The following is a 288358-nucleotide window of genomic DNA, read 5'->3' on the forward strand; positions in this document are numbered from 1 at the left end:
ATTACACCCAAATAGAACATTATAACTATAATTTCTTCATTCTTACATTGTATTCTCCAGTAGAATTTGTCAACCATCAAGTCTTCAGAAATACCAACAACAAAACTATTCCATTCAGGAAAAGTAAGTTTATTAGATTTACTCAACAGGGAGAACAATGCTTCGACAGAGTCTTAGTGTCTCAGAAGGAGGATGTTAGGGGGTTGATTTCTCCAGGCAGGGAACTGACTGGAACTGGGAAAGTGGCTGACATAATGGGATTGGTGGACAAGAGCAAGGTCTTGACAGGGACCTCGATAAGCAAACTGTTTCTTGAAAAGTGAGCTGTCAGCCGGATGGGGGCGGGGGGGGGGCAGATGGATGACCTGATTACACGGATTTACAAGAAGTTCCTGAAGCAAACAGTAAAGCTCTCCATTGGATGGCAGTTTTATTTTCTGTATGAGAATTTCTTGGAACAAAGAGTTAAATCATGGTGACACCAATAGTTTTAGTTCTCAAAAGAAAGTTCTAGGAAGTAGGAAACTTTTCTGTAGCTTCAACTTCTGGTGTAATACCTAGCATAAGTGTCCATAGACATATATGTGGTAGTCAAAAGAGACTTCTTTAGTTGAGTGAAAATTATTTTGGACCTAGTTTTAATGCTAAAAAAAAAAAAAAAACTTGTAGATTTTTAAAAGCCCACAAGTAGAAGCCAGTGATCTGAATTCTAGTCCTGATTCTACCACTAACAATCTCTCTGACACTCTGTTTACACACCAGATTAATAAGTAAGTTAGACTAGGCTCTTTCTAAGGTCACTTCAGTTCTAAAATACGTATCTCCTTGCACATTCACTTAGGAATATTTAATCCACCTGAAAACACACACTTTACTACTAGGGTATACAGGCTTCAGTTGTTGCTTAGAAATAATAGTGTTTTCTGGGGTTGAGGCTGATGGGGAGAGCTAATCATTGAGACTTGCCACTTGGTGTCTATTAATAGTAATTTGGGAGACAACAGAATGCTTCACAAGACCCAGGTTATGTAGACAGGAGATATCGAGATTCATGATCCAGAAGAGGAAATCCTTCCTCTTCTTCCAGAAGAGTAAAAGAGAAAACCATCTGGGGGGGGTGTGGAGTAGGGGAGGCAGGAAATGTCCAATAGATTCCTGCAGAGAACAGTAAGGGTACAGGAGAGAGGCTGTAGTAAGGGGGAGAAAATAAGGGATCATGTTTATGCAAATTATGTTCATACAGAGCTATAAGCAATAGTGTGTTGGTAAACCATATGTAAAAATAAAAGAAAGAAAAAGGACAGATTTGTGGCATTTGTTGATGTCATAGTGTAAACATTCTCTCTATGGCCAAACTCATGCTACCAATCATTGCTAACTGGCTGACAAAATCCCTGACAATTTAGCAGTCTGCTCTTACAGGTCCTTACGAGCTGGCTGGAGTGCAACACTGATGGTGAGCAAGGCTGAGAGGCTCTCCATGACAGAGGATCGGCTCCTATAGGCCCCTTGGGGTGGTGACTCTCTAATTACTGAATAGGGACTGTTTCTGGGGTTTTCTTTTCCTTTTTTGCTAATAAAATTGTCACTAAGTTTTACATTAGGGAGCTGATATTCACATCCTGCTAGTCAAGAGGAATTTTTGGAGGGGGAGCTTGAATGAAGTGAAGTAGGTCATCCCTCAAGTGCCGGGAACCTCTGTTTCCAGGTTTAGATGACAATTACTACTCCTTCAGTCAACCCTGGCCACTCTGAGATGAGAATGCTGGGGGAGAAAGGAATGGCATGTCAGTGAAACACTCCTGTTCTCACTGTGCCCTGGGGCCTCATGCACTCCCAGCCTCCATCTCAGACCTTGGCCTTTCTGTGAAATGAACTCTCCTTGGCCCCAGCCTGCAGGAAAATTGGAAGCTACACTCTAAAATATGCTAATATCATCCATAGGCCAGGCCAAAAGAAAACCAGGAAACATTTGGCACACAGAAGTTGTCTTTGACAAATTATTTCCATGTCATATTTGCATAGATCTGTCATGGGTCTGCCATTTCATTGCAGGGGGAAACAGCATGACCTAGAGTCTGCTGGCCTCTTGAGTGTTACCTTGGCACCCTTTGTAGCCAAGGTCAGACTGTTTCTCCTCTTGCTTCATTTCTGCTTGTCCTAGTGGAATAAAGACTAGATCTGAGGCTACAGATGAGTATACTCAGAATCATATGTGCTATGAGTGAGCAGCCTGAGCTGTACATTTCCCTTGGCTAATATTTCATTTTGCTGAGTCAAGCCTGATAAGCAATTACAGCCCATGAAGCAGCATTTCCTGCGTCAGGGCATATGAGAAAGAAGTGGGGACCAGAGTTTCAGCACAGCGGACACCTTTGGCACAACCGTCTGGCTCCACAGCCTTATTCTAGAATATAAATTCCTCTCCACTTAATTCAATGGCATTGGTTCCTATAAATTCAATGTAAATCTCAGACTTTAGGTAACATACCCCAAGACACACGATGAACAGAACCTGGTGTTCAGCTTCTCCTGCCCTAAGTATGAGTGTCCCCCAGGAAATGACAGTAGCTGCTAGCCTATTAATTCATGAGCAATTCGATGCCACTTATGTGAAAAGTTCAAGTTGAGAAATAAATTTCCTCCTGCTGAAATTTCAGCACCTTAGAAACTCTTCAATGAGCAAACACAAGTTTATTCTTTGCATTAATAATGGAAAAGAATTTCATGAAACCAAAGTTTATGTGTCTTGGCAAATGTCAGCATGGTGGTTAGGTTCCTAAAGCACAAATAGTGAATCTACTGCATGTTGCAGTTTTTAAGGATCCACTGGAATCAAGAAAGGTAAGATGATGATTCTTCACTTTTTCTAATCATGTTCTTTTGTTCTATGTTACCACAGTTTTAATTAAAATGTTACTTTTAACCAAAATTAATGGCTTTCCCATCTGAGGTCTTAATCATTAAAATGTATTATTTACACTCCATTTTCTTTTTTTCCCAGAATTTCCTATTTCAATTCACTAAGCACCATTGCATTCCAAGCAAGCACTTATAAAGTAAACCCTCTGTGTAGATAAAAATATTTTAAAATGTAAATAATTTTTGTTTCAAAAAGCAATAAATCTCTGAGGGGGTATAAAAATGACCACAAATTAAAATGAATGATCATAGCTTTTTCCTCAAATTCATCTCCTCACTCATTTGTTCTAGGATAGTTTTTCAGCATTCTCCCCCAATGCAGTCCCCCACTGCTCCATCAGGCCCATATCTAACAATTGTGGGGTCTTGAGGGAGAGTTCAAAGAGAAGCCCACAGTCATCTGTCTAAATATTTAAAGTTTTCTAACTGGCTACAGAAATGTTAAATAAAATAAATGCTACTCCTCCACCTTGACAAATATATATCAATAACGTTTTACAAACATGTAAAGCTATGGATTTTGTATGATGAGTGTCAGGAAAATATCAGAGATAATCGAATGTGTTAGTCCATATCTGGGCATTCTGCTACTGTGCAGGTTATGTTTGGGTGTATGCAGAATAAGGACATACATGATTTATGACGTATATTTATCATACAAAATTTATTTTTCTTGATTTCAGCAAAATCAATGATTAAGTTTTTGTCATTGAAACGTTTACTTAATTTGTGTTCTATACATAGTAATACCAAATTAGACATTACTTGAATCATTTAATTCTTAGATATCTTTATTATGTATTTAAATTTGGAGAAGTTTCACTCTGCTAATGCAGTAACAATAAGATTCCTAAAGCATTACTTAGATTCAGAAACAAACCATGAATTTCATGTCCAGTTCACACACTGCAGTGGGTCACCTGTGATAAGTTACCTAGACACTCAGCTCTCAGAATAAATGAGGAACTATATGGTGGACTGATTGCTTAAGGTTGTGCTTTTTAAGCAATCTGAGAATAAGAGCATGGGAAATTGTTGGCAATGCAGGTACATGGCCCTCTTGACTTCCCCCCAAGCTTCTAGGACAAGTCCTTGTGAAGATCCGCTTTATTAGCACACGTCTCCATCTCCTCATACGCAACCAGAGATGAAGGGAATGGACGGACGCCCGGCCACCGCCTTTGTTACTCATCAGCCTCCCCAGTGTGTCACCCTGGGATATTCAGCCTTGAGCCTGAGCTCTGTTACTCAAGAGAGAGGATGTTTAGGGTTAAGGATGGTTAGGATGTTCAGGGTCATTCAATGTCCCCACTGGGCTCTGGTTCCTCATGTGGCAGAGGTGCCCATGTGCTCTCTGGTACATTTTTTGTTTGTTTGTTTGGTTGGTTATGATAGGGAGGCCATGTGAAGCTTAGGCTCAGGACAGGGGGACCCTCTTTTCTGAGTCTAAGAGCATGCTGGACCCCATATAGAATTGACCGTAATGTGATACACTGTTTTTATATTTGTTTATTCCATCTTTTAGAAATTAAGCACTTTAGAACAAAGACAAATTCTGCCCTCTTTCGATCCCCAGTTTTTAATATACATTCTGCCTGGCATAGACACTGGGTTATCATTGCCTATTGACGTCCCTGTCAGCTCAACCAGATAGTGGCTCTTATGAGGGAAGAGATACTTTGATTTCTGGATCTCAGTGCCTCACTCAATCCTGGAACACAGTCACTACTTAATAAATAAGTCCATTGGCTGAGTAAGTATGTGACCTTAGAAGTACACCCTACTGAGAAAGTGGGGAGATAGCACAGTCTATGTCCCACCTGGTCTTAATGCTAGTTTGGCAAACATCCAAAAGCGACAAGAGGAAAATATAGAAGAAGGAGGAGGCTGGAACTCAGAAGTAAATCCTAGTCTCCATTCCACTGTTCCAGCTACTTTAATTTCATTCATTATTTCAAAGTCTCCATTCAGGAATCTTGGACCACCAGTTGGCCAAAGCTTCAAAGTCAGCTAAGGAACCTCAAATCCCTTGCACATCCTGCTCCTCTCCCTCTCTCGAGGACCTTTCATTCTTTTATTTTCTTTTTCACACCACTCTGAGGGTCTCCCCCTCCTTTTGACCCGCCCTTCCTCTGCTTCTCTGCTGGATGCCACACAGATGAAGGAGTGGGAAGGCTAAAGGGCTGTCACAGTGTTTCACCCACTGCCAAGAAGAACAATTTTGTTTCTTCACTCAGCTCTCTCCTTCAGGGAGCTGGCAGGACTCTGGAAGAACGGCTGTACTCTGTACTTAGGAGACTAGCGAGCACTGGTATTACCAACCTTAACAAAGATTTCCATGCTGCAGAGTGGACACAAGCTGCACAGTGCTGCACTTCAAATGACCGTGTCAGTGTTTGTCCTTTTACGAAAAACGGGTATATGCCAAAGTCCAAAGGGACTCCCCTGAATGTTCTGCTTTGCATAAATCCCCTGGGGACTTTATACTTCCAGTGTGTCTGGTCAGGGAGCCACAGTAATGACTGAGATTGAATAATTTTCTCCTCATGAAATGAAGGAATAGGCCAAGTTTAAACTGATTTAAAGAAAACAAAAGTATGAAAATTTTCTTTCACATTCAAGTTTATGGAACAAAACTTAGACCCACTACCCAATGTTTGAAGACTCAAGAAAGTGATTTGAAGGACAACAGAGATTAGATTTTTGTAAGGGCATGTTGGGAGCTCAGAATTTAATATAGAGCCACTGATGTTGCTTTTTTTAAAATTATAATTGTCATGGGTATACAAGAGAGTTAACTGCCTCTTATCTCACAAAGCTTTGCCTATGTTTCCACCTATTTTTATGAAAGATATTTATGTAAGATAGAGGAAAAATGACTGTAAAGATATGACAGAAAAGGATTATACCCTAAACAAATACATTATCACAGAAATTCCTCTGTAATCCAAAGATTTTCAGTTTATGCTCAGTGCGTAATTTTTGTATTATATTAATTTCAACAAAATTCTGTAAGAGAAACCGAATGTGATTCTATTTGTTAGCTTATGGAATTAATATCTATCCTGACAGGTTCAAAGCACACTTCAGTCTCAAAGGTAGAATTCTCAGAAGGGAATTATCTCAGTGGTGAGGGTCAAATTAGCCCCAGTCTAAAGAGTATTGTAGGCTCACACCAAGACAGCTTGAAAACAATCATAGAAAGGACCGAACTGATCCCAGGTAACCTAACTTGTCTTTTCTCTACAATTTATCTTCAATGCCACAAGAATTATTCTTTTAAAATACAATTATAACAGTGTCACTAACCTACATACAATCACTCAATGTTTCTTTGTGTCCACAGCGCAAGGCACAAATTTCTTAGTATGGTACATGCCTTGGTTTTCTAATCTGTTAAATGGGTATATTTTGAGTATCGATCTGTTGAATTGCTGTAAGGAGATTTTACACACACACACACACACACACACACACACACGTACGTACGCACGTACAACAATCTCAGCCTGGATTTAGGTATAAAAGTGTATAAAATAGTATGTTTTTATTAAATGTTAGTGATTATTACTCATCATAATTACTATGTTAGTATCATTTTTGGTTTTTTATGCTACTATAGACAGTCTGATGGGTTGAATAAGACATTTAGCAAAGAAATTCTGGCAAAAAATAAGCAAAGAATGTTGAAATTGAAATCTAAGTTCGATTGATTTTTTGAAAAATTAACACACTAGGAAGTTGGGTGTAATGGTAAGGTATTATGGTTTCACTTTTTTCTCTATTTCCCTTTGTGCCTACCACAAGCAACATCTTTAGCTGGATATAATAATTAGTAGGTGTGACCCAACTGGTTGAAGAACCGAAGTGAATTTTGCTAAGCCAATCAGTGCTGCTACCATGTTAATCTTTTAACTATGCTGAGGATACCGTCAGGTTATCCCTTTCTCAGCAAGAGCATCAGAAGCCAGCATTACTGCCAGGAAAAGCACAAACTGTACAGCAATTTTCTGTACCTCTCCGTCATGCAAACTGTCAGAGAGTGATAAATGTACTTCACCTTTTTTTTTTTTCTGACTGGAAATTCTCAGTAGATCTGAAGTCTACAAACTAGGAACATGATGTGTAGTCATACCTTGATCAATATAATAAAATCCATAAAGGGATATTTTTGCTCCTGGAAGTTCTTTTTCTCTATCCTGTGCAGCAAGCATTTAGTTTTATACAGTCACTAATGTGTATATGACACAAATGTGTCACAGAGGAATACTTAAACTAGTAATATGTGATGCATTACAGTATATTCTTTTATTAAAAATTCTATCCTATTATATTTTATTTCATTATATTTACAAATATTGGTAACAGCTCACAAAATTGATTTTATGACGCATTTGTACCACTTGTACTATAAAAGTATTGCTCTAGCCTTAATGACAGAGCCAAGATGATTTGACAGTCCATCATGGAATCTACTTTCCACTTTATTTATTTATTTATTTATTTATTTATTTATTTATTTATTTATTAGCATCTGGCCTCTTTGGAGATCCAAACCCATGACCTTGGTGTTACAACATCACACTCTAACCAACTGAGCTAACCAGTCACCCCCAGTGTCTAACTTCTTATTAGTGACTTCCAAGGTACTCTGAGAGCCAGGAGAGGTCAGATGCTTAGACCAGCTAGAATCTTCACACACTATCATCTGCCTTCAGTGTGAATATAAGATCATGACCTAGTGTTGGGAGTCCCTGGGAACTTCATGGGGTGAAGTGTTTGGGGCTGAGATAGCACAATGAGCAGAAGGGTCTCTGGGACTCAGGGTGCTACTAGTTGTCACCTCTGTATTTTTGTTTGGTTCCTAATACAAGCTGAATTGAAAATTTGAAAAATGAGCTGTTTCCTAGAAGGGCTAAAAAAACTAAATATGCTCCATAGACTTAAGATATTTTTACCTGGTCTGTTCTTCCCCAGTAGCTTCTTTGGCTTGTCTAGAGAAAGACTGGCTTTAAGGCCATGGGCTTCTGAATCATACAGCCTTGGATTTGAATTTAACTTCAACTGTAAGAGCCTCTACTTCAGTTTTCTAAATCTGTAAAATAAGAATCATGATACCAACCTAGTGTTAGTGAAATGATTAAAATGACATTATGAAAAACTCAGACACTGTATCTGATCAAGAATTGGAACATAATAAATAAATATTACTTTCCCTCCCTTCCCTTGGTGCTTTAACCCTAGTGCACATATTTGAAATAGCAGTGGCCACAATCCCTGAACTAACAAGCAGCCTACTAAGAAACTGTGAACAGGCAAGAATTTTTCTTCAGCAGGACCACAACTCAAAGTTGTTCTATTGCCAATAAGGAAAAATTTAGTACAATGAATGTAAAACACATTCTGAATCAAATAAAAAAACCCTGCAAAACTTGTCAAACACTGTTTATGATACTGTGAAGTATTCACTGTATCTGGTAATTGAGATGTTGTCTTAATTATTTCTTTATTGAAAGAAATAGGAAGGGGCCGACCCCATGGCTCACTCGGGAGAGTGCGGCGCTGGGAGCGCAGCGGTGTGGCCGCGGGTTCGGATCCTATATAGGGATGGCCGGTGCGCTCACTGGCTGAGCACGGTGCGGGTGACACCAAGCCAAGGGTTACGACTCCCTTACCAGTCACAAAAGAAAAAAATAGGAAGAAATAATCATAGTATGTAACCATGTCAATTATTTATTTCTTCACCATGTCAGACACAACAAAGAGATTGTACCACTGTCCAGTTTTATATGAGTGGCAGCTGACCCCCTGGCCCTCTGACCCCCTGCCTGACCTCCTGCCTCATGGGGATCCTTCCTTCTATCTGCAGAGCCACTCTCAAGAATGGGCAGGAAGCCTGTCTCAACCCCATGACCCCCATGGTTAAGAAAATCATTGACAAGAAGCTAAACAAGTGAGTTATGGTTTCTGTTCATGTGTATAAACATGTGACTGGAGTCCTTGGTCACACATACTGGCATCTGCCTCCTGAAAATTCTATCAGGGAAACCAAGGGTTTAACTGAATGGCTGAAAGATCATCATTATTTTCACAATTAAATTTGCCATGAAGGTTATTTATGTGCTCTGGTGCCAGAAGGATATCTCCAGTGTCCTCTATTCCCAATTCCCTACTCAAGTGAGTGAGGGTCAGTGGTATTCTTGAAAGATGAAGTAGATTTGGCTAATGATGCTAAAATGCCTTCTACCTTTTAAGGAACGATGTTTTCCTCTGTCCCTTGTGGACTTCAGAGCTGAAAGTAGAACCCTTGGATTTGGACAGCATGGGTATTCTAAGCCTTCTTGGTGAAGAGCAGGAACTTTGCAGTGAGACTCCTGAGTTCAAGCCTAGGATCCCTCTCAATGTTATTTAATCGCTTTGAGCTTCAGCAAAATAGGATTGATAATAGTAGCTGTTTCATAGGGTTGTGTGTGACTTAAGTGAGGTCATGAATAAATTTTTAACCCAACATGACAATCAGTGAGCAGTATGTTTTGGCTCCTTTAATCCAGTAATATAGTTGAGTCCACAGCCCCATTTTTCCTCAATAAAAAGTATTCATGGAGGCTGGCTGGTTAGCTCAGCTGGCTGAAGCACAGCCTTATAACACCAGCCAAAGTCACAGGGTCAGAACCCCATGCTGGCCAGCCACCAAAAAAAAAAAAAAAAAGTATTCAGCATCCCAAGTTCTCTGCTGTACAGGGCAGTGGGTACAGCCACACCTTCCCTGGATGCAGGGCTGGGCAAGTCTGCATGCAGAAATCCCTCCAGCCTCAGGGAGCAGGGTAAGGGAAGAGCAGGTCTTCCTAGCACCTGTAACAGTAACCCTCTTCTCATCCTAGGGACAGCAGCAACTGACCTGGAAAGAAGTAAGATGCCCATCGATGGCGGTTTCTGTAGGACAGTCCCTGCCCTTATAGGAGCTGAATGTGAAAAGAGAATTGGCTTCTGGTGACACCTGGACAGGGCTTAATGTGTTTGACTATTTCTTATGAGATTCATATTTATGTATTTATTTTTCAAAGCTTATATTTTAGCATTTTATATGTGAGTGTTTAAAGATGTAAATGTGTTTCATCAAACATAGCTCAGCCTGATTATTATTTAAGTGAAGATGATGTGTTTTAAATGTCTTATTAAACAAATATTTATTGGGAGACTATGTCAGCCACTGTGACAGATGGCAAGATGTGTGTGTATGCGGGGGGGCGGGGTTGTTTGTGTGTGGAATCCATGCAATTAGACAGTGAGGTCACTGTTAAGGTAAATGAATATGTATGCACATCTACTCCTGTACTTTCTGAAAAGAATGTCAGTTATTTGTTGAAATTTTCTCACATTACATAGTCAACATCATATTGAAGTTTCCCTTTGACATTTTATGTCTTGCTACTACAGCATAAGGCCTTGCTTAATGTTCATTATGCAGTGTTTCTCTTTGTCTTGGAACAGAGAAGTTACAATAACTCTTACATTTTTACAAATGACTTGAAAATAAACATTTTACAAAAAAAAAATACTTTATTTTTTGTGTTATTCTTCTTGACCTTTAGTTTCTACTGGGTGCCCACGGCATTGTACATTTAGACTGCATGTTATATCTAACTCTGTGCCTGCTTCTGGCTGGCACTTCCTTATGTTTCTCTTACTCAAAAAAGAAGAGGTGATGCTCTTAGAAAGTAAACACTCCCCTCATCCCAGCCACCTTGATAATTCTACTTATATATAAAATATTGCCATTTTTCACACTGACCAATTTGTTATTCAACATTAAATCTCTATAAACTGTTAATTTTTTATAAATTTTTAAACAAGGGCTCCTATTTAATGTTTTTGGCAAGTGATTTTTCAAACAATTATACAATTCTTTCCCTTTTATTGAGGTTCAGAGCAAAAGGTGGAAAAGTAGCTTCTTTCTAAGAACTCAAAAGATTTGTACTGTTTAAAATAACAAAATAATGACCTCTGGAGATAAGTACATATTGTAAAGCCAAATATACGATGAAAGTAGCACAAAGGACATGTAGGCAGATTGATGGATTTAGAATATAACATGCTCCTTCAGTTGTTAGAGAAAGTATTAAGTTAAAGAAAATTGTTATGTAGTAAGAACATATGTTGTATTTTCTAGGAAAAGCACTAAAAAGGAAAATGCAAAATTTTGGACTAAAAAATCTGAGGAGATAAAACAGAATGCAATAAAACACCTGAATGAAATAAAAGAAGACAGAGAAAAGAAAAAATAAACAAATGGGACTATTTCAAACTAAAAAGCTTCTACACAGCGAAAGAAACAATCAACAGAGTTAAATGACAACCTAAAGAGTGGGAGAAAATTTTTGCTAACAGGGCATCTAACAATGGATTAATATCCATAATATTCAAGGAACTCAAGCAATTACACAGTAAAAAACCAAATAACCCAATTCAAAAATGGGCAAGGGAACTGAATAGACATTTTTCAAAGGAAGACATACAAATGGCCAACAGGTACATGAAAAAATGCTCAACATCACTAAGTATCGGGGAAATGCAAATTAAAACTACATTGATATATCATCTCACCCCAATCAAACTGGGTATAATCAAAAAGACAGAATAACAAATGCTGACGAGGGTGTGGAGAGAAGGGAATGCTCCTACACTGTTGGTGGGAGTGTAAATTAGTACAACCACTACGGAAAACTGTGTGAAGGTTTCTCAAACAACTACAGATAGATCTACCATAAGATCCAGCAATTCCACTTCTGGGTATATAACCAAAGGACTGGAAATCATCATGTCGAAAGGATACCAGCACTCCCATGTTCATCACAGCTCTGTTCACAGTAGCCAAGATATGGAACCAACTTAAATGTCTATCGATGGCTGATTGGATAAGGAAAATGTGGTCTATATATATATATATATATATATATATATATATATATATATATATATATATATATATATATATATATATATATACACACACATACCATGGAATACTACTCTGCCATAAAAAAGAATGAAATTCTCCCATTTGCAACAACATGGATGAGCTTGGAGAAATTTATGCTGAGTGAAATAAGCCAAGCACAGACGGATAAATACCATATGTACTCACTCATAAGTGGGAGCTAAGAGAGAAAGAAGGAAGGAAAGAAAGACCACAGTGGTGTGTTGGACTTGCAGAGGGAGAGAAGTTACCTAAGGGTACAAAGTGGAGTGGGGAAAGGGGGAAGGGGAGGGACGTCAGAGATAATTGGGGGAATAATGGGGTGGGGAACATGGGGTATAATCACAATTTGTGGTAATAGGCATGCTGCCAGTATGGATCTGGCCATCACATCTTGGGCACGAGTGGTGACAATTTGCTTTGTACCTCATGAATATTCATAACCAATAATAAACAAACAAACAAACAAACAAACAAATAAAAACACAGAATACAACCTAACCAAAAAGAAATGAAGGAATAAAGGAACCAAACAACCAACAGGGCAGGGAGAGAAGGGACAAATCTTTTTTAAAGAAGAATTCCTAATAATATGAGCACCACCTTTCCATTCCTGACAGTGAGGCTTAATTCCCCGCCTCACTTGAGTGTGGGCTGGACTTAGTGACTTGCTTCCAAAGAAGAGATGAGGAAAAAGAAAAAATAAAAGCACTACAGTGGAGAAATTTGGCAGACACACTTCAACTAAGTGATGAAGGCTCCTATCACCAGTTACGGCATGTGTCATGCACCCCCTGATGCAATGTGATGGGAACGGCACTTCAACTCCATTTATAGTCTTCCACAGAATCCCATAACCTCAGGATAATCATGAGAAAAAGACCATAAAAAAAATACAAATTCAGGGACATTTCACAAAATACCTAACAAGTATTCTCCAAAACTGTCAAGGTAATGAAAAACAAGACAATACTAAGAAACTGACACAGATCAGAGGAGGCAAAGGAGACATGAGGACTAGAGGCAACGTGGTATGCTGGATTGGATCATGGAATAGAAAAGAGACATGTGATATTATAATATTTATGTTGGTTTTTTTTTATGGTTCCTGGCTCATAACTCTAATAACCCTTTCAATGTGGGGCACTTTAGGCCTCAGAAAACAGAGACTTTCTCCCTTACGTTCTCCTGCCTTCCTTTCATCTGCTGTCTTGGCTCCTTGAGGCAAGCCATAGAAACTAGAATCCCCCTCCCCGAGGTGGGTTATAGAAACCAGACCTGAAGCCAGCCATAAAGCCGTAATCTTTCTGCCTTGGTGGTGGCCATAAAGAAATTCTCTGACCCACCTTGTCTGATTGTAAGTCATGGGACCCCATTCCAGAAGGGGTCCTGTCCCGTGCTCAGGAGCAAGGAATGCAACACAGAGAGGTTAAGAAGAATCTGAACAAACAGGCCTTGCTGGGCTTCCTCACCAGGTCTGTTAGTGTTAGATCATACCCCTTTTGTCTAATCACATTTGTACGTGGTTGTCCGTACTTCAATCATGCCTATCCAACAAAGTCTCCATAAAAAACCCAAGAGTACAGAGTTTGGGGAGCTTCTGGACAGCAGAACTCATCCACTTGATAGGAGGGTGGCTTACCCCAACTCCACGGGAATGGAAGCTGCTGCATTCAGGACCCTTCCAGACCTTGCCCTGTGTATCTCTTCATCTGGCTATTTCTTTGTATCCTTAAAAATATCCTTTGCAATAAACCAATAAGTATGTGTTTCCAGGAGTTCTGTGAGCCACTCAAGCAAACTAATCAAAACCAAGGAGGGGGTTGTGGGAACCTGGTTTATAGCTGTTTGGTTGGAAATTCCAGAGGCCTGGTCTTTCAACTAACATCTGAAGTGGGGGGTGATCTTTGGGACTGAGCCCTCACCCTGTGGGATCTAATGCTCTCTTCAGGTAGATAGTGTCAGAATTGAATTAGAGCACACCCACCTGGTGTCTGCTGGAGAATTGCTGGCTTGCTTGCTGGTGGGGAGAAATGTCCACACATTTGGTCTCAGAAGTCAATCTTCTGTATTGTTGATTGTTGTTGAGTAAGAGCACAGAGGGAAACACACTACAGTTTATGTTTTTTCCACTCTTACAGACATTAATGGAAAATTGGTGAAATCTGAATAAAGACTATAGTTTAGTTAAAAGCAATGGCTATGGTTTGAATGTGTCCCCCAAAGTTTATTTGTTGGAAAATTAATCCCCCATGCAACAGTGCTGAGAGGTGTGACCTCTAAGAGGTGATTGGGTCATGAAGGCTCTGCCCATGTGAATGGATTAGTGTTGTTACCATAGAAGTGGGTTCCTCACAAAAAGATGACTTCAGCCCCTCGCCTCACCCCAGGCGCACGTGTGCATGAGCAAGTGCACTCTCTTGCCCTCCTGCCTTCAACCGTGGGATGATGCAGCAAAAAGGCTCTTGTCAGATGCAGGCCCCTTGACCTTGGACTTCCCAGACCCGAGTATTTTGTTATAGCAGCACGAAACAAACTAAGACATCAATGTACCAATGTTAATTTCTTAATTTTGACAAATTTATGTACTACAATTATGTAAGATGACAACTTTGACAACTTTAGGGGACACTGAATAAAAATTCAGATACAGGAACTCAACTGCCTACAAAATAATTTTGTAAATCTAAAATTATTTGAAATTAAAAAGTTTATTTTTAAAAAGATAGGAAAATAGAATAGCAAGATAATAGAGTTAAACTCAACTCTATTAAAAATGACAGTAAACTTGAATGGAATAAACACTGTAATTAAAAGTCAAAGATTACCAGAATGTATAAAGAAGACATATGTCTAGGTTGTTTAAAGAGATATGTTGGGCTGGTCAGTTAGCTCAGCTGTTTAGAGCACAGTGTTGATAACACCGAGGTCAAGGGTTTGGATCTCCATACTGGCCAGCTGCCAAAAAAAACAAAACAAAACAGGTAATTAAAAGAGACACACTAGATATTAGGCCCCAGATAGCTTGCACTTAAAAGAATTGAAAGAGTTATATCATACAAAAACTGATGTGGATATATTAATATATTAATAACTTGTTAATACCTAATAATGAATAATTAATATAAACAATTGATACATTTATTAATACTTGATCTATTAATGAAGGCCTAATTAATATATTAGGCCTAAGGGAAAAAAGTAGTCTTGGAACAAGAAGGCTGATTCAAAATAAAAATGAGGAAGAAGTTGGCCAGTTAGCTTAGTCGGTTAGAGACCAGTGTTGGTATATTAGTCCATTTCTGTTGCTTATAAGAAAATACACAGAACTGGTTATTTTATAAAGAAAGTGAAATTTATTGCTAACAGTTTCTGAGGCTGGGAAGTCCAAAGTTAATCTGGTGCTAGCAACAGCAACCCAAGGGTCTTGCATTGCAAGATGGTAGAAGCGGAGAGAGCAGAGAGAGAGAGAGACAGACTCTCTCTTCTTTTAAAGCCCTCAGAACCATGCCCTTGACCATCATTTTTAATCCATTCACTATGGCATGTTCCTACAATCTAATAATCTCTTCAAGGCTCCACCTTTCATCTACCATAATAAGATTTCCCACCCTCTTGACAGTCACAGAGGGGACCAAATTTCTAATACATAAAACTTGGGTGACACAATTCAAGCTTCAGTGAATTCTGGGGGAACATAATTCAGTCCACTGTAGTTGGTAACTCCAAGGTCAAGGGCTCAGATCCCAATATTGGCCAACCACCAAAAAAAGGGAGAAATTATACAAGATCCAAAACAATCTCAAAATTCTATGAACTTAATAACATCATCAAAATACATAAAGCAAAATAGAGACCAGTAAAAGATAATAGACAGACCTATAATCATAAAGATTTTAGTATACTCTTTTAATACTTAATAGAAAAATCAGTAAAAATATCAGTATAGTATAGAAGAGTTAAGCAACGTAATCAAGCAGCTTGACCTGACTGACATATATAGACACTTCAACCAGCAATTGCATAATCCCATTTATTTTTCCAGTTCACAGAGAACATTTTCTAAAAGAGACCATATATGGACCATAAAGAATGTATTGACACATTTTTAAATGGTGAAACTTTACAGAGGACATTTTCTGATCGTCAAGTTTTTTATGATGATTTATAATTTTCCTAGTTGAAAAATATATCCACACACTGTGTGTGTAAGTTCGCTGTGGTTTATAACTCATCTCTCAACTTCCTAAATTTTGCTTCTGTAATATCAGAGTCATCATGCTGTTTTCATGTTCAATATAACCATCTAGCGTAATAAAAACGCTTGCATGGAGATATTTCCTCATTTCCTACAATTTTTTTCTGACATATTCTTTTGTAATTTTGACATTCTTACATTTCTTGGGTTACATTATATGATTATAATGCAATTTAATTCCTCAATGCTAGCTCCACAAAAGTTTCAAAACCAGTCATAAGAAAAGGGAAATACAACGTTTACATTAAAATCTATTTTTTAAAGAAAGGCTTGGGAAATGTCCAAATCTAAACTATTAGATGGTGCTCACTGTTAATTGAAGTGAACTTGAATAATTATAGGTTGTTCAAGTCATCAGGATGTCTTTATTACAGGAATAAAGAGGAAAAGACTAGCTATGTTGCAGAAAGAAGTGTGCAAGCTAAGTATCAAAGAAGAAACATGTGTTTGGGGTTTTGGCTTTATCCGTTATTCATCTTTTGAAAAACCAGTCACAGTTTCCTGTATGTTGTGTGTATCTGATAAAAATTTAATATCTACCATTCACTCATTTTCTGCACACACCTTGAACCTGTAGGTTACCCCGGCATCCTCACCCTCCCCATGGTAGAGAGTCAGTCAATAAAGGTTACAGAGTGACCTGTGCACAAGGGCCAAGGAAATAGCGTGAGATGTACATGGAGGCTTCCCAGTGCAGGTAACATCCAGACTGACTGGAAGCAGATCCCAAGGCACATGACCTCCAGTGTCACAGATCTCCTGCACCCTCCTGCCTCAATGGCTCCCCTCTCCCTGCTTACAGGGTGAACTCCAGCTACAGGAGTTGCTTGCTGCTCCTGATACTTCCATGCTCTTTCCAACTGCCACGGCTTTTCTCACTTGGTCCTCTCCTTTTGGAATATTTTTTACCCCTCCGTGTTTTCCTATTTACTTGGAAAATTCTTCATCCTTTAAAACTCATATAAATAACCATCTCTCAGGAAAACTTCTCTGACACCTCTCAAAAACCCACTCCATATGAGCTGCGTTAGGTTCCCCACCTCACTCCCAATACCATGGGCATCATTTGTCATATTTACCAGCCTTTTCTAAAATCTATTTTTACATTCATCTCTCCTATGGCATTGAGATTTAGAGGGCAACAGAGTATGCCTCTTTGTATCCACAGGACCTAACTTTGTTCCAGATTATAAATGCTGTGAAAGTGTTGAAATAAATGGAGAAAGAAAGAAATGAAATTCATGTCAAAGATAACTCTAGCAGTAAGTGGAGCCAGTAAAAAAAACACAACTCAAACTGGCTTAATAACAAGAGGAGTCATTTCATTTCCCTGTGAAATAGAAAGACTGATGAGTAGTTGAGATAAAACTAGACACTGTAGTTCAAAATTTCTCTTCTCTAATCAGTCTCACTTTTCTCTGTGCTGACTTCATTTTAGGCAGGCTTTCCTCAAGTACTGGCAAAGCTACAAGCTTTGGTCCCCACAGCTACAACCCAGCAGGAAGAAAGGGCTGGTTTTATCAACCATTTCCTGCCAAAAAGGGCTTTAGGGAGTTTTCCTGACTTGGCAAGGGGTAGGTCACTTGGCCACCTCTGAGGATATCAGGGTGGCTGGGGGTTAGACCCAGACAGGAAGGACTGGCATATACTGCTTTGGGTCATCAGCTCACTCCTGGAACTTTGGGTGAAGTCACCCTAACTGAACCACCCAGGCTGGGAGGAAGGAGAGATGGTTTGCAAAGGAAAACCAGGGTTCTGTTCTCAGAAAAAGGGAGGAGTACAAACCAGGTAGAAAAGACAAATGTACTAGAGATTGAACTGGGTGGATGACATTGACACTTGAAACGATCTTGACTGATGAAGTGGATGGGTCTAGGAATTTAATGCTACATTCTTAGATCATCATTCTCCTTTCAAAGTCAGAGACATTATACTGGAAGCAGTAATTGCACCAAAATGGAGTTGGCAGTTGTAAAGATACAATTCCCCAAAGTAAGTGTGGGTAGAGCAGCACCGCACCACCCGCCTGTTCCTGCTGCTCCATCAGCACTCTATCAGTGCTTAGGATACAGCAGCAGCTCTGGATTTTAAGGAATATTTGATAGTGCCAATCAAATCTGCAAGATACAACAAATACGTTAGCTTAAAGGGAATTTAGAAATGCTTTAATTTTAGTTATGGCTCTATTCCTTTAAGATTGGTGTTTGCATGAGTTTAAAGTCTGAGCATGTAAATCTGTCATTGGTTGAAGAAGACACTCATTAAAACAAGAAAGAACTGGATTATTTCAGAAGAGCACCACTGCTTTCTTAATTTTTTGAAAAATAAATGCAGGGCTATTATGCATTGAATTATGAAAATTGATATACTAAAGAAGGAGATAAAAACCTTCACTTGTATTTCATTTTGTGAGCAACTCGCATATTATGTAAGTCATAGGCATTCCCTGCCCGGCAAAAATCTGGTTAAGTATTCCATGGGGCAGTTGAGAAGATTAAGTGGGTTTTATGTATACATTAAAGAGTTAGAACATTGCCTGTTACATCAAAGAGTTATTTGTTATAACATTTTATGTTTAGTCAGCATCTAATAAACACATAAAATGTGTCAGTTACTATGCATGTTAAAAAAAGAAAACTTTTAGCAAAGATCTGCTAAAGTTTGTTTTTCGGACTAAAGTTAAAAGTGCTTAATGAACAATCTCTTCACCTTTTCTTCTCTTTATAATTTATCTACAATAAGCAGATATGCAGGTATACATCTATAATCAGAAAAGTGAAATCATGTTTTTAACTTTAACGAATAGATATATTTTTGAGCCACTGATTATTTCAAGAAGACATTCTTTCCAACTAAGAATCCCTAAAATAGGAATAACAATAGTAGGATGGATGCAAATTCTCAATTGTTTTCGAGTTAGCCATATATATTATAGACTTTAGGTCATCTTTCATTTTGTATTCCTTTTTCAAAATTTAATTTTCCTGTAAAATCCGTTTTTCCCGCAACAGGATCGTAGTGATGATCAATAAGAAAAAACATAAAACATAAAGACAGAAACGTAGTCATTTATAAATCTTTTCTAATAAGCAGATTGGGGCTTTATTTATACTCGCATCTTTTAGTTGAAATTTCTAAAGCTATAATTAGAAAATGACACCAAAATTAAACTAGACAATGAAAAAGTTATTGTTTTTCCTTAAGAAAAAAATTAATACAAAAATTTTATATTGGAGGATTTCAGGTTTGTTTTGTTTTGAAAATATTCTTTTCTCTGTGTACAAGGATTTTATACCCAGGTGAATTTCGGCTTATGTACTGTGAAAGAAGCAATTTCTATTGAATTTATAAAAAGTATTTATAGTATTTGATGCATACTGGTGTTTTGCAAATGTTAACACATTCATTCATCATAATAATTCTTTGAGATAGATATCAGCATTTACAAGGGAATTTCAAAAAAAAAAATGTTGAAAAAGAGAATTAAAGGGTAGTAATCTTTCCGTGCACTTTTTTGGGGGGGAAAAGGGGGTCAGCTGGCCATCTGAGCCCGTGACCTTGGCGTTAATGAGGCCAGCCCTCCGTGAACTTTTTGAAGTGCCCTCCTATCTCCATTTTACAAAGGCACTGACAGGTTCGATGTCATGTACCGGTAGTTGGTGGAGTGGCGGTCCCTACCCTGGCAGTCTGCCCCTCTGCAGCATCCACCCCCTCCTCCTGCTGCCCTCCCTCCCCCCACCTTCCCACAAGCTGTGCCCACACCTCTCACAGTTCTGCCTCCAGAAACACACCTAAACCTCCTGACCAGTCGCAAAAATTAAATAAACAAAATAAAAGCCATCATTTATGAAAAATAAAAATTAGAAATTAAATAAACCGCCTGAAACCTGCCGGTAACCTGGCAAGAGACTTTAAAACTGAGGGTGAAAAATGAGCTACTTGATGACAAAGGCTCAGGTTAATAGCTTGGAATGCCTTCTTAGAAATCAATAAAAGGACACTATAACCGCGATTATTTCTCTAGAGGTAAAAAGAAATCACTGGAGGCAGGAAAATCCATATAACACGGAAATGAAATGAGATTTGTGCCCATAGAACAAGGAAGTGGGATAAGATTTGTGATCTACCACTTACATCGCTCACAGGACCACGTCTTTTTGCTACTTGGATGTGCGAAGCTTGCACTCACGCTGGGCGTCAGCTCTGTGGACCCTGTGAGCCCAGTGCAGCACTCCCCGCGCCCCCCAGCAACTCCAGGACAACCGGAGGTCCTTCTTCCACGGGTTAATCAACACCTTCATAAACCAAAGATGTGGTACTCGTGAATTTACTTTGGAAGTTCCAGAATTTCACGGAGGAAGGAAGCCATGAAGGATTACAACACTTTGTTCCAAATTACATACTGAATTAAACTTTTGACACTGGTCATCCGTGACCGCTGTGTGAAGATACGACACAAAGGGTGATTTATTTGTGTTTGTTAAATACCAGGAACAAGACAAACGTTCTTATGCGTAATCTCAAATGACAGAAGTATTTCAACACAATGCATTTATGCAAACATAATTAAAATTTTCAATAAAAAGACGTTTATTCGTATATAACAAATGGATAGCAGGTCTACCCCGCCCTCGCCTCCGCCGCCTTAGTTCCTCCAATCCTGATATCTAACGTTCTTCACGATGCCTTAATCTCCACCAGCGACACCACCTCCTACACTGGGGAGGGGTGTGGGGGGTCACTCGGCGCCCCTGTGCCCCTTCGCAGGCGGTAACTACAGCGCGGCCGGCGACTCACTCCACCTCTAGGGGTTTGGGGCAGAGAGCGAATGTCCCCGAGTCGCAGTGTCCCGTGACTTAACGCAGGAGGCGAGACGGGTCGGGACCCAGGGGCGGGGCCGGCGCCCTCGTTCCTGACTCAGAGAACGACCTGGAGCTGCGGGAATTTCCCCGGCCCGGGGGCTCCGGGCTTTCCCGCCCTAACCGTGCATAAAAGGGGCTCGCCGACGTGGGGGAGCCACAGCGCCCGCACCGCAGGCACCTCCCCGCCAGCTCTCCCTGCAGGCTCCGCCGCCCGACCCTCGTGCCCAGCCCCATGGCCCGCACCGCCACCCCCGCTGCCTCCTGCGCTCCCCGGCTCCTCCGGGCGGCGCTGCTGCTCCTGCTCCTGGTCACCGCCGGCCGCCTCTCGACAGGTGGGACCCGGCGTCCTGGGATCCCAGCGGCGGGTCAGGGCTGTGGTGGGCGCCCATCCGGGGACAGCCCCGTTAACCGAGTCTCTTCTCCCGACAGCGGCGCCCGTGGTCGGTGAACTGCGCTGCCAGTGCTTCCAGAAACTGCAGGGCATCCACCTCAAGAACATCCAAAGTGTGAAGGTGACGTCCCCGGGACCCCACTGCGACCAGACCGAAGTCATGTGAGTCCCTCCCGCGGTGCTGCTGCTCCCGCCAGAGTCGAGTCGCCCCGACCCTCCGGCTGTCCCCGACCCCGACCCCCTGCCCGACCTCCTGCCTCACGGGGACCCTCCCTTCTCTCTGCAGAGCCACTCTCAAGAATGGGCAGGAAGCCTGTCTCGACCCCACAGCCCCCATGGTTAAGAAAATCATCGACAAGATGCTAAACAAGTGAGTTATGGTTTCTGTCTACACGCGTGACTGGAGTCCTTGGTCACACATGCTGGCATCTGCCCCCTGAAGATTAGATCAGAGAAACCAGGGTTTAGCTGAATGACTGAAAAAAGCCATCATTATTGTCACAATCAAGTTTGCCGTGTGCTCTGGTGCCAGGATGTTTCCAGTGTCCTCCAGCCCACGCCAAACTCCTGTTCGAATGAGTGAGGGTGAATGTGTGTTCCTGAAAAATGAAGCAGATTTGGCTAATGATGCTAAAATGCCTTCTATCAACTAAGGAGTAACTTTTATTTCGGTCCCTCGGGGGCTTCAACCTAAAAAGTAGCACCCTAGTTTGAGGCCCCCTGGGTCTCTGAGCCTTCCTCGTGAAGAGCAGGAACTTTGCAGTGAATCCCTGAGTTCAAGCCTAGGTTCCAGCTCTTATTATCCCGAGTCTCAATAAATGGGAAAATAATAGTAGCTACTTCATGAGGTTTACCATGAATTTAAGTCAAGTCATGCATGTACAATTTTCGTCCAGTGTGATATCGTTTCGGCTGTTTGGAGCAAATAACACAGTTGTGACCGCAGGTCCAAAATTTCTGATTAAACAGCGTCCAGGAGCCTGGTATTTTATTTTGCTACAAAGTACAGCAGTGGTACAGGTAGTACCACTTGGTGTAGGGCTAAGAGAACGACCGCATTTGGAAAACCCTAGAACATCAGAAATCTAAGGCAGGAGGAGAGGGCTGTGCAGTCAGTTTCCTGAGTACCCGCTAACAGCAACCGTTTTTTCACCACAGGGGCGACACCAACTGACCTAGAGAGGAGGAGGTTTCCAGGTTACTTTTCCTGAAGGCGGTTCTGTCTTAGAAGAATCAAAGTGGAAGAGAAACAGATGGCTCCTGGGGACACATGGAATGTGTTTAATGTGTTAGACTGCTTCTTATGAGAGTCCTTCTATTTACTTATTTATATATGTATTTATTTATTTATTTTCAAAGCCTGTATATATTGTTCTTTCTTATATTTAAAGATATGGACATATGGATGTGTTTGGTAATTCACTTCGTTACTATAAAAGGTCATTTTTACGTTAAATCAAAATTAGTTCAGTCTTGACTATTTTCTAAATTAGAGATCATGGGTTTTAAGTGTTCTTCATTCATTAAACTAATATTTTTGTTTGGCGGGGGGGAACTCCACCAAGCCAGACACTATGACAGAGGCTGAGGATACATAGTGGGGGCCCAGGTAGATAGATCACCATTAAGGTAGGGGAATGTGTGTGCATATCTATTCTTGTAACTGTTTAGAAGAATGTCAGTTGCTATTCACTGTGGTCAACATTTCTGATGTTCAATGTTTTAATTATCCCTTGGACATCTTATGTCTTCCTTGTAAGGCATAATGCCTTTTGTAGTAATAATTATGCAATGTTTTTCTGTGTTTTGGAATAGATAAGTTTATTTATTGATGTATTTTTATTTGAGAAAAAACATGAAAATAAAGCTTTTACAAAAACGGTATGCTTAGGTTTGTTTTATACTTCTCAACCTCTTGTTCCTCTTGAGTATCCATGGTGCCAGGAATTTATAACAGACTGTAGCTCATGCCTACTTAAAGGCTGCCACTAGCTGGTACTTGTTTCTTGTTCAAGAAGGCATAGTTGATGCTTTCTCAAAGACTGGCCTCCAATTTAAAAATTCCTGTTTTACATAAAATGTTCATTTTGTTTTACTATAACCAACCTGTTATTCAATTCTAACTCTTTAAAATTTTTCAAATGTTAATAGGTATTTTTAAAAGAGTTGTCATTTAAATTATTTCGTTAAATGGTTTTTCAAACAATTCTGCATTCTTGTTCCTTTTAGAGAAGCTGGGAGCTAAGTTGTAGTAAGTGGATTCTTCCTTAGAACAAGAAAATTTGTGTGATGAAAAAAAAAGCAGAACAAGTGTGTGGCTGAGTATTAGTTCTTCACCTTTCACCTGTATAAAGATCTAATTGAGAAAAGTTTCATTTTCTAACCCTTATGAAGAGAGAACAAATACTAAATTTCATGCTGTTCCAATGCTTCATGGGTGTGGTGAATGTTTTCTAAGCCTTATAAATTTTAAGTTAAATTGCCCAGGATGACGGGAGCACATTAGGCCTCCGCAACAGAAACAAACAAGGGCTGTCATCTCATGGTAGGGAAAGATCTGAGTCATCTGGAAAAGAACACCTTCCAAACCTGGAAAGGAGGAAAGCTTGTGCACACCTGGAGAGGGGAAGACCAGGTAGGGGGTGTGTTTGTCTCTGAATCAGGACCTGTTCCGGGGCTCCTGAGCCCTAATTTATTGCCTTCAGCAGGGGAAGAGGCCTGGTTGGTGGCCTGACACCTGGGTGCCTGTGCAGGCTTGTCCTAAGCAGCTGGGCCCCTATTTCCTCCCTGAAAAGTAAATATTGCAGTCTCTTCATAACTCCAATGTGTAAAAATACAAAATTACAACAAATTTGTTTTAAAGATCTCAATTGGCTTTACTGCAGTTCTAGAATCGGGCAACATTTCATTCCACACAATAGAATAAGTGCTCCAATAAGTTGAGCAAAAGAGGTCGGTTTTACAGACAAAAAAAAAGGGTGGGGGGGCTCAAGAAAGAAACAAAGCAGAAAAAGTAAATTGGTCATTTCAAAGTTACCTTCCTTGTAAGGCAGGACAGTTGGCAAAACAATAGGAAGATGACTGACTGGTTAACATCTGATTACTTCAGGTTACTCTTTGTGTAAGGATTAAAACAGAGTGAACTTCACTGTCATGCCGACTGAAAATTGAAACTGGCCCGTTTGTGAAATTAAGCTGTTATCTTTCTCTCCTGAAACTTGATTTTGGTTTGGTGAGCAGGGGTGACTCCATGTTGATTTTTAGTCTGGTCTATTGGGACCTAGTGTAGGAGTTTAGTCTAATACAAAGGCCTCCTATAATTTTTAATGATTTATTTGCTCAGAATGAATGAGATAAAATGGAAAAGCAATATTTAAAATTTACAACAATAAACAAATGCAAACCATTCTGCCAGCTCCATAAATGGCAGCACTGATTCCTTAACTTTGAGTCCCGGACATATACTTTAGGCTGTGGGAAATAAAACTTCCTTGGATTTCTTGGTGTTCTTGTGAAAAGTCCTTTCCACTTATATCATCAGAATTAAATCAGTAGCCATTTGTAGAACTAAAGACGTGGATTCTAAAGGATACTAAAAAGGTCTCCAATCTCCCCCAGGAGGGCCCAAGGGTTATATCCTGTATTTGGTCCCTAGGTATTTACATGTCAAAAGACATGAAGCCATAGAACTTAGAGACCAGCATAGGTCATACCAGTGCAGACAGGGTATTATCTAGATCTTGGAGCGATTTTATTTACATACCAAAGGGTTGGAGCTAGGACTAAGGCTCATTATGTTTCCATGGAGACTCTTTCAGGAGGGGAGGGGGACAACTTCCTCCTTCCTCTTTATAATCTGAGAAAATCATCTTATCCTCATCCCTGCCCTGTAGAGTGTCTGGTACTGGAGGGGACAATAGTGTGGAGTATACTAACATTAATAAAGCAAATGTATTTCACAGGGTCTAGCATCCAAGGCCCTGTAGTTTCAGGTATAGCCTGTTTTAAAATTACAAATAGAAATGTTAAGCTTGTGAAAGAAAGGAAACTTTCCCTGGGCTAAAGCCTCTGCTGTAGATAAAGAATTGTAACACAGCAAAATTGCTGGCTGTAAGGGCAGATGTCCTTGGTGCAGCCAAACCTAATGATTGTTGCCATGACAATTATCTTACTGTTCTTTTGTAACCACCTCTGTTCCTTTTCTGTAACTTTCTGGCCTGGAGAATAAATACTGAAAGAAGACCCTAGTTTGGTGTTATTTTCCAAGGAATACTGCTCTCTTGAGGGTTCCTGGAAATTAACCCCTTCGGGGCTTCTCACTGCTCAGAAGAAATGGGCTTTGAGTAATCCTCTGCATCTCTGTCACCCTGGGAGAGGTGACAAATGGTGCCCCATGTAAGGCATTCTGACTCCACAGATCAGAGACTGACCTGCCAATCCTTGAAAAGTGAAGGACGTCCAACATTTGAATTTACTCATCCCAGTAAGGAAATCACAGGTGGCTTTCAATTAGTGACTGCATGCCTGCAGCAGGCCAAGCTAGCTTTTAACCTGAAAGTTTTTTTCTCTTTCTTTTTTGCTTATAAAATATGGAAAATTCTTTAACAAAAAGGGAGAGTTGACGTAAATTACAACTCCAATGTCTCCTTAAAGCAGGCAGCTGTAAAGTAACTGAATGGCAGCTTGTAAAACCATTAGTGGTTATTAAACAACAATATCCTTGGTACCCCAAGGAAGGGAGTCTTGACATAAAAATTGGGGAACAAATTGATCACTGGTTAATTTCTACAATGGGTCTCATCAAGGCGTCCCATCTAACAAATTGGAATCTATTTCAAGTCACTTTGAGACCTATTCAAGACCTTAACAAAAAAGAAAGACATGTTTATGTCACCAAAAAAGGATAAAACTTAATCTTTGCCAGTAACTGAAAAAACTTTAAATTGGACAAACTAAAGTAAAAGAAGTTAACATTTCTTTACAATGTTAGTTTTGTTTGAGCATGTTTTCTTTTCTTAACTGCATGTGCTTCTCTTTTTCACCAAAGACTCTGAGGCTTTATGAGAAACACAGCCCTGGCACCAATCAGACCTCCTTTTGGGTCTGCTGCCTTTCTCTGGAAACCTCAAAAGCCAAATGGCTTCATCTCTGTTTAATAGCTCAGCCCTTAAGCTCAGTAACCCATTTGAGAAACAAAAACTAGACTAAAATCTACCTGTTTTTTTTTTTTTTTACCTTCCTTTCTCTAAAACAGGGTGAGGCCTCACAGATAAGCTTTAACATTTTTTAGAAACACAATTTAAACATGACTATCCTTTTATACTAATGAGTTTTCTATTTTATCTGTCTCCTTATTATATTTTAAATAACACCTATAAAATCCTTATTGTTTCTGTTTATGTCTGCATGTATATGTACATAAATGTATGTTATGTCTACATGTTCATATGATCATGTCTGTATGTGTGTTTGTATTGTCAGCATGGTACCAAATTGGCTTATAATTAATGCATGCTCATTAAATAAATAAGTATACTTTTCAAGTTCACATGACTTTAATTTTCTAAAGTTTTGATAAAAGAAATATATTCTCAAAGTTTGATTTAAACCTTTTGCCTAAATTTGTCTTTAGGTCAACACATTTTGTGGTATGCTTAATACTTGTTTAATTTGTTTAAGAACTAAAAGCTGTAAGAGAACTGGCTTCTGGGCTTCTCCCAAAGCCCTGCACGTGTCTTGTTATTAGCTTGTGTTTGGTTTTAAGTCTCTAAATTCTGGACACCAAACAGAGGGCCATGGTGAGATCAGAGGACATAATGTGTCCACAATACATGGGCCATCAGCTGTAGGACAAAACCCAATACATCTCCTCCTTATCTCAGCTCTGCCTCCCAGCCATGCTGGAAGAAACAATATCTTTTAGACATCATCTTTGTGAATGCTGTCCTCTGAATTTAGCTCCACATGGCTTCTCTGGATTCCACATGGCCTTAAATGCCATGTGGGTACTTGGGATCCAGGATGGCTGGTGAAAGGAGACCTATGCCCAATATCTCATAGGCCCTAGTTTACATTATCTGATAATGGTATAGATTTAATACACCAAGTTTTTGGCTGGGAAACCATAAATATTTATTTGGTAAAAATAGCTGATGTTCAAACTGGGCTTTGTGTAATCTGCTCTGACAAATGGACCTCCATTTACTAACCTGAATGTATAAAGATGTTCTTATCAGTGCACATCATTGCCTAGATTTACTAATCAAACAGGATTACATTTGTCTTTGCTAGAGGCTTTTAAGTTGTAAATCCTGCCAAAACCAGAAAAACCTTTCTATATATAATTTTTAGGCAAATGAGGCCAATTTAACATTGATAAAAAAAAAAGACAAGTATGTAAAAAAGAGAGGTGATATAAAAAAAAGCTATGGATGCGAAGATGTACTTGTGATTAAAAAGGCTGAAGGGAAAGAAAATATTTTTATGGGAAAAGACATCTGGTACAATGTATTCTTGTCCTAGAGTAAAATAACTGGCTATTTAAAAAAATTAAAAGTATAGAAAAAAAAAATGAAAAGTCTCAAGTATGTCGTCAAATGTCTGAGTAAGTCATGATAATGGTTTGTGTAGATAAGTTTGTTAAAAAGGTTTTACAGTAAAAGGATTGACTGGATTTAAAAACAAATTATGTGTGAGTTTCTCTAAAAATTAATATCCAAAATATTCTATACAGAGTTAAATTTTGCTCTCCTACATTAAAACAACCAGATTTCCTGAAAGCATTTAACTACTCTTAATAGAAAATTGTAAAAAGTTTTCTGTATCTTTTAAATAACTGGCATAGGAAACTTATTTCATGTTTTATCATAATTTCTTGTGCTCTTTGCCTTTAAAATCCTTTGTCACTTTGGTTTTATTTTTGTAATGATTTGTGTTTTAAGCCTCTGTTATTCAACTAAGTTTCCAAAACCAAATTCTAAAACTTCAGACTTGAACTAACTTTGAGAGGTTCCAAGGGCCTTGGAGCTTCTCAAAGGATATATAAGAGATGTATCAAAACCAATTGGCTTATTTTATCAATTAGACTATATGAAAAACATTGTCAAAACAAGAAATAATGTTTGACCTTCTTTAGTTATACTAGGATGTTATTAATATTTGCTCCAAAATCTTGTAAGGTTCTTGGAAGATTCTGTGTCTTGATGTAAATGCTACTGGTCATAATCTTGGTTCAATTATAATTTTAAAATGTTATGTCTTCAAATATTTCATGAGAAAACTGACAGGCACAGTTTCCTGACAAACTGTGAGTTCATACCTTTGAACTGAATTTCCAAAATTCAAACGAAGAAACTGATGGGTTTGTGAAATTACTCACCAAGGTCAAAACAATAAAAGTTAATTACATAAAACTAATAAATTGATTAAAAGGAATTACAGGTTTTTACAGTTTTTATTTTGAAACATTGCTCATTAATGTCTTGTTTTGCAGTTTTAAGAAAACTCTCTTAAGCTATCTATAACTAACAACAGTGTGGTAAAATATAATTTAAAACAGAGATACAATCATTTGTTTTCCTTCTATTTGGTCCCCCCAAATTTAATAATTTTGAGTATCTTTATGATTCTTATGGTGATGTGGCTATTTTCATAAGTTCAATAAAAATTGACTCTTTATAACAGTATATAATTTAAAAACTTTGGTTATAAAATAGCATGTCTCTTCTAAGTTCCTGACCCCTCTTCCTTTGCCCTAATTTGGCCTAACTGCTGTTTCATCTTTCCCCCTGACGTGGGACATGTCAACCTGAGAATGAGACTTCCCAGTGCTGAGGGATCTATACAAAGAAAAGTAAGACCTTTTCAATCAGAAAATTGTGTCTGCTGTGTAGTGTACGGCTAAAAATAGTCCTGTGGGAATTTGGAGTAGTAGGCATACGCCTAGTAGTGAGTCGAAGTTTCATCATGTTGAAATATTTGATGGTGTAGGTAGGTCGATGAATAAGTGGTTGATGATTTTGAGGAAGGGGTGTGATTTTCAGATGTTGGTCATTAGATTCTTATAGTTGAAATACAACAGTGGTTCTTCATGTCACTGCTCATGGTTGTAGTCCATGTAAGAATTATGATGTATATTGCATTCTTGTTGAGTGTTGCTTTTGTCATTGGTTTTGTAGGGTTCTCTTCAAAGCCTTCATCTATTTATGGTAGGTTGGGGTTGCTTGTTAGTGGGGAGTTGGTTGTGGTATTGTGGTCAGTTTCAGGGGGTCGTTTTTAGGGTTGATGGTATTTTGGGTTTATTTGGGAGGTATGGTGGTAATGTTCGGGTATACTACTGCTATGGCTACCGAGGAGTATCCTGAGGCTTGGGGTTCAAATGTTGTTATCTTGGGGGCTTTATTGTTGGGGTTGGTAATAGAATTGTCCATGGTTTTGTGGATGTTATATTATGACGAGGTGGAGGTCATTATTAGTTTTAAGTCTCAAGAGTGATAGTGACAGGTGACTGGGATTGTGCCTTTTGCTTTCAACAGTCCTGTAAAAAGGAAATAAGATGGTCTGGAGAGTTGTGAATAGATTAAATGGACTTGGTCCCATAGCAGCAAGTTAGAGCTTGGAGATGTCTGCTCTGTGGGCAAGAAGCAGATAGAAGTCCACAGAATTGCCTAATGAAGTCCTGCCACAGAGCTATCAAAATACAAAACCAGGAAGAGAATTGAGGCTTTTGAGCATTAGTTCAGGGGTCTTGCAAAAAACTGACAGTTCTCACGACCTGTCAAAGAGGCCTGCCTTTGTGCCCATTGCGGAACTGTAGTTTCCCTCTGCTCAGGAGTCTCCTCAGATTCCTCACTATGACCACTGCCAAGTGGACTAAATGGAAATTATGAACATTGTAGCCAAACACACTTGGGAAAAATCTCTGCCACTTTTTGTGACCTTGCCAAATGACTTACCTCTTCTGAGTTTCAATGTCCTCATCTGTAAAATAAAAACAACCCTCGTAGGGTTGTTGTGAGGTTTCAAGATAATACACCAAAAGCATTTACAATAGTACAGGAACAAAGCAGTACTCTGCAAATGGTTGTTACAATTAGTACTATTTATGTTATCTATGTCAGAATAGACAATTATTTTTTGAGGAGGGAGACATAAGACACAGTTCTAAATGAAGTATTCAATGTGATTTACAAATTTGTATAGCCCTGAGAGCAGCCGGAACATGATGGTAATGCAATAGGTTATTTAAAAAAACCTGAACATCTGATAATCTTAGGATTTAAAGTGTCTAGAATTCACTATAAATTAAATCTATTATCAATCTGGCATTGGGTCATAGTTCTCAAAACAGGGACCCATGAAGATCCCTGAAAACCTAACCACAATCTCTGACAAATTCCGTAAAAAATGCCATTAAATCCTAAGCTAATTTGAAGTTGGTAACAACTCCTTTATTTTGATTCTTTAACTAATTTTTATCTTATGTTTATATATTTATTCCCTTATTATGATAATGGTAGCTATAAACATTGATACACAATTTGGTCACCTTCACTTGGTACGTAGAGAAGTAAACCTCAAAGAGGTCAAGATTGTGTCTAACTAGTGTTTCTAATTCATTGTAGGTTTATCCTTGGCAAAAAGACCAAGAACTCAGCCATCAGTGGAATGTTCTGAAGTCATTCAATCTTATTTCATGTTGAGATGTCTCCCTAATATGCCATTTCCTGTCACAAAGCTGTCCTTCCTGGAGCATGCAATACTTTCAGCCTTTTCTTTGTATGCTGAGTTTTTATTTATCTTTTCAGATGCAACTCAATGGTATCTCTCCCTGTGAAGGCAAATGAAATACTCTGATTTTTGAGGCTATATATAAAGTGGCACTGTATTTACAATTCCATTAATTATTTAGTTAAAGGGTTTGATTTGGAAGATGGTGGTGGCTGCGGCGGTGGGCGCAGAGTAGCTGAGGTGGAAAAGGCGGCCACTGGGCCTCAGGCAGCCGGGAAACTTGTGGACCTTCCTCTTGCCATCTCTTAAGGGAGGACCGCTGCTGGTGGCCGGTCGTGGGGGGTGACCGCCACTTTGCCCCCGGCAGGAGAGGCTGCCTCATTTACAGGCAACAGCTTTGAAGTGTGGAGCAGGAAAAGAACTGTTTCTTAGCTGCAAAAGTGAATCTCAAAACAGGGAACACGGCGCCAGGGCTGCTGTGGATGCAGACAGGATCCCGGAGGCCAGGGCCGCGCTGAAGGCGGCCAGCTGCTCTATTCAGGATTCGAGGTTTCAGGCCAGCATTAAAGAAGATTCCTGAGAGTGCCCGAGCCGCGCCGCGACTGAACAGCCCGAGGTGGCAGCGGCCGAGAACAGGGAAGGCGACAAACCAGAGACAGAAAGTGAACACCCGACCTGGCAAAACCCTGTGAGTGACCCCTGGCCCAGCTCTATTCGGGGGGATTACGCCCACCCGGCTCCCGCCTGCATCACCAGGCCACTCAACGCCCTGGGGCTGCCTCCATTTCCCCAGGTGCTAGCAGCTCCACCCGGCTCTGCCGTCACTGAGCCTTCCCACTTGCTTGGCCCGGCGAGGGGCTTTCTGGAGCCTGCGGGCCAGCCTCCCCACCCACTCCCTCCGTGGTTCTCTGGAGGGGCTGGTGGCGGGGGGCGTCCTCGGCCAGTGTCAGGAGGGCAAGGAAGTACGGGCGGGCCGACTGTCACTCCACCACACCCTGGACTCCAGCCCCCGGTAAACTTCCTGTTACTGGGAGGCAGATACCATCTCTGCGGCCACCAGTTCGGAAAAAAGCCTAACCAATTTCTGGTTGGGAATAGTGTGGTAGGAGAGTTCCCAGGTCCACTTGAACCTGCCGGAGAGCAGGCTGCAGGTGGGCACTAGATTCGGTCTATGCCGGGGGGATACAAAGGTGAACAAGACCCGAGAAAGATCTACACAGTGCTACAAAGGCACCCAGAGAGACCGGGCATCTGTGCCTAGCAGAAACCTGGTAGACTTCCTGGGCGAGGCGGTGCCGAGCAGGGTCTTGAAGGCCCAGCTGATAGAAGAGGGGCGCAGAAGACACGCCCCAGCCCAGCGCAGTGCGCACAGAGTGGGGAGATGTGCGACCTGGGAGGCGGAGACTCGACAGAAACCACACACCCTGTGGGGTCGCCACTGCAGGATCCAACAGCCTGGGCCAGAGCACACGGAAGAGGGAGAAGTCCTGCACAGGAAGTGAAAGCTCAACAGAGATCACACACCCTGTGGTACGTGATCCACCAGCCCAGCAGAGTCCAAGCTGACCAGAAAGGTGGCTCCCCGGAGAAGCCCAAGACCCGAGGCAACCACACACACAAGGCACTAGAGGCCAGCTGAGCAGTCACGGAGGGAGCCATACCAAATTGGCAACCACAGCAACATCCTAGTTAGTCATTAGTCTCAAACCAGTGGTCTGTGAAACCCCCTGCCACAATGAATAAACACCAAAAAAAAGATAACAGAAATACAAAAAATCAAGAAAGTACACCACCAAAAGTTAATAAATTTCAAACTCTAGATCCTATAGAACAAGAAGCCACTGAAATAACTGACAAGGAATTTCGAGTGATAATTCTAAGGAAACTGAATGAGATACAAGAAAACTCAGCTAGACATCATGATGAAATGCGGAAAAGTATACAGGATCTGAAAGAGGAAATGTACAAGGAAATCAATGTCCTGAAAAAAAATGTTGCAGAACTTGCTGAACTGAAGAAGTTATTCAGCAAAATAAAAAACACAATGGAGAGTTTAACCAGCAGGCTTGTCGAAGTCGAAGAGAGAACCTTTGAACTTGAAGATGGGCTGTTTGAAATAACACAAGCAGACAAAAAGAAAGAAAAGAGAATCAAGGACATGGAAGAAAATCTGAGAGAGATATCAGACAACCTCAAGCGCTCAAATATCCGAGTCATGGGTATTCCAGAAGGGGAGGAAAATGGAGATTCCGTTGAAAACATATTCAACAAAATAGTGGCAGAAAACTTCCCAGGTATAGGAAAAATCACAGATCTTCAGATCCAGGAAGCTCAACGATCTCCAAATGTATTCAACCCCAAAAGGCCTTCTCCAAGACATGTCATAGTCAAATTGGCAAAACTCAGAGACAAAGAGAGAATCTTAAAAGCTGCAAGAGAGAAGCGTCAAATCACCTATAAGGGAGCCCCAATCAGGCTAACATCAAACTTCTCATCACAAACCCTAAAAGCTAGACAGGAATGGGATGATATTTTCAAAATACTAAAAGACAAAGATTGCCAGCCAGAAACACTCTACCCTGCAAGGCTATCCTTCCGAAACGAAGGGCAAATAGTATATTTCTCAGACAAACAAAAACTGCGGGAGTTCACTACCACATGACCACCCTTACAAGAAATCCTCAAGGGAGTACTGGGTTTGGTTCCTGAAAAATAACTACCACTGCCATAAAAACCCAAGAAAAATCAGTATCAACTAGTATAATAAAAATGGCACCCATGAAGAGAAAACAAGCAAACAAAAACACTATCTACAACCTAAGGAACCAACAAACACAGAAACCAAACAGTAAATCAGAAAGCAAGGAACAAAAGACACCTAAGACAACCAAACAACCAATAAAATGCTAGGAATAAATCAACACCTTTCAATAACAACTCTTAATGTAAAAGGCTTAAACTCCCCAATCAAAAGACACAGACTGGCTGACTGGATCGAAAAGGAGGACCCAACTATATGCTGCCTACAAAAGACCCACCTCACTCATAAAGATTCACACAGACTAAGAGTGAAAGGATGGAAAAAGATTTACCATGCAAACAGAAAAGAAAAACAAGCTGGAGTAGCTATTCTTATATCTGACAAAATAGACTTTAAACCAAAAACCATAAAAAGAGACAATGAGGACACTACTTAATGATAAAAGGACTGATGTATCAAGAAGACATAACAATCATAAATATGTACGCACCCAACGTTGGAGCAGCCAGATTTATAAAACAAACTCTATTAGACCTAAAGAAGGAAATAGACACTAATACCATAATAGCAGGGGACCTGTACACCCCACTGTCAATATTAGACAGATCATCTAGGCAAAGAATCAGTAGAGAAACACAAGATCTAAACAAGACTCTAGACCAATTGGAATTGGCAGATATCTACAGAACATTCCACCCAACAACCTCAGAATATTCATTCTTCTCATCAGCACATGGATCATTCTCCAGGATAGATCACATATTAGGTCACAAATCAAGTCTCAATAAATTCAAAAAAATTGGAATTATCCCATGTATCTTCTCAGACCACAATGGATTAAAACTAGAAATTAATAACCAGCGAAACTCTGGAAACTATACAAACACATGGAAATTAAACAGCATTCTACTTAATGACATATGGGTCCAAGAAGAAATCAAGCAGGAAATCAAAAAATTTATTGAAACTAATGAAAACAATGATACATCATACCAAAACCAGTGGGATACTGCAAAAGCAGTATTGAGGGGAAAATTTATTGCATTAAACGCTCACTTCAGAAGAATGGAAAGATGGCAAGTGAACAACCTAACACTTCACCTTAAAGAACTAGAAAAACAAGAACAATCCAAACCTAAAGTTAGCAGACGGAAAGAAATCATTAAGATCAGAGCAGAACTGAATGAAATTGAAAACCAAAAAACAATTCAAAAGATCAACGAATCAAAAAGTTGGTTTTTTGAAAAGATAAATAAAATTGACAAATCATTAGCATGGCTAACAAAAAAAAGAAGAGAGAAGACTCAAATAACAAAAATTAGAAATGAAAAACGCGATATTACAACTGATTCATCTGAAATACAAGGAATCATTCGAGACTACTATAAACAACTATACGCCAACAAATTTGAAAATCTGGAGGAAATGGATAAATTTCTGGACACACACAAGCTCCCAAAACTGAACCATGAAGACGTAGAGAATTTGAACAGATCAATAACAATAAAGGAGTTTGAAGCTGTTATCAGAAGGCTCCCAACAAAGAAAAGCCCAGGACCAGATGGATGCACAGCAGAATTTTACCAAACATTCAAACAGGAATTGACACCGATTCTTTACAAACTATTCCAAAAGATTGAAACAGACGCAAATCTCCCAAACTCATTCTATGAAGCAAACATCATCCTGATACCAAAACCAGGTAGAGATATAACCAAAAAAGAAAACTACAGGCCGATATCCTTGATGAGTATACATGCAAAAATCCTCACTAAAATACTAGCAAACAGAATACAGCAACACATACGTAAAATTATTCATCACGATCAAGTGGGATTTATCCCAGGGATGCAAGGTTGGTTCAACATACGCAAATCAATAAATGTGATACATCATATTAATAAACTCAAACACAAGGACCATATGATCATCTCTATAGATGCTGAAAAAGCATTTGATAAAGTTTAGCACTCATTCATGACAAAGACCCTCTATAAGTTAGGTATACAGGGAAAATATCTCAACGTAATTAAAGCCATATATGCCAAACCCACTGCCAATATCATCCTGAATGGGGAAAAGCTGAAAGCTTTTCCTTTAAGAACAGGAAGTAGACAAGGATGCCCACTCTCACCACTCCTATTCAACATAGTGTTGGAAGTACTAGCCAGAGCAATCAGAGAAGAGAAGGAAATAAAGGGCATCCAGATTGGAAAAGATGAAGTCAAACTGTCCCTGTTTGCAGATGACATGATCCTATATATCGAACAGCCTAAAACCTCCACAAAAAAACTGTTGGAATTGATAAATGATTTCAGCACAGTAGCAGGATACAAAATCAACACACAAAAATCAGTAGCATTTCTTTTCTCCAATAGTGAACATGCAGAACGAGAAATCAAGAAAGCCTGCCCATTTACAATAGCCACCAAAAAAATAAAATACTTAGGAAATGAGTTAACCAAGGAGGTGAAAAATCTCTATAATGAGAATTACAAACCACTGCTGCGAGAAATTAGAGAGGATACAAGAAGATGGAAAGATATCCCATGCTCTTGGATTGGAAGAATCAACATAGTGAAAATGACCATACTACCCAAAGTGATATACAAATTCAATGCAATCCCCATCAAAATTCCAAAGACATTTTTCTCAGAAATGGAAAAAACTATCCAGACATTTATATGGAACAATAAAAGACCACGCATAGCCAAAGCAATGCTGAGCAAAAAAAAATAAAGCTGGAGGCATAACACTACCTGACTTTAAGCTATACTACAAAGGTATAATAACCAAAACAGTATGGTACTGGCATAAAAACAGACACACTGACCAATGGAATGGAATAGAGAATCCAGAAATCAACCCACACACTTACTGCCATCTGATCTTTGACAAAGGCACCAAGCCTATTCACTGGGGAAGGGACTGCCTCTTCAGCAAATGGTGCTGGGATAACTGGATATCCATAAGCAGGAGAATGAAACTAGATCCATACCTCTCACCGTATACTAAAATCAACTCAAAATGGATTAAGGATTTAAATATACACCCTGAAACAATAAAACTTCTTAAAGAAAACATAGGAGAAACACTTCAGGAAATAAGACTGGGCACAGACTTCATGAATATGACCCCAAATGCACGGGCAACCAAAGAAAAAATAAACAAATGGGATTATATCAAACTAAAAAGCTTCTGCACAGCAAAAGAAACAATTAACAGAGTTAAAAGACAACCAACAGAGTGGGAGAAAATATTTGCAAAATATACATCTGACAAAGGATTAATATCCAGAATATATAAGGAACTCAAACAACTGTACAAGAAGAAAACAAGCAACCCAATTAAAAAATGGGCAAAAGAGCTAAGTAGGCATTTCTCTAAGGAAGATATACAAATGGCCAACAGACATATGAAAAAATGCTCAACATCACTCAGCAACCGGGAAATACAAATCAAAACCACATTGAGATACCATCTAACCCCAGTTAGGATGGCTAAAATCCAAAAGACTCTGAACGATAAATGCTGGCGAGGTTGCGGAGAAAAAGGAACTCTCATACATTGTTGGTGGGACTGCAAAATGGTGCAGCCTCTGTGGAAAATGGTATGGAGGTTCCTCAAACAATTGCAGATAGATCTACCATACGACCCAGCTATCCCACTGTTGGGAATATACCCAGAGGAGTGGAAATCATCAAGTCGAAGGTAAACCTGTTCCCCAATGTTCATCGCAGCACTCTTTACAATAGCCAAGAGTTGGAACCAGCCCAAATGTCCATCATCAGATGAGTGGATAGGGAAAATGTGGTACATCTACACAATGGAATACTACTCAGCTATAAAAACGAATGAAATACTGCCATTTGCAACAACATGGATGGACCTTGAGAGAATTATATTAAGTGAAACAAGTCAGGCACAGAAAGAGAAATACCACATGTTCTCACTTATTGGTGGGAGCTAAAAATTAATATATAAATTCACACACACACACACACACACACACACACACACACACACACACACACACACACACACACACACACACACAAACCGGGGGGGGGAGAAGATATAACAACTACAATTATTTGAAGTTGATACGACAAGCAAACAGAAAGGACATTGTTGGGGGGAGGGGGGGAGGGAGAAGGGAGGGAGGTTTTGGTGATGGGGAGCAATAATCAGCCACAATGTATATCGACAAAATAAAATTTAAAAAATAAATAAATAAATAAATAAATAAATAAAATAAAGGGTTTGATTTGTGGATGTAGAAAAAAATGTTTTTTTTAAGACCTAACTAAGGTCATTTAACAGAACGATGAATAGAATTGGAGCTCATAATTCATTTTTAGTAACTCACCTTTGAGAGCTTTGAAGCTTAACATATAATTCCTGACTGAGTAAGAGTTATTAATTTATTCTGAATTCCATTTTCCTAATAGCTTATCAATAGGTGGCAAATTCCATTAAGAGCTTGAGCATTAGCGTACAAATGGGCATAAGAGGAAAAGATAAATCAAAGCACATTAATTTTCTGCTTTGTACCAACATTTTTTTTTTCAGCTGTACCAACATGGTTTTTAAAAAGACACAAAGGTTTTCTTATGACAACATTGTTTAAATTATCATTAACTGCAAATGTCATTGGATCCTTCCAAATTGCATAGTTCTACCCACAGGAAATAATAAAGAAAAAAAGTTGATATCCTTATTAACAGATTTATTACATTCTGCATTCCCCACCTCTCCCAAATAAAACAAACTGAAAAAATAAATTGTATTCCCTTATAGGCTTGTAACTAACAAATACTCCTTTGCTAAGTTTCCATTTTCTTTCTTTAACAAGGTTGGAGAAGTCCACAAAAATTACTCTAGAGATTGCGGTGCACCAAGAACACTGTGTGTTGAATCCATCAAGGTCTGAAATTGGAACCACCTTCTGAGATCTCACAAATATTTTTCTGCTGTCTACCCTTGCAAAGTTTATCCTTTTCTTTTATCCATTAGAATGTTTCATGAAAGAGAAACCAGATCTAAAGAGACCTTTTTTGGCTTTAAGCAAAACAAAACCTGGGAAATATATAAAATTAAACCAGGACATCCATACAGATTGTCAAATGTCAAAGAAGTCCATATAGACACAGACATTATCAATTTAATAAAATTCTAACCACAGGGTCTTTACTTCTCTTATTAGGGGTGATAATAGTAGTATTACTGCAAGTCAATCTAGAGTGTCCATTTTAATGTTGGGTACCAGCTGGATTTATTACATTTAACTGAGATCTCACATCTAATGAAAATATTAATGCATTTTTACAGGAGTGAAGCAGTTCTTTTGTACTGATATAGGTTATTATCTCGATGATAATAAAAACCTTAATGAATAGATAATTGCTCTAGTATGCCTAACAGTATTCCACAGTAGCAGATCAATAAATGCTTATTGAAGAAGACACAACAATAACAATTCGTTGAAGTTGATACGACAAGCGAACAGATATGAGGTTTTTGGGAGGGAGGGGGGAGAAGGAGGAGGGATGGAGGTTCGGTAATGGGCCACAATAATCAACCACATTGTATATTGACAAAATAAAATTAAATTAAAAATAAATAAATAAATAAATGCTTATTGATTATGATAATGGTAAGTAATTGGTCTTTTGTGATTTCTTTATGACTATTTCTTTCAGTGTTGAATTGTTAATCCAATACTGTGGCCTGCTATATTGATTTGAAATATTCAATTAAGAGTTAGACAACATGGCTATCTTCATCTTCACTCAGAGGTTTACTGTACTTATCTCACATATTTGATGCTTGTGAAAGCTATGAGTTGCAATGTCAGTCCTTGCATACTCAGACATATATATATATATATATATATATATATATATGTATTTTTTTTTTTTTTAATTTCCTAAGCTCATTGAAAATGTCTGATTGGTACTCAATGCTTCTTGCTATAGCTGAAAGGATATTATGTAAGTAGGGAACATAAGGGGAAAATAAGAGCCTCTCACAGTGGAGTTTTCAGAACTGAAATGCTTACAAAATTTGCTAGACTAAGAATACAGGAGATTGAGGTTTTGCACATTATTCTTGTACAGCACAGGAAAAAATTGTTTAGTCTTTAAGGTTCCATTCTAGAAACTGCCATGTACACTCTCAAAATAAAGGTATCTGACATGGAAACATGAGTAAGTTGTGAAGTGGAATTTGTGATTTAATTTTGAAGTCAATGAATATTCACAATAAGAAAAGATACATGGTCAGCAGTAAAGACACATGGATAATTCCAGATTATTTGGAAGTCTATTACGCATTTGAATAGAGGACATTCAAAAGATGCAATACGGTTCAAAAAGATTTTTTAATTGCACAATGTGTCATAGGTATAAAAGATTGTATAAAACCTTATGTTGTACAAAATATAAAAACATATTTTAAATAAATAATATTAAAGATTATAAAAACATGTATATGAGTATGTATATTATATTCATCTATGCATATATACATATACAGTCTTAGAAACAAAATAAACAATTATACTTATTACCAAGTCTACGATGTATAACATTACAGGGATACTAGAAACACTGTGTACCCCTGCCAAATCTCATCCCTCTCCCTCCCTGTCACATTCCCCCCATCTTAACCCTCATCTTGAACTCAGTGTCATTTTCCACTTATCTTTATAAGTTTACCACCTACGAGTGAAATCCTAAACAATTAATTCTTTAGTCTTGTTTGTTTTTAAACTTTTGATAAGTGAGATGATGCTGTATAGATAGGACTTAATTCTGTCATTCAGCAACATTGTGAGTTTCATAAAGGCCAACTTATTTTTATGGATGGCTGCTGTTCCATTTTATGACAACACCAATATTTATTCATCTGGTCCACTGTTGGGTGGAAATTTGGGTTGCTTACTATTTTGCTTTTATGAATAATGCAGTTCTCAACATTATTGCACTGATTTCTAGCTACACATGTGTTGGAGATGCTCTAGGATATAAATGTAGGAGTGGAATTACTGGCTTATAAGGTATGCATATCTTCTACTTCACCAAATAATACCAAACTATTTTCAAAATGATTGTACTAATTTACCTCCCTAACAAGAAAATTCATGAAAGTGTCTCTTCCTCTACCTACTGGCCATCCCTTGGAATTATTAGACTTTTTACAATGTTGCCAAGTGACTATATAATGCTACCTTTTAGTGGCTTTAATTGTGTTTTCCTTATTACAAATGGGATTAGATTTTTTTTACATGCCTGTGAGCCATTTGTATTTGATCCTCTGAGAAACTTGTTTATTTATTTTGTCCACTTGTGCCATTAGTTGTTTCATAAAACTTTTTAAAAAACATATATTTTGTTGATAATACAAACATCAACGATTCGGATCCCCTTACCAGCCCACTGCCAAAACAAGACAAACAAACAAAAAACACAAAAAAACCCCACATATATTTTGTATACTAATAATTTATCACTTAAATATATGGCACAAAGTTATCTCGCTTTTTAAAATAAATTTTCTATAGTGTAATTTTTTGCACTATGTCTAGTCTTTCTTAAAATCATAAAAATATTCTTTATTATCTTCTAAAATTTGGATAGTTTTGTCTTTTTATATTTAGAGCTTTAAACTACTGAATTTATTTTTCTCTATAATGTGAGGTAGAAATTCAATTTTATTTTTCACATATGGAAAACCAATTGTCCCAGCACCGTGAACTGAAAATGTCTATCGTTTTCTAATCTCTGCCATAAGTCAAGCTTCCATATATGTGTAGTTTGTTTCTGGACTTTATTTTTTCCCTCATTAGTCAACATGTTTATACCTACACCAGTGCTATACTGTCTTATTACTATAGCACTATAAAAATTGTTGATAACTGCAAAGGCAAGTCTCCCAACATTGTTTTCCTTCAGTAGGAGTATTAGCTCTTATGAGTTCTTTGACATGCACCTTAGAATCAGCTTGTCATGTGGGAATTTTGAATAAAAATGCAATGAATTTATAGATCAGTTTGGGGAGGGGTAGTTGATGCATCTTTAAAGTACTAAATCATTCTGTGAATTTGGTATAGCTGATAAATTGAGGTTTTGTAATAATAATAATTTTTTTTGTACACTTAAACTTGTTTCTAGAGACTTTTGAATCTGGATGCTATTGTAAGTGGTGTCTTTAAGACTGCATTTTCTGATTTTTGTGTCTTATTTTTGTATCTATCAGCCTTCTAATAATGTATCGGTGAATTATTTTGCATTTGTTTTTTCATTCATTATAAATTTTTATCTATTTTTCTAGCCTTACTGTTCTGGTTAAAATTTTCAGTACACACTTGAATAGAAATGGTGACAGCAGGCACTCTTGTTTTATTCTCAACAAACTTCCTAAACATTTCACCACTAAGTATAATTTATATTGCAGGTATTTTATTGTCTTTATGAGGTTAAGGAAGTTACCTGCTGTTAATAATTCCTTGAGTTTTCTTTTTAAATCATAAATTAATATTGAATTACATTCTTTTTAGATCTTGTAATTTCTACTCTTAGTTCAAAGTAAGGTGAGATGGTCATGTCTGAACATAATGAACTTCTGAGAAATACTGAAGATTCAGGTAGAGCCCTGCAGTCTGTGAAGAGCAGTTGAAAACTTTGGAATTAATTTACACGGGAACTGAAACTGGAACACAAAACACTTTCCTTTTGATCTCAACAAGGTGTGCTTTTTTTACCTAACATAAATGAGGTCTTAATGATACTCGAAAAGCAAAACAAACAAAAACTGCCCCAAAAGACTGTCAGAGATATAATGCTAAACAATTTATGGTAGATTTTCCATGGTGACAGCTTGAGAGATAATAGGTTTGGTGTAGATGACCAATCCTAATACAGAACCTTGCACATAGCAGTAAATATTTTCTGATCGGTTTATTGCTGAAAAGGTACCAAGGTACATTGTAACTGACATTACTCATAGTCAGTGGTAGAAAGTGAGGTAGTGCATACCGAACATTATACCCTAAATGCATGGTTAGAGTACTCTCTGAGACAAATTTATTCTGAAATACACGTATTTTATAGTTGTTAAAAAAAATAGCATTCAATTACTTTAGAATTTTAAGTGAACCATGTTTTAACAGGTAGTACTCCCATTTTTAATTATCCAAATAGTCTCCTTTTCAGAATCACACTGAAAAATGGAAAATTAGTTTTCTTGGCTTCAGAGGATGAGTGATAATCATTACCAAAAGATTAAAGACAAGTACAATACATGCCAGAGTCTTGATAATAGAATTTTTCTTTTTAAGTAGAAAAGAAAGATATTTAAACAAAAGCTCTGCTGTAGATTTGAATGAATTGGGTTTATTCCTTTTTGTAATGCAGCAGGATATTCAAAGTGACCTATGTTATAATACTCCTTACTAAACATATAAGTGACTAACATGACTGTAAGGTTTGTTTTAAAGCAGATCAATGCATAGATCATATGCATCTTTAAAGTATTAAATCATTCTGATCAAATATAGGCATATTAGCTAAGAGAAATATTGAAAAAAAAAAATTCTCCTTTGGAGGAAATCCTTTTTCTCCAACATAGCATTACCAGAAGCTCAACTCCAAGCACAGTAGACAAATCATTGGGTAGAAATGACATATGAAAGCAGACCTTGTGACAAGGATTGAAGTGCAAATATGTATGCTGGGAAGGCCAGCAGGGAAGTAGATGGAAACATTGTAGATATGGGAATGCCACCAACAAAGAGTGCACTATTAAGCCAGCTGCCCTGCCACTGCGGGCCATCACCTGAGTTCCCGCAGCAGATTGTGCTGGAGAAAGATGTGAGTGATGCACATCCACGGCCACCCCAGACAGATTCTCCAAATATCATTTTTTTCCACGGCAATCTGTGCCACTATATGTCTGGTACTTAACATGAACAAGATTTCTTTTATAATTGATTGCAGTTGAATGCTCTAGGAAAGAGGCACGGACAAACCAGTTCATTCAGTCTCTGGACAGTATATAATATAATTCACCCATTATAAAACTGAATTGATCTGGACCTTTTCCTTTCACTAAAATAAATGTGATTACCATTTCTTTTCAAAGCTCATTTTCTATTTAATGAATAGCAAGTAAAATTACAATACAAAACTAATTATCAAAGGTTTGTTTTATGTTAGTCACAAACCCTGTTTCAAAATGGTTTCAGGGCCAGCCCATGGCTCACTTGAGAGAGTGTGGTGCTGATAACACCAAGGCCACGGGTTCAGATCCCTATATAGGGATGGCCGGTTAGCTCACTTGGGAGAGCGTGGTGCTGACAACACCACATCAAGGGTTAAGATTGCCTTACCAGTCATCTTTAAAAAAAAAAAAATAATAATAATGGTTTCTATATTTCTGGAAAACTTAGAGTGAAAACAGGGTTAGTAGTTTATCCATCAATTTATTTGACTAAGTTTACCTTCCTTATTTTTGTGCCCTAATTCTATATACCTAATGACTCTCAGTTCTAACATTGTTTCGCCATGACTTTTTAAATTCAAGCTCAAGAGAACATTCACCATATGACTGCCTAGACATCATGAGAGGCATTGTACCTGTATCACCCTCATCAATGATCTTTTCTTGATTGCATGGTGTTGTAGGGAGGCTGTGAATGATTAACAGTTAAAACGCTGGTGTAGACATGACCAAGTCACAGATGACACCTTTCTTAGCTATGTGACATTTGGCAACTTTTTTAACTGCTTATATTTTAGGTTTCCTATATCTTCCCTATGAAACTCTATGCTCTAGTTATGTCAGATCACTCCCTGGTTTCCTGAAATGACCATTTTCTCTTTGGGCTGAGGGCCTTACACATGCTGTTGCCTCTAACTGGAACATCTTTTCATCTCCTCTCCAACCTTTAGCCCATACATCTGGTTAATTTTTATTTTCTCCTCAGCTCCTTGTTTATAAACCACTTCCTCCAAGACACTTTTCCTGAGCCCTCCAAGTTCTAATTAGCTAATGAGGTGTCATAATAACAATCATTTCATTTTACTGTGATTTGCCAGTGAAAGGAAATGAGCAAAGAGAAATCAATTGACTTGCCCAAAGTCATAAAACCTGTTAATGGAAGAGCCAAGGCCTGAATGCCAGGATTGTTATCTCCATTTTCTTTCACTATTTCTGCCTCAGTTAACAATACCCAGCATCACTCTGGCTATACCCAGCCTCTGTGAAATGCTAAGACCCTCTGCGTATTTCTAGGTGAGGTGCATTTCTTCCTCCGGACATGTTGATTTATCAGGCTCTGACTGCTGCTCCTTGCCAGCCCTGCCAGCCTCTATTGACTGGAACATCGGGTGCTATAATCTTAATCTGAGCCAACGCCTCTCTGCTGCACTTTCTTTTGATGTCAGTGTTAACCTGTAAACCCCGTAATTTAGTTAGCTCTCCCCAGAGTTCACATGGGGAGCCCACTGTTTCCCCATTTCTACACTTTGCTTATAAACAATTCACCCAGCTGCCTAAGCCAGGGACCTAGTTTCATCACAGACTGACCCTCTCTCCCTCTGCATATTCTGAGGCCTCTCTCCTTGACTTGCAGATGTTCATCTTCTCATCTGCTCCCAGTGTCTTCATGTGGTCTTCCCTCTGTATGTGTTTGTGTTCTAACCTCCCATTTTTATAAGGACACCATTATATTGGATTAGGACCTATCCTAATGACCTCATTTTAACTTAATTACCTCTTTAAATATCATATCTCCAAATAAGGTCATATTCTGAGATACTGAAGGTTAAAACTTGAACATATGAATTTGGTGGGGCAGGGACAAATTTCAGCACATAGCAAGTGGTGTACTCATCTGACAATTTATAACAAATCTTATTGTCCATATAGAATTCCTCAAAACACACAAGACACTATTAATTGGCCTCCAAACTGGCCCAGTCTTTCTTAAGCCTTTCAAAATGTAATACTTCTTTAACAGAAAGCGACCCAAATTTCTAACTAATTTATGATTATTCCTTAAACACTTTATACAACGTTCTATTAATCATTCAGAAGCTAAAACTTACTCTATCAAGACGTAAACTGGTTATATTTGTTTATTGAATAAAAAATATGCACATCATAAAAATTCAAATGGTAAAAGGGTTATATAGTAAAAAACCAAACACCTCACCCTCCCACTCCAGACCTTCATTTCTCCTTCCCAGAACTTAGTAGGATTACTAATTATTTGTGTGTGGGTATCATGGAAAAAATATTTTATGCATAAACGAGTGTGTATTTGTGTATGCCGCATGTCTACAATCACTTTTTTTATGGTACACATGAGGAAATACCATTCACACTGTTCTGAAGCTTGCTTGCTTTGTGTAGAAATATGTTTTTGTTGAATTTTTCCATTTCAGTGAATGTTTTCATATATTTTCCTGGAGGTGGAGGGATGTGAGGCATAGTATTTTACTGATGAATCTATGATCATTTGTTTAAGAAGTTCCATATAGATATACTTAGGGTGCTTCCAGTCTTTTGCTTCTTTTACTCTAATTATTGTAGCTCATTTCTTTGCCTTGTGTGATTGAGCTGACTCGTACCTGCTAACTCTGTTGTATGACAGTGGTGTTTCTAGACATCCTAGTCTCAATTTTAGCCTTTTAGGCTACTCCTTCTATTGTTCCACCATTAGTCATGAAGCTGACCTTTGGCTCTCGTTGTATATGTAAGTTGTTACTGTTGTCATTTTTAACATTTTAGAAACATCTGTTAGGGGAACACATTTAACTTCCATGTTTCTTTCTCATTTGAACTAGCTCAATTTGCAAACATACCTAGTCTTTACTAGCACCTTTTATGTTTTTGTCCAGAGGAGAATTGACTTATATTATTTAGAAAAAAGAAATCAGGTATGCTCAGTTCACTACTTTCATTTTCCTCTTGGAAGCACACTCCCACGTGGATGAGAACCCTCTGGTTCAACTTTTGCAATGACTTGGTGGCAGCCTATTTGACTCATATACATCTTCCAATGTATTCTTTATCGATATTAAGTGATGGTTTTGGCTCCATATGCCATTCACTTCACTTTTTGTTGTTCTTTTGTGGTGAATTGCAGCTGGGATTGAACACTGGACCTCAGTGTTCTCAACACCATACACTAACCAACTGAACTAGCCAGTCAGCCACTTTTGTATTTTTTTCAGTGCTGAGATGGTTTCTTAAGCTCTTCAGATACCCCGATAGTAAGAGTGCAATTGTATTTTATTAAAAGTTTAAAAATCAATATTTCAATTCAAAAAATAAATTTAAAAATAAATAAATAAATATTCTAGAATAGACATTTAACCCATTCTTAACAATGGCTACAGATAATTTAATCCATTGCCAATTTATCAATTCAGGCACATAGTATGTGCTGAATAAATAGTAATTCAATTTTAAAATCACAATATTTGTATATTTGTAAATAAATGTAATACCATCCTCATTATTATATGCTTTCAGGTATGATTCCCAAATTTACCACTCTTTACATCATATCAGTTCAAAAGTTTCAAACAAGAACATCGTGGGGATTTAGTTTATTCTATTCTGGTATTAGAGCCAAGAAAAGATTTTGTTTCCACTCAAATATTGTGCCAGAAAGGTGTCTTTATAAAACCAATTAACATACTACAATCATGTGTATATAAATAATATAATTAATATGCTACAGTCATGTGTATATATCTCCAGGGAAGGAGATAATAACAATCATAAGTGGAAGAACAAACCACCCCCTTAATGTTATTTGCTAAAACAGTAGATTGAAGGCAAGAACCTCTTCATCTTTGGTTTGTGTTGTAAATGAAATTCTGGTTTGGATTTGTTTTGTTTTTTTAAACATCATTTCTTTTAAATTTTTGTACCTAGGCTGAGGTTTCTTTGATTATATACCTTACAGTGAGAAAAAGAAGTCCTGTCTTTAAAAGGTTGTGTATGTGAAGCTCTTGGAAATAAGGGTGTGTTGGCTAAAGGTATGGCTGTTGTAACCAGACAGATTTACCTGTGAATCCACCTTTGGCACATACCTGTTTTGACATTGGAAATGTCACTTAATCCTTTATAGCCTGTTTCTATTATTTGTAAAATCAGAGGAAAAATAGTAAATTTTTAAAATTTAAACCCTTATAAAGATGTTATGAGGCTTAAATAATAAAAAGGGAATGCATTTAACACAATACCTACAGTACAAGGAATATAATGTTTTCAATAAATATTAGTAAACACCATTTATTATTAATATAATTACTAGTATTCATATTAATTCTCTTCTTTTCATTCCCTTTACCAGTTACAATCTACATGTAACCCATTTATACCAAGTGGATTTTAATAAAAATCCAGATAATTCCAGAAACAAGCCTCAAAACTTACTGTTTATCACTCATTTCATTGTCTCCTCCACCTAAACATATTATTACTATGTGACAAGATAAAGCTGTATAGAAATGTAAGTACAGTTTTTCTTTCCTTAGAAATGTATCACATGCCCAATATATAGTAAATTTAAAAAATTCCTTTTTGGCTGAGGTTTTTTCCTATTATAAATTACATTTTTTTTTCCTCTAACAATTTAAGTGGACATTATTTAGGATTAAGAAAAAGGATTCTGCTGCCCACTGCCTATCCCTTTCCAGTTGTAATGATTTAATTAGAATTTCCTGCATATAGAACTACAGACAAAGAGGTATGGACAATTTAATGAAGCTACTAAATTTTCACAATCTTTTATTATAACTTCTGAGTTGAATACTATTAAAAGCACTTCAAAGGAACATAATTAATATAATTATGTATATTTTACATTCTGAACAAGTATTGTATACTTTTTTCATGGTTAAGATATCAAATAGTGGTTAAATTGTAACATGTATTATATATGATTACAATTAAGTTAAAAGAAATATACAATGAAAGTTCTAGGAAAATACATCCAGATATTGATAGCATTCTTATTTGCAGACTGTTAATTATGTGACAATCGTGGCTTCTACTGTTTCTTTTCTTCCTTTCTCTTCTTTTATTCAGTTTTTCTGTAACTTTCAAGTTTTCCATAATGAACACGTATAACTTTTGTAATGGAAAAGCATAACCTTTACTTTTTTAAAAATTCCAAGGTTATGTCTAAATGACACACAATATCTAGATGAAAGTCAAGATGGTGTACACTATTTAAATACACTTAAATGACAGGAGTTTCATCTCTTCCATGGGTAACATTTTTATTTTCTGTATTGTTATGACCAAAAAAGATTTTACAAGTTTTATTACTAATTTCTTACAAATCTTACAAAAATGAATGAAAACTTCTCATTTATTATTCTTTTCTGTGCATTTACATCCACAGCTGACATGCTTTTCAAATCATGGCCAACCTTTTGGCTTCATGATGTATGGGTTCCCTCTAGTGGCAAAATTAATTATGAAGGATCATAGTATGTATATGTGTATATAGATGGTCCCCAACTTACTGTGGCTCGACTTAATGGTTTTTCGACTTTACTATTGTGTGAAGGTGATATGTTCAGTAGAAACTGTACTTTGAGTACTCATACAACCATTTTGTTTTTCACTTAGTACAGTGTGCAATAAATTACATGACATATTTAACACTTTATTTTAAAATAGGCTTTGTGTTAGATGATTTTTCCCAACTGTAGACTAATGTAAGTGTTCTGAGTACATTTAAGGTAGGCTAGGCTAAGCTATGATGTTCAGTAGGTTAGGTGTATTAAATGTATTTTTGTCCAGCAATATTTTCAGCCTCAGAAGGGTTTATCTGGACACAACCCTATCATAAGACAAGAAGCATCTGTAAATATATTCTGTTAGAAAAGACGCATTCTTAGTGAGGATGGAGATTATATCTAAATATTTAATTCCCATGTTTTATCAATTTTAATTGAGGTGGGGTTTTGGGGTTTTTTTGGGGGGCGGGCACCAGGCCAGTACGGGGATCTGAAACCTTGGCCTTGGAGTTATAACTCTGGCTCTAACCAACTGAGCTAATCAGCTAGCCCTAAGTTACAATTTACAAATAATAAAATGCTCCCATTTTAAGTGTGTAATTCAATTAGTTTTGACAAATATATACACCAGGTACTATCCCACAGCCAGATGTAGGACATTTCCATCACCCTAAAAAGTATTTTTCTACCCTTTTGCAGTCAGCCCCAGATGACCAGTGTGATATGGACTATAAGTGGTGAGAACAGACATCCTTGTCCTGTCTTAAATCTTAGAGGTCTTTCACCATGTTAGCTGTGAGATTTTCTAGATGTCCTTCATCAGATTAATAAAGATTCTTGTACTCCTAGTTTTCCAAGAGATTTAAAATTTTTTTTATCATGAATTGATGCTGAATTTTGTTAAACACTTTTTTTATATCTATTGAGATCATCATATATTTTGGTCCTTAGTCTGTTTCTATGGTAAATTACAGTGACTGATTTTTGAATGTCAAACCAGATTTACATTCCCAGGATAAACCCCACTTAGACATGACATACTACCCTTTTTGCATATTGCTATATTCAATTTGCTAATTTTCTTTGAGTATTTTTGTTACTATGTTGTTGAGAAATATTTGTCAGTAGTTTTTTGTAAAGTCCTTGTCTTGTAATGTTTTGATATCAGGGTAATGCCAGCCTTATAAAGTGTGCTGAGAAGTGTTCCCTTCTCTTCTATTTTCTGGAAGATTTGTGTAGTACTGTTGTTATACACTCTTAAATGTTTGAGAGAAATCGCTAGTGAAGCCCACTAGACCTGAAGCTTCTTTGTTAGAAGGTTATTAATTTCACATTTGTTTTTAAAAACTTACATAGAGTTATTTAATTATTAAATTTCTTTTTTAGTTAGTTTTGATTATTTTTGTTTTTCAATAAATTCATCCATTTTATTTAGATCCTCAAGTATATTGACCAAAAGCTTTTTATATTATTACTTTATTATTATTTTAACCTCCAGGGTCTCTGGTTATGCCTTCTTTCATTCCTTTTATTGGTAATTTGTGTCATTGCAAAGGGGATAATAAGTTAGCTTTCCATAGTTTCATAAGACTTACAGAATATGTGAGACTCCTGGACAGAGACAAAGATTTGTAACAGTAAAAGTAATTACCAGAAATGAACAATATGGAAAGGAAATACAGCGAACAATTCCTTTTATAATAACATCAAAAAAAAAAAATACTTAAGAATAAACCTAACCAAGAAAAACTTGTACACTGAAAACTATACGATATTGTTGAAAGAAACTAAAGATGACACAAATAGACGGAAAACATTCAGTGCTCACAGATTGGAAGACTTAATATTGCTAAGATGCCAGTACTACCCAAAGTGATCTACAGATTTAATGCAATCTCTATCAAAATCTCAATGGCATTTTTTTTCAGGAATAGAAAAAGCTGGGCCGGCCCGTGGCTCACTCGGGAGAGTGCGGTGCTGATAACACCAAGGCCCCGGGTTCGGATCCCATATACGGATGGCCGGTTCGCTCACTGGCTGAGCGTGGTGCTGACAACACCAAGTCAAGGGTTAAGATCCCCTTACCGGTCATCTTTAAAAAAAATAAAAAATAAAAAAAAGGAATAGAAAAAGCTATCCTAAAATTTACATGGGATTTCAAGGGATTACAAATAGCAACACAATCTTGAAAAAGAAGAACGAAACTAGAAATCTCATACTTTCTGATTTCAAAACATTACAAAGCCACAGTAATCAAAACAGCATGGTATTGGCATAAAGACAGATATACAGGCCACTGAAGTAGAAAAGAGAGTCCAGAAATAAACCCTCACATATATGGCCAAATGCCTTTGGACATGGTGCCAAGCATCATTCAATGGGGAAAGGAGAGTCTTTTCAACAAATAGTATTAGGAAAACTGGATATCAGCAGGCAAAAGAATAATGTTGGACCCTTATCTGACACCATACACAAAAATCAACTCAGAGTGGATCAAAGACCTAAATATAAGAACCAAAATTGTAAAATTCTTAAAAAAAAATACATAGGTGATAATCTTCACCACACTGGATTTGGCAATGATTTCTTGGATATTTCACCCAAAGCACAGTAAGTAAGAACAGATAAATTGGATGAAATGAAAAAAAAACAAAAACAAAACTTCTATTCATCAGAGGACACAATCAACAGAGTAAAAAGGCAACCTACAAAATGGCAGAAAATATATTTGAAAAGGAGTTAATATCCAGAAAACATAAAAAATTTCTACAATTCAAAAACAAAAAACCAAACAACCCAATTAAAAATGGGCAAATGACTTGAATAGGCATTTTCCCAAACAAGATATGCAGGTGGCCAACAAGCACATGAAAAGATGCTCAACACACTACTCATTAGGGAGAAGCAAACCAAAACCACAACGTGATACCACTCTACACTCATTAGGATGGCTATTATTTTTTTTGAAAACAAACTAACAGATGTTTGGAGGATATGGAGAAATTGGAAACCTTTCAGAATTCTGTTGGAAAATCTGAAATAGTAAAATGTGAAGTGGTAAGTGGTAAAAATGGTTGGTACAGTATAAAATGGTGCAGCTCCTATGGGAAACAGCATAGCAGTTCCTCAAAAGCATAAAAATAGAAGAATCCACCTGATGCAGAAATTCTATTTCTGGGTATATATCCAAAGAATTGAAAGCAAGTTCTCAATAAGATATTTGTACACCCATGTTCATAGCAGCATCATTCATAATAGCCAGAAATATGAAGCAACCCAAGTGTCTATTGACGGATGAATAGTTAAACAAACTGTGGACTATACATACGATGGAATATCATCAACCTTAAAAAGGAAGGAATTTCTGACATATGCCACAACATGAATGAACCCTGAGAACATAATGCTAAGTGAAATAAGCCATTCACAAAAAAGACAAGTACTATATGACTCCACTTACACGAGGTATTTAGAATAGTCAAAATCAGAGAGATAGATGGTGGAATGGTGGTTGCTAAGAGCTGCAGGAAGAGGGAAATGGGGAGTTACAGATTAATGAGTACAAAGTTTCAGTCCTGCAAGATGAAAGATTTCTGGAGGATGGCTGCACAAAAATGTGAATGTACTTACGACAGAACTATACACTTAAAACTGGCTAAGATGGATATTTTCATGTTATGTATATTTTAGCGCAATAAGAAAAAAAAGAGTATTGGTATTGTTATTCAACTTTCCTGAGCCCTAAATCCCACAGGGTGCTGTGGAGGACCAGATGAAGGCCTCATGAGTAGCAGTAGGCTATGCCATAGTAGAGAAACTCCGAGCTTAAGGAATTCATCACTTTGAGGGCAAGCAGTAAGTTAGCATGCTCTTTGTACAAAGGGAGACATTACCCTGCCTCTTAGAATTGCTAACTGCATGAGTAATCCTGAGACAGGGCCTGGGGGGTAAAGTGGTCAGGGCCTTGCACATTGACGCGCTCAGCAAGACATGTGGGAATGCACATGGCCCAAAGTGGCCTGCCTCCCAACAGTCCTATACTTTTTTATAGTTGGTCTAACTAGAAGTTCTTCAATTACACTGATCTTTCCCAAGACCTTTCTTTTGATTTCATTAATTTCCTCTACTGTTTTTCTTTTTCTATTTTATTGGTTTTGGTTTTTCTCTTTAGCTTAACTACTCTTATTATTCTAATTTCTTAAGGTAGATACTTACAGCACTTTTAGATATTTCTTCTTTTCTAAAATAACCTTTAAGGCTACCAATTTCTCTAAAAAGACTGCTTTGGCTGCATTCCTCAAGTTTTGGGGTTTTTTTCCTCAGCTGAAAATATTTGTAATTTCCCTTTTCATGTCTTCTTTGTCCCATAGATCATTAAAAGTTGGTTACATTTTCAGCTATATAGACAAACTCCATTTCTTTGATTCTTGGATGTACCACTTACTAGATTTGTAACTTTGGTCAAGTTCCTTAATCTCTTTGATGTTCAGTTTTATCATCTGTAAGACAGAAATAATAAGAAACTCTATCTCCAAGAGATATTGTGAAGATTAGATGAAGTAATCTAAGTAAAACATAGAGAAGAGTGCCTGGCACAGAATAAGCCTACAGAAATGCTATTTTTATTGGTATTTTTATTATTTTACATTTTATTTAATGAATGTAACTTAATTCACATAAATAATCCTATATATTTAGCATTTAAACAATGTTTATTTTTGTCAAAGATATATTTTTCACTTGTGCACACATTTCTCTATATTTTGTATTGCTCCTTTTGGCTAGACTACAAAAAAGCAACACAACTCAAGGGCATTAATTCAAAAATATTTGAGGTCTTTACTCATATTGTCAGATTACCTCACCAAACATAAAATGACTCATATTCTTACATTTTTTCTATTCTTAACATTTTTAAGCTATCAACAATTTATTAATTTACTTAGTACCTCACATATTTGTCCTCACAGTAACTTCAAATATGAAAACTTCATTTTGTGACAAATTTTCCATTTTATTGGTGGAGGTGACTAGTGCCCTAGTTAAAATAACTGAAATATGACATTTTTTTAGGCAAATTAAAATTGCTCAGCAAGAGCCCACATAATGGCTTAAGCAGCAGTGGTTACTAAGTGTAAAAGGAGGTGGAAGTAAGTGCTCCCCCACAGGATAACATGAGACAGCAGGTGGAGGAGCAGTGTCCAAGCAAAGTTCTTAACTCATGCTGAGGTACAAATGCTGGAGAATGTCAGGCCCACTGCCAAATCTGAGCTCTCACATTCACTCTGTCACTAGATTCTATTGATTCTGCCTCTTAAATGACGCTCTAATCTGTCCCTTCTTCTCCATCCACAGTGACATAGCCTTGGTGCTGACCCTTATTATTTCTCACCTGGATTACTAAAAAAATCTAACCTTCTAAGGTTTCTCTTCCTCCAGTCCATCATTCATTCATTGAGAGGCAGAGACTCTGGTGACAAACTGCCTGGGTCTACTACTCATTTGACCTCAGGGAAATCATCTAACCATTTTGTGTTTCAGGTTCCTTATCAGTAAACTGGGAATAATCATTTCTGAAATGAGGTTGTTCTTGTGACTAAAAGGGCCCAGAGAATTTGAAGTGGGACCAATTCAAGATTTCAAAAACTTTTTTTGATGTCTTGAACTTATCCCATGGCTTGCTGATGACTTGTAAATTTTTTGTCTTTTTTTCTCTATATATTTCATTTTTGATAATTCCTATGTCTTCAGGCTCAATAATCTTTATTTTTCTGAGGTCAATCTGCCATTATCTCACCTACAAAAATGAGCACAGTAGCAGAACTATGACTAAACAGAGACTTCATATAAAAAAAAAGCAAAATTATAGATAAGGAGGAATGAATGGATTAGTAATAAGTGCTATTGGTACAATTTGTTATCTATATTCAGGAAAAAGATGTTTACTTCTCACCTCACACTATGCATTGCAACATTAGAGATTTAAATGTGAAAGCCAAAACTTGAGAAGCTCTAGAATAAAAGAATAGGAATATACCTATATGATCTTGAAATAGGGAGATTGCTTAAACATTAGAGTAAGATCCAACCATAAAAGGAAATACTGATAAATTAGACCACAGTACTTTACAATTAAGAAATTATGTTTATTGAAGACCTCGAAAGAAGGGTAAGGGAGAGATTTGACATTGCTGGTTTTGAAGATGTAGGATGGCTGGTCATGAGCCAAGGAAAATGGGCAGCCTCTAGAAATGGCAAAAAAGCAAGGAAATGGAATCTCCTCTACAGCCTCCAGAAGAAATGCAACCCTGATTGATTATAGCCCTATGAGACCCATGTCAAGCTTCTAACCTACAGAAATATAAGATAATACATTTCTATTGTTTAAGTCACTGAAGTTGTGATAATTTGTTATAGCAGCAACAGAAAACTAATACATATATTATTTTCTGATTCCGATACAATGCAGTGATTTTTAAAAATTTAACATGTTGTTTTAAATGACACAAAACAAAATAACACAGAACGTTTAGATATAAAAGGATAACTGAGTATACATGGGTATGTGTATATATACATATATGTAGCATTATTCATATTAAAACTAAGCAAGGATGATAGTGGTAATATCTAACAATTATAATTGAAGACAAGAAATCTTAACGAAATAAAAAAGGCCATTATGTAATGATAATAGATAAGCTATATGGAATCAGAAACAATCATTGACTCACTGATGAAATAATGCTATGACTGACATTTAATACAAAAACAGAAATATAAAGAAAAATTGGCAATGGAATGGGAAAATTTACATCATTCTTAGTCTTCAGCAAGTTGAACAGGGAAGTTAGAATGACTTTAGTTATAACATTTATTATGTAGATAGATATAGATCAGTTAATGTTATATTCTAAGCAAAGTATATTTTTTATAAAGTTAATGGTATCACAAAGCCATAAGTAAATTTTCAATAAGTTCTGAAAATATGGAATTGGTAGCCACATTAACTGATTATGTTCTAAAATTGGGTAATACATTTTCAATAGAATCCACCAGTCACTTGGAAATTAGAAAATAATTTTTTCTTCTTACATAATATTTGACTCAAAAATCAATTTTGTAATTACAGAAGATTGTATAAATAACTAAAATGCAAAGACTCAGTTCAGGTCCCTGTACCTTGTGACACAGCATGGCAACTTTTCCAGAAGAGCATTAGATTCAGAAAAGCATCATTGTTAGATGTGTGTCACAACTACCTGGGGTCTGAATGCCACTTTTATCACTTAGTAGCTGCAGGACTTGGGCAAAATATCCATCCTATCCTCCTTCACTTCAGTTTCCTTATATCTTCACTAAGGTGAAGATTAAAGAGACATCTTGTAAAAAGTGTTTAGCACAGTCTTTAGCACATAGCAAACTCTGGGTAAACATATGCTGTTGTTATTGCATTAAATACTCCCCCATTTAACGAAAAAGCTAAAGTACTTTTATTGTGTATTGGATTCACAGATTTTTTTTTTTTTTTTAGTAAAAGTTGACATATTCAAAATATTAAGCATCCTGGGTCTTTCTATTAATTCAAATCTTTGCATATATCCCTTATCAGAGTTTTGAAGTTTTCTTCATAGGTTGTATGCTTTTCCAGATTTGTATTGAAATATCTCTATAGTTTCATGGTTAGGAATGATTTTCACTGTCAGTAGAAGATATTTTTATATCCAGTTTATTAAATATTATCAGGAAAGCTTATTGAATTTTATTAAATGCCCTTTCTTTTATTTTCCATATTTATGTGATATATTAACTGATTTAATTCCAATATTGTCCTATCTCTATATTATCATTTAGTTGTGGTAAAGCTTTCTCTTTAATATACCATTAAATTATATCAACGATGGTTTCTTAAATATCGTTATAATTATATGCATAAGTGATATTGTTCAATAGTTTTATTTTTTGTGTTATTTTTAAATCGGGTTGAATATAATAGAGTTACCTGGGAAATTCCTTCTCAATGATCTAGAAAGATTTTTAAGTATAAAATATCAACTTAAGGGTTTAAAAAACTTGCTTGGGAAGCTTTTATAGTTATATTTGATTAGTAGCTCTTTTCCTCTTCTGTCTGTTTTGGTTTTATGCTTCCTGAATCAATTTTAATCATTTATATACATATCAGGTTTTTAGAAAGATATAAAGTAGGTTTTTTCATTGAGAACTTCCTCACAGAGGATATCATTTGGTAGATCTCATGGAAAAATTTCCTTAACAGACAAGTGCAATGCTTCTTTAAGAGCAGTTAGAGACAAGTAGGACACACCAATTGTTAGTTCAAAAGAACGACTCTGGGCCAAAAAATGTAATGATCATAAAATATTCTTTGGGACTTGACTCTTCTGACTGAAACTGTTAAGACAACCTTCTTCAGCTCCTTGGGCTTCTGCTTCATCTCAGGCCATAGCTACTCATCCGGTTGTTGCTTTGAATCCTTGCTTATTTCTTGACTGTGATTTTGCCCCTGGCATCTCAGCTCCTTATTTACCTTATCTTATGAGTGGGCTACTTCTTTGTTCTCTGGAGTAAATTACTGCTCCTGTCATTAGGCAGTACCAATTTTGATTGCCCAACAGCAACCTATTCCAACTTTGGTGGCTTCTGAGGCCAGTGTCAACTGTTCACATTCTGATAATTAAAAACATTTGTTACAACAACAAATATTATATAGTGAAAAGATAACCTATTAACTAAATGGGCCTTTTAAATGAGATGCTTCAAGCAATGCCATGCACATTGTGAATAACTGCATGGAAGGATATATCTCTGTGGCATAAAAATGCATTGCACTTTTTAAAGCAACTTCCAAAGTTTTCATTGGAACACTTAAAATAATCATGGGAGAACATTTTCTTTATGCCACTCTAGTGCCTCGCTTTCTTTCTCTGTAATCTTCTTATCATCCCTGATTCAATTCAAATGAATTCAATATTTGTTGAGCAAGTACTAGAACCACACTAAGGATAAAAGAAAAAAAGATAACCTTATCCTTAAGTTTCCAGTCTAGAAGAGGATATTAATGAGTTGATAACTAAAAACAGGGCAATAAATACAGCTTGGATAAAATCCACCTTTAAAGAATCTCTCCTGATATTGATTTTATTAGACACCTATCCTAGCTGAAGAGAATTTTTAAAAAATATATTTTGTTTTTTAGAATAGTTTTAAATTTCCAAAAAAATTGAGAAGATAGTACTGAGAGTTCCGTATACCACACATCCAGTTTCCTCTATTGTTAACATATTATATGGTATAATTAATGAACTAAGATTGATACATTACTTTTGACTAAAGTTCATACGTTATTCAGATTACTTAGTTTTTATGTAATGTCCTTTTTCTTTTCCAGTATCCAATCTAGGACACTACATTACATTTAGTTGTCATATCTCCTTAAATTCTCTTCACTATGACAGTTTCTAAGACTTTCCTTGTTTTTTGTACCTTGAAAGTTTTGAGAAGTACTGCTCAGGTATAGTGTAGGATGCTCTTTTATTAGCAATTGTTTAATTATTTTTTTCATGATTAGACTGGGGTTATGGGTTTTTGAAGGAAGACTACAGAGGTGAAGTACAATTGTCATCACATCGTATCAAGTATCCATACTATTAGCATGTCGCATCACTGTCGATGCTGATCTTGATCTCCTGGCTGAGGTGGTATTTGTCAAGTTTCTCCACTGTTAAGTCATTCTCTTTTCCCCTTTCCCAAACTGCACTCTTTGAAAGGAAGTTACTATGATCAGTTTCCATTTAAGAAGTGAAGAGTTTTTCTCCTCCCTCTTGAGGGTGGAGTATGTGTAGATTTTTTGAATTCTTCCATGGATTTTTTCTTTTCTCCCTCATTTATTTATTCGATCACTTATTTATTTGTATGAGTATGAGTCCATGGATATTAATTTTATACTGTGTGTTATAATACAATACTACTTTATTTTGTTGCTCAAATTATTCCACCTTTGGCCATTGGGAGCCCTTTCAGTTGGCTCCTGTCTCTTTGATAAACTCCCATCAATGTGGAGTTTGAGCACTTTCTCACTGTCTGGAACTATAAGATGCTCTAGGCTTATCATATATATTTCCAGCTCCAGCCCTAAAATCAGCCATTTCTCCAAGGAGTACTGCTTCCTTTTATCACAAAATGATACTAGAAACCAAGATCTGGGCACTAGATGTGCTCATTGCTACTGGGTGTTGTTTCTTTTAAGCCTTCTCAGTTGACAGAGCAAAAAAAAAATAAACCTATGTATACTAACCCCTAAATATTCACATGCATATAAATATTTCTATATGTAACCATTTGTCTCTCTATTAAGCTAAACATAAGTTCATACTGATGTTCTCAACTCTAATCCATTGTCATATAGATCGTTCTAGCCTCCTTCTCCTGCTTATCTGTAAATTCCCACTCCAACAATGAGAAATCTGGATCTCACCGACTACCATCCATTTACTTAAGTGTTGAATTCCAGTATACATGTATAGCAATATCAGAATTGTTAACCTATATTACCAAATTTATTAACTAGAATACAGTGTTTATGTGCAGTTCCTATTGCCATTACTTTTAAAGACTCCACTCAGTTCCAAAGTTCCTTAGGTTAGCACATTTTCCCCACCCTTTCAATGAGGTTGTTTTCACACATTTGTAATGTAGTTAGATTATCTTGTCACAGTCTGCATTTCTTCCTGGAAACCACCTACCTCCTAAATGATTTTTTTTAAATTCACATACATTAAGTTTCACTCTTTGCACTATAAAGTTCTGTAGCTTTTGATAAATGACCAGTGTCACAAGTCTACCATTACAGTATCATACAGAATAGTTTCACTGCCCTAAAAATCCTCTGTGCTTCACCTATTTAACACTCTTCCCTTTCTTCTGAACCTTTGGCCACCACTGTTTTTTTATTTTCTCTAGAGCTTTGTCTTTTATAGAATGTTATATAATTGGAATCAGTATGTAGCGTCTTCAGACTGGCTTCTTTCACTTATCAATATGCATTTAAGGTTCATCCATGTCTTTGTACAGCTTGATAGCTTGCTCCTGTTTTTTTTGATTAGTAATATCTCATTGTATGAATATACCACAAATTGTTCATTCATCACCTATTGAAGAACATCTTAGCTCTTAGACAATATGAACAAAGATGCTATAAACATTCATTTGGAGGTTTTTTTGTGGAGATGTTTTCAAATCAATTGGGTAAATACCTAGAAGCATAATTCCTGGATCACATGCTTAAACTATGTTTAGCTTTGTAAGAAACTGCCAAACTGTCTCCCACAGTGTCTGAACCACTTTTTATTCCCACCAACAATGAATGAGAATTCCTGTTGCTCCACATCCTTGTCTGCATTTGGTATTATCAGTTTTCTGGACTTTAGCCATTCTAACAGGAGGATAGTAGTATCTCATTGTTGTTTTAATTTGCATTTCCTTAATGGTAAAAGATGTTGAACATTTTTCATATGCTTTTTTTTTTGGCATTTGTATATCTTCTTTGATATGTGTCTGTTTAGATCTTTTGCCCACTTTTAATTGGGTTGTTTGGTTTTCTTATTGCTGAGTTTTAAGAGTTCTTTGTATATTTTGCATACAAATCCTTTATCCAAAATATGTTTGCAAATACTTCCTACCACTCTGTGACTTGTCTTTTCATTCTCAAGTGTTTTTTCATTCTCTTAAGTGTCTTTTGCATATTGGAAGTTTTAAAGTTTTTTTTTTTTTTACGTATTGTGATTTAGGCATCGTATCTAAAATCTCATTGCCAAACTGAAAAATACCAAAATTTTCTCCTATGTCTTCTTCTAAGCTGCTTCTTTGTGTAAAATTGACTTAGACCAGCCAGGCAAGAGCAGGGTGTCCCATTCTTATCGATATGATTTTAAAGAGCAAGTTATCTGATAATCTGTATATTAGAAAGCAAGGTTTCTTAATAAGAGAACATCTGTGAAAGAGAGTGTAACGAATTGTCACAGCTGCAGCCTGACCTTGGGAGAAATATTGTTTACTGTTATGTTTTCAACTGGTTTTATCTGTGACTGTCTCATCAGTTTAACTTGCCCAATACATGCACAGTCTGATTTTTTACTTTTTCAGTGTCAAAAGGCAAAATTGCAGCAAATTTAGTTTAAAGATCTTAATTGGCTTTTATTTGTATTTCAAGAATTGGGCAACACATCATCCTATAAAAAAGAACGAGTGTTCCAAAGAGCTGAGCAGAGAAGGTGTGTCTTTATAGACAGAATAGGGCTGAAGAAAGCAGAAACAAAGAACAAAAAGCAGACTGGTCAGTCCTTTCAGTTACTTTCCTGGTAAATGTTAAAGCAGAGGGGGGGCTTCTTCATCATGCCAGCTAAAACTGGCCTGTTTGGGGATTTGGCTATTATCTCTGTTCTGATTTCTTGGAAGGTCAAATAAACAACAGTTTTGGCTTAGAAGCGTGAAACTTCAGCATAAGTAATTCCACTTTGGTTTGGTCTGTTAGGCCTAGTGCAGGAGCTCAGTCCAAACCAATTGTCTCCTTTCTAACTATAAACACCACACAACGCAGAGGTCCTGAGCTGTGTTAACTTGATCACAGACGCAGGCAAACAATGTTTCCTTCCAAAAAATGGAGATAAGGCAACTAAGGTACAGATCTTGTTCAGCCAGGACGCTTCCTCCCTCCCCACATTCACACCTTTATTATTTTCCTCAGTTCACAAGGTATCCCAAGGTCGCACAAAGGAAATGGGAAACAAAGACCTACTACATCTTTCCTGTTTTAAATAAAATTCTACATAGCCACGTAGACTACTCAGAGGGAGCTCTGGCTGGGGGGAAGCGGGGTGTGCTGCCTGAAGTCGTTAGTTTAGGCACTTTTTCTATGCCTTTGCTATTGGATGTCAGCAGCCTGTCCGGTGGGTGACGGGTCACAGTCGCCAGTCCCACCGCAAGCCTCCACAGCCTCCCGTGGCGCTTCCCAGCCCCCGCCCAGCCTGGGGCTCAGCCCCTGACCCCGCCCCCGCGTGGCGTCCAGACCTGTGGTTTGCGGGACTTGCTGCTCCCGCCGGGCGCGCCGGGAAAGGCGGAGCCGGGCCTCCAGCAGCTAGGACCCGAGCCGCGGGAGGTGGAGCCCCCGTCCGGAAGCCCGGGATCCGCGGCCATGACAGTGCCGGCCCGCGGCCTCTCGCTGCTCCGTGGCCGCCTGGGCCGCGTGCGGGTACTGGGCGCGAGCGCCGCACCGCCCGCGGGGCCGCCAGCAGCGGCCGGGCGCGCGTTCCGGGGCTTTCGGAGCAGCGGCGTGAGGTAGGAGCGCCGGGGGCGCCGGGGGCGGAGCGGCCGGCGGTGAGAGGGGAGACGGCGCCCGGGGCGCTCTGGCGCCTGCGGCCGAGGCTCCTGGGCAGCCGCGCGACCCGGCGGGGACCTTGGCTGGGAACGTGGCCTTGAGAGCCTCGCGGGCCTCGCGCTGGGTTCCCTGAGCCTCGACTCTGGGAACTTCGACGTTCTCGGCGCCGGGCTCCCGCACCAGAACCTTCCGTCCTGGCAGCGGGTGCAGATGAGACACGTAGGAAGACGTTCGAGGCACTCAGGGAGGCTTCATAGAAACACGTGGTCCGCTTGCTCAGACATCTGTTTGTTTTGCTTAGTGTTTCGTAAATAACGGAGTAGGCGTTGTCCAGATGGTTTACTAGTGTCTGAGTTTCTGAATTCCTTTGTTAATGGTTCGCCAGCGTCTATCCCAGCGCCAGAATTCTTCAGGGTTTCACAAAGTCAGACATTAATCCCGAGTTCTCAGTCTTTTCCTGTTTGGCGCTTCCCGAACCTCCCCCCAGCTCGCCGTTTTACATTCATTGCATCTGTTTGGACTTGGCTGCTGGCTGGTACGATGCAAATACAAGCGCTACGTTTTTAATGAACCCTTTTCCAGCGGCGCCCAGGAACACTTCACTCTTCTGTCATCTACTTTACTTGTCTTAGTTGCAAAAAGCAACCTAAGAAACTAAAAATATATTCCTTTGACCCAGAGTCAGGGAGTCTAGAAGAGCCACTGTTTTCATACTTTCAAGGTCTTCCAGTAATGCGGTTTCACTACCGTTTTATGTGGCCAGAGATTGTCTTACTTGTCCTTTGTATCGTCAGTGCCCAGCACAGTATCTAGAGCAAGGTAATGATCAATAACGTGGGAACAAAAATGCTATTTAATTTAAATTAACTGTCTACTGTATGCATTTGGATCTTAGTCTTCAGTGACTACTGAATTTAAAAAATTATTTTCTATAGGGTTTACTTTAGACATAGTTTCTAGTGACTAGGTCTTCCACAGGATATGTGAGAAAATAAGTGATTTAGAGTTATGGTTGTGTAAGCTGTAGTGGTGTCTGCAGGAATTTGCCACTTGGTTTGGAGTCACCAGCTAGCTCTGTTACGTAGGAAAAGCAGATTTTGTAGAATTCTGCTTGTATTACAGAATTGAGGGAATTATCTCAAATTGTCACACCAAATTATTATTATAGATTATTATTCTTTGAATTTCATTTGTTTCAGGGCTTTTTTTCAGAGTCAAGATAACTTTTTTCAAATTGTACTAGTTGATTAATTTCCTTTGTCAGCTTGCTGTAAACAACCCCATCTCCCCATCGTCTCCATGACCTGCATGCATTGAATGGGAGTCAGAACAGTAGTTACTCTTACACTCATTTGGTTGTAGCCGCTTTCCTCATATGCACATGCATGCGTGCACACACACTCATGGAGAATTCCAGTCTTTTAAATTATATTTAATGGCCTCTTAATAATTTAAAATAGTTGAGTGCAATGGTTTTAGAAAGGTATTCTTCATATACGTGATAAGGTTTTATTTTCAACACGTCTGATTTCAGCCCCATTTAAAATACAGATTATACCTGAATGAAAAATATTTTTGATAGTTTTTGTTTTTTTAAAATGTCACTAATAAAGTTAGGATAAGGTGGTATTTTTGACATCCTCTTAGCACTGAATACAAATCTGAGGGTGAGGTTGGCTGAAAGATTGAGAAACATCCGTGGACTGGTGGATCTCAGGTGGGGAGGAATTCGGACAGTGTGCTGGTGCTTATTGGTGTCTCTTTTCTCTTCTAGGACCAGCAGAGAGAAGAGATTCCACCTTCCAGAGGTCGCCACTGTCTGCCTCCCCACTTGTCCCCATCCTCAGTTATCTTTTTTTAATACATAGTGACACAGTAGTTGTTTAGTTCCTCTTAGAGAATGTGGCTTAAATCTGACATCATTTCTATTGATGTGAAATTTGAACCTTAGTGTTATTCTTAGTGAAAATTGCCTTTGAGTTTGATACTCTTTCCCCAGTGATATTGACTTTTAAATTAACAGATTTATCACCAGTTTCTGAGCTATATAAAGAGCCTTATGTGAAAAAGTATTTTTGATTTTTTTAATGTTTTTGACTAATTAGAAACCTGTAAAAGTGACATATATTAAGTACATTTTTAGTGGAGGAGTTTTTAAAAAATTTTTTTCTTATAAGTAGAATTTCAAGAAATAATATTTGATGGAATTTGGAAGTTACAAAATCTTGATGTGTGTCGTTCAACATTTTTCTCTCAATGTTTTCCAGCAGTAGTGTTTTTTTTTTTTTTCTTTCCTGTTTGCTCATGAGAAATTAGATCTTATTAATTGGGGGGAAATTAATGTCAAAGAAATGCATAAGTTGCAGCTTGTTTCTTGAAATGAATTAACTACATAGGCTAAAGGCTAAAAATGAAAAGTTCTTTGTGATTAAATTCTTCTCATTTTGCTGTGCTGTGTGAAGAGTTTATAAATTAAAATGTCCTTGGGTTATAAACATCAAACAAGTTTTGGGCCCAGTGCTTTTCAGTGAATGGAGCTTGGTAGCAGCCTATCCCATTTGGATGAGGAGGTTACAGACCTTATACATAAATGCCATGCTCAAAAGCCTTTCTGCAGTTATCCTGCAACACAGGGACTTCCCCATACCTAGCTTTAGATCATCCTGCCTGAACTCCTCATTTTCAGTAACTAAATGGATATTCCAGTGTTGTTCCATGTTTATCCTCTTGCTCAGTGAATCCTCAAATCATTAATTTGGTAGATTCTCTTTTTTTTTTTGGTAGCTGGCCTGTATAGTGGTAGATTCTCTTTTTTTCCCCTCCTGTTATTATTTCTTTCACCGTTTGTAAAATTTTGTGTATGAACCTACAGCTTTTTGTGGAAGCTTCACCTTTATGTCTTACCACCGATGGCTATATAATTTTTGCAGCTAGATCAGAATTTTTTTAAAAATCTACATTTTGGAGCTAGTAAAAGACACTGGTTTATGTTATTTAAATATTCATGTCTTTTCGAGTGGATAGTTGGGTTTAATAATAAAAAAAGAAAATTATCAATAATCCTCTTCATTTTTCTTGAGACTCTTCCCTCTAGTACCTTAATATTTTTATATCTGCAGTAGAATTATCACTTGATTTAAAGCCCCTTTTATCTGCAGGTGAAGCTTAAGGGAACCAGACTCCAGTTAGTACCATTACTGAAGCTGGTTTTCTGTAGACTGGATAAAGTTACTCCTAAAGACTACCAAAGGCGGTTTTTAAAAATCATATTCTATGAGTATTTTGTTGGAAAATGTGATAGTGTAGTTTTGCTGTCTTACTACTGTACTACCTGTCCTAATGAAAATGAGATATAATAGTTATCTGGCTACAATTTTGATTTCTAAGCCATTCTTATGTCATTTTAAATTTAGAAAGTAGTTTCATCATTTGGTGTCTCATATCTTAGTTTTATTGTCTGTCCCAGCTGTTCAGAGATAGTGTGTTCTAATATGTCTCCAAAGTCAAGTTTTCTGATTAAAATTGATAGATGAAGAAAAGGGACTAATATTAATACCAGATATTGTTAGTTAGTTATGGTCTTAGTAATAATTTAGCAATTTCTTTGATCACCTGAGTCTTTGTTTTTCAAATGTTTTAAAGTTATGTTATCCTTTCATGTTAATATCCTGATGAGATGATAAAAACATAGCAGGAAAAAAAAATAATACCAGATAATCTTCCATGGTCATGTACTCTTTCAAGGAATCCCAGGGAACTCAATGAAGGTTTTAAAAATAGTTTGGTTTACAGGTGATTAAGTTGTGAAGGGAGGTTTAAAGAGATAGGAGCTTGGGTGAAATTTGAACTGTAAGTAAGTAGGATAAATTAAGAAATGATTAGTGACAAATGCGATTCACTATTATGAAATGTAATTTGGACCCAAAACAACACACAAGATACCTACAAGATACAAGACCTACAAGACAGAAAACTTCATGGTCACAGTGGAACATAATCCAAATCTAAATTAACAGTAATGTGAATGGACTGAGAGCTAGATATTATCCAAGAAGGCTTATCCAGCTGCTGCACTTAATATTACATCATAAACAGTTCTTATATTGCTATTGTTTTTATTAATATTTTAATGGCTGCTTTATATTACATTAAATCAATTGGCCATAACTTACCTAACCATCTTGCTATTTTTAAGTGTCTAGTTCTCAGAAAATATGTAATAATTTGTTCTCAGATTCAGGTTATGTTCTTGTCAACATCACACCAACAGGGTTTATTTACTTAATGATCTGAACTGTACATTGGTTTCTGGAATTATGCTTATTAAAGAGTGTGCCTAGAACCAAAAGACTACTTGAAGATTTGTAATGCTAACATGAAGGCATATATGCAGGGTACTTCAAAAAGTTCTTGGAAAAATAGGATTAAAATATAATAGCAACCTTTCCATGAACTTTCTGAAGTACTTTTTTTATATATTTTACATTAGATGTCCCTTCCCCCACTTTTTTTGGCCATATGTGATTAACTTTGCAGTGAATGTGATCTATAAGTAAACCAGTTGTACTGTTGAAAAATAAATTCTTACTGATATCTAAGGAGCCCTTACTCAGTGTTGAGCATTTTACTGAGATTTTTCACATTCAGTATGTGTTTTAATACAACAACTGAAGGAGGTGGACAATATTACTATACCCAATTAACAGATGAGTAAATTGAGGCTTAGAGAAATTAAGCAACTTGTCCAAATTAACACAGTAAATGGTGAAGACAAGGTTTGAACTCACATGATCTCTCTAGTGTGCTACTCTACACATAGCTTATAATTGTTGACTTATCTCACTGTTGCTTTTTCCTTTTCTTGAAAACATTTGTTAAGTCTCATAAAACTTCAGTGAATCAAGAAAGGTAATTTTGCATATAAATCTTAGAAATTATTTTGTTAAGATTCCCTTAGCATGGGGTGTTCTTAACCTAGGATTGTGTTAAGAATTCAGGGGATCCATAATCCTGGATGGGGGATCAATAACTTCTAATAAATTTAGCATTTTCTTTTATTGTAAATGTTGGCAACAAACCACAGCAATATTAGCAGTACTTGTGACATTGTCAATAAAAATCAGAAATATTTTAATATCACAGAGTTGATATAGATGCCTCAAATTGTTATATACACTGTGATATCACTGCATTGATATATTATGGTAGTTATTAGACCTACCTCTAGATCCTGTTATTTAATACTTTTTCAAAAAAGCATTTGATAGCAATATTTTGATAAACTGGTTTCCCTTATAATCCCATATATTTTATATTAAACATTTAAAAAGATTGTTCTGAGAAGATGTCCACAGGCTTCAGCGGACTTACTAAGGGCTGTAATGGCACAAATCTTAGCATCTAAGATTCTTTCTGGCAGTTAGCTTGAAAAAGCACAGATGTTGTTTAGTTAGTTACTGGTGTTCTAATTTACATGTTAGGGTCCAGAAAGAATTAAGTTACAAAAGTGAATATCAGAAAGAATCATATGTAATGGAAAGAACTTACTTTTGTGTGTGTGTGTCTGTCTGATAGCAAGGATAGAACCCTGGACCTTGGTGTTATCAGCACCATACTCTGATTGCTTCACTTTTTATTGATTTTACAAACATGTAATTTCTAGTAAAATTACTTCAAGCAGTGAGCAGAGTATTTAGGATATAAAATAAAATGTTTTTTAAGAAGCCATGAATTTAACATTCATAAGTATTCATTTATTTTAAAAACATCTCAAAAGTCTCCCTACTATTGGTGATTGGTTTTATTCCATATGTAATTTTGCCTTGGTTCCTTTGGGTTTCATTTATGTTGTTAGTTCAAACTCAAATTATCCAAGTTACACCCCAGCATCAAAGCACTTAAACTATGTGTTAGAACCCAGGGGGAACTTTGAATTGCTAATGATAGTATTAGGCTTTTTCATCTTTATAAATGATAAAATGATTCATTGAAACTTTAATTAAAGTTGAGATTAAAAATGAGATCAAAACCAAGATAGAAATTGCAAAGTACACAAATTGAACACATGGGTGGTCTTGACTAGGTTTTGTTTCTTGTTATTTTACTATTTTGTGGAGGAATATTTTGATACACAAAAAGTGATTTTTCCCTTATGTTTATTGCTTTGTTCTGGTTTATTAAATACTTTGTTTGGTTTTAGTAACCATAAATTAAGATGGTTACAGTTTATTTTCTAGAAATACACTTAAATAAGGTCATAGACACAACACTAAATGCTTATAACTTTCTGGTTTCATATTGTTCCTCGTTACCTGAATGTGTCTCCATCTATTATTTACTAGAAACTGAGAGAACCATTTTTGCAAACCAACCAGTCAACTCTTAGCCAAATCCTGTTATATAATATCAACATAGAGTATTCCCATTATATAGATGAGGAAATTGCATGCCTCTGAGAGCAGTTAAATGAATTCTCTGATCTCATTATGGCTACTGACGGTGAACCAGGGCTGACACTCAGGACTTCTGGTTTCAGGTGAATAATCTGTATTGCATAGTGCTGCCCTGCTACTCACCCTCAATCCCCTTCTGCTATGATTTATTGTTTCCTAATAAAGCCACATTTAATGTCTAGCCCAGTAATAAAGTTTTGGCGTGCAAGGAGAGGTTTAAAGTATAATGCCCTCTGAACTGAGAAGCTACCTTGAGACCAAAGAAGGAAGCAGGCGGGGCCCTTTGGTAATCAGAGATGTTTATTACAGGTTTGACATATACAGGAATGCTGCATGCAGTGAAGAATCAGACCTTACAGCAGATTAGAGCTCTGGCTCTGAGTTTAGGCAAAGTGTGTATAGCAAATCTCTGTTACTAAAAATAACTTCAAGAAAACATCTTAAGGAGAAGTTGATAAACATTATTCTCCAGGTGTCTTGTGATCCATGAGGCAGGGGGTCTTGTGCTGTTAGTGCTCAAACCACAGAGGCCACCTGCTATGACAAATCAGTCACTCCCTGAAACCTATGATTCTTTTATGCTTGCCTTAAAGTTGATGTATAGCTGGTTAGAGAAGCAAAGGAATGACATTAAGCAGGAGTTAACAGCAGGTGAGACACAAAATGGCATTAGTTTTGTTCACCCTTTAACAGGAGAGCTGCTTTTTCTGCATTATTTGGGGGTTGGTCACAACATTTCTGCCTCTGGGAGAAGCATCAGCTGAGCAAATAATGATTGAGTGGGTTGTGTAAACAGTATCTACGGTGTCTAATGGACTACTTTTGATGGGTATTAATGGCAAGTAACTTTTTTTGACCAAACTAGCACATTTTTTAGAATAAAATAGGGCATTAAAGTAATGCAAATTACATATTTGGAATATTTATTGTTTTACACGTTTATTAGTGGACCTATAAAATGGTTATAGTTAAAACTTTTCAAAATTAACATTTTAACAATTTATATCCTTATACATTAAAACAATTACAAGTTTTTGTATTATGTGACTATTAACTATTCAGCATGGGTAATTATTCTTGGTACATAGTCACATACTTGAACCAGTTTCTTAGCCTTATCTTCCTATAACACCTTGATAATGATAGTTTTTTGAAAAAAATTGTTAATAAGTTCTTACGTGTAATTTAAAAATTAAATTCCCTGCTGCTTTCTTTAAAGTTGCAAATCGACTCTTTTTTTTTTAAAGATAATAGCAATTTTAGTTTTAAAAGTACTTTACCTACAGATGCTAAAGCACTTGGTATGGTCCGAACAAACTCTACTAAATGGAACAGTCGTAATTCTAGTTGTTTCATATTGAAATGTAGACATTTTAGCCTAAATATTTTCACAGGTGCTATCTTTATGTCTCTTCAGAGTGCCTTTCTTTGACAAATATGATAAAAGTCATCAAATAAGTTGTTCCTATTTATGATTTTTTAAATATTTTGACATATTTAGACAGTAAAATTATAGGTTTTCTCAATTGTATACATAATATTACAAAATATATGTTTATTTAGTGAAAAATAGGAGCTCCATCAAAAGATTCTTCCCCAAAATTGAAGTATTTAAGATTGGGATTATAAACATTTGTATTTACTAAGACGGCTGTAAATGAAGTACCACTAGGTGGCTTCAGACAACAGAACTCTGTCTTCACACTTCTGAAGGCTAGAAGGTCAAATTCAAAGTATCTTCAGGGCCACACTTTCTCTCCCATTTTCTGGTTGTTAACCAGCACTCCTTGGTGTTTCTTAGTTTACAGCTGCATAACTCCAGTCTTTGCTTCTGCTGTCACATGGCCATCTTGCCTTTTTTACTTCACATCGCATTTTGTGTGTGTGTGTCCGTCTCTGTGTCTGTTCTCCTCTTGTGAGGATACCAGTCATATTGGAGGCCAGACCCCACTATACTCCAGTTTGACCTTATCTTACATCTTAATTATATCTGCAAAGACCTTATTTCCAAATAAGGTCACATTCACAGGTAGCAGAAATTAGGAGTTGAACATATCTTTTTGGGGGACATAATTCAGCCCACAACAATAGAATTTCAAAATTATTTGTACATTGTTTGAGCTATCATTGTTTAATTAGTTCAGTTCTTCCCTTGCTTTTGGAGGGACAAATCTCAAGGTGCTCCTTCCCCACTTTGGTCTATTTGTTGGACAATTTCCAATGATTTTGGACAAAATGCAACAATTGTAGGCCTTTTAGGCTGATTTACAAAATAATTTTTCAGATAATTTCTAAAATCTGATGTAGGCAGTAGAGAGAAGAGAGTATGTTCTGCTATGATAAAATGTTTTCTGTATTAAACATTTTATCACAATAGTTTTGTAATTTAGTTATAATAACTATGTATGTTGATGTGTACAATATTTGTTAATTTTGTTTTTTATTTATACTTCAGTTGACATATTATAGTTTGCACACAGTTATTGATAATATGTCCCATGACCAATTTTAAGCACATTTATGTTTCATAGATTTCTTCATATTAAAAGTAGATGGTCCCCTATCGGGAATATTAAGAGTAGGGATTCCTGTTCGGAGTGTAATTGGATCCAATCAGTGGTTTTCAACTAGGACTTTGTAGAGCCACATTATAGATGTTTTGATAAAGTATGGCATTATGACATCTAACCTATAGAGTGTCTCAAAAAGTTCCTGACACTTCCTTAACCAGTAGGTCTCATCAATTGTGAGTCCTGTTGTGTTCTGTGACAGAAATTTTGTTAGGGATGATGGAAGTTCTCTTAAGACACAACAAGCACAAACTCTAGAATCAAAGATGGTTTAGTTTTACATAAAATTAAGAACTTTTCATCAATAGTAACCATAAAATAAGTGAAAAGACAAGCCACATACTGGTGATATTTGCCACTCATATATAACTAATATAAAATTAGTGTTCCAAATGCATACAGAAGAGTGACATTAGCAAAATGATGAAATAAGATTTTGTAGTGCTTGTCCTTTTGCAGAAATATCAATTTGAACAACTGTGCATGCGCAAAAATACCTTCACAAAAGCTAAGGAACCCAGGTAACGGATTACAGCAACAGGGTGTAGTACAGAAATAAGAAAAGATGCATCAAAGAGGTAAGAGAGGCAGTTTCAAATTACCTGTGTTACCCCTCCCCCAAGCTCCAGTAGCACAGCGCAGAGAGCAGTATCCTCCTCACTGGGAAACCAGAGTGAAGGGCGCACCTGATTTTGTCATGGACCCCCATACTATGTCTGCCCCAGTGAAACCAGTGCCAGCCCAGCCCCTGTAGACCCTCGTTGCAGGCCTGCCCCAGTGCCAGGCCAGCACCTGTGGACCCCTCCTCCAGGCTGGTCCCTGCAGGCCCAGGCATCAAACCAGCACCTGTGGACTCAGACTCCAGGTAGGCCCCCAAAGATATGGGCTCTGCATCAGCACAGCAACAGGCTCCAGACTGGCTGTGAAGGCCCCATTCTCCAGCTAACGCAGATTCCAGGCCCTCCCAAATAGACACCACTGCTCAGACCCAGGACCCAGGCTAGCTCATATAGCCACAGGACCCCGACACTCAAGAACCCAACCTCCAGGTTTACCCCAAGCCAAGCCAGCCCTCAAAGACCTGGCTTTAGGCCCACACTAATGCCAGGGTACCCTTGGACTCTAGCTCCACACTGCCCCCACAAACCCAGGCATCAGGCTGGCACCCACAGACCCTGACTCCAAGCATGCTTCAGTGCCAGGCCAGCCTCTGTGGACTCAGGTTCAGGCCTGTCTTCAGGGACCCAAGCTCCAGGCCCACCTCCACAGCTCTACAGTCTCCAGGACAATCTCATTGAGCTCTGGTTCCAGGCCAGTCCCGATGGATTCAGGACTGGGCTAAATTCCAGTACCAGCTCAATCCCCACAGTCTTAGACTCAAGGTCTAGCCCAGTGCTAGGATGCCTTCCCTGGCCCCAGGCTTTAGTTCAGCCTCTGTGAATCCAGGCTCCAGGCTTGCTGCCATGGACCCAGTTGACAGGCCCCCATGAATCCAAGCTCCAGGTTTGCCCCCATGGACCCAGGTACTAGGCCCACCTACCTGACCAAGGCCCCTGCCAGCTCACCTGAGGACTTCATCAGTGAGCCTGCCCATAGACCCTGCCAGGTGGCTCACCAAAAATCTCTGGACAGTCTGATTGGTGAAGAGCTTTTCCTACCAAAACCAGTCTGTAAAGACTGGAATAGGTGCTTACTTCTTCACATGGACAGAAATCAATGCAAGGCCACAAAGATCACAAGTAATCAGGGAAATATGGCACCAGCAAAGGCACAAACTAAAGCAACAGTAAATGACCTTGAAGAAATGGAGAACTATGAACTGCCTAACGAGAGAACACAGATAGACAACTAAACATCAGGAAAGCAACAGAGAACAATATGAGAAGTTTAGCAAAGAGAAGCCATGGAAAAAGAAGCAAATTCTGGAGCTAAAGAACACTGATTCAACTGAAAAATTTCATTGAAATCTTCAACAGCAGACTTAATCAACCAGAAAGAATTAGTAATCTCAAAGATAGGTTATTTGAATTTATCCAATTTGAGGAACAACAACAATAACAACAAAAGTGAAGAAAGCCTATGGGGTATATGGAACACCATCAAGTGAAGTAATATAGGAATTATAAGAGTCTCAGAAGAAGCAGAGATAGAGAAGGGGTAGAAAGCTTTAAAAAAAAAAAAAAGTGACAGAAAACTTCCCAAATCTGAAGAAAGAAGTGAATATCCAGATCCATGGAACCCAAAGAACCCCAAATGTATTAAACATAAAGAGGTCTTCAAGAAGACCCATTGCAATCACATTCTCAAAAGTCAAAGAGAAAGAGAGAATTTTGAAAAAAAACAAGAGAAAAGCAACCCATCACATATAAGGGAACCCTCATGAGGCTATAAATGAGAAGAAGACAGCAAGAGAGGAAAAAATGAACAAAGAATCTACAAAACAACCAGAAAACAATTAACAAAAGGACAGTAGTAAGTTATTACCTATCAATAATTACTTTAAAGGTAAATGGATTAAATTCTGTAATCAAAAGATATAGAGTGGATGAATGGATTAAAAAAATAAACTCAACTATGTCATACCTACAAGAGACTCACTTTAGTTTTAAGGACACACATAGGCTGAAAATAAAAGGATAGAAAAACAGAATACATATTTTTACAGAATACCATACATACATACAAAACATAGGTCATATGTTAGTCTACAAAACAAGTTTTAACAAATTTAAGAAGATTAAAATTAAATATCTTTTTCAATCACAGTGGTATGAAACCAGACATCAATAAGGGGATGTAAATTGGAAAATTCACAATTACATGGAAATTAAGCAGCATGCTTCTGAGCAACCATTGGATCAAAGAGCAAATTAAAATAGGAAATAAGTCTCTTGAAACAAATGAAAATGCAGGCACAACATACCAAAACTTATGCAACAAGAGTGGTTTTAAGAAAGAAGTTTATAGCAATAAATGTCTACATGAAAGAAAATGAAATTTTCTACATGAAAAAAAATTTCTACATGAAATTCCTCAAGGAACTAGAAAAAGGAGAAAAACTAAGCCCCAAATCAGCAGAAAGAAGGAAATACCAAAGATTAGAGCAGAAATAAATGAAATGGACACTAGAAAAACACTAGAAAAGATCAATGCAACTAAGAGTTATTTTTTTGAAAAAGTTAGGCAAAACTGTAAAATAAGAGGAGATGTTATATTTGATATTCATCAGGGAAATGCAAATTAAAGTCACATGAGATATCACCTCACACCCATCAGGATGGCTATTATAAAAAGAATAAGTGATAACCAATGTTGGTGAAGATGCAGAGAAACAAGAACCCTTGCACAGTGTTGATGGGAATGTATATTAGTAAAGCCATTATGGAAAACAATAAAGCCCTGTAGTGAATTGAATTATGTCCCCCTAAAACTCACTTAAACTTGAACTGTGTCCCCCAAGTTTTATGTATTAGAAATTTAACCCCCACTGTGACTATTAAGAGGGTGGGAAATCCTATTATGGTAATTGAGGGGTGGAGTCTTGAAGAGGTGGTTGGATTGTAGGACCATGCAGTAGTGAATGGATTAAAAATGATGATCAGGGGCATGGTTCTGAGGGCTTTTAAAAAAGAGGAAGTTCTGTTTCTCTCTCTCTCTGCTCTCTCTGCTTCCATCATCTTGCAGTATGAGACCCCTGGGTCACTGTTGCCATCACCAGATGGACTTTGCACTTCCTAGCCTCACAAATTGTAAGCAATAAATTTTGTTTTCTTTATAAATCACCCAGTTGCAGGTATTTTGTTATAAGCAACAAAAATGGACTAATACAGGCCCTTTCTCAAAAAACGAAAAATAGAACTACCATATGATTCAGCAATACCACCTCTGGGTATCTATCCAAAGGGAATGACATCGGCATGTTGAAGATATATCTGCTCTCTCACCTTCAGTGTAGCATTTTCACAGAAAGCAAGGTATGGAAACACCTAAATGTCCATCAAAGGATGAATGGATAAAGACAATGTGGCATAAATACACAATGGAATACTATTTAGCATTAAAAAAGAAATGGGTTTTGCTAGAATTATTTGCCATATTTACAACCCTTGGTATTTGCTAATATAAGAGGTTCTTGTTATCTTAATATTACTTGTGAAAAAGATATTTAAATGAATTCATAAAATACGGGTACCAGAAATTTATAATACAGTAGTGCCCCCTTATTTGTGGTTTTGCTTTCTGTGGTTTCAGTTACTTGTGGCCAACTGTGGTCCAAAAATAGGGAAGTACAGTACAGTCTGATATTTTCAGAGAGAGAAAGAGTGAGAGGGCAAGCACACATTTACATATCTTTTATTACAGTATGTTATAATTGTTTTATTATTATTGTTAAGCTCTTAGTGTGTCTAATTTGTAAATTAAACTTTATCATAGGTATGTGTGCATAGCAAAAAACATAGTATAAATAAGGTTTGATACTGTCCAGTTTCAGGCATCCACTGGGGCTAATGGAAGGTATTCACTAAGGATACTGGGGGCCTACTGTAAGTAGTGAAAAAAGTTTGTTATTTAATTTTGAAAAATAAACTCAAAAGTAAATATATTTCATTTTAAGTTGATTTATTCCATAATTATAATTATGTATTAATTATTAAAATGTACAAAGACACAAACTACAAAAATTCAAGAAATAATAGATAACCTGAACAGTCTTCTACATTAAGGAATTTAAATTTATAGTTTTAAACCTTCCCAGAAAGAAAGCTCCAGGACCATAGAGCTTCATGTATGAATCCTACCAAACATTTATGGAAGAAAAAGTGCCAATTCTAGACAAACTCTTCTGGAAATTTGAAGAGGATGTAATATTTGCCAACTCATTCTGTGAGACCAGCATAATCCTGATATCACAATCATACAAAGACATTACAAGAAAAAAAAAAAAAAAAAAAACCCTGCAAATACCTCTCATGCACATAGATGCAAAAATTTTGACAAACTTTTAGATGAAATCCACAGTATCTGGAAATGATAGATACATCATGACCAAGTGGAGTTTATCCTGGGAATGCGAGGTTGGTTTAACATTTAAAAACCAATCAAGGTAATTCATCATATTAACAGACTAACATCAAAAAACCCATATAATCATCTCAGTAGATGCAGAAAAAGCATTTGAAAATATCCTTTCATCAAATAGGAATATAACTAAATGATAAAACTAAATGTATAATCTGAACTCATAAAGCTTCTAGAAGGAAACATTGGAGAAAACATTTGTGACCTTGAGTTAGGCAAAGATTTCTTATATACAACACCCAAAGCATGATCCATAAAAGGAAAAATCAATAAACTGAAGCACATCAAAATTAAGAATTGTTCCAAAGACACAATTCCAAAAGACTGAAAAGGCAAAGCACAGCCTGGGAAAAATATTTCAGATTATATATCTGATAAAGGACTTAAATCTAGGTTATATAAAGAACTCTTAAAACTTAAAAAACTTGAAAACAACCTATTAAGCAATGGGCAGAAGATTAAATTATGCAATTTACCAGAGAAGATGGCAGATAGCAAATAAGCACATGAAAAGATGCTCAACATCACTATTCATTAAGGGAATGCAAATTAAAAGCACAAAGACATACCACCATATGTCCACTAAAATGTCTAAAATTTAAATGACTTATCATCTCAAGTGATGCCAAGGATATGGAGTAAATAGAACTCTTTTGTACTGCTTTTGGGAATGTAAAATGGTACAATCAGTTGGGAAAACAGTTTGACAATTTCTTACAAATTTAAACATACACCCACCATATGACCCAGCCATTCTACTCCTAGGCATTTGCTCAAAAGAAATGAAAGCATGTGTGCATACAACTTGTACATGAATGTTTATAACAGCTTTATCTGTCGTGGCTAGACACTGGCAGCCACCCAAATATCCACCAACAACTGAATAGATAAATATTGGCATATCCTTACAATGGAACACTACTCAGCAATAAAAAAGAAATGAACTATTGATACATGCAATAAAATAAGTTAATCTTAAAATAATTATGCAGAATGAAAGTAGCTGGAAAAGCGTATGTAGTGTATGGTTCTATTTTTATAAATTTTTTGATAATACAAAGTAATATATAGTGACAGAAACTAGATCAGTGGTTGCCTGGGGATGGGGGTGAGGGTCCATCAGAGATAGATGGAATGATGAGACTACAAAGGGGCACCTGGAAACTTTTGGGCATCATAGATATGTTCATTTTCTTGAGTGTGGTAATAGTTTCTCAGGTATGTGCATATATTAAAATTTTTCAAAAGGCACACTTTAATTATGTGTAGTTGATTGTATGTCAGTTATACTCAATAAATCAGGACAGTAGAGCAAAACTGATATACTGAATTTACCATGACCTTTCATGTCTTGAAAGCTATTAAAATTTTGTGAAGAGTAGACAAAATTAGAATCAAAAGTAGAGTTTACCTATAATGTCCAGTTGTAATTAATTGTAGTGTCTAACCAATTTTTTCAGTTTATTATTTACTCAGAAATTATGATTGCTATTAAAATACACTTTTGTTTTAAACTGAAGAATTTGTTTTCCAAACATGGTCATGAACAAGAATCACCTGTGGGAAAATATTAGACATGCAGATTCCCACGGTTGACCCCCATAGAGATTCTGAATAGTAGGTGTGGTTGTGGAGTCTGAGATTCTGCAAGTTCGGCAAGCTTCCTGGACAATTTTTGATGGATGTATGTACGCATAGACCACACTTGGGAATTGCTCCTTAGCAGAACATTGTATACATTAAAATTGTGTGAATGCGGATGGATGCTATGGACCAGACTGGTGCCAGACTGAAATGGAGTATTCTTGATCTGGTTCTACTTATATGTACACAAACCTATTAGAGAGGGCAGCTGACTTATCTGGAAGGGTCAGCAGTTTGCATTTTGTGTGTTGGCTGACATTCATTAGAAAATCGAAAGTGTACAGGTACTACTAGAATTAAGGAGCTGTAAGGACTTCCTTTCCCCAATTTTCTTCTGCTTCTTACTCTACCTCCTTTTCCTCTTCTTCACAGTATATATTGACTTACATTTGCTGTTTTGGGTAGTAATCATGCTTTCATCAGGCCTTTCAGTAGTGAAAAACAGGGGCAGTGGGAGAAGGAACCATCTTCTGCTTTATCAGATACCACTGAACACACAGTAAGAACAACGTAATTCACCACTTCTAAGTTTGACATCATGAAGAAAAGCCTTCCTATAATGAATTTCTTTGTGCCTTTCTAGAGATAGTTTATGTCATCTATGAAATATAGCACTTTTTACTTACATATCTGTCAACTGCCAGAAAGCAATATTCTGTGTGAAGTTTTTTCATTAGAAATGATGCTATGGTAGGAGGATTAACTGAGCCATCTCTTTACTGACCTGATCCCCACCATAACCAATCATAAGTGTGGCAAAATCGATAGCTGTTGTGAGGGAGTTAGCCTGGAGCTGTGGAATAAAATTTTTCCTTGAGTAAGTTCAAAGAGTTGTATAGTATGGAGCTCATGACTTCACAGTCAGGATATGCTAACCAAGAGCAAACTGATTTAGCCTTAGGGTCACAAGACTGTGGGGCTACATAGGTACAAAATCGAGGCCAGCTTTGAAGATAGATATCAGTTTAAACTAGGATGTGCTGATCTACCTCTTTAGAAAAAACAGCAGAGCTTTTAATATAGCCAGTGTTACAGTCCATATCTTGAGTATGTGTTTGAAAATTCATATATATACTCGTGTATATTTATGTATGTAGATGTGAAAGTTATGCATAATTGTATGGTATAGATAGTATCTTAGCCCTGTATGGGCTTCTGCAACAGAATACCATAGACTGGGTGCCTTATAAACAACAGAACTTTATTCCTCACAGTTCTGGAGGCTGGGAAGGCCAAGATCAAGGTGCTGGAAAACTCAGCATCTGGTGAGGGCCCACTTCTTGTTTCATAGATGGCATCTTCTTCTTGTGTCCTCACATGGTAGGAGGGGCAAGGGAGTTCTCTGGGGTCTCTTGTCAGGGCACTAATCTCATTTGAGAGGGTCCACCCTTACGGTTTAATCACCTACCAAAGCCCCCACCTCCTAATATCATAACATTGGGGGTTACGATTTCAAGATATGAATTTTGGGGGGATATAAACATTCAGTCTGTAGCAGATAGACTATAATGTACAACTAAAAAGCAGAGTTGGAATCCTTCACAAAAATTATAAATATATTTATGAACCTGAAGAATGGGTGTCAAACATAATTGGAAAAAAAAATCAAATTTTGTTTGCTCACTAGGAGAATCACAGATGTTTTCTTCATTCTTGTACCTTAAATTTGTGCAGTTGAGTGTTTCTTATTGTCTTCTTACTATTACATTTATCATTTTGTTTTCCATAGACATGAGGCCATTATTATCTCAGGAACTGAAATGGCCAAACAAATCCAGAAAGAAATACAGCAAAGTGTGGAATCATGGATTTCCCTTGGGAACAGAAGACCTCACCTCAGTATCATTTTAGTGGGAGATAACCCAGCAAGCCATACGTATGTCAGGAATAAGATAAGAGCTGCCTCTGCTGTAGGTAGGTATGTTTTTTAGTTGTAATTGTTACTGAATATGTTTTTTGTTTTTACTTCAAAGTGTGATAATTATGAGTGATAATTATCAAATAAGTGCCATATGAGTAACATGTATTATTATTATTGGAGATTATTCAATTACCAAAATTTATGTTAATTTCTTACTGTTTTTCTTCAAATTTCTCATAGAATCATTCAGTTTGATTTCATATCCTATGGTGACATATGAGAGGAATACTTTACATTTAAAGGACCTGCTTTTTATTACATTTGCTTTAATCAGGTAATAAACCTTGCTAGTTCACTCTGTTGAACTTGGCCTAATAGTGTTGGTGGTAGTGGTATTTTTACTCTGTTCAAATATACTGGTAGTAGCTTATCACAAATAAGTGAAAGTTATCACATGAAATACTGGGCCAAAGAATGCATGTAAATCATGAGAAAACACCTGTACTATATGAAGAATCCCTCCTGATGGTGCTTTTAATATCATCTTTGTAGAAAGGCCTTTCCTCCCAGGGGACAGGAGCATAGGAAACCAACAACAAACACATTCTTTAAGACACTGTTAATGAAAAAACACATCTTGGTTAGTCAAGTGACTTTCTCTGCTTGTTTTCTTTTAGGTATCTGTACTGAGCTCATTCTAAAACCTAAGGATGTTTCTCAGGAAGAACTTTTGGATATAACTGGTCAATTGAACATGGACCCAAGAGTCAGCGGTATATTAGTTCAGTTACCACTGCCAGGTACATAATGGTCTTCTATATATCTGATTTGTTTAGGAGAAAGGGCATCTTTTAACATTATATTTTGACACTGCACATAACTTATAAAATACATTTACAAGGAGGCTAATTATTATACTAATACTAGGTGTAATAGGTGATGATTTCTGAATTATTTATGCTTACAGTGATGGAAAACTATGAAGAAAAATTTAGGCATTGGCAATACATGCACTCCTTTTTTGGCCCAATAGTGCAGGACCATAAAAATGACTATGCAGATTGAAACTGGGCAAAGCGATCTCAATAATCAATGGGAAAAATAACAGTTTTTCTGTGATGTTTCAAAATTTTTGTCAAAGCACTAAAAACTCTCCTACTGTGGTTTATAAATGTACAGGGAAATGAAAAAATGGTAAAACTAATATTTATTCAGTACACTGTAATTTAAAACATTAGAAACTTTGAGAATTATAGGTGTTTGATATCTTTGCAAAAAACTTGTCAAAAGTAGTTTGAGCAATGCTTGCCTTATTTTATAACATGATGTGGAATAAGCATCTTTTCTATGCCTTGCTGAATTGAACTATCCTATTCACTTCTAAGTTTGGATCAGCTTCCAACATTGTGTCCTTTGTCCCTTTAATGTCATGAAGTATCTTTGAGATTTCCTTTAATGGGAAGTTTTATGCTGATGTCACTTCCTCTGGGACACTGTGGTCCTTTCTGTCACAATCACTTTCCTCATTTACCTGGACCAGTTCGCTTTCACTGAGTTCCTCTGGCTGCATGGCTACCTCTCTCCAAAGGGTGTAGGGCCAACATTCCACAGCTGGTGATTTTTTGTATAACTCCATTTACATTCAGTTAGAATCCTGTTGAGGCAACTTACCTTGTTTTTTATGTTTTTCAGACTTTTTCAGCATAGTTCTTATCTTCACTTCATGCGGGTCTAGTTTTCTCCTGTCTTTGCTTTGCTGTCACCGTTTTCAGATCTTCCACTTACATCCAGTTTCACTTCCAGCATTATCATATTTTTTCCTTTGCTGTACTTTCATCTTTATAGGCTACTCTTGACTCTGTCAATTATCCACTTTTATAAAATGTCATGTGGGTTTGACATGGAGACAACTCACTTTCCTCTCTCTGTTTAAACTGAATAACAAATGTGCAGTGACCAATCATCAGCAGACTTCAAAAGAAGTGCTGTAATTGGTCCCTGGTCATGATGCTCATCTGTTATTTCCATGGTGATTTGTGGACTGAAGAGTCAGCCTCACGTATATAATCACTCACAGTTAATATAGCATGATAGCTGAAATCTGAACTGTGTTGTTGGAGGACTGGTGTGATTTAACTAAACTTTGGTTCTGATATTCATGCATATTTGAACTGTGCAAAGTGAGGACTGCTGGTATATATAAATTAGAGTAGTTTTGTGCAGTTTTGAGTTCTGTAAGTTTTGACCAACTGTAATATAATGTGCAGAAGGTAAAGATGCTATTACATGGGATTTTTATATGGCATTAATATTTTCCTCTGTTTAATGATATAACTTAATATCTTAGTATATGTTATAGATTTGTGCTGTTTAAATTATACCAAAATTCATACTTCTAATTCTTTTCCTTCAATATTGCTCTACTGGTAACAAAATCATCAAGTTGGAAAGGATCTTAGAAGTTATCAGTTTCCCCCTGAGAAAAATGCACTGACAGAAAATAATATAGATTCATCATGTTGAAATTAATGTAGTGATACGTCATTTACTTTTAAAACTAGAAAAAGAATTCAACATGTAACATTCTTATTTCATGTCAAAGGAAAATGAGGTCTAGAGAAAATCGGTAGTTTATTAACATCACAGATGTGTGTAAAAATTTTTGCAGAGTTTGTCAGTCATTTGGCTCATGAAAAAAAGAATCTTTTTGCTACCGTATTTGCCAACCTTCTTATAGTTTGCAGTTTTTGAAATTTTTCCCACTTATATTTATCCAGTATTCAAAAAGGTTACATAAAACATGTCACAATATTAATTCTTAAAATGTCCATACTGAAGTGATCTACAGATTCAGTGTAATTTCTATCAAAGTTCCAATGGTGCTTTTTCACAGAAATAGAAAAAAAAAATCCTAAAATTCAGATGAAACCACAAAAGACCCCAAACAGCCAACAAAATCCTAAGCAAAAAAGAACAAAGTTGGAGATATCACACTACCAGATATGACAATTTATTACAAAACCACATGGTACTGACACAAATACAGACATTTAGACCAATGGAATAGAATAGAGAGCCCAGAAATAAATCCATGCATTTAAGATCAACTGATCTTTGATAAAGGTGCAAAAACCACACATGTACAAAGGACAGTTTCTTCAATAAATGATGCTGGGAAAACTGGGTATGCACATGTAGAAGAATGAAATTAGACCCTTATCTCAGCCCATATACAGAAATCAACTCAAAATGGATTAAAAACTTAAATGTAGGCCTGAAACTGTAAAACTCCTAGAGGAAAACTTAAGGGAAAACCTTGTTGACATTAGTTTGGGCAATGTTATGATATGATTCCAAAAGTACAGGCAACAAAAGTGAAAATAGACAAATGGGATTGCATCCAACCAAAAAGCTTCTGCACAACAAAGGAAACAATCAGCAAAATGAAAAGGCAGCCTATGGATTGGGAGAAAATATTTGCATGCCATATATCTGATAAGAGGTTAATATTCTGTTGCTTTGCCTTGCACAGATTTATCACCTCTCTTCCCCTGGGTGACGGAGCCACAGAAGGATTACTCAAAGCCCATCTCTTCTGAGCAGTGAGAGACCCTGAAGGGGTTAATCTCCTGGAACCCTCAAGAGCAAGGCATTCCCTCTTTGGGAAATTAACCATGAATTGGGATTCTCTCCCCACATTCATTTTCCAGACCAGGAAGTTTCAGAAAAAGAACATAGGTGGGGTAATAGTTTAACAATAGAGGCTGGTGGCAAGCAAAGTGACATTCCATAATGCAATTTGCAAAAGGTTAAATCGATCCACCAACAAAAGCTTGATCTGAGCAAACATTGTTTTTCCCTACAGCAATTTCCCTGTATCTTTACATATCAATCAGTCTGTCCTTGAGCCAGCAACCTTGCTGTGTTACAATTCTTTATCTTACAACAGAGACTTTTAGCCTGGGGAAAGTTTCCTGTCTTTTGCAAGGTTAACATTTTATATGTACTTTTAAGAAGTTAGGCTAAACCTGAAACTACAGGGAATTAGACTCTGTGAAATATATTTGCTTTATAAATGTAAGTATACTCCACAATATTCAAAATATGTAAGGAACTCAGACAACTCACTAGCAAGAAAATAAATAACCTGATTAAACATAGGCAAAGGGCCTGAAAAGACATTTCTCAAAGACATATGAATGGCCAACAGATACATATGAAAAATGCTCAACATCACTAATCATCAGGGAAAGGCAAATTAAAACCACAATTAGATGTCACCTCATATCTGTTAGGATGGCTGTTATTAAGATAACAAAAGGTAAGTGTTGGTGAGGATGTGGAGAAAGTGACTTTGTGCATCCTTGTTGGGAATGTAAATTGGTAAGCCATTATGGAAAACAGTATGAAGGTTTCTCAAAAAATTAAAAATAAAACTACCGTATGATCCAGCAATCCCACTTCTGGGTATAGATCCAGGAAGAAATCCTGTCATTTGCAACAATATGGGTAAACCTGGAATACATTATGCTAAGTGAAATAAGCCAGGCACAGAAAGACAAATATTGCATGATCTCATTTATATAAGGAATCTAAAAAAGTCAAACTCCTAGAAACATAGAATAGAATGGTGGTTACAATGGGGTGAGGACTGGGGTGGGTGGGAGTTGTGCTGATGTTGGTTAAAGGATACAAAATTTCAGTAAGGATGAAGTAAGATCTACTGTATAATGTGGTGACTACAGTTTATAACACATTGTATACTTGCCAATTGCCAAGAAAGTAGAGTTTAAATGTTCTTACCACAAAAAAATAACTGATATGTTGGATATGTTCATTAGCTTGATTTAGCTGTTCCACAATGTTTACATATATCATAACATCATTTTGTATACCAAAAATATATTCAATTATTGTTGTTTTTTTAATTTCAGTTTTCCAACTACATTATATTTGGTTTGTCATAGATTTTTAACTGTATTATATTTAGTTTGTCTTAATAAAATCGAATTTATATATGTAGAAATTTTACCCCTTTATGAGCAACATTCCTCATTTGGTGTATTTATTAGCAATTTGCCACTAGATGTCGCTGGTGCCCTGTCTGGACTAGAGACCAAATTGCTTGAGTTCTGTGTTCCTTTCAGTGAGAAGCATAGAGCCAAAGAGACCATGGTGATAACAAATATCTGAAGGCTCTGAGAAAGGGCAGATAGGAATCTGGCTGAAAAGCCAATAATATATAAAATAGTAGTGGCTAATACTGATTACATTGATGTGTCAGCCCTTTACATTTATTAACTCATCGAATCCTCACAGTAATCCTGTTGGATCTATTATTATTACGTATATTTTACCGATGAGGAATTTGAGGTGCAGAGAGGTGAAGTAACTTCCCCCAAGGTCACAGAGCTGCTAAGTAATTGAACTGGGATTTGAATCCAGGCAGACAGGTCCTGCATGCCAAAACTCAACCATTATACTAGCACCCTCATCAGCATATTAATGTTAACTAGTGAGTAATGCATGCATACTATGTGGCAGGTTCTCCTTTATATGAATTATTTTATTTACTTCTCAAAACATCCTTATATGGTAAGAATTTTCTTCATTCTACAGATAAGGAGATTGAGGCACAGAGAAGTTAAGTGAATTGACCAATATTACTTGTTAATAAATGGTAGAGCCAAGACCCAAACCCAGGCTGTCTGGTTCCAGAGGCTGCCATTTAACTTCATGTTACATTATACTGCGTCTCAGAGCATTATAATACATAACACAAGCACATACGTTTCAGAAATTCACATACAAGTTCCTTGTGCATGTAACCACCCTCTTGACCAGAATTCACTGATCTGCTGTCTGGTCTTCCTGCTGCCATGCTTGTAACTTATATTTTTTATGGTTTTACCTTGCTCACAAATGATATTTCCATCTTTATTTACAATTTTTTTGGTAAGGTTCAAAAATGATAGCAGTGAGATTAAAGACAGATATTAAATGTACTATTCCTCCTAAAGTAGCCTGTGTTTTATTTTAGTAATCACATAGTCATATGTTCTTGCTGGAAGAAGATACCATTCAGATATGGATATATACAGTCTGAGTTTATAATCTGACTTTCTGATTTACTGACTGTCACTTAACTTTAATGAGCCTTATTTTCCTCATTGTGAAAAAGAGGGTTGAAAATTGACCTTTTATTCTACTTACTTGCAACATATAGTTTCTTGGTTATAGAAAAAGTTAAAGTAAGAAATCATAAAACAACACATATGTACCTTAAACATTGTATTGTAACAAAGTATTTAAATACTCATTTGTCAGCCTTTTGATGTAAGCTCAAAGCTTTTTGGAGCCCATTGTTTGAATTGTGTAATGTCTTCTGTCATTAATAGTACCTACAATTCATTGCCTATAATATTCAATTTGAGCTGAAACTGAGTGATTCAGTTAGATTTTTTAAATGTCCCCTAATCTTCATAGTTGTCTTGCCCTTATCTAAGTCATTATTAATTCTTATTTCTCATGTCTTTCCAGAACATTCAACATAGTTGTCATAGAAATAACAACTGTTTTCACACTCAACTGTCATTTGTTTATATCATTTTTACTTAAGCTATATAATTTACTATGAAATAACTGGTATAGACAGATTGGGAAATACAAAAAATTGTCTCTTGGTTGTCATGAGATTCAACTGGTAAAGCCAGGAGTGGTTCATTAACTATTCCCTATACTGTTTAGCGAGCTCTGGGCATCAGTCTGCATGTTTTACAGAGGAGGTGGAACTTATTAGTCATTTTGGTAGACTGTCTTTGCAGCAGTGGTTAAGATTGCCTCTCTTGAACGTGACTCATAGGATTGTTATAATGAGCAAATGAAACAATGAGAAAATGAACAAATGAAATGATTCTAGTTGATTATACCTCCAAATTTCTATAATTTGGCTAAAAAATGTGGATTCCAAATGATTTCATGATTAGAAATCTGAAATTATTTTTCACAATTGGAGCAATGTCTTGAGTAAAAGAAATTACAAATTAGAATTATAGTTCTAATGTTGGAGGACTAGTTTGCGTAAGGATTAAACAGAATGTGCAAGCAGTTTCCAGGCATCTCGTTTGGGTAGAAAGTGAAGAAATGAGATAAAATTATGTCCTGTTTAATGGTATCGTGTCTGTCACAAGCTAAGCCCCCAGTTTATGTTTAGAAGTTGTGCAACTTTGGTCAGGATTGGAAGTACTTAGGTTATAATTGTGTGTCTTCAGTCACAAGCCTAGCTATTTGTCCTGTAGCTGGTTCTAAAGCTGGAGAGGAATAAAAATGACCATATGCAGATGCTTACCTTCTCCTGTCCTGACTGTACATAGATTCTATTACTATCAATAAGTGATTATTTTGTCAAGGCTAGAAGGATGTCTGTTATTCATGTTATATTCTTTTTCTCCTCCTAAGTAGGCATTTTATTTGGTTTTAGCTTTTATTGAGTTATATTTATTAAACTGATATTATATTAAAAGTTAAATCTTTTGTGAAGTATGTATCTGTATATAGAGTAAAAAAAAAAAAAAGACAGTGGAATAATGTTTTTTTAAAACTGGGAACCAGTGACATCTTTTTCAAACTAAAGCAATGAAAGGAAAATTATAATATTCACAAGCTTGAAGCACACTGGAATTTTGCTATAAATATTTGTTGTAGTGTGGAATTTGGTATTTGGTACAGGGTAAATTTGGTTTAAGATGGTTTAAATTACATGAACTGTGTGAAAGCATTTAGATTTAAGCCTGGAAAGAATAATCACTCAATAAAATTTTAATATGGTATTTTATGACTAATACTCCATGACAACAAATGTTACTAGTGCCAGTAATGGCAAATATTAACTATTTATTATTGACATACATTGTACTAAAGTGCTTTATATACAATAAATCATTTAGCGTTCAGAACAACCCTTACCAGTAGGTGCTATTTTCATCTGTGGTTTACAGTTCAGGAAACTGAGTGACTTGAGTAACTTGTGTAAGTTCACAGAGGCAGCAAGTAGCAGAGCATTGCCAGGAAAAACAATTACAGTGTCCTTTCAACCATAGTCATAGTCCTACAACAGAAACTCCAAGGCAGGCATCAGGGGAGATTACTTCCTCATATTTGCTTGCTTTCTGAGAAGGCTACTTCTCATTTATTTCTGAAACACAATTAGGTAGAATGGAAAACTAATTCCATCTTATCTATCTTGTTCTAGAGTAGTTTTTCAAATGTTCCCCTCAATTATCTAGTTTCTAGCCTTTGAGGTTTAACACCTTCCAATTCATGTAAGGGAATTGTACAGAGAAATGAGAGTGAAGTATAGCAGTAAAGTACTGAATGTAAAGGGGGTGAGTTAGAGTTGGAATTGAGTGGATTTAAAAAAAATAAAATATTCTGGTAATTAGTAGGTATAAAAATGTGGATATTGACCTAATTAGTAAGTGTGGAGATATGTGTATTTGCCTAAAACTTGATTATTCATTTGGAGAAAAATAAAGCCATGCTATAATTGCTTTTCAGGAAAGATTATCAAATTTATGTGTGCAATTCTTATTACTCTGTTTTTAAAGTTCTTGACCAGAATGTGAAATTTTCATCACCCTTGGACTCCTTCATGTTTGTAGAGCCATTCTCTTTATTTCTAAATGATTTCTAAATTTTAACTTGACCTTTGTTCTAGAATTTTCTTTTGTTTTCTTTTTTTTTTAAATGGGAGAAACTCCAGCTCTGTGCTTGTATGTTCAGAACAATTCCAAATAGGAAGAATTGTCATCAATGTTTCATCCCTGATATCCATCCTGTTATCATGGTAGACTCTTAATGAATTTTATTGAAGAAATGAATGAACCCTGTAGTTTCTCGGCCACTGCCTTATTTGTTGTGGTGATTAACTCTAGTCTCATCCTTCTACATTTTCTCCTACACCTAAGAGAGTAGTATATAAGCTACATCACTGATCAAGATTTTGTGAGGATCTTATATCCTCATACCCTTAAAGCTTCCTACTGTGATAGTGTCTATTATAAAGAGGGCATGCTAGGAAAATGTACATTTTATTACTTGAATAGGGCTTTAGCCTCTGACCTTTCAACTATATTGGTTATCTTTCAAATATACCAGGGCTGACTTCTTGATATCCTTCAGGTCTTAGCTTAAATGCCACAGCTTCAGGGAGGCTTTCCTAGCCCACACCCTCTGAAGTTGTTTCGTTTCTGTTATTCTCTATTTGAGACCTGCTTTTGTTTGTGTGTGTGACAGAGACAAATTAAGCTCTTTATATACCCATATGTCCCCTTATATTTCCCAGCTTGTCAATTAGGTTAAGGCCATGTAACTACTGGCCATTAGATTGTGAAAGGAAGTGACCATTTTTGAGCTACTTCTGGACCAAGATGGTTAAAAGGTGTTGTGCCCCTCTCTCCCACTTGTTGCAGTGTTTTTGTTGCAGTGATCTTGGAAGATAGGTATTACAGATGATTGTAAATTTCAAGAATTAGATCAGTGGAATTCTTATTGCACTTTACATAGATAAGAAATAAGTACTGTAAAGAGACTGAGATTTCAGATTTTTTTTAAAAAACCTATAAACTCACAGACTCAAGATGCTGTCAACAAACTCCTAGCCCATGAAATATGAAAAAAACTATACCAAAGAACATAATAATTAAATTGTTCAAAACCACTGATATAGGGGGAAAAAATCTTAAAATCAGCAAGAGGGAGTTAAAAAAAACAAGTAGTTACATACAGAGGAACAAACAGCAGCAGATTTCTTGTCAGAAATAATTCAAGCCAGAAGGCAATGGAAAAACATCTTTATGTTTTAAAGTACTGAAAGGAAATAAATAAATAAATAAATAAATAAAACCATTAACCAAGAATTTTTATACCCAGTGAAAATACTTTTCAAAACAAAGGCAGAAAAGTATTTTTCAGACATACAGGAAAGGGAGAACCCAGATAAAACTGAAAACAATCATAGCAGACCCACACTACAAGAAATATTAAAGGAAGTTCTTTAGGCTGAAGGAAATTGTACTGGATGGAAATATAGATCTATTAAAAGGAATGAAGAGCTCTGGAAATGGCAACTACATGGATAAATATGAGGGCACTTCAAAAAGTTTGCGGAAACATAGAATTAAAAGATAGTACAAATCATAACCTTTTTGATGACCCATCATAATAGACATATCAAAAATTATAACCATAGGTTTCAAAATCTCTAAATAATTGAGAGAACAAGTAGACAGAAAATCAGTAAGAATATAGATTTGAAGGACAACATCAACCAATTTGACCTAATAAACATGTATAGAACACTCTTTTCCTGAAGAGCAGAGTACACATTTTTTTTTCAAGTTCACATAGAGCATTTACCAAGACATACCGAATTCTAGGTGATAAAACAAATCTCAAATTTAAAAGGATTCATGTCACAAAAAGCATGTTCTCTGACCACAATGGAATTGAATTAAAAATAAATAAAAGAAAAATATCTGGAAAATTCCTAAATATTTGGAAACTAAGTAGTGTACTTTAAAATAACCCACATGTCAAAGAAGAAAATAAAAAGGAGGTTCGAAATTATTTTGAGCTTATTATTAAAAAAACACAACATTTTGAAGTTTATGGGATGCTGTTGAAGCAATACTTAGGGGAAAATATAGAGCACTAAACACCTATCTTAGAAAAGAAGAAAGGACCCAAATCAGTAGCCTCAGCTTCCATTTTAAGATACTAGAAAAAGAAGAACAGATTAAATACAGAAAAAGGACAAAAAAATATATAAAGATCAGAACAGTAATTAATGAAATGGAAAATAGAAAAATAATAAAATCAATAAAACCAAAGCCAGACCTATCAGGGAAGAGAAAATGCAAATTACCAGTATCAAGAATGAGACAAGTAACATCACTACAGGTTCTATAGCTATTAAAAGGATAGTGAGGGAATGTCCTGAACAACATTATGCCAATTAATTTGACAAGTGAGATGAAATGGACAACTTCCTTGAAAGACACAGATTACTGAAGCTCACTCAATAAGAAATATCTGAACAGCTCTATTAAAAAAATGGACTTCACAGTTAAAATCCATTTCATAAAGAAAGCTTCATGTCCAGATGGCTTTCCTGGTGAATTCTATCAAATATTTAAGAAAGAATAATACTAGAGAGGAGGAAATACTTCCTAACTCGTTGTACGAGGACATCATTACCATGACACCAAAAACCAGGCAGAAACATTACAAGAAAGGAAAACTATAGGTCAGTATTCTTCATGAACATAGATACAAAACTTTAACAAGTTAAATCCAACAATGTATAAAAGGGATCATTCATCATGACCAAATGGGTTTTATTCCAGGAATGCAACATTGGTTTAACATTAGAAAATCAAACAATGTATTTCACCATATTAACAAACTAAAAATGAAAAATTACAAGATCATCTCAATAGATACAAATAAATATTTGTAAAAATCTGTCAGTAATTCCTAATAAGAAGCTGTCAAATAACTAATAATAGAAGAGGACTTCTTCAAGGTGATAAAGGGAATGTATAAAAAATTTACAGCTAGTATCATAGTTGATTATGAAAGACTGTGGTTTTTCTTTTTTTTTTTTTACAATCAGGAAGAAGTCAAGGATGTCCACTTTTGCCATGTCTGTTCAACATTGTATGGAAGATTCTAACCAGCACAATAATGCAAGCAAAAATAAATAAATAAAAAGCAGGTGACATGATTATGTAGAAAATGCAATGAAATCTACCAAAAAAAACCTCCCCAAAAAACTACTAGTACTGAGTGAGTTTAGCAAGGTTGAAGGATATGAGATTAATATACAGAAACCAATTTTCACTCTATATACTAGCATCAAACAATCAGATATTGAAATTTAAAAAAGCATTTATAATAGCATCAAAAATATGAAATCCTTAAGCACAAATTTGACAAAAGATGTGAAAAACCTATACGTTCAAAACTATAGAACATTTCTGAGATAAATTAAAAGAGGCCTAAATAAATGGAAAGGCAAAATATTGTCAAGATGTCAGTTCTCTTCAAATTAATTTGTAGATTTACGGTAATCCCAGCCAGAATATCAGCATACTTTTTTTTTTTTTGTAAAAATCGACAAACTGTAAAAATTATGAGGAGATACAAATAAGCTAGAGTAGTCAAAACAATTTTGAACATGAGTAACATAGTTGGAGGATTAACACTACCCAATTTCAAGATACCCAATTTCTAAAGCTATAATAATCAAGGCAATGTGGTATTACAATCAAGCCAGAAAAACAGATCAATGGAACAAAATAGAAAGTCCAGAAATAGATCCACACCTGTACTGATGACTGATTTTTGACAAAAATGGAAAGGCTCAACATTATTACTCATTAGGGAAGTTCTAATGAAAATTATAATAAGATTGCTACATACCTATTAGAGTGGCTGAAAATAAAAAGACAACTGACCCTACCATGTGTTGGCAAGGATGTGGAGGGACAGTAACACATGTTCTGCTAGTGGGGTCGCAAAATGTTGACACACTTTGGAAAATAGTTCGGCAGTGTCTTAGAAAGTTAATGATATCTGTATCTGTCTATCATTTGATCCAGCCATTCCGTGCCTATGTGTTTACCCAAAAGAAAAGGAAACATATATCCATAGAAAGACTTGTAGATGAATATTCATAGAAGCTTTATTTGTAATAGCCAAAACCAAGAAACAACTGACATGTCTGTCAGCAGGTAAATGGATAAACTGGTACATCCGTACAGTGGAATCTACTCAGCAATAAAAAGAAATAACATGTTGATACATGCTGCAGCATAGATTAATCTCAAAATAATTATGCTAAGTGAGAGTATCTAGACAAATAAGAGTACATACTCTATAATTCCATTTATATAACATTCTATGAAATGCAAACTAATGTATAGTGACAGAAAGCAGAAGAGTGGTGTTAATCAGTCTTCTTGGGCTGTCATGAGAAAATGCCATAGAATGGTGGCTTAAACAACAGAAATTTATTTTCTCGCAGTTCTGGAGGTTGAAAATCTGAGATCAGGGTTACAACGACATGGTTGGGTTCTGGTGAGGGCTCTCTTCCTAGTTTATGGAGCCATCTTGCTGTGTCATCACATGATGGAGAAAGCCAGCAAGTTCTCTGGTGTTTCTTTGTACAAGAGCACTACTCATATTATGAAGGCCTCTAGCTCATGACCTCATCTAATCCTAATTCCCTCCCAGAGGTCCCATCTCCAAATATCATACTAAGGGTTAGAGCTTCAACATATGAATTAGAGTGTGGGGACATAATTCAGTACATAGCAAGTGTTTATAGGTTGTTGAAGGTGAGAGGAAAGGAAAGGATTGAAACAAGGTATGAGGAAACTTTTCAGGGTGATAGATAATTTCATTATCTTGATTGTGGTGATGGTTTTACAGGCATATACATATGTCAGTTTATCAAATTGTACACTTTAAATATATGCAATCTATTAGATTCAAAGGTCTTCAATAAAGCTGTGTTTTAAAAACCCAAATCTACTAGGCATATAAATAAATGCAGTAAAACTATATAGAAAAGAAAGCAAAGGAATGTTAAGCACAGGATTCAGAAGGAAGTTTACATCAGGTTGGAACAGGAAAGGAGATGGGTTAATGGGTGGATTATAGGGTTAAATATAGATTATTGTCAAGGCCATAACTTTTGCTTTGGGTGGTGGATTTGCATATGCCTAATTTATTGTGAAAAATAAGTAATTAAAATTGTATTGGTTTTGGACTAATATTGAGATTATGTTATTTTATTTTATTTTTTATTTTTATCGAATCAAAATTGATTATACATATTTTGGGGGTTCAACATTCAGATATGTTGATCAAATCAATATTACTAGTATATATATTGTTATAAATTGTACTTATTCTTTATACCCCTTGTCCAATCTCCCCCTATCCCCCTCCCCTTCCCCTTTCCCCCTCTAATTACCCTGGATTTCTTCTCTCCTTCTGAAAGAGTAATGGTTACTCTGTTGATTTGTTGCCTAGATGATCTGTCTAATGCTGAAAGGTGTGGTCAGGTCCCCCAATATTATCATAGAGCAGATGCTTCTTCTGTCACTCTGAAATGGGCTTTGTAGAGAAAGACATCCTCTTCTTTATCTCTGCTGGTGACTCTTCTTGTGTCAATGCACTCCAGTGGCTGGTGGACCATCTGCATGGTGGTTGTGGTGTCTAGCTGCTTTCGTGGCAGCCGCGGTTATAGTGCTGGCTGTGGTGGGCCACCCACATGTTTTTGGCATGCTCCTTGGCGCTGGTGGTGTGCCTGGTTGTGGGGAATTTCTGGTCCCCAAATCCAAGTCTCGGGTCCCCAGGCAGAACCCGAGGTGCTGGTGCAGTGTGCCAGATTGTGGGAGGGGGGTCTAGTCCCCAACTCCATACCTCGGGTCCCTGGGTGGGCCCCAAGTTGCTGGTGCGTCGTGCCTGGTTCGGGGAGAGGGGTCCAGTCTCCGGCTCCATACCTTGGGTCCTCAGGCAGGCACCGAGGCACTGGCGTGGCGTGCCTGGTTGTGGGAGGGGGGTCCAGTCCCCTTTTCCATGCCTCAGGTGGACCCGAGGTGCTGGAAGTATGCCTGGATGTAGGAGTGGGGTGCCATCCTGGATCCGTGCCTTATGTCCCCTGGTAGGCCCCAAGGCGTTGATGGTATGCCTGTGCTGGAACTAATTTTTTTTCCTTTGCTTAATTCTTAAATGGGGGAACTTCTTGTGGGAACCAGTACTTGAGCTGTGTGGTTGAGCAAAATGGCTGTTTTGCTGCTGTTTCCCTAGGGAAGGCTTTTTGTGCAGCTCAGGGTTTAATGTTTGACCTTACAGGTACTTCTGGCTGTCCAGAGAAGTTGTGTAGAAACTCTGATTTGGGCCTGAGTTTTTTCATCAAACTGCACCCTATGCAATTCTGCATTCCCAACCCGTCTCCTCTGAGTGGTCCTGTGCTGATTGGGGGGCGGATCGGCTGTCCTTGCTGTGTCCCAGTGTTCCCCCAGTGGGCCTGTCTTCCCTATTTCCCATGCTCCAAACACTTCCCATGGGCCAGGCCCTGTGCCGGTCCCTTGCGATGACTTGCTGGCCTCTGAATGGCTCCTCTTTTACAGCTGTTCTGGCTCCTCACTCCTGTGTGGGTCCACAGGAACCCTATTAGTGGTCTTGCTGTTCTGGGGGCCAACAAAGTCCTCTTCTCCCCTGCTGCCTCCAAGGAACTCCATCTGAAGGGCACAGCTTCTGCCGGTTCCTGCTCCATACACTCAGCAGCTGGAGCCTTAAAGCAGCCACAGCACGAAATGCTCAGAGCAGTTTTCTCTTTCTCTCATCGTGGTTTCTCCTGCCTTCATGAACTCTCTACGTCTCTCCTCCTCTTCCCCTGAGCTCCAGCGGCCCCAGCTTGGCTGATGTTACATTTTTATAGTTGTAAATTGTTTGATTTGTGGGAGAGAGTGATACTGAGGACCGTCTATTCTGCCATCTTGACCGGAACTCCCCGAGATTATATTATAAATCATGAATTATGATTAGTCCAATTTCTGCATTTGAGGTTATTTCAAGGAAAAGACCAAATTTCAATGGAATATTTTGTTTCAAATCTGTTTTTGACGTAATTTGTATGTTTACATAGAAACAAAGCTATCCTCATGATATCATTTGTCCACTTTTTTTTTTTTTTTAAAATTCTCATAGGTAACTTTTTATCAAGGAATTTATGAGCAAGGGAAAGAAGAATGGAGGACTCCTCTCCTGCATGTGGAGTATGTTAACCACATGATGGCAGCATTGAGCAAGCAGTGATTTTTTTTTTTTTTTTTTTTTTTTTTAAAGGTTAATTGTTTATACTGGAAGCTGAGTAAATCACTGAGATATAATTTATATACTAATGGGATTAGTTGGTCTCTGTAGCCATTTATGTCTCTCCCCACTCATACCCAGGTGGAAAGCATGCCAAGAGGTTTTTTTAGTCACTCAAATCTAAATCGAATTATGCCTTTTTTGAGCAGCTGCTATCACAAACTTGTTTTATCGATAACTGGAGATGATTTACTTCTCAAAATATCTTAAAATTCAGAAATTTCTTGAACAACAGTAATTACTTCTCTTTTTCATCTTTTGTTTTTCCCTTTACTTTGACATCCTCATCTGTTTTTGAGTATATTCAGCTTGAAATGCTAACAAAGGATTTACCAAAATCAAAAGGCCTTTTGAAAAATGGGTATTTCTTTGTAGAAAGTCTTATAAAAGATACGTTTATATAATAGCTCTCTAATCCTCTTTATTAATTTACCAGGTCAACAAATATTTACCTAGAATCCAATCTATATATAACACTAGGGGGAAAGGGATAGTTAGAAAACAATATGAAACTGAATCAGTGTCCTTGAGAAGTTTGCAAGCGAGATTCCCAAACTGCAGCATCTCCTCTTTTCTCTTGTGTGTGCTAAAGAAGCTCATTAGAATAGACATGCTCATAAACCTGAATGTTTTCCTCTGTAGAATATGCACTGCTTTGGGGGCAGTACTGTATATTTGGCAGAAGTTAGCATGTACAGTGCCACAGAAACCAAGGGCTTGATAAACCAATGTGTCTTCAACACTGCTTCTGAAGAAAAAGGCAATTTTAGGGTCTCCATGTACTTTTCAGCTCTCTCAGGAAAACCACGTGTAGGTCCCAACTCTATTATTATTATTATTATTATTATTATTATTATTATTATTATTATTATTATTATTATTATTATTACCATGAAGTAAGCCTGCTCGGGGACATCCTGGGCAATTTCTGTGGCTGTAGGAAAGGGAGGCTAAGGAAGGGTGGAGAGCCAGATTCCTCCACCCCTTTCTGGCCTAAAGAACACCTTCCACTCCGCCTCCAACTCTACTGTATTTTCAAGTTTGGGGTGGAGTAGCTCAGTGAGATGAGAGTCATTTCCCATTTCCTTTTCTGTCCCCTCACCCCTCCATGATGAAACAACTCTTAAATGATATTGAGCAAGTGGTCGGCACCTGATAAGTATTTTCTGTCTGGAAACCTTGATGTAAAACCCAGAGGGTGTAACTTAAGTATTGTCTTCAGAACAGTGAACATAGCTTCCAAAAGTGTCTTTCTCATTTTCTCCTAGAAAATAACCCATTAAGAGGCTATAGTTAAATAGTTTGATTAGGCAGACATTTATTTCCTTGGAATGTAAATTCCAGAAGGCAAGAATTTTGTCTGTTTTGCTCACTCATATATCCTAACCCCCTCCTGGGTACAAGGTAGACACTCAGTAAATATTTGCTGAGTGAATAAATGATTGAATTTTTAAGGGCAACATATAGACTCTTATGGTGTGCACTTTAACCGATTAGTATGAAACTTTGCCTAGAGTTTTTGATTTTTTAATTCCTGAAAGGAGAAATAAATGAAAAACAACAAATATGAATCGTTTACTTTAAATTTATATCAGAGGATGGAATAATGCCAGATAGCTAGTAATGTAGGTTCAAAGATATCATCAAACCAAGATTTTAATGAAACCGGCCTTTGATTTTTCTTTATATTTTTAAAAGAAGGATGTCAGAGGATATAGAGGGAGCAGACATCTTTTCTTTATGGTTGGCTCCTCTTCTAATTGTTCCCAGTTTTTTTGGCCACTGATTTTGTCTCAGTTTCTTCCTCTATAAATTACTGGTAATAGTGGTCATTTAATCAATAAATATTTATTGAGTGCCCTCTATGTTCCAGGTACTGTTCTTTGTACTAGGGACACATCAGTGAAAAAAAAAAAAGGCAAAAAATTCTGGTCTTGTGAAGTAGCAGGGGAGACTGGCAACAAAAAATAAACATAATAAATAAATATATTTATTAGAAATTGATATGCTATGGGAAAAAAGAAAAAGTAGAGCATGGAAAGAGGAATCAGGATGTTGGGGACAGGTTGTGTTTTTGTCCCTCTCCCCATTTTATTACAAAAAATTCAAACATACAGAAAAATTAAAAGAATAGTACAGTGAACACCCACATGCTCTTGACTTAACTTTTATAGTTGTTAACATTTTGCTGTATTAGCTTTGTCACATATCTATTCATCTATTCATCCATCAAGCCATCTTATTTTTGAAGCATTTAAAAGTAAGAACATTTAATGTACTTCTAAAACTTCAGTGTGCATATCATTAACTGCAGTTTAATATTTATGTTTAGTGAAAATTTCTATGCATTGAAATGCACACATCTTAAGTTTTGGAAAATGCAAACACTTATGTACTCTAAACCCCTACCAAAATGTAGAACATTTTCATCAACTGAGGGAGTTTCCTTAAACCCCTTCCCCGTAAATTCCTATTTCTACCTTTCATCCTCACCCTCAGGTAACCACTGTTCTGATTTGTTTCACATGCATATTGCCCATTTTTAATATCTTTCTTTATAAAGTGACTGTTTAAGTATTTAGTTCTTTTTTAATAAATTAAGTTATTTATCTTTTAATGATTGAGCTTTGAGAGTTCTGTATATATCTGGATACAAGATCTTCGTCAGATATGTGCTTTGCAAATATTTTCTCCCAGTCTTTGGCTTACCTATCCATTTTCTTAACGGTGTCTTTTGATGGGCATAATGTTTTAATTTTTCTGAAGTCTAATCAACCAATTTTTCTTTTATGCTTTATGTATTTTATGTTCTTTCTAAGAAACCTTTGCCTATACCCAGCACACAAAGATGTTTTTCTGAATTTTCACCCAGAAACTATACAGTTGTAGTGTTTAGGTTTAGGTTTATAATCAATTTCTAGATAATTTTTCTGAACAGTATGAAGTAGGGATCATAGTTAGTTCTCTCCCTCCCCACCAATATGGCTGTTCAGCTATTTAAATACTATTTGTCAGAAAGATTTCTTTTTCTGTTGAATAGCTATGGCACCTTTGTAAAAAATCAAATGGTGCTGTGTGAGTCTGAAGCTGGGCTCTCTGTTCTGTTCTCTCAATCTAGTTGTCTTCATGCCAGGACCATCCTGTCGTGATTACTGTAGCTTTGTGCAAATCATAAAGTCAGTATTGTAATTCTTCGAACTCTGCTCATTTTCAAGATTGCTTTAGGTATTCTAAATCCTTTAAATCTTCGTATAAATTTTAGAATCTAATAAAAAAATCTCACAGAATTATTATTGAGGTTGCAGTGAATCTATAGATCATTCTGGAAGAATTAACATCTTAACATTATAGAGTCTTCCAATCTGAGAAAGTGGTACACTTTTCATTTGTTTAGGTCATCTGTCAGTAGTCTTTTGTAGTTCTTATTATAGAGTTCATCCTCAGATTTTTAAAATTTACATCCAAATGTGTTTCATTTGTAAGCTATTGTAAGTAGTATTTTTAAAATTTCATTTTCTGATTGTTGCTGCTTGTATACTGAAATACAATTGGTTTTGTATTCTGTGATCTTGCTAAGTTGAGTTTATTAGTTCTAGTAATTGTTTTATAAATTCTTTAGTATATTCTCTATAAGCACCTATGCCATGTGTGACTTGAGGTTTTACTTCTTCCTTTCTGATCACTATGCCTCATCTTATTACACTAGTCAGGATCTCCAATAAAACATTAAATAGTAATGGTGGGAGTGGACATTCTTCTTCTGATCTTGAGGGAAAAGATTCAGTATTTCATTATTAAGTATGATGTTAACTGCAAGGTTTTTTGTTTTTGTTTTTGTAAATGACTGTATTAGATTAAGGACTTCAAGCTTCGTTTCTTCTTTGTCCAGCTACAGCATCAATCTCTGTTTCACTTTAGATGAGCTTTTTGGAGTTTGCTTCCTGTGGTGTTGTTCAGGGATCAGTCAGATTTGGGCAGAATTTATGTACAATATTTGTGTCTCCTCTCTGTGGCTTTCTCCTTTCCTGGATATATTCCTTCAATTTTCAACTATGGCAGTAGTCTCAAATTTTGTCCTTTGATTTCTTAACTATAATAGTGCAGATTTCTATCTGAATTCTAGCTGTCCCATGTGTAGAAAATCCTCCAAAATGGGAAACTCTTTCATTGACATTCCTTTCTTTCAGGTGTCCACTCTTCTCCAAATCTGTCTGCTTTTAGTGACTCTCCATTTTTCAACAGTCATTATTTGAAAAAAATATTTTCCCAAAGTTTACATTTGCTTTCTGTGAGAAGTTTCATCCAAAATAAGCAACTTCACCATTGTTAGAAATGGAACCTACATTTTTAAATGGTGTGGTCAGAATAGTCCTTACTGAGATTGTGGCATTTAAAAAACACTTGAAAAAAGGGAGGGATTTAGCCAAGGTGACAATTTTTTTTTTCTGTTTTTAGAAAAGCCTTGCAGACAGATAGAAGTTTATAGCCAAGGTGGGAAATATGCCTGATGTTTTGAAGGGACAGCAAGGAGATTAGTGATGAGATCAGACAGATAACTAGGGTTTTAGAGCAGTGAAGATCACGTAGGACCTTGTTTGTCATTATAAGGTAACATTGCAGGGTTCTGAGAAGAATGGTGTGATCAGACATACATTTCAAGAGTGTAACCGTATTGCTATTTTGTGAATAGATTGTATGGTTGCAAATGTAGAACAGGGAACTAATTCAAAGGCTGTTTCAAGAATTCACAGGAGGAATAATGTCCACTCAAATTAGAGTGGTATCGATGGACGTGACAGATGATGAAGTGCTTGATGTGTGATGGAGGAGGAGCTGACAGATTTTTCCAATGGATTGGATGTTAGTTATGAGAGAAAGAATGGTATTCTGGATGACTCCAGGTTTGTTTGTTTTTTAATATATATTTTTTAACTTTAACATTTACTTGTACATATTTGTGGGGTACAGTGTGTTGTTTCAATACATACATATACTGCACAATGATTCACTTAGGGTAGACAGCAGAGTTTTGTACCCGTTAGTCCACCACTTCTCCTACCCACAAAACCTCCTCCCCACCTGGCTTCTGGTAACTATTATTCTACTCTCTATTTGTTTGTTTGTTTGTTTATTTTAGATTCCACATATGAGTGATATCATGCAATATTTATTTTTCTGAGCCTGACTTACTTCACTTAACATGATGGTTTCCAGGTCCACTCATGTTGCTGCAAATGATAGGATATCATTTTATTTTATAGCTGAATAGTATTCTATTTTGTATATATCCACAGTTTTTAAGTCCATTCATCAATTGATCAACATTAGGTTGATTCCATCTCTTGGCTGTTGTGAATAGGGCTGCAATGAACATGGGAGTGCAGGTGTTTTTTGATACATTGATTTTATTTCCTTTGGATATATATATACCTAGCAGTGGGATAGCTGGGTTGTAAGGCAGATCTATTTATAGTTCTCTGACAAATCTCCATACTGTTTTCCACAATGGCTATACCAATTTACTTTCCCACCAGCAATGTAGGAGGGTTCCCTTTTCTCTGGATCCTCCCCAGCATTTGTTATTTTCTGTCTTGTTGACAACAGCCATTCTAACTGGAATGAAATGATTTCTCACTGTGGTTTCAATTTTCATTTCCCTGATGATAAGTGATTTTGAGCATTTTTTAATGTGGTGGTTGGCCATTCGTATGTCTTCTATTCAGAAAATGTTTCTTCAGGTCCTTTGTACATTTTTAAATTAGGTTATATGTGGTTTTTTGGGTTTTGGGTTTTTTGCTGTGGAGTTGTTTGAGTTCCTTATATATTCTGGATATTAGCCCCTGGTCTGAAGTAGTTTGTGAACACTTTCTCCCATTCTGTAGATCTCTCTTCACTTTGTTAATAGTATCCCTTGCTGTGCAGAAGCTTTTTAGTTTGATGTTGTCCTATTTGTGCATTTTTGCTTTGGTTGCCTGTGCCTTTGTAGTCTTGCTCAGAAAAGCACTTCCCACTCCTATTTCACATAGTGTTTCTTCTATGTTTTCTTCTAGTACTTTCATAGTTTTGGGCCTTAAATTTAGGTCTTTGATCCATTTTGACTTGATTTTTGTTATGGTAAGAGATAGGGGTCTAGTTCTAATCTTCTGCTTGTGGATATCCAGTTTTCCCAGAACCATTTATGAAGAGGCTGTCCTTTCCCCAGTGTATATTTTTTGGCACCTTTGTCAAAAATCAGTTGGCTGTAAATGGATGGGTTTATTTCTGGGCTCTATTCACTTCCATTGGTCAATTTGTTTTTATGCCTGCACCATGCTGTTTTGGTTACTATAGCTTTATAGTATGTTTTGAATTCAGGAAGCATGATGCCTCCAACTTTGTTCTTTTTTTTCAAGATTGATTTAGCTTCATGGGGTCTTTTGTGGTTCCATGCAAATTTTAAGATTTTTTTCTTTCTATTTCTGTGAAGAATGCCATTGGTACTTTGATAGGAATTGGGTTGAATGTGTGTATAGATTTGGCAAGCAGCACAGAAGGATGGGATAGCCATTTGCTGAGATGGAGAAGGCTATGGGTGAATCAGTTTAGTAAGACAAGGTCTGTATCCTAAAAGGCTCACATTCATAAGTGAGAGAGAGAATTAAATAACTAATGTGATCAAATAACTGAACTAATGTGCTAGGTACTTTTTTATAGCAGTTCTGTGAGAGAGCAGAGGAGAAAAACATATTTCAGTTTTGTAATGAGGGAACACGTGGCAGCTAATCAATGTATTGAACATAATCATCATCATCCAGATTTAAAAAAAAATGAACCACTAGTTTGTCCTCAAATAGTAAATTAAACATGTATGTAATTTTTAAAAAGTTTTACTAGAATCTAAATAATGATCTTCTAGCTTCAGAGAAAACAGATGGAGATTTACCCTGCTAGAACGTTATAGAATTAATGCAATTATTGAAAGTAAAAAAATATTGATTAAAGAGATGTTCCAAAGACACAGCTCCTATTTGAATGTCATTCAAATGACTACTTTTATATGTTTAAAGGACTTTGGTAGTCTAATGATAGTAAATTGGACCTACTTAAAGTAAGGTGGCGTTAGTCACTTTTAGAGTACAAAAGATACAAAACACAGGGGATAGTTCTTTAAAATCAGTGTGAAATTGGACTTTGATAATGTTTTTATAAATTAAGTCTAAATGTCATTTATTGTGTAATGGGCCATGAAACTTTTACATAAAAAATGTACTTGTATTTCAATATAGTAGGCACATGGGTTAATTGTTGAGTTTAATGGTAACCTAAGCTACTCTGCAGAGAGTAGTAAGAGCCTATTTTATATTTCTATACCTGTTATTTACTTTTTAAAATTAGATGTTTGGCATCTCATATCTCATTTGATTAGCTTATTACTCAGGTTATATTCTTTTCTTTCTATATAATAAACCATAGTAATATTTTGGATTTCAGGGTGTTAATGCCTTAGGAAAAGGGTGTGTGTGTGTGTGTGTGTGTGTGTGTGTGTGTGTGTGTGTGTGTGTGTTATGTTTACTTTTTCATTATGTCATTTTAGAAGAAGCTGGAAACTAATAATGTTATAAATACCTTTATAACTAACAAAGCCCTTTGATCTGCAAAGCTCAATATACTTAATAAAAACCTATTAATGGAAATGTCTTGTATCAGAGAAATGTGGACTTAAACCCTCCAAATATGCAGACTTATTGAGGCAAAGACATAACACCTGGCTGTTCCCAGATCTCGTATGTATTGTTTTATTTTACAAATTTTTCTCTTTCACTAGTGTAGCTACTTCTGGCCCTGTAATTTCATATGCCCTCATAGCAGGTAATTACAGCTATCAGTCAAGAGCACTTTGGCTTACTATTTTGGTGGCAAGAAAAGAAAAGAGTAATAATTTTACATGTTTCCTGTAAACTGATCTGGCTGTAGGTCCCCATATTTCATTTTCCAGTCTTCCAAATAAATAATAATTTAAAAATAAGACCAATTTTATTTACTTTTCAGACCACGTTGATGAGCGAGAAATATGCAATGGAATTACACCAGAAAAAGATGTAGACGGATTTCATATTTTAAATATTGGAAGGCTATGCCTTGATCAGCATTCTCTTATACCTGCCACTGCCAGTGCTGTTTGGGAAATAATAAAAAGAACAGGTTTGTAAATTGTGGCGTGCAGAACGTGGGTGCTAGGTGCTGAACTGAGCATTTGTGCATTGCCTTGATGGAACCACCTCAAATCCTATAGAGTGACAGAAAAAGATAAGCCATAAAACTTCAGTCTGTAGAAATATATAATGTTAGAGAAGTCAAAGAATAATCCAAAATAAAATAAAATGAGACACATGTGCCAGGTTATAAGTAACTGTGGTTGCAATTGAATTTCCCAAATAGTAGTTGTGTATTCCTACTTTTAAACTATAAACTTTATGCATTTTGATGTGGGCCTTTTCAAAATATATTTTTCTTTACCTTTAAAAATTTGCTGATCATATATGAACCATCTCTACTAACTTAGATTTTTATTATCAACATTTACCCTTTAACTGTGCTAAATACAGTAATGTTCTCTCAAGGTGTGTAGAGGGTATTTACCCCTACATTAGTTGATCCCAAATTGTTTTGTATATTGATGATTTCCCTGCTTCCACTGCTGTCGCTTCTATTTCTGGCAGCATCTTCTCCTTTCTATCTACTGTTTTCTAATTGAGAGAGAAAATTTCCAAAGGAAAGCAGATCCTAGAATCACACTTGTAGAATGTTAGTACTTGAAAAATCCTTAGTTATAATTTCATCATTGTACTTGTGAAAAAACTGAGCCCAAAAGAGATAGAGTGTGTTAGATCTTCAGGCTTTATCTTTCACACCCTTCTAAGTCTAACCGTTTAGTGCTTCTTTCCTGTGGAATAAAGTGCAAGAGATTTGTGAAAGATACATTTTTTCCCACTTCATTTTGTCCCAGCTTTACTCAAAGTTCTCCCATTAAGCTTGACATTGTTGTACTTTGCTTACTTTATAATTAGTAGTTAATAAAGTTTAAGCCTCTGCACTTCTAACTCCTCATGTAAATCTCAGTGTTTAAGAGTAATTTATTGCAACTTTAGAATGTTTGTGGTTTTTTAATGAGGATATAACCCTAAAGGAAGTGACAAATCTAAGAAGCATAACAGGAAATATTTATAACTAATGAATGTGAGCACTTTATAGACAAACCACATTGTAATCCAAATTTAATTAGGACTTTTTGAGGAATGTTTCAGTTGGCTGTTCAAATGTTTAATTTGCTTCTTGTTGTTGATTCTGCATTGAAATCAACCTCTGTATTTTAAGGAATTGAAACATTTGGGAAAAACGTCGTTGTGGCTGGAAGATCCAAGAACGTAGGGATGCCCATTGCCATGCTTTTACACAGTGATGGAGAGCATGAACGGCCGGGAGGTAGGTAGGACCTTGCAGACTGTGCATACTCTTACAGTTTTCTTACTGCTTACATAATCATGTAAAGACTTTTGATTGTAAGATTTAGCATATTTGTGGGTTTATGCAATTAAAGGTCTGCTTTATTCCTCACTTAATAACATGAGCACCTTGAAAGCGAAAATAGGAATTACTGAAAATAAGTGGCCCCTTCATTTCTATTTTTATTTTGGCTACACTGTATGTACTTTGTTTAAATCATTAGTAATATAGACATAAAGAAAGGTAAAAAGCCACTAGAAACATAAAAAGCATGTGCCTTAGAAAGTAGAAGACAAGGCACAAAACCTTGGGATGTTGAGTGTAGACTTCCTGAAATGGCAAGGTCCTAGTACTTTAGAAGTCAGCTAGTTAGTTCACTTTACAGACAAGCAAGCTGAGACTTAGAGTTGTTAGCTGATTATATAGGTTAGACAACTAGTCATGGCACTGTGAGGAGTAATGATACCCCAAGTCACTAAGAAAGCCCAGCAAAATGTTGTAGTATTTGAGAACACATGGCTGTATTCTCCAGGAGCCTATCGTCTCATTGTCGTCCCAGAACCTTGGTTTCTTCAGGAGCCTGATAGGTGGATACTGAGCAGCTCCCCAGAGATGAGAATGGAGTTGGGATGGGGAGGAAATCCATTGTTCATGGTTGCCTGGGCCAGTGGTGTGGACAGAGGGTGCAAGGGCTACTCCGCTCCTCACTGTGCTAAATTCTGCATCTTGTTGTAAAATGGGTAAAAGACCAAGTTTATGTTCTTAACAGAAGCAGTTATTGGTTTATGTATGTGTTAGAGATTTTTACTACTTCCTTTACCATTTACTATTCCTAATCTTTTTTTTTTTTCCTAATCTTTGATACAGTAAGAACTTAATTGGTTTCTTTAACTCCAAAGAAGGGGGGAGACACTTTTTTGTTTTCTAATATTTAATCAGAGTGATAGACCACCTACATGCTCATGAACAACACACATACACACACACAGCATTATGTATAGATGTACACTATAGATTTCTTATCATTATTAACCTCTGTGAATTACAGTTTTCTGATCTCAAATTTTCGATGATACTTGTTTTAGGATCTTGGTTGACATAATGTATATAATATAATTTTTTAAAACACAGAGCCTTATGGAAAAATAGGCCCAATGATTTTTCTTTCTGTGCCTAAAGATATAAATATTGCCAGAAATCAATATGTATCTATGGATCATAGTAAATTAGGGCTTGAGAGTGATTCCCAGTAGCTTTAAAAAGCCTTAGTTTTGAAGATCTCTTTGAAAGGTCAAATCTGGTGGTGTAACAGTTTTCATGTAACCATCTCCAAAGTTTCATTACTAGTTTCACTATTTGCTTCTGGCTTGCTCTATTATGGCTTATCTATCTATCTTTTAAGGTATAGTAAAGATATTGATTCATATTTGCCATTATGTAACAGTTTCCATGTTAAGCAAGGTAAAACAACCAGGAATGTTTACCTAGGTGTGCTGTTTTTCTTGGAAAATTTTGACCAAGAACCAATAAGCATTTTTTTGTTCATTTTCAACATTTTTTCTTATCTCATCAATAACATAAGCAGCAGCATTATGTAGCTCCATGATTTTCTTAGCACTTTCTCATAAACTTTCTATTTCATTCTCAATAGTTCTGGCATATATTAAATTTCTTCTCATTTTGCAGCTAAAGGAAATGAGCTTTAGAGACTTCAGAGGGCTTGCCCAAGGCCACAAAAGGTAGTGGATTTCCAGAGCTGGGAGATGGGTGCTGACTGTGTGGTTAGGAGGATAGACAGGAGTCAGACCCCCTTATTGCCAAGTTCTGTGACCTTAGGCAAGTCCTCTCATCTGTGTAGGCCTCCTCTTTCCCCATTTGTAAAATGCAGATAATGTTAATGTCTCCTTCACTTGGTCATTGTGAAAATTAAATGAGATATGAATGTAAAGCACTAATTACAGTGCCTGACACACAGTAAGTTAAGTAAGCTGTTGGTCATATAGCTGTGGCTATTACTATTATTTCCATTATTATGCTTAACTTAATAATCTGTAGCCATGTTATCATAAAGTATAGAGTAACATGATCTGAGGCTAATGATGTATTCTGGTGGTTTTGTATTTGCTTTTTTTTTATTGTATCTGGTCTAATTTGTAATAATTTGAATAAACTCAGAATTTATAAAAGCTTATAAAGTACTTGATTAGAAATGTTACATCATAATACTCCAAAGAGTACTACACAATGCACTTTTTCTTGTAGGCTTCAGTATATTATATGCTAATTTTTTAATAAATTTCCATTTTAAATGATTAATTTGTCTATAAGGTATGTGTCTAAAAATTAACTTCTCCCTTCTTTATTCAATTTTAAATTAGATAATCCTATGTCGTAAAACACATTAGTCTATTTTTTCAATATATGGGTTTTTTATAGATTCATATATATGAAATAATAAAAGTGCAATTAGTTATAATACTGGTTACTTACAAGTCAGATAGTTAAACTTACCTTTATTCTAGTGGTACCTAGGTGCCGTTATAATTATATTATCTAAAAGGTAACAAATTGTATTAAAAATGATATTGGAAGGTTTGCAACATGGGTGGTATTTATGCATATTTAATAGTGTGGTGACATATGTTATTAATATAATGAATCGTTGAGAGCTGCTTACTGAAGATTTGGAGTCTGTGGGAAACTTAATATTTTAAATGTCCATGTCTGTTAGAATGGTAATTATGTACAGTGACTCCATGTGCATTGTTAGCTAATGGAGATAATGAAGGAGGATTAACTTAGCAAATTCATATTTATAGAACTGGTTCTAATGACACTCACAATGTTGAGCATTCAGCTCACACGGTATATTTCTTTGCCAGAAGAGTTTCAGAACCCTAATGATTCATTTTTGTCTTAAAGCCAAAGATAATTGCACTAGAAGAAAAATAGCCGTACTGTAATTTAGCTTGATTAATATGTGTCTACCCATGGCTATTTTTTAGTTTGGGTATTAAGAACATGATCCCAGCTGTTTTGTGAGAAAGAACTTTTTAAAAAAAAATTCTTCAAGGGCGGTGAAATAATTAGAAGAGTGAGAATATGCTAAAATCGTCAAGTAAAGGGGTCGTGCTGATACTCAACACAGCAAGGAAGCAAGGAAGGATATTACCTCCTGCTGAGGACAGGCCATCTCAGAAGTCTCGGTAGAGGGCTTGATATTTGAGCCACTATGTAGTTTATAGAAAGTAGGTGAAAGATGGTTCCTGTCCTCCCAGAGCTATAGTCTTGTTGGTGGTGATGGGTTTCTAGGGGACATGATATACAGGTATGGGTACTTTAAATTATAAATATTCGGTGGCACAAGATAAAATTTGGCACCTCTAAGCAAACATTATATTTTCTCAGGGAAGCCCGTGGTTAATTGAAGTGACATAAAGAGATTGACATGGAAGTCTCTTCTTATGAGCCCCACTAGTTATGAGGATGTTTGAGTACCACAGTGATCACTTATAGGTTACTGTGTATTCTTTTGACTTCTTTGTATGTAGTAACCTACCCAGTTTCACCTTCTTTCAAAATGAAAACTGAATATCAGTGGCTTTAGTATAATGTCTTTATTTTTAGCTTTACTGTGAGGAAGTAAGGGGAACTCTCCAATTTCTCTAAAATATATTTTTTTCTCAAGATAACAAAGTGCCCTAATGACCAAGACGTTATGGTTGTCATCACTAGTGAAATACAAAATTTGATTTTATTTCAAATTCTTTTAAAGTAAGTTCCTCTCTGCATATCTTTATTCTTATGTAGGACATCTCATCTAAATAGGTCCCCCTAAGGACCACAACATGGGTCACGTGCTCCTCCTTCAACTGAAAGGTTGTGGCATCACTGCAGTGGCATTGATGCTGGCATATTTTTAAAGAGTATTTTGAAAGGGCCAGCAACCAGCTGATTGATTCTGCTTAGATTCCTATGGGCCTGGCTATGTGTTCGAGTTCATTCAGCCGATATTCAGTCATACTTTCTGTAAAACACTGTGGGATAGAGCAGTGAAAAGACTTAGTCCTTTCTTTCCAGAAGTGGACAGTCTGTGTCTTCAGGATTCATCTTTGCAAGGTGTGCTTTCTCAAGGCACTGCTCTTGCATTGGCTTTCAGTGTTCATGCTCAAGCCGTCCTTCTGCTGCAGCTTTCTGTGTCTCAGCTATTTTTCTTCAAGAGGCAGTCTATCTAAATGGAAACTCTCAAGAGTTTTTGCCAGTTGAATGCTTTTCCTTTGTGAGAATTGACTCCAGTTGTGAAAACAAACATTTTGCCAGCTTAGGAGCCTCATCTCTCACCTCCAGGAGGCTGTAACACAGTAGTGGATGTTTGAGGCAGGGCATCATGACCTGAGTGGTATGTGTGATTAAGCTTAGCCCACTGACAGGTTGGGCCAAGCTCTCTTAGGTTTCAAAGAGAGAAGCCAAATAGGAACGCCTAGGAATGCAGGAGTCATGCAAAACAATCACACTACTGGGACTGAGACTCTTAGTCTTATTGGCAGTGGAATGGGATGTTTGTTGCCTCTGTGATAGGACCTACTGTCTAACTGGGACAGGGGGGATGGCAGGCATTTAGTCTCTGCTACTTCCATCCCCCTATCTCCAGCTTAAAAGTACTCATGACAAGATATTGGAGGTACTATGTTTTCTGATTCCTCTGTGTTGGTTAAACTTTACTGAAGTACGCTTTGAGTTTGGATAGTGAAAGGCAGCAGAAAAGAACAAACACTTTTTCTAGTCTCATTTTCTAAATTGAATAATAGGAGCACTGTTTCATTTTTAATGATTCCTAAATTCAACCAGCTAGTATCTGGAAAAAATGAATATGCATTCTCATTAGACAACTGGAACTATTACAATGTTGAAAATAACATTAAACCTTATTTAAAATGTAAAGTGAAGTCCAAATTTTTTTCTTTCTCTTTCATTTTGTCACTTTCTCCATGACCTTAGAGTACTAGGCATTTGTTTTATTTCCAGCACAATGCATCCCTTTTCTAATGTCTATATCCTTATTGTTCAAGGCATCACTCATAAGGATATCATGGTCCTCACCAACCTACCTTTTTAGCCATTTCTCCTGTCATTTTCTCCCCAGTTCCTTATGCTGAAGCTCCGTAGAACAACACACTATTCTCCAAACACACTATCTCCTCTGTGCCTTCTTGCCATTATATGTCTTGTTCCCCCAGCACAGAATGGCATTTTCCATCACTTACCTCCTTTCCTCCCACCTCCCATCTGTTCCTTCAAGATCTACAAACACAAATCTTCTAACTTTTGCACTTTGTATATGGTGCCATCATAATACTAATCCTATTACATATTGTTATTTACCTGTTTTCACAAATGTAAACTTCTCAATGACAAATATTTTCTTAGGCTTTTTGTATCTTTGAAATTTAGCACAGGGCTTAGCATGTAATAATGTATCTAGTCAGTCAGTCAGTAAAAGTCTGTTGTGTGTCCTATGTGCCAAGTACTGTGCCAGTATTGTAGAAAATAAGACTAGGGATTTAAAATATGACATTGTCATTTACCAAAAAAAAAAAATTCTCTGTATGGCAGGAAGGAAGGGAAAGTGGGAGAGAAGTAACTAGGTACCCACCACACACCAGTTTTCTTCATATTTAAAATTATAGGTGTTTTTTATAAAGGGATAACTTAAAACTCCCATTCCCCCAGTGGTCACCTTATGTTCAGTAGGGGAGGAAGGCCCTTCCTTCATGACCATTGGGAAGGGGAGAGAAGAACTCAGAACACTGTGCAGAGGATGGGAAACTGGTGCTGATGGCATTCATTGCAAGAGGTCATAGTATTTTTCCAGTAAAACTTTGAGGATCTATCTTTTTGTCTAGCTAACTTTTTTTTTTTTTTCTTAAAGCTGCTGACTTGTAATGCTGTCCTCTTATGGAGGGGCTGATTTCCTTGTTGCTAAGCATGGGGAATACAGTGTTGAATAAATCAGATATTGCCCTGTCCTCCTGAGCTTACAGTCTAGTAGGAAGGACAGTCATTAAACAATTAGGTATAAATAATTAACTAACTGTAATTGTGCAAAATGCTTTAAAGGAAAAGTAGAGCTTTTTACAAAAACCTTAGTTGTAGGAAGGAATGACTGATTTCTAATTACAATTATATGTGAATGTTCTACTCTTTTATCTACCTTCTGTTATTTTTGTAATGGGATGTTTTTATTGTCTACCTTCTGTTAATATTCTTTACTTAAAACTAAAAAATTCAACCTCCTAGGCACATAACAATATACAAACACAATGCAAATGAGAACTAGTGAAGAAAAAGGGGAGGGAAGGGCTGGAGCAAAAATGGAGCCAAAGATAAGACTTCTACTAAAAATAGACATATCATTAAATCTTCATGGATAAATTCCCGCTGTCAAGCACATTGCTTTATATATACTCGTGCTGAAGACATTCATGTTGAATTTATTTGAGTCTGAACTACACTTGTTATGGTTGGGTCACTAATTTCATCCTGAGAGCTTGTTAGCAGGGAAAAAATGACTAGTTACCCAATGAATTTTCTTTGAGATTAAAAATAAACACATGCTCAGGAAGAATAAAATGTTTTTTCTAATATTAAGACCAAACAGTAATTTCTCCTGAGGGTCCCTATAAACAAAAAACTATATAATGGATTAAGTAATATTTATAACATGCTTTTAAGTTAATAAAATGGCCACGTTTTATAGGGCTATTTCTTTTTTCACTTAAGCACAGATTAAAGCTGCCACGGGCATGCATTGCTCTTACCTCACTAAACATTTCTTCTCATTCTCTGTTTCTGGGTCATTCTTCTGTCCCCAACTTCTAAACCAGTGGCTCTCAATCCTAGCTGCCCACTCTAGAATCATCAGGGGGCTTTTAAAATATGAAGGTACTTCAAAAAGTTCATGGAACAATTTAATTAAAAAATACTGGGCATCTTTCCATGAACTTTGTGAAGAACCCTCAGGTAGCTGCCTGAGCCCAACACAGAACAAAATTAAATCTGAATCTTTAGGTGTTGGATCTGAGCATCAGTATTTTTTAGAAAGTTCAGTAGTGGAATCTAATGTGGTCAGGGTTGAGAATGACTGCTCAAAAATTGAGCCCAAGACTTCTTTCTCCATAGCCATTCTCTTGGTAATCCTTTGCAGCCCCAAAGCTTTAAGTACCATCTGTATCCCTCCTATACTCTAGCCCCATACAACTAATGTCCACTTAACAACTCCACTTAGATGGCCAATGAGCATTTCAAACTTACCATATACAAACTTCCACTCCTAATTTCATTCCCCATAGCCTTCCCCATCTCAGTAAGTGGCATCATCAGTTCACCCAGTTGCTCAGTCCATCCTTGACTACTCTCTTTCATACCCCATGTCTGATCCATTAGAAATCTGTGTAAAATATACCTGTGATATCACCACCTCCACTAATGAGATCCTGGTGCAGAAAACTGTTATCTCTCACTTGGAACACTACAATATTTATGAAATGGTTTCCTGGCATCCCATCTTGTTCCATCTTCCATACGCAGTCTATTTTCTGCATAGTAGGTCTCGATTATCCATAGCTTCTCATAATACCCGGAACAATATAACATCAGAATAAAATCCAAATTCCTTGCCACGATATGCAAGACCATATGTGATCTGACCCTGGGCTACATCTCCTAACTCATTTCCTTCCCATTCTCACCCTCCATCACTGTCTTCTAGGCACATCTGCTTTCTGCCTTCTTCCTCCCTGGAACACATCATATGTCCTCATGACTCAGGTCTCAGGGACTTTGCACCTATTTTTCCCTCTCCGTGGAATGTTCTTTTTTTTTTTTTCTTTTTTAATCAAGCTATTTATATAATTTCTTACCTCCCTTCCATCAGTTTTCTCCTCAAATGTCACCTCTTCAGGTTGCCCCTGACCACCTTTTAAAATTGCATTTAGCTTCTTCAGAGAATTTTTCTGTAGAAAGGTGTATTTTTAGTTTTATTTTATTTATTTATTTTTCTTTCTTTTAATTGAAATGTATTTGTACATATTTATGGAGTACAGAGTTATATTTCAATACTATGCAATTCATAGTGATCAAATCAGGGTAGTTAGCAAATTCATCATCGAAAAATTATCATTTCGTGATAATCACATTTATTATGTGATGAAAACATTTAAGCTCCTCTCTTCTAGCCATTAGAGAATGTACAACAAATTATTGTGGTTATAGATGCCTAGCACTTCTGTATACCACTAGAATTTATTTTTTCTTTCTAATTGTAATTTTGTGTCCATTAATCAACTTCTTAATATACCCCTCCCCCCTCCCCTTTTCAGTCTGTAGTAACTGCAGTTCTACTCTCTGCTTCTAAAAGTTCAACATTTTTTTTTTTAACCTCCCACGTATGAGTAAGAACATGTAGTATTTATCTTTCTGTGCCTGGCTTATTTCACTTAACATAATGTCTTCCAGGCTTATCCATGTTGCCACAAATGACAGAATTTCATTCTTTTCCATGGCCAAGTAGCATTCCTTTGTGTATATATACCACATTTTAAAAATCCATTCATCTGTCAACAGACACCTAGGTTGATTCCATATCTTGGCTATTGTCAATAGTGCTGCAGTAAACATGGGAGTGCCAACAATGTATATAATAGTTCCCCTTTCTTCGCCTCCTTACCAGCATTTGTTATTTTCTGTCTTTTTGATAATAGCGATTCTAACTGTGGTGAGATGATATCTCATTGTGATTTGATTTGCATTTCTCTGATGATTAGTGATTTCGAGAATGTTTTCATATACTTTTTGTCCATTTCTATATCTTCTTTTGAGAAATGTGAATTAAGCTCATTTGCCTGTTTTTTAATTGGATTATTTGGTTTTCTGCTGATGAATTGTTTAAGTTCCTTGTGTATTCTGGATATGAATCCCTGTGGAATGAATAGTTTGCAAATATTTTCTCCAATTCTACCAGTTGCCTCTTCACTCTGTTGTTTTTTTCTTTTGCTGTACAGAAGCTTTTTAGTTTGACATAATCCCATTAGTCTATTATTGCTTTGTTGCCTATGCTGTAGAAGTCTTTTCTGTAAAATTTTTGCCAAGATCAATATCTTGGAGTGTTTCCCCTTTGTTTTCTTCTAGTACTTTTATAGTTTCAGGTCTTACATTTAAGTCTGTAATGCATTTCAAGTTGATTTTGGTACATGGTGAGAGATGGGGTCTAGTTTTATTCTTCTGCATATGGGTATCCAGTTTTCTCAGCACCGTTTATTGGAGAGGCTGTCCTTTCCCCAACGTATGTTCTTGGTGCCTTTGCCAAAGATCAGTTAGTTGTAAATATGTGGATTTATTTCTGTGTTCTCTATTCTGTTCCATTAGTCCATATATCTGTATTTATGCTAGTACCTTGCTGTTTCAGTTACTAGAACTTTTTAGTATACTTTGAAGCCAGGTTGTATAATGCCTCTACCTTTATTGTTTTTGCTCAGGATTTCATTGGCTATTTGGGGACTTTTGTGGTTGCATATGAGTTTTAGGATTTTTTTTTCGATTTCTGTGAAGAATGTCATTGCTATTTTGATAGTGATAGGGATTGCATTGAATTTGTAGATTGCTTTGGTTAGTATGGTCATTTTGACAATATTAATTCTTCCAACCTGTGAACATGGAATGTCTTTCTATTTTTTTGTGTCCTCTTTAATTTCTTTGATCAGTGCTTTGAGGTTTCATTCTAGAGATCTTTCACCTATTTGGTAAAGCTGATTCCTAGGTATTTTATTTTTTTTTGTAGCTATTGGAAATGGGATTGCTTTCTTGATTTCTTTTTCTGCTAGTTTGTTGTTGGTGTATAGATACACTACTGACTTTTATATATTGTTTTGTATCCTGATTTTTACTGAATTCGTTTATCAGTTCTAAGTTTTTTGGTGGAGCCTTTAGATTTTTCTATATATAAGATCATGCCATCTGCAAGCTGGGACAATGTGACTTCCTCTTTTCCAGTTTGGATGCCTTTTATTTTTTTCTCTTGCCTAATTATTCTGGCTAGAACTTCCAATACTGTGTTAAATAGGGGTGGTGAGAGTGGGCATCCTTGTCTTTTTCCTATTCTTAGAGGAAAAGCTTTCTATTTTATCCCATTCAGTACAATGTTAGCTTGGGTTTGTCATATATTGACTTTCTTGTGTTGAGATACTTTCTTTCTATTCCTAATTTGTTGAGAGCAGGGATGTTTTTTGTTAAGTGCTTTTTCTGCATTTGTTAAGGTGATTATATGGTTTTTGTTCTTCATTTTGTTGATGTGATTTATCACATTTATTGATTTGCATTTATTGGACCACCCTTGTATCCCTGGGATAAATCCCACTTGATTATGGTGTACAGTCTTGTTGGTGTGCTGCTGAATTCTGTTTGCTAGTATTTTTTTGAGAATTTTTGCTTCTGTGTTCATCAAAGATATTGGCCTCTAGTTTTCTTTTTTATTTTCTTTTTTCTGTTTGACTGATTTTGATATCAAGGTGATGCTGACCTCATAGAATGAGTTTGGGGGAATACCTTCTGCTTCAATTTTTTCAAATAACTTGAGAAGGATTGGTATTAATTCTTCTTTAAAAATTTGGTAGAATTCAGAAGTGAAGCCATCTGGTCCTGGGCTTTTCTTTGCTGGGATACTGCTGATTACTGATTCAATTTTGTTACTTATTATTGGTCTGTTCAAGTTTTCTATTTCTTCTTAGCTCAGTCTTGGTAGGTCAGAAATTTATCCATTTTCTTTATATTTTCCAGCTTCTAATGATCATTTCTATTTCTGTGGTATCTGTTGTAATGTCTCCCTTTTTCATTTCTGATATTCTTTATATGGGTCTTCTCTCTTTTATTTATTAGTCTATCTAGTGGTTTGTCAATTTTGTTTACCTTCTCAAAAAAAAAACTAACTTTTTGTTTTGTCAATCTTTTCTGTCATTTTTTTGGTCTCTATTTCATTTAGTTCTCTTTTGATCTTTATTACTTCTTTTCATCTACTAATTTTGGGATTGGATTGTTCTTGCTTTTCTTTTTCCTTGACGTGCAATGTTAGGTTGTTTATTTGAAATCTTTCTACTTTTTTCATGTAAGCATTTATTGCAGTAAACTTCCCTCTTAGTACTGCTTTAATTATTTATTTGCTTGCTTGCTTGAAGATGCAATAGCAGCTTATGGAGAGAGATATAAATACATGTTCAAATCCAGAATCTTTAGGCCTCTGTAGAGGCCTAAACAGAATTTGTCCAAAACAGAATTCAGGCTTCTTTTCTCCTTTGGATGCTGTTCTGTTGAGGGCTACCAAGTTTTCCTTTTTGCAATTTTCTTTCAGTGATTTCTGCTTTAAACCAGACCATGATATGAGGTAATGTATTGGAAAGGACACAGTTTTCCCTAATACAGAGAAAGTGACAAAGCAAAACCCAAACGTGAGATTCTAGCTCAGACTGTGTTTGCCATTTTGCTTCACCTGCCAATTCAGGTACAAGCCTAGAAATGTGGAGTTCAAATGTGGAGTTCAAAAATGGAGTTCAACAAAAGTGAACTCCACATTTAGATAATTTTAACAAAAACAACAACAACAAAAGAAACTTAAAAATGAAGCAGACTGTGCTGTTTGTTCTAGTTTTGTTTTTAATAGCAAATATTATTTTCCTCAAATTGGCTTTCTATGTTCATTGAAAACAAATCTTTGCTACAACATATTCCATATAAATTAAAGAGGTAGCAATAGTCTAGAAAACTGCTCAGGTGGCTCCCAGTAGACAATTCTTGATTGGCTGTGGACTTTTATACAATAAAAAATATATCTTGCCCACCAGTTAATTACTGAGTTCTAACAAAACTCTAAGATTCTAGGAGATAGGTTCTGAGTATTTTATTCTCCCTGTGTCTGAGAAACATGATGTAAATCACTGGGCACAAAATAGTTGTTTAAGACTCTGCTTATAAAACAATTTTATCTGAGTCTGTGTGATAGTTAGAAAATTAGGCTCTCACCCAGGCTGTTGTCATATGTATTATAAGGGGATACAACTGAGTATGGGAAGTCATCTGAGAGTTAGAGAGATATGCATCATTCTATGGAGTAGCTGTTGCAACTTATTAGTATTGGTTATCGTAGAGAAAAAGCTGAGGAGAGAGAAAGGATTAGGTACAGTAAGCCAGAGGAAAAACCTTAGATAATTAATGAGGGATCAGAATTGAAATACTCATAGGAATGACAACAATTTTCACAATGTCAAGTAAGATGGGTTAAATAAGAATATAGGTAGCAGGAAAGCTAGGTGTCAGGACCAGGAATAGGTATCAAGGAGCTCACCAGCAAGGGTCAGAGGCAGAAGAGTCTGAGGCATTATTTGAACATGATTGCTTTTAAGCTCCTTAGGTTCACCTCTCTTTTGCTAGAATCATCAGGTCTACCAAATAGCAGCCTTAGAGCCTTTCCATAGTTTGTTATCACTATAGTCATAAACTCTAATCAATGAAGTCTAAATATGACTTTGATATTTTCCATGGATATCACCAGCCAAATTCACTTAGGAGTATCAAATTAACCTGATATTATTGAAGAGGGAGTGGAGTTACCTAAAAGATCTTTTTATGCAGATTGAAATTCATCCCAGTATTTTTTTCTTTTGCCTGAAACTTTTTGGATTGTTAATTATATGTGTGTACAACTTACTGGATTATTATACATATCTCAATTACTTGCTGAAATCATCAGTACTGATGGAATGGAAGGTTTTGGTTTTGGTTTGGTTTTGATTTTGATTTTTGTGGGGATTTGGGGTGCTCTTATTTGGAACTAGAGAGCACTTGAATGGGTTGCTGAGGTGTAAGGGAACCTTTCCAAATACAAGAGGACTGGACTAAGACAGAGATGAGAGGATGCATCATAATTTTGGTGCCTTGAGATGGCTGTAAATATATACTCTACATCTGTTGATAGTGTGTGAAAGAAAGAGAAAAATTAAGGGAGACTCATAGACTTTTACCCTAAGTAATTGGGCAGAAGGTGCTACATTAACTAAAATGAGAAAGAAATCAGGTACTACTAATTACCTCTCATTGTTCTTACTTTTTGAAGTTTTCCTGGTTATTTTATTTTTTTGCATATTAACTTTAGTGTCAAATTATATGATTCCAAAAAAAAAGAAAAGGAAGTGCTATTTTCATAACTGGAGTTGTATTACATTTGTAATGAACATAGGGAGAATTGTCATCTTTATGGTATTGAATCTTTCTATCCAAGAATATAGTTTATCTTTTTAGTTCCTGTCTTATTTATGTCTTTTAGTGTTATTCTTGAGATTTTCTTTTACCACATACAGTTTGCTTGTTTCTTGTTAAGCTTATTTCTAAGTATTGTATCTTTTGTACTGCTATTATAATAGAGATTTTTCTAGTAATATATCTTTTAACATGTTGTTATATATGAAAGCTGTTTACTTCCATATATTCATTTTTTTGCCTAATTTATTGAATTCTCTGAATGTTCCTAATAGTATTCCAGTTTTCACTTATTTGTCAAATACATTTTAACTTTTATTTTTATTAATCTTTTATAATTTTTTGTTTATTTTATTGTTCTTTATCTAAGTTAAATGGTTGATTCTTTTTTCTTTCTAATTTCTATTTTATTGGTATAATTAGGTTTATGAATTTTTCTCTAAAAATTGCTTTATATTTATTTTATAGATCGAATATGAAGTGCTTTCATTGTAAATATTTCTAGACATTATGCAATGTTGTTTTGTGTTTTCTTTTGACATAAGAATTGTTCAAAGTAGGATATTTTTTTAACTTACAATAGAAGGGCCTTTTTAGTTCTGGTTTTGTCAATAATTATAAGCTCATTGAGTTGTGATCAAAGAAAATTCTTTATCATTTATCTAGTTATTTACTTTTTTGTAATAATTAAAACTTTCTTTGTAGCCAAAATTATACCATTATTAAAAAATGTTCATGTGTTTGGGTGCATAAAAAGAAAATATATTATCTATTTGCAGAGTTTGCTATATTATATATGTACACTAATGTACACTATTTACATTTTTTTATCCTTGATCTGTTATGAATTGAGAAAGGTAAATTAAACTTAGCAAATACAGTGTGTTTCTGTTTATATATGTATCTTCTGTAATTTCTGCTTTATGAATTCTATTTCTCTTTTTGTTACTTAAATATTTATTTCATATCTTCATATGAATCACCGCTTTGTTTTATAATGTGTACCTTTTTGTCCTATTTAATGTGAATTTCTCCTTGTTTTACAATAAAAAGCATCATCCTTTTTTGTAATTTTTCTGCTATATGTTTGCTCATATTTTGTTTTCAACATTTCTGAATTCTGAATACCTTTGTTTTATGTTGTCTTTATATTGTATAGAATTAGTATAGTATAAAATTACATTTTGCTTTGTGTCAGTTTGAAAATATTGTTCTTTTAAATAGATGACTTAGGAATATTTATATTTATTTTTATGATAAATATATATGGTTGGCAAAAGGCAAAGAAATGCATGATAATAAGGACAACTTAACTATGAATGGCATGCTGAGACTGTTACAAAACAGACGGACTTCAACAGAGAAGCAGTCGGCACTCAGAGGGTTGGAGAGTCAGGTATTTATTATGCTGGTGGGACCAGACAAGCTAATTCTCGAAAATCTGGACCCCAAGCTCAAGTCTTACAAAGCTTTTATAGATGACACATTTACAAGGCTAACATAGCAGTAAGTTTCATTTCTTGGAATTCATGTGGTCTAGGCAGATAAGCAAGCAGCTCGGTTACAGAAGCCAAAAATGCAAGTAGTGATTAGAGACCAGTGTAACAAGCAAATATTGTTTCAAAGACAAAATATTACTTCAAGGACAAAACAGGCTTATGAGAAAATTATTTTTGTATTTTTCCAACAAGACCAGGAACCCAGAATGGTAGTAACTGAGTGTGGTTCTAATGCCCTTCATTTTGGTCACACTCTCACCTCGGTAAGAGCCTGACCAAAAGGGAGTAATTGTTAAATAAAAATTATAGGAGGCCATTGTTTTGAACTAAATTTCTACACTAAGTCCCAAAAGACCAGACTAAAAATCTAAATGAAGTCACCCCTGCTAAATTCCATGTCACTGAAGCTGTGGTTTGACCTTATGAGAAGTCAAGAAAAAGATAACAGGTAATTTCTTGAACAGGCTAGTTTAAATCTTCAGTAGGTATGATAATGAAGTACCCCTTGCTTTAATCCTTATGCAAAAGAGATAGCCTAAGGTAACCTGTTGTTATTTTCCTATTATTCTGTCTTCCTGTCACCACCTTTCAAGGAAATTAACTTTGAAATGACCAATTTGCTTTTTGTTCATTGTAACCACTTTCTTTAGCCTTTTTCTGTCTATAAAACCAACTTCTGTGCTTGGCTAATTGAAACACTTATTCTAGTTTATGGAACAACATGTTGTCCAATTCTAGAATCACAATAAAGCCAATTGAGATTTTTAAGGGAAGAAAATATATATGTATACACACACACACACGCACACACACACACACACATGATAGTTCTGACCATACATATATTCAGAACTATCATATTATTTTCTTTAATGTTTTTTTTTATGGTTTTAATTTGTACATTTTTGTGTGTGTGTATGCTTTTTCTGATTTGGTTATCTTAATAATTACAACATTATAAGAGAGTACTTCAAAGAACTCATGGAAAATAGAATTGAAAGATAATATGAACCTTTCTATGAACTTTTTTGAAGTACCCTCATATAGTACTCTTAATTCCTTATTTCTTTGTATGGTATCTATTGATATTCTAATAAAAGAAATGGTAGAATATTTCCATTTCCTCTCCAATTCCATTTCTTTTGTCTCCTACCTGATATTTGCCAATAAAAATGATCTTCTATAGTGTTTATGCTTTTAAATATTCTTATACTTCTATTACTTGGTTGGTCAGCTTTAAATAATATTTGTTGATTTCCTTTATTATATATTAGTCAATCAGAAAACTTTCTCATCTTTACCCTTCCCATTCTAATTTTTTTAGTTGCGTTATTTCTACATAGTCAAAGCAAATAGCATTTACATTTGTCTGAGTCTTAGTCTGTTTTATGCTGCCATAACAGAATACCACAGACTGGGTAATTTAGCAAGAAGAGAAATTTATTTCCTCACAGTACTGGAGGCTGAGAAGTCTAAGGTCAAGGTGCTGACATCTCATGATGCCCTTCTCGCTGCATTATCCCATGGTTGAAGGGAGAGGAGCAAGAGAGTATGAGAGCAAGAGAGTACGAGAGCAAGACTGAATGGGGCCAAACTTGTCCTTTTATAAGGAACCCACTTCCATCATAACAGCATTAATTCATTCATGATGGCAGAGTCCTCACCTCTTATTATTGTTACAAAGGCAATTAAATTTCAACATCAGTTTGGGAGGACACAGACATTCAAAACATAGCATACTGTCACCCCAATCCTCACACTTTTTTTGTCTTAGTTCTGTAATTAAATATATTTAAAATTCCCCAACAGTTCTTTTGCCAGTTTTCTGAGACATATTTTGATTAAGGTGCATCTTTTAGCATGTTCCTCAGGAAAGACCGGTGGGAACAATATTCTCTGAGTTCTTGCATTTTCAGAATTGTTTCCAACTTTTAATCTTGGAGGTAGATTTGACTGTAATAAAATCCTTGACTCCCACTTTCTTTATATGAGTCCCTTGTAGGCATTGTTCTGTTATTTTCTAGAATTAAATGTAGAAATCTGAATTTTTGACTGGTTGCTCATAGGATTCATTTTTTTAAATATTTAAAACCCAGGAACTTTACTAAAAAAAGTCTCAGTTTTGACTATTATGGGTCAATTTGTATGTATTCAAGTCTTTTACCTCCAGTTTTTATAATCTTAAGTTCTGATTTTTAAAAATTTTGGCATAATGTTTGATGATAATGTTTAACTTTTCTATGACAACATTTTTTACTGAGTTTATGGGTATATTGGTAAATTCTTTAATTTTCTTTCATTTTTCTTGTTTTTTCTTGGTTCTGGCACTTTTTAAATATATCCTTTTATTTACTTTTTAAAAACTTGAATATAATAAAATTTACTTTTTGGTGTACAGTTTCACAGAGCCAGACTGCTTCCTATTGAAATGGCTCCAATATGTGAGTCTTTGTGTTACCAGCTACTCTGAACTATACAGGGTCCAGGAAGGCTCTTCTGCCTTTATTTCTATTCTCTCTGCTGTAATTAAGAAAGATGTAGTTTTTTACAATCTGGGGTAAACCTTCACCTTCAGGAGGTACATTTTGCTGTCATTTTCAGGTATCTGCCATTCCTGACCATCTTGTCATTCTTTGTACTTTGCTGCCTTTCTCCCTGCATGGTACCTGCTAACTACTGCTTTTGGTAACTCTTACATGTTTTTGCAGCCTGCGGAAAATATGTTCTCTAGTTTTTCTAAAACGGAGATGTGCAGTTGTTCTTGCTAACTGTGTAGCATTTGCACATCATCCAGGAGAAAAGAAGAGATCGTCTCACACAGCCACATTCTTATAGGACTGTTCCTCCTCCCCTCCTTCCCCTCCGTCCTCTTCGTTGGCTCACACTTTAAGCATTTCAATCCCTCAGGCTGCTTACCTCTTTATTCATCCCTCACTCTACTATAAAGTTTTCATATGAAAACTCCCTATTATATTGTAGACCTCTTCACCATTTCCTAAAAACATAATTTCAAAGTTGGTTTGTTTTTTCCTGATATTCATTTAGCTCAGAATGCCCTTTTCTTCTTTCCTCCATTAGTATACTCCTGTTCCTGCTTTAAAACCTAAAAACTATCTTGCCTCCTTTAGGAACTCTTCCTAGACACCTTCTCAAGGCAGAATTAATCTCTCACCTATTTTGTCCCATTTTTAGTGCACATATCTTGTCATTTTCAGTATCTGTTTATCTGTCATTAACAAGCCAATGAGTGTCCCCTACACCAACATATTAACCAGTCAATACAGAATTTTTCAAATCCTGAGTTTCCAGGACCCTCCTTACGGCTCTCCTGTGATGATCAGCACTTACCCTTATTTGGCCTCATTTAATTTTCCATTCATTTAGTTGGAGAATACAATATTTCTATTTATTTAGATTTCCTTATCTAGCTTTTTCTCTCAAAGTGATTTAATCATGTCAGGGCACCTTTTGTACTCAGGATAGATGAAACTCCTCTAGATTTAGAGCATTGTTAAAATTTGAAAAAGCTCAGTAATCATTAATGGAAGTTCTTCTGCATTCCAGGTGATGCAACTGTGACAATAGTGCACAGATATACCCCCAAAGAACAATTGAAGACCCATACTCAGCTGGCAGATATTATCATAGTAGCTACAGGTAAGTCCTTAGTGACTGTTATTTGGTGGAATGTCAGAGCAGAGTAAATCCTGCCCTAATTGCTGTCATGTTTGAAAGAACGAATTCTTGGGACTGTTGGGTATATGTATGACTAACTTCTGTAGACTGGATTCTGTCTCTTGACAGTCATCATATTAGTCCATCACGCCTATGTGAGCATTTGTTCCTTCATTATGGAAAACCCAAACAGCCTTTGGGATAACAAAATAAGCACAAGAACAGTTGTGCACTTTGTCAATTGCTTTGACAAACATGATTGAGCAGCATTTACAGAAAAAGATCAGTGTGGGTCAATAATGTATTGTGGCTGTGGCAAAAAAATTTTAAAATGTACTTTTTTTTTTGAAACATATAAAATATATTTTATTTTATTTTATTTTTAATTTTTTTATTTTCATTTTTTAAAAAAATTTTATTTTGTCAATATACAACGTGGCTGATTATTGTGGCCCATTATGGAAACGTCCCTCCCTCCTCCCTCCCCCCTCCCACCCAACAATGTCCCCTCTGTTTGCTTGTCATGTCAACTTCAAGGAATTCTAATTGTTGTGTCTTCTCCCCCCCGCCCCCGGTTTTTTTGTGTGTGAGTGTGTGTGAATTTATTTATTTATTTTTAGCTCCCACCAATAAGTGAGAACATGTGGTATTTCTCTTTCTGTGCCTGACTCGTTTCACTTAATATAATTCTCTCTAGGTCCATCCATGTTGTTGCAAATGGCAGTATTTCATTCTTTTTTATAGCTGAGTAGTATTCCATTGTGTAGATATACCACATTTTCCGTATCCACTCATCCGATGATGGACATTTGGGCTGGTTCTTTTAAAAATGTACTTTTAAGTTGCATTAATGAAAATAGAATGTCCAGGTAAGGGGAAGAGATAGACAACCATTATGCTGCATTGGCCACAACCAGGCTGAAGAATTATGCTCTAGAGTCTAGACTTTAAAGGGAAAATTGGAGGACTAGACCATATCCAAAGGAAATCATCTAGGATGATAACATTTCCACAAAAGATACAAATGAAGTTTGGTCTGATAAACTGAGGGTAATTGTTCTGGAAGAAAGAAAGCATGACTTAAAGAAGATACAATTATTTTTGTTTTGTTTTGTTTTTTATCATAAGGAAAAAACCCCAACAAAACCCAAACCTTTATAATAATAAGATGCATCAAAGTTACCATTTCTTGAGATAGCAAGTCCCTATCATTGCACTGATTAGGAAGACAGTTAAAAACTGTCTTTAATTTTAATTTAAAATTGGAGAAATTACTTTCCAATTTTTATTAACTCTTGCTCTATTTTGAATGACGAAAAAATCTCATTCCGTCTTAACCTTATTAAAATATTTTAATAATATTTTAATAATTAAAATATCATTGCTAAAAACACATACAAACAATGGTAATTATTTTGAACATATGCTGTCTGGAGGAGGTATTATTTTCCTTCTGTACTCCCAACCATTTAGGACCATTGTAGAGAATGACCATGTACTGAGTACAGGGTTGAGCTCTGTATTAGTCCATTTTGTGTTGCTATAACAGAATACCTGTGACTGGATAATTTATAAAGAACAGAGGTATATTTGGCTTATGATTCTGGGACACCTGCATCTGGTGCGAGCCTCAGGCTTCTTCTACTCGTGGTGGAAAACGGCAGCCAACGGCAGGTACAATCAGATCACATGGGAAGAGGAAACAGAGAGAGATAGAGAGAGAACCAGGGTCTTTTAAACAGCCAGCTCTCGTGGGAACTGATAGAGTGAGAACTCACTCATTACTTCCCTGACCTAGGGAGAGCACTAATCAATTCATGAGGAATCCACCCCCGTGACTCAAACTGTCACACTGGGGATCAGATTTCCATGAGTTGTGGGAGAGTAGTACAGGCTCATTGAGATTAATGTTTCCTCCGGTTCTGAGATTCTGTTATTCTATATTTTAATGTATGAAAGGAAGCTTTATGAAATATAATGTGTGTGTATATATATGTACAAATATTTATTATAAAAGCAATATTAAATTGATCTAAATGTTTTTGTTTTGTTCTATAGGGTAATTTAAGAAGAAAAATATTTTAGAATGTAGAAGGTACTGAGTATAGAGGGGGCTATCGAATGAATAATTCACTTACAGATATTTGAGAGTTTATTGTATTATTCTCATTTTAATGAAACATGAATACTTTCAAATAGCAACGGGAGTATTAAATTCATTTATTCATTCAATAAACATTTAACTCTTACTATGCAGCAGAAGCTGTTTTAAATTGGAGGAATGCAGCAGTGAATACAAGTGACAAAATCCCAGCCCTTGTAGAGCTTGTATTTTAGTGGGAGAGAGAGCAAATAAACAATGCAATATAATGTCAGGTAATAATACGTGCCGTAATGAAGTTGGGCGAAGGAATAGAGTGTGCATGGGGTAGTGTTTTAGACATATTGATCAGTGAAGATCTTTCTTGTGAAAGGACAAGGACTGTTTTGACTAGAGTCCTTGTCTTGGCCATTCTTCATTTGCCCACCAGATCCAATCTCTGCCCTGCCCTGCCCTGCTGTGGCCCAGGGAGGCTGACTAATAAGGACAGCCTCGCCTGTGTTTCTCTGCTGCCGGCACCAATTGGAGATCCAAGAGAGAAGGAGAGAAAGATCAGCTCAGTGTATTTCTCCTCTTCTCTTTTCTGCTCCTACCCTTTTCTACTTCCTCCTATGCATGGCTTTCGCTGGGCAGTCTCTCCCCTACAGCTCTGGCTCTCACTGGCCTGCAATAGCACTGTTCCCTACCCCTGCCACTTCTGGTCTCTTAATTCCGAACATACCTCTGTAAAAGTTCCTTCATGAATTTCTCTTCATATGAAGGTCTGAGGTGGGTTCTGTTTCCTGCGGGGACACTAACTGAAGCTGATTTGTATGAAATAAAGAAACAGATCAAGTAAGCATGTGGGAGGGAGAGCGTTCCAAGTAGAGGGAACAGCAAATAAAAAGTCCTTAAGGAGGAGCACACTTGGCTTGTTCCAGAATGTAGATATTTGAGGGTTTATTATATTATTCTAATTTTAGTTAAACATTAGTACGTCACAAGGATACTGGTAGGAAAAGCTTTTGGGAAGGCGGCTACGGTTAGCTTACGTACGACCTTGTAGGCCATGGTGAGGACTTTGATATAAGCCAAGAATGGCTGGGAGCAAGAGATTGACATGGCCTGACTTATGTTTTTAAAGGATCCCTCAGGCTGTGTCAGGGAGAATTGACTCCAGAGGGGCAAGAGTAGAAATAGAAAAGTTATTGCAGTTCTGTTTGATGGACCTAGGTATTTCTCTAGTTTGTTATATATTCAAACACGTAAAATGATTCTACCCTTTATTTTTGCTTTTACTCTTACCACATAGTATTTCTGTGTTGTGGATAATTGTTACAGTTCTTGTTTTATCCAAGGCTTGATGAGAGCCTTTTTCATTTTACTTATCAATTAGATGTTATTGGTAATTTCTGGACTTTAAACTTGAATTGATGAGTACTTACAAACCTGTGAGGGCAGAGTAAATATTACAGAAGAAATTAAGTTTTATGAAAAGAATAATGATAGTTTAATTTCAACCAAATTTAATTCAATTTCTTATTTTTATATAGGCCCTTTTCTGGAACTCAGAATATATCTGTGATAACTCCAGGAGTAGTAATTTGCTCCTCATAGAGTAAAAAAAAAAAGTTTCTTTTTAGAAACACTTGTATTCACACACAAGATTCAAAATTTGCTGAGTAGAGAGGAATTTGAGTGGTCATCATTGTCCATCTTTAACTTTAGATGTAATGAAATTTACATTATCTTTAAAAGGTGTTATTTGACCCTAAGTTCAGCTGTCCTTATTTCTCAATTATCCATTATAATATTGAATGAATATTTTCTTCTGGTGGAGCAAAATCTCTCAGCATGCATTCATGCTCATGTTTTTGTTTTTGTTTTTGTTTTTTCTTTTTATTATAATTACAAACATCAAATGGGTGCTCACAATCCTCTTGGAAGTATCAATGATATTTTCTTGCGACTAAATCAAGCCTATGTCACAAGTCATGTCAACACTGTCATCCTTGAGTTAGATTCCTTTGTATAGGCCTAAATGAGCATTGAGTACAAGGTGTTAAAAAAGAAGACAGGAAAAGAAAAAGAAAGAAAAAGGAAAAATAAAGGAGGGGAAGGTAAAGAAAGAATCAAGCCCATACAAAATGAACAGAGTAGGAGCCAGGAGACACTACAGCTCCTCTTACCACCAGAGGGCGCCAGTCAGTCAATAGGGGAGCAGCTATTTTAGCAACAGCCAAGTTGGGCACACACTGTTCTAATACTGGCCAAGACATTTTGAGCAGACAGTAGGCTTTGTGTTCAAATTGTGATGCCTTTCACTAGATACAAAGGTAAGCCAAATGCTGGAAGACAGTCCTGTACATAGCGCTGCAATCATCCTGAAGAAATCAATATTTGGTTAATGGAAAATTTGGGGTAAGAAAATTCAGAATTTATGAGAAATAAAGTAAAGATTGCCACATTAATAATCTCCTGGAGAATTTAAGGATGAAACGTGTAGATATTGGTAAATAACAATAATAAGAGTGAAATTATAGCAAAAACATGACATAAAAAAAAATCCATGCAATCAGACAATAGGAGTAAAGTATTGCCGAAATGACCACATCATGCATTATGTGTGGGAAATAAACAAATGCAATTAGCAGTGGGTATTAAAGAAGGAGATAGTGATCTAATGGCAGAGGTAGTTGGAACAGAGAGGGCTGGATGACTGCCATAACTAGAATGTCAGCATATATGGAAGCAATCTCATCTAGGAGAAGTCAGAAAGAGTAGAAGGAGGGGTAGTGCGTGATGTGTCAAAGACTGATAATGCCTGAGAGATGAAAGCGAAGAATATGGTGATGAAATCTTGAAACGGGCTTGCAGAAAAATAAAGTAAAAGAGGAAATTATGTGAAGATCCTGAGGCATGAATAATATTGGGTTATGTTAATATTAATCTCCAATTTCTCATAGTACTAATCTTATAGCTGTGTGTAACTATGTATCACTTACCTTTTAAACTTCTCCCCTCAAAATTAAGATTTAGACTAAGTTATAAGCTCAGATATGAAAATCAGACCTGTCAACTTTGCGATTAGAAGGGACTTCAAGTCCCTACTCAAAGCTGCCTCTCTGAGTGCACAGATAGAATTAATCAGTTTCTAGGGCACTTTAATGTGTCAAGGCTGTAATACTTAATACCCGTTTATAGTTGTCTGTCATATTCTATAGCAGGGACATGCCTGGTGTGTGTGTGTGTGTGTGTGTGTGTGTGTGTGTGTGTGTGTTTTAGCTTGGTAGATAAGTGCTTAGAATAATATCTGACATGTGATGGGTGCCCAATAAACGTTTGTTGCATTGATTTTGAGATTATAACTGGAACAAGGACTTCTTCAAATTGATACAAATTTAACTGATATGTTTATAGAATATAATTTTTAAAATATAGAATCATTATTCTAATTATTGGTTGACTTACATAGTATAGCATTATTTTGGGGAACTGCTAAATATTCCTAGTATGTTGTTGTAAAGTAGTTGATAAAGCCATAAAAAGTGAAATATTTCATAAGAGAGTATTTCCTATCATTAAGTGGATGGATGGACTGATTTGAGTATAAATGTTAAGACTAAGAAATTATAAGAAGGATGAAGAAAGAGTAAAAAGACTATTGTAGACATCCAAAGCACAGTAAGAGTGTTAAAACAGTTCAATGGAAAAGAGTAGTTTAGGGGAGGGCTAAATTGTCGTTGTACAAGGCTAGTGATAAAGAAGGCAAAGCTAGCCAGAACAGGGCATCAGTTCTAATATTGTGTAAGAAAATTCTTGGACTCTCTCATATCTCAAACTGGGGGACAACCTGACTTTGTAAAAGTTCTAGGAATCTTTATTATCTGGGTAGGACAGGTGAGTTTTTTTACAGACATTGTCCAGAGAACCTTCCACCTATCTGAGTTAACTCTGTGGAACTAACTTCATTCAGGAGATGATCTGCTGAGTCAATGCCACTTGCATGTTAACCTCTGGATACAGTGTCACAGTATTTTTGTCTACTGAGCATTTTGTCTACTGAGCCATCCCCTTCAGCACGATGAATGAACCTTCACAGTTGTAACTCCAGCGTGTCTATTGCAACACTCTTAATGACAGACACTATAATATAAAACAGGGTAAATGGGCGATTCAGTAGAGTAATATGGAATATTCATACTTACTAGTCATAAAATATGAAGTGACCAACTAATTTCCTTTCACCACTTCTCCTGTTATATTATCAAGTCTTAGATACATTCCCATCAGACATCATCCTAGGTTCTCAATAGAGTTTTCCCTCTGGTGGATCTCCTCCCCCTTGGAGCAGGGTTAGTAATTTTCAGGTTGCCAGGACACGGAAAAGTTCCAAGAGGTGGGGCATAGAAGTAGTCTGCTCCACCGTCCACCGCTTTTGCAACCTGGGAGTGGAACTTGCTCGCTTACAGCCCTGTGTGCTTCCTGAGTGGGTGCCAGCACATTTCATGGCTTCACTTATACTATCATTCTTCCCATATCCTATTTCTCACTGTGCAGCTTGTCCCCTTTAGCTAACCTCTGCTTCTCCTCTGACAGTTCCTCCTTCCTAACATTGTCATGCATCTCCATTTTGTCAGTCCTTTTTAATGGTATAAAGTAGTATAAATGCATAGGCCTTGCTAATGTGAGAATTCCAGGATTTTAATCCCAACTCTGCCACTTGCTGATTATGTAACCTTGGTGAAGTCATTCTATCTCTTTGAGCCCCAGTCTCTCCATTGATATGGTGTGAAGAAGAGTGAAAACCTTTCACATAGTATAGTTAAGCCAGTCAGTTATGTAAAGAGCATACACAGTGCCTAGCATATTGTAAATACTCAATAACTGTTATGTGCTAATATGTTATATGCTAGTCCTTCTTAGGCTCTCATATCTCAGTATTTAAACAATAATTTAAAACTAATGTATCAGTTGATTATTAAGTTACAACTTCACATACTAAAGGAGTATACTTAGTTACTTTTGTTATTAACATAGTGTCACAGTTGACTGGTCATATTAAAAATAAGTAAATTAGTCTAAGAAGTGACTTACACCTAAGAGACCAATTTTATAAAACTTCATTTTTACTTAAGATTTGTAGCTTCTCCGGATGACATCAACCTTTGTTCATAGCTGTTCGTTTTATGGTTTCCTGGATGAATCCCGTATTGCTTCTCCTTTTTGTTGGAACAACCTGACTTTATGATGGGAAAGGGAAGGTTGAAGCACTTCAGTGAAGGTTTGTTTGGTTTTTTTTTTTTCTCTCCGACCTTTATTCTCTCTCTCTCTCTCTCTCTCTCTCTCTCTCTCTCTCTCTCTCTCTCTCTTCCTCCTCTTTCCACCCCAGCTCATTCCAGGCTCCTCTGTCCATCCCAGAGCCTACGTTACCAAGTAGGAAAGCCTCCCTGATGCACAACAAGCTTTGACAGTGTATGAGAGAGTAGCTTGGCTGTTGATTTTTTTCCTGGTGTTAGTAATACATCCTTACTGCCAACACCCAGAAAACATGGACAATAGAGAGGGAGGGAAAGAATCCATAATCCCAGACAAAGTGAACCAGGGTTAACGATTTGATGTTTGGCCTTGTACTATTTCATATTTATGTGTAAACCAAATATTTAAACAATTCCTTCACCCTGTACTACTATTTGTATTTTGTAGCTCTACTCTGTGTCCATGTGTCTTCATAAAATGCATTCTTATAAAACATGATTTCAAATGACTCCATAGTATTCTATGCTATAGATATAATTTATTTATTCAATTCTTGATTGTTAGACATTTAGATGGTCCCTAGTTTTTGTTTTTGTTTTTGTTTTTTCACAATTAGTGAAACAACTGTGAACATCTGTGTAAACACCTAAGATTATTTGGCCAAGGGACCTATAATATTTATCATATTGGTTTTAAGTTCTTTAGTGGTTACTTATATTCTCAAAAACAAAATTAACATTTAAATCTTGTTTATAACAAAGGCTACATATGTGTATATAATATTTAGACATATTTCATGCATGCCTTACACCTATGTTATTAAGTAGCTTTAACATATACAAAGGAGATACATATGTATCAGCTTTAACCCATTCTGTAGGCCTGTTATCATTACAAATCAGTACACTGGTAAGCTTTAAGGATACATAAGAGAAGATGGTAGTCTGTGGTATAAGGGGAAAAGGACTTGAACATGAGGCAGGGTGTTGTAGTGGAAGAAGTGTGGTCTTTAAAGCAAGGAGGATTTGGTTTCAAATTTGTTTATAACTTTAAAAATTGCAACTAACTCTCTGGGTTTCATTTTCAACTCTTGTAAAGTGGACGTGATAATATTAGTGTTCTAGGCTGCTATAAGAATTAAATGCCTAGCACATAATGGCTACGAAATGAATGTAGTTTCCCTTCCCTTCAGTCTGCTATTATGTTGTGACTTTATGACTAAAATTACGTTATGCTTTAAATGAAAATATATGAAATTTTATCATCTAGCACCAAAAGATTTCTTATTTAAGTTGCTTATACTTTGGTGGTATAGACTGTAAAAAAAAAAAAAAAAACTATTACATTTTTCCTTGACCCATGTTAGCCTGAAATAAGCAAAAACATTCCCCCAAAATTGTGCACTTAAGAACCATCCCAAGGCTTTATTTCTTTTTCTTCATTTTCCTGAGACCCTTGTATTTTTTTCTCAACTTGTTCTAATTTCAGGAACTTTTAAAAAGAGCGTTATAATCTTATCTCCAAGTGTTTTCACTCTATGTTGTAAGTACATGGTAAGCAGAGGTTGATTTTTTTCTTTGGAGTTTCTTCTCTCTTATACATACATACACTAAAACAAGCATGAATAGCAATATCCAAAAGAAATTCTTTGGTAAAGAACCATTAGATCACAGTCTTTCTTTATTATGGAGAAATACAGAACTTAGAAATGTGTTTTAAATTGTTAAGTCAAATGTCATTTAAACTTAATTTTACTTTGTTACTTATGTATATCACTGGGCAGGGAGCAAGGAGGTCCCTTTCAAAAGTGTCTCTTGCTGTTGGCACTATCACTTTGTTATATTTTTATGGCCAGGTCTTTAAAAGGTTTATGTTATGAAATATTTAAAATATGCACAAAAGAAAGCAAAAGGAAACCTATATAAACCTATATAATGTAACCTATATAATAACCACCCTGATTTGTCAGATGTGAATATTGCTATGCATATTTTCAATCTCTCCACATTATACATTTCTGCAACTAGCTTTGTTCTGATTAACATTATGACTTAGAAATTCACCTATGATAAGACATGTAGCACTACTTGTGTGATAATTGACTGAGTTTCCATTTTCTGTTGATGGACAAGTATGTTATTTCCAATTTATTGCTATTATAAAGAGTGCTGCAGTGTGTAAGTACGTACATGTTTCCATAGGCTCATTCACTCATTCAACAGATTAATTTTGCCACTACTACACATTAAGCGCTATATCAGGTGCTGCAAAAATGAAGATACATAAAATATACTTTCAGCTCTTGAGAAACCCAGAGACTAGCAGAGGATAAAGATGTATGAACAAATTAGTATAATACAGTTTGCTAGTGTGATATTTTATATGTATTTGTATATGTCTATGTATGTGCCTAGATATGTATATGTCTGTCTATCTGTCTGGAAAAAGGAAGAGAGAGAGAAATAGACAGAGAGAGCATCACCAGAGAGGGAGTGATAGCTGTGTTCCACTGACTGTGAAGATTAAATGATTGAGCTGGGTTCTGTCTCACAGAATGAATGGGAATTCATTAGGCAGAGTAAAAGGGAAGGAGACATCTGGCAGCTTAGGGCTTTAAATGCTATGCATATATCAAAGTAAATGTTAACTCTTTCAAAATGACAGGTGCCTGTCTGTGAGTGGTGAAAGAAGAAGCTGAGCATTTAGGAAGGGGACAGACAGCATAATAAATTAAGAGATTTGGATTTTGTCATGTAGTTTACAGGTAACCTAGCTGTGAGCACTGCAATATCATATTTAAATTTTAGAAAGGTTGCTCTGATAGCCTCTGGGCAGAGATGAGACTGGAAGAAACACTGATATGGTTCTAAACTAATACAAGAGTAGGTGACAGTGAGAAGGAGAGATAAGAAGTAGACTAGAAAGACTTTTTGGCTTTGGAGACTAGAAATGTGGTGTTACCATTAACAAGGAAGGCCATATAGAAAGGAAGCAATGGCTCCATAGCTCAGGGGTTAGAGCACTGGTCTTGTAGAAAGGAAGCAAGGTTTGGGAGAAGTAAAAATGAATGGGTGGGAGAAGGAGATGAATTCAATTTGAACTTGTAGAGTTTGAGACACTTTTGGTATACTCAGGTGGAAAAGTCCAGTAGAGGGTAGAGATATGTGGATTTGGGTTTGGGAGAGGGCTGTAATTTAGAGTAACAGGTTTGGAAGTTATTAGTATCAGTGATAGTAGACACGGAGCATGGATAAAACCATCTAGAATAAGTGTATTTATATTGTGTGGATTGAACAGTCCTATTCTGGCAGGTTTGAAGCATGTTGGTTGATATGGTAAGTTCTGTAACATTGCCTTCTTGCCTCTGTATAACCAATGCCAATGAAAGAGGGCCTGCCTATTCTTGCTTCAGCATTTACTTTGGTTGTGTAAGAAAAAAAATGCTATTTTTCTGAAGCTTTGTTGTTTCATACCTGTTGTTCACTCTTAACTCCAACCTTTTTCATCTTTGAAAGTACTGTTTAAGTAACATGACAAAATGTCTTTGATAAACTAAAATATACCACGTGGGGCTTCCAGTCAAGATGGTGGAAAAGGCAGTCCCCAGTGTCACTCTCTCCCACAAATCAACCAATTTACAATTATTAAAAAGCAATGACAACAAAGCTGGGGCCACTAGAGCTCAGGGGGAGAGGAGGAGAGACCTACGGAGTTCATGAAGGCAGGAGAAGCCACGATGAGAGAAAGAACTGCTCCCACCATTTTGAACCCTGGCTGCTTCAAGGCTGGAGCTAGTTAGTGCATGGAGCAAGAGCTGGCAAAAGCTGCACCTGTGCCCTTCCTGTGAAGTTGTCTGGAGGCAGCAGAGGACCTTAGTGGGACCCACATAGGAACAAGGAGACACAACAACTGAAAAAAGGAGCAAGAGGCTGGTGAGTCATCGCAAGGGACTAGTACATGGACCATTCCATGGGAAGTGTTTGCAGTGTGGGCAGTGGGGGAGATGGGCCATCAGAGAAACACTGGGGCACAGCAAGGACGGCTGATCTGCCCTCTAATCATCTCAGGACCACTCTGTGTAGATTGGTCAGAAATATAGAACTGTTGGGGGAGCAGTTTGCTGAAAGGACTCAGGTCCAGGCCAGAGTTTCTACACAACCCAGGTGTACCAGATCTATTGAGACCAGGAAGTACATACAAAGTCAACCATTAAAACCTGAGCTGCACAAAAAGACTTCCCCAGGCAATCAGCAGCAAAGCAGTAATTTAGCTCAACCACAGCACCCAAGTGCTGGTCCCCACAGGGAGTTCTCCCATTTTAGAAGTAAGCAAATGACAACAAATTAGTTCCAGTGCAGAGTTGAGTTGAAGTGGTGGGAACAGTGAATAATCCAACATAGAGCTGAAAGAAAAAACAAAATACCCACAGACCAGAGACAAAGTTTGATATCAACTAGTAAAGGCCTCAATTCACCAAAGAACACCTATAAAACCTAGAAGGACCGGAAGTCCTCTGGGCCCCCAAGCCAGGGAGCAGGGAGGGCTGGGGACCTAAGCCATGCCCCCTGACATCTGCAACCAGCCCAGTGACGACCACTGAGCCACTGCAGGAAGTGGCTTGAGCTCCCAAGCCAGGGCAGTAGGGGGCTGAGGGCCTTGGCCATGCTCCCCCCCAACACCAGGAACCAGCCCAGTGACAGCCACCGAGCTGCTGCAGGAAACACTCCAGGCTCCTGAGCTGGGGCAGTGGGGGGCCAGCCACACACCCCTGACATCTGCATTCAGGCCAGCAATGACCAAGCCATCACTGGAAGCCCCCTGATCTCCCCTGCATGAATGAGGGGGGTGCCACAGGCCTCAATCATGCCACCTCTCCTTCTTCCTTCTCCCACCCTATTTCCTTTACCCCTCTCCTCTCCCCCTCCCACCCAACTGTTCCACAACAACATCTTAGAATGTAAAAACAGGTGGAGCCAGGGACCAACCCCTCCTCCCACAATCAGGCACACCACTCCTGCCACAGGGCCCACCCAGGGTCCTGAGGTATGGAATCAGGGATGACATCTCCTCCCTCATCAGGGCACACCGCCACTGCCACAGGGCCCATCTGGGATCCTGAGGCATGGATCCGGGATGACCCTCCTCCCACATCCAGGCAAGGAGCATGCCAAAAACACCAGTTCCATGTGAGTGGCTCACCACAGCCACCACAATAGCCACGGCTGCTGCAAAAGCAGCTAGACACCACAACCACCGTGCAGATGGCCCACCAGCTACTCAAGTGCATTGACACAGGGAGAGTCACCAGGAGATAACAAAGAAAAGAAGAGGATGTCTCTCTCCACAAAGCCCATTCTAGAGTGGCAGAAGACACATCTACTTTACGATAATAGCGGGGGACCTGAACACACCCCCTCAGCACTGGACAGATCATCTAGGCAACAGATCAACAGAGTAACTGTTACTGTTTCAGAGGGAGAGAAGAGATGTAGGGTTATCAGAGGTGGGAGGTGGGAGGGAGAGGAGGATGGGGAGAGATTGGACATGGGGCATAAAGAATAAGTACAATTTGTAATAACATATATGCTAATAATATTGATTTGAACAACATACATCAATTTTGAACCCCCAAAATATGTATAATCAATTATGATTCAATTAAAAAAAATAAAAAGAAATAAATTTTTAAAAAATTTTTAAAAAGTAAAATATATCATATGGTAGAGACAAAATCATGTCCTAAAAATGGAATGATTGACTTAACTTCATAAATATTGAATCTTTTACATGTATAAACTGAAGCTTCATTAATAAATGTTTCTAACAGCCTGATCTTGTGTTCCTGCTTGCATTTCCAGTCTGTGTGTGATGGATTTGTCATGACCATTCAATGCCTTTACTTTAGCTCAGTAGGTTTCCACAGGGCTTGGCCAGGTCATCCAGTTGATCTTCTTTTTCCAGCTTAATTCTCACAGCCTGTTGTATCTTCATGATATTTTTATCCATCACGGAGAGCCTGGTTTTTAGTAACTATGCATTTTCCTGTGCCTGTTATTTAATTATTTTAATACTTTTTAAAACAAAAAGATTTTTTTCTCAGTCTTGTATGGCTCGATTATCAGATTTCTGAGCCTGGGTTGCCTAATTTTTGCTTGCAACACCTATTGACTTATTCACTCTTATTTTTTAAAAACCAGGACCTGAAAATGAAATTTCTATATGCTATGGATATGTTCTGTAGTTTTTTTTCTAGCCATCCAGTCTATTCTCTGTGGTCTCACATGTCTCTATTCTTCCACACCCGTGCTCTCCATTCAACTTTCCTGAGGCTCTGGTCTAGGCAATTCATGACATGCTGAGTCTACATGTTAGTATGGTTTCAAAGCTCTCTCCCTTTGCTAGTAAAAGTGGGATAGGTTCTAGAATATTAATTCATATCTAATAAAGAGTGGTGCTTAAAGCCATTATATTTTCCCTGATGTATTAGTAGATGATTGAAAATCTCCTTTAAGGTTTCTGCACCCATTTTGGATATGTCCTTTAAATATTATTACTCACCTCAAGTAACTCCAATAAATGCCATCTGGACTACATTGAAGAAATGGCTTATGGCATTTTTTTCCACCACACTTTTAGTGGATTCACCTCTTTCCAGGTTTATTAATTTTTTAATAGAACTTACTTTGAATGAGCCTATTTCAAGTTGTAGTTTACAGTTGTAAAAAAAAAAAGCTACTTAACACTCATGTAAGGCATAAAATGTGCCTTAATATTATGTAAAATTTAAATATGTCATGTAACATGAGATGACATGGGTGCCTTTATTAAAGTAGAGAAGTCCTCTCAAGGATCATATTGTGAATTTTGAAGTATAACAAAATAGTAAAAGAGAAGAAGAAGAATAGAAATACAAAGGACCTAGATAACATGTAATCAGTAAGAGTTATAATGGGACAGCATTGAAGTGACTCCCACTATATTGTGACCTCCAGTAGCCAGGACCATGTCTTATTTATCTTTGTATTTCTTATACCTAATGAAGAACCTTGCTGTCAAGACTAGAAAGCTCACTGTTGAATGAATAAACTTTTTTCTTTAGAAGTCAGGTGCTTATCTTGGTTTAAGCTTTTTTCCTAGATGAGGAGGGTCTTTACAGGGACATATGATCTCTTTGGGACCCACTGTGCCTTAAAGTCTCTTTAATGCCTTGTTTGGGGCTGTTGTACTTCATGAAGGTTTAGTGTGGCATTGCATCACCACCATTGACTCAGGGCGTGCACCTGCAGAATTCAAAGGTAAGGTAGGGAGGAGGCAGAGAAACAACTGAGGAATGACGACCGTCTTCAGTGAAAGAACCAGAAAATACTGTTGCTTTACTTTCTAGTGTGGGTAGTAACATGAGCCCTTCTTTAGGTGCAGTCATCATTCCTGTGTTGTGTCAGAGTGTGTGGAATTGCTGAATGTCTCTCCCAGACATGTGTTGATTGGCAGAAAGTGAAATAATTTTGTTAGCTCTATAGTTAGCCATTATTAGCTGTGGCTTTGCAATAGCATCCACACATCTAAATAAAATCCAGGAAAATTGAAAAAACTTTCCCCAGGTAATCAGCTTTATTTTCAATCTTTTCTACTTCAAGCCTACAAATTGATATTCATCCTAATAATAATAATAATAATAATAATAACAACAACAACAATAAATAGCAACTACATATTAAGCAGCTTCTGTGTGCCAGGCAGTATGCTGCGCATCTCCCACATATATTTTTCTTAAGCTTTACAACACTGCTGCAAGGAAGATGTTGTTATTATTAGCAATTTATGAGTAAGCAAACTGGAAAATAAATTGTCCAAGAGTCCATAGCTGGTGAGAGGCAGAGTTGAGATGGTCAGTTAGCTCAGTTGGTAAGAACACAGCCTTATAACACCAAGGTCATGGGTTTGGATCCCTGTACAGTCCAGCTGCCAAAATAAACAGATAAATTTAAAATAAACAAAGTGATATCATGCAAAGAAAAATTGAAAATGTTAAAAATCTAGAGATCAAAATGCACTGCATCATTTGCATAATAATCCATGCAGAGGTGGTGTTTGAAATGTGTTGTGGAGAATCTGACTGTGCACCTGCCTACCTGCTTTAGGTGTGGCTTTGGTTCAGAAGGAGAGCGATGAGAACGAAGGAATCACTGTGTTGGTAGATGTCTGTTGTGCCTCCTCAGGCAACTTTCTATGAAAGTCCTTTCTTTTTATGTAGTCAGAAAAAGATTTCTGGCACTGTCCCTTCATCTTTCACCTAAGTGCATTTCCTCAAAATTTACTTCTGATTTGGTTAATTGGTAATTGCTTATTTTAAAATTATTTACCCTTGTTACAAAACCTGAGAATTGATGAGTACTATTCATAAGTGTGGGCTTTATAACTGTGGTTGGAATAAATTCATGTAAGTCATACTTCTTCTCTGAGTAAGCAGATTGCAGGCGATTTATTCCTAGTATTTTACTAGTATGTGCTCTTTAAAACAAGATAATAATCAATATCAAGGATCAGATATTACATTGTAAAAAAAAAATACAGGTGCATTGCAATGTTTCAATTGTGTGTGTTACATAATGTACATTACATTTATTTTAAAGATAATCAGGAAGATTTCTTGTCACTGTAAAAATATATCCATACACACAGAGATATATACCAAAAGACAGATTACAATATACATCCTTTCAGAATATTCCTAAAAATAATGTGGTACACCATATTGGAATGAGTGAGGATCCCTCCATGTATACTAAGCATAAGATATATTCCTTTAGGTCACTAAGATATCATTCCTAAATTTACTTCTTTAAAAATTATTTGAAGGTGTCCCCCCCCTACTTTATGATAAATTATTAGTTTACTGTGGCCAATGGACTCAGAGAATAAACTTAAGTAAATGTAGTCAAATATAAATCAATAGATTTTTAAAAATTGTTTTGAATACAACCTTGTGAACAGACATTATCTCAGTTCCCAAAATACTACATTAGGAATTTATCCTAAAGGGAATTGTAGTGAAGCTTAGAATGATAATATTCAAGGATATCTACCACAGACTTATTTATGATATCAAAAAGTGAAAAGTCTAAATATCCAACAATGTGGGAACACAATAAATGATGGCGTGTGTATAAAAAGGAATTATACACACCTAATTAAATTATATTTTGAAAAATAATCATATTAGGTTCATCCATGATGGAAATCCAGATGTGAACACACAACATACATGCACACACTCTCACAAACAGAAAACAAGGATGGAATTAAAAAGTACAACTTGAGTAGTTTCCTCTGATAAGTGATAGATGATAGATAAATATTGATTCCTATTTATCTTTCTCTGAATTCTTCAAGTAAATTATCTAGGATGTATTGATTTTATAAATACAACAACAAAAAAAGTGTTAAGATGACTAATTCCCAGTCCATGGCAAGATTCTGCCTGCTGTCTGTGTTGTTTTCTGGTGAGTTGTTTTCTGGGGAGTTTTTTATAGAGCAGCATGGGAACAGTGTCCTAAACTGAAATGGCTAATTTCCTACAATGTACCAAATCTGCTTAATTAAATAGCTTTTCTTAAGAGAAAAGAAGAAATGTAAATTAAATGGATGATTGTTTAGTATATGAATTATATCTTAATAAAGCTTAACAAAAAGGGATGGGAAACTGAAAGACCTCGGGATGCTAAAATAGAGGGTAATTTTTGCTTTTAAATTCATTTCCAAATATATAGCAGAAATAAATCATCTAGTTCTCAACTAGCACCAAGAAGAAGGAGTGGGGCAAGAATCTGAGGGAAAGAGATTTAGAAAAGGAAACCCTGTACTTGCTCCCATTCAAGTCCCTGGCTGTATCTTTGCCATTCTCTGTCCTGGATATTCCTTGTTTCTGAGCTCTCCTCTTTTCTCAAGCCCTTAGAGCTATCCAGATATCATTAATAACTTGTTCTATTACACTACGATTTATTTATTATAATAATAATGACTAATATTTATTGAGCATTTCTGAAGCATCATCTTATTTAAACCCCACAACACCCTTATGAGATCAGTAAGGTTATTATCCCTATGTCATAGATGCAAAAAGTTGAGGCTTAAAGTGAATTGATTTGCCTGTGGTCATACAATGAAGTAGCTGAACCAGGACTGGAAACCAACTCTGTCTTACTCTAAAGTTCCTAATCTTGATTCTTCATTCTGTTTTTGGTTATTGCTGCCACAATTTTGAAAAGTGGGCAGTGCTTTTATTTTCCCTGTTTATTTACATTATCTTACGTGCAAATGCTTTAATAATTGAAGGAGCAGACACCAGGCACACATAGTTGTTATTCCAGAATTTATAGTTATTTTGGTCACATGCCACATTTTTATGGTAACCAAAATTTTTTTAATAGAACCAAAGGGAGGGGTATATTTAAGGAAAACAAAACCCAACATCTTTAAATTTGTAAAACTTGCAGAATTCTAACTGCAATTCTATAACTCTCTGGCAATAAATAACATTCCGCATTCATATATTCAAATAGCAAAAAACTTGACATTTTCCTTAGCTGAGATATATTGCTCAGATCTGTTGCTGCATCTTTATTCCAATTCTTCTTTTACAAAACCTAGCCTGCTCTGTGTGTCCCTTTCATAATGTGTGGCAATGATGCGCTTACACGAAGATGCTGCCATTCCTTACGAACTAGTAATCTATAGAAAGGTGTGAAAATTATCCCTTTATTTCTGTATGTTTTTGCTATAAACCCATATTTGTTTCTAGTAAAATCAAAATATGTGCCCCAACTGGAACAAGTTAAACTCCTGGGACATTTTTTGTATGACTTTGATGGCCAAGGGATTAATTTATAAACAAAATAAAAATCTTGTTTTATCTGCTGCTTATTCTTGCATATATTTCAAATGTTTTCTCACTTTCAAATATGACTTATTTCCCTTAAGAATTTTGACATGTGAACTCTAGATGGAAACTAGTTGTTACTCTCCCACTAGAATAATCACATACAGGAAAGGGTTTTCTTTTTCCCTGCAAAGACAAAAAATAGTGACTCACCTAATTATGACATAGTTTTCCTGGAATCAGCTAGAGATCATAGTCATATACAATAGTGGCTAATATAGGTAAAATCAAGGCAATTTTAGTTCATTTATATGTGATTTTTAAAGCCTGTAAAAGATATATTTGTTTATACCCTAAAGAAATAACTGGGGTACTAACAAAATAAATTGAATTGCTAAATTTGCCAAAAGGAGGTTAACAATGACATTTATTTATGGAAATTTAATTATACCTTAACTTTTTTGAAGAAAATCGAAACAACTTGTAAAAAAGAAACCTAGAGTAAGGGGTGGGAAGAGTTTTTGTGTTTATTTTTTATAAATGTGGGATGTAAGGCTCACCATTAGAGTAAGATCACAAAATTGATCGTTGCCACAGTGCGTGAAGATCTGCTTACCTCCAAAACCCACGTTCTTTCCACTGACTCAGACTGAATGCTTGTGCAGACCAAATGGCAAACCTGATTACACTGCTGGGCAAGTACTAGCTCCTAGTGTAGAGGTGCTCAGTATCGTTCCATTCTCCCACATGAAGAATTACTCAGACCATACCTTGTCCTCTTATGCCACATGGAGCAGAATAGCTGGTACACATCCACATTTCCCCTGAGATTTGTGATTTGGATCTCCTGGAATCTCTGCTCATTTCTCTTTCCCCTCTTGCCAGTCCTTACTACCCTTGCCAGCTAAGACACTCCCAAGACCTGCAGAAACACTTACAGCTGTTTCACATTCTTGTTCCTTCTCTACAGCCCTGCAGTGCCAGCCAAGCCAATTAAATGACAAGAGAAACTACTCAAATGATGTTCCCTCTCCTCTGGGAAGCTCTTTCCTCCTGTGGATTTATCTGTTACCACAAAATGTCTAATAGGTGCTTCTTGAAGTGTATTCAATTGCTTTCTCACAGTAACTCCTTTTCACCAAGTTAAAGTAAACAGAACAAGAGTTTGGTATCTTTTCTATTTTCCTATGGGACTCTTTTCCTTTTGTCATTCTTGTAACTGGATGTATATGTCCCCAGCACTGGCATATCAAGCTAGTCTAAAGCCTAATTCAAGCTACACCTTCCCTCTAAGCTCCCTTCATTTCCTCAACACATTTGGTGAGCACCTAGTAGTGCCGTGCACCGTGTTGTACTTCCAAATGTGAGTATAATATCTTACTACACTCCCATTAGGCCATGTAGAAAGGGATTGTAGTGGTAGCATAAGAACTCTGCCATGAGGACCCTTAATATATTTGAGGAAAAGCTTGAACTTATGTGGATTTGGTTCATTTTTTAAAACAAGCATTTGGCTTATTTTGGTATGAATATGAACATATTGCCCTTATTTTTTGCCTGGTCCTTGCATCGCAAAGTATGTTATAAGCAACTATTAATTCTCCCACAATAAAGCTTGCAGTCAAGGCAACATAGCCACCCACAACTCCCTAGGATACAGAGAGTTTTTTTCATTCTTTCAAAGGGCCCATTCTTTCCTGACTTTGGCTTGTACATTTGCCTCGCCTATGACAGTGGACTGTATGAGGTTTGGCACAGAACAATGTTAATAAAATTCTATTTATGCTTTGTGGAGAGCAAAATTAGAAATAATATCATTTAGTTCGTTGATAAGTATGACAAAACAGTCCTCTTATTACTGTTTTTTCTAGCTGTTGTTCTGTGATTATTGTATGTTTAAGGTTGGGCTTATGGGAAAAATGCCACTCCTTGTTTGTCGGGGAGGTGGGGGTCTCAGATGGAGACTGAGGTCATTCATTATATTCATCACCACAGTCTTTCCAATCTGCTGGGAAGTGGTATGATCCTCAGACCAGAATGATGGATGAGTGGGGAGGTTTTTGCTTGGTGGTAGAAACAGAACCTTCTGTGGGATTTGCAGGAAATGGGTTACAGTGCCCAATGGTCTGCTTTTGTCAGTAGGAAGAAAAATATCAAAGGCTGCTAGTGGGTACCAAAGGCAGCCAGGCAATTTGTGGTGGATTTGTACTAGCTCTCTGGGCTAGGCTATAGTTTGATTTCAAGCAAACTTAGAATTTTACAAAAGTGGTGTCCCCACTATGAGCTTGACAGCTTTCCAATACTTAAGTGTTTTTTCTTATGAGATCCATAGTGATGTTAATGAATGTAATTTTGTTTTTTTTATGTTGTGACAACTTTGGACTATCTACATAACTCAGTGAAGTGATATTTTCCAAATAGCATTTCATGATGTCACTAAGTCTATTTGAAATGCAAGATAGACCAATGGATTTTAATATTATGGAGTATGAATATTATAGAGTTCATTGAAATGGCTTCAAATTCCACATTGCAAGTAACCTTTAAGAAATTATCACTTGTCAAGTTTTGGGATAGAATCAAAGAAAGATAACCACAATTACCATAAAAGGCTATTAAAACACTCTTCCCTTTTCTAACTATGTATGTGTGTGAGGCTGGGTACAGAAGCAAATTTAAGAATCTAGCTGTCTTCTGTTAAGCTAGACCTTAAAGGTTTTCACAACTGTAAGACAATGCCTCTTGTCTTACAATTTTTAAAAAAATATAGTTAGTTAAAATGTTATTTATTTTAACATGTAATAGATTTTTTGTTTTTTCAAAAGAAATAAATATTTAATCATTTATCAGTTGTAATTGCTTATATGGTGAAATCAAGGTATAAGCTACATAAACAAAGCTCTTTTGGGTCTGCAATAATTTTTAGGAATGTGAAGGAGTCCTGAAACCAAAAAGTTTGAGAAAGACTAACTTGCATAAACACACTCTCTTACTTCCTTCATGACTGTATTCAAATGACATAGATAGGACTACCTAAAAATAGCAGCCTTTTATTTTCATTTCTAACTCTTATCATTATCAGACATTGTATTATGTGCTATTTATTTATTTGCTTATTAGCTATCTTCCTTATGAGAATGTAGGCTCCATTAGGGAAGGGATTTTTGTCTGTCTTGTTCATTGTCTTATTCCCAGCACCTACTGTAGTATTTGGCAAATAATGAAAATATTTTCCTATCTGGATGTTTCCCTTGTAGTGCTAAAGCTTTAGAGGTTCTGTGTGCAATTCTATATTATGCCTTGTACCTGTGCTAATGATGTTTTTGAGAGTCTCTGGTGGGTTTGTATACTCCCTGAAAAATCCAGGTGGTTATCACATGGTGTTCTCTTCTCCTGTTTCAACCCTTCATCACTTTTTCTCCACAACACATGTTCATATGTGTGTGTTGAGATGAGGTTCCATTATTCCTGCCAAGAAGAGCTGTCACTGCAGCCAGACACAGTCTCTCAACTGCACACTCCTAGATATGCTAGAGCTCTCAAGGTACTGCATGGAGTTCTGTTGCAAAACAGGAAAAAAATGCCTCTCCCTCATAATATTCTCCCTTAGAGGGGCACTAACATACTACAGAATTTTTGGAGAAATAGTTCTTGCATTTTTTGTTTATGGATTTTCCCTCTCCATAGTGAGTGTACTCCATAGGAGCCTGGAATAGAGTCCAAGCTGAGTGATGAACACTAAGATCTACTCAGATTTATGTAGCCTCTAACAATAAATATTATACTAGATTGAACCTATCACATGGACTTCTGTCATGCTCATCCCTACAGATCATTGGGTATACTCAGTCATGTTTTTCACAAGAATTCAGTGTGATGTAAAACTTGCTGTTTCTGACATTTTCAATGGAGAAACCAAGGCTCTTGTAAATACCTGAACTGTAATGTGATCACTTGAAAGTGAATAAGTCTTTCTTTTCTCATAAGTGTGTGTGGAGAAATGAGATATTACATATCATTTGGTGGTTGTTTTTAGACTCCAGCTTCATCTCCACCCGTTGCCCTCAACATGAATGCTATATGCTGTTTCAAACTCTTCGGTTTCTTTAAACCTTCCAAATTTATTAGAAGTTCATGCTTTTTCTTGTATAGTCAAATTTCTGTGTTTGGAACAGCTTTTCTCACCCCATTCACCTGATGCACTTCAAAGCGTCTCTCAAAAATCAACACAAACCTCTGAAATACATGCCCTCACTGCCAGAATCTAGGCTAGGGGTCTCCCCCTGTCCTCCTCTATCCTGATTGATTTTCCTCCACATCCTGGGCATTTCTGTATCATAATGCCATACTCTATTATAACTGTCTGACTCTCTTTTATGACAATGACCTCTTAAAAACAGACCATGTATTTTTCTTAATTCCTGAGTTTCCAGTATCCAGACAGAGCTTTGCATAATAAACCATCAATAAGTGCTTGTTAAATGGATGAGTGGACAGATGAATAAGTATATTATATGTTGGGAAAAGTTACTATTTTATGAAATATTTATATTTGAAGTGTTATTATGGGTTAGATGTTCATGACTCTAATATTGCATATGATTTCCAGGAAGTCACGTGACTTATCTTGGGACACAGTACTAGTTGTATACCTAGTACTAGAACTAAGTATTTCTGACTTCTAGTCCAATTCTCTTGCTGTTTAAAATTTTCTGTGGGTTATTTGTTCATTTTATCTTGCTTGGCTTTGATTTTTGTTGATTAATAATGGTTGAGGCAGTACTAGTTGAGAAAGCACATTCCTAAGTATTAGTGAAATACCGGAGGAAGTGCTTAAGTTCTTAAGCTGCTCAATTACCACAGTTCATGCTGTCTGCCCTAATGGTTGAAACCATGGCCCTTTGCCATCCCTAAATGCTCAAATAGTTTTTTTGAAAAGCAGCAGAGATCTTTAATATATCTAAAACGTGGCAAGGTGAGCTGCAGAGTAATTACACTTAGAAAAATTTTTGTATTAACAGTAAATTTGGAAAATAAAGAGCAAGAAATAATATTTTAAATAATGCAGACTGTGTTACCTGATATTCCACTTAATTAGGTTAAGCTTGGGAGTGAACATAAGATGGAAAATAAGTATATGCTCATCCTTCAGACAGTCTTGGCTGTGGCATGGCTTTTAGAATTGGGGTATCATGCTACATTGATTGTGAGTCTAGAAATGGGAGATATAATTTACTTTTCGTTCAGCATGGCTCCTAAACCTAAGCCAGCTACAATATCTGGTATCAACCTGAGAAACTGTGATCTGATTAAGTGCTGGAGAGAAAACTGGTGATGTTGAATTTATTGAGAGGCAGTATGTTGTTCTCCAACTTGGTACCTTCAAGAGTAATTTTCATAAACTTTAAAGTTTGTTACATCATTGAATATGATTCTGTTCTCTATTTGGGAAGTAATATTTCTGCACATATAGTGAAATATATATGTATAAAATATGTCATATACACTATAATATAGTAGATAATATAGGACATTTTATGCAAAGAAATTATTTGTATGGTCTTTTGGTAAATAATAGTGAGTTGATAAGCACATGCTAAAACATACCTCATTACAGGTATTCCAAACTCAGACATTAGAGTAAAATATTTTTTAAATTAATAAACACTGTTGCTCTAGAAAACAAGAGAGGTCCCTATAGACTAGAATAAAGCTTTCCTCCTAAAAGAAAAAGAGCAATGCAGAATAAATGAAGTTCAGAGCACTCTGAAGCTGTGAAGTGAGTTCAGAGGCAGGAGAGTGATGAGACTCAGGTGAATGCTTGGGAAAAGGTGCTAGCATCTTTATGCCCACACAAGTTGTGTACATAGCTCAGGGCCACATCTGTACAGCTTGTGTGAAGCTGAGTGTCGGGAAAGGTACCACCTACTTTCTCTACTCTCTTGGCTGAGCTCAAAACAGCAGCACCTCCTGCCATATAGCTTGGGGCTTCTACAGCACAGTTTGTACAATTATGGAAGTCTGAAGCCAAGCCATAGCAGGAACAAGTCTAGAAATGAGTCTGTAAAGAGTAGTAGCCTAGGGTGCAAGGCCTGTTTTATAGCCAGACCACCAGTAGGGCCTAACTTGAGACCACCACAAGGTAGCTATAAGAGACCAGGATTCTCTAGGAGAAGATATCCTGTGGGCCATAACTAAATAGGCATTTAACAAAGACAATGAAGGACAGACAAAAAACTCAGCAAATAGAAAAGCTGACAATAAGGAAAATAGGTATGATAGGGCAAACAAAAGGAATTTTGAAATAAGTATTTTTGATGCCTTTAGCAAATAGTGCAGAGATTACAGCCATGAGAGAACAACTAAAGTTTATAAAACAAGAATATAGAGTTATACAATAAAAGATTATTATGAAAAAGAATTAATTATATTTCTTATTTTCAATATTTGTAATTATTTAAATGAAGAAATAAAACTTTAAAAGAAGACTGAACTGCAGAATGAACATAGCAGAAAAATAAACACTCTGGAGTAATAAACTCAGAATTTAGCACCAAGAGATAAAGATTTAGAAGACATGACACAGGATATGGAAGATAAATTTAAAAACTCCAACATAGGAATCCTGAAAAGAGAAATTAGAGACAAATATAGACATACATTTTAAGGGAAGATCACTGATAATTTCATAAAGCCAGAGAGAGATTTGAATCCAAAGTTTGAAAAAATTTACCAAATGCTGAAAAATATTAAAATAAAATAATTATATTTAGATACATGTATAAAACTTCAGAATAGTAACAACACTAAAATTTATAAGGGAAAAAGAGAGTGTCTACAAACAAAAAAGGATCTGAGTGAAATCAGATTTCTTATTAATGGTCTTAGATGCCAAAAGACAATGGAGTAATATTTTCAAAATTTTGAGGAAAAAAACATTTTAATTTAGAATTTTTACCCAGTCAAATTCTCTCTCAGAAATAGTGAAGCAAAGAAATTTCCAAATATATAAGGACTCAGAAAGTTTTTCTCCTTTAGAATGATTCTGGAAAACAGTAATAGAAAAGAGGATGCAAAAGTGAGTCCAACCTCAAAAAATATGTATGGTTGTCTAGCAACAGACAGTAAAATAACATTAATACTTGCATTTGAATTGACATCAGCAAGATGGTAGAATAGGAGTTTCTAACACTCGTTTCCCCACAGAAACATGAATTTGAACAAACATCTGTGCAAGAAAATACCTTCACAAGAGCTAAGGAATTCAGATAAGAGGTTATAGCACCTGGGTGGAACAAGAAATAAGAAAAGACAAACTGAGGAAGGTTAGAAAGAAATTTTAAAATTATCTGCATCACCTCCTCCCCAAGCCTGGTTCTGCACAGGGGAAGGAGAGTGAAGTGAGTGCCCATCTTTGCTGCAGACCTCAAACCAACTCCATCCACTCTGTTGAACTCCAGAGCCAGGTCATCCCTTGCAGCCCTTGCCTCCAGGCCTACCCCTTTGGACTCAGGCTCCAGGCCACCCCCATGGTTCCAGGCTTCAGGCCAGTGCCAGAGGACCAGGACTCAGGCCCACTCATGCTGACTTAGGCTCCATACCTGCCTCAGCACCAAGATGGCCCCCATAAACCAAAACTTCAGGCCCAACCCTGTAGACCTGGACTTCAGACCTCCCACCACAGTCTCAGGCACCAGATATTCCTGTGAACCCAGGTACCAGTCCCACCCCAGTGAACCCCTGTGCCAGGAGAGTTCCCTTAGACTTATCATGACGCCCATGCTTGCTGACCCAGGCACCAAGACTATGATCAAGCAAACCAATAAACACATAGTGGGAAGTACTAGAAGAAACAGAGAAATAGGCAGAAAGCTTATTTAAAGGAGTAATAACAGAACACTTTCCAAATCTGAAGGGGAAAATGAACATCCAGATTTATGAATCCCATAAAACACAAATAGATTAAACATAAAGAGAAATAGTGTCTGAAAACTTCCCAAATCTTTAGAGGGAAATGTACATCCAGGTTCATGAGACCCAAGGCAACTTCAAATAGCTTAAACCTAAAGAGATCTATACTAAGACACATTATAATAAAATTTTCAAATATCAAATGCAAAGAGATAATCTTGAAGGCAGAAAGAGAAAAATGAATCATCATATACAATGGAAGCTCCATAAGATTATCATAAGATTTCTCAACAAACCTTGCAGATCAAGAGACAGTGGGATGATATATTAAAAGCACCAGGTGTAGGGAGGGGAGAGGGACAGGGACACCCATCAACCAAGAACCCCATACCCAGAAAAAGAGGAACAGAGTTTAGGGAATTTTAAGCCTAAGGGCACTGTCAAAAACAATAGAGATTTTGGTATAAGATAATTAAGAGGAGGCTGGTAAACCATGACAGCAACAATCTAAACCATAGATTAGTTTTATATTTCACAGAGAGAACTAGATAATGAAGAAGCTAAGCAAACAAACAAAAACCTTTCTGGGGTTAGAACAAAAGACTGGCCTCAAAGACTACCCTTGCAATGAGGCTTGAATCTAATTAAGTCAGAGTTGGGAGCAATTTATTCCCCAAATCATGGTTGAAACAGTAGAGCTATCGGTTGACAATTAGTGGAGCCTAGAATCTGGGAGTAATACCAATAAAGGCAGACTAGCTAGTACTTTAGCAGAGAGATCAGGGAAAAATAAAGAGAATTCTGCTAGAACCACAGTCATCCCATGGTGACTACATGTATGCCCAAGTCTGTGCTCTCTGAAGAATGAAAAACAACAAAACATTGTTGAATGGAATTAAAAATGACGCAAGTAAATGGAAAGATGTCCTATATTTATGAATTTCCATATGGCCCCATATTCATGAATTTCCATATGAATCTTAATATTAGACTGGAAATTTATGCAAAAAAGATCAACTGGATTTAAACAGGAATTACATTGAAGCTGTAGCAATGTTATGTCTTTTCAACCAATAGTTCTGGAACAACTGGATATACACATATACAAAAAAAATGAAGTTAGACTACATCTTTACATCATACACAAAATTTACTCAAGCCAGGTCATAGATCCAAATATAAGAGCTGAAGTTATAAAAATCTTTGAAGAAAATATAGTAATAAATCTTCATGACCTTGGGTTAGGCAGTCTTCTTAAATATGACACCAAAAGCACAATGAACCAAACAAAAAATAGATAAATTGGACTTTATAAAAGAATTTTTTAAAACTTCCTTTTTTTAAAAAGGAAGCCATCAAGAAAGTAAAAACATAATCCACAGAATGTGAGGAAATATTTGCAAATCGAATATCTGATAAGGGATTCATATCCAGAATATTTTAAATCTCAGTTCAGTAAGAAAAAGATAACCTAATTAAAACATGGACAAAGGATTTCAAGAAAATAAAAGAAAGGAAAAGTAAATGAGTCTCTATAACATAGACTTAGAATTAATTTTTATACCCCTGAGTCATTTGATAACTCTATATTTAACATTTTGAAGTACTAGCAAATAGTTTTCTGAAGAGTCCGCATCATTTTATATCCTTTATGAAATTTTCACTTTCTTCACATTCTTGCCAATACTTGACATTATCTGTTATTTTGATTATAGCCATCCTAATGGGTGTGAAATCATATTTCGTTTGGTTTTGGTTTGCATTTCCCTAATGGCTAATGATGATGAGCATCTTATCATATGCTTTACTGACTAGCTGTACAACTTCTTTGGAGGAATCTCTCTTCTAATCCTTTGCCCATGTTTTAATTAGGTTGTCTTTTTCTTATTGTTTTTAACTAGGTCTGTATCAGTATGAGCCTCTATTATATAAATGAATTCATTTATAATAATGTAATCATAAGACTTTTGTTTCTGACCAAAATCAAAAATCTACTGCCACCCTAGAATTGTATACCTGTGAAAAAAGTCTTAACAATGAAGGTGGCTGGCTAGTTGGCTCAGTTGATTAGAGTGTGGCCTTGTAACACCAAAGTCAAGGGTTCAGTTCCCCAAACCAGCCAGCTGCAAAATAAATAAAGAAAGAAATAATAAAAATAAAAATGAAGATAAAATAAAGATGTTTTGATACATACTAAGGCTGGAATAATTCATCACAATAAGACCTGCAATAAAAAAATATTAAATGAAGTTCTTCAGACAGAAGGAAATAATAACCAATGGAAAACTGGTTCCATGCAGATGAAAAAAATACAATGAAAATGGGGACCACATGCATTAATACATAAAGTTTTTCCTAATTATTTACATTTATTTAAAAGATAATAGTTTAAACAAAATAATGATGTAGTTTGGGCTTTTTCTTTATACATATTTAAAAGTAAGATGAATGTCAGCAATAATATCACAAACGTATGCATGACAGAAATGAAAGTATATTTTTCTAAGTTTCTCATACTAACATGAAGCAGAATAATATCACTTGATAGATGTATTAGTCTGCTCAGGCTTCCATAAAAAGTGATATAGACTGGGTGTTATGGACTTAAACAACATATATTTATTTTCTCACAGTTCTGGAGGCTAGAAGTTCATGATCAAGGTGCCAACAAATTTGCTTTTTAGTGAGGGCTCTTTTACTGGCTTTTATATGGCTACCTTCTCACTGTGTCCTCACTTGACTTTTTCTTCTATGCCTGCAGTGAGAGACAGAGCACTCTGGAGTCCCTTCCTCTTATTATAAGGACACCACAGCCCTATTGGATTATAGCCTCACTGATAGAGTTTGGATATGTCGTCCACCTCAAAGATCATGTCAAAATCTGATCCCCAACTTGGCGATGTTAGGAGCAGTTTGGGTCACAGGGGCATATCCCTCATGAATAGATTAATGTGGGCGGTGGGACATAGTAAGTGAATTCTCACTCTATTAGTTCCCCCTAGAGCTGGTTGTTTAAAGGACTCTGGCACCTCCCCCTCCCTTTCTCTTGCTTCCTCTCAGCTGTGATCTTGCACCTTCTGGCTGTCTGCTGTTTTCTGCCATGAGTAGTAGCAACCTGAGTCCTGCACCAGATGCAGCTGTCCCAGAATCATAAGCCAAATAAACCTCTGTTCATTACAAATTACCCAGTTTCAGGTATTCTATTATAGCAACACAAAAACAGACTAATACACTCTTATTACCCCATTTAATCTAAAATACCTCCCTAGAGGCCCTGTCTCTAAGTATAGTCACACTGGGGGCTAGGATTTCAACACGTGAATTTTGAGAGGACATAATTCAATACATGATTCATTACATAATTCATAACAATAGGCCATGATAACTTAAAGATATATACTATAAGTCCTAAAGCAATTACTAAAATAAAAACAATTATATATAGCTTCCAAACCAATAAAGGAGATGAAAGGATAGCATAAAATTATTTTTTAATTAATTCAAAAGAAGGCATCAGAAGGAACAAAGGATAAATGGAACAAATAGGAAATAAATAGCAACATAAGAGATTTAAGCCAAACCATATCAATAATTACTTTAAATTTAAATGACATATTGTCCCATTTAAAGGGCATATACAGTAGGATTAGGTAAGAGAAACAAGATCCAACATAAATATAAAAAATAAAAATACAGCCTTCAAGTAAAAAGGCAAAAAAGTTTAAAAGGATGGGAAAAAAATCCATATTAACACTAATCAAAAGAAAGCTGAATGGCTATATGAATATCAGGCAAGGTAGATTTCACATCAAATAATATTACTTTAGGGATAAAGAAGGCCATTTCATAATAGTAAAGAGGTCAATTCATCAAGAATACATAATCTTAAATGTTTTTTCATCTTATAATATAACTTTGATATATAAATGAAGCAAACTGCTAGAACTGCAAGGAGAAGTATTTAAATACAACACAATTATAGTGAGATGTCAATAATCTTTTCTCAGTAATTCATAGATGAAGGAGAGAGATAACCAGTAAGGATATAATATCTGAATACTATCAACCAACTTGTTCTAATTGGTATTTATAGAACACCTCATCCAACAACAGCAGAGTACACATCCTTTTCAAGTGCACACACAATATTTACCAACATAGACCATATTCTCAACCATTAAACAATGCCAATAAGATTAAAAGGATTCAAGTTATAAAAAATAAACTTTCCAACCATGATGAAATTAAGTTGGAAATCAATAACAGAAACATTTCTGGAAAATTCCTAAATATTTTGAAACTAATATATATTTAAATAACCCATGGGGCAAAGAAAAACTTAAAGGTAAATTAGAAAACATTTGAACTAAGTGAAAATGAAAAAAAACAAAAAACAGAAAAACCCAACACATAGAGACTTGTAGGAATATAGCTAAGGTTTTGTTAAGGAAATTTATAGCATTAAATGCCCATTTTAGAACAATAGAAAAGTCTCAAGTCAGTGGCCTTAGCTCCCACCTTTAAAAATAGAATGAAGAACAAGTTAAATTCAAAAGTAAATAGAATCAAGGGGGAAAAAAGATGAGAGCAGAAATCAATGAAATAGAAAAAAAAAATAGAGAAAATAAATAAAACCATGAACTGTATTTTGAGATCTATATAGTTGATAAACTTCTAGCAAGACTGATTAGGAAAAAAAAAAAAGAGAGGAAACACAAATTACCAATATTATGAATTACCAATATTATGAATTAGTAAAATTACAGATTCTACAGTTATTAAGGGAGAATATAATAAGGGATATAATCAGGGAATATGATGAAAAAAATAATACCACTAAATTCAACAACTTTGATGAAATGTACCAATTTATTGAAATATGTAAAATGCCAAAGCTCACTCAAGAAGAAATATATAATCTAAATCGCTCTATATATATCAAAGAAATTGAATGTATAGTTAAAATTCTTTCCACAAAGAAAAATCTATGTCTAGATGGCTTCACTAGTGAATTCTACCAAACATTTAAGGAAGAAATATTACTAATTCTACACAAACTGTTCCAGAAAACTGAAGAGGAGGGAACACTTGCTGATAAGCCAGCATTACTCTAATACCAAAATCAGACAAAGAAATTACAAGAAAACTACAGTCCAATATGCCTCATGAATACAGATGCAAATATTCTTAACTCAATTTAATCCAGTATGATGTTAGTAAACTGGCAAGACAGGAGGTCCCAGACCTTGTTCCCCCATTGAAACACCAATTAAACAAATATCCATGGATAAAAATACTTTATGAGCATTCCGGAGTCCAGTTCAGAGGATTCAACACCCCAGTAGAGCACATAATCTGAAAACAACTTCATTGAAAAGGGTCCAAAGAACAGTTTCACTTTACCAGCAAACCCTTCCCTCAAACCAGCACAGCTCAGTGCCCAGAGACCCTGTTGCCTCTTGATTCTCCTACAGAGAAAATAGATAGTGAAGTGATTGTCTAGCTTCCTCAGTCCTTTGGAGTGTTACTGAAGACATCTACCTCTGTCTCACTTCTCCCAGAATGCTAAGAGAATCAGCATGCCTAGTTTGGCTAGGATAGCTAAGAGCAAAAACAGGGGAAAGGGCTAACAGCAACTAGTGTGCAGATCTCAATAGCCAGCCTATGGACATCACCAGCTTTCCTGCCCATGGACCCTAACATCCTGCTTGGACACACACCCCCAGCCTGATCCCCCATGTATCTCCCCTGTAGCTGGTGTCCTGTACACCCCCACAGATGGTGTATGCATACCCCCACAGAAGGAATGAAGTTCTCAACAGCCAGCATAGATCTCAACAGCCATCTTGACATTTGCAGGATTGGAATAAGATGCACAGCACTGAGATTGCTCCTTCAGGAGGAAAGGAGAGAAATGGAGTTTGCACACATTGTCCTGGCATCTCAGTGAACTATCTAGGGAAAAAGAGCAGTCACCTCTCATGACCTAGCTAGGTTCCATGGGATTGAAAGAAGGCACACAATCCTAAGACTTCTCTCCCAGAAGAGAGTGAAATGAGTGGAACTGGTGATACATTGAAGATGATTGAGAGACCCCCAGAAACTCTAGCCAGGTTGACTGTTAAGGTTTTTCCCTACTGAATTCAGTCCATAAAGACTGGAAGAGATGACTGATTTCTCAGTTATGTAGACACCAATGTAAGGATAGAGGAACACAAAGAATCATGGAAACATGACACCACCAAAAGAACAAAATAAGCTCCAATAACTGGCCCCAAGGAAATGGAGACCTACAAATTGCCTGATGAAAATTCAAAATAATTGTCTTAAAGAGCTACAAGAAAACACAGATACACAAAAAAATCAGGAAAGCAATGCATGAACAAAATGTGAAGTTCAGTAACGAGATAGAAACCATAAAAAAGAACCAAATAAATTCTGAAGTTACAACAAATAGTCTGAAGAGTACAATGACTGAACTGAAATATTCAATAGAGAGGTTGACAGCAGACTTCATCAAGTAAAACAAAGAATCAGCAAATTCAAAGACAAGTCATGTGAAATTATTTAGTCTGAGGAGTAAAAGACTGTGGGACATGTGGGACACTAACAAGCGCACCTATAAACACATTACTGTAGTTATAAAGAAGATAAAGAGAAAAAGGCAGAAAGCTTGTTTAAAGAAATAATGGCTAAAGACTTTGCAAATATGTGGAGGGAATTGGACATCCAGATTTATGAAGCCCAAAGAACTTTTAATATGTTGAATCTAAAGAGATCCACATTAAGATACATGGTAATTAAATTGTCAAAGTCAAAGACAGAATTTTGAAAGCAGCAAGAGAAAAGTGACTCAATACAAACACGGAAACATTCATAAGACTAACAGTAGATTTCTCAGCAAATTCTTTGGGCCAGAGTAAAATGATATATTCAGAGTGCTGAAAGAAAAGAAAATCTGCCAATCAAGAAAACTGTCCTTTAAAAATGAAGAAGATTCTTCCAATCCAAGAGCATGGGATATCTTTCCATCTTCTTGTATCCTCTCTAATTTCTCTCAGCAGTGGTTCGTAGTTCTCATGATAGAGATTTTTCATCTCCTTGGTTAACTCAATTCCTAAGTATTTTATATTTTTGGTGGCCATTGTAAATGGGCAGGCTTTCTTGATTTCTCGTTCTGCATGTTCACTATTGTAGAAAAGAAATGCTACTGATTTTTGTGTGTTGATTTTGTATCCTGCTACTGTGCTGAAATCATTTATCAATTCCAACAGTTTTTTTGTAGAGGTTTTAGGCTGTTCGATATATAGGATCATGTCATCTGCAAACAGGGATAGTTTGACTTCATCTTTTCCAATCTGGATGCCCTTTATTTCCTTCTCTTCTCTGATTGCTCTGGCTAATACTTCCAACACTATGTTAAATAGAAGTGGTGAGAGTGGGCATCCTTGTCTAGTTCCTGTTCTTAAAGGAAAAGCTTTCAGCTTTTCCCCATACAGGATGATATTGGCAGTGGGTTTGGCATATATGGCTTTAATTATGTTGAGATACTTTCCCTCTATACCTAACTTATAGAGGGTCTTTGTCATGAATGAGTGCTGAACTTTATCAAATGCTTTTTCAGCATCTATAGAGATGATCATATGGTCCTTGTGTTTGAGTTTATTAATATGGTGTATCACATTTATTGATTTGCGTATATTGAACCAACCTTGCATCTCTGGGATGAATCCCACTTGATCGTGATGAATAATTTTTCGTATGTGTTGCTGTATTCCGTTTGCTAGTATTAGGAAGAATCAACATAGTGAAAATGTCCATACTACCCAAAGTGATATACAAATTCAATGCAATCCCCATCAAAATTCCAAAGACATTTTTCTCAGAAATGGAAAGAACTAGCCAGACCTTTATATGGAATAATAAAAGACCATGCATAGCCAAAGCAATGCTGAGCAAAAAAAATAAAGCTGGAGGCATAACACTACCTGACTTTAAGCTATACTACAAAGCTATAATAACCAAAACACTATGGTACTGGCATAAAAACAGACACACTGACCAATGGAATAGAATAGAGAATCCAGAAATCAACCCACACACTTACTGCCATCTGATCTTTGACAAAGGCACCAAGCCTATTCACTGGGGAAGGGACTGCCTCTTCAGCAAATGGTGCTGGGATAACTGGATATCCATATGCAGGAGAATGAAACTAGACCCACACCTCTCACCATATACTAAAATCAACTCAAAATGGATTGAGGATTTAAATATACACCCTGAAACAATAAAACTTCTTAAAGAAAACATAGGAGAAACACTTCAGGAAATAGGACTAGACACAGACTTCCTGAATATGACCCCCAAAGCACAGGCAACCAAAGGAAAAATAAACAAATGGGATTATATCAAACTAAAAAGCTTCTGCACAGCAAAAGAAACAATTAACAGAGTTAAAAGACAACCAACAGAGTGGGAGAAAATATTTGCAAAATATACATCTGACAAAGGATTAATATCCAGAATATATAAGGAACTCAAACAACTTTACAAGAAAAAAACAAGCAACCCAATTAAAAAATGGGCAAAAGAGCTAAGTAGGCATTTCTCTAAGGAAGATATACAAATGGCCAACAGACATATGAAAAAATGCTCCACATCACTCAGCATCCGGGAAATGCAAATCAAAACCACACTGAGATACCATCTAACCCTATCTTTAGGATGGCTAAAATCCAAATACTCTGAACAATAAATGCTGGCGAGGTTGTGGAGAAAAAGGAACTCTCATACATTGTTGGTGGGACTGCAAATGGTGCAGCCTCTATGGAAAATGGTATAGAGGTTCCTCAAACAATTGCAGATAGATCTATCATACGACCCAGCTATCCCACTGTTGGGAATATACCCAGAGGAATGGAAATCATCAAGTCGAAGGTATACCTGTTCCCCAATGTTCATCGCAGCACTCTTTACAATAGCCAAGAGTTGGAACCAGCCCAAATGTCCATCATCAGATGAGTGGATATGGAAAATGTGGTACATCTACACAATGGAATACTACTCAGCTATAAAAACAAATAAAATACTGCCATTTTCAACAACATGGATGGACCTCGAGAGAATTATATTAAGTGAAACAAGTCAGGCACAGAAATAAAAATACCACATGTTCTCACTTATTGGTGGGAGCTAAAAATTAATATATAAATTCACACACACACACACACACAAAACTGGGGGGGGGGGGGGAAGAAGATATAACAACCACAATTACTTGAAGTTGATACGACAAGCAAACAGAAAGGACATTTTTGGGGGGAGAGGGGGAGGGAGAAGGGAGGGAGGTTTTGGTGATGGGGAGCAATAATCAGCCACAATGTATATCGACCAAATAAAATTTAATAAATAAATAAATAAATAAATAAATAAATAAATAAATAAAAATGAGGAAGAGATAAAGACTACAGGCAAACAAAAACTGAGGGAGTTTGTCACCTCTAGACCTGCTTTACAAGATTTGCTAGGTAAGGGATTTTCTTCAAGTTGAAATCAAAGATGCTAAACAACAGTGTGCAAGCATGTGAAAGTATAAATCTCACTGGTAAAGGTAAATATTTAGACAAGTACGAATAATGTAATACTATAATGGCAGTGCATAAATCACTTAATCATAGTATAAAAGTTAAAAGACAAAAGTATTAAGAATAACTACAAAAATGTGTTAACGGTTACACAGTGTAAAAAGAAATAAATTATTACATCAATAACATAAGTTGAGTTTAGGAGAAGAGTAGAAATGTAGAGTTTGTATGAAATTGAATTTCAGTTGTTACCAACTTAAAATGTACTTTGTAGGAATTGGTTAGTGAACATAGAGAATGATTGCATATTGTGAAGATGAATAAGCTAACTATTCTGATCCAACCACCACACATTGTACACAATTATTGAAAATCAGTGTTGTACCCCACATTATGTATAATTATCTAAAAATAGACTTTGTAAATATAAGATGTTTTATGCAAGCCTTATAGCAACCATAAAGAAAAAAAACCTATAGTTGATACAAAAAGGGTAAAGAGAAAAGAATAAAAAAAAAAAACTACAAAAAAATTTCAAATTACAAAGGAGGAAGCAAGAGAAGCAGAAAGGAACAAAAGAACTACAAAACAGAAATAAAACAATTACATAATAGCAATAGTAAGTCCTAATCTATCAATAATTACTTTAGATGTAAATGAATTAAACTCCCCAATAAAAAGATATGGAGACATAGAATGGCTGAATGAATAATGACAATAATAATAATGAAAGATCTGGCAATATGCTGTTTACAGGAGACTCAATTTAGATTTAAGAACATATATAGGCTGAAAGTGAATGGATAGTACAAGATATTTTGTGCAAATGCTAGCCAAAAGAGTACAGAAATAGTTATGCTTATGTTAGATAAAAGGTACGTAAGGTCAAAAACTGTCACAAGAGACAATGAAGGTCATTAAGTAATGTCTAAAGGAACAATTTTACAGGAAGATATAACAATTTTAGATATAGTCATATATGCACCCAATATCAGATCACCTAAATATATAAAGCAAACATTGATAGAACTCAAGGGATAAATAAACAACAATACCATAATGGTAGGAAAATTCAGTACCCCATGTTCAATAAATATATCATCCAAACATAAAATCAATAGAGAAACAGCAGACTCAAATGACACTAAAAACAAATGGACCTAACAGACATATACAGAACATTTTACCAGCAGCAGCAGAATATACACTCTTCAAGTGTGCACAAAACATTTTCCAGGATAGACAACATGCTAGATCACAAAACAAATCTTAAAATTTAGGAGGATTGTTATTATTTCAAGTATATTCTGACCAAGTGGAAAGAAACTGAAATGAATAACAGAAGAAAACTGAAAAACTTTTAAAACTAGATGGAAATTAAGCAACATACTCTTTAACAACCATTGCGTTAAAGAAGAAATTAAAGGGAAAATTGGAAAATATCTTAAGACAAACAAAAACAAAAACATAGCCTACCAAAATTCATAGGATGCAGCAAAAGCAGTACTTAGTGGGAAGTTTATAACAATAAATGTCTCTGATAAAAAGAAGAAAAATCTCACATAAACTACTTAACTTTACACCTCAAGGAATTAGAAAAAGAACAAGCTAAGCCCAAAGTTAGAAGAAATGAGGAAATAATAAAGATTAGAACATAAATAAGTAAAAAAGAGTATAGAAAAACATTAGAAAAATTTGATGGAAGTAAAAGTTGGTTTTTTGAAAACACAACCAAAATTGGCAAACCCTTAGCTAGCCAAACAAGAAGAAGGAGAGATGACTCAAATAAAAAATAGAACTGAAAGAGGAGAACTGATAACACAAAAATTTTAAAAAGTCATAAACAACTATTATAAACAATTATATGCCAACAAATTAGACCACCTAGTAAAAATGGATAAATTTCTAGAAACACATAAGTACTAAGGCTGAATCAAAAAGAAATAAAAAGCCTGAACAAGCCAATATCATGTAAGGAGGTTGAATCTATAATCAAAAATGAAAAGTTCCCAACAATGACAAGCCCAGAACCAGATGGGTTCACAGGTGAATTCTACCAAATATTTAAGAAGAATTAATATCAATCCTTATTAAACTCTTCCAAAAAATAGATGAGAAAATACTTTTAAATTAATTTTATAAGGCCAGCATTACCCTGATAACAAAGTCAGACAAAGAGCATAAGAAAGGAAAACTACAGGCCAGTATCCTTGATGAACATAAATGTAAAAATCCTCAACAAAATATTTGCAAACTGAATTCAGTAGCACATTAGAAGGGTCTTTCATGATAACCAAGTGGGTTTATCCCTGGGATGCAAGGATGGTTCAACACAAACAAATCAATCAATGTGATATATCACATTAACAGAATAAAGGATAAAAACTACATAATTATCTCAATAAATGCAGAAAAAGCAATTGACAAAATTTAACACTGTTTTATGATAAAAATTCTCAACTTAGATATAGAAGGAACTTACCTCAACATAATGAAGGCCATATAGGAAAAGCCAATAGATAACATCATGCTCAATGATGAGAAACTGAGAGCATTTTCTCTAAGATTTGAATCAAGGTATAGATGACTACATTCACCACGTCTATTGAACGTATTGCTGGAAATCCCAACCAGAGCAATTAGGCAAGAAAAAGAAACAAAAGCATCCAATTGGAAAGAAAGAAGTAAAATTACTCTGTTTGCCAGTGACATAATCCCTTAGGAAGAAAACCTTTACAGAGTACACACACACACACACACCCACACACACACACCCACACACACACACAAAGAGAGAGAAAACACAACTGACAAATTCAGTTAAGTTTCAGGATACAAAATCAAGCTGAAAAATTAGTTGTGTTTATATAAACTTAACAATGAACTATCCAAAAAACAAAATTAAGAAAATGATCTAATTCAGTAGCTTCTCCAGGAATCGAATATTTAGAAATAAACTTAACCAACTAGATGAAAGACACGTACTGAATATTAGTAAAACATATATAGAACATTGATGATAGAAGTTAATGAAGACACAAATAAATGGAAAGATATTCCATGTTTATTGATTATAAGAATATTGTTAGAATGTCCATACTACCCAAAATATAGATTTGGTGCAATCCCTATCAAAATTTCAATGGCATTTTTACAGAAGTAAAAAAAGCAATTCTAAAATTCATATGGAGCCACAAAATAACTCAAACAGCCAAAGCAATGTTGAGCAAGAAGAACAAAGCAGTAGATTTCACACCTTCCTATTTCAAAATATATTACAAAGCTACAGTAATCAAAACAGTATGATACTAGCATAAAAACAAACATGTAGAATAATGGAACAGATTAGAGAGCCCAGAATTAAACCCAAACATTTACTGTCAACTGATCTTGGGAAACTGATGAAGAAAGGATAGTCTCTTCAATAAAAGCTCTCTTTGAAAACTGGATATGTACATGCAAAAGAATGAAGTTGGACCCTTATCTTAAACCATGCATAAAAACCAACTCAAAATGTATTAAAGAATTAAATGTAAGATTTGGAACTGTAAAACTCCTAGAAGAAAACATAAGGGGAAAGCTCCTTGACATTGATGTTGGCAAAAAAAAACAGAACTACTATACTATCCAGCTGTCTCACTCATGGGTATATAGCCAAAGGAATTGAAGTCAGTATTTTGAAGAGTTATCTGCAATCTCATGTTTATTACAGTATTTTTCACTACGGCCAAGACATGGAAGCAACCTAACTGTTCATGGACAGATGAGGGATAAAGAAAATGTGTTACATATATATTATGGAATATTATTCAGCCATAAAAAAGAAGAAACTCCTACCATTTGTGACCAGATGGATGAACCTTGAGGACAATATCCTAAGTGAAATAAGCCAAACATAGAAGTACAAATACTACATGGTTCTACTTACGTGAAAAATCTAAAATTGTCAAACAGCAAAGAGGAAAATGGTGGTTGCCAGAGGCTCGGAAGAGGATGAAATGAGGAGATGGTGTTGAATAGTACTAAGTTTCAGTTATACATGATGAATAAGTCCCAGAGAGCTACTGTATAGCATAGTGACTATCGTTAGCAATACCATGTTGTATACTTAAAAATTTGCCAGGAGGGTTAGATATCATGCTACATTCTTATCCCTGCAAAATAAATAAAATAAAATTAAGTTAAATTAAATTAAAAAGATGGCAGGAAGAAATGTGGAAGGAGGTGAATATGTTTATGTTATGTACTGTCAGGATTATTTGGCCTTCAGGAGCTGTATCTATAAACAGAGGGATTGAATCATTGGTTTTTGTACTGGACTTTGAGGAACCTAAGAGGCTTTTGGTTGGTTGCAGAGCTCCCTTAAACTCACCCTCTCTTTTCAGTGACTACGTCTCTCCTTGCCTTGATCATTAAACATATTGAGCTAGTAACCACTTTTCCTTTATAGAAAGGGTTCAAAAATGTTTGGAACCCATTCCATTCTACATTAACACTCTGTGCATAACACGGGTAGCTGGTACTGTGGACCCTTGCCTCTTGCCTCCACTGGCCTCCAAGCTCTACCCATACCCCAAATGCACCAGTGTCTGTTTGCAAGAAATAAGGTTGGGTTGATAAGAAGAAGAAAAGAGATGCATGTATTTGGACCCCACAGGTCCATTGGCTTTGCAGAAAAATGATTCAAGGCAGAAGCTGATGGAACTACTCAAGAGTGATCCTATGAATTTCTAAATACAAAGGGATTCTATACACCCACCCACCTGCCCCAGATGATCAAATGTAGCATAGAGAAGGCCCTGCTAGCCCTCACCTCTTTAAGGAACTTCACACCATTCTGATACTTCAAGGAGTAGAAGCTTTGGGACCATCTAGGTATTGTCCCTGTCATCGACATTATTCTTTAAACAGGTGTCAGAGCCATACATGTATTGGATAGAAACCAAAGTTGCAAGAGAAAAAGAAAAAGAACAGGATATGCTCTGTGATCACTGCCACTGATTCACTGGTTTGTAAATACTTCTTGAGGATTCCTGGAAATAACAGGAGAATTCTTCGGAGAAGACACTGAGGTACTCTTATTAGTAATTTAGCAAAGCTCTATTTAGTTAGAATGTATTTAGCCATCATGTAACTATCTCCGAAACAAGTAATACTGAAGAAAGTTTTTCTAATCTAGAAAGAAACTTCTGCATTCTTTCAAATTCCATTCCAATTACTCTTCTTATTTATGTAGCAGGCCAGCTTCCAGCTGAAGGAGTGATCCACCTGAATAAGCATTTCCATGGTTTACTTTTACATCTGAACTACGACTCTGGTTTTATTCCCAGCCTCACCTCTGACTCATCATTGTGAAACTAAAAAACGATTTAGCTTCTCAGCACCTCAAAACCTCTCTTCTGTGAATGAGGATAATGGGTAAACCTTCTCTTGCTTCACTGAATTGTTGTGAAGTTTAATTAGATAATGTTTGCACAGCCCTTTGAACTCTACTAATTAAGGTAATGTGTAAATATGATGCTTCCTTTTATCAGGATGCCTTGACTGAGCCATTTCATAAAGACTTAAAGATGAATATGATAGGAGGAATAAGTTTTTTTTTTCTTAAATTCATGTGAACTCAATTCTGAGATTGCAAATAGGCACAAGAAAATACCCAGTTTGGGCTCTAATTGATAAGAGTAAGGATATAGCCCCGCACTTGCTCAAGGAGTAATGGTTACACCTTCACATTAGAGAAAACTTAACTCCTGGGGTGTAGAACAGTGCCCTGTGTGCTTTAGTCATTGCTATCATTTTTTAAATATTATCTCTTTTGGTATGTTTTTGCTTAGAAAACATTGGCGATTTATTTTTATATTTGTCATATAAGGAATCACGAAAGAGCAGATTTGCAATCACCTAATAAGAAAGGCATAACCTTTGAAGTAGTGTGATTCTGTGTAGATCATCCATTGGTTAGTCTACTTTTCCATCAAAGAGATTTTCACCTCGTGCAGAGAAATCTTAGATAAATCAGAAATCTAAGTTTCCTGATGAGAATATTTCACCCTAATATAATTATCTCAATTATTTTTTAAATTCTACATTAATAATAGACCTTTTCTTCTTCCAGAAGTAAATTCACAGATTGATTAATTAGCTTGGGGAAGAAAACACAACAAGCCTATCTGTATAAACATACCTGGAGCTTTAGCGTAAAATTATATTTGTAAGCTAGAATTTTTTTAAATGATAACATAAATATTTAACAATTCAATTTCATATTACTGAATGACCCAGAATTTAGAGTTGATATGTTTTACTGTTAACTTAGTCAACTGATATGGGAGTTTTGAAAACTACTAGATATCAAAAGGGGAGTTTGTAACAGCAAGTGTTTCTGTAAAATTTAATAGCTAATTTCATATACTTGTAATGTTTCTTATTACCTTTGTACTTCAGTAACATATCTGCTGATAAAGCAGCATAACATAAAAGTATTTTTAACTGGTATAAACTTCAAATTCAGAGTATGATTCATATCTTCTGAAATATATGTTCTGCGTCAAATCCTTATCAGTATGATACCTGTAGAATTACTGGGAAATTTCAGATTCTTTAGGTCCAAGTTGAGGACTCGTGAAAAATGTGAGGGTGCCTTAGTAAACTCCTAGAGCACAACAGCCGAACGTATATTGTTGATATTTCCAGAAGAATGTGGATAAATGTTGATTATTTTGATCTAAAGGGACACTAAAGAAAACAAAAATACAGATCTAAAACTGTAAAGTTTATAGCTTCAGGAGGCAAAAAGATTATAGAACTTGATTGAGTTTGCTACTACAAGGAAGCACGGAATACTTCCATTTCTGTTTAGGGCTCTAAGGTCCAGAATGAACCTATATCCCTGCTCATTGGGGTTCTTTTGACTAGGAGGATGAATATTTTAAGAGTAAGCTTATTGTCTATTAATTTTAGGCATTAGCGTATGGTTTAAGAGGGTATTATGTAAGTTTAGATAGAGAATGAAAGAGGTCAGTCTGAACCTGGATGGGTTCAGCCCCGATAATCCTGCTGATATTCTCAAAGTTTTACCCACAAAATCTCTAGCACCTCTTTGAGATCTTCAATTTGGGCTTGCTTCGACATAAATGTACTAGTCTAAGTCAGTGTTCAAATTAGCTGTGACCTCATTATGACTAGGAAGTTCTCAGGGATTTTAAGGAGGAGACCAAACAAGACGTTATTTAATCTGGCAATTCTATTTTCATAATATCATATTAGCTGGTGTGGTATCACAGAAAAGGAAAGGCTATATTTCTGTTCTGGGTTAGGACATGGAAAATGTCTAGGGATATTAGAGACACCCACCACCTGCATAGTTTATTACTCCAAGGGCGACTTTGAATGGCAGGGTTTAAGGCTAATAAGGTAGTGCCCACATCAATCAAAGGATTATTCTTTAACACTGTGAGAAATTTCTCCTTGTAAACTTAAGAGTAAAATGAGAAACTGGGTGTTTGTTTTCTCTTTAAATCACGTTTATTTTCATATTCTTCATTTTTTTCCTTATAATGTAATTTTTTTTTTTTTTTTTTTTTTTTTGCCAATGTTCTTTCTGTTTACAGTACCTACAACTGTCTTTGCCAAGTGACTCCCTCTTTGTGTTTATTGACTGGGAATATCAAATTGTTCTATCTATTAGGCCATAAAGTTATTCTGAGTCTAATTCTTATTTTGTACTAAGGCCCTTTCAAAGTGTTTGGCAGAGTGCTGGAAGTCTGGCAATAGGGGCTGGTTTTTTCTTGTATATTAACTCTTCTAGTTTTTCTTGTATATTAACTCTTCTATGTCTGGTTTAAGGTCATTCACGAAAAGTAAACAAATCTGGGGCCTCATCTGCCTCAGGATTTCATCTCATTGCTTTCAAAAGGCATTAAATAGCCTATTCCTGAATTTCTTAGTGGATTAACGTTTTCTTTGCTTATAGGACTGAATCAGAGTTCAATCGATATTCACGGAAATGATTTTGGAGATAGCTTTCAAAAGACATCCAATATCTAGAGCTTTCCATATCCCTCTGATTTCTTAAGCAATTCAGAGTCTTTGAAATCTGCCTTTCCATCCAATTCTTTTGCATCTAAACATATGAACTAATACATATGGATTTGGGAGCTCTGCATTATACATTCCAAAATTATTCCTAATTCCTTTGCAAATTCTATCATGGCTAGGTTTGGGAAAATTTTAACAAGGGCTTTTAGTTCAGAATAAGAGACTAGGTCCTAAAGTCAACATAAAGGGGTTTTCTCTGTTCTGAGGGGAGTTTAACTTGAAAGGTTTCTGGCCAGCCAGGAAAGAAGAGAAACAAGTCAGAAGAAGATGAAGAAATATAGGCTGGGAGAAAAGGATAAAGAACATTAGGTTTGTGTTAAGATTTGGAGGAATCTTAAAGAGAGACTAAGTTTTTCACTTTTTTTTCCCCCTCAGCCAAGGAATCTAATATTTTAAGGGAACAATTTTAGAATCTGTATACCTTTGAATACTTTCTCAAACACATTTAAAAAATGAAGACCATTGAGTGTTTGGAATTTTATTCTTTTGTATTCTAAGTGTTCTCAAATTAACATTTTTATTCATATTGAATGTTCTTCAATGGCTATTGAAATTCCAAATTATCCTTAGTGAAATTATGCCACTTAGAAAAATAATAAATACAAGAATTTGGGTTATGGTGTAAAGACATATAAATAGTGGAAGTCTTTGTCAGAGGGGAATGGTCTTAGGTTTAGACTGAGGCAAATCCAGCAGAGTCTAGGAACAGTCAGTTGAAAATGCTGCCTGTGCACCTCCTTCCTCAACCTCCCACAGCTTAATGGCTGGGCTGTCTCCAGCTGCAAACCTGACTAATTTCAAATTCCCCATAGACAGTAAGGTTTGGAGAGATTTCAAAGATGAAACAAGACAGACTGAGAAAAATACTCATAAGAATCTGCTAAATGACCTGAGGCAAAGGTTTTCCAAAGAATTTTCCGTAGTTTGGAAGAAACTTCGGAAAACTGAATTTCTCAGTCCTCACAGTCAATTTGAGGAATGGATTTATATGGCTTACACCCATCACCTTCCTGTGAACTTCCCTTTATAGAGATACAATAAAACATGACAGGGACAGAGACAAATAGTGTTGTCAATAATAAAACTGATTTCTACTAAGGATAAGAATTTTTCAAATCTGATCAGATAATGAAAGGATTTCTAAAAAAGGTTCCTTATTCATAGAAAACAAAATGAACTCAGCATTTAGGAGCTTCAATGAAAAGAAATTAGAGTTCAGACACAATGCAAGACTCACCTCATCATCACAGTCAGAAAGACCAACAGCTCCCTGCTCCAGCTGGAGGCTCCAGGGGCCACAGAGACACTCATGATTTGAGTTGATGTCTCGGATCATGGCCAAGAGAAGTTCTTGATCAGATCTTCATGGATCCCCAAGATTGTCAAATTACCAAAGCAATCCATTGATAAGTTAGATTTGAGTTTATGGTTACTGCAACATGGGTGAGTACTACATTGACAGAGCCTTAGTAGCAGTGGTATGCTGGAGTCATCTCTAATCAGCCTGTGAAGGTTGATTCTGCCCATCTCTTCCCAATTCCATGTTTAGTGATGTCATATTAGTAGCTCGAAGTCAGCCATGGTGTGATTATTTGTACCACAGAAATCATCTACATCATTCTACAAATCATGGATTTATTTCCTCCTAGAGACCTGGTTCATTTTTGTAGCATCTTAGGGTATGAAGGCAAAGTTGGGATATTTATGAGATGTTGGAGTTTGTTTTAAGGCAAGTTTTTCAATGTGGGGGCTTTTTTAGGATTGGGTAAGGATCATAATCTAAAAGTTTAAGATTAGTGGACACAATAAGGAGAGGGTTTTAGAGCAAGTGTTTCAAAGAATATTAGAGAATAAACAGCCATTTGATATTATCTACTGAAAAGTCTAATGGTTTGATGTTCATTAAATGAGTTTTTCAGTAAGTTACTGAGACAAAATTACTTTCAACTTTTATCTTTCTGAGCAAGAGTTTCCTGGAACAATAAAGTCATGTTGACGAAGACAGAATAGTAAAGTCTTGTTAATGTATACAGTAAGCTATATGGGTGTGGATGGTTTCAGTTCTCATATATAATGCTTGAGCCTTCAAATTATATAAGAATTAAGTATAGGCTTCCATGGAATTATAACAGCAAAAAAGAAATAAAGCTCATAGAAATTGTTCACTTGAAATCATTCATTTTCAACTTTAACAAAAAGCAAAAAAAAAAAAAAAATCTGACTTCACATCCTCATGTATATGTCTTTAAATTCACCAAATATTTAAGTAGATTTTAATGCTATTTCACTTTCATCAAGTGATAAGAATTTATATTGCATTTGTATAGTTGGGGAATTAAATACATAGTGTCTAAGATATTTCTTTTCAGTGTCTTTAAAAATATAATTATTGAACAACTTTGTACTTCCAGTCATTTTCTCTGCAAGACAATGATGTAAACAGACTACTTAGAATACTTAACGTCTGAAATAGAGATTTTGTAAGTCCATTTGTTATTATTTCAACCATTCAGTACCATTTATATTTATATTATTTCTCCCTTCCAGTACAATGATAGGGTCAGAAGTCTACAATGGTTCAGAAATGAATTAGCTTAGAGAAGAAAGAAAAAAATTTTTTTTTTAATTTGAAAAGACAAAATGAGAATGTTTAAGTCATACAATTAGAAGGCATCACTAATGCAAGGGTTCATAATTCTATCCGAAGTTCAGAGTAGACCCAGCTGCTGCAGTAGTCCTAACAGCAGTCCCACTCTACCCCTTGTATGAGTCTGGTGAGACAGAACACACACAACGAATCAGGCAAAGCAGATTTATTACACACAGAAAGGCATCACGAATAAACAGAAGTGTAGGATCCGTGACAAGCTAGTCTTCTTAGGCTCAGGAAAGCTTCTCAGGGAGGATGGAGTCTCATTGTGCATGCCCCACATTGCACCACAGCTGAGGGACCCCAAAAGCACTTTGCACTGAGTTAATATACCCATTGATTAGCTCAAGTCTTGAAGAATATCCTGTTGTAGGAGGGACAGGGACGTAGCCTGGATTGTTTCAGATACTTCCTCCTAATCTCAGGATGTCCCATTCTTGGTACATTGTCAGAATTGCAAGTGGGAGGGGAAAGTGCTGGGTCAGCCAAGGCCATCTGGGAACCTGTCCTCCTACAGCTAACTTTCCCAGTTCAATCCCTTCTTTACCCTATTCCGAATATTTCTAATGAGGAATAGGGACAGCATAAAGTTTCTCTTTGTAGCATATTTTATTATTATTCTTAAGTCTTCTTTATATTGACTAAAATCTACTTTCTGCATTTGCCTTCCTTTCTTCCTCCATTCTTCCTTTGAAAATCATATAGAGTAAATCTACCCCCTTTTCAGTTTGTCAGTTTAACATATTGAAGACACTACCAAAATTATTGGGTTTTGGGATTTTATTTTTAGGTGTTTTTTTTTGGTTTGTTTGTTTTTGTTTTTTGTCCCTGAGACAGGCAGCCTGAGTTTCAGAGGTATTCACTGTATGGTCAGTGCACTTGCGCTGGTCTGTGACTATTTCTTATTCTCTGTGAACTGTATATTATAGGAACACAACAAGACAGGGAACTTGCACCAGAATATAAATCAACAGACTGCTTCCTTCATTGAGAACGTCTTGCTACAAAAAATAAAGCTAGCTAGGGCCGGCCCGTGGCTCACTTGGGAGAGTGTGGTGCTGACAGCATCAAAGCCATGGGTTCAGATCCCTATATAGGGATGGCTGGTTAACTCACTTGGGAGAGTGTCGTGCTGACAACACCAAGTCAAGGATTAAGATCCCCTTACCAGTCATCTTTAAGAAAAATTTTAAAAATAAAAATAAAGCTAGCTGAATTAAAGTGTTTAGTGATACAGTTGCTTTACATTGTGGTATAAGCTTTTTTTAATTCTGTTGCTGACCCATAAAGAAACAGCTGAACCAACTAGTTTGATAGAACTCCTCCATATGACATGATTTCTAGACCTGTTCTGATCATCCTTTTCTAGACCAGCCTCTGGAATACAATCAGCTTTTCCTTAGAGAGTCTGCTAAAAATGTAGTGGAAAATATTGCATCCTTATATCTGGACACTATTTGTCTCAGTTTTTTAATGAGTTTTTTTTTTCTTGTTTGTTTGTTTGTTTGTTTGTTTTGACCTGTAAGGGGATCGCAACTCTTGGCACAGTGTGGTCCGCACCACGCTCAGCCAGTGAGCACACTGGCCATCCCTATATAGGATCCAAACCCGCAGCCTTGGCGTTACCAGCACCGCACCCTCCCGAGTGAGCCACGGGGCTGGCCCTTTAAGGAGTTTTTAATAGAGCACAGCACCTGATGAGAATTATGCATTTATCCCCTTTCACATTATTCTTGCTATTTATAATCCATCATTCCAAAGTGACACCCTACTAGCTATTCTATCAAATTTTGTGTCATTTTCAAATATGAGCTATGCAGTTATTGCTGTGTAAACACACAAAAATACCCCAAAACTTAACCGATTAACTACCTTTAAAATTTTTTTTTTCATTAGTCTGTGGTTCCATTGGTCAGTTGTGGTGACCGTGGCTCATTTCTGCTACTCTTCCTGGGGTTTGCTCAAGCATCTGCCATCAGCTGGTGGTTGACTAGGTGATGATCAGTCTGGGATGACCTGAGCTGAAATGACTCAGTTCTCCTCCACAAGATTAATGTCCTCCAGTAGGCTAATTTCTTTCTCATGGCCATAACAGGGTTCCAAAAGAAATAGGAAACACACCAGACCTCTGTAAGAATCAGTTCCACCTCTAGCATACAGTAGAGCAGAAAAAGGTGGAAAATGAATCTGGAGGAAGACAAAAATAAGATAACCATCACAATGTTAATGTGTTCTTCCAAGTTCTTTGTAAAATTTTTGAAAATGGCACTGGCATACTTTTCAGTGAAGACCTTAAAAGACCTTGTTACAGATGCATTGATCAACAGTTTTGGAATATGTTATTTAACCAGCTATGACTCTACCTACAGGAATTTTCATCCAACCCACATTTTTCCATTATGTAAATAAGGGTTCAATGAAAATTTTATCAAATTTGATTCTCCAGTTAAGAAATTACCTATACTTTTCTGAACATAAATGATCATCACTGCATTATTTATAATAGCACAATATTAGAAACAATGCAGTAATGAATAACTTATGGTAATTTATATGGTGAATTATTTCATACAATATTTAAGTTTCAAATACTTAACGAAATGTGAAAATGCTCACAATTTAATTTTAATGACAAAGTGGTAAGATACAGAGTGAAAACAATATGAATGAAATACAGGCATCATATTTTATATCTAATATATAAATATTTTTAAATCTTAGAAAGAGATACAATAAAAAATATTTGTAAGGTAAGATAATAGTGATTTTTATTTTTATCTTAAACTTTTAGATATTTTTAAAATTTTTCTACAGTGGATATGTATAGCATCATTATCAGAAAAAAATAAACATGGCATTTAAAATTTTTTTCCATTTTTAAATTTTCTTGAGAATTAAAATCATGCATACATTTCCTTCTATTTTGAAAATTGTGGCTTTTGTCCATTTGAGTCTGATATTCTCTGAGATATTGTAATAATCACAGGAAGATTTGGATCTTTGCTATTACCATAGTAGTTGGATTTTAATTAACATTTCATGAACATTTTCATCTTAAAAATTTTCCTGCATTTATAATCAATATGTGTATTCTTTTTCTATTGGATGCCAAAAGAAACAGGATTTTGTGACAATCTTTAGAGCAATACTAACTAAGCTATAATCAATAAAAAGGATGAAGTTCTATGTCACAGGTTAAGAAAGCAAGGAAAAAATACATCAAACACTGATGCCTCTTTGGTATATTATATGACTAAGGAACCTATCAGATGGCTACATTTTTGTTGGCACTATTTGTTTATAATCTTCAAACTCTTACTACACTAAAAATCATTTGTCACTGGTGACACCTATGCCTTCTGGAATGCTTAAAGGGATAGTTCAGTTGCTAAGAGAAGGCCTCTGACAACACATAGGTAGACTTTTCCTGCAAGGGATGCAGAATGCAAAAGCAAGTAAGTCACCTACCAGACATAATGTCCACAAGAGGCACTGTGGTAGAATAAAGATGACCACAGATTTCTTTATTCTCCTCCCATCATCAAGTGGGTCTCTGTTTCTCCTCTTGAATCTGGGTGGACTTTGTCAGTGCTTGATCAATAGAATATGACCAAAGAGACATTATGTTAGTTTCCAGTTTCCAGCCTTATCAGACTGGCAACTTTACTTCCTGTCTCTTCGAACAGTCACTCTTGGAAGCAGTTTGCCAGGTTGTGAGAATCCCAAGCTACACAGAGAGTTTATGCATATGGGCTCCAGTTGACAGCCCTACTCATCTCCCAGCCAACCGTGAGCATCGACTGCAGCCACGTGAATGAGCCATTTTGCACACACAGCCTAGTCATGTCTTTAGATGACTCCAGCTTCAGACACTATCTGACTCCAAATACATGAAAGATCCCGTGCCAGATCCATCCAGCTGAACACAGTCCACGAGACATAATAATAACTTGTGGTTTTGATCCACTAAGTTGGGGATGGTTTGTTAAACATTAATTTTTTTAAAAAACTGGATCATTAGCCATTGTTAGCTGGTACCACTGTACTTGAAACAAAATTTGAAAACAGTTATAGAAAACGGGTGGTAACATAAGATCTCTATAGATCTATCTTTCAAACTGGAATGGAGCAATTGTGAGGAGAGCGTACTATACCTTACACCTTTCAGAATCATATACAGACATAATGAATCAAAGAAACCAAGAAAAATAAAAAGAAAGCTCAAGATAGCACTTAATGTTGGAGTTGATGAGACGCCACTACGTTTATGGCACTTTACCACTTATCACAACCCTGGGGAATATGAATTATTATTATCCTCATTTTTTCTTTTTCCCCTTCCTTCCTCCCTCCCGATCTTTCTCCTTCCCTTCCTTTCTTCTCTCTCTGCCCCAATTTCCAAGCTGCTTTCACTCCTGTCCATTTCACTTCGCCTCAGCAGGAGTCTGTCTCATGTTTATAATCTCATGCTATTTATTGTGCATGAAATACAAAGGGGTGCTACTCAAGCAGGTATCCATATGGAGAAGTCAGGTAAGCAGTCTAGGGTAAAAGGGTAACTCCTGGTGGGATTTCATCCACGGAAGCCCCCATGAGCTACTTTAATCATCTTTATTCTCCTGCCTGACCAGAAATGATCAGAGTGCAGTTGGCCTCTTCCTTAGAACAGAGAATTCTATATGTTTTTTAAAGCCCGTGATATCAGAAACATTAGGTGTATAAACCTTTGTTATACTCCAGGACAATGTTTAAGTATTATTCAGAGTGTTTCAAAAAAGTCTATTTTGTTTTCAGGTATTCCAAAGTTGATTACATCTGATATGGTTAAAGAAGGTGCTGCTGTAATTGATGTGGGGATCAACTACATCCAGGATCCAGTGACAGGAAAGACAAAATTAGTTGGAGACGTTGACTTTGAAGGTAATGAAAGAAAATCTCTTTTCATAAGTGAAGAAAAAACAAAAGATTCTACTTTACATGTGTTGATAGTAGAAAGAGAAACTTTCTTCTTCATGGGAACATTATTAAGTTATTAATCATCACCTCTTTCCTCTGATGGAAAAGTTTAATCAAACTCACATACTTCCTTCCTTCCTTCATTTTCTCCCTCCCTTCATTCTAATTGTACCATTGAGGCATGAATATAGTAAAGTGGAGACATTTTCATATTAGAAATATTTTATGTGTAAGACCAATTATCCTGGCCAAAAAAAAAAGCAGGGCCATATCAAGAACTTTATTACTTATAGGTGTGTCCTTATACACAAACTGAAAGGAATAGACAATGCAATTTTTAAAATAATTCAGGTTTTAAATTCTCACTTGGAGTCTGGTTGTCAGCTGATGGTTTACCCAAGTTCTACCATGGTGTAGAATAAAACTGAAAATGCAAACAGAAGTATCTTAGAGTATTAGCCTCATATACGGAAGATTCTAGGATGAATCAAAGACCAGATCCAGGTAAGAAATTTGAGCCTGGTGCTAAAAGAAGAGAGAAAAAGCAAAACCTAAGGATGCGTATAGGTAACAATACAGTCTTAAGGACAGAACAGTGAGTAAGAGCAAAGTACAGATGTGCCTTATCAAAAGACAAACTACTGGGAGGAATCAGTAAAGGGACATGAAAATCAACTGCATTGTATATTGATAAAAGAAAAAAAAAAGACACACTACTGCCCTCATAGGCTCTAATTTATTGGGTCCCTGGCATAGATGAAACTGCAGTCTAGCAGAGATGGCTGTTGACATGAATATGTGTCTGTATGTATATGTGTGTGTGTGTGTATAGTGTATACATTACTAAAATTCTCTTTATTTCCTCTTTCATGTTCAGTCACTCAAGTAAGGTATCAATAATTTATTTGAATTTTTTAACTTGAAAGGGTAAAGATGCATTTCATTTTAAAACCTGTCCTAATTTATTTTTTTCACTGTCGTTTCTGTTTCTTGATAACATTATAGTTACCATGTGTTTATTGCAAAATCACTATGCACTTATGACGCACCCAGATGGCATTGACAGTGTAAGATAACCAGCTCGATGCAAGAACAGCAGAGATCTTTGCAGTTCACTACAATTTCATAAGACTCTTGTGCTTGTAGAGCAGACTTACCCTGCAGTTCTCCACATTTCATAAGCTCTTCTTTCACAGGGTATTTTGTTGGTCTCAGATCATTTTTATGCTTTCTTGTTTTAACTGAGAATGTTTGTTGCTCATGAGGGTATCCTGGAAAAATTAAAAATATGAGCATTTTGGGGTGGGTGTGTATGCTTAGTAGCTCATATAGATATGCCCTTCAGTTTGCATACCACTCAACTTGGTAATGTCTATTAAATCAAATTGCAGTTCTGTATATCTAAGTATACAACAAAATAAAAGAAAGAAATGGCAAAGAGAAATAAAGTTACAAGATGAACAGGAAAAAGCATTGGGCTGGGAGATTGAAGAGGTTATTTCAGACCTAGCACTGTTGGCCAACAGCCTTGCAACTTCTTGGCCATCCTGTTATCAGTTAAATGATAGCGATTATATCAATGTCCTCTTTCAGCTTTAATGTTTGGTGCATCTTGGACATCCAACAGAATGCTAACAAATGATTGTGTTAAAACACAGAAATTTTTGGAAGGAAGGTCAGGATTTTCTGGTCTTATCATGAAGGTTGCCCATATGATTACTAGTATTTCTCTTACTACCCTGCTGGTGAATGGAGCCAGATCAGTAACAAAGACCTGGACTTGGTAGGGAAGGCCTTGCCAGTGAGGCCATGACTCAGCCACCCATAGGAGCAGGCAAGTGATAGGTTTTGACATGTTGCTCTTCAGGTTGCTCATCAGGACTTAACCTGAGGTGAGGGATGAACCCCCAGCTGAGAGGGAGGAACTTTAACTTGGGTTATGCCACAAAACTCATAGGTAGCATTTGGCTACAAATTGCCACAGGGAAAGTAGAGCTGCTTTGTGAGTATCGGTGAAAGTTTCACTATAACTGTAGCCAAGATAAACAAAATGAATGTAGGTAAAATCAAATGTTGAAGTAAATTGTCCTTGCAGGAATCTCTGCTCATTAATAAAGAAAACTGGGTGCCCATTTAAAGTAGATTACACTGATGGGAATGATTTATTGACATAAATAAAGTGTTTGTGATGAAAAGGATGATGTTGTCTTGGTGAAGTTGCACTGATGTAAAGCTTGACATTAAAGGAACTCTCAGAGATATTTCATGACATTGAAAGGGGAAAGGATAAAACTGGAAGCTGATCCAAGCCTAGAAAGGAATCTGACAATTCACCAAGGCATAGAAAAGATGCTTGCTCCAATTGTCAGTTACTTGGCCAGAAGAAGGCAAGCGCCATTCAAACTATTTTTGACCGGATTTTTACAAAAGAATAAAACACTTTAATTTGCAATGTTTCTAATGTTTTAAATTATGGTGTACTAAATAAATACTAGTTTTGCTATTGTTTTCAATTCCTTATACATTTATGAACCACAGTTAAGAGTATTTTTAATATTTTGACAAACAATTTTAAAGGTCATTGAACAAATAATTTTCCCATTGGTTATTAAGATTGCTTTGCACTGTTTCAACAATTATTTTTATAGTCTCACACTCCTGTGAAAACTGAGCACGGCCTGCATTTATCTCTCTGTCCAATAAAATCTAATGAAATTAGTGGTCATATAGTTCAAATTCATATTCAGTACCAAAATCACAACTACACAATTATGCAGTTGCATTTGGTTACAATTTCTCACTGTTACTATTATTATACATGTAAGTTATTCAGTGTTGGAGGTATTGTTTGTTTAATACTTTCCTAAAGAATCACATACTGGTGCTTTTCCACAACAGAGGTCTGAGGTAGGCTTTCCCAGAAATGCCATGCCTCTCTGGGGACTTTGAGAAATAAATAGTGCCTTAAAGTCATTACTAAATTGAAGTGCTATTTTGTTTTGTATTGATCCTCAATTGTAGAACTCCTAGATAATAGGCTGGCCAGTTAGTTCAGTTGGTTACAGTGTGGTGTTATAACACTAAGGTCAAGGGTTTGGATCCTTGTACCTGCCAGCCACCAAAATATATATATATATATTATTGCTTCCACCCTCTGACAAACATCTACTGTTCCCCTTCAATTACATGAAAATACCTCCTTCCTCCATTAAAAGAAGAAACGGTATTTAAAAGCATCTGTGATAAAATTATATGTCTAAGAATTGTTTTTTATTACTAATAATCATACAACGAATAATCTATTTGAAAATTTTAGATTTGCTATATATTTAGTTTTATAATAGTGGGACACACCTACTTAGCCCAGCAATTTCTTTTAATCATTTTCTATTGTAGCTTTGAAAGAAACTTCATTTCTGAGAAAGAAGGCTGTTTTCTCAAAGATAGAAACAAGAGATTATGTGGTATGAGTGGTAAATAGCTTCTTCTGAAAAGCAAACTGGAAAGCAGCCTGCAGTCCTAGACTCAGAAGCTTGTAACTACATTACTTTTATAACAGCAATTTACCAAAAGGACTTGGTCAGCTGAACAATCTAATTAATGACTTCCCATGCTGTTAATTCAGTTAACTTAGCTCATACTGGTGAACTCTCGGGCTTCATTTATACCTCATAGCTAACACACAGATGTTTCTATAATCTTTTGAAACTTTAATAGCTTTGCTTCAGTTTTATGATACATTCCACAGGGATTAAGGTGGAATGAAGAAAACCTGGAATGTCTGCTCCTTATCGCCTGCCATCTCCTCTCCATCTTCCAACCCTGACCACGCCTCTCCACTCATTGGTCTACACCACACAAAGAATAAATGATTCAGGGAAGAACTGATGAAAAGGAAGAAAAGAGATAGGAAGGAGGAATGATGTATAGGCATTTTTTTTCAAAATCAAATAGGTGGGGTTAATGTCTGAATGACTTTTCTCTTTCCACTGTCTAAAAGTTATAGAATAGTAAATAGAAATTATAGAGATATGTCTAAAGGTACATTTTATTGTTGATAAAACTGATTTAAATTATAAAAGTTAAGAAGCCACATTTTATGGAAAAGAATGTCTGCTCCTCTAATACAACCAGGATTATTATTATTATTATTATTATTATTATTATTTTACTATAGTTGTTTTCAGATGCTCTATGAATACATACAAGTATTTTATATAGTTTGAGGAATATATGACTTATGCATTTATAAACATATAGTCATTTTCCATACTTGAGGTCCTAATTTATGATTATGTTCAGTGAACATATCATAGTTTGCTTTACCCTTTCTCTCGTTAAACTATTAGGTTATTTACATTTTTTTCCCCTCTAAGTATTATACTTAAGAATAGGTTAAGCTGCAATAACAATGGGACACCAAAATGCATTCACTCATGATAATTTAGCCCTCTTCTATAGAAGTCTGGATTTAGGCAGGCAGTCAAGGAAAGCAGGTAGTTCTGCTTCATTCAGGGATACTGTTTTTATTCAACTTACTGTTTGTATTAGTTTGCTAGAGCTGCCATAGCAAAGTGTCACAGACAGGGTGGCTTATATAACATATATATGTTTCTCACAGTTTTGGAGCCTAGAAGTCCAAGATAAAGGAGTCACTAGTGTTGTTTCTTCTGAGGTCTCTTTCCTTGACATATAGATAGCCATCTTCTCCCTGTATCTTCACATTGTCTTCCCTCTGCACATGTCTGTGTCCAAACTTCCCCTTCTGCCATCTTCTCCCTGTATCTTCACATTGTCTTCCTTCTGCACATGTCTGTGTCCAAACTTCCCCTTCTGTTTTATTTTTAATTTATTATTAGCATATTCATGATTGTACATTGTGATTTTTCTTTGCCCCCTTTACCGATCTATCACTCCCCAAACCTCCTCCCTCCCACCCCCCACATCTCTAGTATCCTGAGGTATGTTCTCTCCTTCTGAAAGTTCAATGTACTGTTGTGGTCCGTCATTTGTTCCTTCCTTCCTTCCTTCCCTCCTTCCTGCCTCCTTCCCTCCCTTCTTTTCCTTCTTAACACCCAATTATGAGTGAGAACATGCGGTATTTCTCTTTCCTTATCTGACTTATTTCACTTAACATAATTTTCTCTAGACTTATCCATGTTGCTACAAATGACAGAATTTCACTCTTTTTTATGGCTGAGTAGTATTCTATTGTATATATATATATATATATATATATATATATATATATATATATATATATATATATATATATATATATATATACCACATTTTCCTTATCCAGTCATCCATTGATGGATACTTAGGTTGATTCCCTATTTTGTCTATTGTAATTAGAGCTGCAGTGAACATGGGAGTGCAAGTATCCCTTTGACATGATAATTTCCATTCTTTTCTATACATACACAGTAGTGGGATTGCTGGATCATATGATAGTTCTATCTGTAGTTGTTTGAGAATCCTCCATACATGTTTTCCATAATGGCTATGCTAATTTACAGTCCCACCAACAGTGTAAAAGAGTTCCCCTTTCCCTGCATCCTTGCCAGCATTTGCTGTTCTTAGTCTTTTTAATAATGGCCAGTCTAGCTGGGGTGAGATGATATCTCAATGTGGTTTTGATTTTCATTTCTCTGATGACTAGTGATGCTGAGTATTTTTTCATGTACCTGTTGGCCATCTGTATGTTTTCTTTGAAAAATGTCTATTCATTTCCTTTTCTGATTTTTTATTGGGTTACTTGTTTTATTACTGTATAGTTGCAATCTAACATTCATATGGAACCACCAAAGACCCCAAATAGCCAAAGCAATACTGAGCAAAATAAATAAATAAATAAAGCCAGAGGCATAACACTGCCTGACTTCAAATTATATTACAAAGCTACTGTAACCAAAACAGCATGGTACTGGTATAAGAACAGATGCTTGGATCAGTGGAACCGAATAGAAAACGCAGGAATGAATCCACATACTTAAAACCAACTGATCTATGACAAAGGCAACAAGAACATATGTTGGGGAAAAGACTACCTCTTCAATAAATGGTGCTGGGAAAATTGGACTTCCATATGCAGAAGAATGAAACTGGACCTGTACCTCTCACCATATACCAAAATCAACTCAAAATGTATTAAAGACTTAAATATAAGACCTGAAACCATAAAATTACTAAAAAACACATAGGGGAAACATTTTAGGAAGTAAGGCTGGGCAAACACTTTATTAATAAGACCCCAAAAGCACAAGCAACAAAAGAAAAACTAAACAAATAGGATTATGTCAAACTAAAAAGCTTCTGCACAGCAAAGGAAATAATCAACAGAGTGCAAAGACAACCTATGGGATTGGACAAAATACTTGCCAGCTGTACATCTGGCAATGGATTAATATCCAGAATATATAAAGAACTCAAACAGCTATACAAATTTCCCCTTTGTATAGGGACACCAGTCGTATTAGATTACAGCCTACTCTAATGACCTCATTTTAACTTAACTATCTTTTTATAGACCCTATCTCTAAATACAGTCACATTCTGAGGTACTAGGACTTAGGACTTCAACATATGAATTTTGAGATACACGATTCAGCTCATAAGACTGTTCTACCTGAGTGTTGTCTTCACCTGCACAATTGAAGTTGGCTTGCCTCCTCATTCATATTCTCTTCCATGTGATGGTGAAAGAGAGAACCCAGAGCACTAGCTCTGTTTTTAAGAAAAATAGAACTGGAGGCACATGCATCACTTCCCCTAGCATCCTGTGGGCCTGAACATAGTCGCATGTAGGAGAGAAAGGGATGTAGATCCATCATCTCTGGATGGGAGGCTATACTTGGTGAATAATAATCTACCTATACATAAGAACTTGAAGACTAATCTTGGAGGAAAAAGAAAGAGATTTCTTCATCCAACATCCACATAACATTCAGTATATCTATACTGAGTTAATTCAGTTGTGGAAACCTCAGGGAATTTTATCATTATCTGCTTGCTTTCTAATTAGTTTCAAAGCATGCTCAACTTATTAACTCTTTCTTGCAGGGTTGGTGGATGCCTAGTGTCAGTGAAGTTATATCTTGGCTCAAATCTTACAATATTAATCTTGAAATCTCCATATGTTAAAGATATACAGATTTACAATGAAATCTGTGTAGATAATACAGCCTCACCTAAATGTCTTCAGTTCTGACTAAACTCAGTCTATTCAATCATTGATAGAGATTAGATACTTTTTGAACACTTTATGCAATTTTGAAAATTGTATCAAATCCCTTTGTGGCTTTCATTTTCATATCTCTATCTTTACTAGACTCATTTTCAATCTCTTCATTGTTACTGGTGTTTTTAATGTAGCCCTTCAAATTAGATTCATTCATTCAATTTTCAAATACTTACTGAGCACCTGCTATGTATCAGGCATGTTAAAGGCACTTGGGATGCCTGCTATGTATCAGGCATGTTAAAGGCACTAGACAAAGTCTTCACCAACAAGTGGCTTACATTCTGGTTAGAGGACACAGATAATAAATAAATACATACATACATATAATATATAAGACCACATTTAGTGTTACAAAAATAAAAACAAGATAAGGGGACTAGAGAATGATGGGATGGAGGTGCCTAGAAAAAAGGTAGTCAGGGAAGGCATACTGCTAACCTGGACAAAATGAAGGAGAGAGCCATGTTGATTTATGAGGGAGGAGCATTTCAGGCAAATGGAGCAGAAAATGCAGACAACTTGAAGGAGAACATGCTTGGTGGCTTCCATGAGTAAATGAGGAGGAGGGTGGTAGGGAATAAAGTCAAAGAGGTAGCAGCGAGGGTGTCAAATCATGTAGGGCTCTAAAGACCATAGAAAGGAATTTGGATTTTACTCTAAGTGCAATGGAAAGCCATTGAAGGATTTGGGGCAAAGAAATGACATTTGACTTGTATTTTAACATGATTACACTGGCTACTGAATGGCACATAAGTGTGTAAACAGGGGTATCTGTTAAGAGGCTATTGTAATTATCCAAGTAAGAAATGATGGGGCGTGGACCAGGGTGGTAATGGGTGAAGGTGTTAAAAGGTAGTTAGATGATAGATATAATTTAAAAGGAGAGTTGGAATGATTGGTTAAATGATTAATATGACAGAAAGAGGAGAATCAAGTGTGACTTAGGGTTTGGAACAAGCAAGAGTGGAGATGCCAATTCTAGAATCCTCTTGAGATGAATGTTAAGGATTAATGAATTTCAGCCAAATATGTGTATTTAGAGTCAAGAGTGGATAGAGGAGAGGAAGGGGCTCCTTTCAGAAGAGGGAATATCAGATAAAGTCAAGGATGAAAAATTGCGAAAGCCTTATATACTCACTAGTAGGCCCAATATAGTCTGTTGAAGGAGCTAAGTATAATGCTGTAAGCAATTATGAATGTGCCCCACATAGCTTGAGCCTTACCTTGCATTTTTCAAAAAAATCTCTACTGGACAGGAAATCTCTCCCACAAAGGGACCCTATAATTTGGGACTTCATCTGTTCAGAATTATTCCTCAAAAATTCAACCCAGTAGTCAAACACGAGGACAGAGATGGTCTGAATTATATAGAAGCCTGGTATCATTCTAGGAGACTACTAGAGATGGGACAAAAATCCCTGGAGTGCTTTTAAAGCAGCTTTCCATCTATGTTTTCTCTTCTTCTAGTGCTCTAAATTTGAAACCTTACAGTTTAAAAGCTTTCACTCCCTGTTTTTTTTGGGGGGGGGTTGTTTGTTTGTTTTTGTTTTTGTTTTGTTTTTATATTATGTCCAATCTTCATAAAAGACTGTGTTTGGAGTCAGGCTGACTTGGGTTTGAATCCTAGCTCTGTTGCTTAAAACAACTGATCTTAGCTAAATCACCTCACCTTTCTGAGACTCGATTTTATCATCTGAAAAGCTGACATAATAATACCTATCTTATAAAGCTGTTGTGAAGATTAAGTGATATAATCACCTTACCTAGGCTAATTAATGTATGTGAATTGCTGAGCATAATGCCTGGCAGAAAACAGTGTATGTGTGTATGCACATTATTTACCTTTTCTCTGCATACCCACTACACTACTAATCCAGAGTATATAACTTCACACTTCATTTAACCCCTGTGCTTCTCATTACTTTCTGACCTCAACTCTCTTCTGGTCCTGTCTATTCTTCACCCAACCATCATATGAATCAATGTTAGAGCACTTGCACTTACCCTCATCTTCTCCAAATTTGTGTAGCAGGTTTTATCTGCCTTACTCATTTTCCTCTTAGTCATGTAGCACCTTGCATTTTTACCAAGTTGTTCCCAACTAAATTGTGTGCCTCCGTAAGGTAAGCTTCTTGTCTTACATTTCTTTCATATCTCTGTCCCACACCAGGTCTCAGCCTTCTTAATCATACCAGCTGGTTATTTGTATGAACATCCTTTGTACTTCTGTAGTGCCATACTTACATGATGGAAGTAATTCTCTAAAGTTGCCTTAATGGGAAAAAAAAGCTCCCACTCAAGGTAGCAGCAAACACATTATTAATGTACAATAACCATCACAATATCCATTAACGGTACATCCATTGATTGATTCATTGATTTACTCAGCACATATTTAGTGGGTGCTGCTTCATGCTAGGCACTATTTGAGGTACTGGGTGTATAACCATGCATACAATAGGCAAAGTCCCAGGAAGTTATATTTTCCAGACTATGTCGAAGTATGCTTCTTTCGCAAATGGTTTTTGCACTTCGTACTCCCACGTGTATTTTCAACAACATGGAAAAGTAAGAGCACATTACCAGTTTCTAAGGATAACAGGAACTATATGTTTTTGAACTATATAGCTTTTACAGAATTATTAATCTGCGATATTGCAAGGAACCAAATTCATGTGGTTCTCCACAAACTGTTTTCAATGTTAATTATTTAATTGAATGATATGATTTATCAGTCTGACTCAAAATATCTGCTTTTTATGGCAGATGGTTATAAAGTAGCAAAAAAGTCCAGGCTTATTATAAGGGAAGACCTAATACTTTAATCCAGAGGTGATCTATTTTAATCATTTTGAAAAAGTAGATGGAAATTGCAAAAGCCTCTCTGGAAGAGACTCTTCTGCTAACACTATGGCTATAGTACCTGCAGAGGTCGTTTCAGAAAACAGGTAACCACTGATGGTCACTATGAGAATCCCTGTCATCAGTGAGTCACCTGCTTCCACCATTGCTTACATGGACAAGATGTTTATTATGAAGTCTAGGTCCTTGAAATCAGTCAACCTTTGGAGACATTCTATTTAGTAAAATGTATTTGACATTGAATGATCTGCCTTTATAGAGAAGAGTTAAAGTTAAAGCACAAAAAATATGTCCACAGGAACAAGATGTAATTTCTTCTCAGCACTGCATATTAAAATACAAATATCTATGGAAGAAAAATTTTATCTCCTCCTGTCTTGGGTTGATTACAGTAGACTTCTGAGATCAAGGCCCCACCAAGAGATTTATAGTATACTCCAAACATCCCATCTAGTTTACAGATTTGCCACTCTGATAGGAATGAGTGGTAGCTTGAAGAAAAAGGATTAGGGAGGGAAGAAAAAGGATCAGGGAGGATGATAGTAGATGATGATTTTGGTTTCTTAAACTCATCATGAAAGAAAGATACTTTTATTCATTTTCCCAGCTCTCAATAGAGTTACCAGAAATATTGTAGCAGTATTCCTGCTCTTCCCTACCAAAATGGAAACTGGCATTGACAGCCGTAGACAGAAAGAAGGTTCCACTGACAAGTTATAGATAGAGTTCACAGTAAGCAATTTTAAATATTCACCAGGTGATTGATTTGCTTTTTGGCTCTACTGAATCTCCTAAGAGGTATGAATGGTATTTCTAGATATTCACATCTATGATGCAGGTAGCCAGATATATAGAAATTTGATTTAATATCAAGTTTGCAAAGCAAAAACAAAACCTTAGCCACCCTACAGATACAAATTCCAAAGTAAATAGGTGAGGGAAGTTCTTGTAGGTACAGCTCACCAACCTAATGAAGCCAATACAATTTGTATAGAAATGTAGGTCAGAGTTTAATATTCTTCCACTCCACTAGGGCAGTAATCCTCTCTGTCCCATCACTGTCCACAGGATGCCATGATAATAAACACCTTAATATACATATATAGAAAACTTATGGAAACCTCAAGAATCAAGCAACCAGTTAAATGCAAGAGGAAGCATAGTAAATTGCCTCTGGGGCACCTGATTCCTTGTTGCCTTGCAAGAGTTCAGTGGTGAGCCATTCACTTGTTAAGGAGCCCTTTGTTCTCTCTGGTTCATCATGCTCTTAGGTGTCATTTTTATATCAACAATATGAGAAAGTGGAGTGTTTTCTGTATTACTGCCTGAGTCATACTATTTCTCCAGTCCTATGCCATTCAGGTTTTTCTGGTTGTTATTCCTGTACTTCATTTTCCTGAAGCTTGTCTCCCCTTCATTATAGTGGATATATTTGAAAGGCCATGCCTAAGTGGCTTGCATTTAGAAGCATGGGAAAATTTTCCAAGCATTTAATTTAGACAATTATGTGTGTATACGAGAAGGCTGAAACTCACATGAGAGAAGCAGGAAATTTTTGTTCTATTGCCTTGCCACAGATAAGGAATCATCCCTCTTCTTTTTGGGGGAGGGAATTGGTTTTAAAAAATAGTTTTAGCATTGTCAGAAATCTGATATGGGACTTCTTTAAAAGTGACAAAGAATTGAACAAAGTAGAAGGAGAAATACAACAATATCACAGGAATTTGAGAGACACTAGTTCCTCTTCCTCCATCCAAAAATACATTTATAGACCACAAACATACTTTTTTACTTTGCCAGAATATACAATTTCTGAAACATACTATCAAAATTAATTCTGTTTAGATACATCTGGAAATTCCATTATTTGAGACCTTTGCAGTAGTACATAGTGTACTGAAATAGAAATTCACTGTCTGCCAAGGAATCAGAGAGTATTCCAAACAAAGTATCTTAGATGATAATTTGGATTACTAAGGGCCAGGCCCTGGGAACCTGGGTATGTAAAGTTTCCAGAGGAAGTAATGACACAGAGACACATGCTGGAGACACCCTGTCATGAAGCATGGGTTGAAAGTGCCAAAAGATTAATGATTACGTACTTTTTCTTTTATTCTTAAGTTGTTAAAAGGCATTTTAATGTCCCTTATGTTGCTATTAGTATCATTCATGAGTAACCCACACACCCTGTGACCACATGTCATTCTGGGATTGTTTTGAGACACACACATAGACTGGACACCTAGTTTCTTCCATTATCCCTATCATCACCTCCAATTTTAAATGTGAGACAACCTCTACTCCATACCTATTATTCTTATCCCAAAATTAAAAAGTGATTGTCTTCAAGTAAGAATAAAGAAAATGATGTCAAGCCAAGCTTGTCTTAGTTCTTCCCTTTAGAAATCTGAAGCCAAAAACAGAAAAAAAAAAAAAGTAGCCATCATATAGTGGAGAAAAGGAAACACAGCAGATTAGATATGCATACCAGGCTGAAAGAGGATGTCTTAGGTAATAATTTAATGAAATGCAAGAGCCTGAAACTTTATGAAAATGCAAGATAAATTTATTTTTTAATTTTCATCTAAAAATTATTTAGAGTATACATTTTTCTCTCAAATATTTCTTCTTACAAAATTAGCTATTTCTAAATATATAAATAACCAAGTTCATTCACAAAAGACTTTCTAGCTTATTCACCTTGAACACAGTAAGTGCGGCTACCATCACCCAACCTATTGATGGACCCCTCTCCTCAAGGCTGTACAGCCCATGACCACCTTCCCAGGCTTGACTCTTCCTTCTCACTGTTTTCATCATGAGCTTCAGCCATAATGAACTTCTTTCAGCTCCTTCATCACATCAGATCCATTGCCAGGGCCAAACCACCTCTTCTTTTACTCCTTCCTTATGTGCATTGCTTTCTCTCTCCTTCTCTTTCCCCCTCAGGCGTCCATTGGATCTTGAAGCTTTTCTGTAACTTTACAAATCTTTCTCTGACCTCCATATCTGATTTCTGTTCACTCTTTGAAGTGCTTCCACAAAAACTAGAATTTATTTCCATCTTAGGGCATCTCACTTTATCTTGTTATTTTTGTGTTTATCTCCATTTCTGTGACCCCAGATAATAAGTTCACTTCATTGGAGAACTGTGCAAACACAAAACAGGCATTTTCTTCATTTGATTTTATCCTGCATCAAAATACATTTTTTTTCAAATGTTAAAAATACTTTAACCATTGCTGTTAGGTTAGTATCCAAAATTTTTGACATTATCTACTAAACTGTATGTAAACTGAACACTTCTTACCTCTTCCATGTCGTCTCCTACATCTACTACCCTTTACTCCTACACCTCAGCCATACTGGTCTTCTTACAGTGTTTCCAGAAATATAAGCTGCGTTCCACCTGAGGGAAGCTTCTTGCTGTCACTGTCCACCCTATCAAGAACACTATTCTTCACCTCTCTATTTCACCTGGAAAAGTTTGGCTTGGATATGCTACATATATACACAGTGCTCAGGCTCTGTGGAGGATCTAATCTTAGATCCTCCTAACATTCACAGTGCAGTAAACATTTTATCTGTAGCACATATCATAGCCATAGCTCAATTATTATTTAGATAATTATATTTTTAATATCTGTCTCCCCAACTAGACTATAAGCTCCAAGGAGCAGTAATATGTCTGTCTTGCTGAAGAAACACCTGTTGTGAATGTATCTGGACCAGTGTGTAGCACATGTAGGAACAGTAAATAATTGAGTATAGGGTTAGGAAATGATGCAGGACAAAGGTGTTGGGTCAGATGAAAAAAGGTCTTGATTGCCATGCAAAGAATTTATATTTTATCTTAGAGACAATGAAAATCCATCAAATGTGTATAAGCTGAAATGTTCATATCTGTGTTTTCAAGAATAAATCTGGCAGCAGATTGTATGGCTGATATTGTGGACTAGACTACATTGGTAGATTATAAGAAATGGCCACACATTTCTTCTGTCCCTCTATGCACGTCTCCTTTGTGATGCGACTTTGCCACTCTTCTTATCCCAAACCTTTGAATTTGAGCTTGACTCTGTGACTTGCTTTGGCCAGTGGGACATTAGCAAATACAGAGGTGTGGAAAGCATTTGCACATTGGGGTTTCCCTGGGACTTGACTGGCAACCTGAGGCCACCACATAAAGTAGCTTCACTGGAGAAGTGAATCGCAACCAGTCTTTAAGCTTCCTCCACCCTATTTACATGTATAACACTCCTCCCTCAGCACTGGAAGCATCTCTCACTTCAGACAGTGATTCCCGTGGCGCATACTAGAATCTTGGGATGGGAAGAGGCATATGTAGTTTGACTTCATTTCACAGAAAATTCCAACGTATCCTGTGACTGCACATTGAAAATGACTTTACTAAGTTTCATCGATCAATGAATGGTTAACTCAGCCTGAGAAGTGACATTTATGTTAGATCTGAGAAGTAAGAATAAATGTTTATCGGACAGAGAAGTGACAGAAGGGCATATTAGACAAAGAGAATAATATGTACAAAGGCAAATCCTACACCCCAAATAATCCTTTTTTTTCTATACAGACTCTTAACATTCTAAAGCATGCTGATAAAGCCATAGCACTTTCAATGAAACTATGGAATTTACTTTGCAGGGCCTAAAGTTTGCAGAGAGGTCATTCAAATAAATTGTCATGATAATTATTGCCTTTCCTCAAAATATTCTTATTTTCAGGAACTTGCTTTAAACATCACCAAGTCATTTCCATCTGAGTCTCATTCCCCGGAGCAAGTTCCATGCACACAGTAGGATTTGATTATTGTTTTATTTGTCTCAATTGTCAAACAGTTTCAGTAACTCTATAATCATGTTGACTTTATAAAATCGAATCTAACCCTGGTTATGCCGTATATGTTGAATAGCTTCTCATGAAAGTGCTGATATCAATTCAGATCTAGTACGTGATTCTTATGCACACAGAACTTTTGGTATTTTCCTTAAACACACAAGCCTGCTCTCTCACAGCTACACCCACAGTAAATAAGTCTCTGAAGGAAATTACTGCCCTATAATGCTTCTGTATTTCTTTTAAATGGAGCATATAGAACACCTTTTCCCCCCACACAATAGAATTAATCTTTAAAAGCATCACCTTCTACAAGCAGGTGCAAACCCTTGTCTGCCCTGAGGGAAAGACCAGCCAATGAGAGGTTTTTCTGGTGATGTAGTGCTTGTTAACTTCAACCCTCAGCACAGTGTCGTCAGCACCACGCTCAGCCACTGAGCGCACCAGCCATCCCTATTAGGATCCGAACCCACGGCCTCGGCCCTACCAGTGCCGCACTCTCCTGAGTGAGCCACGGGGCCGGCCCAACTTACTGTCTTTCAGATATGATTGGGGAAGACGCTTTTCAGAGCATAAAACATGAATTGAATTTAACTCTTTCTCACATTATTAATTTTAGCCCATAAGCCACCTCTGTTATCTCATAAACACATTGCTTAGGATAGCCCAGAAATAGTTATGCAAAATTATTAGTTTTTTCTGAGCATTGGCATCTGTACCTACTGGCATTTGCCAGTAATTTCCCACCTTTCTTCAGAAATTCCGCACTTCCATATTCTGATCCTTATGTAAATAGACAAAGAATACATTAACACTAGCCAGGAGCAGATGAGTTTACATTTCTTTCTCAGACCTAGATTCTCGTGATAATCAAATCAAAAGGAATAGGACCTAATATATACATATATATTTTTTTTAATCAAATTCATCCCTCTCTACTTCTCTTAACCATTTACAAACTTTATCTTCATGTCTGTCCACTTTATTTCAAAGATAAAAAAATATTTGAAACAAGTATTTGAATAACCAGGTGTGTGCACAGTGATATCATAATCTTCTGCCTAGTGAGTAATTTACAGGGCCCCACTGATGCTATTAAATGCTTATTGATGTTAAGAGAAGCTCTAGCCCAGGTCAGATGAAGACCCATTACCCATCACATAATCTAAGTCTATGGAAAGTGACAGACAGAACAGGATTTATGTGTGTTAGTTTCTACCAATAAAGTGTGCGAAAATGCAGGCACTGAGCTAAAAATTTCAGGCAGGTCTAATTTCACACACAGCTCATTTCCATGTCCTCTTTCTTAGCACAAACCTCACTTTTTGAGCAAAAAAATGGAATAGTAAACATGTTGTGAAAAACATAATTTGGAAGAGGAGGGTCATGTACCTGGGCAAACCAGTGGTTTATCTGATAACCAGGAATAAAGCGACTCAGACTGCTAAACTAGATGTGTAATTTGAAGTGCAAGATGATGAGCTATGACTACACATAATAAAAAACGAAGGAAAATTAATATATTAGAATATTTTATTCTTTGTTTTATTTTTCAAACTATCCTCCTAACACTTTAAGAAAACAGTTATTTTCTGGCACTCGAGCCATTCTTAGGACTTTTCTCCTTGTTCAGGACATGATAATACAGTTCCATTGGGATGGGATGGAATTATGGAATTATAGAATGTTTCAGACCTAGGTGTGGACAATGTCTATGCCATATGAAAGAGCGGTAAGTCATTGTAACTTCAGTGAGCCACAATTTCCTCATCTATTAAAATGAAATAATTAAATATTAATTATTAAAATAACGTATATAAAATTCTCAGCAAGTAATAGGTTCTCAATTGGTAGTAGTTATGATTATTACTATTTTTCTATATACAAGTAATATCCAAGCCACTTTATCTTTCAAAGTTGAAAACAAACCATATAAAAACAATTATATACTCACAATAGATTCCCTGAAATAACCAATTGTATTCCACATTTTATTTTAAAATAAACCATTTTGTTTTCCATTGAAGAGTTAGTTCGTACTTGATTATTAATTTACTATATTATTCACTAGGATTTTATTTTTATGTATTAATATTTCAAAGTTACTGCTTTACAAATATGTGATTTTATCAGTATAAATAGTAGTGGTGATACATTTCTTCTAAAGCTTTGCTGAAGTTTTTAAGGCATTACTTCTCAAATGCTTGAGAAAAGGTCCCAGAAGGAATTGCTCGTGCCAAGTCAGCTTATTAAAAAGTGAAAAATGCAGTTTATCACCCTCAAGAAAAATTAGTTGCTTGAGTTTTTCAGTAAATTAGCTTCAGCTTAATTGAGATTGTTTATATCCAGTCAAAAGCACTGAAACATTTCTGCAAATTGATTTTAGATTTTATATAAGGGCTATTTAGTTCACTTTATCAAAATTTGACTGAATGTCTAACATGTGTGTGGAGAAGTTCTAAGACTGAAAACCACCACCACCACCACCACAACTTGCCTTCTGCCTTCCAGGTGCCAGTGACTAGTTAAGGGAACAGACAGTACTATGTATTAAGTTCCATAATGGAAGTAGGTATAAAATTACTAGAAACATAGATGGTGGAACTTTCAATTCAATATTAGAGGGGTGAGTTTTGGGAAAAAATTATAGACAGATAACATTTTACTGGCTTTTAAAGAATAATAAGGGGTTTCTTATTTAGATAAGGTGGAAGAATATTCCAGGTGGAAGGAACAGCTAGCGCAAAGGAAGAAAGGACCCAATATTCATAGGTATTTGTGGAATGGCTGCTGACTCAGTCCAGTGTTTCTGCAGCACAGAGGGCACTGGATGGAAGTATGGCAATAAAAAGGATGTGTTCCGTGTATGGAGAGGTTTTTTGGAAAACTGAAATACTACCTTCTAAATCACAGTATTCTTATCTTTTCTTTATAACATACAATCAGCAGATTTGTGATACACACTAGCTTGATTTTTTGTGTGTGATGCATTTAAGCTTATTTGGACTTCAAATAAAAAAAATTATTATTTTGCCTTTCCTATGATTTAAAAATTATTCCAATCTACTATTCTACTTCAAATGAGGTAAAGGTAAATTTTACAAATTATTGTTCAAGAGGGCAATATAAATTGTACAAAAATAATACCTAAGAGCTAGAAAACATCTGTTGGTTCTGATTCATGTGGAAGCATATACTCATATAAGCAAACTTATAAAAGGCAATACATCTAAGTAACATGGTAATGTCAGAATTATGTATTAAAGAAGAATTGTCTATGCTAACATTGTACTAACAGTTACCTGGAAAAACTTCATTGCTCTTATTCACATGGTAAAGAATTAAACCGTCAAGACGGTAAATGCATGGAGCCATTCACCTCTAATAATGTGGGTGTGAAAACATTCTTAAATGAAAGTTGCTGAAAGTTCTCTGTCATTCTCTTGGAGTGTATTCACTGAATAAGAAGTCTGCATACCTTTGAACAGGACTGTGTATATGCTCCAAAAACATTTAATGATTTTTATTAGACTTGCAATGGAATGTATTATCCACACATACCTGGTGATGTTATAACAGGAATAATTCAATTTAATGAATGGTATGTGCTGAACTGTCTATATCTTTTCTCCCCTTTGTGACCAATACCATGTATTTTAGAGCTAGTTAATTGGAATTACATTGAGTCAGTCATGGGTTATAGCTTTTCATCATGTAAATATAACTGAGCTACGTGGAGATTGAACCTACAATCTTGGTCTCCTTCCATCCACCTTAGATATCACACATAGAAGTGTTTGTTTAAATATGTGTTTGTGTGTTTATTATAGCCTGCTTCATTCTAAAAATGATTTGAGGTTGTTAGAGTTATATGTATAATTCAGAAAAATCCACTTTATTTGACATGTTTAAAGATATAAAATTCTCAGATAAGTTTAAAAATAAAGAATCTTTTGTTTCTTCCATCAGCTGTTAAGAAGAAAGCTAGCTTTATCACTCCAGTTCCAGGAGGCGTGGGACCCATGACAGTGGCAATGCTTCTGAAGAACACCCTTTTGGCAGCTAAAAAAATCATTTACTAGATCATGTGAAAGAATAAAACAAACTGAAGTCATGCTATTTATTTATTTGACAAAGGGCAAAAACCTTTAGATTTTACTACAAATCTATTTATTCTACATTGTATTTATTTTTTCACAGACAGAATCATGTGGGTCAATGATTCACACAACTTTACACATTTCCTGCTAATGAGTTTTGAGTTTCAGGAAAAATCAAAACAGTTTCAATCAAAATTTTGGTAATAATTCTTTACTTTGTGTATATTTGTTCATAATGCTAAAACAATAAAGGACTCATAATAAATATATTTTTGACACAATTAAATATCACACACAGTGTTTTCAACGAATGTTTTGTCAGCCAAATGCGCACCCATGTAAAATGTAATTTAGGTTTCATAGTAAGTGTGCTCAATGTTTAATATATTTTGTGTTCTATGTCACATGAAGAAAAAGAGCTTACTCGCTAAAAGAGAGATGGAATATTGAAAATAAAATCTTGATCTCAGATATTTCCCAAATGTATCCTACATGACCGTTCTAAAGAGAAATGATATTTTATTTCAGGAAAGAAAAATATTCAAAGAAGGCAAAAAAGGCAACACTCCTTGGAAAAGTGATGATTATATATCATATTGTGAATGACTCCTTGACATGGTAAAAATATATAAGGAATGTGTTCAATTTACATGTTATTTCTTTTTTCTTCTAAAAAAATATTTGGATAGTACCTTCACTGAGCAATAATAAAAAAATCCAAAAAATAAATATACAAAATAAAACTAGGATTGTATTTTCCCACAAATATCAGACAAATATAGGATGAGCAAAGTCATGACTAAAGAAAAGCAACTGTTACGTTTGTTCACAAATTTAGAAATCTAATAGAAAAACATGATACTTTCAATATGCCAAAACTAAACCTTAGGATACAACTAAAAATCCACTGCTTTGTTGCCCACAGTTCTTCCCTCTTCTGTTAATGGCATATGGTTCTCAACGTAGATGCAATGTTTCTAACACAATTTAAATTAGGAAATACATGTGAATGTCAGTTGAAGGCTCTTTTTAGACTGCTGGAGCCACATAAGTGACATTGCGTTTTATGCTCAAATCCCAGGGTGTTTATGTATGTACCAATAATGATTCTTACCCAATGCATGTCTTTATCAGTGTGTACTCTTGATCATTTGTGTGAAAATAGACTAGATGTTTATAATAACATTTCAACTGTATAATAAAAGCAATTTAAAGAAGAATAGCTGTATTCATTTTCCTTAAGATAGCTATAAATTTGTTTATTCATATACTTGTTACCCATTATTTTTACTGCATGCTGGAGAAATTTACAAGTTTCTCAAACATGAAATGAAAGGTTCTATAGCATATTTCACAATGGGTCCAGACCGATATTTGTCTGATAACCCTGATAGATGTTTAAATTTAAAGCTCTCAAGCAAACATTTTAGAAAGGGCCTCTTTAATTTTTAAGGGTGCCTAACTCCCAAAACAAACAAAATGACCAAAAATACATGTGAAGACTAATTTTGAGCTCCGCCCAACTCCATTGGTGCAAGAGGAGTTATTTTGGAATAATATTCAGAAGTCAGCCTTCCCAGAGGCCAATTAAATCACTGTAAAAGAAAAATTATTCTGACACTTCTTTAAAACAGTAAGGAAGACTTTATTCAAGACCATTGCGATGGAGTCCAGAATACTGCAATAGAGGAGAGAATGTGAACATAACTCTGAATACAGCAAAGAGAGCTGGGGATTTATAGCTAATGAACAGAGTGAAGGGGTCAATGGATGGAAAAGTACTAAGAACTTGATGAGATGTCAAGGATAGAGGGGATTCTTGCTTAACTTGCTTATCAGGATTCTTGGTAACAGCAGGCCAAAGACAGATATCAAGGGTAGGGGATGAGGAACTTGATCAGATATCAAGGGGGAGACTCTCCATTAGCAGGATTCTTTGCTAAAACTGGGCTCATGAGATAAGGCCTGATTAAGAAGAGGACTTAGAGGATCCTGACTATAGTTTGGTCAAGGAGGGAGTCTTTGTTGACACGTAAAATAGATAAAATTGGTTCATTGGTACTGTGACTTTATTTATGGATATTTGGGGTCCATAAAAGATAGACATATGATGGCTTTGTGGAGGAGCTTGGAGATGTAGGTTTTCTTCTCCTACTATATCTGTATCTGCAGGGTATCTTTAAGAGAACTCTGAAAAGCAATAATAAGTTGTGGTGAGAATGAGCTTAGCATGTGTGTATGAAAGTAAGGGTTGCAGTCAGACTAAAATGAAAAGCATGTGTTGGAGAATGTTGGAATACAGCTGGGTAAGTATGCAAAAATAAGAGGAAGCCTGGATAAATCAGAATTTAGACCTTATTTAGCAAGTTATGAGATTTGTAGTTAGAGGTTAGAAGATGGATTAACATGAGGAAATTGTAAAGGGGCCCTGATTTTGGAGAGGAGATAATATGTTTGGTTTAAGACATGTTGAGTTTGAGGTGATAATATAATACATAAATAAGAGTCCTGAAGTTATGTCACTCTGGGAAGAGGATAGGAATTTATGGCTAGTGATGAAAATTTAGGATTCATCAGCATATATTAACCACTAAATTTCTGACCTTGGTGACCATTATACATTACTACTGTGTAGGAAGACAGCTTTAACTGTGCACCTATTATGTGCTAAATGCTTTTTTTAAAATCATTTCTCCTTATCAACTATCTCCATTTTATAGAAAAGGAAATTGACCCTCTGGGTGTTGACCTAAAAAGAAACTGAGGCCAAGTACATATAGCAAGGATTTGTTGAGCCAATATGACAATTGAAACCAGAGAGAGGCATAGTCAGTCAGGTCACTCTGAGAAATGCATTTCAAAGAGGGCCACCAGAGCTTAGCATTTTATAGTCACAAGAAGGGGGGAAGGGTCAAAGGAGAGAGAGAAAGACAGCCCTGCCTAATTACTTCTTCAGGTTTTCTATTGGTTGCACATGCCATATAGATTTGGTATTGTTATAGGTTATATCATATATGCAGGGATCTAGGGTAAGCATTCTAGGTTATTTTATGGTGTTTGGGTCCCATTAAGTCTGTTTCAAAAATGATCTTATAATAATGTTTTTCAGAAGAGGTGGATGTGATTACTGACTTATCCCAGATATCCCAAGGCACTGTAATTTAGCTGACTCAGTCAGAGCGGTTTTTTGGTTATCATTGGTTATTAAAAAGCCTCAGGCAAGGCCAAATGGATAGTAAAGTGGAATTTGAATTCAAAACAAGGTCTGTTGGGAAGATGGGAGTCAGAGCCCACTCTTTTCACTATTCCACTCTGCCTCCCCTGGGGCCCCTCCACCTAGAATCCTTTCTCTTATCGCTACATATAATCCTACTTGTTATTTAGGACTTACCTCAAATGAAACTTGTCCATGAAAAATGTCATGAGAGTTTAACTAAGCCCTACCTCTTAACTCTCGTAACCCTTCAAGCATACATTCACAGAGGTTATCACTGCCTACCCAGTACTGCAGTGGTATATTTACTTTCTCTAGCTCCCTTTAGTTCCTTGAGGTCAGAATCCATGCAGGATTTATCTATATGTCTTACAAACATCATCACATCCAGCCCTGTGCCATGCATGTAGCAGGCATTTAATATTTTATGAATGAATGAATGGCAGCTGAATCCATAATTACAGAGTAAACCTAGAGAGAGATAAGTAATATACTGATAAACATTTCCCTGCCAAAGACCAGCAACAAATTTTGGTTGGGTTAGGGAAACAGAAAGGAAGAGAAGAATAAACTTGCAAAGATGCTATGACTAATGAGGGAAAAATGCTAGTGGAGCTCTTAGCCTCTCACCTCCCTGTTCTTTCTCACTCAAACTTGCTTTAATGTGTATTAAGAATGAATGAAGATATAAGTGAGGCCACCCTACAATACCCATCTCCCCCACTCTTCAGGATTGGGAGAAAGGACTCTTTGGTGACAGGTTTGAAGAAGTGAAGGTAGTAAACTTTCCTGTGGAGAATGTAAGTGGGAGCCATCGGTATGGGTCCAGAGGAGAAGCAGCATGTGGGATGACATAGAGCTATTTTCTGGTATAAACCTTAAGTTAAAGTGATAAGTTTTTGCAATACAGGGCCCGATGTACCAGAGTGAAGAGACATCTAAAGAGGCAGCGATAGTCCATCTCTGAGCCCAGGTGTGAGTGAAAACCATAGTTCATTTAATACTTAGTTTTCTAAATAAAGGTAATTCATGTAAAGCTGGGCTTCAGGAGATAACTAAGAGACTTCCTCTGAGATCAGTACACCAATTCCTATTGGAGGACACAGCTGGGGAAGTGGAAAGGCATATACTTTGGAATCTGAAAAATGGGATGAAGTCCTGACTGAGGCATTTTCTTTGCGAAGTTGCATAATTCTTTTGAGCCTCCGTTCCTCATTTGTCATCTGAGAATAAAAATAAGGCTAGCTATTTACCTCTTTATTCATTGAGTATTTACTGTATTTATTTATGTTAGGCACTGGATTTGTTTGGGCCAGGACTACTGAAGAAAGAATTGAGATGTTAGTGAAAATCTTCTGTAAAATGCAAAGCACTATGCTAGCTCCAGTTAATAATCATTACAAAGATGACCATTGCACTTCTGTGTCTCATTTTGAGAAATAAAGATATCTAATGTGTATTCTAACATTGCCTTCTAAAAACTGCAAAAGGAATTGTGATGGTTAATTTGACCCTTTATGATTTCTTCTTAAATTTATACCAATACTTCAAAAATAAAGGTAAATGATTTCTTCTTAAATTCTTACCAATGCTTTAGGAATTATAAATCAAATGATTTATAATTCAAATATTTGCCTGGGAAAAATATTGTTCAGAAATTGACTTAATAATTAACAGTTAAAAAAACCCAAAACCACAAAAGTAGAAATACAAAATGTAGGCACATTGAAAGTGAGCCAAGTACTATACATTCTTTTAACTTTAAAATGATGACTCCTGTGTTAAGTGATTGCCCAAGTTATAATGAGTCCAACAAGCTCATTCTTGTGTGATTTCTAAAGCCAAATTCATATTTGAATAGTAAAAGAGATCCTTTCTGGTAAATCTAATTTGCTGCGTGGACATGATGCAAAATGATAACCTACCTTGACTTGAACAGATTTTCAAAGTACAGAAAATATGAGCAATTGAAATTCCAGATAGAAAGTCACAACACCTTAGCAAACATGTTTATAAATTATTTATATAATTTGGGGCAAGTGAAAATTTATGGGAGTCCCTATAGTCAGAAAATAGGATAGCAGTAATTATGTGTTTTGACTTTTAAAATGGCACTTTAATAATGATAAATAGATTAACATTGAAAAAAATTAACGTTGCATTAAATTTAAAACTCTGTATTCATTAGGTGTACCTAAACTTAATGTCATCTTAATTTTATCTTAATGGAGAATTTTAATATAACTATTATTATTATTTTGGTACTTTTCTGATTCTCTCTAGCCTAATCATTGGGGCACAGATTTAAGCAATGTTATTCCTGGAATTTGCCCATTTCATTTACTCAGAATAATATTAAATGGCAGAATGACATAAAGGTAAATGTTATACTGTTTAAAAAATTATATTTACACAACTTGTCATAGTAAAACTAAGTAACAAAAACTAAAATAAAACATTAAGGCTTTGTTATCACACAAATTTACTGTTTTCTCTTGCAACTAAATTAACAAAATATCTTGAATTGCAATGAAGTCATACATAGTCTGCAACAAAGGCAGTGTAATTGGCTATATCTCTTTTATTAACAGGTTATGCTGTTTCCTAACTTGCAAATATCTTTGCTGGAATCCTAAATAGATTACTAGCATTGTTTGAGCTGGTATAGTTCTGCTTACTCCAATGGGGCCTTTCGTGAATTTACATTCTTTTTGTTGTTTTAAGTACTTTTACATACACGATTATGCCCACAGGTAATAGGAAACCAGTGTTTCCAAAGAAAACTTGATCACATTGCTAGATAACACAGGTATCCTAAACAAGTACGTGAGTGCCTGGAGGCTTTCTGCTGCTGCCAGAAGTACATATTTTTTTGATTGGTAAGAGCAGCCAGATGACGCTTCATGAAATATAAATGCAAGAAAGACTCAGAGAGCTCAATAAAAACCTTCCACCGTCAGCCTAAGAGGATAAGAGAAAGTTAAGCAACTACAGGAAATGGCTTTGGGAGTTCCAATATTAGTCTATCTTTTATTCAATGGTAGGTAATTTCCTTTTTGTTTTGTTAACTTTATATCATTGTGAAATGTGAGTAGGATATATTTTTTCTAAATTAGAAGTTGGCTTCTAACAGTTGTTCTTTATGACAAAGATCAGAGCAAGGAATCTGCGTTAATTTAGTTTTTTATGTAATGTATGTTCCTTTTCTGATATATTTTGACACCTCATTTTTTGAAACCTCGAAAATTTTTGCTTTATACAAATGAAGAGTAGTTGATTCATTTAGCTACTATACTACGGTGTCCTTGTAATTTATTTAGTATATAAATATATTAACTTTCTCTTAAAAATTCATGTTTCTCTTTTCCGTATTTATAATGTAGTTAATGGAATGGATGAGAAACAAGAAATTGTCTTAGGCAGGTTATGGATTTCAAATGGAATAAATTAAAAACAGAAGTAGGAATACACAGAGTAAGAATAACTTTTTGTCTGTTGCTTATATACGGAAGGAGGCTCTTCTGTTAAGGACACTTTTCCCCTTCTAATACAGCAATGACAGTACTGGCCAAAGAGGCAGAAGGGACTGCAACACCTCCCATCACAGCCCAGCAAGGCAACTGGACAGTTAATGAAACAGAAGGTATTTTCTTCTCACTTTTGTATTGCAAGTGACTTTTTAAACTTTTTAGAGGAATTTGGATTGTGATAAAAGTAGTGCTGGAAATTTTTATATATTTTAATTATTAGATATTTGACTATACATTTTATTATTAGATAGTCAACTCTTTTGATGCTATGAAATTGAAGTGACAGATAAATGTGTCAGCAAAGAATTGCCCTTTTAAATGGAGGAAGTGAAGCGAATAAGAGAAACAAAAGTTGTCTTCACTTACTGTCCTGAATGTGAAATGTGCCACATTTTCTCTTTACTTCTGTATGGTTCCCAGTAATTCATGCGTTTCCAGAGCAGTTTGTTTCCATTTTAGCATTCTTGATGAGCTACATCATATTTTCATCTGTGACCCTAAACATTGTAGCCAAAGACATTATGGCTGCAAGATGAAGCACTTTCCCTTATCTTTGGAAAGATCTCTCATTTGTTTTTTGGGACTTTTGTTGTTGTTTTAGTATATGTTATATTTTTGTAGTACCTTATACCCATTTTTTGTTCTTGATGGTGATGATATATTTTCTTTCCTATTTTTTTATTATTACAATGGCTTCTGGCTCTTGTTGAGCATCAAACCTGTTTGAACTCTTAGAGGTGAACTTGGAAAGCTAAGCCCTGTGACCCAGCAGTTATGATTCTCATGCAAATCACATACTGCCCCCTGATGTGAAGACTGGTGATGTAATCTAGGACAGAGGAAACACCATATCTTGCTCTCAGAGCCAGGCAAATAAAAGAAGATCAAGGCAAATATTTCATTTCTGAATATGAAAGATAGTAATATTTAAGTGTTCCTCATTTCACGAATAATTTTAAATTTTAAAAGATTAACTTAAAATATTTCACCCATTTGATTTTCTTTAATATCAATCCATTTGTAAAACAAAATCAGTATACGTTTTAGAATAACTCTTAGCCAACTTCTTCATGTCTTCCGAGCCTTTGAACAAAGAGGAAACATCTTCACTAGAATATATATAATACTGTAGAAAATTAAAGAAGTGTGGTTTTTCTCTCAGTGACTCACTTTATAACTGTATGCCTGCTACCACTTTTTTCTTTCTTAATGGTAAATTGCAAATAAAATTCTCCAAGTTTCAGATAATAGGAATGTTAAAAAAGGATCAAATATATCATCTCTATAGTTTTCCTTTGCATTTTTGATGGAGAACTTTAGGTTTTTTTTTCCTTTTGCTTTTTATTTAACTTAAAAATCTAAATCCGGTATCTTAGAAAATGTTTTCTTTCATATAGTTATAATTAATATTCTTCTTAGGGGAAAAATGAGTCTCTCTAGTGTGCCCTTTCTTTGGAAATGCCTTCTTTCAATTTTTAAGAGCTGACTTCTCAGGTGTAAAGGAAAAAAATGAAAAGATTGTGAGATCTATATTCATTAGCATTCAGGTGCACCTTTGGAAAGCATTGCTGAAAATAACCTGCTAAGACTAGAACCAATGCTGCCACCTTTTGGCAAACTTGTCTCTATACCTTATCATGTAGCTTCTAAAAAATGAAACAATTATCAACCCCCTTCCACCCCCGAATTAATTAATGATATGTCTTGGTTATTTTAACCCAACCATTCTGATATAATTTGCCAGGGGAATCAATAGTTCAATGGACAAAGTGCCCCCAAAATATTCTTAACATAAAAAGATCTCTTTACACCTATTCTTAAAATTTACCTTAAAAGTAGGACACACTTCATCTATTAACATTATATCTCCTTTTCCTAGCTGACTACATAGAAGGATCCATAGCCTTAAAGTTCTCACACCCTTGCCTGGAAGACCACAATAGTTACTGCATCAACGGTGTTTGTGCATTTCACCATGAGCTAGAGAAAGCCATCTGCAGGTAATTGTAAGGAACTTTCCAAGTCTTAGAGACAAGAGAAAGTGAATTTATGTCTGTTGTTTCACACAGTACATTTCCATATTCCTCTGTATTATCTAGTAAAATGGGTTGATCTGAATAAGACTCGCCAGTCCTCTTTGTATTTGAATATCGAGGGAGTCTTTCTAGACTACTTGGTTCTGATCCCCTTACCCACCAGCTGCCAACAACAACAACAACAACAACAACAACAACAAAACCCAAAAACAAACCTAAACGACTGAATCCTCATTACTCAAGGATATGGTTCCCAGATTAGCAACATCAGAGGAACTTGGGAGCTGTTAGAAATGCAGAATCTTATGCTCCACTCCAGAACTACTGAATCAAAATCTGCATTTTTAACAATGTGCAAAGGTGATTCTGAGTTTTCACAGGATTGTTTGTAGGATGAAATAAAACAGACCAAGGCAAAAACATTTCAGGAATTCTAGAGCAATTAAGATATTATTTTTGTGATCATCAATTTGTTCAGCATTGTCCTGTGGAAGAATAGGATAACAATTTTCTAGAATGACTCAGGCAAGCATACTACTTTCCCCCTCTACCAATGAAGAGAAAATACAGGCCTTAATGAAATGATTATTGTAAAATTCATGGCTACTTCATTTCTTTTAACACATTGGTTTTCATTTGGTATTTGCCTCTTTAAATTATTTATTTTCCATTGAATTTTTTTTTTCATTCTTTGAAATAGGTCATTTGTTTGTATTTCTGTCATCATGGGCTTTAAAATTATACATTCTTTTCTTTTTTTTAAAGGTGTTTTACTGGTTATACTGGAGAAAGATGTGAGCACTTGACCTTAACGTCATATGCTGTGGATCCTTATGAAAAATACATTGCAATTGGGATTGGTGTTGGATTACTAATAAGTGCTTTTCTTGCTATTTTCTATTGCTACATAAGAAAGAGGTATGAAAAAGAGAAACTATGAAGTCATTTGGCATGCACTCATTTGACGAATATTTATTGAGCCCCTACAATGTGCCAGGCTTTGACATGTATAATGTTTTACTGAAAAAAGTGTTGTAAATTTAGCAAGTTCCTACATAATATTTTTGATGCCTTTTCTCATAAACTCAGACAAATGGTCAACTTTACCTTCAGTTGCAATAGGATAGTTCATATTTACAATTTTCCTTCATCCTATGTCTATCTGCCTACATCAAAATTATAAATGAGGAGGACAGTAGGCCCAAGAGGGTAGAGACCAAGTATGTCATGTTCACAACTATACATATTCAGGGCCTAATACTATGCCCAGCGCACAATAGACACTGAGGATCAAATATTTATTGAGCAAAAAAATAAAATAAAATAAAATCAAGAAATAAGTGTTAAATGAATTAAAATATGTGACAAACGTGGGCCACTTTCTCCCCAGACATCAACTGAGGGTATATTCAGCAAATACTCTCTACTGCTAAAAACCAAAGACAAACTTCTACAAATAAGTATACACTACTGATTTATGTATCCATCCTTACTTCTGGCTTCTCCACACTAGTATTTTTTTCTTAAATCCATGTAGCTATAGAAAAGTGAAGAAATAATGTGAGATACATTAACAAAATAATACAAATACATTTCCCCTGCTGTGCTTTACTAAGTTGTTGTTTTTAAAATGATGAAAACTACCTGTCCAAAATTGGAAAAGTTTGTTTTGCTTAACAACTGCATCTCAGAGAGAACCAAATCTATATTACATCAGTTGCAGATTTGCCTGAGACCAAGAAATAATAATAATAATAACAAACAATAACAATTGTTGGAGAAAGGTGGAGAATGAGGAGGAGGTAAGATGTTAATAAGCTTGCTGTCTGAGGTCAGTTTCCCTAGAAGCAGAGCCTGAGACAAGGATTGCTGTGCATGTGATTGAATGAGGGACTGCTCTAAGGTGAAACCTTACTGAAGAAAGGAAAGCGAATAGAGTAGAGGAAGAGGCTAATTAAAGACATGGCTTCAGCTGAAATATAGCCTCAGTCTGATACCCGGGGGAAATCTGGAATGTGAATGGCATCACAGGCCTGTCCCAAGGAGGCGAGGAGTCTTGGTTTTAGTATACTATATCAGTCAATCATGGGCCACAGGTTGCTCGTGGTGGGGTAGGGGACAGGAGCTTTTAATCTTCCAGGAATCTCCTGGCATGGTGCTCCATTGACTGTGGGCAATCCTCTGAAGAAGGATGATGCTGTGAGCCCGTTCAAACCCACAGCTGCTGGGGGATGGGTCCACCAGTGGGTCAGGGGGATGTGGATGGAGCACCAAGGGCAACTGCTGCACTAGTGCATTGATGTAATCCACAGTGACCTATATGAGTGGCAGTCAAATTCACGTGGAAACCAATGCTCTGTTTTAGGTGTCTAAGACTGACCTCGCCTTATAATGTCTGTGATGGAAGGAGACCACTGTGAGACCTTGGTAAGGAATTTTTCATCAAGGCATTTGTAAAAGTCAGTGGGCCCAAAATTGAAATCTTCAAATGATCAACAGAACTTGCCAAGCTGACTAGACCTGAAAATAATAGAAGTTGGGATCACAATGAAATGAGAAGATAAAATTCGACATTGGCCTTCAGACTTTACCATCATTAGGGTGCCACGGAAGCCAAGTGAACAAGGCACAATGACAGAAGTCAAGTTCACAATCTTCTGTTCTGGGTTTGCTGTTGTTGTGTGGTTATTGTTCTCTGCAGGGAGACTGAGTTTCATGCCTCTGACTATGTCAGATGTGAATTTTCATGGGAATAATTATCAACCTTGCAGCAAGGCAAAATAATACCAAGCTTGGATTCTTCATGTGCTTGTTACCCGCCATTTTGGAACACCTAGATGGAGCCTCTCTAAGGCTATTTATTCAATGGACTAATCCCTAACATGCTGCTTTCATGGTGTTTCAAATAATGTGAAGTCAACATTTAGGATAAGATCAATGTTATGGCATGTCCAATGAACCAAACATGTGTCTTAAGTCTAAGCCATTGAAAAGAAAATGGAATTTCCAGGGCAAACACAAATCATACCCAGCTTGTGACAACACTGTGCAGCTTTTATATGTGAAACATGGAATAAGCTAAAGACTTTCCGAGGACTGAAAGCTATCTGGATATCAAGTCCGGAACAGGCAAAGCATTTCTGTTTCTGTATGAATGGTAGAACTTTGTGTTGGACTCACTGATCCCCTAATGCTTTTGTTCATTACATACTCCTATTATCAGCTGGATTACCTCATGACCATCCATTTGGACTGAAATACTAGAATTCTCCTGATGAATAAAAGTCTACAACTGGCCCTGAAATAGAAATTGGAGAATTGGACATAGGAAGTTTTTCACTAGCCATCAGCACATAGAAACTTTTTTTCTTTTTTTTACCATTTCTAAACACTTGATAACAGATTCGAGCATGGGGGGCGGGGGGAATGGAGTCATTGTAGAAATAACTATTTGGAAATCAGAGTCCTTCCTCTTTAATTATATTTCTGCCATATAATTTGAATAGTCCTGTGCAGGCTCCTTAATTTCTTCGGGCTTTGGTTCCATTTTCTACAAGGCCCTAGTAGTTTTAAAATTTGACAGAAGAAAACGTTTCCATATCTGCACAGCACATGAGCTTAGCCTCAGCACCTCTATCCCTAACCCCACCTCTAACTCTCAAACACACCGCTGGATATTACCTTAGGTGTATATTTTAGTGTTTTGTTTGTAAAATACTAATTTATTTTTAAAGGAAGTACAAAATGAAATTAAAGAATAATACCTACCATTTTCGTATTTAGATTCAATCTAAAACTAAGGACTCTTTTTATTCCATTGTGATATAGATAAGCAAAATAATTCTGATCATGAGATTGGTTTAAAAAGTATCAAACTTGAAGATTCTTACAATGGCAGTCTAGAAAAAGCTTCTTCTTTACATAAAGTTACAACTTTTTATTCATTCCCAAACAAACTTTACATTCTGCTAACCTTGGAGTAGTAGGTATTTCACTCTGTTTTTCCTTCAGAAGAAATGTAATGCAGGTGAATTGCACATCAGCACTTTCTACATGTTCTCACTCAGCATGCAAAGATTACATCATACCAAGGAGTGGGGAGGTGAGGTTTCCTCCCAGTGACTCCAGTGACTGACCGCACCTAGACAGCTATGCTCTTCCTGAGCACTTTAAAAAGATGTAAAAAAGCTGGGGAGAGTCCAGGAAGAAATAATAAAGGACTGCCCTTAACTAATTAAGGACTGCCTCCTGATGAAAGGAAAGAGGAATTAATGCTACAGTCTGGAGAGGTGATACTGAAAAGGTTATAAATAATATGCTGTCTACAAATATTGTCAATTATAAACACAACATAATTGAAATTAGAACCTCAGAAAGAGAATTAAAATTCCCTGGTTTCTGAACCAAAATATTAACCAAAACAAATACAGAAATTCAATTTTTTTTCACCTATAGAATAGTATTCATTAACAATATAAAATCCACCCAATGAAACTGTTGTGTAGAGTGTCGCTTATGAAAGCCATCTGTTTATGGTCTGTCATACTAAGTAATCCTGTGATCTCATAACTCCTGGAGTTAATTTTGTAGGAAAGAATCTCTGGCATTCCCAAGGAGCTAGAGCCACATCTGGCAATATTTACATATGTAAGGAGGGCTTAAGTGGGGAAATACATAAATACAAGATGATCTGCAAATTCTTTCATCTTCTATTTTTTTTCCTATATACAATCAGACCCCAAAAAGAGCTGACCAGTGAAGTCTTTGCATCAGAATTACACTTTCAGCTACTAATCAATAGATCATTAAGTGTGGTGAATCATTTAGAAAAGAAATGAGATGTTTTTGGCATCTTTTGACTAAACCAAACTGGCCGAAGAGTTCATCAACATTTTTCATCCTTCATTTTATCTCCTCCCTGTGTCTATCCTTCAGTTCTTCGAGAACATATTCTTAGTTCAACAATATTCATGACAGCTTCATTATTTAGCATTTTAGACTATGATGGAGGAGAGGCAAACACTGTAATCTCAGCCATACCTGAACAAGTAAATTTACAATTGCTAGTCATTGTATCCTTTTTCCCCAAATTAGCTTTTTGTATAATTATATTTTCATAAAGTTGGAAAAGAATGACAGTAGAACATGGTTCATGTTTTAGTGTTTCCTGGCACAATACAGGTCTAATCCTTTAATTTTGATGTGTCTATTTTGGTGACATCGGGGAGATTTCCATTCATTATATTTAGTTGAAAAAATGTCTTAAGAAAATAACAAGACAAACATCAGCAATTTCAGCTTTTGTTGTTGAACATAAGGACAATCTATCTATGCAATGACCATGAGTAAGCCATTTAACTTCTCTGAATTACAAAATGTAACATGCTTTCTGTGGTGTGATATAAATATCGGTATCCTGCAACCCACACTCATGGGAAGGGTTACCAGAATCTCTCTATTGCAAAATACCACTCTTTCTGGCTTACCTCATGGTTGCATGACATCAGGATATGAGCATCTGCCAAGATGAACTGGAAGTGTTGAAATCTAATTTGTCAGAGTCTGGTGCTGCTAATCTGGTACAGACCCATTCAGTAGCACATTCAGAGAAACATATCTTCCAAGTTATGCACAAAATTTCTGCTAATTGTTCAATCAATCAATGCCCAGCTCAAAGAACAAGAGGCCACGCAGTTAATTTCCAAAGAATTTAGAGTCTAGGTCCCTTGAGATTATCCATATGAATAAATGTGTCCCATCATATTTTATTTTTTCTGCCAAAGCTAAACATGATAGATGTTCCAGATTGCGTGCAATACCCACAGCTTCCAAAGAAACATCTCACAAAGATTAGGAATGTGATAATGTGGTAAGAAGGAGAATTGAATTGTTTAGTCAGGTCTTATCTAAATACCTCATGGCCTTTCTTTGTCATTTTTGTCTCAGATATTACTGTAGCATAAGTCATCCAGATCAAAAGTTGGTTAAAACCAAAGGCAAACAGCTATCAAACTAGCACATCTTGGTGGAGGACGGGGGGGGGATAAAAATAGCATCTCCAGATTTTTAAGAATGCACAAAAATATTGGTTAATGATTAAGTTCCTTAACAAATCAAGTTGAAGCAACAGTGGAATAGAGCTACCATTTATGAACACTTACAATCTTTGAAAGCATTATTTGCATTATTTTAGTTAATCCACTATGTGAAATTGAGGCTTAGAAGGCAATCAATCCACTTGCTCAAGGTCACATAGCCTTTAAGTGGTAGAGCCTGAACCTGAAACAGGTAGATCTGATGCCAAAGTCCCTCATCTAAGCTCTATATGATAATTCTTCTCAATATTTTATTTAATATTTTTTTTAATGTTGGAGGTTAATTTCTTGGTGAACTCAGAGATATGCACAAGTGATTTGTATTCAAAAGAAAAATTTTTTCCTTTAAAATGGCTAAAATAATAACCTTTGTCATGAATCAACCATAAAAATTCCCTGCCATCATCTGCAGATTATTAAGATATGCATTCCACCCTTAGGGTGGAGCCAGAACAATGTCACGTGCCTGCTCACAGTTGAGTGCACTGTGGGGAGAGACTGGAGACTATAAATGAACCCTAGTTTATCCTCAGGACTCAGCGAAAGAAGTCACTTGGGAATATTCTACCCTACTCTGTGGACAAGGGAACTGGGACACACCTGACTCAGGTTGGTGATGGGATGAGGAGTGAGGCAGCCAAGTGGTTTTCACATCTATAGTAAAATCTCATCAACCCCCTTCCCACCACATCACCTTCAATCCTTCCCCTAACCCCACATACTCCTTAGGGAAAACCAGTAAATTTTAGAGAAAAAATTGGAACACTAAAAAATCTGTGCAATGGATTGACACTTCAATGACCTGTGTTCTAGTCTAGCTGTCTGAGTATTTAACTTTGCTGGGCACCTTTGGACATGATATTCTTGTCTGTCAAGTGGAAGAGTTATACTCTAAAGATGACCTCCACGTTCCCTTCCTACTTGGAAGTTGTATGTTGAAAACATGACACCCAGCAGGCAGATCCTGCCCATAGGCATATTTCCTTTGGCTTTCACAGTTTTTCTTTTAAATCAAGGCCACATTTAGAAACCAAGAAGTTCAACTACAAAAATCTAGCTTCTTTTGAAAAATAGAATGGTCTTATCTTCTCGTATAGCTTTGGTTGGAAGGAGTGTGCCCGCAGCACCCAAGCTGCTTCTGTTGCTTAGGCTATCAGCTCAGAGTTCCTATGGGCCTTTAAATCTGCAAACTTGGTTCTTCGGATTAATTTTAAGATCTTTCCTCATCTAAATTCCTCTGAGTCTAGTCATCAAGATGCCTGTAGAGGGCCCTGTTGTACTGCAAACCTCACAAGCCATAAAGGAATCTTAGATCAGAGTCACCCAGGAATGTGCTCATTAGGAGAACCCACACTCACCTGGAAGCTGGCCGGGGTGGCACCTGATGACTCAGACACCCTGCCCTGGCCACGCCCTCCACACTCTGCTACAATCCTTGCCAGATTTGTCTTTTCAGCATACAGCCCTGCTTACGTTACCTCCCAGCTCAAAAACTGACACCAGCTCCCCATTGTACACCATGTTTAGTAAGGACTCCCCACCCAGGGAAGCCGTCCCCAGGGACGCTCGGGTGGTCTGCCTCTCTCATCTGCCCTCCCCCTGCTCCCTATGCATATCATCGGCTGCAGCCAGCAGCTGCCCCAGCTACCCGAAGGACCCCACAGTTCCTATCTGTGGGTCAGAGTCTCTGCTGTTCCCTCCACATGTATTACTCGCCCTCATCTCTGTGTGCAAAAATCCTACACAATTTTTTTCAAATGCTGCTTCCTCTTTGAAGAATTGTGTTAAAATGTCATCCCTCCTTTGAACTTCCTTGACATCCTTTTTTTGTGTGTGGGGAGGGGGTTACCTCTCAGATGGTACTTACATTCTACCTCAACTTATAATTATTTATGTTCTTTGGCTGAGTTCCAATGGTAATAATAATAATAATGGGTTTCATTCATTAAATTCATACCATAGACTGGGCACAGTGCTAACTAATTTATATACAGCATCTCTCTCAGTGCTCAGAAACAGCCAGGAGGGAGGTTTTATTGGGGGCTATAGTGAATAGTGATTAAGAAGACGAGTGTCTGGAGTTTAACAGATTGTAAGAGACTTAAATCCAGCTCCACCCCTTACTAACTGTGCTAACTTGTGCTGTCAAGTTTCTTTACTTTTCTTAGCTTGAGTTTTGTCATTTGTAGAAAGGGGATAATATTTATCTCATAGAATGTTTTGAGAGTAATAAGTGCTCAATGAATGTTAGCTATTTTATTATGATTGTCTCCCATTTTTAATATCAGGAAACTGAAATTTAGAAAGTTTAAGTAAGATGCTCGATGATATGCACCTAGTAAGTGGTGGGACCTGGATTTGACTGTAAGGCTGTCCTGTTCCAAAGCCCCATAGTCTTAGTTATGAGAGGCAGGTGGGTACATGTGTGCTGTTCTCTGAGCGTAAGTGCTGCTGTGATCAGCACAGTTTGGCCATCACTGAGCTTGAACACTGTTATTTGAAGTGGGATCTGCATACTCAGAGGTCTGGGTTTTGAATTCCGCTGTTTATTAGCTCTGTGATTGAGAACAAATTATTTAACCCCTTTAAATCACAGTTGCCTGTGTTGTAAAATGAGAATGATTACATCCGTAGGATCATTTTAAGATTAAGTTAAATCAGGTAGCTGATGTTTGTAAAATATCTAGAACACAGTATTGATTCAATAAATGTTATTTTTCATAATTATGAAACATTTGAAACTCCAGTTGAAACTGTTATTGACATTCAATACAGTCAGTTTTGTTAAAAGGTGACGTATGCATTCCTAAAAATCATCACACTGCAAAATTGAAAAAAAAAAAATCCCACAGGGTTTATTAAAAAACAGGGGTTAAGGGAACAACATTCACAAACTTTGTCAGTAACGGTATAAAAACAAACAAAAAGAAACCTAATAAAAATGTTAACACAGTTTTACACATTTTAGATGGTGAAGATACACATAAACAGCACAATAAAATGGCACTTAATCTTGTAAAAGATCTGCAGTTTGCTCGTGGAAGTGGGTGTCAGCAGGGTTAAGTTGGTGAGTTATTGTCAAGGAATGGAAGAAGGGTTATTGAAATTGGACAGAGTTGTAACAGCAGACATGGGTGAATGTGGCTCATAACACAAAGGGGAGCCAAGGTAGCTGATAGGAGGGATCTTCAGAAAGTTCATGGGAAGATTCATACTATCTTGTAATTCCATTTTTCCATGAAATTTTTGAAGTGCCCTTCTCTGTCTGAGATTTGTGCCTGCACATATGCTTTGTGTGTTCTCATACCTCTCTGCTCAGTAGCTGTCTTCATTCGCCTACCGCTTCTCTCGGATGAAATCATATAAGAAAACACAAAATTTCTGTTATACACAAAATTGTTCCTTTATGTTGGAATAAATTCACGATTTCAAAACAAGAATTAAAACAGAGCTGATTGTATCTTGAAATGATCACAAACCTTGTCTCTCAGCCTAAGTCTTAATTACAATTATTAAACATTTGAAATATTCTAATTATATTAGGCACTCAAGACTTTGGGGACTTGGGGTTATCATAACCCTCATTTCTCCACCTAACTTTTAACAAGGGTGTCAAGGACACAATTCCAAGCCCCACATTACTATGGATTCAAGTTCTTATCATATTGTTTGTTCTTTCCTTCAACAAGCTGTAAATGAATAAAAATCCTCATGACTGTATTTTCCTTCTTAAATTATTTAATACTCCAAGATGGTTTTCACCCTGATATTATCAACTTACTGTACTAATGTGAAGAGTTCCAATTTTTCCTCCTTTCATCATGACTTATTTCCCTCTATTTTTTTACCCTCTGAGCAAACAGTTACTTTTATTCCAGTGTTTGAATAATGCAAAAGAAAAAAGTTTTGCTTCCTTCAGCAATCTATATTAGGCAATAAATTAGCTCAAACTGCAGAACTTCCAGCAGCTAGAACTTGCTTAAGCATTAATGAAACATTTAATGGAAAGAAGGGACCAATAAACAGTAAGAAATCTATAAGAAATAGGACAGTCAAACTTGGCATATATCAGGGTCCCCCGCTTGAGCCTAACACATGTTACTAGGGTACATCAAAAAATTCATGGAAAGATTCATGTTCTCTTCTAAGTCTATTTTTCCGTGAACTTTTTGAAGTATGCTGCATGTTAGTGTTCAGGCCCGTCTAGGCAGGATGGGCAACAGGTGTGTCTGCAAACTGGTGCTGTGAGCAAACTGAAGTCCATTTGCTTGAGGGACTAGAGATTATCCTTCCTGTAAGTTAGCATACCTGCAGATGCTTCTCAAACCTGCTCGGAATTGATTTATCCTCCAACAGTCTGTGCATGGTTGGGAAAATACATGGCATGTTGTAAAAATTTGTTTTTGCTTGTTTGTCTTTTTGCCTTCCCAGCATCTATGCTCCTTCTGAAAATCTCCCCAATTTTGTTTTGCAGAACCATCCTCCTTCACCTTCTGTGCACCTGGTTTAAATGTTTTTACCTTAGCTGCAATCCCAGGGGCAATCAGAGCACCATCACCCCTGATACTAGCCATTGTCATTAATTGAGAGGCAGGCATTTCACCTAAACTGGATCTTTGAAAATCAGCCCAGGGATTTTTATTGGAACTCTTTGGGGGCAAGGGGGGAGTTCTCTCTTTCAGGTGGCATTGCTAAATTAGCAGAACGGAATCTTAGATTTGCTAAAGGCCATCAATGCCACACAGGATAACAGAGTGCCTGAGAATGAAACTACAACAGAGAGAAGCAGTGAGAAGCAGAGAAGAGAATCAGATTCCTGAATACATTGTTTGAGCCCCTGGTTGGAGCCATGTTTTGAAGTTCTAGTTCTGTCCTTAGACTTTTTTAGATAAATTAGCCAATACATTTCATTGTTAACTGAAACACTGACCTTCTTCTTATACTATCAAGTTTATTCAAAGATTAAACAGTTCTGAAATTTTTGCTCCTTAGAGGTTTTGCATGACATACAAATGTAGATCTACTGAAATTTGTACGTGCAATAAGTGACAGAAAAATATGGCACTTTTTTTTTTTAGCTTGGAAGGATCTTGATATTACCATTGCAGTTGGTAACCCACATGGCTACGCTATAACGTATGCTTTTTAAATGTATCCATGAATCCTTTACAGATAGATATCTTGAAAAATTAGTTTGTAACCTAATAAATTAACAGCAATGTTTAATTTTAGACTACATAAACCACTGGCTCCCATAAATCAGTTTTACTACCTGCCAAAACTGTGTTATAATAACTGTTTTTCTTATTAAATGTACAGTAAAAGAGTTCCACTGTTCTGCAATAAGTCCCTAAATAACACAAAGGAACTGAAAATTATGTTTTTCTAAAACACCATTCTTCATTTACTTACAACAAGAAATTTGATGTATATGCTTATAGAGAAGATATTCATGATGACAAAAATTCAAAACAACCTAAAGTCATGAGTCATCTTGAAAAAAAAACAATCATCCACTCGGCTTCCTGTAGTGAACTTGAAAGTGAAGCAGCTGAAAGCAGGCTCTCAGCCACAATAGTGACATGCGACAGCAGATCTACAAATTGGAAGAGGTACTTAGATCATTAATTAAAAATCAATTTCATTGCTGAGAAGCTGTAAATGATCCAAAATCTTGCTATTTCTTTGGTGAGAAAACCCTAAGAAATAAATGTATGAAATCATCAGTTTTACTGTGTATTTAAAAACCACCAGGCTCATTTGAAAGAAAATCATCAGTCTACTTTGCAACTTCAAAGAGAGCAGGTGTAACCAGGAAGGATGGAGAACCCAATTAGAGGTCCAAATTAAAAATTGTTTAAAGCTTCCCTCAAAGTCTATTTCAGAATCACCTTGGATGTTAAACTGGCTAACTGGAGAATATTTTATGAAGCCCTGCATTGCTCGAAAACCACAAGCTCAAGACAAGTTGAAGAAGGTGCCTTTATAAAACTCACATTTTAATATGAAAGGAATGATTGAAATATTAAATTTAATCTAAATTTGTTTAACCTTAAAATGGATGGGAGACAATAATTAATTGCTGCCTATCATGTTGTTATCAAATTTTCTTTATAAGGATAGTGTTTGTGATGACATAAATTTGTAAACTGCTTTAAGGTAAAACAGCAGAAGACATTTTTAAAAAGCAGTAAGTTTTCTGGGATCCTTCTACGATTGGAAAAATGGTGCAGTGTTTCCACAAATGGGCCAAACTTATGACACACAAACTTCTGATGAGAGAAGCCACATCAAAGCCACTGTGCATAGTAATCAGACTGTAAATTGCAAAGACTTTGTTTCATGATTTTCTCAATGTGTCTGATGAGTTGTTATAAATGTTAAAATTTGTTAAAACAAAGGAGAGCTTAAAGTAATTTGAGTTTGTTGTTTTAGACAAATTTATAATAAAATAATAAATTAAGAAGTAATAAAATAAAAGGACTTTAAAAACTTATTCATTCTATTCATATGTTGGTATAAAGGAGCTTAGGTGCTTATAAATCTCCAAACCTAAAACTGAATAATTATTTTCTATTTCAATAATAGTAATAAAAAAGCAGTAACATTGCAAAAAAGAATTTAAAAAATAAAACTAAAAAGTGAAAATGAATACATGGCTTATCTTAAAAACATAAAGTTTAAAAGTTGGCTTATTTAACAAATAATGTTTTTAAGGCTGAATGCTTAAGTAACTAACAAATCTTTTGTGAATAATAAATTTGTTGGTGTATAGTTTTGGCTATTTATTTTATGGGTTATTTCTACCAATGATATTAGTAATTGGATTTCTTGAATTACAAATTCTCGTAATTTGTGTATTTCTCACTTAATTCATGAGAAAATTGTAAGCAATTCCCATCAGATATATTAGGGTAACTTTACAATCAAAATCCCTTATTGGTCTTAAAACTCTTCTTTAAATTCATTCACATTTTAATCACCTATATGTTGCTATTTCTCCTTGAAAAACTGTCTATGGTCTTGATCTTTTCCTAATCCAGTTTATGAATTTCAAACTGCAGGATGAGATATAGCCATGTGCCGCATAAGAACATTTCAGTCAACAGGGACCACATGTATGATGCTGGTTCCATAATATTATAATAGCACATTTTTACTGTACCTTTTCAATGTTTAGACATGTTTAGATACACAGATACTTACCATTGTGTTACAATTGCCTACAGTATTCAGTACATGCTGTACAGGTTTGTAGCATCGAAGCCATAGTCTATACTGTGTGTAGGCTATACCATCTAGGTTTGTATAAGTGTACTATGTGATGTTCTCACAATGGTGAAATTGCCTAATGATGCATCTCTAAGAATGTATCCCCGACATTAAGAAACGCATGACTGTAATTTGAATTCCATTTGCCTTTGTTATATTTAGCATGGATGAAATCGTTCACTGAATTGTTAGTATCAGCTGTTCTTCCATAAATGAACATGACTGAAATAATCAAGAGAATGGCTGTTCCAAAGAAATCTGCATACTCTGAATACCTTTCTTGGTGTATTGACTGCCATGTTCTCTAATGCTGCCTCTGAATCAATAGTTCTGAAAATTCAATGTACACAGGAATTTTATGCATGGGGTATTTATTAAAATGCAGATTCCTGGGCTCTAACACAAATCAAGAAAATCAGAATTTCAGGATGTACTTCCTAGGAGTCTACCTTTTCAATAATATTGTATATCTTCCCAACCCTAATTTGTCACAAAAACATACTGTTGGAGATCTTTAATGACAGAAATGAAAAGCAGACAAAATTACCATTTTCTTTGCAAGGAGAGTATTGCTCTCAACTCTGTCATTTATTTTCTCAAAAGATGAAAAAGTCTGAAATATTCAGCACCAGAGATTTTCGAACAGATTGCCTTCATAACATCTTATTCAAAGTACATGGATAAAATGTTGACGTAAATTTAGCCACAGAAATTTTTTTTGGCTTCAGACTTATGTAAGTACATTTTTTCTAACTTATTAAACAGCAGCATGAATGAAACAGGAAGCACAAAATTATTGCAGCTAAATAACATGTCGTGGCTTTTCCTATGTGTCATCCATGTAAAGTTCTTCAAATGCTAATTTGTATTAATATGAGGCTGTCAGACAAAATGTGATTACAGTCACTTTTACTAGAATATATGAGAAAAAAAAGTATCCTGTTAGGATATGTCCGAAAATGTTCTGAAATGTCAATTGATGCCCAATTCTGTTGTGCTGTCTCTGGTAATACTCTACACATTCATTTTGATAATTTGCCTTTCCTTGCCTATGATGTGATTCAAGTAGCATCGTTTCAAAAGTACAGATGGCTATTCAAATATCAGCCCTATTGAAAACTTTGAAGTACAAAGTGAGATAGCATGAACTTCAACAATATCACTTCAGTAAGAATGTTAATTTACCACTAATACAACTCTATCACAACAAAACTGTGCATTGTAGATTTGCCATATTTCTTACTTAGCACAGCAGCAGAATCTGATGCCATCATTGAGGTTCAAAACATAACTTTCTTTTTCCATGGTCTCTGGTATCATCCTAGCTATAACATTTTTCTGCTTACATTTTAAACTGGAAAATTATTTTAGTGCCTGAAATTGCTACTGCATGACTGAACTCAAAAGAAAGAAATGGAAATCTCCAGGTGTCAGAAAGAGAGAGTGATTCCAGAGTCACAGAGCAGAAGTTGAAGCTATAACATGGAAAAATGGATAGTGGTTGGAATCTGTATCAGATATATTTCTTAGAGTCTAAGATGTTAACATCTCATGTTTACGGCCCTGACCTAGAAAATTTCTATTCTATTTATGAACAGGGACCAGAAAATATGCACCAGACAGTCAAGATATCAGTAACGGAAAAATACCCACTTCAGGCCATGGGTAGAAACAGAGTCAACTTCAAGAAATCAGAGATTTAAGATATACCAAGGAATGAGGCCAGGGCCTGAAATCATATTAGTCATTGGTATGGAAATCCCAAGTTGAGAGATCCAGTGTAAAATAGAAAGATTTAGATCCAATTGCCCTCATTGCAGCTAAGCAGAGTTAAATTTAAAATGTGGTATAGAGAGGTTTCCATAACAAATGGTATGTGCTGGCCTTCCAGAGAACAAATTCTCAACTTAAGATGACATCATGAAAAAAAATTATAAAACACATGAGGAATATCAGAGAGGAGAGAGTCCACAGACCCAAGAAATGTGGAATTCACACCTAAATAATTAGAGAAAGTATGAACTGAAAGGGCTTTTAAAAAGTGGAGCTTGAAATGTTTAAAGAGGCAAAGGAAGGAGTCATTTTATAAAATAAGATCAGGAAATTGAAAAGTAAACAAAAATCCTACAGCTGAAAAATAGAGTCTTTAGGAGATATATATATATATATATATATATATATATATATATATATATATATATATATATATATATATATATATTTATTTATTTATTTTTTTAATTTCCCCCTAGGTGATTAAATACTAGACTAGGCACAGCTGAAGAGAGGATTAGAGATGTGGAAGAAGATCTGAAGAAGTTATCTAGAATCCAGCACATAGAAGTAAATAGTTTCATGCATAAAACATTTTTGAAATAAGCCCAATATAAGTTCCAGAAGGAAAAGATAGCTTAGAGAAAATATCTAAGAGATGACGGCTAAGAACTTTAGAGTTTAAGCAGGATATGAATCTTTATATTGAAGATGTATACCTAGTCTAAAAAGAGATGAGTAAAAAAAATCTACAAATAAATAAATCACAATGAAACTTCAGAACATCAAGACTAAAAAAAATCTTCAAAGTCAACAGGAAAAAAGGATATATTGATTAAAAAAAAAAAGTAAATTAGAATGGAGGAGATTTCCCATTAGTGAAAATAGATGCCATAATACAATGGAATAAAATATTCAAAATATTTAGGGAAATCACTGTTAACATATAATCTACCTCGTTTAATAATAAGAACAAAGTAAAGACATTTAGCCACAAAGGACCTTGATAACTTTCTAACATATGAATTCAAATCACTTAATTCAGAGCAAGTCTCCATAATGGGTTAACTTCACATTTTTATTTAATGACAAACATAGTTTACAACTTTCAGTGAACAGTTTTCTGGAGCAAATATTCTAACAAATATAGTTTTTTAAAATAAACATTTCATGTCTCAAGTTTACCAGTCAACCAAACTTGTAAATTTCTTTATTCTTCTAGTAAACAAACTTACAGAGAAGCTCAATTTTATAAGATAAAAATAAACAATACATTTAATGTAATTTTGTAGTAATTCACAGTTACTGTTTACCAACTTACTCTTTTCTATATGATCTATGATTTAATCAGTGTTTTACCTTTACAAAGACTTGTAATAATTGTCTTCTAATTCTTTTCAAAGTTTCCCATTAAGCTCATAATTAGGAATTATAACCTATGGCTGTCCTTTCCAGCAAAGTCTAAATTAAAGAATATAGGGCTTATAATATTCTGTTTCTACAAAAGACTGAGAGTTTACTACCTCTAAACTATCACTGAAAAAACTGCTAATGAGTAGATTTCAACAAGATGAAGAACCCGGAGGAAAAAATGCCATGCAAGTAGCAGTGATGAGCAAGGAAATCATAGATACGTGTTGGTAAATAAAAATAAATATTGAGTAAAAATTAAAACTAGTCTGGGGCGTTTTAGAAACTAACAAAGTGGAAGTTAAATACTAGACAACAATGACAAGGAAATTTGGAGAAAGAATTCAGGAAAAAGTGAAAGCATGATGTTATTATTTTGATCTAATAAAAGATACAGATATTGACTAAAAAGATACCATGTTACAAAATTATAAAAATTAAAAATGAGTGTAAAGAATATAATTAACCATTAATATAATTAAATATTTAAGGAGAAAAATGATGTATCACTTCTAAAATACAGTAAATAAAAATATGACAGAAAAAATTCTTTCAACCAATAAAAGCAGAAAAGAGTAAAAATGGAAAGAAAAATCATGTTAAATAGAAAACAAATTGAGATAGTAGAGATAAGTTAAAATATATTATGAATTATGATAATTTGTGAACAGTTGAAAGTATTCAAAATAGAATAAAAAATTTTCAGGCATTCAGTTTTAAAAGCATTGTGTATAATATGCAGTATGGAGAACAAAAAAACTTGAAGGTCAAAGGCAAGGCTCTGATTCTTTACTGCTGGGTTTAAACTCTGGCTGCTTATGCTTTAGTTTTTTTCATTTCTATAAAATAATAATAAAATAAAAAAGAAATAATAGTCATAACTTACTCATAGGCGTTTGTAAGGATAAAATCTATGTTAGTTTGCTAGAGCTGCCATAACAAAATACCACAGGTTCATGTGGCTTGATCAACAGAAATTTATTTTCCCATAATTTTGGAGGCTAGACGTCCAAGATCAAGGTTTCAGCAGATTTGGTTTCTCCTGATGCCTATTTCTTTGGCTTTTTGATGTCCAAATTTCCTCCAGTCAGATTGGATTTGGGCCAACCTTAACAGCGTCATTTTAACTGAGTCACCTCTTTAAAGGCCCTGTCTCCAAGTACAGTCACATTCTGAGGTAATAGGGTTTAAGAATTCAACATATGAGTTTAGGGGCAGGAGAACAATTCAGTCCGTAACACAAATCATTGTCCATCCTGTTTCAAATGATACTGTTTTTATCTTGATAATGCAAAATTATCTTCACTCAAACCAGTGGAAGCAACACAATTACTTTAACTAGTGTGTATAGTAAAAGAACAAAAAAACCCAGTGGCTCTGTGAATGTAATTAATCGTTTGTAAAATTTGTTATATTCTAAAGCCCTCAATAAAATCATGTGGTCTGTGACTAAGGTTTAAGTAAATAAACAATTTTATGAGTATTTGCAGTAAATATTGTAAATATTAGTTGACTTGTAGTTTTATAGATTGCTATAGAACTTATAGATTACTGAATCTTTCAAATTTTCAATGTTACTATTGGTATGTGGGCTTCCAAGAGTGTTCTACTTGGGAGTTTTATTTAAACTTCTTGATTAATAACTTAGTTGTGTTATTGTGTACAAAATAAGACTTTAAATATGCAGCTGTTCCAAAAATGCTGCAATGTTTATGCTTTTTGAAAAGACTCAAGAAAAACTTAAGCTCAGGCTTGTGAAGTTTATCTTATAGCATTTACAATATACAATTGACGTCAATTCAGGAACCAAAATGAAGACGAATGTCATGCTTATGAATAAACAAAAACTGGAGAACGGAATTATTAAATTACTTCTTTTTGTCCTTTATGCTTGGATACGTAGCACAATATAAACAGTTGAAAGTAAAATTAGTTCCCATATTGCACCCAATGTCATTTTACACAATTAAATATGCTCCTATTTTCTTCATTATTTATCCCCTCAAACAATGAAGTTCAGACACTTAAAAAAATTTTTTTTGCCCTATTACTCAACTCTTTTTCATAAAAGACAAAGAGAGTTGTCCCACTCTAAATTTGGAAGAGTTGATGTTTATAATTATCTTAATAATCCTACAATTGTGTATATGTGAAAACATTCCTTAAACTGTCATGACATGCATCGCTCCCCACAAATGAAGAAATTTGTGTAAATAAAGGGCCCTTTCTGACATTTAGTCTTATACTGTTTATCTGTAATCTTCATCATGGGCAAGCATTGTGTCTTAGTTGTAAAGTGCATTGTGTGTATGTGTGTTTAGGGAGAATTGACATATCATGTCTTGAGCAATTTCTGTGCACCTGGCATTCTCTTCAGCACTATGAATATGTGAAATTATTTCAACCTCAGAAGTAACTTATGGTACATGTTCTACTAACTCCATTCTATAGACAAAACTATGATTGAAGCTTGTTAAACAACTGTAAGTTAGTAGGTGTAGGAACTGGGATTCAAGAATGAAGATTAAGAAAGGTAAAAACATCATTAGCAGAGTCAAGACTCCAAGAAGTTACCTAGTCTTTAGACAGAATTGTGCTTAAAACATAAATAGCAGGCTATCCTTTTTTTCACTCTAAAATCTTCAAGGATGGAACTCAACACCAATCCTTTCTGAGCCATTCCAGTCTCCATTCTTAACTGCCGGAGTACCTCCTGGAAGCCTCCTACTCCTTAAGAACATCCTAGTTCGTTCTGTCTCATCTGAAAGACAGAAAGTCTGTCACTACCACTCATACCTGAAAGATTTTCTTTCTACGCAACACACTCTATTCTGTGGCAGTTCTTGGTTGCCTGCTCAGCCCAGAGATTCTAGCACAGACACCAATCTGAATCTATTCTCACGTTTCTCCATGGGCTCCTAGGGCAATTCTGCCACCAAATCAGAAGTTCAAGTACACTCTTGGGGTCTGTTTGGTACTTATATTGAACAAACTAACTGCCAAAATTAATCCAATATTTTCATGTTTTTATTTCAAATGGGGATGACTCAGAGTAGGACTAGATCTCTTGGGGCTTACCCAGGCTATCTTAGGTACGTGCATGACTAAGAATTCAATGAAGAGATAAAGAGGAATGATGGGGTAAGTTTCAATACCCCTAAATTTCCCTAAATATTTTTACCAGTACATTTCTATGCCCATATCTATAACGTAATTAGTATTCACTCTTACGTGACAATAGTCACAGTTATTATCTAGATTCTTTGTACATCCAATGTTGTCTTTGCTTCCAGTTACAAATATTATATTTATAGGGACTTTTCTGGGTGTTTTTTTCTTAGGTCTCTGATGACTGTACAATTCTATCAGCCAGTTAAATCCTTAGATTTCTTTTATGAGTATGGGAGAGACTCCAAAGGGAAAATAAATTCACAGATAGAGGTAAATAAATACAGTTTTTTGATTTTCAATGGCAAAGTTGTTACATCTCATAATTATTTTTAATGGATTTTTTACAAATTGGAAAATATATGAGTTGAGCCAATTTAGGGAATGCTGTTAAGAATGAGAGTGATCTAATTCAGGGAAGAATGTAATTTATGACTAACATCTTCTTCACTTAAAAAATGATTTGATAGATATCTGGTTTCCGCTCTGATATGTAAGGAGTTACCACTCCCAACATTACAAGAAGAAAAAACTGAACAAGCTAAAAGTAAACATATTTTCTTGGGCCTGTCAGAGAACTGAGACTGCAGGGCAAACTACCACCCCAAAATCTAGAGACTCAGGTGAATCCAGGTCACTGCTGAAATTTTTACCTGAAGCAGTAGCCACTGGAGCCATAAACTGGTAGCAACAACACTTAAATGGTAATTTTGATGAATTGCTGGAGGCAAAGTATGGAAATGGTGTGTGGAGAGAAGGTCCTGGGGAATGAAGTGTTAGGGCAGCCCTCACACTTACATGGTTTTTATCTCTAGGAAATCCATCCTGTTCTCATGATGAGGAGCTGAGAAAGAGCCCCTCCTGGCCCTGTGAGGGAGGGGAGCATAGCCCTTTGAGCACTGCCCCTCCCCCGCAAGCATGAAGCAGTCTCCATAACAAAGGCCTACTCTCCGTAGGAGATATTTTGCCAGAGCCTTATCCCACCTGGGAGAAGGGCATTTATCACACTCCAGCTACCTCTAGTCCTCTTGACTCATCTGAGGAATGAGGAAAACCAAGCTAAGAAACATTTTGAAGCTCACAGCCTGGGAACCAGACTCACTGAAAAATAGATTTAATCATAAGATTATAGAACACTTCCCTTTCCATACCTCTTACCACCACATCAATGAGACTCCAGTATAATAACAGTATATTATAGCTGAAAGACCTGCAAGAGTACAGACTTCCTATGAGGAGTACTGAAGGAAGTTCAAAGTAATTAAGGGAGACCAAAAAACAAACAAACAAATGAAAGACAAAAAAAAAAAAAAGACTCTTAGTTTAATTTAATTTTAACTGCTGCTGATATCTACAACTAGAGCAAACATTACATATAATCCAACTCATAGCCAGATTAATGAAATCTTCACACTAAAGACTTATTTACCTCAGTTTCTGTTACCTGATACATCATGCCCAACTTTTAACAAAAAGTTACAAGGCATACTTAAAAGAAATAAAAAACACTATATCAAGAGAAAAACACTATATCCAGAGAAAAAACCAAACATCAGAACTCAGATATGACACAGATGTTGGAATTATTAGCTAAGGAATTAAAAATAACTGTGAATAAAATATTAGGGACTATAATGGAAAACAATGCAAGAACAGATGGTTAATGTAAACATAGAGACAGACATTCTAAGAAAGAACTAAAAGAAAACACTAGAAATCATAATACTGTACAAATGTCAAAAATGCTTTTGATGGGCTCAGCAGTAGACACAGCTGAGGAATGATTCAGTAGGCTTGAAGAAAAATCAATAGAAACTTTTGAAAACTGAAATGCAATGAGAAAAAGAACACAAAAACCCCACAACCCAACATCCAATGATGCAGAAAAATTTCACAAGGTACAATATACACATAATTGGAATACCAGAAGGAAAAGAGAGAGAGAATAGGGCAGAAGGAACATTTGAAGTAATAATGGCTGAGACTTTTCCAAAATAAAGAACAGATCAGGAAACTCACAGAACACCAAGCAAGGCAAATAACAAAACAAACTACAACTAGGCATATCATATTCAAACTCCAGAAAACTAAAGACAAAAGGTAAACCTTGAAGGAAGCCACAGGAGTATGTTTCTATAGAGGAATAAGGATAAGAATTATAGTGAGCTTTACATCGTAAATCATGCAAACAATAAGAGAGTGGAGTGACATAATTAAAGTGATGAAAGAAAAAAAAAATCTAGAATCCTATATCCAGTGATATTACACTTCAAAAATGAAGGATAAATAAAGACTTTGTCATACAAATGTAAAGTGAGGGAAGCAAGCCATTGCCAGCAGACTTGCACTGTGAGAAATGTTAAAAGTAGATATTCAGGGACAAGGAAAATGATATAGGTCAGAAACTCAGATCTACATAAAGAAAAGAATAGCATTGAAAAAGGAATAAATGAAGGTAAAATAAAATCTTTTTTCTTGTTAATTGACCAAAAAGAAAGTAATAATAATAACAATGTATTGGGTGATTATAACAGGTGGATAAATAAAAAAATGGCAGTGATGTCATAAGAGATGGGAAGGAGAAACTGGAAATACTCTGCTAAAAGATACTTACTGTACGTATGAAGCAATATTGTGTTATTTGAAGGAGAACTTAAATTTAAAATATATATTGCAAACTCTAGAACACTACTAAATTTTTTTAAAAGTACTATTATTGATACACTAATGAAGAAGATGAAATGAAATTATCTAAAATGCTCAATTAAAACTAGAAAAGGAAGAAAAAGAGTCGATGCCAAAGATGGAAATAAGGAGAAAACATAATGAATAGAAAATAACCACAGACATGTAAATATTAATCCACCTACATAAAAATCACCTTAAGAACTGTCTAAATGCAGCAATTAATAGAGATTGTAAAAGTAGGTAGGAAATAAGACCTAACTATATGTTGTCTACAAGAAATCCACTTTGAACATAAGGACCCAGAAAAATTAGAAGTAAAGAGAAAGAAAAAAGACACAGCACGTTAACACTAATGAAAAGACAGCTGGAGAAACTGTTGATTTCAGACAAAGCAGACTTCAGAATGAGTAAAATTTCCAGGGATAAAGAAGGCCATTACATAATGGCCAACTCTCCAAAAAGACAATAATCCTAAACATGTATGTGCCTAGTAACACAGAGACAAAATATGTGAGACAAAACTGATAGAAGTGAAAGGAGAAATATACAAACCACTACTATAGTTGGAGACTTCAACACCCCTCTTTCCATAGTTAGTAAATCAAACAAGCAGAAAAATTGGTAAAGATAAAATTGACCTGAAGAGTACTATCAGTCAACATGATCTAATTGGCATTTGTAGAATATATCCAACAACAGAAGAAAACACATTCTTTTGAAGCTCACATGGAACATTCATTAAGATAGATCACATTCTGGGCCATCAACATACCTCAACAAATTTAAAAGAATAGAATATTTTGCATCATTTCAGAGCACTTGAAATAAATATTGGAATTAAACTTGAAATCAACAGAAAGATAGCTAAAAAATCCCCAGTTTTATTATGTAATTAAACAACACACTTCTAAATAATACATGAGTCAAGCAAAGTCTCCAATGAAATTAAAAAATATTTTGAACTAAATGAAAATACAAATACAACTTAAAATTTGTAGGCTAAGACAAAGCAGTGCCTGGAGGGAGCTGGGAAGCTCTGCTGATTTTGGATAGGCTTAGTCATGAGTCTGGAATTTGGCTGGAGGTGGGTTGATCTAGACTGATTTGGTTGGGGGGTTTACTCTTCTCTACATATCTCTCATCCTTCCCCTAGGACCAATGGCTAATCCATTATTTTTCATGGTGATAGCAAAGGAGCAAGAAAGCAAGTCTATCCATGTAAGTGCTTCTCAAGCCTCTGCTTGCATCATATCTGCTTACATACCATTGACCCAAGCAAGTCATACAGCCAGAATCAGAATCAAGAGGTAGGGAAGTACTTTCTGTGCATGGAAGTGGGGGTAAGAAAGTGAATATTTTTGAAAAATAATCGATTAAATAATGGTGCCAACTTCAAGGGTTTGTGTGAGTATCAAATGAGATATTAATTTATGTCAATTATGTAAGCTCTTAGCATAATACCTGGCAGATAGTAAATACATCATCATTTTTAGCTATGTTTCTTATTGCATTAGGCTCTGGAAATGAAATAAGCATAGTTCTTGTCCTCATAGTGCTTATTACAAAAACAGATACTGAATATGTAACTACAAGAAGGGCCAGGTGTTCTGAGCAATATTTGGGACATAGTCTTCAGAAAAAAGATTCATCTTGCTTACAAGCCGAAAACTACTTGCAGCTCAAATTCATGCGTAAGTAAAATCACAAATACTCCAAATTACAACCTTTAGAACTGAAAATAAGCAGTCAAATTTGAATGTTAAATACTGGAATACCATAAGTTTATTGTACTGGCTTTTATCCAATCTTACTCATTTTGAAAGCAGTAAAAATTCTTCCTGGTTTATAGTTTTCAAGTTGCTAAGTTCAACGTGGCTAAACTTTACTGCACTCTCACCATGGGCCAGGTAAAGTTCTAAATACTTTGTGCTTATTTAAGACACACATTCTTAAGAGATAGTGACACTATTATTTCTGCTTTATAAGTGAGGAAAATACTGAGGCACAGAAAGTGACTTTCCCAAAGTCGCACAATTAGTAAATGGAGTAGTCCAGCTTAAGCTAAGAAAATGTGACTTCCTTGTAGATGGAGTAATAAAAGTTTGACGCTGCCACTTCTTTAAACCAAAAGACTTATTAACCCAACTGCAATGGATTGAATGGCCCCCCAAAGTCATTGAAGCTTAACCCCCACTATAACTGCTGTGGGTGGTAAATCCTATTATTGTAATTGAAAGGTGATGTCTTGAAGAGGTAATGTGATTGTGAGGATCCTGCCATAGCGAACTGTTTAATGGTGGTCCTGGGCGTGGTTCTAAGGACTTTAAAAGAAGAGCACATGAGGAGCTCTCTCTCTCTCTGCTCCACCATCTGCCATATGACACCATACATTGCTGTAGAGTCACTTCACCAGATGTGTTCCCTGTACTTTGGGCTTCCCAGCTTCCAAAACTAAAAGCAATAAATTTCGTTTTCTTACATATCACCCAGTTCCAGGTATTTTGTTATAAGCAACAGAAACAGACTAATACACCAAGGTAGGCTGATGCTGTGTAGTCAAAAGTTAAAGCCAAACTGGAATCATGTGGAAGCGAAGGTAAAAGTGAGGTGCAGAGTGCTGAGAGTCTGAAGGGTGAGACAAGAGCCATCGGGGGAGGAGATTGACCCTGAGAGGAGTGAGTGATGGAGAGCAGGATGGAATGTTCAGACCATGGTCAGTGAGAGAACCTGGTGCTTGGGCAGTAGTGAGGGGGGCAACTTCAAGGAATCACGCAGTAGACCAGCCTTGGGAAGCAAACAAAACACCAAAAAGACTGGGGACTTGAAATCTAACAAACTTAGTTTCAAATCCCAGCTCCATCAATGCTTGACCTTGGATGTGTCATTTAACCCACAGGTTCTCCTCAGTAAATTGGGGATTATTATATCAACTCAATAGATCATTGTGAAGATTTAAAAAAGGACTAGGTGTAAATGCACCTAGTTTAGTGTTTCGCACACAGTGAATGGTCAGCAAGTACAAGCTCTCTCCCTCCTATCACTCCCTATTCTTCTCCTCCTCCCCACAACCTCACCTTCATAAACTTTATAAACTGGTTTTGTGTCCCTGTCCTAAAGTAATGTAATTTCAGGAAGTTCTAATAACCATTTTCAATTCTTTCTAATTCGTTTAAAACTGCAGAATGCTACCTTTGTGTTAGAAATATCACTCATCTCTCCAGGAAAAAATCTGTTCCTGGTTCCCAACAAATGGATAAAATCTAAAATATTCTAATTTTCCTTTTGACTGGAATGAAGTGTTCTGCATCTGAAAAGGCATGAAGAATAAAACAATAAACTATTTTGACCTTTATATAATAAAACATATTCACTTATCAGAAACAAAAGCAGCACTCAAAATTTTGCATTGAATTCCGAGCAAAGGGATTATAATCCATGTAAATTATCTAACCAAATCCACACAAGCTTATAATATTAATCCCAAAATTATAATGCCACACTTAAAAGAAGTAAAGTGCATTATAAGAAATCCTAAGGACTTAGACAAACACTTTTTTTTTTTAACTGCATCGTTGTGCTAGAGTATTGCTTGAAATAAACAGAACTTGAGAAATCTGTTATTTTACATAGTGACTTCAGATGTAATGGTTTTTGTCATAACAGGATTTAACCCATAAGGTAAGGAAACTATAATGTTCAGAGTTAACTGTCAGACTTTTTTTTTAAACCAGTGATATGTTTCTTTAAATGAAATTGTATATGGAAAACCTATATATAGAACAAAAAATAGCAAAAGTGGGAGTAAGAACCTAGAATCCATCTGCTCCAGGAACACACATTCTCTCTTCTATCTCTGACCCCTACAGAGACTATGAGCCCCCCACCCCCTCACATAGCCACTGGAGCTCCAGGATCCACAGGAAAACCACACTATAAAGTATCATTGATCTACTTTTTTATTTTCAAATTGCATATTGTAATTAATTAGTATGTCATTAAATATTAATAAATGTCAGCTATATTTTATCTTTCACATGAAATAAAAGAGATCACAGTACCTCTCAACAAGATAAAGTAATGCCTTTAAAGCATTCACTTCGGATATATATGAATATGTATTCCTGGTGTATTAGTCCATTTCTGTTGCTTGTAACAAAATACCTGAAAGTGGGTGATTTATAAAGAAAAAAAAAATTTATTCCTTACAGTTCTAGAGGCTAGGAAGTCCACAGTGCAGGGAACAGAGCTGGTGAAGGCCTTGTTGGTGGTGACAGTGAACCAGGGGACTCACTTTGCAAGATGGTGGAAGCAGAGAGAGAACAGAGAGCAACCTCCTCATTCACTCTTCTTTTAAAGCCCTCAGAACCATGCCCATGACCATCATTTTTAATCCATTCACTACAGCATGGTCTTACAATCTAATCACCTCTTCAAGACCCCACCTTTCAATTACCATAATAGGACTTCCCACTCTCTTAACAGTCACAGTGGGGGCCAAGTTTCTAATACATAAAACTTGGGGGACACAGTTCAAGCTTCAATGAGTTTGGGGGGGACATTTAGTCCACTATACCTGGGTGTACAGCACCGTAATGTAAAATGATTTTAGGTCTCAGTCAAAAAACTTGAAAAGACCCCATATTACTTCATGATAAAATAATTTTAAAATGACAAACTGCTAACTCTAATGAAATATAATGGAACTCTATTCAGAAAAAAAGTTATGATTACACACAAATAAGACAATCAATGAAGAAGTTGGAAGCAAGAATTTTGTTAGTAATGTAAAGAAGTATCTGGGTATTTTCAGCAGTATCTATCTATCTATCTATCTATCTATCTATCTATCTATCTATCTATCTATCTATCTATCTATAATGTGTTAAGTATGTGTGATGCTGTTTTTTTTCTGTCTCTATCAAAAGATGTTTTGGTTTCAAACCTAAGATTGTTGAATAACTTGGCCCGTCTTGTGCTCTCTATAATAGTCATTAAATCCTTCATAAATCAGAGATGCAGTGTGAAAGTATTTCAATTGCTTCAAATGTAAAACGTGAGAATAGCAGATAATTTAGTTAATCCATTAAGTTGGGTGATGTCACTTCTCAATGATATTGTAGACATGTATATCTTTCAGGTTTCAGTATTCTTCCTGAGTTAATTTTCATAGTAATGAACATCCAGATGTGATCAGGTATTTTTTTTTTTTTTATGTGGAGCACAAGGTTCTTGTGTTGGTTGGTCTCCTAATTGCTGGGTTGTTGCTATGGTTCGAATGCGTTCCCTCCAAAGTTCATGTGTTGACAGTTAATGGCCAATGTGATAGTAGCAAGAGAGGGGACCTTTTAGAGTTGATTAGGTCATGAGGACTTCTCCCTTGTGAATGTGATCAAGGACCTTATAAAAGAGGTCCTCTTGCCACCTGGCCCTTCTTTCTTCTGCTATGTGAGGACACGGTGTTTGTTTGTCCCCCCCCCCCCCAGGAGATGCAGCAACAAGGCGCCATCTTGAAAGCAGAGAGCAGCCCTCACCAGGCAATCAAACCTGCTAGCACATTGATCTTGGACTTCCCAGCCTCCAGAACTGTGAGAAATAAATTTCTGTTCTTTATAAATTTCCCAGACCCAGGTATTTTGTTATAGCAGCACAAAATAGACTAAGACAGTTGCCAATAAAAGGAGTCCCTTGGCTCTTTAAGCTGGACAATGTTTTTCTCAAAATGTTTTGTCTCATCTTTCACTAGTTCTTCTAACCATGATTTAAGATGTTATAGAGTCTTCAACAAGTGGCATATTCTGAAGATTGCTTAAAGTATTTCTTCTGCTCAACAGGCTTTTGGTTGTTTCCATGAAAGCCCTCATGACATTGGGACTTATAAGAGGTACTGATCAAAGCTGAGGAGTAATGTTAAGTGTACTGGTTAATGGGCAACATTTCCTTACCATTGGCCCTAAAATTGTATCATAGGTATCTAATAAAACTGGTCCAGGAGACAGCTGAGATAATATGCGCATCATTAATGTGATAGAAATCACAGTTGCAATAATTATATAACATAGTAATGTCTGATCACTACCAGATATGGGACAGCCTAGTCACAATGTAATTTCCTTCTCTGTCTATAATTTATAATGTAGAAATTCAGCATTGGTAATCAACAAATGCATTCAATAACTATGTATTTAGTGCCCAGTATATGCGAGACACTAAATTAGAGACAGAAGGGTATCCAAATACAAGTAAGACATCATTTCGGTTTCAAGAATATTAGAATCTGGTATTGAGGATGACACAAATTGTAAATCACCACTAACAAGAACAATAGTTAATACTTATTGAGTAACTTATATGTGTCAGGCTATGTTCTAAATTTTTTAACTTTATTACTTCATTTAATCCTCACAAATCTCTTAGCATCCTATTTTTACATACAAGAAAACTTGCCCAAGATCACAAAATTACTTAGTAGGAGGGCCTGTATTCCACCTCAGGCAGCCGAGAACCTTTACTTATTGCCAGTATGCCACATTGTCTATTTAATACAAAGCAAATAAATATGTAAAAGATTATGGGGATATCAAAGATGGAAAAAATTACACCCAACTGCAAAACCAGGACTTCTTGAATGAAATGATTTTGGAAACAAAACTTGAACTATAATTAAGATTTCAAAATGTGAATATAAAGATGACAGTAACCAAAGTAGAGTAAAAAGAGAAACAAAATTTGAAAGTCGACAAGGAAGATAGTGAGAAAATATCTTTGCTATGGTAATAAGAAGTCAGTAATAACCTGCAGAAGAATAGCTCTGAAGACATTGTTAAGAGAGTGGTCACATTGCAAGGGGTAAGGATATAAATGGAGACCTCAGAATGCTCTTTCACAATATTCAACAATGAAGGAAATGAGGCTATTGGTTAAAGGCGATCATAAAGTGGAGGACTTTGTGGGGGTTGGGGGTAGAGAAGACTTAAGTATGGAGAGAGAGAGAAGAAAAGAAAGCACTGGAATAAGACTCAGTAAAAATTCAAGGGAGAATAATAACCGATTAAGCAAAATTCAGGAAGAGGTAAAAAGCAATTGGATAAAAAATACAAGAAAACAGGTAATGAAGAGGGAGTCATATTTCTAAGAAATAGCAATAAGAACAATGTGACAGATGATTTAATACACAAAAATTGAGGGATATAGAGGAAACCACTGTGATTTAAGAACCTCTTAAGATGTTCTGATTTAAGAACAAAAAGCATTTATAAAAGATGTTTTTTAGCTTACTGTCTTTACATGGTACTCCAATAGTGTCTCTAAAATTATTGTTTTTGTGTACATATTTATTATATGCCACAATCATTAGAGAGTTTGAGGGTCTTCCAGGCCAATAGATATTTACCAATTAATTTATTTATCAGATATTTGTAGTACACCCATTATGTGCCAGACACCATGTTGAGTACCAGAGTATAGGATTGGTAGAGAAATGATCCCTTCCTCCTAGAGCTTCCTTTTCAGTGGGAGAAGGAAAGAAGCAAATGCATGAGGAAGTGATAAGTTTTATGACAGAGAAAGTTCAGGATGTAATGCAAGAACATTGCTCAGGGTGCTTAACATGGCCTAGGAAGATCAGGGAAGTCTTCTGGAGGAAGCCTTAAGCTGAGACTCATTTGAGAGTTGACTAGGACCAGAAATAAGCAAAAGTGCCAATTAACTGGAGCTGAAGTGTCAAAAATATTTTGAACTCAAAAGTTACAAAAGTAAAAATGTTAGATAACACCGATGCTTCAATCCTCAAATTTACCCTGCAGCATCAAAAGCCATCCCTATCCTGTTGTCCCATTTTTGAGCTTTATTCATTGTTCCCTTTTGAATATCTTTTATTGACCTGTGATTTTGGAGGGTCAAAGATTTCTCAGAGCTTCTGGGGACGTTATTTTCAAATTTTGTTTCTCTTTTTCTCTTTTTCCGGATATCTTAACAAAAAACAGAAGGTTTCATCTTTTGGTGCCCTAATACCCATAGTGAGACTGGCACTGCAGGTAGCTATAAAGATCAGGGCAGTTTACAATCATTTCTTTTAGAAACCCACAGCTGTATAGGCAATATGGTTTCCAAGTCCAAAGATACACCTTATCTTCTAGGTAGGGCACAGATGGCCTCTAGGAAATTGGCTCAAGCTTCATATAAAGTTCTTATCTTCTTTTTGTGAGATTTTGGGTTTCACTTAACTTCATTTTTTCAAATACTCTCAGGTATACAGTTGCACTGAAGCAGGATGAATAGATCTGAAGTACTATTTCCTCTCATACAAAGGTAAAAAGATAACTGGATTTCACATTTAGATATATCTTGGGAGATGTCTTTAGAGGTAGGAAAATTATTGGTGTTCCTGAGAATTTGTGGGGTTTATTGGTAAGAAGGTTGGAGTCTTGAAGGATCCTAATGCTAAATCTACAGTCTAAGAGAGCCACAGTAACTTGAAAGTAGAGTCTAGAAGCCATAAGAATATTTCTTTCATGTCATCATTTTTCTGATCTTATGCCATGCTGAAGTCCAAATCAGTTTGAGTTCCATAGCACCACACAAATAAATTCTGAGCATGTTGATCCAGATTTGTTTCTTTAGAGTCAGCTATCAGTCCTCACTGAAGATATGACAATGAGGTATATATATAGTTTTTTCCCCCGACACAAACAGTGGAATAGGGGTGGATGGGAAAGAAAGAGAGACCAATACATTTAAATAAGGATTGAATGAGATAGTTAAGTATAGAACCTCAGAGAATGACTTTGTCCCTAATCCCACTCTTGTAATGTGTAAGGATACCTTCTTAAGAAAGTAGAAATAATGTTCGTATGAGCTATGTAATATTAAAGAAAATCATTTTGATGTTTCCCTGTAAATTAAACAGGAAAAAAAGTAAGATATGCATGTTATAGTGGAACCCAGAATAAACGACTTTTCTATTTCATTCATTTGAATACATTATGGATTAGACAGAGGCCCACATGTAAAAATGATCCATTGTTATTGCCTGGGTTTTACACTTAATGTTTTGACAATTTATGAGAGGTCTATGCTTAAACATCGTCATTCTGAAGCTCACGGATAACCCATCTTTGCTGATAGTAATATTTGGATTTAGAAGAAATACAGATCATATTTCTGCCATTTGACTTCTGTCCTCTCCATTGCACTGGACTTTCTCCTGAAAGGTTACCAGTGATCTCAGTATTGTACATCTCCTCCTCCATTCCTGTTGTCTTGACGTCATGGTTCCACCTGCTATTGTGCCTGTGCCTATGCCTCCTGTCTGAACACCCACCTCCTCTTGCTTTGGTAATCTAGCAGTATCGTGGTTGCTCTCTTAACTTTTTTGACTCTTTTGTATCTCCTGGCACTCAATAAATGTCTGCTGTTTATTACTGCCAACAATTACATCTTACAGTTGTGTCTCACTATTTTATTAAACATTATCTCTTTTGAGTCCCATGAAAGACATGAGCAATTATCTCCAAGTTTTACAGATGAGGCTAATGCAGTTTGAGTATGATCATAAAGTCAAAACACTCACAAATAATGGGAGCCAGGATTGAAATCAAGGGCTTCTGACTACTACTTAGTGTCTTTTTTGCTTAATTGACTGTTTTTTGATTTTTTTCCCCCATCAGAAAATTGAAACTTTCTTCATAAATGTGATTTGGGTCACACAATAAGACAGTCCTCTTAATTTGCAACATGATCTGGATTTTCTAGTTTCTAAATCCCCATTTTGTTTTTTGTTCAGTTCATGATTCATAAATTGTCAGCAAGGGAAGAAAATTGAAAAAGAAAAAAAATGCCTAAGCAAAGATCCTAGGAGATATGAAGTCAAGATTTTAGAAAACTGGAGAAACCTGTTTATAAGATGAACTACTTTTTCATATCCTGAAGACATTATTTGTGCTGTCACTCTAGAATATTTTAGCCAATGCCTTTACACACTTACCTGACATTGCTCAATGCGGAAAGGCACATATGGGTCAAAAGATAACAAAGTTGTGGTTCCATTTCCTTAATATGGTACTAAGAAAGCTATAACATTTGAGATCATGTAGTTCAAACCTGCATTTTAAGGAGGAGAAGAGCCTGGTCCAGAGAAGTTAAATGACCTATACAGGATCACACAATTTATTTCTGGAGTCACAACTAGAACTTGGATCTAAAATGTGAGGTTAAATATTCTTTCCCTCTTTTCGTGTTTCAGTTAAAACGTCAAGCTGTCTGCTTGTAAAATTACATCTGTTTGGGACTTTTCTTTGACCAAATGGATCAGAATTTCTGGGAAGGTAAGGCCCAGGTATCAGTGTTTTTTCTGAAGCTGACCAAATGATTTTAAAGTGCTACCACAGGTGAGAACTAGTGTCCAGCAGGTCATACAATAAAATGTTAATGGTTTACACAAATAATTTGTTACAGAGTAAGATACATTACAAGAAAGAATACAATCTTATTTATGTGTAATTTTATTGGGGGAAATTTTGAAGTCAAGGAGATATTACCACTAATAAAGACTTTAATAGCTATTGTTTTATTGCCTTTACTAATGTTTTCACTAATGTCTGTCAGTGGTAGTACTAAACAGAGAAAAAAATCAATCATAAAAAATTTTCTGCAATTTTTGTGGCATTCCACTCAGTTTTCTAGATGTTTAACCCCCAGGGTCTGAAAAAATTAGTAATCCTACGTACTGTTTACTGATACTTAGATATAGAAAGTAATTCAGATATCTTTCAGGAGATTGAAAGACAAGAAAATTTCAAGCTTAAGTATCTATTATGTATGTTTTGCTCTTTTTCCACATCTGAGAAGAACATTAATATTAAATATTTCCAAATTTCATAAATCAATATGTAATCAGGAAATAATTATGCAAATGACTTCGCAATAAAATGTAAAGTTTCTTGAATTAAATATGTTCATTTTAATGGCTTCTTTGTGGTTGCTTGAGACATAAAATGTTTGTTGAAAGAATAAACAAAATTTTTGTTGAATGAATGACTTTTATGGAAGTTAGCATTTTAACTGTATGATATTGCTTAAGGAGTAGCAACATCAATGTAGGTAGTGTACGATTATATGCAACTAGGTGTTAGCTAAACAAAAAAGCAGCCCTTTAAATAAGTATAGCTGCATTCCTAATTCATCATCACTACGTGTGTAATTAGTGTTGTATGGGTTTGCATAAGTCACAGAAGGGGAGGCTCTTCTATTATTAGGGCACAACTTATGGCAAGCATCAGAAGCAAGAACTTCAGAATCAGTCAAGTTCCTAATATTAAATACTATTTGACTTTTTTATATTTTTGTGGTTACTGAATGATTTTCCAGAGGATTCTGCTGATGAAATTCATGGATGGCATTTTTGATGTGATATTTTTTAGAATAAAGTGTTTTCATAAGCACAATGAACAACAACAAAAAAGTAAGATTAGCAAATGCTTTGAAGATGGAAGCTGAAAGATTGGCACACCTGATTTTCTCCTTAATAGAAAGACAACAACATAGAAAGTTCTTCTTAAGAAAATAAAAACTATCTGCAAAGGGGGTGAATACTCTGCAAATAATCTGAGACTAGAAAACTCCAGAATCATGGATTTTAGAGCACCTTATGTAGAACAAACCCTGAGCTTTAGGTGCACTAAATGTTACAGGTTAAAGCAATATAGTATGATGTAAAGCATGTAGGTCCTGTAGACAGTCTGCCTGGTTTGAATTCCCTCTCTTGCATTTATGAGCTGAAGGGTTTTGGACAAATTTCTTAATCTTTCTTGCTTTAGACTCCTTTATAAAATGGAAATAAAAAAGTACTTGCCTCATAGGGTTATTCTGAAGAATAAATAAGCAAATATATTTTAAATTATCTAGTGAGTTAAAAATGTTAGGTATGAATATCAGCTGCCATTATTATTATTATTTGGCATACCTCATTTAGATTTAAGAACAAATGTCAATTACGTTCATATTCCTTTCCACCTACAGTTCTGAATCTAAATGAAACCACAAATAGAAGAAACTGTTTTTTAATGAATCCATTCATCTAATCAGTTAACATCTGGCTAAATTTAGAATAAAGTCAATTTTTTTTCTCAAAAATTAGCATCTGATAGAACAGAATTCATGCTCAAGGTCTCATATTTTGAATATGAAATTTAACAATCTGATCTTGAACACTTTCCTATAATTTTCAATGCCTTAATTGTAAAAAAAAAAAAAAAAGCAGTTGTTCTTGCCAAGGACTAACTAACTGAAAGACTTAAAACATTTTGTGTTATGTAAAAACTAATTCACTAAAGTAGCTATGCTTAGTTTTTCACTTTGAAAAGCAGTATTTCACAATAAATTATTATTTCATAATAAATAATGCCAGAGGCAGTCAGAAGGAGCACTAACTTGAGGGAAAAAGCCAGAGATGGAAAGTTTTTTACGTCCGTGACTGATGCTAAATGCTGGCTCCTTGGGTGGGGCCCAGGGCTCGATCAGGCTGTGGTCTACAATGGGTGTAGGGGTGATGCCAGTTTAGGGCCTGTACACGTATGCTCCCAGTACAGAATTCATAACTTTTCTAGATTCTTTTTGCAGAATCTTTTCCCACATTCCATAGTGCTTAAATGGTTGTTATATATTAATTAAAAAAACATATGCCACAAAGCCATTGTGAACTCAGTATTAGTTTAAAATGAATGTTTTACCAATCACAATAGACTATATTTTTAAAAACAGTATTATATTATATGATATGTATGTATAATGCATCTATAGATAATATTTGGATTTATTAACGCCTTGGAAAGAAATCCCAGTACCTCTCAAATTGAGAATTGCTGATCTAGCTGATGTCTTAAAGTTACTCCCTAGTTGGAAAATTTTATATGACTGCATCATTTCCTTCTCAAACTGGTCTATCTTCAGATATGCTTTGTGCCTTTAAGAGGAATTATTTAAGTGAACAATTAATGAAAATTGTTCCCAATTAATTTTTTAAAAAAAGAATACTACTTTGTGGGGGCAGTGGCACATCTTCCCTGATGTGTCATGAGGGAGTCATTCTCAAAAACTAATGGCTTGAAAATTGAGTAAACATAGAACCAATAAAGAAACAATTTCTTCACATCATGTGAAATCAGCCCATAGAAGAGCACATTGCTGTGGAAAATTTTGAGACAAGCACAAGGATTTTTTCATGATGATGATAGCCCTTGCTTGCAAGTGTCAGCTACGAAGTAAAAAAGTTCCTCCACACATATCAATACCATAGAGTTGATTGTCAATGGTTATCCGCATGACCACATTCTCCCTATCACATTCCCACCCCATCCTTCAAGCATAAAGTATACTATATCTAATAAAATAAGAAATTAATCAGGACTAATGAATTCTTCTTCCTTGTCACTTGCTGCAAGTACCTGACAGTGTCACTGTGCAGATTAAGAAAATGCTCCCGGTTGATGACCCATTCTTTCCAATTCTGCTTTCATTCCTCAGAAACTTGAGCTACTTTTTTTCCAGATTCGTTTGTAGGACAAAAGCCATGACGTAACCAGCACTCCCTCTTCCAAGTTCAAATTTACCAAACTTGTGATCCCTATCAATGCTCTATAAAACTATAACCCATTGTCAGTATCATTTCTTTTTGCTTAAATTGTTCTTTTACAAAAGAGAAATGAAGTACGACGACTTACTTTCTGTTTTCTTGATAGATTCAGAAACAGACTTAGGAACCCAGCCTATTTCTATCGTACTGCTCTTTGATTTTTTAAACTCACAAATACTGACCACCTGCCAAGTACCACAATCCTAAGCATCAGGGTTTACAAATAATAACAGGCACTTTTAATGAGCATTAACTCTGTGCTAGGCATTGTGCTAAGCACTTTCATTATCTTCCTATGAGTTAGATACTCTTATTATCCTTAGTTTACATATGAGGAAACGAAGAGAGATTTAAAAACTTGTCCAAGGATTCACATGCAGACAGTATAAATCTTAACCATTGAAAGAAGGAACCAAAAGAACCAAAGCACCTCTAACTTGAGAGCTCTGGACATTAAAGGGGTAAGGGAGAAAGAAGCAAAATAGTAATAATAATAATAATAATAATAATTTTTTAAAAACAATAAAAAACAGAAATAGAAAGCTAAGGAGTTAACATTTGTCAGATTCCACTTCTGTTCAAATTCCACATATATATTCCATATGTTTATATAAATATATCAATAGTGCTTATAAATATATATGAACACTGCTAAATTGACTTACGGTTCTTAGGCCCTACAGTGAAATAAAAGAAAAGCAAGACAATTTATATATGTGCGGATCTGAACATATGACTTACAAACAAGAAAAGTTAAACAACACGAAGTAGTTTCCCCCGATGTGAAGTAGCAGATTTAGAACTCCATGAGTCTAGGGGGAAGATAAACAACAAATGCTGCAAGAAATCAGAAGGAGAAGAGATTGCTGTAGCGTTTTCCAGGCCCTGGAGGAAAACTGTGAAAATCTGACTGAATTTGATGAGATCTTGTAAAAGGCGGCCATTCCCCCGAAGCGTGGCTCCATCAGCAAGGGCAGGAACGTGGGAATAAGCAAAAGGCGTCGTGAGTTTTCCAGCCTGGCTGGGGTGAGGGAATTGGTCTGGTGGGAGGTGAGGTTTAAAGGAATGATTGGGTTCACATTTGTGGTAGACTTTGTCCAAAAGACAATGGGACATCCTTGAAAGATTTTGTAGAGGGGAGTGACAGGATTAAGGCAACGTGTGGGGAAGTGAACTCAAAGGCAACAGGCTGACAGATGGCAAACGGGACACATTAAAAACAAAAACAAAAACTTAGGGCTTTTCTTCATATTGTCTAGAGTTTGAGGAGACAGATGCCCGAACCACGATGGAAGCAGAGGGGCCGAGAAGGCAGACACAGTCGTGCGAGGCATTTTGGGGGCGATCGTTTGAGGCACTGACAGGTTGCAGACATATTCACATACTGGGAGGTATCGTGGCTGAGATGAGCAAAGTCACTCACAGTTCTCCAAAAGCACGTACTGGGAATTCTAGCCCCGGCTGAAAGACTGACTTTGATTGAAGTGACCAAAGCAACTACTGCCACACACCACCCGACAGGTGACCCCACCACGCAGACCCACCCTGCGCGCGCTCCCCACCTCGTCCTGCAAGCGTCTGAGAGTGAGATGGAAAAGTTTGGGGAGTAGTCCCGGGCTAACGAGAAGGGCATTTTTTCATTCCTCAGCCACTACTCCCAGGTGCTCAACAGAGGGAGGATGACATCCGGACAGTCCTCCGGCCACTCCTCCCCCGAAGCGATTATGAAATTCTGGACACTTTGTACCTCACCCTGCTAAGTCAGTCTGGGGCCCAATTTAAAAAGGTCGCAGCGCAGGGCAGCCGAGCTCACTTGCCTGACGGGCCGGTGACAGAGCCGACGCGTGTCACCTCCAGGCTCTCCGCCGCGCTGCAGCCACAGCCCCGCAGCCCGCGCGCTCCGGCAGCCGCCCGCCGCGCAGCCCGCCCAGCCCGCCCGAGCGCCGCGCGCTTCGCAGAGGCTCGCCCCGGGGAGCGGGATGGAGACGCGCCGCGCCCGCCGGCTCCCGGCGCTGCTGCTCTGCCTGGGTAAGCTCGCTCCCCTGCCGCCGCCCGCGGAGAGGAGACAAACGTGGAGTTATCCACAAGGTTGACGTGTACTCCATTTAAAATAATGTCGCTCGTTATGTAAGTCTGTCTTTCGCGGTGGCGGGGCTGCGGGATTAAGTGCCTTCCACTGGTAAATTAACCATTGGCATATGCTCGTGTGTCATGCAGGAGTTAATGTATCTCCTTATGAAGCAAAATAAAAAGCTGAGAAATTTGTTTTCTTTTTAAAATTTGCCAGTCCTAGAATGAATATGCAAAGGCCTGGAACACACTGTTGACATTTCATGTTTTATTCTTTCTTGTTGGTACGCGGGGGACAGAGACTAGACCCGCGCGTTAGAGACGTTTTAGAAATTAAATGCTTTTCCTCCTCTGTCTTGCACCGTTTCCTAAAATCTAGCCTGGTGAAGCTTCCCGGGAGCGCTGGTGCACGCCAGTGCCAGCTGGGCTGGGGCTCCAGACGCAACAGAATCGAAACGCTGTTCGCGAGTTCCTGGAGCACAAGGGGCAGGTTCGGGCGTTCCCCACCGCCCTTGGCCTCCGCACCGGCCGCTTCCGCCTTCCCCGGCAGCCGGCGCCTCGCACTTAGCTGCTGAGAGCACAACGTAGCCTGTGATCGCTGAGGGTATTTTAATGCCAGTCTTCCCATTTGAGATGACTTAGTTCTTGTGGGCAGGGGCAAAAAATCCATATATAACCTTTCTGGTTTGAAAAAAAAAAAATCACTTCTTCCTAATTCCTTCAGCTTCAAGAGGGCTTTGAAGCTGTATATGAATATTTTAACCGGGCGTAAAAGTTACCAGTCTCACATTCCTTCTGCAGTTGCAATGACAACGAATTCCCCTAACACGCTCTCGCTCTCTCTACCTCTGCAGTTGTGACAGTTAAATTATTATTTCGACACACCTTATCTCAGGGGTTGGGAGACCTAATGAAACGCATATTATGCATAGTTACAACTCACATGTCCAAGTTCAGGAACAAAAGTGGAAACTGGATCTGTGGTTTCTGACAAAACTAAGAATGACTTGCTAGAAGATACTCAGTAAATAATGTGGTTTTGCTGTCTTTGTTTTGAGGTATGTGTGACAAGAATAAAATTAGAAGGGTGACAGTCTTCCTAGAGTTAAAAATTAACCTAGAGGTCAGAATGGCTTGGTGCTTTTTTTTCTCCCCACTTGCAAGGTTGCATCTGAACAATGCGAGTGTCTGTCTGGGTCTCACTGAATATTCTAATTTGAGACAGCAAGAGCCTATGAATAACCTGGTTACTACCCACCTAGTGTGTGTGTTGTGTGTGTTTGTTGTCATGAAAGTGCTTAACTCCATTGTTGCATTACTTAATTATGGTTCACCTATTTCATCAGCCGCCAAGCCCATTTCCAAATAAGCTAGGTCAGTTTCTGTTTTCCCAGTTTGTTTAGATATTTCTGTCACTAGGAAAGTTCCTGTTTGAAGTTCTATATCATATCTCTATACTCTATTCAGGTATGCAGATCCTACAGTCTTATTTTAAGGCACATGGAAAAAAAGGCAAGGCCACCTGTTATTTATGACATTGCCTTTTTATCCCCCGAAGGATTACCTAGAAATACTTTTCTCAAACCCTGTCCTTCAAAAGAAAGAGACATTTATTTTAGACTTCAACATACATTTTATTATTGCTTTTTTGTTGGATTTATATGTATTTATGACTGTGGGAAAAAAGTTCCACCCTCTACTAGCAACATACGCAGATTTAAATTGCTACACACACACCACCATCTGGTTACTTTTGAGTTTTATAAATGTTCGATATTGATGTTCCTGTTTTGTACACTGGGGTTCCCCACATTCCCATAGAAAAGGAGGGCTAACCTAAGAGAGTTCACACCTGGGTTTGCTAGCACTTTAGGCCTATTGAATATTAAGTAAAAGGGCTGAGATACCCCAAATTGAATAATATTTTTCTAAATAATTTTAGAGCTGAATTCTCCTCTCTAATCTTGTGCTTGTTCCAGAGAGAGGAGGAGAAATTTTTATCTTGAGTTCTGCAGTTATGTTTAGGGGCTCTCAACCTAAAATCAAACATTTTTATTCATGCCCAAATGGGTTTTTGAGAATGTTCTTGAATAACATCTCCAAGACAATTAAGTCCTGCTTCATCAGACAACGAAAGAGGATTAAGCAGAATAAATATTTTCTTGAAAATATGAGAAGCACAGATCTCAATGAGACAATTGGCTTGCTATGTCTCTGTTGACCCTGAGAGTTTAGGAGCTACCTGAGTCTTGGCACAATCTGAGATGACACACCTAGGCAGAAGACATGATGACAGGCCTCTCCTGTGTGGATTTTGACCCAGGTATCCCAGCTGCCTTCTGCACCGTCTTGCCACGTGAACAGCTTGGGTAATTGGGATGTCTGGTTCAGCACTGGGACCCAAACCCAGGAGATGGGAAGGGAACTGACAGTTACCAAATGCCTACTGTGTGCCAACAATGTTGTGTATTAGGTGCTTTACACACATCATCTCAATTACTCCTTCAAATAACTGTATAATGTAAGTACAATTAGTCCAGTTTGGGCAAATGAAGAAACTGAGGCTCAGAGAAATCAAATATCTGACAAGGACTTATGTTAAGTAAGAAAGGAGAAGGATACCTTATGTCCTTTTTATTCCTTGCATCTTTTTTATATTATTGTGAATTGAAGATAGCATCAATAAGGGACCAGGCTGAAATGTACAGCCCACTCCTATTAACAGAGAAAGTAGACATATCTCCTTGCTTAAAAAGTGAAGTGCAACACTCACACTTTGGAAAAACTAAATTTGAATGTTTTCTGTCTGTTTTTGCACAAGAATCTTCCATTTCCTGGTTAGTGGTCACCAAGAGATGCAAATGTCAAGTAAGGAATCCTCTTCAAAGAGACAGTAAATTAAGGCATGGTTTCCTCATCCCTCAGTCTTCACTCTGAATATAGGTCTATGCAAATGGTCTAATTAATACGACTGCAGCTGCTGTTGGGAACATTCCATTAGAAGACAATGGAAAGGCTCCCCAAAGCTGTAATAGGAAAGATCCTTGGGGAGGAGCAGCTGACAGCTATCGCCTTGGTATGGCAATTCTGGATCCTTTGAAAAAATGAAGTAATGTACAGACTCGGTGTCCTATGGCAACGCAGTTTATGTAAGACTGGGTGTCTAGTTATAGGGCAGATAAAGGTTCAGTGGCATTCTAGGTTAACCTAATGATTTAATTAGCTAGGATGTTTATAATATCCAAGATGATTTGGAATTTCCCAGAAAAAAAAATGTTAACCCTTAATTTTTTAGGTCAAAAATCTTCAGTTTTAAATTTGAGGCATAAAAGTGATTGATTCACCCCCTATTCCCATCTCCCCCATTTATATATGTCAAACTTTGTAGTTTTGAATTGAGGCATGGTGTATAGAACATAGATTTCATGCCTCAGATATTTCATACTTTCAGAAAGATTTATTCCTGTCCAAGCCTCAGTTTTCTCATATGTAAAATGGAGATCGTAATACTATCTTTTCAGATTATTGTATATGGATTTTAATGCAACAGATGGTACTAAACATAACATAAAGCACTTTTAAAATTAGAATTATCATCATTATCAAAGTGCTTTCTTAAAAAAACCTCATTTGATTCTAACAGTAATGCCTTTTTAGCCAGGAAAGGTATTCCTGTTCCCATTTTACAAATGAGAAAACAGACTGAGGGAGGAGTTGCACGGCCTGCAAGTCTCATGTTTGAACATGCTGTACCCTCTAGCATGGATGCCCTCAGATTGCTCTTCATCTTTGGTGAAAGTTCTCCTCATCCTTTAAGACTGAAGAAAAGTGTCACCTCCTTAGGCACGTCTTCTCTGATAAATCCCGGTCTCCCCAATTGCACCTCTGCCCCTCGTCTGGGCCTGCCCTTGCCACCCCACACTGTAAGTGTCTCTAATCCTGTCCCTCTTACTGGTGCTGCACTCACCTTTTGTCATTTGTGTTGTGGTGGCCTTAAACACCCAGTAAATGCTTGTTGGATGGATGACTGGATTAATAACTTCATTCAAAGTTCTCATCACTAGGTTTTGACTCAATCAGAAGTTCTTTAAAAATGTATTTGAGAAGCAAAATATTTTGAGATTAAGCAATAAATTTTGAAAATTCAATTCTGTTATTTCTGATAATGTCTAATAACTTTTCTTTCATTTTTTTACATTTCTATCTCTTAATATGCTCTGTTTTCACTGATTGTGTGCCTACCAAGATTCAAGTATATCTGCACTCTGTGTGCACGTGTGTGTGTGTGTGGGGGGGGAGATTATTGAGTAGTGATATGACTGAATAATAGACAGCCAGTGGGAGAAAGAGAAGTATTGTTTTAGAAATGAAAGGAAACTTCGACTAATCTAATCCAAACTCCATCTCCCCCTCCACCCCTCCTTTACTCCCTGTTCTCTGTTTGTCAGATATAAGGAACCTTAGTTGCAGGAGAATAAATAAGTATCTGAGTTAGAACTAAATCCCATATCTCATGAATCTAATGCAGGGGTTTTCAGCCTTGGCTCTATTGACATTATGACTGGATAATTCTTTGTGGCGCAGAGGTGGGTCCTTTGTCTTGCAGGGTGTTTCTTAGCAACCTTGCTCTCTACCCACTAGATGTCAGTAGCACTCTCTAGTTGTGACAATCAAAAATGTCTTCAGACATTGCCAAATTGCTCCTGGTTGAGAACCACTAACCTAATGTATTTTTATTGCTACAACACACTACCACCCATAGTACAGAGTCTTAATAATTAGTACTTGAGTTACCAAGACAAATAAAATTAATATTGATAGCAAGCTGGATACAAATACAAAACCAATTCTAGAGTTAAAAAAAAATCAGCTTAGCAATTTTTATTGGTGACCTTAGCACCATTTACACCTAATACTGATGAGTGTTACTTATGATTGAGGCATTCCTACTTTCCTCAGTCGTTGCATTGATGACCACCCTTCCTTTTACAACTCTCCTCTCTTGAGCTTTCTTTTTTCTCCAATTGCTTTTTCTCTCTCTTTGGCGTTTCTGTCTGCTCCCTATCACCTATTTCTCAAAGTTCTGTTATTTTACATTTTACATTCCATACTGTTTCCATTGGAACATTTGAATGTTTTCCATGCCTTTAAATGTAATATCTCCTTGTATGACTTTCAAATAGACTTTGTTGACTTCATTCTTATTCCTTTGCTCAAGATATGTATCATCAACTGCCACATATAAATAGGTATTTGAACTTCAAATTCAAATTCATTCACTCATTATGTCCTTCCTTCATGCCTTCATACCCAAATGCCACCACAAACCTGCTGTCCTGTGTTTTCTACTCTGTTAATGACATCATCCTCCGTGGTGTTTTTTGGCCAGAAACTTAGCGTCAGCTATGAATTTTCTATTTTCCTCATCTCTCCCAGGTGTCCAGCCCTGTTAAGTCTATTTAGAGCAGGAACCATGTCTTTCACACCAGTTTTTTTCAGCATCTTGTTAATATCTTGCACATAGAAAACTCTCAATATATATTTATTGAATATCATTGGACCCATGTAGTTACTAAAAGCAAGTATAGGGTAAGCTGCCTCCTCCTTGTTTTCTGTTTATCAGGTTGTGACTAAGCCCTTCCCACCCTACTATCATACTATGGATGTACATGTGCCTCTCGCTGAAGTCAAGGTCTCCTATGTTAACCAAAACTATATTTTCATAAATTATATTTTCATAAAGTAAAATTCCTTAGCAGCTTCCAGTATGTGAGTTGCATTATTTAGGTTCTCTGAATAAAAAGTAATTAGCTTTGGGGCTTTTAAAATTATCTTTTACTTACTCACTTTTTTGTGTGTGTGTTTACTGATTAAAACTTTATCCTCCTGCAAATTTATGATTGGTGGTAAGCCTATACAGAGAAAGTAAGATAGTCAATATGTTTCTAAAAATGCCATTAAATATTACAAGCTTCAGGCCACAATATGACCATAACAAAAAGAAAGCAAATGGCAAACACTTACAATCTAAATAGTTTCTCCCTTAGGAGATTTTTCCTTTGAAACAATAATGTAATAGTAATGTAAATTTCTGAATTGGATCTATAGTAGTAGAAGTAAGAAGCAAGATGGAAGAGAGTGAAGGTTATAAAAAGCCCCTCCCATGGAAGTTTATCATGAGAAAAAACATTTTCCTATAGAAAATTTGAAATAATGCTCTAGAGATAAATCTTTGGCTTCTAGGGGAGGCAAACCTCACCTTTAGTGCCCTTAGTCACAAAATTCCAAACACCCAGCTTAACATAAACTGTACCCTTTATGCAAGAGTTTGTATGCATTCACCTGCATTATGAACAAGATACATGTTTTAATCCATTTTTAGGATAAATAGATGATCCCCTTATTTTTTGACTCACTGATTATTTGAATGGCCTTAATTATAGTATTGTATGATGACTAAAATATATGAGCACTTTGAAATATGATTTACAAATTACTCCAAAATTGGAAAGTATAATCTAATGCCTATGAATTGAAAAACATGGCATATTAAATTTTTCTTGCCACTTGACAAGGAAGATCCAATGGCTGTCTCTTAAAACTCAAAATTAAAAGAAATACTTATTTGTAACCCATTATTCTATCAATCTCTGGTTTCATGCTGTTTTATATAAAACAGTTATAATTTTTCATTTAGCTTTTAATAAAGCTTAGTTATAAGGTTAACACTAAAAATTGTAGGAATAGAATGATTGCTGGTAGAAGGCAAGTTTAGTTTTCTATGCATTTATAAATATATATATTGATTCTCTGAAAAGTAGGTTGTAAGTAGAAAGTGCTGACAGATCTTTTCAGTATCAGATGTGATAAAAGGCTTAGTTATTTTAACCAAGGTGAAGAAAGACCTTATCTAACAGTGAAATTTAATTTAAAACAAAAGACAACCAAAATGAAGGCATATTCATTCCTTGAAATTGCACAAGATCTAACAAGCCTACTATGTGACAGACACATCCTAGAATTACAGACTGCCCTGGGAGAAGGTAGAAACTAACAGTCCGTGTGCAGGCTGGCATGTGACCAAAGCAGAAGTGTGAACAAAGCGGATTTTGCTACCTGTTTGGGCTGGGCAAATACTATGATTCATCGGGAATTTGCTGTTCTGGTCCAAAAGGTTAAATTGGGAAAACAAGGTGCATTTCTTTCATTCTGTAGCTATCTCATTTTGCTTTGGATCATTTTTATTTGCTTGATTGTTTTCCGGAGAAGCCATTTTATCCCAGAGATTTGCAATTGATTTTACTGACTTGGCTCGGTCAGACAGTCACCAAATCCCAGCCTCATATGCATGGGACTCCTTTTAGATGAGTCCTTCAGTGTGACCGTTAAAAAACAAGGTTAAAAGAAACCATGTATAATAAGAAGGACATTTTCGATATCTGGCATTTGCCCAACTATGGGGCAACCACTTCTCAGTGCTCCAAGGCCCACAACATTTAGTTCTATCCCCATTCCAGTGACAGTACTCAACCTCTCCCACACATGGTCCCTAATAATGTATAAGGGTGTAGGCTGTGCCCTGACTCACAGGGAAGAGGCGATTTGTATCCTGTGAGTCACTGAGTCACTGGCACCACTTCCTGCTGGCACATTTGAGATTTCACTGGAACACAACTTCTGAAAGGTGAAGGTAGAGAGATGAGTAGATAAGCATCACATTCCTAAAACCCATGGAAAATTTGACAGAAATAATGGCTTCTGAAAGGATTTTGATTTTGCAGCTGTATTGAAATAGAAGTTTCAACTGCCAATTTTGAGTCTGCAGACCATCTATCCCATATCACCTTGCACAGAATTTCTGTGAATCTCAGTTACAAATGTAGAGTTTGCCACCAGATCTGTGGTGGTTTGTTTGTTTATTTTTTGACAATGAATCTATCCAAAATCTTTAGCATCAAGTGAATTATTTTCTTAGCAGGAATCCACTATCAAAGATCAAAAACTCAAACATATTTTCACTTGAATCATAGAGAGATTGTTATGTTTAAATGACTCTAAAATGATGAAAAAAACCCTGAAAGATTGGAGAAATATACGAATAGGACTTCAGCGTTTATTTCTCCCCTGTATGACTTTAAAATAATGAATAGAGATTCTTAAAGGTGGTGGGTGGCGTAATCCTCTGTGGGTGGACTTTTCAATCTTCTGGTCACCCTGACTCACTCCTTTTCCCTAGTTTGCAAGGGCTTAGGGCAGAGGCAGAGTGAAGGGACACTCTAAAATCACTGCTTTAAAGCAATACAGCTCTGTAGATGGACAAATGATTTAGAACCAAGTTTGCTGTTTTATTGGCTACTTACATCTATGGTGGAACTGCAATTACACACTTTAAATTGAGAGGAGCATTTAAAATTATTTACAATTTCATCTGTTGCTGAGTTAATGCAGCAAGTCTCACAGAAACTACCCTGAGCGATGGACTGTGTCCAAGGGAGAGTCACAGGTAAGGAAAGCCCAGTTTTCATGGAGGCACGCCCTGGGCTGAACATTCTTTAATTAACAAAGACAAATATTTCACCTGTGGCCTGAACAACTGGAACAAAGTTTCCAACAGTGGAAAAACCAACAATTACTAAAAACCCTTTATAAAAAAAAGATCAACAAGCAACACCCCAAAACAATTAGCTGGATTCTATAATAGTTGAAAGTTGCGGTTGTAAGCAATTCCAAACAGGAAAGCTTAGACTCTGGTTTCTGAAAAAGATAGAGAAACTAGCTTAAAAGTGCATTTTTTTCCTGGCTGGCACTTTCCTAGAAGGAGAACTAATAATGTTTCCTCCAAAACTTTCCTTGGTTGAAGAAGTGTGGAGGCATAGGATTGTCAAGGATATAAACACATGCAACTAGAATTCCAGTTTATATTGAGGAGACTGTATAAGTTAAAGGGTTTAATTCTTCAGCAGTAAAAATGCATGGCAAAATTATACTTAGAAGCAGAGCGAAATTGACTTGGATGAGAATCTCGATCATCCTTCTTAAAAAGCTATGTGGAAAATAGTTTTTGTCTGTTCAACTAACAATGTGGAAAATAGTTTTTTTGGTCTATAACAGTAATTGAAGCAGCACTTATACTATATGAAAAATATACCTTTCAAAAAATATACCTTTCAAAATATACCTTGAAAGAGTAAGAGAATTGAGGTCTAAAGATAGATTTCCTAACTCTTGTCTTCTGTGGTCACTAAATAAGTGATCTTGGACAAGACATTTAATTTAAAGGCACTCAGGTTGTTTGGGGCTAGTAACTACTTCACAAGATTGTTTTAAGTATCAAGTTTGAAACATGAAAATATAAACTATGATGCTGATATGTAATTTAGCTTTTAAAACCCAAAGAATATTCAATTTTCTTAACAGATACAAGTCTCCTCTAATTAAGAAAAAATAAAATAAAATTTCTGTAAATTACACGGATTAAATTGTCCTTTAATATACCAAATTATGAAGTGATTTATAATCTTTTTATGAACCAGTAGAGGGCACCACCCACATACACTGCTAATGCCAAAGACTGGAAGTTGAGAGCCAAGGAACATTTATGTAAAGCATGTTAAAAAAAAAAAAAAAAAAAAAAAAAATATATATATATATATATATATATATATATATATATATATATATATATATATATATAAAATTTCATTTTATTCTCCCCAAAACTCTGTAATGTAGGGAGAATTAATACCCAGAGAAGTTAATTAATTTGTCCAAAATCTCACAGGTCAAGCTTTCTCACAGGGCTGCCTTTCCACCATACTTGATTGTCTACCTATGAGGTTAGATAGTCTACCTCAATTACAGTTACCCTAGTTTGTTCTAAGTGATATCTATTATATCACAGTGTTATAGCCCATTTACAAATTCTGTCATGTCGCCCATTTAACAACATATATCCTTGGGAAAAGTTATTTAAACTCTTTATGTCTCAGTTTTCTCATATGTTTAATGGCGATAATAACAGAATCTTCCTCAGAGAGTTACTGAGAGGATTAAATGAGATAACATAGATAGGGTGAATAGGACCCTGGCTGGCACGTCGTACGTGCTCAGGAAATGTTAACTGCTGCTAAGTCCTGCTACTACCGCCACCATTCGTATTTATTGTATAAGTTACTCATCCAGATGGGAAAGAGTGGTCAAAATGGAAACACCTGAAGCTTAAACAGAAGCAGCTGAATGCTCTTAAGTAAACAAGTGTGCCATTAAAAGGGTTCCTCTTATCAGGTTTTCTCTACAACTCGGAAACTACTTGAATCATTCTGATGTCTGTTTCCCAACGTTTATCTATCGTTTCACGGAAGACACATGATGGAATAGCTGGTTCAAACTCTTATGTGCTGATAGAAACTGGATTCTGGTGCTCGGTGTGGTTCACCTGGCTTGCCTGCTCCTTCCCGTATTAGATAAGATATATTCTGATTTTAGCTAGAGTACATTGTATTAATTAAAATCTATTTTCATGTGTAATACAATGTAAAAAGTAACCAAGGCACTTAATTTAACAATGAATGTATCTTAGGTTGAGTCTTCTGTTTAGTTTTTACCATAAGCGGAACGCAATTTTTATTTGAAGTCTTTTGTGATGGGGTCTACCTTGGAGTTCCTCTCTGAACACATCATGGAGTAAAACAGTGGGAATTCTCCAATTGCTAACCTTCTTAGGAAATCAAACTTCAAAATCCATTCTTTGAAAATGATATTGTGGAACATTTAGAGCAGGTTAGATCTGTAACTATGAATATAATGGCAAGGCTTTTAGTCCAGGACAGAAGGACTGGGGGTTCATTTATTTTCAGTTATCTGGCTGTTTCTATGAATGATTTTCTTTTATGGTTTTGATGGATCAAATCCTTGAAACAATTTAAAACAATTCTGTAAATACTGCAGCTATATAGAAATCTGAACAAGGTTTCTTTCCTTGAAACATTAATTATATGTTTATTTTACCTCCATAAATAGGTTTTCATCTTCTACAAGGAGCTCTTAGTACAACTGTGATTCCATCATGTATCCCAGGAGAATCTGACGATAATTGCACAGCTTTAGGTAAGCCCGATTTTGTCAATGTTGTACCATCATATTTTAAAACAGAAATGTAAACTCAAAGATAACAGTTGCTGTATTTTTTTTAACCTCCTTATAAACTAGAGTTCTTCAAAAATTTATATAAAGGAATAACTGGTGGGAGAGTGATCAGAAATCAATTATATATAAAGATTTGATCTTAAAGAGATAGGAAACAAAGAAAATCAAATTCCCTTTGGCCATTCCCTAGAGCTTTGCTGTAAAGCCATCATTAGAGGCCACACTGATGGACTGTCCCAGGCAAAACAGGAAAATGTAGCTTTGTACACGGTCGATTCTCTCTCACCACACACACACAGACTCATACACTTGTATATATATTTGTAAGAGGAACAAATAATGTCTTTCCTTTCCAGTCACAGAGTTCATTCAAAAAACATTTATGAGGTACTTCATACGCCAAACATCGTGCTAAGGCATAGAAATACAAAGATAAGTAATGCACAGTCTTTTCCTCTCAAGGGCTGCAGACTCTGGATGTGGTCCAAGGGAGATCTGCTTTATATCCAGTATGACCTCTTGAGTTAAGGGTTATCTTGAGGAAACAGGATATTTTCCACAACAACTTTACTTTCTCTCTTGTCTTTCACCACAGAGCTCTCTGGAGGTTTAGTCAACCTCCCCCCACCACCCTTTTTTGGTTGTTTGGAGAAATGAATAATACAAGAGTACTTCAAAAAGTTCATGAAAAAGTAGAATGAAAAGATAATATGAATCTTTCCACGAATTTTTTGAAGTACCTTCAAAACTACTGTGGAGGGTAATGATGTGTATGTATTAAACTTACCTTTTCTGTCCTTAAAGACTGCCTTTTGAGAATTAAATCCTCAAATGTTATTTTATTTTGTTTAGTCTGTTGGACATTTTCTTTTGGGTTCAGGTGTTTATTAGTCTAGGGAGTGTGATAACTAGAGTGACTTCCTACTCCTGAAAATTCTCCTTGACTGATTGGCATCTGACTTGTTTCATTGAGAAAATCACTGGTTCCTGCTATGAAAGAGTCATCAATACTTCCAAGAAGATAGTGGAATAAACTTTTCATTTCCTTTGCAGTTCAGACAGAAGACAATCCACGTGTGGCTCAAGTGTCAATTACAAAGTGCAGCTCTGATATGAACGGCTACTGTTTGCACGGACAGTGCATCTACCTGGTGGACATGAATGAAAATTACTGCAGGTAATACACCAAAAATAAAAGCAAAAGCAATGTTTATACCTATATTTCTGTCCCTTTGTATATTTTGAAGTAATACTATATTTCCATGGGTTGTTAGAATGCAGTTTATCCATACTATTAGAAACTTTATCAACTGAGTTTTTTACAAATAGCTTTCAAATTCTGTGGATACTCCGGAGGAGCCGAGCAGGGAGGGCTTCACATGCCTCGCTCTCACACTGGCCAAGATAGCAGCTCCTCCTTTAATATTTTCATTGGACTTCTATACCAGCTATTACTTTAAGAGCTGATTCCACCAATTTTGACAAAAAGCATCTCGAACCTACAAAACTTACAAAACACCATTCTAGATCAGCCACTCTGACAGATGAACCAAACTGTCATTTTAATACCATGACTTAGCCTCAGAGCTTTGTGGAGCCCTTTTATCAATGTTGGCCCAACTCTAAGGTCAAGCTTTGAACTCATCTTTACAACTTTTAATAAATCTTGTCTATTTCTTGCATTACAGAGTGAAATTTGTTCTTACAAGACTAATTTACAGCTATGATTTCTTTTTCAAATAGTTGATTTTTCTCTTGTATTTTCCTTTAGGTGTGAAGTGGGTTACACTGGTGTCCGGTGTGAACACTTCTTTTTAACTGTCTACCAACCCTTGAGCACAGAATATGTGGCTTTGACTGTGATTCTTATTATGTTGTTTCTTGTGATAGTAGCTGGTTCCATATACTATTTCTGCAGATGGTAAGTCAGTGTTTTTTTAATTATCTGCTTTTATAAATTACTTTTATACAATAGAGACCTAAAAACTGAGTAAAAATATGGGTAGAGTATTAGAAGGATAAGATAGAATCTGCACTGATGACAAGTACAAAGATGTTTTAGCTGCAGGGCATCTGGGCTTCTCTCTATTATTAGTTCTGTTATGTATTCCCTATGTGACCTTATGCGAGTCGAACTGGGAGTATCAGTTTCTTTCTCTATAAAATATGGACAGAAATCCTTATCCTACATTAATTATGGGCTATTTTTAGTATTGAATAAGATAAAATATGTGAAAATAAACCATAAGGCATGATGCTGCTGTTATACTGAGCCAACTGTATTTAACTTATTAGGTCAAATTTTGTATTTCACAAAACAACACCTTTGTAAGTTAATAACTCCAGAGGCTTGGGATTTTAAAATTTAAAGAAGACTAGTAGAAATGAGTTTCCACACAATTATAAAAGCTGTTAAAAAATGGATCACATCAGTCCCCCAAAATAGTCATGCCCCATCCTCATATACAATACTGTCACAAGTTAATAACAGAAAAAATAGAGTGGACACTGAAACCATAGACTGGCAGTTTTTAAAGGGCTAGGACCAGAGTATGGGAACAGTGTGAATTAGTTAATGATGGTTGCCTTTAAAATGTCTCCATGAAATCCTTATTTTGAAAACAGTAAAATTGTCCAACATAGATTTGAAATTAGTGCACGTCTACTTTTGAAGGTCTGAAAGTGTGCTACTTTTATACAACTAAATTTATTTTGTCCATGTTTGAGGCTAAATATCTATCAAATAGTGATGTCTTCCTAGTTATAATCATGAAACTGAATATTACTGAAACTGAAATACACCAGAAAGGTCTTTGACTATAATCCTTTACTTTATAGATGGGAAGACTGAGGTGTAGAGAGGTAAACTGACATGCCCCAGCTCATATAGTTGACAAGTGGCAGATCTGAGTTAAGAACAAAGACTTTCTACTCTACGTTCTCCCACTAATCATAGACATGATAGCTTTCTCAAGGCTGCATGCCTCATCTCCAAAGTGTGTAAAAAATAAACTCAAAATATTAGGAAGACAGCTTAATGAATGAATAAGGATTCTGAACTGTGTGATAAATCTATGAATCCTAGCTGAGACCTTGGAAAGTTTACATAACACATTATTTGTTTTTCACTTTCTTCATCTGTAAGATTAGGATAATAATGCTAAATGTGAGAATAAAGTCAATAATGCATGTAAAGCAGTTAGAATGCTGTTGGTTACCTAATTAGTGCCTGATAAATATTTTTATTTTGATTGGTGATAGCATTATATGAATGTGATAGGTGGAATGTAGTAATGCAGAGTGATATTTGAAATACTAGTTCCTCAATAGAAAGAGAGAGAAAACAAGCAAGCAAGCAAGCAAGCAAGGAGGTGGGAGGGAGGGAGGGAACAGAAGGTAGGAAAGAGAGAGAGAGAACAAAACGCAGGCACAAATGTGGTCACGTGCCCTCCTGGAATTTCACAATATTCATGATCACATTAAAGCCTTTGAGCAGTCCTTTAACTGTGTTTCACCATTTCTTTCCAAAATTATTTGACTACAGAACACTACTTTTTTTTTTTCTTTTACCTAGTCTAACCTAAAGCTATTCACCTGTGCCATTTTGGAAACACCATGCTAATACACCTTTGGAGTCTGTATATTTGTTTTTATTTCGTTAACATACTTTTTTCTTATTACTGTTAACTTCAGTGTTGACAGTTTTATTTCTGAATATTTTCAGGTACAGAAATCAAAAAAGTAAAGAACCGAAGAAGGAATATGAGAAGGTAACCTCAGGGGATCCAGCATTGTCACAAGTCTGAATGGCGCCATCAAATTCATGGGCAGGGACGCACAGCATGCCTGGTTAATGTTAATATTTTTATTTTATTAATAATATTTATGTTGGGTCATGTGTTAGGTCAACAACAGTGTATTTTTAATATAATTGGAAAATGTTTTTATTTTTATTTTTGACAGATTATTTGTTAATATATAATGTGCAGAAAATATTTAATATGAAAAGAAAATTGATATTTTTGTAAGAAATAGTTACTGAGCTAAATGCTTTATTGAAAGCTTCAAAACTTACATGCCTGCTGCAGTGCTTAGGAATGGACAATGCCCAGTTTGTTGCTCAGGATATGTCAGCAAATGACAGATTTCTATAAGCCTAAATAAATAGTCAAATCTATTTAATAAGTATATCTTTTACTCATCAAATCAGTGATAATTAGCTTGACTACATCATGGTTTGATATATTAGTTGGCACCACTGTGTCTTATATTAAAACAGTAATGCAACTGGAATTTGGGAGAAACAAATATAGGTCATGTGCTAACCACTACACATTTGAAACAAACTAAGCCCAAAAAGGCTATGTATGGTCTCTTCACCCCCATCTCAGCTACAACTTGATGTTCATCTGCTTGAAGGGGAAGTGAACAGTTTCCTATGCCAACCACAACTCCTACAGATACTAGTCACCCATCTAACATATTCTCTATAAGTAAAATGAATTGAAAAACAATTTTATATCTTTATGCAAATAATAGGTATTTCACAGCCTCACAGTGTTCCTTTTTTTGTATAGTACAACATTTATGTCAGGTAATTGTTGCTCAATTAGAAAAAAATCCACACTTGAGGCCAAAATTTGTGCTTCTTTTTAGAGCATTTTTACAGTCTTTGCTGAAGAGTTCTAAAATTAAATTATCCCAAATTTATTGGACTAATCCTTATTTTCAAATATAAGACAATAGTTCTATATATTGCCTAAAGATAGAAATACAGTTATCTTCTACTCAAGAGAGTTTTAACCGAAAAACAGCTTAGTAAAGTAAGCTTCTTCTAGAATTGAAAGTTATATATTTAAAATTATACCCTGACACATGAAGTAGAAAAAGTAGAAAAAATAAATCATGATGTATTTTTCCAAATGAGAAACTCATTTGCAAGCTTTTAAAATTTAGAGACTTAACTGTGCCTTCCTATGGAGGCTGAGATGAAACCAAGGCCCTTTTTCCCATCATCCACTTATTTTTTGGAAGAGACTAAGGTTTCTTCTGCACTCTGAGCCCATAGGTCTCAGTGAGTTAATAAGAGTATTTTGGGCAATTGCATAATGAGCCATGGCTGTCACGACCTTGGATTTCATGGGAGGCTGCCTCATTGAATGCTAAACCTTTGGGTAGAGTCTCTCTGTATCGCATACCAGGTCAGGGAGGTTCTATTCTTTCTCCACCTTTTTCCAGGCATGTGCTAGGGCAACAAAGAGATAATAAGCCAGGGATGACCTCGGGAGTACCAGGTGCCAGGACTTGCCTCTGTGTCTATCCATGAATTGTATACCCTGGTGCATTCACATGACTCTCATCTAAAGTCCTGGCCCTAGCCCTTACTATTAGGGAAAAAAAGACAAAATAAACAAACAAAATAGACATATTCATAAATGTTCATATACAAACACATGTATACATCAGCTCCATTGATCATAGAATCATGATTTGTTGTTCTATTAACCATTACATAAGACTTAAAAGCAAGATAAAGGGAAATAAAATAAAAATCAGTGAGATCTAAAAGGATATTTCTGTTTTACATTTAATATGGTTGAAGTCAAATGTGCTCCATAAGAACACATTTTAAATTCTATATACTTATTGACACCTATTGGTTATAAAGGAAGTCAGTGATCTTGACTATATCAAAGATGATTGGCTAACCAAGAACTCAGCTGCAATCAATTATTTCATTTACAAAGGGTTTATTGTAAGGATCTCAATATTGGAATATTGGTTTATTTTAAGCATCTCAATTCATATTATATAACTAAATGTGAATAGTTTTGTGTACTTTTTATGTTTAAGAATGCTTAAACTAACCCCTGAAAAAGCTAAATTTTTATTTACAAATGCATATTAAATAATAAAGTATGACCCAGATTGCTTTTTATTGACAAAAATATTTTTAAATTGTTGAGAAGACGATGCTGAGCAAACATTAAAAATTGATTGTTATCAGCTCATGTTTCCTACAAACAATGGAAAGATTTTGGCTCACATTTAGCCCACCTTCCTCATTTTACAGATTTCTCACTATACAAATTTCTAGAAGGAGCTATGTATATCCAATGTATTGAGAATCAAAGCAATCCCAAATGCATAAATGCATAATTTATGGTCTCCCATCAAATCCACACAATAACCCAGTTGACACACAATCTGTAACCAGGGACATTAAGTTCTATGATTGGTACTAAATTGAGATTTATATACTATGTTAAACATTTACAATGCAATATAACTGTACTATTTTCCTAGACAATTTTTGCTCTCATTTCTCTGCTGAGAGTCAAAGCAATGGGTGAAATGGGGTACTGATATGACTATGTCTTAACTCAAATTTTCATTTTAAGACCTTGAGAGCTAGCTAAACTCAGCTGCCATCACGTACCAATTTGTATGCAGCAAATATATACTAGTGTCTAATTTCTGTGAATTTAATACAGCATCTTTTAAAAACTCATATTTGACCCACTTTGTCATTTCCACTCCAATATCCATTCTGTAGACTTTTGGGAAAAAATGTGTTTGACTTGCTGCCCAATATTTTCTGATTTTTTTCTACTCATATGGGAGAAAGGGGAGTACAACTTGTATAAACAGTGTTTCTGGAGTACATTTTAATTTTAACTAAAGAATAATTGTATCTAAAACATATCTGTTATTCAAATTTGATGATGTTAAATGTAATATAGTGAGTTTTTCTCCTTGCTTTGTTTGCACTCTGTAATTGCACTTTTTAAGTTTGAAGAGCCATTTTGGTATACAGTTTCTACTAAAGATGCTATGGAACATGAAGTTGTATTGCATGCAGTTTAAAGTAATTTATTTGACTATGAATTTTATCAGAGTACTGAATTGTATCAATTTGTTTGTGTTCAATATCAGCTTTGATAATTGTGTACCTTAAGATATTGAAGGAAAATATAGATAATTTACAAAATGTTGTTAATTTGTATTTATTTTTATTGGGAACTGGAAAAAAATTGAAAAATAAAAATGCATTAAGCATCATGCATAAAAAATCTGCACTGACAGTACAGTCTTTCTTTTGCTTTTTTTTTTTTTTACACTACATTAAAAGGCCTAAAAGCAGTGACAGGGTTATAATGTATGTAGATATGAAGACATAATAGTTGTAATTTAAAAAAGCATTCTATAAATGTATCACATTTTATGGTCTACCATACTGAAAGATTTCTTGAAATAGAAGCATCGTTAATTATAAGGTTTTAGTGCTAGAATATTTTTTAAAACAATATTTTAAAGAGTATTTAAAAACAGTATTTCTAAAAGGAATAGATACCCTACTAGGAAGTAGCTTTTGAAAGGATACATCTGCCAGAATTGTGTCTCATGATTCCCTTAGCAACTGCCAAGAGTCTCGGCTTCCCTGGGCCTTCAGAGCAGAAGACTTTGGTCCCTCCAAACCTTCATCACAGTCATGGATGGCTTCCTTCGTGTATGGCTTCAGTAACCTACAGAGTACTTCATCCATTTCTTAGCTCCTTGGATACTTCATTAACATGTGGATAAGGTAGGGAGCTGTGGCTGTGACCATTCTACAGGAAGGCTGAGTAATTTGTCCTGGGTCACACTGGTGGCAGTAGGTGGAGCTGTCACAAGAAGCGAAGTCTTCTGATCCCAATTCCACTACAGCTCTGGCCATGTCAGAGGCAGCGGAACATTGTGTGGAGTTGGTCTCAGATCTAGTTTAGAGTTTTAACACGTGAGGAGTTGTTCTCAGATCTAGTTTAGAGTCCTTGTAAAACAGAATTCTTGGGATCTCACAGAACCATCAGACTGACTCAGTTCAAAGTCTGAGAACCCAGAGGGTTAAGGAAAAGAGCTCCTAGAAACAATTTTTCTCTTGGTTTCCAGGATATCAATTCACCTGGTGATTTACCTACTTCACCCTATCCCCAGCCAGGGACCTGTAAACACTAGTGCCCAAGAACTCAATCCTGGAAATTTTCTCTCCATATAGTCACTCCCTACTTCATCTCATACAGTCTCACATCTTTAATTGCCATTTATATACTGATTACTCCAAGCATAGATATTTTCTCTGAATACCATAAACTTTTTACAAAGATGGCAGACACAATCGGTCATTTTGAAGAGAGTATGCAGGGAAAAAATTCCAAGAACCCAGAGTTAGAATATCACAATTTATAAAAGGATAAAATTAGACAATGAATTTAACTTTAATCAATTCTAGAACATATTTCCTCCCAATGGTCACAAAACATTATAAAACATAAGTGCTGATCATTAGATTCTAGTATAGATTAAGAAAGAGACATAGAATAATGGATCTCTTTTAAATATTGTCAGATCTCCAGCTAATGGTAACTACCCATCATATAAAACCAAACACAGATATTCCATTCAGTTTATCTGTATTTCAGAGAAATATTTGGGAAAAGACTTCCATATATTTCATATGAGCCTGCAATGCAATATACCTATTAATAAAATAAGTGCAGCTTAGGCTTATTTAATGGTATGAGTGGATCTATTACATATGAAACAAATGTAGCCCATGTGACTGGATGATCCAGAACTTTAGATAAGGGCTTGGTTACAGTCTTGGAGGATACAGAAAATGCATGTAAAAATACAATCACTGGAATGGTGATCTTTCCAATCAATCTGTCAGAAAGGATCAATGCTTTTCTATTATTCTCTCAGTATTGTTCCTTCTTCTGGGGATGGAAAGATTCATACCAAGGAAATACATATTCCTGACTTTTAAGTTACTATCAGGAGCAATTCACATTCTAAAAAAAAAAAAAAAAAAAAAAAAGATAAAAACAACACATTCTGAATCAGTCAACCAGTATTAGTTTAGTTAAAAAGCTTATTCTGTATCTAGTAATTATCAAGGGGTTGTGGAGTATTCAAAAAAAGTATAACTTATACTGTAGTTTGCAAGAAACTTAGAAAAGGAATTCAATGTTATGGGGACATTTAAAAAACAATGCAAAGCTTTAGCAGTTAGTGTTCCTTGATTTTTAAGGAAAAGAAAACAATTCCGGTTTAAACAAGAAGAAATTTGTAGGAAGGATATGAGGGGTTCAATAGAATTAAATGAAAAGCCAAAATCAGGGCAGTTTTAGTGATTTAGGTAGCAGCGCGCTGCCTAACTTAGGTAGCATGCACACACACACACCCTCATTACATACTACAGTATAACTTCATTCCAATGACACCAGATCCTGCTGCTGAAGTTACTGAGTGACATTTAGAGCATGACTTCTACATTCTTCATTTGGTGGGATATAAACCCAGGAAATCCTTTCTTTCCATTGTTGTAAACTGATGTATGGCTGTAATAGAGGGACGTGGCCCATGGAATTTGTTTCTTATGAAAGTATCACAAGCCTGAAATCAAATGCTGCACATTTAAACTAGAAAATGCAGTAGGGTTGATTAGTGCCTGTGAAGGTTTCCTTCCTGTGGTCTAAGAAGACATCATATGTCTAGCTGGGATACATGGGCTCACTCCTTGGCTAAGGGAGAGCAACTTAGTTGAGAAAAGCACCAAGTTTGTATCTAAGGGGGATGCAGTCTCCCCATCCCACAAAAGTACAGTACTATTCCCAGAGGAAGAATGAATAAATTCTGAATAGGCAAACAGCAGTCCACTATATATATGAGATAATATCACAGCAAATAATTTGCAGAAAGGTGATGTCAACAGGGAAGATTTTATTGAGGAGGTAAGACTTTAACTGGACCTTGGTAATTAGAAGGACTTTGACAGACAGGAAAGATCGTAGGACATTTTAAATCGAAGAATAACCAGAAAAAATACTAACAAAATCTTAGCATGTTTAAGGTATGTAGGGAGAACATCCTGACAGTAGTAGAGGAACTATGTTTGGGAATAGTTAAGAATTTAGTTTGAAGAATCTTTAAAGCCATACAGAGAAGATAAACTTTACATCAATGGACAATAGAGAACCATTTAAAGCTCTTGATGGGCAACCATAAATCAGTGTGGTAGGCATAACAATACCCTCCATCCTCCAGAGATTCTATGTCATAATCCCTGGAACATATGAATACGTTACCTTATATGGCAAAAAGGACACCACAGCTGTGATTAAGGTTACAGACCTTGAGATGGGGAGGTAATCCTGGATTAGCCAGGTAGGCCCAATCTAATCACGTGGGTCCTTAAAAAAGTGTTCCCAGCTGGGGTCAGACAGATGTGATGTGAGAAGGCTGTGACCCAGAGTTACTGATAGGGGAAAGAGACTACAAGACAAGAATACTGGTGGCCTATGGAAGTGTGAAAGGTAAAGAAACAGATTCTCTCTTATGGGCCCAGGAAAGAATGTAGCGCTGCCAATACCTTGGTTTTCACCCAGTGCTAACACCTCAATTTTAGCCCAATGAGGACTCTTTCGGACTTCTGAACTACAGAGCTACAAGATCATAAATTCTGTAATTTCAAGTCACTAAATTCATGGTAATTTGTTACATTAGTGACAGAAATCTAATGCAATTGGTATTTTGGAAGGATTGAAATGAGATTATTTGAGAAGACTAATTGAGAGAAAGAGGCTGGAGGTAGAGAGACCTAGTAGTAGAGTGTTATAATCTATATGTAAATGTTTAATATAGTACATAAATCTCAATTTGAAGTTTAAACCTTCTAGAAGGTGTGAAGAAAGTTTAGACTAGGATTATATCTGAGAGAACAGAGTAGCAGGAAAATTTTAGACGCGTCACAAACGGAAAATCAAGTGTTTAGTGACCGAATCTGAGAAATGAGAGAAAGCAAAGTTGGAAATAGTTCAGCTTAGGAAATAAGCAAATTAACCCAGTTTAATATGTTGAATCTCAGATAACAGCAGGGCATATATATAGAAATAGCGTATATTTAGATACTTGGCAATACCTCAAAATTATATAATGTTCTATAATTTACAAAACGCTTTCATGTCTATTAACTCTCTGTTAATATTAACTCAATGCACATTCTGAGATGGAAAGTAGAGATTAATAATCATTACCTACAAGAGAATATAGTGTCCAGGAAGGTTTTGATTTGCTCTGGGTCACAAAGTAAAGTTAAAGAACTCATACACTATCCCAGGTCTCCTATGTCCCTCAGAGGTGGAAATTTGGGGGTTGGGTGGGAACCTCCATCACAGAGACTATAGCTGAGACCAGAGAAACACTTCAAAGGAATGAGGGTAGAGGAAAAATGCCAAGGAAATCAGTGATTGAGTCTGAGGAAATGTCTTCATCTAAGGAATTGGTAAAAGAAAAGATACCTTTGAAGACAAAAGAAATAAAGTATTTTCTTCATTCATTCAAATACTTATTGAGGGCTTATTGTGTGTCTACATCTTGAGAATATGTGATGAACAAGACAGAGAAAGCTTGGAATTTATACCATAGTGGAAAAAGAAAATCAATACTAATAACAGCAATAGCCAACACTTATATAGGGCTTATTATTTGTTGTTAATCTTTCAAAATATAATAACTTACGAAATCATTATAACAATCCTATGAGGTATGTAACTATTATTATAAGATGCATTTCTCAGATGAGGAAATAGAGGCTCAGAGTAACTTGCCCAAGCTTTCATGGGTAGTGATAAAATAGCAATATGTAATATACTGTTACTTCCGGGTTGCTTTAGCTAGTTGTCAGGGAGGCATCTTATGGAGGTAATATATGAGCAGGGACACAGAGATGAGACGAACTTGGCCATACAAATGTGTGGAGCCAAAGTGTTCTTGGCCTGGAGCAGTAAGTGCAAGGGCTCTAATGTTCAAAAGACAGTAAGATCATTATGGCCCAGAACATGCTCAATAGACAGTGGCAAGAGAAGTTAGAGAGGTCATCAAGGGTAGAAACTACAGGAGCTATAAGCTTTAGTAAGGTGTTCGTCTTTTAGTAAAAATGCAACACCAGCCTATCTGCTTGACTGAAGAGAGGCTGAAGGCTGGAAGTTAAGATGGGGGTGGGGGGTATTTTAACCACCCACTTAAATTATAACATGGCTAAGACAAAGATGGTCGTAGAGGAAGTAACGGGAAGTGGTTGAATTTGGGTTTTATCTAGAATATACTTTAAACAAACAGGACTTGCTGATGGTTATAGCCAGAAAGACAACTAGGAGAACGTAATGGCATAAAACTCAGGACAAAGGAAAAAAATCTAAGACTTTTAGAAATAGTTATCCCTATATAGTGCAAAACAAACAAACAAAAACAACCTAGGGAAAAAAAATTGAGGAAGAGGAAGAATGCCACTGGTTTCAACTTCTGAATGTCATGAAGGTTTAAAAGTGTTTTTAGTGGATGATGAAGGTGAAGGCTAGATTGCACTAGATTAAAGGAGTCGGTGGTGACTGCTGGTAGAAAATACTTATCCAGAGTCTTGGCTGTGAAAAAGAATAGAAATAACAAGCTCTCAACTCTTCAGTTGTTAGTTACATAGTTTTTAGACTTACCAAATCTTGTGCTTTTTCTCTTTGGCCTTTTCTGTGTTCTTTAAAATCTATAGAAAAGTTTTCATCAGAAAAGAGGTTAAGATTATTGGCTAAAATGGAAGTTGGGAATGACTATCCAATGGATTTCACTTCTTCCAGTCAGTCCTGGCACTCAGACCACAGATAACTAAGAGTTGGCTCTCACCCCAAGTTTCAGGAAAGGAACCACGGCATGTGACTCATGTGCTTACACAAGATGCAGTCTAGATTACAGTGGGAGAATCTGGCTGTGGGAATATAAATAAGTCCCTTATCAGTGGGTAGGGCCTCTGCATACATGGGTTGGGCTATGGAACAGAAAGCTGAACTGAAGAACATACACAGGAGCTATACTGAAAATTCATTTCTCTTCCAGTGCACATACGATGGCTCTGGGACCTGTTGGTAGTGTCATACAATTTAGAAATCATGAGTAGGAAAGAGGTTTCAGGTTAATGGACATAAATCTTAGTGGACGTTTCAGAGGTAACAATCTGCTCTCCTTGATATGAGACTAGAAAACCTAAAAATAAAGTGCTACATTAGAACATTGTTTCTGCATTTTTAATTTGTGTCTTCAAAGAATCTCCAACAGTCTATTGCCTCCACTGTAGTATTCTTTAGACTGGGGCCCAATCCCCAGTACTTTATATGCTTAATACATGTTTATTTCCTGGCCGTTTGTCATTCTGTGGTACTCAGTAGAAGAGTTCAACATTTATTAATATGATAAGGATAATTAATCACTCCACATTAGGACCAATCTGTCTTAGGTTGTAAAAAAGCCCCTAACCAAGACTATAGCAGAAGGTTTCTGAATCTAGACACACTATCTGAAGTTTAGGTCCTAAAATACATGTAAGAAACTAACCTTGGAAATCAAAAGAGAAATAAATGAATTACTTTGAAAGTCCTTGACACTGAGAAAACAAATTTAGCATATAATAAAAAGTGTGTTTTTTCCCCACAGGTACTAGTCAGCCCTGTTGCATTTTCTTGTCTGAATGTGCAGCATTTGGTTTCAGGCTTGAGATACTTTCATAGGAAACAAAGCCATACTCATTTATAATAGTCACACATCAGTTTACAACAATGGAAAAGGATTTCCTGGGTATACGTTCCAAAGGAAGAGTTTAGGGGGTCATACTCCAAATGTCACTCAGTAACTTCAGCAGCAAGATCTGGTGTCATACTGTAGTATGTAACAAAGGTATGTATGTATGTGCACATGCCTAACAAGAAGCTCAGAGTCTCATTAAAATGTATGGCTACTTATGCCTTAAAAAAAAAAAGTCATACTCTATACTCCAAAAAATCATTTGTTTTTATAATTGTTTTAATTACAAAATAATGTTTGGTTTAGCCAATTTTTAAAGTACTGCCAAGTAAAACTAAGTTTAAGTTGTCCTTTTTCACTCTGCGCCTTAGAATTAACACTATAGTATTAACATTTTGATTGACAGTTTCACAATCTTTTGTGTGTGATTGTGGGAATTTATATGCACATGTAAATATAAAAATGAAGTCATTCTGTGTGTACCATTTTATATCTTGTTTTTATCACTTAACAATAGCACTTTTACATGCCATTAAATATTCTTTAATATTTAAATAATACTAACCTTAAAAACACTATATGCTTGCATATGTGAGCTGTTTTCCACAACCCTTGTACCAGAATCACTGTACCTGTAACAATAAATGCCCAGAAGCAAAATTACTGGACCAAAGCTAAGAATATGTAAAATGTTGCTTGTGTAACGCTCAATTTTTTGAACTCCAGGTGATTAAAAATATGTTAATACCAATAGGAGAGCTTGGCAAATGATTCAATCTTGAGTTACCCTATGAGCTTTTCACCCCACTTGCTTCATCATTCCTTCTGTCTCTGAAGAACTAGAGAAAAGTACCAGGTATCATGCAGCTCTGCCTCTGAATACGTCCACATTTATTCTTTAAGATTAAGGACATTCTCTTACATAGCCACAGTCAAGTTGTAAAAAATCAAGACATTTAACATGGATTGAATAGTTTTATCTGATATTCATTCTATATTCAAATTGCAGCAATTGTTATAATGTTCTTCATTGTTATTTCATTTTCCTCATCCAGAGTTCAATCTAGTATCACAGGTTGCATTTAGTTGTCAAGACTCTAATTTCCTTTAATCTAGAACAGTTCCTCGGCATTTCTTTGTATTTCTTGATCTTGTCATTCATAAAGATTACAGTACATCTCTTTTCCAAAAGGTCCCACAGTTTGCATTTCTCTGATATTAGTTCATGATTAAATTCTGGTTATATGTCTTTTGGAAGAAATATGCTAGAATAGTGTGTCCTTCACAGTACATTATATAGGGAACCATAGGATATCAGTTTATCCCAATGTTTGTGATATTATCTTTGATCACTTACTTAAGATGATATCAACCTAGATTTCTTCACTCTAAAGTTATTATTTTTCCCTTTTATAATTAATAACTAATTTGAGGGGAGGATATTTTTTGGACTATGTAAATATAGTATTTCTCATCAAAATTCTACCTACTAGTTTTAGCATCCACTGATGATTTTTCTAATCCATTATTTCTTCTTCATTTGTTATCTGGTATTCTATTGTAAGGAAGAGCTATTCCTAAAGCTTTATTATTTGTATCACTATAAACTTATGAATCCTTATTCTATCACTATTTATAAATTAAACAGAAGGGGCCTTTCATGCCAATTCAGTAAAGGGACTAAGGAGAATGCTCACAATCTAGACTAAGCTTTAAGACCCAGTCAGGGTTCTGGCACCTTGGGCATGCTACTTCAGCTGTGAGTTTGGGCATGTTAACCTCTGTCTTCATTTCCTCATCTTTACAGAAACTCTGCCTCACAGGATGGAGGAGTTAATACATGTAAAATGTAAAGAATAGAACCGGGAAGACAATGAATGCCCAACAAGTGCCATGTGTTAGTACTATTTCAAAAGAGTATATTTCCTCACAACTGATGGTTATTTGTGAGAAATTAAAAATGTAAATAATTTGTTCAAATAATTTTCAGTTACTTCTAAATTACATCTGGGGTGTTTACATTTTCTCCCTCATACAATGAAACCAGCTGTGCTTTTGTACTCTTAGTTTCTGATAAACTTTTAGCAATGCATTTTCAACCTTTTGTCAGAAAGCAGGATGATGCACAGCTTCCCCCCATCTCCCATGCAAGCTGGAAGCGGCATCATGGGAAGCTGGTGGCTTAAGCATTTCTTTTGAGTGGGACATTGGGTCTCCTCGGTACCAGTACCATTGCAGAAGACAATGGAGCCCCTTTACCTCTTCCCATGGCTCACTGTCATCACGTGCAAGTAGAGGACACTCCGAGCCACCTCAGAGGGGCTGCTGCTTCTGTTCTGGTGTCTGTATGTAGTTCAGGAGTGGAGAAGAGGCAGGACAGTGGTCTATGCAGGGTCAGAAGAGACCCCACAGAAACCAGAGCTGGAAAGATTGAAAACCAGAAGACCAGAAATGTGAACAGATCTATCTATAAAGATATGAAAATACTATTTTTAAGAGCACAAACTTAGGCAACACATACAGGTTCAATGAATGGGGAATAAATTTCTGTTTAGAACATAAGATGACATTGTCTTTTTGAAAATCTGTTTCTCAATATGTAGAAAGGACTTCAAGCTGATAATTGCACTTTGAGAAATACATACTGAAGAAATATTCTGAAATTCATGTAAAGAACCCGAACAGTTATCATAACATTGTAATATTATTTATAATGGCAAAAAGTTAGGAACATCTTATATATCGATAAAATGAATCTATAAAGTGAAAATGTTTGTGAAATATTATTAATGTCAATGGGAAATGATCACCACTTAATCTTACATGAAAAAACTGAGATATAGAATTGTGTTGATTGGGTCCTCTGGGAAACAATGTTGGGCAGGATAATGCCTATGACAGATTAAGGAGAAGGAATAAGATAGGTTGGGAGAGATTGCAAAAAGCAGTGTAGATCTGACTCTTGGAGAAGGAGAGAGGAAAGAAGGGGGGTTGGGTAAGAGAAGACTCAGACTGTGGTTCAAACCTGAGAAAATCTGGCCAACAGGAGCTGTGGCACAGAGATTGCTTGAAGATTCTGTATGGAACATAAAGACACACTCAACTCCAGTGAGCCTGCTGGAGCCTCCCACTCCAGTGAGGAGTTTGAGAGGAGTGTGCCATCCTCTCCCTGGTATGTGTAGTCCCGTGAAGCCACGTATCAAGGAGAGGTTAGCATACTCCCCTCAGCCTCCCAGCTGAAGCTGGAGTCTCCAGCAGGCTTGCTGGAGTTGGGTGAAGCCCCAATAAACTTGTCTAGGCCCACCTACTTACTAGATCCGCCCACCTCCCCCTGAGGGCACAAAGCCCTGCCTGACTTTGGAGAACCTGCCAGAGCTTCCCATTCCAGCTGGGAAGTTGAGAGGAGCTCACCAGCCTCTCCTGGGGTATGGAGTCCTGTGCACCTCTGTCAAACTAGCTAAGCACCACCCTCTTTAGTGTGGAATCTGTGAAAAGCCCACCCATCTCCCTCCAGGGGCACAAAGTCCTGCCTAGCCAACCCATCAGAGCCTCCTGCTCCAGTAGTAGAGCTGCAAAGAGCCCACCCACTTTTCCAGGGGCACAGAAAAGTGCCCCAATACCTCTCCCAGGGCTGTGCAATCCACTTAGTACACCAGCAACCCTGCCCACTTTAGTGGAGTGTTCCTCCACTAAATGTTGTGGCCCATTGCCACAACACCTCCACAGGAAATTGAAGGCCCAACAGTGGCCCCAGTAATTGTTTCCAAGGTGGTTCACTTCAGCTTAGAAAGCCCTGAGTGCACAAGCACACTCTCGAGTAATTGAGGCCCTGTACATAGCACCAACAACTCTGCCCAGTGTCACCCATGCAAACAAGGAAATGCCAAGTGTCCCACCACCTAGGCCACAAAGGCACTCACAGACAAGTCCAAGATTGAATACATTTGAAGAAGTCACATGAAGACAACACTACTGCACTCACCCAGAACCAAACCTAAAACTCCCTACCCAACTGTCAATTTAGAACACTTCTACAGGAAAGAGTTTCTTTCTTCAGAAACTACTCCAAAAATTAAAAGAACCAACGCCCCACAAGATGCTCAGATCTCTGTATTACGAGTGTTCCAGTAGGGGAAGAGAAAGGAAAAAGCATGGACAACCCATTTAGCAAATTAATTCTTGAAAACTTCAAGAATTGGGGGAGTTATGAACTTCCAGATCTAAGAGGTTAAAAGATCCCCAACCAGATTCAACCCAAAAAGGTCCTCTCTGAGACACATTTTAGTCAAATTGTCGAAAATCAAAACAAAGAAAGAATTCTAAAAACAGCAAGAAAAAAGCATCAAGTCACCTATAATGGAAACCCCATCAGACCAACAGCAGACTTTTCAAAGGAAACCTTGCAGATCAGGAGAGAGTGAGATGATAGATGATATATTCAAAGTGGTAAAAACAACAACAACAACAAAAATCCCCCCCAGCACCCTACCAGACAAGAATACCATACCCAGCCAAGCTATTCTTCAGAAATAAAGGAAAAATAGTGTCCCAGATAAAGAAAAACTGTGGGAATTCACCACAAGACTGGACCTACAAGAAATCCACAAGGAGTCCTACATCTGGAATCAAAATAATGATAACTATCATCATAAATATATGAGGGAATAAAACCTCCTGGTAGAGCATATATGAAAATAAGAGAAAGAAACTATCTTATCACTACCAAAAAACAACAAACAGCAAAGACAAACAATAAAAAGGAAAGGAATAAAAAATATAATCATAAAAAAAATTAATAAAATGACAGGAGTAAGGTAATACCTCTCAGTAATAACCCTAAATGTAAATGGATTAATTTCTATATTTAAAAGATATAGTCTGGCTGAATGTATTAAAAAACTAGACCCAACTATATGCTACCTGCAATTAACTCACTTTATCAATAAAGACACATATTGAAGGGATGGAAAAAGATATTCCATGCAAATGGAAAATGAAGATGAGCAGGAGTAGCTATACCTATATTGGACAAAATAGACTTAAATCAAAACTGCACTTTAGACCAAATATACTTCACAGATATTACAGAATATTTCATCCCACAAATGAAGAATACACATTCTTCTCATCAGCACATGGATCATTCTGCGGGATAGGAGACATGTTAGGTCATAAATCGAGTCTCAATAAACAAAAATACATCAAAATCATATCAAGTATTTTCTCAGACTACAATGGAATAAAACTAGAAATAAGCAAAATTTTGGAAACCATACAAATATATGCAAATTAAACAATGTGCTCCTGAATAACCAATGAATGAAAGAAAAAAAAGCAGGAAATCAAAAAATTTCTTAAAAGAAATGAAAATAGGAGCACATTATACCAAAACCTATGGGATACTGCAAAGGCAGTACTAAGAGGAAAGTTTATTGCAATAAATGTTCACATAAAGAAAGATATCAAATAAACAACATAATGTTATACCTCAAGTGACTAGAAAAGCAAGAACAATTCAACCCCCAAATAAGTAGATGGAAAGAAGTAAAGATCAGAGCAGAACTAAATGAAATAGAGACCAGAAAAATGGTGCAAAAGATGAACAAAACAAAAAAATTGGTTTTTTGAGAAAAACAGAATTGACAAACCATTACCTAGACTAACCAAGAAAGGGAGAAGACCCAAGTAACAAAAATCAGAAATGAAGAAGTGGGCACTACAACTGATGCCACAGAAATACAAAGAATCATTAGAGAATATTATGAACAACTATAAGCCAACAAATTTGAAAATTTGTAGGAAAAGGATAAGTTTCTGGACACATACAATCTACCAAGACTGAACCAAGAAAAAACAGAAAACCTGAACAGACCAATAACAAACAACAAAACAGAAGTAGTAATCAGCACTCTCCCAACAAAGAAACACACAGGAACAGTTTGCTTTACGGTTGAAGTCTACCACTTTTAAAGAAAAATTCATACCAGTTTTTCTCAAAGTATTCCAAGAAATTGAAGCCAAGTGTATTCTTCCAAACTGATTCTATGAGGCCAACATCACCCAGATACCCAAACCAGACAAAGACACAACAAAAAGAATACTATAGCCAATGTCCTTGATGAATTTAGATGCAAAAATTTTCAACCAAATACTAGCAAACAGAGCAGCACATCAAAAAGGTCATATACCATAATCAAGTGGGATTTATTCTAGTGATATAAAGATGGTTCAACATAGGCAAATAAGTAAATGGGATACACCATATCAACTAAATGGAGGTAATAAAACAAAAAACATGATCATCTTGATAGAGGCAGAAAAAAAGCTTTTGACAAAATTCAACATCCCCTCCTGATAAAAACTCTCAACAAAATAGATATAGAAGGAAAGTATCTCAACACAATAAAAGCCTTATATGACAATCCCACAACTAACATCATCCTGAATGTGATAAAGTTGAGTTTTTCCTCCAAGAACAGGAAGAAGGCAAGGATATCTACTCTCATCACTCCTATTTAACATAGTACTGGAAGTTCTAGCTAAAGGAATTAGGCAAGAGAAAGAAATAAAGGACATTCAAATTGGAAAAGGTGAAGTCAAATTGTTCTTGCTTGCAAATGACAGGATTTTATATGTAGAAAAATCTAAAGACCCCACCAGAACTCTTAGAACTGATAAATGAATTCAGTAAAGTTGCAGGATACAAAAATAAATATACAAAAATCATTGCAATTCTATACAGCAGTGATGAAGTAGTATAAAAAAAATTAAGAAAGCAATCCCATTTACAATAGCTACCAAAAAAATACCTAGGAATAAATTTAACCAAAGAAGTGAAAGCTCTCTACAGTGAAAACTACCAAATACTGATGAAAGAAATTAAAGAGGACACACAAAAAATGGAAGGACATTCTATGTTCATGGGTTGGTGGAATTAATGTTGTGAAAATGATTGTACTACCCAAAGTGACATACAAATTCAATGCAATCCCTATTGAAATACCAATGACATTCTTCACAGAAATAGAAAAAATAATTCTAACATTCATCTGGAACAACAAAAGACCTTGAATAGCTAAAGCAACCTTGAGCAAAAACAATAAAGGAGGAAGCATTATACAATCTGACTTCAAAGTATACTACAAAGCTATAGTAACCAAAATAGCATGGTACTGGCACAAAATCAGATTCATGGATGGACCAATGGAAGAGAATAGAGAACTCAGAAGTAAATCCATGTATTTACAGCCAACTGATCTTTGACAAAGGCACTGCCTTTGGGGAAGGGACAGCCTCTTCAATAAATGGTGCTGGGAAAACTGGAAATACACATGTAGAAGAATGAAACTGGACACCTATCTCTCACCATATATCAAAATCAACTCAAAATGGATTGAAGCCTTAAATATTAGACTGGAAACTTTAAAACCCATGGAAGAAAATAGGAGAAACACTAAGACAGAGGACTGGGCAAAAATTTTATGAATAAGACCTCGAAAGCACAGGAAACAAAAGCAAAAATAAACATGAGATTTTATAAAACTAAAAAGCTTCTGAGCAAAGGAAACAATAAACATAGTGAAGAGACAACTTTCTGAATGGGAGGAAATATTTGTGAGCTACACATCTGACAAGGGACTAATATCCAGAATATACAAGGAGCTCAAACAGCTCAATAAAAACAACTAACCCTGTTAAAAAAAAATGGGCAAGGGAGCTGAATAGACATTTCTCAAAAGAAGAAATACAAATGGCCAACAGGTGTATGAAAAAATGCTCAACATCTCTAATCATCAGGGAAATAGAAACTGAAACCACACTGAGATTATCATCTCACCCCAGTTAGACTGACTGTTACCAAAAGGACAGAAAATAAATGCTGGTGAAGATGCAGAGAAAGGGGAACACTTAGACGCTACTGGGGGGATTTTAAATTAGTACAGCCATTATGGAAAACAGAATGGAGATTTCTCAAACTACAGATAGAACTACTCTATGACCCAGCAATCCCACCACTGGGTATATACGCAAAGGAATGGAAATCATCATGTCAAAGGGATACCTGCACTCCCATGTTTATTGTGACTGTTCACAATAGCCAAGGTGTGGAACCCAACCTAAACATCCATTGGCAGATGACTGAATAAAGAAAATGTGGTATATATACATGATGGAATACTACTTAGCCATAGAAAAGACTGAAATTCTGCCATTCACAGCAACATGGATGAACTTGGAGGAAATAATGTTAAGTGAAATAAACTAGGCACAGAAAGAGAAATACCTCATGTTCTCACTTACATGCAGGAGCTAAAAAAAAAAAAAAAAAGCCAAATAAATAATAAGTTAAACTGTTAGAAAGAGAGAGAACTGTGGTTACTAGAGGCAGGAAAGAGGGAGAAACAGGGTGCAGTGAGAGGCTGGTTTAATGGAAACAACATTACAGCTAGGCAGGAAAAAAGTTCTACTGGTGCATAGTCAAGCCAGGCATCTATAACTAACAATTTACTGCATGTTATCGAATGATTAAAGAGAGGAGATCAAAGCTCACATCACAAAGAAATGATTAAGTTTTGCAATGATGAATAATATGTAAGTGCTCTGATTAGTTCATCCACATTGTATACATGTATTGAAATATAACTCTGTACCCCATAAGTATGTACAATCAATGTTTCAATAAAAGATTTTTAAAAAGAAGAAAAAAAGCAAAATGCCAGGCCCTATTACCTGCTCCCATGCTCTACCATGGGCTAGAGCTGCTGGGGAGGACGTGGGGGTGTGGCTTGCTCAAACACTGTGGCAGATTTCAAAGTGGCTGCTGCTGGAGAATGTCAGCGAACTTACTCCTCACAACTGATTGTCATGTTCTTTCCTGAAGAGCCATCTGATTGGTATACCTGCATGCTGCTGCAAAATCTATTCAGTGTGATCCTATTATTGAGAAAGAGAACAGAGAGACAGAGAGAAGGGAAATAAGTAAAAACAAGGTTAATAATTAAAGCCATATATGCCAAACCCACTGCCAATATCATCCTGAATGGGGAAAAGCTGAAAGCTTTTCCTTTAAGAACAGGAACTAGACAAGGATGCCCACTCTCACCACTCCTATTCAACATAGTGTTGGAAGTACTATCCAGAGCAATCAGAGAAAAGAAGGAAATAAAGGGCATCCAGATCGGAAAAGATGAAGTCAAACTGTCCCTGTTTGCAGATGACATGATCCTATATACAGAACAGCCTAAAACCTCTACAAAAAAACTGTTGGAATTGATAAATGATTTCAGCAAAGTAGCAGGATACAAAATCAACACACAAAAATCAGTAGCATTTCTTTTCTCCAATAGTGAACATGCAGAACGAGAAATCAAGAAAGCCTGCCCATTTACAATAGCCACCAAAAAAAAAAAAAACTTAGGAATTGAGTTAACCAAGGAGGTGAAAAATCTCTATAATGAGAACTACAAACCACTGCTGAGAGAAATTAGAGAGGATACAAGAAGATGGAAAGATATCCCATGGATTGGAAGAATCAACATAGTGAAAATGTCCATACTACCCAAAGTGATATACAAATTCAATGCAATCCCCATCAAAATTCCAAAGACATTTTTCTCAGAAATGGAAAGAACTATCCAGATATTTATATGGAATAATAAAAGATCACACATAGCCAAAGCAATGCTGAGCAAAAAAAAATAAAGCTGGAGGCATAACACTACCTGACTTCAAGCCATACTACAAAGCAATAATAACCAAAACAGTATGGTACTGGCATAAAAACAGACACACTGACCAATGGAATAGAACAGAGAATCCAGAAATTAACCCACACACTTAGTGCCGTCTGATCTTTGAAAAAGGCACCAAGCCTATTCACTGGGGAAGGGACTGCCTCTTCAGCAAATGGTGCTGGGATAACTGGATATCCATATGCAGGAGAATGAAACTAGATCCATACCTCTCACCGTGTACTAAAATCAACTCAAAATGGATTAAGGATTTAAATATACACCCTGAAACAATAAAACTTCTTAAAGAAAACATAGGAGAAACACTTCAGGAAATAGGACTGGGCACAGACTTCATGAATATGACCCCAAAAGCATGGGCAGCCAAAGGAAAAATAAACAAATGGGATTATATCAAACTAAAAAGCTTCTGCACAGCAAAAGAAACAATTAACAGAGTTAAAAGACAACCAACAGAGTGGGAGAAAATATTTGCAAAATATACATCTGACAAAGGATTAATATCTAGAATATATAAGGAACTCAAACAACTGTACAAGAAGAAAACAAGCAACCCAATTAAAAAATGGGCAAAAGAGCTAAGTAGGCATTTCTCTAAGGAAGATATACAAATGGCCAACAGACATATGAAAAAATGCTCAACATCACTGAGCATCCGGGAAATGCAAATCAAGACCACATTGAGATACCATCTAACCCCAGTTAGGATGGCTAAAATCCAAAAGACTCTGAACGATAAATGCTGGTGAGGTTGCGGAGAAAAAGGAACTCTCATACATTGTTGGTGGGACTGCAAAATGGTGCAGCCTCTATGGAAAATGGTATAGAGGTTCCTCAAACAATTGCAGATAGATCTACCATGCGACCCAGCTATCCCACTGTTGGGAATATACCCAGAGGAATGGAAATCATCAAGTCGAAGGTATACCTGTTCCCCAATGTTCATCGCAGCACTCTTTACAATAGCCAAGAGTTGGAACCAGCCCAAATGCCCATCATCGGATGAATGGATACGGAAAATGTGGTACATCTACACAATGGAATACTACTCAGCTATAAAAACGAATGAAATACTGCCATTTGCAACAACATGGATGGACCTTGAGAGAATTATATTAAGTGAAACAAGTCAGGCACAGAAAGAGAAATACCACATGTTCTCACTTATTGGTGGGAGCTAAAAATTAATATATAAATTCACACACACACACACACACACACACACAAACCGGGGGGGGGGAAGAAGATATAACAACCACAATTATTTGAAGTTGATACGACAAGCAAACAGAAAGGACATTGTTGGGGGGGAGGGGGGAGGGAGAAGGGATGGAGGTTTTGATGATGGGGAGCAATAATCAGCCACAATGTATATCGACAAAATAAAATTTAAAAAAATAATAATAATAAAAAAATAAAAAAAATAAAAAATAAAAAACAAGGTTAATATTGATTATCTCTGGATTGTGGGAATATGGAACATTAATTTTGTAAAAGTCATTTATATATTTTACATTTTTTTTTTACAATAAGCATGTTATTTTTACCGTGAGAAAACTGACTAAAGGAAGAACTCGTGTGAGAATTAGTGTAAAAATCTGTATAATTCCCCCTTCCATCTTAAATCAATCAATAATTTTAAAAGGCTTGTTTGGATTCCTGTGTCACAGAAACTCCCAGTTACCATTGCTATGCTAAGAGCAAGGCACAATTCTTTAATGATTAGTAGAGAAATCCTAGCTTTCAGTAAATGTTTCCCTGTGAATCCATGAGAGCTTTTCAGCGCTATTTTCAAAATGATCTCTAAAGTTGATTTTAAAAAATCAAAAAAGTTATTAAATCAACATTTATTGCAGCCAAATAAAAGTCCTAACTTTCCTCTTCACCTGTCCCAATGAGTGAAACAACAACACTTTACTATCTTTTCATACTTGCCTGCAAAATCACTTTGAAAATGTTTGTTTTTATTTTAAAAGTAAGTATAGGGCTGGCCAGTTAGCTCAGTTGGTTATAGTGCAGCCGTATAACACCAAGGTCAAGAGGTCTGTATCCCTGAACCAGCCAGCCACCAAAAAAACCTAAAAGTAAATATAAAATTTGGGAAATATAAATAGAAGGGAAAAAAATTCCCTATGGTTTCAATGCCTAAGGACAACAATTATCAGTGTTTCTAGTATTATTTTCTATGTAAAGATATTGTATATGCAATTTCATGTTTTGAGTTTAACATAAGATTGTTCTATACTAATTTTTTTCATACTAATTTTAATAGCTACATAATATTTTATTATATATAGACCATGGTTTAGTTTTTTATTCCTGTTACTGGGCATTTGATTTATTTTTTAATTTTGGCTTCTGTAATAAATATATTTGTGTTATCCCTAGGCAAATATGATGATTATAGTATCCAAACATAGGAAATAATTTTAAAATAAGATGCAGTTTGGAAGAGTATTACATTTGAGTTTTTGGGAAAAATTAGAGGCTATACCAACAATTATAAGTCTTGAAGATAAAACAGATTTTCTATATTTATAAATCTTTTTCTATAAAAAAGATTTTCTATATTTGCAACCCTGTCTTTATAAACTGTGAATGCAACATAGATTTGCCAGTTTTAAAAGGTGAAAAAAATGACACCAATTGCCAAGGAAGAGAGATCTAGAAACTCTTTTATGAACAGATTGGATTCTGAAAGAATGATCCAAAGTCTTTCCCTCTTAAGTCAACTCAGCTTACAGGTATTTTTACTAAATTGAAATGTGAGTTAATCCTTCAAATAGTTAAAAACTGGCATATTTGTCCCTTCCTTGCTAATATATGCTCTACAAAGCATCTTTTTCTAAAACCAGTATCATCTCCACTGACAGTCAGCTGGGGGCCATAACATCCTCTTTCGTCATCTGTCAGCATAATATGGAGCTCTGAGGACAGCACTGGTTATGCTTCACATTGCCACTCCCTTTGATGTTGCTTGGAATCCAGAAGTCCTCAGACCTATGAGTCATCTGTGACTTGCTAGAAAAGTTTCATCAGCCGTACTTTCAACTTATTTAAACTTTAAGTTCCCTAGCAAACGGCTATTCTCTTCCTGAATTAATACTAACCAGATATTCAACAGTGATGTGTATTCTCTAGCTATAGTCTGAAGTTATTCCATTTTTGCTTATCACTTTTCCATCTTTAATGACTGTGGATAGCATATAAACAGCACTATACACCTATTAAATGAACCCCTCTTACGTACAATGAACCATGTTCCTAAAACACCTCAAAACTCAGCCAAACTGTCAAAACACCACCTGAAGACAGATGTGACCACTCACAATCCCTATTCACCTACTGTTGGCGGCAGGCAGAGATGACATGCTTTTGCATTGTACTACTCTTCTATATCTAGAAAGCATATACAAGTTTACAAGTTGAAAGCTTCTGTAATAGAAAATTATATAGGAATCCCTACTTGTAGATTTAGCAGATTCTGTCTATATGATATAACTGGTGGGTGCTGAAAAGTCTTCCTTATTCCAAATCTCTGCTGCTAAACCATAAATGCTCTTCTCAATATTAACATCAAGCCTTTAGATTAAGACTAATCGCTCCTTTTCAAAGGCCAGTGTCAGAGAGGAGGAATAGTCCATTAGCACCTCTAACTACAGTAGCATACATTCATGTCATATTAACAAAAAAATGTGTCCTGCCAGGAGAGGGATTTTAATGAAAAGAGTGAAGGAAAAATGCAGACCGTGGAAAGTTACTGAAGAGGACAATCCTGGCTAAGGAAGCTAGAGTGTATACTATGGGAATTGAGGGCACTGAAGGAAAGGCTTCGAAGGCCAGAGCAATGGAAATACATAGAGAAAGGGATGTTACACAGAGATATGGAAGACACCAATATACAACTTTTGCCTTTTTCCAATTTTCCCAAGTAGAAGAAAATTCTGTAACTCATGCAATGGAGTTTATGAAGTGAGCTAGGCATATTCTCCTCTGTATTTCATCCTTTCTCCTTCTAGTAACTAATAATGCTTTTGCAAAGAGCAACGATTTGAGCAGAGACTGATTTTGTTAGCTTGTTTAAGTAAGTTCTCAAGATATACTGGTTAAAAGGGGGAAAAGTTCACATGATAAAATAAATCCACATGATAAACTAATATCTCATTGAACTGGTTGGGACCAAGATAAGTATAGCATTCTGTAAAATTAACCACAATAAGCTAATAACAAGAATATTAACAGTTTAATAAGTAGGAGCTCTAATTTTCCGAAGCCAAATTTACTTAACCACAACTTACTTTGTTAAATAAGCACTCATTTGCTCTGTCAGTGCCTAACAGTGAAAGTCTACCAGGAACACACCTACAGTCAAAGCAAGGTACGTTTATGAGCTCTGTTGCTTCCACAGCAAGAAAGAATGCACACCACAGGGCACTTTTGGTGTGAGGGAGTTAGAAGGGGCTTGTTATAGGATTTGGGCCTATGCTGGATGATTTGGGGGAGACTTTAAGGAAGTCAGGCTTTGTTCTGAATTAACTGCTGATAGAAAGTATGGGCAATTCAATAATTGTGTATCTTAATTTTTTATTTAAAGAGGCAGAGAGAAGAATTAGGGGCTCAATTGTCATCAATAAAGAAACAATAGCCACTCATGTTTGCTGGGAGAGGAGGGCATGTGGTTATTTTTGTGACTGTGTTGCATCCTTGTCTCTGCACACACATGATTGGAAAATGGTTTTATTTTTGTCATGCTCCACCATGGTCGTGGGGTGGACCTGACTCTTCTTGGTATTCTGTGGGTACAGTTTATACTCAGTGGGGAATACCATGGCCTAGCTGTTAGCTGGAAGGGCCTTTTTATTTCATTCTATTCTTTCTTTCTCAGATCATTTATTTCTGCATTCAACAAATATGCATGGGTTTCAGGATGCACCTGGCATTGTGTGAGGTGCAAGGCATAGATTGAAAAGCAAGGCAGCCAGGTGCAGCTCAGGTAGTAACAAAATGATCAAGGATATGCCTTAGTAGTCAGAATGCTCAGGTTTAACTCTTGGCTTTATTATTTACTGTCTCCCTTGGTAAGTTATTCAATATCACTAATTCTCGGTTACTCTGCCTATAAGTGGGAATAGTAATAGTAGCTCCCTCAGGAAATGTTGTTGATATTAAATAAGTGCTCGTTATCATCATCATCAGTAAGGATGACAGCTATTAAGTAAGGCATCATAAAGCCATTCAATGCTACAAAAGAGGAACTGCAGAGTGCTATGGCAGTATATGCCAGAGGGACCTAAACAACTCTGGGAGAATCAGGAAGTGTCTCTGAGGAAGAAGTGTTTAAAAAGAACCCAGAGTACATTTTAGTTAAGTGGAAGAAGTGAGGAGAGGGGTTTCCTATCCAGGTAGAACCTATTCAGGTAGAACAATCTGAAAAAAAAAATTCCGAGATGGAAGAGAACAGGTCACCTTTGAAGCCCTGGAAGAAATCTTGTATAGTTGTTTAGATTGGGAGGAAGATGGTGGGAGATCAGACTGGGGAAGAGGACAGGGTGAGATTAGGCAGGACCTTAAGGCCATATGAAAGATTTGGAGTATATTCTAAGAGCAATGCTACACCAATAACAGTGTCCTCCCTCACCCAACACCCTTTACAGGAACCGCTGCTCAACAGCCTCACTAAAGGACTAGATTTTAATCTCTTTATTCCTCTCTGGCTCCCAGACGTGCTCCAGATGAAGATGAAAGGGTTGTTAGTTCTGTCAATTAGCAATGCCTTAATTTGGGCCCAGTGCTGGTGGTGGGGGTGGGGTGGAGATTCATTTAAAAAGAAGAGGAAGCAGAGAGAGGGATATCTATGGACAAGATAGCTTTTCAAAGTTTCAGATAGTAGAATATATGTCACATGCTTCTTTTATCCCTTTATCTAAGTATGTTTGACATTACATTTTAGGTTTGGATTTTAAAAGTAATCTTACACAGATTTTATTTTCATATGCCTGTAGTTATTCCCCTCCCCCCACCCCCTCACCCCCTGCTCGTAATTCACTTAGCTTCCAAATTATTTAACTGGTATGGGTTTGCCAGAGTACAGATGAATAGTCTAAAATATGGATGTAGATTTTTTTTCAAATTATATATTTACGTTTATAAGAATTAAACCATGACAAAAATTTTTTAAAACTTAAAGTATTTCTAATAATTTGATTTCTACTCTTTAAAATTAGTATAATTACCTCCCCTAACTTCTAGAATTGTGATGAAAGTTACATGGGATTAGCCATATGGATATTCAGTATATACACATTACCTTCCCTTTGCCAAAAGAAGAACTGTTCTTAGGAGAAGTCAAGGCTAACCAGGTGGAGCTGACCCATTTAATCCGTATCTTTCATTTTCCTCAGTCTGGGATGGAATGTGTCACTGTTAGGGAACCAGTGGAGATGACACTTCAGACCGTGCTCAGTTAGAGCATATGCAAGAAAGTTGAACAAAAGCACCAGTAAATGCAAGGCTGTTTTGGATTCCATTTCTCATCAAAAATGCATTCCCCAATGACCTTTCCAGTCATGAGTCCACAATAACTTGTTAGACTTTGTCTAGGTGGAAAGTGAGCCAAAAATGTTCTAGCAAAATAAACTGCCCTAGGCTACCATTCATAGGATTCATTTGAATGGAAATGTAAAATTATTCGAAGGCATAAAAAAGTTATATTAAGTGATCTAAATAAAATGAATTAAATATCTGAAGAGGAGATGAATCAATTTTCTTTCCTCTAAAAGCACCAGCATCCCTGCTGACATCATTCAGAATCATTAGTCTTCCTGTCATTATTCTACCTTTTTTCTTTAGCCTTGTGTTCATTCCTCTGTTCGTCTGCATTTGACAAAAATCACAGCATACTATTAAGATTTTCAAAACTCTAAATAATTAGATTTTCAAAAATTGTAGTTAGTAATTTTGTCTTAGATGGAAGGTGTCTGAATTTTAATAAACTTTTAATTTTACAGTACTTCCTTTTTATAAACAGCTGATATAATGCATCAGAAGGATCCACTTATATCAATAGTTCTGAGAAACTGATTTTCCAAGGAATTTCTAAGCTCTATCATGGATTACACAATAGAGGTATTTATTAACAAATGATAGTTGAAATCACACAATGTTTTGTTTTATCTATGTAAGATTGTGAGTGGCGTAAATGAATTTCCTTCCCAGATGGTGGTTTGTGTATGTGGTAACCTTGTGTTGAAATGATCACACACACTTGCACGCTATTCATGCCTGGGCTTCTTCCACCCAAGAGGAATGACTAAGAGTGACCACAACAGCTCATGAGGCCAAGAATTTCAGGCCGGCCTTCTTGCCTGCCCAGGCCCAACCTTTATAGGTTCAGGGATAGGAATCCTTTCTGATCATCCTCATAACCACCTATGACTGGGAAAAATTAGTTAAACACAGTAGTCTCTTAAGTTGGATATTAGTTATCACAAGATGACTAGCAAACAATGATCAGTGACAGAAACAGGCAATTGTTCTGCCCTCCTATAGGACTATGCCAATTGGCTGGCTGGGGCTATTGTTGGACTCCTGCCATTGTAGCCAATTTTATTGTTAGGCAATTCACAACTAAAGCTAACACATTTTATTATTTTAGTTATACTAAATTTTCCAATTGTATTGTCAGGGCTAGGGTTCCGCCCTTCAAACTCATTGTACAGACTGGGTCACAGACCCCTCACATGCCAGGCTGGGTCACCAGACCCCTCACACGCAGGTCCACACTAAGTAATTGGGAAAGATCCAGGAGCCATTGGCAGATGACATGTGCTCAGTCCTCAGCACTGGTGGTGGTGGCCTCCCAGAGGGTCCCAGAGGCCTTGGCAGCAACAGCCTCCAGCTTCAGTAGCAGCCCCCCCTGTGGCCCCCCTGGGGGCAGGCGGGGACCATGTGGATCAGAGCCACTCATCCTTTATACTTAAATCCATAACCCAGGACACCTGGGCACACATGTGCAATTAGACAATAACCAAGGAACACCTGGATGCATGTGACTATTTAAAGCAAATGCTTGGCAAGATTCTGAACATCTGAGGGGTCCTGACCATTTTCCTATATTTTCCCAACACCTTATTTTTCTCACAATTAGAAATAAGTTTTTGTTATCTCCTGACTCTGTATCAATCCCGGCTGCACATTACTATTGAATTTAAGATTTTAAAAGATATATATACCCAGGTCTACTCCAGAAAAATTAATCAGAATCTCTTGGGGTGAAACTTAGTGTTTAGAAGCTCATGTTGTTTAGATGCAGACAGGGCTGGGAATGATGGCCTCAAGCGATGTAATCACTTAATGAGATTTATAAAGCAGGAACTTGAGTCTCACCCCCAGGTATTCAGACTTACTGGAGTGTGGCCTCAAAAGCTCTGCAGGTGATTCTAATGTGCAGCCAGGCCAGGATAATAACCTTCTAGACTTTCAGCATTTTCTGTTTAGAGATCTGTAGAAATCTGGGAAGAGGAAGCCTCCTTCAGCAGTGGCTACAACATCCCGCACCCAACAGAGCTATTTACAACTACAAAAATTCCTGACATTTATTCAGTATTCTGGACATCACAGAGTGTTTTCCAAAGCATACGATCATATTAAATAACCGGTGTAGGGCCGAGCCCGTGGCGCACTCGGTAGAGTGCAGCGCTGGGAGCGTGGTGACGCTCTCGCCGTGGGTTCGGATCCTATATAGGAATGACCGGTGCGCTCACTGGCTGAGTGCCGGTCATGAAAAACGACAAAAATAAATAAATAAATAAATAAATAAATAAATAAATAAATAACCGGTGTAGAAATATTTTAAAATAAAAATACAAAACCGATCCCTCTCTAATGTTGCCTATCATCTTCTACTTAGTAACTACCAGTGGTTTTAACTCATGCCTAACTCCTCTAATAAACTACAAGTTCCTTAAAGTTAATTCCTGTATCTTATTTAAACTTTTATTCTGCACAAATTTTCAATAAATGTTTTAAGTTTAATAAATTCCTCTTGAATAAATGATCAAATAATTCAATTTGCTTCAATGAATACTACTGAACACACTTTAGAAGTGTGCCACTTCTACCCTAAGCCCTCTAGATACAGTCAATTTTATGCTCATAAGCCCTGTTTTCAAGGAGCTTATATTCCAAGAAATGAATGAAATACTACGATCACATCTTCCAGGACGTCTCCATGTCTCACATCAGTACTGACATGCCATAGCAGAGCTCCATGTTGGCATGAGCCAAAAATACAGGAGACATATGCCTTTTCCTTGGCTAACAGGCAATCAAGAATCAGCCTGTCTTAGATTGCTGCAATGCCTGTGTCATTTAAAATGAACAACTTCCTAATACTTTGAGCTTCTTTACTCAAGTGGCTTAAAGCCACAACCAAAGGAATGCATTAGCAATGCTTAGGACAGCAACCTGAAATCTTAGCAGATGATGCAAACGCCTAGGGTTGACATGTAATCTATGTTTAATTTCCCCATTGGAAGGACTGTACTTCAGTTTTTTGTTTGTACTGGTGACTTACACCTGCAATACTTAAAATAGTTATAGGTGCCGAGAAGATGTCTTGGCACAAGAAAGAGTTTAAAAGCTAATTAAAATAAAATTATATATGTGCATGTATAATGATCTCTCATGGACAACTTTAAGAATAATTTTCCTTACGTTATGGGAAATTGAGAAAGTGGTTAAGAAGAGCCTCAAAAGGCTACTAATTCGAACTCTTGCCCCTGCTCCAGTATCAGACCTTATTTATCATTCTTTTAAGCAAAGACCGAATGAGTTCTGTATGTCCCTTTCAAGGAAAATGGGGCACGAGTAGAAAGGCTGGTGAGGACTAACATGGTCTGAGGACATGAGATTTGAGAACCAGCCTCAGTGGCCATTCTGATTTCTAGACTGCTTTTGGGAAGGAGAGGGGATGTAACACAGGAGTCCCAAATCTGAGAGGTCACTCGCCTAGTGCCTACCTATTCTGAAGTAATCACCCGAAGATCCAGTAAGTAGAGACAGGCTTATAAGAGACACCTAAAGTAACGGGTCAGCAAGAAGTCTATGCAGCCTCAGTGCGAACAGTTATATTGCCAACAGATCAATCACTTTCACGTGCTGACCCTCAACCAGCTAATGTAAATCACTTTCATGTGATATCCTGCTTCTTCCAGTATTGTGTTTAAAAGGGACACACCCCGCGTTGGGCACCTGAGTTGGCCAAGGAAAGCACCCTTCGCACCAGGGAGGAGTGGGGGAACTCTGGTATGCCAGGGAGTGGTGAATAGGGCTGTGTCCAATGTCTACCCTATAGGGGGAAATGAAGATAACTTATAAAACCCCCTACTTTATGCAGAGTTGCGTTCTGATTCACTGGCACCTAGACTGGCACCTGAATTCACTGGGGTGGACTAGGTGAAGTTTGGCCCAAAATAAATTTACTTAAAGCTACTAAATTCAGATTTTAGAATTTAATTTCTTTGTGTTTTGTGATCAAAATTTCTTTGAGGAGTACTGGTAGGACCAACAGTGCAATGGCATTGATTCAAGTCCAACTTTCAACTTAAGTTATTTATCATAGTAAACGTAATTGTTTTTAAAAGCACCTTGAAAAAAAAATTCAGCGTGGCAAATCATCTAGCCAAATTACTAAGGTCGGAATCTCAGAATTTGATCTAAAATTAGTATTTTATTTTTTAATATTCCTTGCTATGTTTCTGAAAAATTCTAATCTTAAGTTTACTATCAAAACAGTAGACATTGTTGAGTCTCTTATTATCCTTTTGGAATGAGATAATAAAAAGAGCTAATTACCAGGGAAGAGAAAAGAATTATATATTCAAACAGCTGACCCATATTAGACATCACTTTCCCTTTCTAAGGCAGAACAGGTTGGTGATCCAGTAACTACTTTTAAAGATTGGAAACTGACTAACAGGATATAATCATCTTGGAACGAAGATTGTGTAAAGCAGAATTTGGTTACTATCAAGTAATTAAGTAAGATGAAAATATCAATTGATACTTGATACAAAGGTAAGAGAAATTTAATTGAATGCACGACATTCCTATGTCACAAATATCTATACTTGAAGGCAGAAATACAGTTACATTAGCTTTCTATTACCTAGCACTTTATTAACCAGAATTCTCCATTAATTAGCACTTCTGAAGATTTCCAATACAAAGATAGATATTACTCAATATTACAACTGTGAGATATTTAAACATTGTGAAGAACTATTTAAAGGCTAAGCATATTTGTATACTCTAATACTTGAAAATAAACAATACTTGTGTGAGTCATATTTGGCATGTCTTAATTAACCATAATACTATTCCCTAGGAATGCCAGATCCCAGATGCCTTGTGTTGAATGTACCCCCAAAACTTAATCCCCACTGTAACTACTGAGGGTGGGAAATCCTACTATGGTATTTGAAAGGTGGGGCCTTGAAGAAGTGATTAAGTTGATGGTTTAATGGTGGTTATGGGCGTGGTTCTGAGGGCTTTAAAGGAGAGCTTATGAGGAGCTATCTCTCGCCCTCTCTGCTCTGCCATTTTCTAACATGTGAGGACCCTGCATTGCTTAAGCCATCACCAAGGAAGACAGTTACCAGATGTGTACCCTGGACATTGGAATTCCCAGCTTCTGAAACTGTAAGAAATACATTTTGTTTTCTTACAAATTACTCAGTTCCAAGTATTTTGTGATAAGCAGCAGAAATGGGCTAATACACCAGACTTCTTATAAATGATATGTTTGAAGAATTCCCCCTTAAGTTATATTAGTGGATAAAATTTGTCATTGAGGCCATTTAGAAAAATAAGTTACATGAAGAAAAAGTATTAATCCGTCATCAGTCTCATACTCCATGTGATAATAAATTTGAACGGTTTGGTTTCACTTCTCCAACAATTTCCAGGTATTAGATGGTTTCTCATTAGAGTTGGCTCTTCTTATCTTGTCTGTGAATTTTACCATTTGGAAAATAATGTTTTAGGCCCCTGTTATTCAGTCGAAGCACAAATGTGCAATGGTAGAAGTGATTACAAACTGTGAGTGTTGTAAGACCTCAATCACCAAAGCACTAAAATGGCATT

The 288358-nt window shown here is 36.2% G+C and overlaps 4 protein-coding genes across 8 annotated transcripts; all 4 read left to right on the forward strand.

Annotated features, from left to right (window-relative positions):
* The first annotated feature begins 21200 nt into the window (after positions 1-21200).
* Positions 21201-23207, forward strand: LOC134386380 (growth-regulated protein homolog gamma-like). The gene is made up of 4 exons (XM_063108510.1): positions 21201-21351; positions 21449-21572; positions 21697-21780; positions 22569-23207. Exons 1-4 carry the CDS (start codon positions 21252-21254, stop codon positions 22582-22584), a joined length of 324 nt encoding a protein of 107 aa, XP_062964580.1. The 5' UTR covers positions 21201-21251; the 3' UTR covers positions 22585-23207.
* A 39433-nt stretch (positions 23208-62640) lies between these two features.
* On the forward strand, positions 62641-195039 carry MTHFD2L (methylenetetrahydrofolate dehydrogenase (NADP+ dependent) 2 like). Of its 4 annotated transcripts, XM_063108208.1 has the most exons (8): positions 62641-62798; positions 80313-80497; positions 81122-81244; positions 104421-104573; positions 105747-105854; positions 124238-124330; positions 175606-175731; positions 194699-195039. In XM_063108208.1, exons 1-8 carry the CDS (start codon positions 62656-62658, stop codon positions 194809-194811), a joined length of 1044 nt encoding a protein of 347 aa, XP_062964278.1. In that variant the 5' UTR covers positions 62641-62655; the 3' UTR covers positions 194812-195039. The 4 variants fall into 4 exon arrangements, with proteins under 4 accessions (XP_062964278.1, XP_062964279.1, XP_062964280.1 ...); XM_063108209.1 differs by lacking the exon at positions 104421-104573; XM_063108210.1 differs by lacking the exons at positions 175606-175731; positions 194699-195039 and adding an exon at positions 126880-126964.
* Positions 195040-201001: 5962 nt separating this feature from the next.
* On the forward strand, positions 201002-207309 carry EPGN (epithelial mitogen). 2 transcript variants are annotated; one of them, XM_063108472.1, is made up of 5 exons: positions 201002-201083; positions 201556-201686; positions 203453-203573; positions 204375-204527; positions 205975-207309. In XM_063108472.1, the coding sequence occupies exons 2-5, from the start codon at positions 201599-201601 to the stop codon at positions 206027-206029; spliced, it is 417 nt and encodes a 138-aa protein (XP_062964542.1). In that variant the 5' UTR covers positions 201002-201083; positions 201556-201598; the 3' UTR covers positions 206030-207309. The 2 variants fall into 2 exon arrangements, with proteins under 2 accessions (XP_062964542.1, XP_062964541.1); XM_063108471.1 differs by having other exon boundaries at positions 201007-201083; positions 201597-201686.
* Positions 207310-250187: 42878 nt separating this feature from the next.
* Positions 250188-256663, forward strand: EREG (epiregulin). The gene is made up of 5 exons (XM_063107456.1): positions 250188-250215; positions 252732-252818; positions 253911-254034; positions 254629-254778; positions 256582-256663. Exons 1-5 carry the CDS (start codon positions 250188-250190, stop codon positions 256661-256663), a joined length of 471 nt encoding a protein of 156 aa, XP_062963526.1.
* Positions 256664-288358: the final 31695 nt, after the last annotated feature.

This window comes from Cynocephalus volans, chromosome 9, assembly GCF_027409185.1.
Source record: "Cynocephalus volans isolate mCynVol1 chromosome 9, mCynVol1.pri, whole genome shotgun sequence".
NCBI classification, from domain to species: Eukaryota; Metazoa; Chordata; class Mammalia; order Dermoptera; family Cynocephalidae; genus Cynocephalus; species Cynocephalus volans.

Coding starts and splice junctions, on each gene's coding strand:
- LOC134386380 (XM_063108510.1), top strand. CDS start 21,252: ATGGCCCGCACCGCCACCCCCGCTGCCTCCTGCGCTCCCCGGCTCCTC. Junction 21,352..21,448: donor CGCCGGCCGCCTCTCGACAG/GTGGGACCCGGC, acceptor TTCTCCCGACAG/CGGCGCCCGTGGTCGGTGAA. Junction 21,573..21,696: donor TGCGACCAGACCGAAGTCAT/GTGAGTCCCTCC, acceptor TTCTCTCTGCAG/AGCCACTCTCAAGAATGGGC.
- MTHFD2L (XM_063108208.1), top strand. CDS start 62,656: ATGACAGTGCCGGCCCGCGGCCTCTCGCTGCTCCGTGGCCGCCTGGGC. Junction 80,498..81,121: donor AAGAGCTGCCTCTGCTGTAG/GTAGGTATGTTT, acceptor GTTTTCTTTTAG/GTATCTGTACTGAGCTCATT. Junction 81,245..104,420: donor AGTTCAGTTACCACTGCCAG/GTACATAATGGT, acceptor TTTACTTTTCAG/ACCACGTTGATGAGCGAGAA.
- EPGN (XM_063108471.1), top strand. CDS start 201,041: ATGGCTTTGGGAGTTCCAATATTAGTCTATCTTTTATTCAATG. Junction 201,084..201,596: donor AGTCTATCTTTTATTCAATG/GTAGGTAATTTC, acceptor CTTCTAATACAG/CAATGACAGTACTGGCCAAA. Junction 204,528..205,974: donor TATTGCTACATAAGAAAGAG/GTATGAAAAAGA, acceptor GCTCTGTTTTAG/GTGTCTAAGACTGACCTCGC.
- EREG (XM_063107456.1), top strand. CDS start 250,188: ATGGACTGTGTCCAAGGGAGAGTCACAG. Junction 252,819..253,910: donor CGATAATTGCACAGCTTTAG/GTAAGCCCGATT, acceptor TTTCCTTTGCAG/TTCAGACAGAAGACAATCCA. Junction 254,779..256,581: donor ATATACTATTTCTGCAGATG/GTAAGTCAGTGT, acceptor GAATATTTTCAG/GTACAGAAATCAAAAAAGTA.